Source organism: Corylus avellana, chromosome 1, assembly GCF_965113065.1.
Source record: "Corylus avellana chromosome 1, dhCorAvel1.hap1.2, whole genome shotgun sequence".
NCBI classification, from domain to species: domain Eukaryota; kingdom Viridiplantae; phylum Streptophyta; class Magnoliopsida; order Fagales; family Betulaceae; genus Corylus; species Corylus avellana.
Genome location: NC_142490.1, coordinates 40,986,326 through 41,273,924, shown reverse-complemented (window position 1 = coordinate 41,273,924; position 287,599 = coordinate 40,986,326). Strand labels below are relative to the sequence as shown.

Below are 287,599 nucleotides of genomic sequence, written 5' to 3'. Positions count from 1 at the left end.
GTGTTTTGGATATGTGAGGCTTAGTGTGTTTGTTTCTAACAAGTACAGAACGGTCGGCCTGATAATGTCATGGAGGTTAGTTATTGCCTCTGGTGAGAACATAGGTGCGGTACAAGTGAGAGAAACGTGTCAAGGTTGCAGATGGGTTGGGAAAAAGATGGGAGGCATACAAAGGTGGGCCGAAGGGCTAGAGTGAGCATCTCCCAAGTAAGAGAGAGACCTCTCTATCTTCTACGGTAGCCCATGGCAGAACACCAACCATGGCCAATCCATGCATTAACTCATGGCCCAATGTGGAACCATGCACATCTCTCTCTTGCTCAAAATTGCTCACTCTCACTCATGCCTTCTGTCCCCATAGCCAGCATCCCAAGGGCTATGTGGTTGGATGGTTGGGTTTTGGTTTTAATTGTAAAAGAAAAAAAAAGGTTAGAGCAGTGCTAATTCCAGAGATGATTTTCGTTGGAACAGCTGATGAAGCACTAACCTAACTCTTTCTTAAGTTTTGTTTACTTTTTTTTTCTTTAGTTTAGTTTTATTTTCTAAAGTAAAATGTTTGTCGTTGGGGTTGGGGTTTGGTTTGGGTGGTTGTGTGGCGTTTTCTTGCGTTGTGGGATATTATACATTTTGTAGTTTAAAGGTTTTAAAATTAGGTTTATGTAATGTTTGGGATGTGGGTAAGATTGAAATAATGTTTGGAATGTGAGTAAAAAAGAGCTGTTGAAATTGACGAACTTGATGATATTTGAGCTCCAATGATCACCGTTTTGGTTTGAACCACCTCATGGTGGTGATTCACTCTTGGACGACTTTGCCATAGTGATGCCATGTCTGGCTTGCTTCTCATCTCTTTGGCAATACCATGTTGATCAAATCCCCCCTCATGCCCATCCTGCATGAAACAAGTTTCTTCAATTAATTCTTCGGGTTGAAGCAGAAAACAATGCACAAAACCACACTCCAGGTCTCTTAACAATAAAATATCACTATTAGGGAACAGAGGATTGAAAATTAAAATGTTCACCATGGAGAAACCTATACATGCAGAACCAACTGTGCTGTTACTAGGGAGAAGCTTGAATGGGAATTTTGGAGCAAAAGAATCAACTAAATTGCATGCTCAGATACTGTAAGGTCAGCTTAAATACTGTAAGGTCAGCTTAAATGCTTGTTCTCAGTTCCTTCATATTATTTCTAACAATGGAGGAAGTGGACTAGGAGTCACTCTTCCATGAACTAGCTACTAACAGGCTAATAAGGCAATAAAACTGCTCACTAATCAAGAGAAACACAGAACACATAACAATCATTTTTGGCTTCGAGCAATGACCCAATTTATCATTTTTCTTGCAACGAAAAAGCCAGAGAGCATAGCAGTAAGGTCATGTAAAAGTTGTCAATTCCCACTTTCAAGTTTCAAATCCAGAATCCCCACAAGGAAAACTTGTTTTGATGGAAATCTATAATAGTAAATTACACAGGTCTCTTCTTGGCCGCAGCTATAACGCAGCATTTTGGAGGCTTACTGCATTCTTACAATGCGTGCACCCATCTAGTTGCAATAAATGAAATATTTAAGATAACATGAAGCATGTTTTAATATTTTAAAATATCGTATTTATTCATCCTCCCATGTCAATTCCAAAGATGGTAGAAAGCAGAATAACAGATACCCATAAATTGTAATCAATCAGCGTTAACTAATTTGCTAACATCATAACTCAAAAGATTCTCCTGTAATTATAGGATAATTAGCTCGTGATTGGTATTCCTTTGAGGAAGAGTATAGTTGGCCCCAACATGATCTCAACATGACCCTGCTGATGAAGTGCCATTACATCTACCGGAAAGGTGCAATTTTGTCCCTAAAGTTTAGAAACTTATTTATCCACATGATTTAGAGGCATAGACTAAATTTTCCCGAGGAAGAAACCAATCATGTTATCCATATGTAAGTAATAATTTCTGGAAATAATAAAGGTGCCACTAGTTTGGCTGTTAAAAAATATAGGGCGACATACTTCCAATCTTTTATAGATACTTTGCTTCCTCACAAAATTTAATGCTGCTTCTGCGGAAAATTATTTTTTACTGCAAAATCAACATAAATACCATAACAGGTAGCAAAACATTTCATGCAGATGACAGAATTCCTAGTTACGTTTAAAACAATATCAGATTCTAACAAAGGTCAGTTATGAACCAAGCTATTAAAGAGAAAAATAAGAAGACATGTTACAATCTTCTTAAAAAGCAAGAACGAGACAAGATATAAGTTCCAAACCATGCCTTTGTGTTTGGTTAAAAGATCATGGCTACAGCCTGTAGCCTACAGCAGTAAAGAGGCTGAAGGACATGGCCAATCTGCAAGTAGAGTTTTTTTTTTTTTTTTATCTACGTATGTTGTTGTAAACTTGTATATCTATCCATCAATTGCATACCTCTGAAACAAGATTAAGCGGACAACACAAACCAAAAATAAAATAAAACATATATATGGTTGGTAAAATCACAGATCTGGCATATATTTTTGCTTCAAAACTATGAGTTTATGTGCGTGTAAAGCCATATAGAGTCTTACCAATAATTACAGACATCTCGTTTCTTAAAACAATAATAGATACTGACCAAGAAAGAAAGAACATAAAAGGCAAATATAGACCAACCATAAGATTGGCTGGACATAATTTTGCATGACAATCAACAGCAACAACAACAATGACAGATATTATTGTCTTAAACTGATGATCAAATCATTAGGATTATAATCATGCAATGACATTGTGAATTATATCTTCTGTTGGGCAATTAATAAGAACACAAGTTTCTCAGAAGAACAGCTTTGCTGGAAAATTAGAGACACGCTATACTGAAAAATTATTGGAGCATAGACAATACATTAACCGGTGGTGAAAATAAAAAGCACAATAACATGAATCCGCTGCACAATATTTAAACATTGCAACCAGCTCAGTAAGGAAATCAAGCATATAATTACCTCGACAATGAAAAGTAAGGAAGTAATTCAATTTTCTGCTTAATTCTAATAATGACTCTTAATTAGAGTAAAACCTTATCAGAAGACATAGTAACATGTTGTACCAATGGCTAGTACTTACAAAGCAAGGTGAGGATTCTCTCTTTACAGCATTCTGATAAGGAAAATTTTCCATGCATGCCAATAAGCTACTGTTATGAAATCACTGACTTTCTATATTGAAACTTCAAGTATTTCTAGGATCCTTTCAAAAGAAAAGAGGAAAGAAGAACTTCAGAACTAAGCTCTGATGGATAGATTTGTGAATAGACCGCGGGACAACTCAACTTTATATAGAAGAGGAATGCAAAGCTGCATGTAACCAACAATGCCAAGGTGATAACACCTGCCCTTGACGGTTATATAGGTGTCAAATCGAAAATGTAACACTAAACCTTTTTTGCATGGTGGCCCAAACTTCGCTCTAAACGACAAAGAAGATAAGGTGGAATCAATTCATCACTCGGTTCCGTTTTTTCGGGTTTGTTTTATTAGTATTTAAAAATGAAACTACAATGCAATTGCCTGCCATCCAGTTGGCTGTCATTGGCTTGAGAAAGAAAAACCTGAATGCCTCAACCTCAGAGAGAGACAGAGAGACGTTACCATTATTGTAAGGGGTGTGCTATTTGTCATACCCCCATTTTGGTAGTGATATCTGTAGTGTTTGGCTTTAAAGTTGATCATTATTCTGTTTGGTAATCTAGATTGTTATAACTTGGGGTCTAAAATGAATTTTTCACTTGTGTTCTTTTGTAAGGAATTGATTGTTTAGTTGTTCATTTTTCTGTTGCTTCTCTCAAAAGTATAGTTCATTATGCATACTTGCTCAAAACTTCACCATTGTTATGGAAAAGGATCAACCATGACAGGTCCAAGCCTTACTAAATTCTATTTAACGAGTGTTTAAGATTATTTTTTGGGTTTCTAAGGGCTGTTTGATTAATTTTTAGTCCTGGTTAACTAAAGAATGTTAAAAATATTGATCACAAAGATACTAAAGATAAAAGCAAGAAGATGATAATTATGTGTTGGTTATCGGTGATTGAAGAAGAAGAAAGAAACCTAAGCAAATCCTTTCCCAAGTAAATATTTGAGCTTACAGTTCTGATCAATTTGATGTTTTATTCACTTGAGAAAAAAGTAATAATAATAATAATAATAATAATACTTTTTTCTCAAAAAAGTCATTCAACTCAGAATTGTATTAATAATTTGTGAAAAACCCAAGTTTGAAACACATAGCCTGATCAAGCTATATCACTTGACGTTGTCCTAAAAGCATAAGGCAGGTTTACCTGAATAATCCACTTCCACCTTTAATAACAACCATCATGATAAAATATGAAAAAAAACCACAAAGAAAGAACCATGCTCATCTGGCGGTACCATTTAGATCACAATAAATCAGAAGCTATTGTTTTTTGTTCAGAATAATGATTCTGGCCCTGGATCAAGTTCTTGAAAAACACAAGATCTAATTTTAGATAAGTATCATAATCTGCAAGGTAAAATAGCCATCAACTTTTCTATTCTAGGTATTGAGTCCATATGGTAAAGAAAAAGTAGCTCTAATACATTCCCAGAATTAATGAATGGACCATTAACCACTTATAATGCTGTAGATTGAAATTGACAGAATTCTCAGACAATCATTTTCAAGATCAATTGACAGACTTCTTAGACAAACCTTTCAAGATCAATTCACAACAAGGTTCAATAAACTGAAACCTTGACAGTACATATTGGACCTCACAATGACTTTGGCGAGTGATTATACTTTGGTGTCAAATACCAAAGGTGCAAGATCTTGGATTTCAATATTCATATATATATATATATATATATATATATATATATATATATATATATATATATATTTATTTTGGATAACAAAAGGGCAAATCTTCTATGGGCCGGGTTAGATATCAAAGTCTCCTGAAACAAAAAAGAAAATGAAACTCATCCAAGCAAAAGGGAGCATATAGAAACATAGAAAACTTAGTTATTACGAGATCAAATGGAGAGTACTTTTAAGTTGTCAGAGACTATCCTACAGGCTTTAAGGCATAATTCCTGCAGACAATCTACCACCCTTCCTCCTTCCTTCAGCAAGCAGCTAAATCCTATAATAATTTCAAGATGACCAATAATCATAACATGACCAGGGCAAGGTATCAATACATTATATCTCTTCAAACATAGCTGCATAAGAAATGATCGAGAACATAAGTCATTCCTACAAAAAAAAAAAAAAATGGTGAAGAAAGATACAATTTGTGAACGGGTGGTGTAACCACGATTCTTAAATTTCTATATTCAGAAGTTCATTAATATTAGTGTCATAATTTCCATCCATATCCAGTTAATAGATGACAGGTGGAGTCTTGGGGATTCTCAGAATATATAATTAGTGATAGATAAGCTCTTCCCTTGATACTTTGTTAATTTATTTGTAGTTTAGACTGCTATGTGAGACCTTAGTTGTTGCTGCAGGTTCCCTCTGACGGCTCTTCCTGTCCCTTTGTATTCTTTGAGTTTTTCAATGAATTCTCGTATATTCGTTGAAAAAAAAAAAATCTGAATATAGTAGCTTAAATGTTGGTCATAATTACTTCGAAATACCAAAGCAACCAATTGCATAAAACTTGTAATAAGAAATTATGCATTTCAACTGAAATGGAGAGGAGCCGGTCAAGATTTTATTTCACAAATTCAATGGTGTACATGATGCCACGTGATGAATACGTTACATCATTTAAAAATTTTAAATGACATGCATCATGTACACCTGTAACAAAATAAAATCTTGACCATGAGATGGTGTGAAATGGAGAGAATCCTTGTCCTAAACTTCACATTTCTCTGTTCTACAACAGTGTATATTGATATAAATCTTTAAGACTCTGAAACAGGAAAGAAACATAACTATAGAGGCAACAACAATGTGAATTAATCCAAGAAAGGAATAGCTAACATCTACAAATATAATTAATACATTTCAATTAAATACCACTGACTGTGAAACAGGAAACAAAATGCTTCATTGATATATATATATATATATATATATATATATATATATATATTTCTGTGTCACTTTTAAGAAGGTAACCCTTATACAGATTTGCTAAGGTGGGTTTATATATAGATTTTAAAGCGAAACCAAAGCTTAAATCTTGCAATAACCAACAGACATAATGAACCCATTTGAAAAGCAGCTAACAACATCTTAACTGAGCCAAAATCTCTTGGGATATCATTAAAGACTAGAAGAGGAATACCCAGATACCTTTTTCATCATTTGGGCATTGATAAAGATGGATTAGTACAACTAATAGTAGCTAATGCACTAATTAGGTTACCCTCCACTGAATAGATTGCATTCTATACAAGCATGTTATTGTTATGTGTGAAAACTCACGACGATGTTGATAATCGAACTTGGTTTAGTGGAAAATAAAGGTGCAAATTGTTACCTGAAAAGGCTCACCAACTGCAATTCCTTTTAACTTTCACAGTGGCGTTGCTCCTCTCTTCGGCATTTTGCGTAAAATGAAATGTCGGAGTAAGGCCAACGGAGTGACGGACCCCCACTGAGAACAAGACACCACCCTTTGCCTATAAAATAATTTCAAGCGGTTGAAATTTTGGGCCTTGAACTAACTGTATAAAAATGTTTCAAAAGCCCAATTCCATAAAACGACTATGGGCCGTAAGGGCCCACAACGCACATAGGATTGAATAACGAAGCTTCATGGAATCATGGCTTGATTCAAAGACAAGTCCTCATAAACGATTCCTTGAACAATTTTTTTTTCATTTAATTTTGAAAGATAAAGGAGTCGATTATGTGATAATTTTTCTAAACTTGATCGAATTATTTTGCTCTTAAGACATTAAAAGTAATTAAATCCGACCCGACATGAGTTCAATCAAGATAAATTGAATCATTTAAGCTCACTTCAAACATTTTTAAGATAAATAAAACATAAAATCCTATTACTCCACTCAAGTACTAGTTTACAAATTGCAACCATTGTTAGTTTGATTCATTTATGTGGAAATGTCGAGATTAGATGTGATATACTAGATTTGATTATATAGATGGAATTAAAACAGATGGTATTAATTGAAATTTTGGAGAATTAAACACGTTAAGAAAGATTCGAGGTCAACTGCTTATGTCTTAGCTAGAGATGCTGTTAAATATGTCATAGATATAATTTGAGTTAAAAAAAATATTGTAAGTTGTAATCAAGGAATAACTTGTTTTGCTTCTATTTGATTCTTATTTTAACAATAAAAAATATAATTTATTTCAAAAAAAATAAATAATAATAATAATAATAATAATAATAGATGTAGTTAATACTTGTCCACATATAACAAACAGATTATCCTTAGATATTATAAGAAATAATTACATTAGTTTGTAATATAAATAATTAAAGGGTGAGGGGTTCTTTATATTTTGGGAAAAATTTATTTCGGCCCCTTGAACTTCCACCCGATTTTACAAATTCCCTGAACTTTCAAATCTCTCATTTTAGACCCCTGAACTTTTAATTACTCTCAATTAGAACCCTTTTATTAATTTTGGCCGTTAAAAATACAAAAAAAATACTAAAATGTCCTTAATTTTTATTTATTTTTAAATAAAAAAACGTTTTAGAAGTTGAAATTTTATACAAAAGTCAAGAGTATAAGCGTCATGTAACGTTTGAAATTTGACGGAGTTGTCTACATTGACAGTAATTGAAAGTTAAAGGGTTCAAAATAAGAAATTTAAAAGTTTAAAAAGAGTTTATAAAATCAAGTAAAAATTCAGTAAGCAAAGGTCAACTTTCCCCTTTTATATATATATATATATATATATATATATATATATATTTTAGCAGTTTCCCAACTTTTATCCATTGCATCATAAAAAATTAAAAATTAAAAAATTATCCGTTGGAAACATGCACCTACGCATGTGTTGACCGCCTAAACGACAGAGAAACAAAAGAATACAACACGTGGCATCAAGTAACCGATGTGTCAATCTTGTAGGCTGCCACCTTATTCTCCTCGAACACCTTATAACATGAATTACCTGAAAGCGGTGAAACCAAACCGATCGAAGCAAAAGAACACACACACGTACACGTACGGGTAACCATGGCAGCTATGTCGATGACAAGAAACGCCATCTTCAACCTCTCAAAGGCCTTCCCTAACACCCCTTCACTCTCTCTCAGATCTTCTTCCCGCAAAGTCTCAAGGGTCTGCTTCACCCACGCCTCAAAATATTCAGAGGTTATAAAAAAACACACACATTTTGACATTTCTTTGAGTTTGACACGCCATGACGATTCTGTTTTTTTTTTTTTTTTCATTTTTTTTTTTTTGAATTTCAGGGCCGAAATGCCTCTGAAGGAATGAGAGACGACTCGAGGCACGAGCACAGGGAGGTGCCGGTGACCGATGAAGCGAAAGAAGCCATGAAGGAAGGCGCGGAGAGGACGAAAGAGTACGCCTACGACGCCAAGGAGAATACCAAAGGCGCGGCGAGGTCGGCTGCTGATAAGGCCGGTGAAGGGGCGACGAGAGCGGCGGAGACGGCGGAAGATGTGAAGGAGAAGACGGAAGACGTGGCCGGGTCAGTGGCCGGCAAGGCGAAGGAGGGGACGCATAAGGCGGCGGAGACGGTGCAGAATATTGGAGAGAAAGCCAAGCAGACGGTGAAGGATGCTTGGGGCGACGCCAAGGAGACGACGCAGAAGATCAAGGAGACTGTGGTTGGGAAGGATGAAGATCATGATGATGATGATGATGCGGGGGGGAAGACCATGGACGAGGATGTCGTGGAGTTAAGGCGGCGTGCTGGAAATCCCAACAAGAAAACGTATTAAAGGGGTTTAATTTTTGCTTTTGTTGTATTTTAAGAACTCGAATAATTGCCCCTAAGAAATAGCTCAATCGGCTGAGACCACACTTAATGAACTAAAGGTCACTAGTTCGAATACTCCTCCTCCTCTTGTGCAGAAATGTCAAAGAAAAAAACGAACTCGAATAATTGAGAAAAACTTGTTTGATCTTCTGGGTGTTAATGGTGTTTGTGCTGTAACCTTTGTTTTGGATTATAGTTATATAATAACCGAAAGTAAATTTTATTACTTAATCACTACTTTAACACTTTACTCAATCACTATTTAACACTCTCTCTAACGTCCGGATTTAGTTCCTAAGAGGTAACTCAATCAATTGGGACCACGTCTAATGAAGCGGAGGTCACTAATTCGAATCCTCCTCTCTTTTTTGTGCTCTCTAAAAAAAGTGCTTGAAATTAACGGAGTTGAAATTCAATCCCAGAACTTAATATTAGGTTAAATTTCATGACTTAATATTATTTTAAATTATTAATTATTTCAAAAGTTACTAAATTACCGGGTCTCAATTTAATTAGGAAAAAAAAAATGGTTTCAATTAGGCCAGCCCATATTGGGCCCATGGGGCTTGAGTCCACATAATATTTGCACGAAAATGGATTTCAGATGCTCCCAGTGTTGGTAGGTTCAATTCTCTTTTCTTTTTCTTTTTTTACTCATTATGGCATAAAGAATAAAGATGAGAGAGGAGATTAAAAAATCAGAACATATTACTACAGTAAACACTAATAATAATCAACTCCATTTTACTTGGTCTATTATAAAAGCCTAGCTATTGAAGGCCAAGCAGTTGCAACGTGTAACTGGCGGACTGGGCCCTCCTGGCCTGTCACTCACAGTGGTGTACCCGCGGCCAAAACATAAAACGAGGGGGGAGGGGGTGGGGGGACAGGTAGCTGCCGATGCGCCATTTTCACGAACCAAATCCATCATTCAAATGGCAGGAAAGGACCGTGATACGGAACTATCACAGCCCACTACCAAACCATCTTTTTTATGTATGAGCTTGGGGTTTTGGTCCACACATCACAGACAATCCCTACCAAAGGACCACGTTCTGTCTAAAGCCTAAAGGGTAAAATGGGGTCGAGGGCGCATGGAGGACGATCCACCGTAGCTACACAATATAACTCGTCCCCACAATTGGAATACCGAACAGAACGCTAGCGTTTGTCCACAAAGTGGTGACTGTGGAAGCAGTTGTAACCCCTAAACGGACGCCAGCGTCACCTCCCACCATCTCTGTCTGCTGCTCCTCTGCTTACGTTGCTCTGGGCACGTGCCACTCCCAGTCCCACGCTGATCATATCACCCCACCTGGCCCATCTTCCACTTACAACTTAGACCGACCCAAATCAAACTTATCTCCCTACTTAATTGTTCAGACTTGAATACCCCTATTTACCCTTCTATTCAAATTTGTATATGGATATGGATGTATCCATATCCTGGCCGGATCCAAGTCATAAGATGCCAACCTTCACCATATATGTACCACAATTTTTTGTTAATCTCCAATTTACAAATAATTAAGGGAAATTTTTTTTTAAAAAAAAAAAAAAAAATTGTTAATTTTTTTCAGAATGTTCAAAATACTCCTGTTTTTTTAAAAAAAATATATATATATATGAAGATTCAGAACTTTTTTTTTATAAAAAAAAAAAATTGCAATTTTTTTATATAAAAAATAGAGGTATTTTGGGTATTTTGACAAAGATTAATAAAAAGTCCTAACGAAAGAGCATTTCCAGCAGCTTCTTCGTCATTTTTCCTACATTTAAGGATTTAAACTACTTTTTGTTTCTCTATGTCAAAATACATCACAATAACTTCCTTTAATCATTCCCTATATCATTAAAATATTTGTTTTTTTAATTATATTATATATATATGAGAGGAGAGAGGAGAGATAAACGTTTTTTTTTTAAAAAAAAAAATTTAATAATCATAAAGATTGCAATAGCGGAACCCTATACCTTGGGTTCCACTATAGCGAAACACATTTAGGGAGTCTGATGTGGGACGTTTTTTGCGATTTTTTAAACATATTCCCTACACATAGGAAACAAACTCTCTTGTAAGGGAGTCTGCTGAAAATGCTCTAAGAGAGTAATTAAAAGTTTAATACCATTAATTGAAAGTTTTTAAACTTTTAAGGTAATGTCAAAACGAATGAAAATTTCAAAAAAATTTTTTTGAAGTTTTCCCAATAATTAATTTTTTATGGATTATTCTTGAGGGCTTCATTTGCATGATGTTTTAGTGGGTGTTAATGGATGAATCTTAATCGTATGACGTTCATATTGTATCTTATTTTGATGCATGTAAGATATATATTGTATTCTATTCAAGTTTTAAAATGTTATTTGCTATCACTATAATTAAAGTCTCTTCTTTTAGGATATGTGCTAAAAAGTAAAATATTTCTTATTGTTATACTATGTGATTTCGACCATGAAAGGTTAACTATAGAAAAAGTAGCAAGATTACCACCATTTGTAAAAGTAATTACTGTTTCATATTAAAAAGATGTCGACCAATTGGGAAAAGGTAAAGACAAAAGGTTGAAACTTGGCTAGATTAAGCATATGGGATATTTCATTCAATCACACGTTAAATCATAATACCAAACAGCAATGGTATGTGCAGAAGATACTTCTCCTAATTTTTGAATTGGTGTAATTTATGGACAGGATTTCTGAGATTCTTTTTGTCCAAAATGATGTCCAATAGAGAATAAGAGAGGAAACTCCGAGTTGCAAGGTGTCAGACAGCTTCGAGGACAGATTCCATCTACGTGCGCACTTTAAAAATTCAACATCACCTTTCTCATTTCTTGGCTAAATTTCTAAAGAGTCTCGATCATTAATTTTTTATTCATTTATTTGGGGCAACGACCTCAATAGAATTCATAGTTTTTGCCCGAACACTTCAAAACCTAAGTTTTTAACTTCTTTCCTATTCAAATTTCTTGACATTTAGTTTGAGAAGTTTTTTTAAAAAATGTCAATATATAATTTGTAATTGATTTAACTAGGGTGTGGACTTTAATAGGATCTAAAGTTTTGTGAGTGCAATGCTATTAGAATTAGAACTGACAAATTTTTATACAATTTACAAACTCAACACAAAATTAAAATGATAGATTTTTGTATAATCGGATTTGAGTCAATTTGGATTGACCCAAATTATCCCATTTTAGAAACAAGCTAACTCGGTTAACCCATGAATAACCCACATAAACTATATAAATTAAATTACATTTTTTTTTACAATTAAAAAACAACCCATAAAATTCTAAAATTCATATATAAGTCAAAACGGGTGGTATTTGGATTAACCCAGTACAAACTATACAAATATCTAATCGTGTCACATGCTTATTTAAATTAATTGTGTTAAGTTACAAGATTTAAATCGATATTGAATTAAGGATATTGAATTGACCCATAAATGAACTCGAACCCGATACTGATACGCCGCTAAGAATTGACAGCGTACAAGTATCGGATCTAGTCCTTTGTGTTGAGGTTCACATCGTGAGGCAACGGACAAACGGGTCACCATTAAAATTACAACCATGAGAAATGGGGAATTTTCGGATTACCGGGGGAGAATATCGTCTTTGCGGAAAGTGGGAGTCGGGTTTAGCAAGGATTGGCTTGCAAATAGTTCGAATGATGTCAGACGGAACAGAACTGAAAAATAAACAAAAGAAAAAATAGAATAGAAGACTCAAGAAAGATTGTTTACATGAAAGTGGAATGAGAGAGAAAAAGACAGAAAGAAACAGAGAGAGAAAGAGAGAAAGCAAGAAAAGGAGAGTTGCTGAGGTCTGACACACCCACCACCCCCATTGACGACCGCCACGCGACCTCTCCCTTGAGGTAGGCTGTTCTTCCGTTCCGCCGCCTCTCTTTAATTCCCCCAATCCCCCAAGATGAAAGATCCCTCCTCCTCCTCCTCCTCCAGTTGTTGGGTGCGTTTGCAAGATTTCAGGTGATTCGATTTATATGTTGTGCATGTCTCATGTATGTGTTTATTATTCTTGTTCCATTTTCGCCTTTACTGAACACAAAACCCAATTCCCTGATATCTCGCTTACCCCCAGATTGAGACCTCTCCTTTCTGACTTTATATAAACACTTACACACATAAAACAGCTCTTGATTTTACCCTTTGTCTCTGTCTCTGTCTCTGTCTCTGCTGCCATCTTTATTACAGAGATAAAGGGCCGGGGTGGTGAAAATCTTGGGAGGATTTTGTTGTGTTGATGATATTTATTTCATCTGGGTTTTTTTATTCAACAGTCGAGAAGAAAGATAGAGCCTTTTGGTGGGTAGCTAGGTAGGTGAGGATTGCATGCACAAGGTGTAACGATGGCCGTTAGTTTTTTCACTGTGTAGATTCTCCAGGCTTAGAGACAGACACGTTGTTGAGTTTCCAAAACTGAAACGCTCCAAATTCAATCCTGTCCTTTCCTTCCCCAAATCCTGCATGCTCCTTTCTTGATATATAGACATAAAAAAAAACAAAAAACAAAAAGAAGATAAGATGCAGCAAGAGAGAGATGATGGAGGAGAAGGAGCAGAAGACATGAAGCAAGAGCGGAGACTGAAGCCTATGCAAGCTGATCAAAATCAGCAGCAGCAACATCAGCAGCCTCAAAAATGCCCTCGGTGTGATTCTCTAAACACAAAGTTTTGCTATTACAACAACTATAGCCTCTCTCAGCCGCGGTACTTCTGCAAGACATGTAGAAGGTACTGGACTCAAGGAGGAACCCTCAGAAATGTCCCCGTCGGCGGCGGTTGCCGGAAGGGAAAGCGTGCTAAAACCTCCTCATCGTCTTCCGGTGAGAATCCACGGCCGCAACAACAAAACCCACCATCTGCATTAATCGCCTCTATTAATCCAATCATCCAAACAAGCCCCGCAGCTCTAAGGAGTAAAGAAGGATCGATCCCGTCAATTGCGCCTTACTATGCGGGAGGTGGCTATTTGTCTTCTTTGGGAGCAATTCAATCACATTCTTTCACTCAATCTCTCCATGTTGGGGGCTCTTCAAATATGGATCTGCTACAGGGGTTTTCTCTCCCTTCTTTCGGATCACAGCAGCAGCAAACGCAATTTTATCAAATGGGTAGTTCTCAGGATGATTGGCATCAGAGCTTTATGAGCAATCCAAATCCCACGGCATCCGATGCCGCTTTGTGGAGTATGAGCACCATCACCACCACAACCGGAAACACTAACAGCAATAACAACAACGGCGGCGGCGGCTCTGCCTTGAATATTCCAAGTCAGTGGCCTAATCTGCCAGGATATGGCGGCCCTCCTCCTAATTCCTCCTGATGGGTGTGTTTCCAACTTCAGGATATATGATTTGTGGAATTCTTTTACTTCTGTATACAAAAGAGTCCCATTGGACATCTATCTATTTTACCCTTTTGTCTACTTGATTTAGTTTGTATCATGGAACAAGGAGTGGTAAGAATTTTGTGATGTGGTAAATGAAAGAAAAGCGCGCGGCAATCGAATAGATCGCCTTCGTTCTTTATAGTACTATAGAGAATTTCTGGGTTGGGTTAGGTTGTTTTGAACTTTATGATGATTTTATTATAAGCTAATACCAAGATGTTTGAGAGCTTTTGTTTGGTTGCTTTAATCTTCTTCTGCTTTATTCTGCACAAAAGAATTTGCTTTGCTTTTTCTGTAGAAAAAAAAGAAAAAAAGAAAAGGGAATAGTTGAAGAATTAGAGGATGCAGAAGAATGCATGGATGGCGAGGCGGATCCTATATATGACTTTGTAGAAAAGTCGATAAAAGAGGATTTGTTTGTTTTTTGATGCATGCATGTGGGTGTGACTTGGGATTCAAGCGCTTTAATCCTTCACTTTCACAGTTTCAATTGCTTTCTCCATCACTTCACAGTTCCAGATGCTTAATTAATCCCACGGTTTGAATGCTTTATACATATGTCTGTCAGGAAATAGTTGCAGAGGGTTTGATGATCATCATTCACTCAACTGTTATCATGGGTGATTGCCATGGTCAAGATCACGCTGCTTTAATGCGTGCATGCTTTGTTGTACTTGACGTACTAAATATAATGGCTAAATAGTAGTATCGTGCATGTGGATATTATTTCTGACCATCCTAAAAAGCAAAAGAACACGTAAACTCTTAGTTGATGAAATGATCAAACATTTTGGTTGAGGATGCAACGGGTACACCATTGATACACTTTTTCTCAATTTCACCCTCAAAGTTTTAAAATTTACACTTATTGTCTCAAATTTTCAATTTTTTCTAAAGAGAAAATTGTTCTTGATAAATCTGAAGTTGGTGTTGTCGTCGCGGCTGTGGTGGTGGTTGCGGCGGCGCCGGTTGTGGCTCAGGTGAGGTTATGTGGTGGTTACTGGAGCTTCGGTTGCTTATTAGCTCCCATATATAATCCATTAAAGTAGGCGAGGAGAAAGGCACAGAGAGAGCGTGAAGTGAATACGTAGGATAGGGTTAGTGGAATAGTTGTTGTTTCAGATACTCTTACAGATCTTGTCTATACTGTCGGTTGGTTTTTGAAGTAAATTATATTTTGGAATTTTAATGATATAAGTAAATATATAAAACTTTTACAAAATGTTCTCTTTTTTTTAATAAAAATAAAATTAAACGAAATCTAGATGGACACGCAACGCGAAAAACGCTCACTAGATCGGACGTTCAATATTGAGGTAAAAGATCAACGCTACAGCACTCTCACCTTTCTATTTACTTGACTTCTAAAAGTTTACTATTGAATATGGATTTAATTTTGATTTAATAGTAATTTTAAAAGATATATTATTAAATAAAATAATGCTATGGATCATATTTTTATTTTTGATGGTGTTTGAATCACTGGAGTGATCTACTTTAGGCCGTCTTTTAGGGAGGAAAACTCTATTGTAAAAGAGAGGGGTCGTTAGAGGCCCCCGGTTTGGAGATTAGGAGCACTTTAATGCCCAAGTAAGTGAGACTCTAGGAGGTAAGGTGTGGTGTTTGGGTTAGTGAATAGATCGAATGTATAGAATGAAGGAGATACCTTACGCTCGTCGTTTGACTATTTATATATGTATGTAGACCTTTTAGTGTCTTCTTACTAAGTCTGGATGCCTATCGAGTTTGGGTGTCTCTGATGGTCTCAAGCTCACCGAACTTCGGTTGTTCCAATGTTTCCAAGCCCGCTGGGTTTGGGCTGCTCTATCTGAGTCCCACAATTTCTTTTCATTATTTAAAAGTTGATGTCGTTTTTAAAATCATTATTTGATATAATTTAATAGTAATTCATCCCAATTCGAATGGTAATTTTAAAAGTTATATCAAATTTTAAAGGATAAAAAGATAGTTCCTAACATTATTCTATAGGAGTGAGAGTGTGTATAGCATTTCTCAAGGTAAAATTTTATTAAAATATATATAAAGCATTAACAAATAATGTTTTTAATAAGGACATAAAGTTGGTAGGACTCTAAAAGCAACTTGAGTTCTTTAAAGTATTAAAGATAAAAATAAAAACTTAAGAAGCATTGACAAAGTATATGATTCTTACATGCAAGAGATACATGCTACTTTTAGAGACGAATTAGGATTCTCTCCCGTTAGTTAAATTGGAAGAGTATTTTTGTCAATTTAAAACAGTGAAAAGACAAAAATACCCATCACATATAACTAACTAAATATTATTCAGTTCAAATGAAATTGAGAGAATCATGTTTCGAAACTTTAGAGACTATTAGAAACTTTATTACAAACCATTTTATAAGAAATTTTTGTCAATTTAATAAGTTATTGAAAAATTAAAAAATTAATTATTATTTTTAAATAATAGACAAGTGTTTTAAACTATATATATATATAAATTCTACGAAAATTGTCTACTTGATTTAAATTCTTTATAAACATTTAGAAAAGTGCTAGAGAGCCAAAGAAAATTGTCCATAATTTTTTTCAAACTAACGTGGCAAGAATGCCACGTCAGTTTGAAAAAAATTATGGACAATTCTCTTTGGCTCTTTAGCATTTTTCAAATATTTATATATGGGAGGAGATCTCATGTTATTAGAAATTTGGGTAGATTAGGAAAGAAGCTATAAAACCTAGTTGCTTTAAGTAATGGATTCGAGATCTATGTTGGACATTAACTCAATAAGCCCCACAAACTCTCTTTTAAACTGTCCTAATTATTTTTATATACAATTTAACAACAAAGAATCTCATTCCTTGAATATGAGATCGACAATGATCAACTAATTTTTTTTTTTTTTTTTTTACATGACAATGATCAACTAATTAATAATAAAATGGTGGGTACGTAAGAGTGGAATTTTTTTTTTTTTTAAAAAAAAAAAGTATATATATATATATGTATATATGGCAAATCTTTGGTCTGGCAGAGTGAGATCTCTTTCCTTTGATTTAAAAGAGGAAAGTGCTCTCTGGATTCGGCCCCCACTTACTTTTTCGTACATTAAAAAAAATTAAAAAATTAAAAAAATTAGAAAACAAAAAAACAAAAAAAAAAAAAAAAAAAAAACTGAACAAAACCTGAGAAAACCTCATATTACAATCGTTAATCGTACAAAAACATCTGCCGAAGAAAACTTCGTAAGCCGATCCATAAAACTTGCACGTACGAGAGGTTTTTTTGTTTTTGTTTTTTGTTTTTTTTTTTTTCTTTAAGAACACTTTCTATTAAAACAGAAAGAAACGAAAGATTCTTGCCGCTACAATTGGGATAAGAAGGGAGATTGAAATAGGGGAAAAATGCAGTCATAGTCGCAGCTCAATATATTATATGATGAGCGTCGAAATTTACACTTACGTGAATTTTTCGAACAATCCAAGTGTAGGAAGCTGGAATGAGGAAGATGGAATTTGAGATAATATCCGCAATCTTTCAATCTTGAACAATTGAGGAGCGTTGCAATGCCATGATAACCACAAGAGAGTCATGGTTATTTATCATTACAATCTGGGGCTTTTATATCATTAACTTACATAAATATCAATAAAGTACAAATAAATGTTATTTATCTTTTTTTTTTTTTCTTTGCCCCAAGAGAAGTTAAACCATTTATCTCAATCATCATCTCTATGAAAGTAAAATATTATAAATTCATGCGATAATTTATATTTTTATAAAAAACTAAATGCCACATTAACTTCTATGTGATTGTCACAATATATTTATGTTCTGATATTTATATAATTGGATTTATATTCTTAGTATATGTCGATTTATTTTTTTTATTTTTTATTTTTTGTAAGTCGAATTAGGTTTATTTATATAGGTTAATTTATTTAACTATAAATAAGGACCAACGCATTGTAAACAATCAAGTTAATTAAAGTATAATTTAGTCCTTAGGGTTATTCAAAGTGGTACATGTAAACAGGGACAGAGGAAGGCCTGCCCCGGGGCAGGCCCCCCCCCCCCCCAAATGACATTTTTTTTTTTTAAGGTAAAAACAATTTTTTATGGTTATTTTTTTTCTTTTTTCTTTTTTTTTTTTTTGCTACTAGGCCCCTACCCATTAAATTTTTTCAGCCATGGCCCTTGTCAATTCTCAAGGATGGCTACGTCCCTAAATGTAGGTGTCTAACAACTAACCACTCGTAAATTTTTTGTGTTATTTTGTCTTTCCTACTTTCATTATTGTTTCTGTATTTTAGTTTTCCCCACAAATTTTAACATGGTATCAAAGTTTCATCATATTTCAATAGTGACAATCAACATTTTTAGCGGGTTGGTATGTGCATGGTAAGTATCAAGTAAATTGTCAAGTCAAATTGAAAACATAGTGAGTATTATGTAAACTATCATGACAAGTCACATTTTAGTGACCGACATGATAAATACTACAAGACTACCACGTTAATTTGTAAGAAATTTGTAATAAAAAAATTACAGTAACCCTAACTCCTAATTAACAACAGTACTCTATAAAAATTTCTCATCATTTGGTCTAGCCCCTGCATATTGACCAGTAAGTACTGATGGCTAAGGTTTTTTTTTTACCCCCTTCATCATGTTTAAGGTAAAGTCACCATTACAAGGTTGAATTTTACTTTGTAAACAGGGTCTTTTTCCAGAAGATTCTTATTGAAAACATGTTTTTGACAAGGCATACAAGAACTGTTCTCTATTATTTTTGCTACCAAAATTGGTTTTCAGAAAGATATATCATAAAATCTGTTTTTTTCACAAACTCCAAACAGTGAACAGTAGAAAAGATAACAAAAGAGATCAAAAAGTTGTTGGCACTTACAATTCAAATGGGAAGAATGTAATTGAAGAAATGTCTTTGGAATTTTGTAGGATCTATGAACTACACCCGGCCCACAAATTACCATCAATTATTGTGTTACTTCAATGCAAATGTACTTCTTAAGATAATTTAATAATCTCTAAACCTCCCTACTTTTGATTGAAGAGAGATATAGTAGGTTAAAAATAATGATTAAATTTATTATTTTTAGAGTCTAATCATTTATTAAGCGAGAATTTAAACTCACATATAAAAAAATTAAAATATTAATTAAATAATTATATTAGTGACTGATTCCAATGGAACCTTTTCCCTTGTGAAATTGCAGTCAAATTTGGTGGAAAAGTGATGATATTATGTTATATGAATAAAGTTCTCCATTAGTGTTTGGGTTGGGATCTCCCTTTATGGTTTCTTATGCCACAAGGGTTTTTGGTTTTATGATTTGTCCATCAAGATACTTTGGAGATGGACGAACTACTTTATGATTAAGTCATACGCACATTATATGACACTCTAGTGAAACCGTGTTTTATAAGTGATTCTAAAAACAACTTCAAATTAATTAATTCTTCTATTGAATTGGCACACAACTATACAAATTCACTGACCTAAGGCTGAAAAAACCAATTTTGATGATTATGAAGGCGGCTCATGAAATGTGTGGAGGTTTTCCTAGTCATATTTATCTTTGCTTAGGAAAAAAAAATTGACTAGGAATCTTTGATGAGTGGGGGTGGTGATGACAAGGCATAATGAGCATGGGGGGAAGCTTCACTCCACTTGAGACCTTTCTTCTCAAGCTATGTTTGCAGAGAATTGATAAATAGTTTGGTGACTAGTGCATGGAGGAAAGATCCAGTGTTTAGCTTTACCACCACACACATCACAATATGCATGAGCATGATTTTGATGTGTGGGACCCTTTATATACTTCTTTTGAAAATATCATTAGCATCCCCAAGTGGTTGTTCCACTTTCCATCAGACATCCCATCGGTATGGGGCTGCAAGGCCCCATTGCACCATCATTTGGTCAGTGGGTCTTGCAGTCTGAACACTTGTGGGACAAATTGCTTCTCTACACTACCCTTTTTGTATGCCTTTGGGGAAATATTATACCACTAATTTAACTGGTATTTCTTTCTTTCTCTCTTAATTATGCAATGATTTTTAGTAAACAAAGCTAGGATCTAGGATTTAATAGATGAAGCTATAGATAAAAACTGAATTCAATGAGAGTTTTTTTCGAGCTTAATAGCAAGGAAAAGAACCAAATTTCAACACTACTTTAATGCTCAAATTAATCCCCTAAACCCTAGTGTTTGCCATTTCCATCTTATTGTCACAAGATTTATCCTAAATAATTATAAAAAGAGCTTAGCTATAATTAAGGTTTAATTCTAGTGAAAAAGAACAAGAAAAAACTGATTTGGGACCAAAAACTGTTGGCCAAAATGGAAAATTTTAAAGAAATTTAAGTGAATTCGCTAGTTTGGATTAAGTGATACAAATGGTATAACTTTAGCTTTGAAGAACTTTTGGGGAGCCCAAATGCCACAAGTTGAACCGCAAATGAACAAAGTTACTTGTAAACATATTCGGACTCAACTCCGTTAAGCTGAACTTCATTATTAAATGAGTCATTCGGACAATATTGTTAAAGAACTAATATATAAGGCTCACTTGTTCAAATAAATCTTAAGTTATCTTCCTGTGTTTTTTACAAGTGAGCCAATTGAATAAGAACTCTTTCAAAAAGATCCTATTCCGTTAACAAGTCAATGTAAAACATTATTTTAAGATAAATTCTAATAGTAATCATTACATAAGAAGAAACTAAAAGCATTATTATTCTCATCGGAAGAAATCACAACCGAAAAAAATAACATATGTGCGTGAGAGTGAGAGGCTTGACTTATAATGCCGATAGGGAGGGGGGGGGTGGTGTTGGGTGTTGGGGGTGCTCAAACATTCGTCCCCTATATAGCTTGGTGTTAGCTTGTAAGCAAAGGTTTGACGCAATGATAGTAGAAAAAGGACCTTCCCACATGCTCGCCTCCCTCCTTTTTTTTTTTTTTTTTGTGTTTTTTTTTACACAAAAACAAAAACAAATAAGAAAAGATCGACCAAAATTGAAAGTTATAGTGCAAATAATACATAACAAAAAGCGGCGAAAACGCCGAAACAGTAGGACTCAACCCTCTCAATAGGGGCAACATAAAGCGGCGAAAACGCTGAAACAGAAGGACCAGATCGATAAAGACAATTGCGTGTATGGAGGTTTGTTTGCGAGGAAGAATTATTAAATTCCACACCAACTGCTCCATGTCTGGTACTCCTATATTTCTCGAATTGGGGTGCTTGTTGTCTTCTATTTGGCTTGGCTCATCAATAATGATTTTGGTAAGGCTTGTAATATAAGACAATAATTAACAAAAAGATTAGTTTAGAACATGTGGGTGGTGGATATTATAAGAAGATGGGGACTAAGATTACCCGAGCATGTGTTTTGTCTTCAAAACTACTATTATTTTAATGGAACTCTCACTTTCAGGGCCGGGTCATGTGGCCAAAATTAGCGTAATGGAGTAGAATTTCAATTACCCTATTGTCCTATCATCATTCTACATCATGAAAGTTGAATGCAATGGTACGTAACAGATTATTGCATTAATTTCAAAAGCCTAGAGAAAAATATCAACATAATTGACCTATTAATCGTTCCTTGCAAAAGTTATCGAAAATAACTGGTAATCTAGAGGGCAAAATTCATCTGGGTATATATATATATATACCGAAAGCTGACATGACAATAAGAAATGAGGTTGCTGGCCAAAAACTTCAACTGGAGAAAGAAATTGAAGAGGGAATGTCGATGGTGGTGGAATGTGGGTTGGACCAAATACCTCCTGATCAATTGTTTAAGATGATTTTCTAATGTTGGCTAATGTGTCAACATGGCTACCTAGCCCATTCAATAGGAGAGGCTAATGCTCTCGTTGAAAGAGATTATCAATTACTAGCTAAATCATTGACCCTTGTGTCTATGTGACAGATTTTCCCTCAAAAGTCAAAAGGGAAAGTTTTTGTTCAATAATATATATGTTAAAATAAAGGAAAAATACGTATTGGGTAATCTTTATTTTTAAGGGTAATTAAGTGAGTATTTCCTTCTTCTTTTTTTCAATAATTTTCAAGTTCTTGGCAGAGATCTTCCATGAAGCTTGGAACTTCACTGAAAATGGCAGTTGTTATATGTACCATCTGTCTGGATGACTTAAGCCTAGTCACCACATTCACAAAAACATGATAATTTAGATGAAGTGGGACAATTTTTGAAATGCATCGTAAAATGTCAAGCTGTTTCTTGTGGACTGGGATTAGCTGCAATCTCCTCTCGATGGGGCTCATATGTAGGAGACTTGTTCGGTCAGATAAGTTCAATCGAGAGCGTCTCTTAATTACTTTCCCAATTATTACGTTGCAATCGCGACAAGTAATTATAAGTGATTCCGATCTGTTTTTTGTACGTCTTTGAAGATCCCTTCACAGGCGCGGTTGTTTTGGGCCTTCATAGGGTTGTTAGCTTGATGGACTGGTGACTCAAGAAGAGTAGGCTTTGTTGCAGTGAAGAGTAAAGAAAATGGTTCCAAATTCCAATGATCTATCTTCAAACTGTTTTTGTCACTAAAACTGGCCCATAGCCCAGTCAAATCGATTTTGAACTTGAGTAAAACACCCTAGGGAGCCTATATGGGTTCTGACGGGATCCACCAGTTATCTTGGACCCGCTGCCGCGGAATATGCTACACTCACGGTTGTCTGAAGCAAAATCAGCCCTTGTGGCGATCATTGAAGTCAACTCGGCAACTCTCTAGGCTTAGATATATAACTCTATTATTGTTGATACATGACCACACACAAAATATTCCGCTCAAGAGCGTTGCAAGAAAGATAAGAAGAGTCAGAGAGGCTCGTTGAGAGACCAACGAAGACCACGTCCAATGCTTAAATGAGTGTATATATTTCGTTGAATAGTACTGAATGTCCCCTCTATTATAGGTTATGATCAATTAATGCACAAAAAGTATACAATAGTGGATGATCTCGGTAAATAAATTCACTCTAGAGTGAAGAAATGAGACTATTGAATCTCCCAACTATTGGGTAGATACATCTTTTTGTTTCTTAAGTCAAATTCCAGTATTGCTGCTAGAGAAGAACAAAAAGATAAAGAAGGCAAAAAAGAAAAAGTTAGAAAGCATGTAGCTAGTTCTATTTCATAGGCATGAGAATGGGAAGAGACGTTTCATTTGCTTCAAAAAGGAAAATTGTCCCCAACACCTTTCTGAGTTTTGACCTTATAACAGATAAAAACCTTAGTGTTTTTTTATTTTAAATTTTAAAAATTTAACCATGTCACAAATAAAGCTATTTTGTCAATTTTTTTTTTGAAGGTAAAAGTGTCGGCTGGCATATATCTTCTCCACGTTAAAGAACAATAAATTTATGTCAATTGTATGAAAAAGACATGTCACAATAACATGTATGCCTTTAAATAAATAAATACCAAAAAAAAAAAAAGCCAAGAAAAGAAGAAGAAGAAGAGAGCTCCATCATCCACCTCCAGGGGAGCAAGTTACGCGAGCGGCGAGCCGCCCTCTCTTTGTTACGGGATGTCTATCTCCTTTATTGGGGTGATGGAAGGTGGAGCCACCCCCTCCCCATTCCAATAGAAGATGATATGCAATAGTAATATTGGTGGTGGCTACAAGAGGTGGAGTCACCCCTCCACCTTTGATTATTATTTATAGGTATATGTGGCATCATAATATAGCTTTTGATATATGTAGCATAATTTTATTTGTCGTTATCTTGAAAATGACCAAACTAGTACTTCAACGATATTTTATTATTATTATTTTTAAAGTACATCCATTCAATCAAAAGAAATTACAATAAAAACGAAAAACAAATACAAGCTAAACTGAAAAAACTTAATCTAGATAAACAACTAGCATCTCAGTGAATTTAAAGGAGACCAGAAAAGTGAAAAACACTAACAAATGCAACCGATGAGAGCCACAAGTTTCCAAAGAAACCGTCAAAATTAAACAGAAAAATAACAATGAAAAAATAATTTTTTTCACGAATACAGAGTATGAGGCTCAATCTGTTCAGGTTAAGCACTTCAACGACTTAAAAAACATGACAAAAAGACCTTATTTATCACACGATTAAAACTTAGATTTTTCATTATGAGAAGTAAAAACTCAAGTCCCTTATATTTATCACAAGACCGCCACCAAATTGGATAAGTATTTTAAGGTGAATATGGTTTAATTAGTGTGTTGAAATCATGCACGCGTGACGGGAAATGAGGAAATGATGGTGTTCGGTTTGGCTATCATGATGTTTATGTTTGATAGTGACTCCCAAATCGTAATTGGTGGTAATGGGTACGGATAATTAATTGTGATAGTAACAAATATTATTTATTAATTCTTCATAATTATCAACTAGGCCCAACCACACATGTCTTAGCATGGTGACAAATGGACGTACTATTTTTAAAAAAAATTTAATTTTATTTGGAATTAATTGCACCATTAATTAATTAATTAATATATGGAATGATCAATCACTATACAGTCTATACATATATATATAAGCTTGATTCATTCATCCCCCTATGCGTATGGAACACAATAATGTTTTTTAGTTAGATTGAGTCGTTTTCTAGTCAACTAATTAGGTCCATTAGTTGTCTTTTCGTGACAACTGATAATTACTCTGAGATTATCCCAAGACATTATAGAGCAAAAATCCTTGGGTATTGTCATGGACATGGACCCAAAAAAATAAATTAATATTCTTCAATAGTGAATCCCACTCAACCCTAGGTTTTTCTTCAATGGGTTGGAACTTAACAGAACAGATGAAATTATGATATTTTGGGGGAAGCCCTAAGCCCCTAATTGTGATGATGTACGTAATAATATCAATTGGATAACGAGTTTGAGGAAATTTTCAATTTATTTTATTAAACTCATATTTATTCTTAAAATTTGTAACTCTCATATATATATATTTTTAAAAGAATATATAATTTTCACGTGGGTTTTAAAAAATGCAACTGAAAATCATATGCTCTAAGAATTTAATAGAAACTTCACTTAACCTCTTAAATTGTCACCATTTTTATAATTATTTTCTAAACTTCAAAAGCTCTCAATTTAGTGTATATGTCGATCTTTCAATTTTATTTTTTTTTTCAATTACATTGATTATGAATTTCCGTTAAATCATGTTAAAATTTTCAAAATAGCTATGTTATTTTAAAAATATATATATATATATATTTTTTTTCCAAAGATTTAGGCATGGGTGTTTTTGAAAATTTTGTTAAATCCTGATCAACGCTTAAATCCTTACAATTTTTTTCTTTAAAATAAAAATGAGTATTTTAAAAATTTTGACACCCCTCTATTAGAATTTGTTGAAATGTGATGAAAGTTCATGCAGGTAAATGAAGTTTCTACAATAATTTATTTACTAGACTAAATTTAAAAAAATTTCTTATATCTTTAAAGGGCCATTAACTTTATCACAGACCCGACATTCTTCCTTTTGTTTTATTTTCAAAACAAAAATATTAACAAATAGCCTAAAATATCAACAAAAAAAAAAAAAAAAAAGGCCAAAAATACCCAATAAAAAGTCCATGAAGATGCACAATAATATAGCTAGAGTTGACTGTGAAAGTTGCATCAATTGCACAATAATAGAGATAGTGTTGAAATAGAAGTATAACAAAGACAATAGACAATAGTAATGTGAGATGCTAATTATGATATAATTAATTATAAAAATGCAGTCTAGTATCCCACTCCCACCAGTTGAAAACACCACTACTGCGCTGCCTCCACTCATATTTATGCAGCCCTTTCCTTCCCAACCAACCTCTGCCACAGTGATTTGCTTATTTTCCACAATGATTAGTGGTACCCCATTAAGGATCTACACTAATGCTACCATCAATCCTACTACTAGATCTACTACTTTTTTACCCCATTATATATTCTCATTTTTCTACGACTATATATAGTCTATATACACCCCACCATCACTTCCACCAATAGTTCCTCTCCTGCAGGTCAACTTCTGCCTGTTTTCTCTCCACTGAGGTGAAAATAATAATGAAATTAACAGGAAAAATGGTTCAATATTTCTAAGTCTGAAAAAAAAAACACTCCATTTCCTAGCTAAGTTATAAGGTTACTACATATTTCCCCACGGGCTGGTAGCTAGCAATATATTAAGCCAAGGGCAAAAAAACCCTAGGGGAATATTACTCACAAGATGTACGTACACACAAACAACCCTGGTTTTCAATTATGCTGTCGGCAAAGCTTTAGAAATGGTACTATGGGGCTTGGAAAATGATCAATTGCTACAAGTTAACGTAGCAGTTGCTGCAATATATATAATCGTACTATGCAAGGGTGAAGTACTACCGCAATAAAACACACAAGTAAATTTCTCTTGTCTAATTTTTAAAAAATAATACCTACCTAAGGTCAAAAGAATTCTTAGCATTCCTCTAAAAAGTATCATATATCAATCTCTTGTTCATCTTTTTTGCGAATTCACCATGCAATCTCACATTTAATGATAGATTTGTTCATCTCTTATAGAGAGACAAATAAGAGATGGACAAAAAATGAAAACTAAATATCTCTCTATATATGTGTGTGTGTGTGTGTGTGTGAGAGAGAGATTTTTACTGCTAAATAGTATTACTCTATATGAGTGATCCAAGAAATGGAGTAGGTCCCATTTCTTGCAAGTTGCAAGGAGCAAGCTTCTTCACTCTTGCATCCTCAACTAACCCCTAACACTGCAAATTTCTGAATATACCTAAACTAGGGAATAAATTGCAGTAGTACTACAGACAGCAAAGTAAATCCAAGTATATAATAATTTCATTTACATCTATATTGCTAAGTTTTATCTTTATCATATCTAACAACTCAAATCCACACAAGTTGGACATGCAGAGGCTTCCACATCATCTATACATCACTTATTTTGTACTCGGAATGTTTGGTATTCAATGTGGTTTGAAAAATATCAGCACTGTTTTCCAAAAGCACAGTTCCTTATCCATATCATCAAGACACCAAACTAAAACAGCATGTAACCAATGCCAACCACATAAACTAAAAATCCACATTGGAATAACAAATCTCCCTCTCTTTCTATACCATTATACCCAACCCTTCCCCAGAAAGAAAGAAAATAGTAAAAATTAAATAAAAAATTATTAGTTCCTCAGCTGATCTTCATTGAGGACTGCAGCATATACCCCCCAATCCCCACCCAGTAACCAATACATTGGAAATTAAGGAGACAAAAAAAAAAAAAAAGGACATGGTCATGCATATATACATACAAAATAAAAACCTACTTACTGATCATTAACTAGGTTGCTCCAAAGGACCCTCAATATTCTCAAAGGAAAATTAAACCTTAGCTTCCACACTGATAATACCCAGGCGATGAGATGAAGAGGATCCGAGGTTCCTCTCAGCGCAATTGGTGAGTCTCAACCTTGATAATAAAACTAACCGGCTGATTCTTTGCAGCTGACATGATCGCTCCGATCCCGTTCCTCCCATCGTTGCTTCATTTGTGAAATCTTGCTTTTCTTTCTTTTCTTTTCTTTTTTTTTCTTCTTTTTTTTTTTCGAATTTTGATTTTGAAACCCACTACAACAGAAATGACTGAAAAGGAGGGAGAGACAATAGAAAATGACGTTTGTTTTTTGCTAGATCAAAGAAGTGACCGAAGACCCGATGTTTCCGGGATCATTCCAAGCACCAATACTTGTTGCATTCCAATAGAGAGTAGGATCCGACAACCCGACTTGATCCATTTGATTCCAATCCGACCGGTTTTGGCTGTCTTCTACTTTCACTTCTTTCATGGAAATCTCGGCTTCAGTGTTACCCATTATTTGCAACCCTTCAAAGGGTCCAAAGCCTTGAAAATGGTTGGGTGGTCGAATGTCTTTGATGCCTCCATTGACGAATTTCTGTTGCTGAAAGCTAGAGCTTAGGAGGGAAGCCATGGTTGGAGAAGTGGTGGTAGAATTAGCAGAGGAGCCGAAGATGGAATTATAGCTGGAGAGATCTTGGATTTGCTTAGCAGGATTAAACCCATTTCGGAAATCATGATCACCACCATCATTAGACAGAATTCCAGACGAAAATCCAAGCCCAAGAGCATTCATCTGGGGTTGCAGATCATACCCAGAAACAGTTTCACCGGAAACTCTGGGAATATTGAACCTGGGAAATGGAAGTGATCTCACGATATCAGAACCTCCATAAAACAGAGGACTCATATGATTTGATGTGGAAGCAGATATATCCATGTGCGGTTGAGATGGAGCGTCTGGAGGAGCTGATGAAGATGAAGCTCCATCAATGGCGGAAGGTGCTGCAGGCCTCTTCACGCGCTTGTTTTTCCTGCACCCACCACCTACAGGAACGTTTCTTAGAGTTCCCCCTCTTGTCCAGTAACGCTTGCAGGCCTTGCAGAAATGCCTCGGCTGAGACAAACTGTAGTTGTTGTAGTAGCAGAACTTTGTGTTTGATGAATCGCAGCGCGGACACCTCAGAGCTTGTTGCTGTTGTTGCTGTTGTTGTTCTGGCTTTTCCATTACCCTACCCGTGGAAGCCATCAAGCCGTTTGGATCATCTATCTGGTTCTGCAAAAATAAAGCAGAGGAGGAGGAAGAAAAGAAGAAGAAAAAAGAAAAAGAAAAAAAAGAGAGAAATAGTTTTGAGGTGGCGTTTTAGGGTAAAAACTACAACACAGAATACATATTCTCTTCCAAAAGCAAAGCAACAAAAACGGCGTGGTCATGTTTTTTGTAATAATTGAGAGAGAGAGAGAGAGAGAAATTAGGAACCTGCTGTGACCATTCGTTTGGAGTTGGAGGGATGAGCACCATCTTCTCACAGTTACCCAACATTTTCTGCACTCAAGGGAATCGTTGAAACAAAGAGTAAACAGACAAAGAGCAGGTGGCGACGTGAGTCTTTCTTCTGGGTTGAAATATTATGCATATGAGAGAGGGGGGAGAGAGAGAGAGAGAGAATTAATTAGTATTATGTAAGAAAGATTTATTTTAATCAAATTTCACGTGATGGGTCTGGTCCAAAATCGAATTTGGGTAGAGCATTATTATAATGAGGGGTTAGAATAATGAAAAGAATATAATATATATATATATATATATATATGGAGGACATTCGAAATCCAAGAAGAAGACAGGGAGGTAAAGTAAGAATTACAGATGAATCTTGGGAGGCTCAAGGAAGAAAGAAGAATACATGAGAGACTACACAAATATTCCACATCTCACTACGTAAAATTCCTTTCTACAGATGGAGATGTAGATAGATAGAGGGAATCCCTAAGAGCACAATACCCGATGCACTCACTCACCAAGCAAATCCCACTTCCACTTTTTTTATTCATTCATCATTTTTCTCTATATTAATCATTTTATATACCTTCTCCTTTAACGCCTAATCTTCATTTCCTCATCAACACTGCAAACTAGCCATACCCTTCGTTTTTGTGTGCTCTTATTAAGCCTCACATAAAATAAATTTTTTTTCAAAAAACCCGTTCTCAATGAGTAGCGCAATCGGTTTACTTCCTTAACATTGAATCATAGCATAACACCCTCCGACAAATCCTACCTCAAGTACTTCTCACTTTCTCGGTAACGTATCATGTAACATCTCACTTCAATACATTTGTCATGTCCTTCCTTCTTTGTAACAATAGCAAGTGACAATTATGTTGACGAGATTGTCTTATCATAATCGTATTATAACAAAAAGCAAGACAGTGATTCACTAGAGTTAATGACCAAAGACTCTACCTAGTCAGATTACTGGCCAATAGTAAGGGAATACCCAACAAGACCTATAAAGCTATTGAGAGGTACAAAACGATTTCATTCAGTTTACTAGATTCCTTCCTTAAGAGATTTTAACGAGGTCACCTGTATTAGTTCTTCTCGGTATATGTTTTATTGGCTTGGAGTACGGTGTTCAATCAACTGATTCTTCAAAACCCGTCTCCAACGTCTATTTTTTACTAAAATAATTAGTGATTTTTTTTTTTGGTAGTGGAAGCAAAACCAAAAATTCAGTCAAACTGATGATAACAGTTAAAACTTTATATCATATACCATTTGATCGTGGACCATTGATGGTGTATATATGATACTTAAACGTAAATGATGAGTAGAGGTGTGTAGAGAAAGTGGAACGTCAGGGGTGACTTCATTTTGGTGATATGGATAGTGAAAATTCCAAGCGAAAAGGACAAGGCGGCACCATGTGGCAGTCAACATCAGTCTCGGACTCAAACATAGGACGACCACGCTTTTTGCAAGCTAGCCCTCTTGTTCTTCTTCTTCTTCTTCATCTTGGTTTTGCTTGTTAAAAATGGAAAATTAAAATAAAAAGAAGAAAAAGAAACCGTTAATGGTGTCAGAAAAAAAGAGAGAGAGAGAGAATGGAGATAGCAATGAGGTGCAGAGCAGAGCCATGTGGTGGGCAGCTCAGCTCCTGAGGAAAAAAGAAAGGGAAAAGCAAAGCATAGGTTGGGGAACAAACGGATTTTGTAGTCCCCCAAGGGATCTTCTCCTCCTCCCTACATCCATCATTATTCTTCCGCAGTCCTCTGCCTGTTGAACTTTGATCTTTGGTAACTAAAATATCACTGCCATCTTCCCCTTTACAAACAGCACATTTTCTTATTCTTTGTAGCTGGTGTGGACTGTATGTTACTTGCAGGTTAAAGCCTATACTTTATTGCCATTTGGATCATATTCCTCCCAAGATATGCTTGTCCACCTAATAGCATCGAGTTTTGTGAGGGATCAAGGGTAGGGTTGGCAATTTTTGACTTACTCTATGAATCTAATACAAAGTTAATATAAAATTAGTGAATTAGGATTTAAGAGTTTGAGTGGTTTAATTAAATGGGTTGAGTTAGAGTTTATCTATAAAGTCTTATACTCATGTCTTGATACGCGATAACCGACACAAATCCAATACGAAATTAACGAATTTGGGTATATGTAGGGGTTTGATCCGTTTAATTAAATACATCAGGTTATGATTGACCCATATAATCTTATACTCATATCTCGATATGGCTCGAATCCAACACGCAAACACGATTTATCATCCCTAGCAAAGACGGATCAAATCCTTTTTAATGATATATATTTGATCACATTGTGAAAATGTTGTCATCTAACAAACGTGGGAGGAGAGGATCCCAGAGACAGTTTTACCCTCTTATATTGCCTAACCAGTTCCTTTCCATTTCTATCCTTTTCCAAGACTGAGAGATTAAAATCTTTATTACCCACAATTGGTTATGATTATAGGTACAATTGCTCCTCCAAATTGATGCAAGAATTGGTCAACTGCGGTGAATGGATACATGTAGAACAGGACAGCAGCATAACTTTTTGGTTATTTGGGTAATGTTGCCGAGGGTTTAAATGGAAAGCATAAATATTGTGTTTGGAGATCGAGTGCATGAGTGATAATGGTTGTCTTGATGCAGCAAACCGAGAGGGGGATGGAGGCAATGGAGTGAGTCAATTTTGGAGGTAGATGTGGAGGTGGAGGTGGGTCCTACGCCCACCCACACCAGTCACCACCCCACCACCACCGGACAAGAGATTCCAATATGGCCAACATGAAAGAAACCCAACACGCACGTTAAAGGGAAGTGTGTGTAATTTGAGAAGAGAGAGAGAGATATTGGGGCCTATGGGGAAGGGGGGACCAAAGCATCAAATCCAAGCCAACTGTATCCATCAAAGGCTGACCACAATGCACCCCGTTACAATGTGCAGACAAAGATCTCACTTCTTATTTAGTATTGTTTTTTTTTTTTTTTTCTTCCCTTGCCATTATTGCCCTCTCAATGCCTATCTATATATATATATATATATATATATATATATATATATAGGGATAACAATTCATGTTTATACGTTTCCTTTCGATCATTATCTGTTAATTTCACGATAAGTTCATATTGGGTTCATAGATCGTGTAAAAAATTAACAGCCCTCAATGTCATGTGTAGGGTTTGAATTGTGTCGAATCATGAATATAATACTACATATAGGTAAATTCTAATTCAACCCTTTTAATTAAAAGGGTTATACGCGAGTCGTGTTAAAAATTGTTAATCATAAATATCACATGTGGAGGCGTGGTATATATATATATATATATAAATTAATTATAACTCGATCCATTTAATTAACAGAAAAGTACTAGAAAGCCAAACAAATGAATCTAGAAAAATTTTCAAACTGACGCGGCAAGGTTTTTTAAATTAAAAAAAATACAATTCTCTCTCCCTTGTCTGTCTCTCACGGTCTGTCACGTCAGTTTGTAAATTTTTCTCGGTTCATTTGTTTAGCTCCCTAGCACTCCCCAATTAAACATGTCATTGCTATCTAACTTGGTTGGAAAAAAAAAAAAAAAAATTATAAGGGAGTAGGGCAAGTTGGAAATTTCGGTTCAATTTTTCATTGTAGCAATGAAAAAGGTATGTGCTAAAATGATTAGAGGTTACTTTAAATACTTAAAATAAGCGTAAAATAATTACAAGTCAAAATGTAAATGGATGATGCATGATGGACAATGCGGATGGATTGTTTGGAAAGCCATATATTCCATTATGGCGACTTGTCTATCATGTACCTCCTGTACTTATGTGTGATGTTATATGAACATGGTGATGTGTTATAAAACACCAAAATAATTTGTCAAGTGGAAGAAACACATGCTGTCCTTCATGATTCTCCAAGTAGCCTAATTTTTATGATATCGAATTTGCAATTTTGGACCTATTTACTTTCACGTCACCCCACTATCTGTCAACATGGCCGCTAGTACTGCCAAATCAACCCAACTTAAACTCACCCCCCTTTTATTTTTTTATATATATATAAATATAATTAAAGGGTCCAATCCAAACTAATGGAAAAATAACAAAGATGATGATGATGATGAAATGGGTTTGTGACCTAAAATTAGGACAAGTATCACAATTTTATTGGCTCTAACATATCTAATTCCGTCTAAATTAGTCCCTATAGTTAAATTCTGTCTACAAATTTATCAGATTCTGTTAGTGTAACACTGACTTAAATATGACAAATATCATAATTTTATTGGCTCTAATATCTCGAGCTATCAAAATTTGTTAAGTCAGTAAACGAAATTTGACTATAGGGACTAAATTATTTTTTTGGCATATCTCATGGACCTTTGAGTTCATTTTGATATTACACGGAGTTAATTACAAATCAGGTAAACCACACAAATTGATTTTTTTTTTCCTATTTTAAAATTTTAAGTTAATAAAAAAAATATAAATTGAATCGTTTATATAATTTGGCTCACTTCTTTACGCATGCATGGGCTTAAGCTTTCGTTCAATAAGTGAAATTGAATCCGTGAAATATTTAATTGAAATGTTAGTAAAATTAGGAAAACAATGTTCAACTCAAGACCTCTACTTTAAAACCATGTTAATTAAACCATCAATTATGTTAAAAAAATAAGTCGATAAGAAATGATTAATTAAATCATTTAATTAATATTATAAGAGAAATACAGCTTAATTAAAAAGAAAAAGACATTAATTAAGAAAATGTGTATGATCAAAGGATGATGATTTATTGGTAAGAAGAATAGGAGATAGACATAATGATTAAGGACAGATAAGGAATAAAGGGTTTGGGGATTACTTAATATCCACGAGGCATTATTAATGGTGCCACTGAACCTTAATAAGAAGAGAGTCAAACCTGGGAAATGTGCGAGAAGGTGCAATGGAAAATTCAATTGGAGAATCTAATGCCTTAACAATTTATGGTATGACACTTGGACTTTTCCTTGTGGAACTTTCAGGTGGCGCCGCTCCTGTGGGACCTTCGGAATGTACGTTGAGAGGGACGATTCCTTCGTATTTTAATTGGCTTTTGCCATCAACAATTCTTTTTTCTTTTTTCGAAAGAGTCCAAATCTTGGAAGACTCAGCCTATGATATAGTTAGCAATTTATAAACGGAATACTCTTGAGAATTTTCCACGTTTTTTAAAATAAAATATATGAAAATATTCATATTTAGCCCTTATCATCTCATATAATTTGAATTTAAACGTTGAGTTTTCAATTTCAATAATAAAGTCGTTGAGTTTTGTTCAAATTTTAAATTGATCTCTCTATTTGTCGTTTTACTATCAAAGTTAATGTTTTTCATATGTCAAGCGTGTCTCATTTGATACGCTAGGGATCAAGTCAATACCCAATATCAATGTCGATGTCAAAGTTAAACTAAAAATTCAAAAGATTACTATGGCGAAGAATATGGTTTTTGTTTATAGAGTTTGGTCTTTTGTTTGCTTTGTTTTTTTTTTTTTTTTTTTTTTGGTATAACTTGACGGTTAATTATGTAACATTGCTATTAGATGTTGATATGGATGTTGATGTGTTAATTGAGACGCATGTGACATATAACACTATTAGTTTTGACGAAAAAGTGACAAAGAGACCTATTTAAAATGTGAGCAAAACCTATGGACTGTTGAGATTAGAGACCTAAGAACTAAATTTGAATTAGATAAAAACCTAAGGTTTAAATTTAATTCTTTATTTAAAAAAAAAAAAAAAACAAAAATTACGGTATTTTATTTTTTATTTTTTTAAATAAGAAAAATAGGTGAGAGGAAATTTCTCTAATCTAGTATGTTAAATTAATACATGTTTTTATAATGTCTCTAAGTGGTAGCTCAATTAGCTGGGGACTTCATCTTATAAAGCGGAGGTTACTAGTTCAAATCCCTCCTCCCACTCTTATGTGAACATGTCAAAAAAAAAAAAAATGTCCTTATAGAATTATATAAAAATGCATGTGAGAATCGTTGAAGCAATTCTTTGGACGGCCAGGCCAGCGACAGTCACCTGCAAGACAGGAGAGAAAATATCTTACAACACTTTTTTGAGGTGCATGCCTTTTTAGAGAAAAGCCCTTGCCTATGATCTTTGGATGTTTGTCACGTACCAGGCTACTAGTTAGCCATACGATTATTTTCCATGTAGAGTGGGTCGATGATAAATTTATTGTACCAACAAGAATTACATGTCAGTTTAATAGATTGAATTAAATTTTTTTATTTTTTATTTTTTAAAAAAAAGGTTTTATGATTATAATATAATATTTATGAATACGAAGAACAAATAATAGGAAAATAAAATGGTGGAGAAAAGGGTCTCTCCAGCTGTCAGTCAATGTCCACTATTCTTAAAGATCGTTAGGGACCATAATGTAAGTTTATCAAAGTGGAATAAATTGTATAACTTCTGCAACAAATTTGAACTCTATGGCATTAATCAAATCCCCACTATTCATTATGGAAGTCAATGAAAATATCATAGATGTATATGTTCGTCAAAGATAGTTGTTAAAAATCAAATTTTTATTTTACAATCATAATTATCACAGAACATTAGCATGGTAGACACAACTAATTTTTAGATTTTTGTTCTGTCAACAAAGACTCGTCAACATTCAAGGATTGATTTAAACTACCACATCAATATCATTTAATAGTTATGAGATAAAAATGTAGTTTATAGCATTACTCGACATAAAATCATAAATAATATTATATACTATATTTTTATGAGTCCGTCTATGCGGCTGCCAAATTGAGGCAGCCAAGCGTCGTCCAACGCGTGTCTGCCTCTAAAAAAAAAAAAAAAAAAAGCGGAAATGAAAATTCTGTTGTTGTTTTTTTTCCTGTTAGCTAAATTTCCATGAGCCAATATTTGGGTTCTAATGCCTCAAAACTCATTTTTGGATTCAAAACTAAAATTTAGGGGTGGAAGGTTAACCTTTTAAGGATGGTATCACCTTAAAGGGATTCGGTCATCCTAAATTTAGTGCTAATGCCTTAAATTTGGTGTTAATGCCCATCTAGATGCATTGGGAGAAAAAAAAATTTGTCCATAACATTACTCCATTTTGATCATATAACTATCTTACAATGCTGATATAGCAGTTTCAATTAATCTTTGATTTTTTTTATTTTTTTAATAATAATTGATCAAATAGTTTATTAAAATTATCACATCAGTATTGTGAGATAAATTGGAATTTTTAGTGTTATCTTTAACAAAAATCAATTAAGAAAAAGACATTTATGATAATCAATTGAATCCTATGAGACGACATAGATAAAAATAGTGTTCTAGTTAATGATTGAAGTGGATCAATGTTGTAGTTAATCTTAGAAACAAATGAAAATACAAAGTGCTAATTAATCAAACAAACGTGGGCCAGGAGTCAAACGTGGGCCCACACAAGACGGTGCTCCCACGAATTGAAGCCCAAGTCATGAGGCCGAAAGTCCGTGACCAATCAACTGCATTCGATAGTCTTGGAAAGGAAAGGGTTGGGGGACAAAAACAAAACACCATAGAAATTAGAAACACAAGGAGAAGGAAAAAGAGTCAGAAATGAGTAGAACACAAAAGTCGAGGAGGAGGGATCTTAGAACAGATTATTAACACTGTTCATGTTTTATGTTTTTTTCATAGATTATTATGTTTGGTGTAATTCGAAAATATACACGTAGGCGAGCCGGGGGCGAGAGGAGGCAAGTGATCCGAGTCTGCTTAAATTTTTTTTTTTTTTTTTTTTATTCAATGCGGGGAGGAGAAAAGGGAAAATTATGCAAAAAAATGAAAAATAAAGGCAACAAAGCTTTCTTGGGGACATTTGAGAATATGTCAAATAAATGACACGACCCATCAAAGTAATTGATATTGCCAACAACGGCAGTTAAAGGTAAAGTTTCATAAAATGAACATAACCCAAGAACACGACCATTAGTAGCCGACAGCTGATGCAATCTATAACACAACCATCAGTAGTCGGTGGAAAGGCTAGCTATACCTATAATTTTTTCTTAGGAACTAGGAAGGGTGTTTAAACTTGTCAAACTTATCAAAAGTTAAGTAGTTTGGGGTGAGTAAGAATTTTTTTCCCCAGGGTAAAAATTCAAGTGATTTTGATATAATTCCATCAAATCATAGAGGAAGTTGGTGTATTTTATGTGTTTTGTTTTTTTTTTTTAACCACTAAGCTTTACGTTCAAAAGTTGGTTGTGAAAAGTTGTTCAGAAAAGGAAAATCAGGTTATACATAACCCTCTCGTTTGTTTGATATTTTTGACTTTAAAACCCATGTTTTTAATTTTATACATTTGAAACGTGAGTTGGCCCATTCCAAATTCAAGACCTCTGTCATCATTTTTGTCAAATAAATAACATAAATGGATATGAAATTACAATTATGCCTCTCATTAATTTTACGAAAAGACTGATGATGATTTCAAATTTAATTTTTTAATGGATATCAAAATATCCAAATACAATTAGCCTTTTTCCCTCCCCCCTCTCTCTCTCTCTCTCTCTCTCTTAAAAAAATTGTATTTTCATAACATTTTCTCTTATCTATTTGACCTGTGATTCCAATACGAACCAATATGAAAATAAAGGACTAGGGATGAGGAGTTTGAGCCGTTTAATTAAACGGGTTAGTTTATATATCTATGCCTCGATACAACCGAACACGACACGGGACATAATGGCTAGCAATTTTTGACATAACTCGCGAATCCGATATGAACCCAATATAAAATTAGAGGGTTAAGATTAAAAGGGTTTAATCTGTTTAATTAAATTGGTCGGTTTATAATTAAATTATATAATTCTATACATATGCTTTGACATAACCTGAATCTGACAAACGAACACGAATTGCCACTCTTATCTCAAATTTATCATATCAAAACCCGAAGTCTTAAAGTCAAAATGATAAAAATAAAAAATAAAAAGAAGAAAGAAGAAGGACCATGCCCGGATTTCCCTTTAGGAAAACAAGTGCAAATCTTTCTTAATTAGTGTTGTGTCATGAGAGAGAATCATAGGATTGGTATTGTTTGCAACCACAAGCATGCATGCATATGAGGCGTCTTTGGTTCATTATCATCTACCTTTTAAATAAGTTATATTTCTCTGAATTTGACAATTTGGAGATATCATATATAAATAACTTCTTAATTAGTCACCTTAATCCCTCTAATATTTAGTAATTACCCTTTCTGCACCTAACAAGCAAATAAGTTGGTCATCAACACCATTATCAGCCACACCCATGCACTTCATGCAGCTTTGATTTATCTATTTTTCTCAAGTAAAATAATTTTGATTTTGACAACTTGGGTCATATTCTGATCATTCATCGTAATCCGTTTAATATTTTACCCTCTCGACAAGTTGTGCTAGGTCTTGACTTGTTTCTACTAGCCTCTTCGCATCACACACCTAACAACCAAATATTTCATCATCATGATAATGACACCAAGAGTGATGTTGCTATTCCACCACCGCAGAAATGATAGAAAGCAACACTTCTACAATCTTTACTTTCATTTTCCCTCTTCTATGAGCATATATTTACTTCTTCTTTTTTCTTTTTTTTTTTTCTTTTTAATTTTTTTTTAAAAAAATAATAGAGTATTATTAGGGTTTGTTTGGATTTGTGATTTCAAAAAGTGTGATTTGATTTTAAAATGTTTGATTTAGAAACGTAATTTTTAAAAACACAGTTAAGCGTTTAGCAAAATCATAATTTAGCCTTTAAAATTGTGCGTTTAAAAAAAAAAAAAACATCTTTTTCTCTGCAATTTGAAAATATAGATTTTTTTCGTTTTCAAATCGCAATTCATTAAAAAACAATCCCAAACAATTCATTTTTTTTGTGATTTGGTTTAAAATTACATTTTTTTGTCTATAAAATCACAATGCCAATGTACCGTAACATTCTTACAAACTAACATGACAACTAGTCACAATCAAATTTAATTATTTAATTGTTGATTTGATAAGTGTCATGTAGACCTAGAAACCGCTACAGAAAACAATCCTAGCTACAACCATGCTTATATGTCGGTGCTTATATTAAAATACCAGCACTTATTTTGTTACCGACACTTTTTTTTCCATGCATCTTACATATATAATCGCCAAGAAAAATATGCACTAGTAGGTCATTTTTTTAGTAGTGAACTGACATATAGTTTTAATCAAATTTATTTGTTTAATAATTAACGTAATAAGAAATTTTTAATAAAAATTATAGTATCCCCCAATAATCTTGTACAAATTAAATCCCCTTTACAATTTAAGTGGTCATGATATTGTAAGGACTAGTATTAGAGGGAGGCCAAACCCCAAACCCTAGGCATCATGACGTGCAGGATTTCTGGATTTAGGACCACTAATTGATAAACTTGAGCTTTGTAATCATGGTTGATTAGGGTCAAACTCAAATAATTTTCCTTTTTTAATTCCAAAACGCTCTCGCAAAAGCCATTAATCAAGCCGCGTCAGCCTATCGGTGGGACCATCCCACCGAATTAGTCCGTTAGTGGTCCCCCGTTTAACAAGCAATCTGGGCCTACTAGATTTTCAAGTTTGGTCCAATGGCCCATGCTAATCATTCAGGCTAATGGGCTAAGATTATTTGGAAGGCACAGGACCAGATTGGGCCAAGACAACACATAAAATTCACAGTTTGGGCCCCTATGCATATGCATTTTTCATAAGGGCAAAGTTCTGTCTTGTCAAAATCAGACAAGACAAGCTTTCTCTGTTGGTGGGGGAGACAAAGGCAAGATTAGTCAAATGAGGTTTGGTTTAGGCCACTTTGGAAACAATTTACGAAGATGAGCACAAAAAATATACCCCACCTTTCCCTTTAACGAAAAACTGAAAAATAATAAAGAAAGAAGAAAGCCCATAATGCCTCTAGAGAAGGAGAGAGGGTGCCTGAATAATAATTAACTTTACTTTTTGCCATCATACGAGGGGGAAATTTCTGTACCATAGTATTCTTTATGGATGAGTCATTCTTATTTTAAAAGGAAAATATAAATGTAATGATTTAGGAAAATTTCTATATATGACTTACATAAAAATGTTACGCTATCTAGAATCCAAAAAACCAGAAAGACAAAAAGGAAAACGAAAACAACCTAAATTTAAAACACACAGGCTAAAACAGGAACTTTTCGAGCCTTTCAGGAGGAGACAACAAGGATGATGGAGATGGTATTAGAGATCAAGTCAGCCATCTTCCAGTCAAGGACCCAAAAGGGGTGTTGGAGAGCCAAGATGACAGAGAGCTAGTCAAGTTACAATTAGTGTATGCTGTGCATTTGAACACAATTCTTATCCTTATGAAGTAGACATTCGGATATGTTCGAGAAAAAATCACCTGACTTCTCAAACGGTCTGATGAGTGAAAAATAATTGCATAAGCTCACTACATGGAGATTAATTCTCTCCCTATCTAGAAAATAACTAAACGTTCTCTCTGTCACGTGACAAGCATTAAAGGGATCATTCCTATGAGCTCTTTAATAAAAAGAGGCACACAATTCCTGATAAGGGAACTTTTTCTTCTCCCACTCTCCATTAAGTTTTTTTTATTGGAGAATCATTACTGACTTAAGCATCGGAGGCTGACATAGTGGAAGACTAAAGTAACTAATCAAATAGCAGCATCTTTAATTCTGCAAGGAGAAGCGTATTCGTCTTCTACCCAAATATAAGCTCAAACCCGCACGTTGAGAAAATAACACAAACTCCACATAGTTTTGAGAGAAAATTCTTTAATTTGACAATAATTTAATGAGTTCAGTTTTACATTATAAGCTACTCTATTTATACAAGAGAAATAAAATGAGAATAAAGTCTTAATTATAAAAATAAATAAATAAAGCCTTTAGTGGGGAGAGGACCACATGCTACATCATAGGCTCTTTGGGTCCTCGGGACCGATGTTTTTCGGTGACTATTTTTTTTGTTTTGCAGGTGACCCCACTCTCCATTTAGTCTTTATTAGAAAACTGTTACCGACTTAAGCATCGAAAACCTTTTCAATCCTCTCGATAACAGACGATTTTCAATGACTCTTTCTCTCGTTTTGCACTTGACCCATCTCCAGTCCGGCCGCCCCAAAAATTACTTCAACAGAATCAAAGACTTTCATAATACTACATTTTTATAAAAGTGAGAATATATTCCTTTCCATCTTTCCATCTATAAGTTGATGAGGGAACAACAACAGATAGATCGATAGAGACGCATCGATATTCTCTCACCTTGGTGTCTCTATTTTGTCCGTCAGGTTCATCCAGGACCATCAATCCAAAGCTATCCATTTGTAAAATCCCATTATTCTCACAATCTTGTCTCTTTCCCCAAACCCTTTAATTTGTTGGGCAATTTTTTAAAAATAAATTAACATAAAAGGCTATAATTAATTAATTGCTACGTACGTGATGTGCTTTTCTGAACAGTACACTGGTGTCAAGCAGAATACACGATTACGGCAACAGAAGTATGACATCATCTTCAATTTAAGTATGACCTCATCTATGACATCATCTTTGGTCTGGAGACAGCTGAATCGAAGAAAATTCAACCCTATCTTATTTTATATATATATTTTTTATAACCTATACTTAATTAATTCATTACCTCTTAAAAGTCCCACCTAGTTTTTTCTATTCTTTCTAAACTTTAAAATTAGGAGTAACTTTATTTTAAATTTATGAACTATCACGTATTTTTAAAAAAATTTCTTAAATTTTAAAAACTCTTGATACCTCATGAACTTTCAATTTGATTGACCTATTTTCGTCAAATTTAGCCGTTAATCCCTAACGAAAATTAATAAAAATATTAAATTATCCATTGATTTTCATTTTTTTTAATTTAATTTGAAATTAAAAGTGAATTTGGAATTTTATAAAAAAAAATGGTATAAATGTTATTTTATCACTTTTAACGTTTAAAATTTGACAGAGATGGGTACATTGCATCAAAATAAAAGTTCAGGAGGTAAAATTGAAAATTTTTTAAATTTGAGAGAATCTTCTCAAAATATATGATAATTCAGGAGTCTTAAACGAAGTTTTTCCTTAAAAATATGTTCTCTTTCGAACTACTTAACCCTTTTACTTAGCATTTGTTATTAAGATTTTTAATTACTCTTGATGGCGAATGCGTTACTCGACGGACATATAACATAAAATATTCATTATATATATGAGAAATGTGAAAATCTCACATACATTTATGCTCTGAAAGTGGATCGAATAGGGTATCTCTAAAAAGATGCCCTTGCACAAATGGGACCAATAAATAGGATAATGAATGAAGGGTGGTCCAAGGAGACGATGGAAGAAGTAGTATATATAATGTGGGGGAGGTGGGATGGTTGGCCACTTTGCTGCAAACCAGTTGGCTACACCAACAAAGAAAGAAGATGCAAGGACATGCAATTGTAGACAATCGTACAAAGGAGATAGGCAGAGCTTGTCAAATCATTGGACCATATATACAAGAACTTCTCACCTTTTTCACCACTCAATAATACACTTTGGAAGAAGAATTCTTCCCCTCTATCGGGAAAAAAAAAAAAAAAAAAAAAAGGACTATGCCTGGCCTACTCTTAGACTGAAAAAAAGAGTCTCCATGTACGTGCATATATATGATAAAAGATAAGCACATCAACCAGAAAACCTGCTGCTTTAATTAGAGTTAAGTAAAATGACAGACAAACCCCATTGGTAATGACAACATGGTTGTCTAGCTGCATGGTTGGATTACATGATATTGAAAGCTCCCCCTCCAAAGAATAGACAGTCTAACAACTACTACCATTAATCAATGGGGTAGAAACCTTTTCTGGGTGATTTTTGGTTTCGTACGTTTAGTCTTCTTGAAGCGATTTAACAAATCTCAACTCACACTCAAATCTTCATAGAAATTTCTATAGAAAGATTCAAATTAGAGTGAGAGTGACCCTTTTGTAACCACTCCAAAAAAAACCCTCTCACTTAAGATTCTGACTTTATGGTATTGTTAAATTGCTCTGATACTATTTATAACTATTGATATTATTTGTAACAACTTTCTATTTGTAACCACTTGAAAATAATTTTTTAATATAAAACTGGGAAATTACAGCTTTTGTAGCGCAGGCCCTATAAAGTAAAGGTATTGAGGTTACTGTGGAGACGTATCAATTATGTGGTGTTGGAGCCAATTATCTTCGTCTTTGCTTTCTACCCTTCACTATTATTCTTATGCTGACAAGGGGAAAAATGGAACTTGTGGTCCTGATATGTGTTTTCTTCTCCTTTTCCAACCGTATATTAAGGTTTTAGTCTTCTCCCTCTTGACTGCTAGCTATAGCTCTCCATCTACCTCCTCGTTTGTCTGCTCTTGCTTTGCAAAATGGAAACAAGCAAAGCCGAGGGAAAGAGGAGCTTCAAGTACAGTAATACGGAAGAGGAGGAGGAGGAGGAGGAGGAGGAAGAGGAGGAGGAGGATGAAGATGATGGTGGATTAGGATTTAGAGAGCTTGATGGGAAGAAAAAGAGAGAAATAACTTCCTCTAGCAGGAAGCCATCTGGCAGTGGAGGCTCATCGCCGCCTACTTGCCAGGTGGAGAATTGTAATGCTGATTTGACCGGTGCAAAGCACTACCACCGCCGCCACAAGGTCTGCGAGTTTCATGCTAAGGCTGCTTTTGTCCATGTTGCCGGAGGCCAGAAAAGGTTTTGCCAGCAATGTAGCAGGTTAGAAAAAAAAAAAACCTAGTTTTCCAATTATTTCCATTAATATATGCTTGTTTAATTTCTTCACACTATTGCTCCAATTTCTCCCATTCTTCTTTATTACAAATTATACTGCTTTCTCACTAAAGATCCAGGCCAGGGAAATAAGCTTATAAATTGAAGCTATTTGTTTAACCAAATTAACCCTTTTAACATTTTTCCTATTGGGTCTACTAGTTTAAATTTATCGATCGAATGGATTAACATAGCACAATATTGAGCTCATTGATGAGTTCTCCCATGATGAATGTGAAAAGTACTACACTGCATTAATTTGAGCAATTGGGTAGGAGATTTTTGACCTAGATGATGAGATAAAAATATTGTCAACAAAAAACAACTGCGCACAAGTACATTCTTCTCTTTACCCAACCCTAACTCTTTTCTAAACCTGAGGTATATATATATATCGACGGACAAGACATGAGAGTTATAAGACAGGATATATGATGGGATCCATGTGAGCTGGAAGCCATGCAATTTGTATGAGATAATGTACTGGACAAAGCCATCAATGGACCACGCCAAAAACCCCACTTGATGATCAGTTCGATTATTATCAAAGCCAACTTTTCTAAGTCTTGTCGATCTGTTTAGTTGACAAACCACAGTTTAATCTTATCCTCAGGTAATAACACCTATTGGACCTTCGACAAATTTGATTGTCATAATCAGGCCATTCAAATTGAGTTCATCAATGTCCTATTTCGGCAATACATATGTAGATGTTGTTTACCATAAGATATCATGACAAATTGGTTAAGTACTATATATGTACTAGAGATTTAGTTTACAATCATTTTGTTACAAATTAGTGATGCGAGTTTAGAGGTGTTGGGAACATTGAAAGCAGCGGAAAATTCCCTAACGGGTCGTGTTCCATGATCAACATTGCGCCAGTTTTTTCAAAACCTAAAAACAACACATGTATTCTTGAAGAAATTGCATACCTCGGTAAGTGGAACTTCAAGAACGGTCTAGAGTCTAGGGTTTGCTCTTAAGACTTATTGGATTTTCTCCTCAATTCTGATTTTGAAACTAAAGAGTGTGGGTTCTCATACATAGGGCTCCTTTAAATAGACATGTGAATCCTAGCTTGGTAGGGCTCCTTTAACACTCGTTCACACACCTATTAGAAGTATTACTCCTTGTGCAATTAAGTTAAAGGGTAAAGTCTACTTAACCCCCTCAAACTACCACCCTAATGATAGTCTACCCCCCAAATTACCAAAACAATGACAATGTACTCCCAATTTTAACAAAATGACAGAATTACCCTAACTAAAATAAAAACAAAAATACTAAAATTTATTTATTTTTCAACATTTTAAGGGTAATTTCATCATTTTGCTATCATTGGAGAGTACATTGTCATTGTTTTAGTAGTTTGAGAGGTAAATTGTCGCAATTGATAATTTGGGGGGGTAGATTGTCATTGGGGTAATAGTTTGAAGGGGTTAAGTGGACTTTACCCTAAGTTAAATCTTAAAGATAATTATCAACTTGATCCAATAGACCTAGGACACTTGTCATCTAATGACTTGTTCTAGCTTACCAACTTACCATTAATTACAACTTATTCTACTAAAAAGTTATAATTGCACTATAATATTTATTTTGATTAATTAAGAGCTCTATTGACTTCTTATAATTACATTTAACTGCTTCATGAAATATCCATATTGAAATTAAATTAAAAAATAAATTTACTGTCACTTTATTTTACTATTTCTTAATCCATGATTCCCCATTTAATCTCTTGTTTATTTTCATAATTTTGAAATCATATTTCATTGAGTACATATAATTATAGTAACTTCTTACTAAAATACTTGTTCCCATTAAATTTATCTCACGGGGATATTTCACATCTCTTTGATTTCAATCAAAGTGATTATGGATTCCATCTTGAGGAGTAATATTGTTCCCATAATGCTACACTTGACCACCCAACACACTAAAATTTTGTCAGTGCAAGGTCTCAATCGTGAATGTATCAAAGTGAGCTATACTTTACATTTAAGTTCACATTCATTTTAGAATTGAGGGTCAATGCTATAAGTAATCGTGAGTTTAAGTTATTCAATCGACAATAGTTTATAGAATAACAACTTACACAATATAGTTCAATGTATTCTAATCACACCAATATGTCAATCAGAAGTTTATACTTTCATGATCAAGATAGATAATCATGATTGATATGTTATAGTCTCATAAGATGGAATGCTAGATCCTATCATTGACTATTAACTAGGATTTATAAGTCACAAGGTATTATAGTTTAAATCTATGTGACAATCTCATCAACATACCTAAACCATACTCAATATGTATCTTGAGGACTACATATACAGCACACAAATGTATATGGGTGTGCACGCACGTGCCAAATGTTTCTAATTTATCTCAGAAAAATAAACAATTTTATTTATAAATGAAAATGTCACCTAAAACAAATTGGGTTTTAGGGCACTATCCCTAACAAAAGTGTGTGCGCGCGCACGCCCAATGTTCTAATTTATTATTAAATGAAAATGTCACACAAAACAAATTGGGTTTTAAGGCACTATCTGTAACACCCCAGTCTCATATTAGGAAGAGATGAGTAACTCACATAGAGTGAGTAGTTTATAAGAGATAGTTATGAGTGTTAACTGTTAAGTCTCATATTGCCTAGTTAATTACTAGGTGAAACTGAGATTTATAATATATTATAGGAAAGCTCTAAATTGACTAGTCATTTTAGGATGATAGCGCAGATGTAGCTAGTGCTTTTTCCTAGGTCGTTACAAATGGTATTAGAGTCACCTAGTAACGTCATGCCATGTGGTACTGGAGCACTGCATGACGTGGCCCTGATGAGGATGTCAGGAATTTAAGAGGGGGTTTGTAACACCCAAGTCCCATATTGGAAAGAGATTAGTAGCCCACATAGAGTGAGTGGTTTATAAGAGATAGTCATGAGTGCTAAGTTTCACATTGTCTAATTACTAGGTAAAATTGAGTATTATAATGAATTCTAGGGAAGTTCCAAATTGACTAGTCATTTTGGACTGATAGTTCAAATGTAGTTAGCGCTTTTCCTTGGGTTGTTATACTATCCCTAACAAAAGGGTGATGCCAAATGTAATTTGTTATATCCACATGGGTTGCGCACATGATATGCTTAACCCATTGGGATGATTATTGGGACCCCATCTCTATTTATTTATAATAAAAAAAAAGGAAAACTTTACTTTGGCTTCCTAAACTTCCACTCGATTTTACAAACCCTCTCTGAACTTTCAAATCTCTCATTTTGGACCCCTGAACTTTCAATTACTCTCAATATGGACCCCTCCGTCAGATTTTAAACGTTACTTACCCTTGACTTTTGTATAAAATTTCAACTTCCAAAATGTTTTTTTTTTTAAAAAAAAAAAAATGAAAATCAAGGACATTTTGGTCTTTTTTGTATTTTTAACGGCTAAAATTAACGGAAAGGTTCTAATTGAGAGTAGTTGAAAGTTCAGGGGTCCAAAATGAGAGATTTGGAAGTTCAGGGGGGGTTTGTAAAATCAGATGAAAGTTCAGGGGGCCAAAGTGAAGTTTCCTCTTAAAAAAAAAATTAAAACTAGCTAACTCCAAATCACTCAATAACTCATGACCAGCCGTTCCTAATACCTTAACCCATTGCGAGTCTTCATTCTCATGAGTAATGCTAGAAGGAAGACTCTGGTCCTCTTTGCGTGATTTCAAATGTGGTGTGACTTTTAAAATCACCAATAGATTAAAATTCAATAATAATTATCTAATTCCATAGTGATGTTAAAAGTCATGTCACATTTGGGATGACAAAGAACGAACAAGAGTCATCCTTCTAACATTACTACATTCTCATGATCCAATTGCCTAAACCAACACCTATGGAGTCGCTAGCAATAGTGTTCTTTTTGTCTAGCTACCGAGCTAGACTAGTGCCAAGGGAGAAACCAATCCCTACTCTACACGCATAAACTTATACTCGTCATGTTTTTGGAAAGAGTTTGGCATAAATAGTACAAGTGTTGTACATAAGGTCCATTCTCATCCTACCCTTCTTTTCTGGGCAAATATAAAATAAATAAAGAACAGACAAGGAGACTCTTGCCCTAGCATCCTAGAGAACAGCTTAGATCTTCTTCTTGAAGGTGTAGAACATTCCCCAGCTTTGCTTTGACTGGGATAGAATTCCACTCTAGCTTCCATATTAGAAACTTCAATATCTTATGAATTCTTTCTTTCCAAAGTCTGTCCCAGGATTTTGAACCAAGAGGGTCTTAATGGAGGGTTCTGTCTTGAATTAGTATATTATAAGTTGATTTGACAGCGAAGTTCCCTTTCCTATCTAGGACTCAAGAAATATTATCTTCATCAAAATTATGGTAGACTTAAATATTAAGGATATTGTCTACTGAACCTTGATCAAAAAGATGGGAGATCATTCTTTCATACCACACTATAAGGGAGAAAAATGTCTGCCACTTTGAGGTTGAAACTCTGGAGGATCAATTCTTTCCATTGGTGTTGGCTTGAGCTTTACATCCAAAGGAGGACATGTTGTAAATTGAGATACTAGCAGTCATAGGCTTGATGAGAGTAGTCCTTAGACATGTCATATAGGAATATTAACAATTTCCCTATCGATGCATGAGTTTACAAAATCATATGAATATTCATTAATTTTCTTAGATATTTCATTTGCACAACATGTAGACTTCACAACATTTAGAACAAAACATTTCATGCTGATAAAGAGTATGCAAGTTAGTATCAAAGTATACATGCTAAAAATGTTGGTGTGTAGTTTCTATGTAAGTTTTACTCACCTTGGTCGTACAGATCCTCTTGGTACTCCTTGTAAACTTCGGCTCCTTCGTCTGCAAAAGATTTTACTATTAGTCACACTTTAGACAAGAGCCTCACCTAAAATCTAGAACTTATACTTCTAAGCATTTTGTCAGCCGAACCGTTGGAACGACTCAGGGACCATTGGAACGGTCTGATCATTCAAACTTTACCTGGATTGTTGGAACGGTGTCTAGGGAAAAACTCCTAAACTCCAAAAAATCCCACCTTTAACCTATCTAACACGTTCTATTGCTTAAAAAAGATTCATTTCATTACCCTAGGCACATATATCACATCTTTTATTAAAAAATCCATCATTTCTTTCAAAAGATGAGGCTTTCCTTTTTAACACTTCAAATGCACAAAGGATCTACTCAACATCACCTCTATTAGTAGATCCACTCTTCAACAGCAAGGAAAATGAAATGGTTCATATCATCCAATAAACTCCGACTCTCTAATCCTAAAGTCATCATTATCCCACAACAAAAACATTTTCTTAAACCTTCTATCAACACGCCTTGCAAAAATAAACACAACACAGAAACTAAACAAGGTTTGATACCAGATAGATCACAAAACACACCCTACTGCCACTATGTTTGCTTGTTAGTTTTTCTGCCATGAAGTTAGTGTAACTCACTAAAGAGATACAAAGGAAATGAGAAGAAGAAAAAATGAAGGACAAAGGCACCTAATAATGGAGAAAGTAGAAGGACAAAGTTTGTTTTCCTTCATGATAGTTTCTTTGAAATGTTGCATTACAGGTTCCATGATCTATCAGAGTTCGATGAATATAAAAGGAGTTGTCGCAAGCGCCTGGCTGGACACAATGAGAGGCGTAGGAAAAGCTCATCTGACTTTCCCAGAGAAGGCTCCAACTGAAAAGGGTTATTAACCAGAGGTAATTAAGCTTATGGAAGAGAGATTTGGACCTCTCTCCCACAAAACAACTTCTCTATATTAGGGCTCTCTCTCTTCTGTCAATGGCTTGGCTTTCACTATATATGCACTACTGCTGTTGAGTTTATCTATACATACACTATAATAATTATTGCCTATCAGCATTTGGCACCATACAACTGTGCCTTACTGGTGGTTGCTATCAAAAAGTGTAAATCATTGCTATATTGACTACCCTTCTAAAGCAATGTGTCTCTATTTGTTCCATTTACATGAATTTCTTCTCCACTTGTGCTCCATTTGCTTGGGTTGGAACTTTTCCATTATCTATATATATATATATATATATATATATATATATATATATATATAATATCAAGGTTAATATATATATATATATATTTTCAGAAGTGCTCAGCCTCAGGAAATCCATGAGCTCACCCTTTTCAAGCTGTGTTTGCAGCGAAGGTAAGTTTTCCCAATTCACCTAACATTATTTGGTGCCTTGTGGACAAAGAAGTTGGTCTTAATCATCAAATAAAAACATGGTTAGTTGAATGAAGCAGGGTGGTATATGCTATTATGGGTGACAGAAAACATTTAACATCTAATATGACCACCATTTGCTTCGTTGCCTGGAAAGGGGGGAACATATATATATCCACACGTCTCAAAAGGATTCTTGAAGCATGTATAGGCCCCCAATACGCAGCCAAAAAAGGAACATTATTGAACAGGTAGTGATGAGACTGCACAATTGCTTAACTCACAAATGCAAGGGACAGATTCTGCTACTGCTTTAAAAGATGCATGGTAGCCCACTGTAATAGTCTTCGCAACTGTTGTCCTTGAACTTGTGGGGGTGAGGTGAGATAGCAATGACGTTGTGTAGATTAGCGAGGGAATCATGTTGACAAATTGAATTTAAGTCGTGTCGAGACATGGGTACAAGACTATATAAATCAACCTTAATCCGACATTTTTATGTCGGAATTTGCAGGTTGTATTGTATTCGTGTCAAGTTTGCAAGTCATGTCAAAAACTGTCGAGCAATGTCCACACTATAAAGGATGCATGCATATGCAACTCAACTCATAATCTTTCGAAAAAAGAGACGGTTGTGGCCAAAATTGAAACCCTTTATAATAAGAAAGAAAGAGATGGTATTGGGCATTAAAATTAGTTATTATTGGCAACTTGGCATTCACAAGTTAGTTTAGATGTGCTTGTTCCTTGATATGGTTTTCTTCTCCTTGTCTTACTAGATTGATTTCTAGTAATTTAATAAATGGGTTTGATTTAATCTCTTGAGATTGTTTGTATATGACTTGATATGGATAGAGAGGGATACATCATGCTAGCCACCACAAGGCAAAGCAAAGGAACCATATATCATACGTCTGCAGCCAACCACAGAAAGGGAGCGAGCCAATTTTTGCAACCTTCAATTTATTTGGTTACAAACTAATGGCTGAACGGTCTATAATCCTAAGCCCAAGAAACTGGTAGTTCTTGGCCTTAGCTGCAACCTAGTCTGTTCATTTGTAAAACTTCAATTTGAGAGATCATCATAATCATTCATAGAGGTAACAATTTATATTTCCTGAGCAGACTTGTCCAGCACTTAAAAAATGTTGCAAGCTAACGAGCATTACAATCAGTCTTGAAAATTTTACAAAGCTCAAGCTCACCTAACTTAAACTGAAATGCATGAGCATCTTCTTCAACGACTCTAGTAAGTCAATCTTGCAACCACCCTACAATGGAAAAAGGGGCGAAGCAGCGGTGAAGAGGCTCTTAAAAGAAAAATCACAATGATTCAAAAGAAATCACTTTTGTCAGTCCAGCCTGCTAATTAATGGACTATCAAATAAGATGTTGGAGCTTCATTTCCAAAAAATCAAGCGAAATATCAGCACTCCCAGGTCAGACCGTGTCAATAACTTTCTGGATGAAATCTTGGCAAGCAGAAACGAGTGGATGTGCTGTAGGTAATGGGCCGGGAGAGAAAATTAAAGCATTTGGTAATTGAAGAACAAAACGCCGTCCTCAGTCATGCCTGATGCCTAAAAGTTTCATAGCTAGCTCCCAAGTAACGATTGCTGCTGCATTGGCAGGAAAAGCCCGAACTATGGTAGGACCAAGACCTGTATAGCATCCTTTAACTCCAGCCCTCCTGTAAATCTACAAAAGAAGACACATTCAGCTTCTCTCTCTTCTAAACCCCAAAAGGAAGAAAATAAGGGAAAAAAAAAAAAAAAGGCTTTCCTCTCTTTCTTTTCTTCCTTTCTGTAAATGGAGAAGAGACAAGAAGGCTGCCATTAATGACAATCATGAAATGGAGGAAAGCAGGACAACTTACCGAGCTCAAGATTTGAAAAGGATTTCTTGTAGAGCTTTTATCTGGGGTAGTCTGAATTAAGGTTTTTGCCACATCGAGGGGCAAAACAGCAGTCCAAAACTGGAAGAAGGGAGGAGAAAAATTCACAATATGAATGGTTGCTGAATCAGAGAATGAAATGAGTGAAATGTAACATTCCTTATTCAGAAATATGCTGAAGGTTTCAAGAGGCATACACCAACACCACCAAGGCCACCACTCACAATCCCAATCCCCACGTCAATCAAGTGGCTGTTTTCAGATGAAGCAGCTTTTAGTCGTGAATGCATGTAATAACGGACATACTCATAAACGCTAAAAAAGACTGCATTGCCAATAGTTTCTCTTAGCAATGTTGTAAAACCTCCACGAAAAATGCCCGTAACCTGAAAGGTGTTATGTCAGCTCAAAACCGCATCATTTATAATGTTGCCAAATGGAGAGGATTTTCTCACCCCTTCTGTTTTTACGGCTTTAAGGGCGCAATCAAGGGGACTACTGTATCTCCTTGACCTTGGAACCAAAGAGTCGGTGCCTTGAACTTGCATCCTACACTGAAGAGCTCAGTGTGACAAGAGTACCATTAGAAACAACAGAGTGAATAAGAAAACAGCCGTGCAACCTACAAGCCCTCCAATTCATTTACCTTCACAAGCTCTGATGGACATAACACAAAGCTGATAAGAGCTCCGCTATAAGCTGCAGAAGGAATTATTACTTGGAGCTGTGGGCCACTACTTTGTACACCTCCCTTCATGAGCAGAGCAAAGATAAAATTGAAAGGTTGTTATGTAACCATATAACAGTCTTAACAGATGCAAGACGTAGGGGCGGAGGAAGGGTAAAGCTAAAAAAAATTAAGAATTTGGGGGGTGAAAATTTAATTTTTAAAGGGGTTATAAGGGTAAAAAATTTGGGGAAAACATGGTGGCCACAATATAGTTCCACCCCTGGCAAGACCCCTTCAGAAGAAATATAACCGCAAATCATCTAAGTGATTGATGGAAAATAAAATCAGTTAGAAGCTTATCCAAATAAAGCAAACCTGTAGTGACTGCTTTGTTTGGGAATAAATGCCAAAAAGAAGCGAACTCTCAAAAGCCATCCCAACAAAAGATGATGTTGCACCTCTATAAAGTCCTCTAATCTGTCAAAGACAAGTTTCACTTAGTTCCTCCAGGAGGAAAGATGTGTGGAAAATTCAAATCCTACAAACCCCTGACCCACCCCAAACCCCAAGCCGAGATGGGAAGCAAAAACAATCTACATTGTCATTTCAGAGCAATTTAAAAGTTGGTGACTCTTGAAATATAGAGCTTCATGCATTTTAATGGGCATAGAATGCTATATAAACTGGATAGAAGAGATAGGATTTTGTGTTTTACAGTCGCATTTTGATGCATTACAGACTATACAACACAGCTAACCCACTAATTTTTGAAAGACAGGGATGTTGCTTCATAACTTAAAGAGGGAAAAGCTGCTTACAGGAAAAAGAACAACTTGAACAATTATTTTTAGACAAAAAGAAAACAAAACAGAGAAAGAGAAAAGTGAATTCAATTTTGGGGCCACTCCTTTATAAATCATTTCAGCAGTTAAAAGGCAGTCAATATTATGGCTTTCCCTTTCCAAAAAATTTTCCTAAGATAATTGAAATGTTGGGTTTATTTCAATACCTCAAAATATTCAAATTAATACAGGAACAAATAATAGATACTAAGACTCTTATGTGAGTTTAACCTAAATCGAAATACTTTTTGCTGTATTTTTAACCATTAAATTATGAGAAATGTCAATGTCATTCAACCTGCACCAGGATTTATACCTAATCTATACTCCTGTGAAGAGTTGGGAGAAAGGAATGGAAGTAACTTTAAGCTTTTGCATTACTCATGAATTTATGTTAAGATGACTAGCCCAAATTTTACAAACCATTAACAAAATGTTTAAAGCATATCTTAGAATCATTTTCCATAAATTTAGTATCCCATTAGAATCATTTTCCATAAATTTAGTATCCCATTCATTGTATAACTGATGTCTTTATATATTAGGCTAACTGCAGATGCCAAATGAACACTAGTGACTTCATCCTCAACTAGCCGCCTTAATGTTAATGTTGAACTGACCATTATAGACTATATGAGTACTTAACTTCCAGATTACCTGCATAATGCAAGATATGACATTCCACAAACTTCCCTGGCAATCTGAAGGCTTTTATGCACCTTCTTATGGGGTTCAACCTGTGTAGTTGGACCCAAACTAAGTTGAACTTTAGAAGGTGAAAGTTACAGCTAGAATAGGTGCATCTTGGCCAACCATCGAGGGGGATGAGTACTTAACGGTAAATCTGCAAACTATCCTTATATAACTAGGTTAATCTGTTTAGTGCAAAGTAAGATAAAAGGTAACTATTTATATAAAGTTGAGTGCATGCAAGATAACAAGGTCCATCATGCAATGAGCAATTTAAGATCAGGTTATACCTCTTTCTGGACTCTTGTTATTGATGGATCACCAAAGAAATCATCTCACATAGTGAATATTGAAGTTAATTACAGATTTATTGATAGCAAAAATATACTATCCCTAATCACTCGGCAACTTGTCAGTATTTATAATTGACTTATAGGATGATTCGTTTGAATTGCTAGCTGAAACAATTAACTAAACAACAAAGTTTATTCTAACCTTTTATTAACCTAAATTGCACATACGGAGATAATCATGGCTTATTTTTGTCTCTCGCAAGAAAAAGTTTGAGAACCATACTCCCTCAGTCTTCAGTATCCTAGCAGTACAATGTAAACCACTCCTGTATGTAACCCCATGTGCTTCAGTATTGTGCTTTTGCAGCTTCACCTAATAAATGAATTAAACATCCAAGAGAAGCTTAAGAACACAGTGTTATTGTTACTGCAAAACTAGCAAATACATGAAATAAGCTCACTCATTTTCAACATACAAATGGTCATATTTTAAGATATTAGAGTCCCAAGGTGTCCTGATTTCATCAATAATCATAAAAAGGGAAACTTTTACAACATCAAAAGAGTGCAACCTGATCATCGTAGAATCTTCCAAAAGAAGCTGAAACAAAATCAAGATCACAAAAATGATGATAATGATGATATATGTATTCTACTTGACCAAGTTTTACATAAGAACAACAGAAGCAAAAAAGTAGTGCCGGATACCATTAAATTGTTGAGCAGGAATCTATTTACTAATTCTGATGAGTTGTGATGAGGAATCCGCGCAAAGAAATGCTTAAATTTGTAGTTCGCATTACAACAAAGAACTTCAATTTATATCAATTACCAATCATCTGTCCTTCACATTGCACAACTTAAACATGCAGCAACCTTATACATCCAAAGCTTTTAATAAAGCTAAGGGAAGCTCAATGCTTAAAATGGAAGAAAGAATTGCACTTAAATGAATGCACCAGTCATACTTACCTTTCCTTTCTTCTATTAATTACAAAATGAAATTCTCTATGATTAAAAATTCCAACTTTCAAAAAATCTAGTAACCATGTTACTAGCAATTCACAGCAATACCGAAATCGCCTAAATGGGCAGAATATACCTAAAGATATCCTTTTTAACAAATGTAATTGAAAGAATAATTCAACTAATACCAATCTAAATCCCATCTCCATAGTTATTGTTGATATAAACCCACTAACTTTTCATTTTATTAATCATGAAAAAAAAAAAAAAAAAAAAAAAAAAGAAGATTGTCCCAGATTAAACTTTAGGGTGTCAATGGTTACTCCAGCTCGTACCAATTAGACTTCCAATCAGAAAAGTCTGACACCCATGAAAGCAAAATGCACTAAAATAAAGACCATATATCACAACATTAGAATCGCCAAACTGAAACATAAAAAAAAATTAAAAATAAAAAATAAAAAGTACATGAGCATATGTTTGTGTAGTTACAGTTACCTTGACGGTGTCGAAGGGGTGGCCGGTGATGACAGTGGCGACACCGGCGAGCAACCCTGCCAGGTACTCCTTGTAAGCGGAAGTCTCCCCCATCTCTCGCTCTCTCAGAATCTCTCTTCTTACGAGGAACTATATATATTTCGGACTATCATCATGGGGAGCTGCTCCCCTCCAAATATCCTCCCATTTTAATCCGTGTTGAAAAAAAAAAAAAAAAAAAAAAAAACCGAAATCCAAGGGTAATAAGTAAGCCACGTCAGACATCTAAAATAAATAAATAAAAAAGGAAAAACGTCAGGTCGTTTTCGTTCATAGGAGCAGCGCCTCCCCTGCCTCGTCAATGTCGTCATAGGTTAAAAAAGAAGGTTGAATAGAATAGCAGAAGGTGAAGGCATTATTTTTGTTTTCTAGTATGAAGAAGAAGAAGAAGAAGACGACGAAGAGGAGCGATTTAAAACGTAAATGTGGGGCTCCGGGTCCATCTGATTCGGGTAACTGGGCCCACTTACCCTGCACTCCACCTGCATCCCTTGTGAATGGAGTGCACCCCAATTGAAGAAAAGTTGCTTTTCCTTTTGCGCAGACACTGTTTTTTCAGTTTTTAGAATAATTGGTATATAGTATATACCAACCGACCCACTCTTTAGAATATTTCAGTGCAGCCTGAGGTCATCCAGGCAATGAATGGTAAGAAGTTGCTGAACATCTGTCAAAAAATTATCATCACAAGCAACATATATGGATTATACTTGCACAAATCAACTAAACAAGTGCACCACCAAAGATAACAAGTTTTATATAGTCAGTCAACCAAAAGATCATAGGAAACAGGAATAGGCCTATAAAAGTAGAGGCTTGATGTTACCGATGGCTAGGGTAATTCGGCCGCCCCAAATGATCAAATGGGAGGTGGCTAAAACCGCCTAATATCAGTCCATGTGATTTACCTAATTTGCAATTAATTCCTTGTGGCATTAAAATGAACTCGAAAATCTCTGTGGTATACCAAAAAAACAATTTAGCCCTTACCGTCAAATTTCATTCACTGACTTAACAGATTCTGATAGGATAAAACGTTAAGAACCAATAAAATTGTTATACTCGTCCTATTTAAACCAATGTCATACTAACAGAATACATTAAATTAACAGACGAAATTTGATTGTAGGGACTAAACTGTTTTTTTAGCATACATCAAGGGCTCTTGAGTTCATTTTGATACTACATGGAGCTAATTGTAAATCAGGTAAACCATAAGGACTAATTTTACATTTTTCCCTTAAACCAATTGCTAATTTAATAATGTTTGTTGGAACTTTTGTTGTCAAAAGTAGATTTTAACGCAATCCAAATATATACCGTCTTATTCATAAACCTTACAACATAACAATACGCTCAAGGTGCTTCTCTCTCAAAGTTCTTTTTTTGTGTTGCCCCTGTTTGCTCCGGATAGTCTATTATGGACTTGATCTCAGTGTTGTTGATGCTCTATTAGGCAGTGCAACAAAATCGCCTGGTGTTCATAACTTGCTTGGGATAATCTTATCAGAAAGCCTTTCCACCTTGCCAAGTTGGCCGGACTTTTTAAGCAACTCCTGTCTTTCAGCCATAAATTTAGCAAAACGGGAACCTTTCTCTTCTTTGTTGTTATCTTCTGGTGGTGATTGCTGCAGCTCAGGCAAAGGAGGGGGCTTAGGGGATAGCTGTGGCATCAATGCCCATACAGAAGAAAGGTGTTCATTTGGTTGATCAAGGCTCCGAAGAAGTGAAAGATCCTGCATATCTGTTGTAGGAAAAGCCAAGTCATCAGATACAACCACAAGCATACTCCTAGCCAATTTTCAGAAGAACCTGAACTGCTAAAATTTTTGAAAGTAAAATTGGGATCATATTTTGAAGAATAATAGAAGCAGAACCTTTTCTAATATGATGGTAATGTTAATAAAAGTGTAATCATCTTATCTTCCATGTGGTTTAAAAGAGGCAATAGCTCAATAACCTTTTGAGAATTTGAAGATTGGTTCCAGAGCGGCACATGGAATGCTGAAGTTCAGATGTGGTATAACTGTTCCTCCACCATGCCTTGCGTTGCTGGATCAAGTGAAAGTCAATTAACAATCTTTGAGAAACTTATACAAAAAAAAAAAAAAAAAAAAAAAAAAAAGAGGAACATGCTTAAAATCTGAATTGTTGATGATGATAATGCAAAAAAAATCAAAAAAGAAAATTCTACCAGTAATTCCCATCCTACTGTTTTAAATGATGCAGATGACACAAAACCTAGTAGCAAGCAGCACCAACTTCAACCAAGGAAATATATACTCATGGATTTGGCATCGCCATACTACCAATCATCTACATTAAAATACAGAAACCAATAACCAATAACATCAATGATATCACAACACAAAATTGTGGAACTGGAATAACGTCACGGGCATAGCAAAAAAAGTGCATTGATGCATGTCTGATTAAAAAAATAAAAAAAATAAAAAAAAAATAAAAGAAAGACCCTCTTTGACCTCAATAAATTATTTAGTTTGCAAAATTTCAGTCACTGTACCTCGTAACAAGTCCAATCATATGACCATCTGAATTGACAACGGCACCACCACTACCGCCAGGATGGACAGCAGCTGTTGTTTCAAGCATCACTGGAAAGTGTCCTTGCGTATTTCCTTCTTGATTGGATGGATATGAGTGGGAAATCTTTGCTTTGACAACCTTTGTTACCACACCGGAGCTGATAGATGGGAAGAAGCCTGATGGGGATTCAAAAGCAGAATCATACACAAAGTCTTGAGAAACTATACTGGGAGGGGGGGAACTATACTGTTTTAGTTGGTTGAAATTCAAAACGAACATAGAACAAAAATAGATGCTGATCTCATGACAATAGAAACTAGTCCTCCTTCATGGCACTTAGAAGTAAAAACCCCATCTCTAGAACAATTTTCATCTATCAGTGTGAAAGACACGACATATGGAGTCAGAAGCAATTTCAAGGTTCAGATTCAAGGACATAGTCATACGTTTGAACATGAAAAAATTTTACGTTATAACTGCGTCATTTTTTTCCAAGTAAATTAAATCACGTATTTATGAAGGAAAAAAAAAACCCCATGCTTAGCAATGTTGTGTTATTCGTTACATAACACTCTCTTATGTGCAGTAGCAAAGAGGCCTTCTAAGACTTGTACTAGAACAAATCAGTCTATCAGAATCTCAAACATGTGCCACTAAAGTCTTCTTGTGGTATAGTGGTATTAATCCATAAAATTGTTCAACCAACATATGACCCAAAAAGAAAATATACAAATAACATAGTATTAAAAGTTATTTCAGAAAACATTACTCATCACAACTAGTAAGGGAAAAAATTGATAAAATTATTCTGTGACACATGCACACACAGAAAAGTCCTTGAAATCCAACAAAGTCTTTTAAGATGTCATGCCAACGCAATGCAATATTTTTATTTCCATGGGATTTCAACCAACCAAAAGCAGAGAAATAAGTTAAGCAAGCTATACCACATCTCGGGCCAAATAATCCATGTCCAATAACATACGCCTTTGATCCCAAAGATGGCCATTCAAAATCCATGATGATAGGTGAAAGCTCATCTGGAACATACTCGAGCTGTAGCAGGGCAACATCCAAAGGTCCTCTACAAACATACACTACTTTAGCATCACACCAAACCCAGGGTTCTGTATGATCCAGACGAACACGTATGTTTTTATTGCCTCCATAAGATAGACTTGTTTTATATTGCCCATGCTCATCAACAACAAAAGGATTCAGAGTCTTCAGCAACTTTGGCAGTAAACTCTGACTCTTTTCATTGCCGTCAACTCTATTTTGTCCAAGAGACGCAGATTCCTCAGACAGGAAGGAAATACTTTCTGATTTGGTTCCATATCTTTCATTCCTGACAGTTGTTTTCCCAAATCTCCATGGTTCTAACAGGTGAGCATTTGTAAGAATCAGGCCTTGGTCGTTGAGCACAACTCCAGATGCCCAAACACCATCATCAATTGTAACAAGACAAATAGACGCCATTGCCTTCTCAACTGGCAACTGGGAGGGGTAACACGAGTTAAGATGCTTGTGAATATAGCTGAAGGATCCATCTAAGTCTTTGCCATTAATTATAAATGCTTTCCCCCCAGCATTCATGTTTTCTTTGTAGTAATGAATCCCTTTATCTACATTTTGAGGCTCCTTATGCAGCAAGTCATTGCAAGCAGCTGCAACGGCTTCCCATGGAATGACCAGCTGTTACCCAAGGCTAAAGTTTTGCACGATGAATTAATCATGGGAAAGTTCAAACTATGTGAATGAGAGAGAAATCTTCTCAAGTTACCTGAACTTCAGCAAAACTGGCCTTTTGCCTTATCGGTTTTATAAGAATGCCAATGAGATGTCCATGCTCACCAAAAACTGGACCACCTTCCATTCCTGACAGACTCAGTATTAAAAGGAATGAGAAACCAATAGCATCAAATAAATAATTGAGAATCTAACAGAGTACTGCTCGCACCAGGAAGACCCCGTATGTCAGCCATCAGCAATGATCTATTCGATGAACTAGCTGGATAGCAGTTGGCAGTTGATCCCACTGATATACTGATACAAGCAGCCAAACTATTAAATCAAGAAAGGATAAAAACTGCTAACGCATTACAAAAGGTCAGCAAAATGGAATGCTACCTTGAGTTTGTGCATGAGAGAGAGACAGAGAGAGAACAAAAACTAATGAGGTCTCAATGATTGAATGGCCACTATGTGTACCCAACTCTCCTCCCCCCCCCCCCCCCCCCCCCCCCGCACACACACACATCCACGACACGACTTCACCTTTATCTTACTCTTACAAAGGGAGGAGGTGCAATTTGAGCTAAAGGTACCAAATTCATATATCAACTAACATAAATATTCCAATGAAAAGTGTCCCCCGGATAATCTGACCGTTGAAATCTCTAAAAGGGTAGGCAATGCTATAGATCATATTCTCAGATTGTACAATTCTGAAGAAAAAAAAAATGTTAAATAGAAAATTTTGATAACAAAAAGCTCGACTCAAGCACATAATCAAAAGCTTGTCATGGAGGCTCTTAGTAGGATGTTGTCTAGAGCTATGGTTGGGGGTTATTTGTCTAGATTTTGAGTCAGACCTCCAAAACACAGCCCCTTTGGAGATCTCCCATCGTCTTTTTCCACATGGCACTCTTATTATGTGTGATGCAGATTGAGATATCTGGGACACCTTCTCTTGTTTTGAGACTGTTTCAGGTTTGATGGTCAATCTTCGAAAATCAGAATTGGTTGCAGTGGGGCATGTACCGTATCAAGATGAGTTGGCCGACATTATGAATTGTAGTATTTCTTCTCTACTGTTGAAATATCTGAGACTTCCCCTAGGCGCTTCTTTCAAGTCCAAAGCTATTTGGTACAAGGTAGTTGAAGAAATGGAAAGAAGATAGGCTAGTTGGAAAAATATCTATTTGTCTTGAGGAAGTCATCTAACCCTTATCAAGAGCAAGTTATCCATTTTATCTGCATACTTCTTGTCCCTTTTCCCTTTACCAGCTGGTATAGCTAGAAAATTGGAGTACATTGAAAGGGACTTTCTTGGGGATGGTTTTGATGGTGAGTCTAAGCTTCATCTAGTGAATTGGAAGAATGTTTGCTACCCAGTTCCTAGAGGAGGGTTGGGTGTGAAAAACCTCATGTTGTTTAATAAAGCTTTATTGGGTACATGGCTTTGGAGATTCACACAAGAAGGAATTCCTTACGGAGACAGGTGATTGTGGAGAAGTGTGGGATTTAGAGAGGGCTGGTGTTCAGAGGAAACTTGAGCACCATATGAGGTGGGCCTGTGGAGGAATATTAGGAATGGCTGGAAGAATTTCTCCAACTTGGTCTCCTAAAGAGTTAGGGTTCATTTTTGACAGGATGTTTGGTGCAAAGAAGTGACTCTCAAGTCATCATTCCTGGAACTCTATTCTATAGCTCGTGGCAATGAGGCCTTAGTGTCAGATTATTTGGACCCCTCCGGCACTTATATATATTGGAATTCGAGTTTCTTTAGGGCAATTCAAGATTGGGAGCTGGAGTCCCTTATAGATTGGGTAAGATCATAATCTCTTTTAGATCCTATACTTTTTTTTCCCAATATTATTATTCTATTTAAAAAAAAAAAAAAATTAAAAAAATCACAAGATGTTTCTTCAAAAAAATCTTTGAATTTAAATCATAATTAAAAATAAATAAAAAAACCTGCGCATGATGTGGGTTATATGCTAGTGTTCCTAATGTTTCTTCCTCAATCTCTTAGATCTTGTTAGCTTTTTAGATTTTTGACACCAATAGGGTAGTGGTTTCAGTATACTTTTCATGTGCGAGAGCTTTGCCTCTTCTTCTAATAAAGTATTATTCATAACAAAAAGATTGATTTTTGTGACCCAATGCAGTGTTAAGTATACTCAAACTAAGTCAATCGTGCTATTTGAAATACAATAACAATGTTTATATATGAGTAGCACCCAAAAAAAAATTACTTTCAATATTTTGCACACCTTCTAATCATCATCACAACAGCCAAAGGAATTTTTCTTTTCTTTTCGATATAAGCACAACAGCTAAGGGCCTGTGGGCCAAGTGGTGGTACCTCCCCCCATAAGTACGGAGTTGGTGGGTAAGGTTTGGGGGCTTGAATCCCATCGGGTGCATGTGTTGCCAATTTTTTTAAAAAGAAAAAACTAAAAAGGGTACAACAGCTAGAGGACCATGGAAATCAAGTTATTAACATAAACTCTCCCCTCTAGTCAATGGGGAAGACTAAAGAACTTCAACTGAATGGGGAGATAAGTGGATAACAAAGGAAATTAATCTGGCCATTATGCAGTATACAAAATGACAGCCAAAAAAAGTATGACATAAAAATAATAAGAATAGAAAAGAGTAAATTGACAAAAGACAAAGGATACCATAGTGAATTTAAATATGAAAGGGTACGAGACAAGAAATATTCCTATAATATGAAAATAGTATCAATTGTAAACAACAACAACAACAACACCACCAGAAGACGCTGTACAAATTATTTAAGAAGTTTAACTACAATTTAAAGCTAGAAAGTGATTCACTATGCAAGCTTCTGAAGAAACCAAACTGAAGTTTTAACAGAAAATAAATTTATGCAGAAAGACAACACTACCTGTTAAAGAAGTGCATAGGTGACAGGACACCAAAAGGAGAACCCACTGCCAGAAGAAAATCCCCCCTCTTAATGGAGGGTGATATAATGATATTTGGCACATCCTAAATAACATGAATTCACCATTCACTCTCACAAATATAAATTGAGTGTCTAGAAAACTTCCACAAGAAAAATGATGCCAGCAAATACTCAGCTTATACTAAATTTGAATTTATTACCATGTGCTATGCTAGTAGAGAAGGTAAGAACAGAAAATTTACTTTACCTTGGGAGATAAGGAAACTCCAAGAATCACAATTCTAGTTGTTGACTTTCCCAAAAGACTTGAATTGCCTGATTCTCCCACTGCCAAATGGCTCTGACTCTCCAAGAAAGATTTAGCATCACGCTTGATCCGAATCATTTAAAAATTGCTTGTACATAAGATAGAAAAGAATATGAAATAATAATAAATTCAAAAGGCAAATTGAATATCATGTTAATGTTTTATCATTTCACCCAAAAAAGAAGAAATAGTGATTCGGAACTAGATAGCGTTTGTGAACTGGATAGTGCTTATTTACAAGGTTTACAAGAAATTCTTTTTGATGACCTCTGGTATGGATTTCTTCGACTTACTCTTTAGGTCAACCATTTCAGATGTGAATCGAAATCAAATTGCATCCCCTACTCAGGTTCTGCTATGAAAATGTGTTAAAAATATATATATATATATATATATATATATATATACAAACTGTTCCCATTTTCATCTCTACATTCAATTGCAGCTGCTAAAGCCAAAAGCTTCAATAGAATTTCAGCTAACCAATGTCCAAAGTCAATACAAGGTGCACTACATCTTTTGGAAAATAATTATTATTGACTTGTTTTTTGGATTACAGTGCCCTCTCATGCCAGCAGATCAGCAGAATAGGAGCTCCCAATTATGTTAATACATTCCCAGATTTCTCAAGCAAACAGCAGATTAAATACAGGCTGCAAAAAATTAGACATGAGAGAATAAACTCTTTTAATTTGGTTGGGCATCACTTGATTGTTCTAAACACTACGAGTCCTGGCATTGTATTTCAGAAAGACATGTCTCTATGGGAAGCTGATTAGTTAAACAATATTATGTTTGAAGTTCAGTTGATGACTTCAGTGTTTCTGGTTTTCCTCATTCTTGCTTGATGTACAAATTTTTTTTAGTTCAAATAAATTTTGAATTGATGATAAATTAAAATTGAAAACTTTCTCCCCAACCAACCTGTGTTCGAATGGCATCCATAAAAGGCTGCGGACTGTTATTGTGTGATGCCAAAGACCAACCAACCTCCCATCCATTCTGTGGCGTGCCCAAGGAAGCTTCAGTAAGAGTTTGGAGAGCAAGAGCAGATGCAGGGATGTCAGCCTGCAAATATAAAAATTTATTCAGCACTGAAAGCCATGAAGCAAGTATAAAAAGTTAACTAGGATACATTCCAGCAATAACAAGAAAGGGGGGCAACAAATCATAAAGTACTAATCATAACTTCCAGTGTTACTGACAATAAGAATTAACCATGACAATAGCATTGCAGTCTCGTGATGAAACATATCATTAAGTTATTGCCAAATATATATAATCAAGGTGTAAACAGAATTCCATTATTATGTGAGGCCAACATTAGAATTCGAAGCATCAAACAAAATATACCAGGTGATCAGTTTTATAATTTTATGAAATGCCTCCTTTATATTTTCTACTATGCATAGTAAAAATATATTACTATAGCTAGCCTTGATGACTTCCATTTACATCTACTAAGGTGAATTTGTGCTTAAAATTTCATATTAGCATAATAAGGATATTCAATTTACACAAGACAATGAAAACCATCATCACTAATCTTGTCAATAATTGCCAACAACGAATAGGGAAAGAAATGATAACTTAACATCCCATATATTGCAAGGTTACAAGCTCCTTTTACAGCTATACGACAATTGAGGCTCCTTATGCCTCTTTCAATACAACTAGACAAATGAACAAATGAAACACCTACTAATGTTAAAACTTGTGCAGCAATCCAACAAGGAGCTCCTTCATCCAAATCCATCGACTCCTTCCCCGACCCCACTTTTCGCTGCAAATCAAATCACATTAACACATCTCATCCAAGCCAACAAGTCAACCACAAATAGCTGTCACCCCAAGTAACAAACCGTTATAAATATTCCCATACCTCTACCATAATATCAATCTGAACACCGGGAATCAACTCAGGCCGGCCCTGCAAAGCACAAAAGCCAAACCAAACACACTAAAAACCCAACCCCAAAAATAACATTAACCACTCATTTACAATATATGACAAATTTTTCAACCTCAGAAAAGTTCTCTCGATGTTGCAGTGACAGAAAAGGCTCAACAACAGACGCAACAGTCACAACCAATACCGGGCACCCATCATTGTGGCCGCAAAGACGCTTAGCTACCTCAGCATCGTAAAGTGTATCAGGAAGCAAAAACCCAGAAGCCGATAACGTTGTTTTGCCAGAACTACAAAGGCCCAAATAGACAAAAACTTAAATAAGGGCTATAAAACCCAAAATTCAAAATGGTTATAGAGATGTGATTGACAATTTTGACTCACTTGTATAGGTGGAAAGCGTGGTTTCTCATCTTCAAGCCCTTTGGGTCCTAAATATCAATAAAAGGAAGTTCAAATTCATTACCAGTGAAAACAAATTTACACGTAGAAAGGGAGAGGAGTGGAACTTACAGGGCCTTGGACTCTGACCATGACAGCGAAGTTGCGGGCATACTCGACTATGTCAGGCAAAGCCATGGCGTCTGGAGGTCCTTGAGGAGCTTTTTCGGGCTATGGATTCGGATTTTGCGAGTGGGAGTTTGTTGGTCTGAGGTTCTGAGCTCCCTGGTTTTTCAGATATTGGGGCCTGGAAGAGTTTCCGATCTACGAGGCGTTTTGAGGATAAGAGGCAAAATGACCGATACGACGTCGTTACTGTTTGGGATTTAATTACAGGTCGACTAGGTCATTGAGAAGATTCTGTAAGGGCCAAAATATCTCTCCGTTATTACTTATTAACCGTCCACTCGTCACAACTGAACGGTGACGTTGTTTTGTGTTTAAATATATAAATAATGTATAAACTCTATAAACAGTACAGTTTTGATTTTTTTTTTTTCCTTTTAAAAAGCAGTTAATGGTTATATGCCTAGGCAGTTAGCCGATTTTACTAACTGCTTAGGCGGTTATAATTAGTAATTTTAGTCGATAACCGCTAATCGTAACCACCATTTCACCTCTAATTTTTGTCTTCTTCGAATGTTGTAGCTTGGCAAGCGTGGTCTAGGACGCGATTAGGGTCTGTATGTATTGGATCGTGTCATGCTCTCCACGTGCTAGGAAGGTTAACGTTTTTTTGTTTCAAAACACACCAAAATAACTTAAAACATTACATGAATTTCCTTTAAATTAGGTTGAAATCATTTTTATTCCATTTTGTCTATACATTTGTCATCTATCTCTTAGCCGGGCATTAGGGGCGTAAATGCGGTTGCATATGTGGTTATTGACAATACTTTTAGGTATCCTCATCTGTATTATGTTATTAATATCCGTGTGGTAATTGTGTTATTAAATGCAATTATTATCTGCTATCCACACACGAGGGAATGGGTCTTTTGGGCTTTGAAGTTGCAATTCCCTTCTAGTAAATACAAAAAAGCATTTTAGTTTTTACATAAGCTTATGGATGCCCATATAGACCTTAAATTACTCGGTAGACATTATTATTATTCGTATCATACTTTCTTACCATTTTGCTATGAAATTTTAATCTTATACATTATGTAGCTTCCTACATATAACGACCTAGGGAAAAGCCTATCAACCCAAAATGACTAGTTAATTTGAAGCTTTCTTATAATTTCCTATAAAGCTTAGTTTTTCATTGGGACTTGACATTCACGACTATTTTTATAATTCACCAACTCTATGTAAGTTACTCCTCATCTTTTCAATATGGGATCAATGTGTTACAAACTCCCCCTCAACCAAGGAAAAAACACTAGCTACATATGCTCTATCAACCCAAAATAACTAGTCAATTTAGAGTGTCTTTCTAATTTTTTATAAAGCCCAGTTGTACCTAATAATTAGGCAATGTGAAATTTAGCACTCATAACTATATTTACAAAGAGTAATGCTAGTACCATCTTTTTATCCTCCTAAAATCTTTCTAAAGTTGATGTGGCTTTTAAAATCACCATTAAATTTTAAATGAATCGTACCTGAATTTTGATCGAATGATGATTTTAAAAGCTACATTAGCTTTAGGAGGATTTTAGGAGGATAAAAAGATGTAGCTGGCATTACTCATTTACAAATCACTTATTGTACATGGGCTACTCATCATTTTTTCAATATAGGATTGTATTGTTACACTACATCATCTATTTATAGTTGGTAAAGGGAACAAATATTTGAAGAAAAAAAAGAACAAAAAAAAAAAAAACATATAGGACAATTTAATCAAAAAAGATATATATATATATATATATATATATATATATATATATATATAAAGGGAATGTGGAACCACATCCACATTCCCTAAAATTACTACTTGCATCCGTATACGCGAATAATAATTTTTGCTAACTGTATCTGCACATAATTGGCTAAATGCCTAGACGAATTACGCAATCGTCTTAGGCCCCCAATAAAAGGCCCCAATTATGACATAAAAGTTAGTCAATGCTCTTTAATTAAGACCCCAATTATGATAAAATAATTACAAATAATTGAATCCCAATATATTGAGACTTAAGGAGAAAATAAAGAAAAAAATGGAAGTCACATTAATGGCACCCCTAAACATTAACTAAACTCATACTTTCACATAAACTTAAAACCCACATGTCATCTAAGTTTGTTCATTAAAATAATTTTTATTTTGCGTTTTGCGCAAATTAAATTATGCATAAAATGAACTATATCTAGTAGCTCAACAGAAAATATGTCCTTTGTTTAAATTAAATGTCTCTTAGAAGAGATGAATTTTGTATCTCATTTGTAAAAAATTAAGAGAAAAAAGTGAGAAGACTGGTTTAAAATTAAAATTATTTAATTAAATATTTAAATATAAAAAGGCCCCACTTAAATTTGTCGCCTTAAGCCTCAAAATCTATTAAGTTGGCCCTGCATCCACATCCGCATAGGTAGATAATAGATGCGGGTGGTTAATACTTAATATCCACCCATATTTACACCCATGGACAAAACTAGCACTTGAAGTTTTGGGAGTAAAACTAACAAAAAAATAATAATTAAGGGGGTAAAAATTTAATTTCTAAGGAGTTATAAGGATATTTAAGAAATTTTTTTAGGAAAACATAGTGACTTGGGGGACTTTACCATATACTTTTACAGTTATACCCTTGTCTCTCGGCATATGTAGAGTACATAATTGTTTCATTAACATGAAAGAAATACATTATAAATTTATAAACCGAAGTAAAAACAATTCTTTCCTTTAAGAGAAAAAATATATTCTTTAAAATCCAAAACTACCACAAACACAAAGCTCAACCAACACTAACCTTTATAAAACGAGTAATGCTACAAGTTTTTTTCGTGTCCCTCCAATAATGATGTGACTCTTAAAATAATCATTAGACTTGTGATCGATTATTATTGAATTTTGATCAAATAATAATTTTAAGAGCCACACCATTCTTTAAAGAACACAAGAGTGACTTATAGAATTATTCTTATAAAGCCCATCTCTCTATCTCTCTTTCTTCAACCTCATTCCTCACAACCAACACCAACACCAACACCATCATCATAATCTTTTCATGCAACACTTTTGAAATCACCAATGGTAAATCCAACCTAGAAGAAGCCTCTAAATTAGAACCGACCCATATGGCCTATTTGACTTTCTTTTGGTTTACAAAATGTTATGGATTTTGGTTGGATAATTGTAATTTGTTATGGATTTTGAGAGATAATTGTATGTCTCTGGTACTTAGAGGGCAAGAACTCCTCCATTCACTTTTATAATCAGGCCGAAACCGCTTATTCTATATTGGTGTTTAAACCGTTTTTAGCGACCGTTATTGAGAGGTCCGAATAATTTTATAACCCATTTTCTACTTTTTTACTTGAATTTCTCGTATTGTAATTTTTTTTTTGTCCGTTGTTAAAGAGGCCACCCAATTTTCAATGTTATAATCCTTGTAATCCTTTCCTTATTTGCTATAAAAAAAAAAAAAAAAAAAAACAAATTGGATATCATACATTCATGATATTGGATATCTAGTAAAAATGAAATGCCAAGGAACAATGACACTCTGTATCATATGTATTCTTTTTATTTGATTTGTCAGTTGCATCCTATTATGCATGTGTGGCAGTGGCAAACTATAGACATTTAAGTATGCACGTGCAGTTTATGTTTATTTTTTAGTTTTAATTAAGGATTCCTTGTCCAGGTGGGGGGCCTTCCAACCTTGATCATGTTTTAAGACACCGACACGTGATTATATATAATTTAAAGCTTCATAAATCCATCACAAGGTTGACTTAAAATGAAGGGTTAATTACTTCTTCTTTTTTTTTTTTTTTTTTCACATGTTCACAACTTCACACAAGAGGGGACATAGGAATTCAAATTAGTGACATTCGTTTAATGAAACGTGGTTCTCAGATTGAATTATCTCCTGGAGATGGTTAATTATTTTTATAGTACTTAGATTTGTACATTTTTATTTTTTTTCACCTATAGTTCAAATCCTATCACAAATGGTATTTGACTTACGGGAAAATATCAACCTAATACCGACATTAGGTTCCGTTATCCCAAACTAACGAAATACCACGTGTTGTCACGAACAAATGCCATGTGTCATAAAAATAAAATAATAATAATAATAAAATAATTACATTTTTTTTATTAAAAAAAAAAGCAATTAAAAAACTAAACCCTAAAAAAAATATATATATAATAAAAAAAAAAATTATGGGGTGGCTGCCTTGGGGAAGGTTCGGCCACCCCCAATGGCCAAAAAGGGGTAGCTCGGCTACCCCTAAGGCCCTTTGGAGTGGTTCGGCCACCCACATTGGCCATAAATTTTCAATTCTTTCTTTTTAGGGTTTAGTTTTTTTAATTATTTTAATTTTATTTTTTTTATGACACGTGACATTTATATGTGATGACACGTGTGACGGAACCTAACATAGGTACTAAGTTGGTCTTTCCCCGTAAGTCGGGTACCATTTGTAATAAGATTTAAATCTCAGGTGAAAAAAAATAAAAATGTGTATTAACCCTAAAATGAAAAAAGAAGAAGTCATTTTATGGTTTGGGTTATTATTATTATTTTTTTCTATTTAATAGTATATATGTTGTTTACATTTTTTTTTTTTTTTTTTTTTTTTTTAATTGAATAAGGAAAGGGCAACAGAGGAGGATATATGTTGTTTACATTATTACGCTATTAAAAACTTTTAAATGAACTAATACTATGTACACTGTTAAACGTTGTAAAATTTAATTGCTTCATAGCCTTCATCTCCAAAGAATCCTATTATGGAGAGCCCGACTACCTTATTTACTAGGAACATAAGACTCTCCTCAATTTACCTGGATTTCCAATAATGCAGCTATCAAAAGCCTAGCTTCAAAATCCACTGTCCATGAGATAAAAGATTGCCTTATTAATCATGAGTGACGTCAGGATACCAAGTATCACATGAGTTTGTAAAGAAATTATAATAAAATTTGTAATATTCAAATATTTTTCATTAATAATTATTGAAATAGTTTATTGGAGTCATGACATCATTTTTTAGGGTGACTACTTCAGCTTAATACAAACCATCCCAAAATCGAAACTTAACGTATTGAGAATTTCATCATTTTATAGCAGATATCTTAATTTCTCTCACTCATTTCAAGTTATGGTTTTGTAGTTTTTATGAGAAAACTTAATCAGTTAGAAACCACGTCTCATGAAACTGAGGTCACTAAATTATGGTTTTGCAACAAAGTTCATCAAAGAGTAATTTTACCCTATACAACTTAACTCCATTTAATTTCTTATGTACTCAAGAAAAAAAAAAACACTACACTTACCCTCAATTTACCACCCAATTTGCAATATTTTCTAATATTTCAATTTGGTCAATGTATTCTAATAATTTACTAGTGGGGTTACAATGTCTCCCTTTTGCCTCCCAAAAAGGATTAAAAAAAAAAAACCCTAAAATAAAAAATAAAAAATTCGGGAAAAAACAGTGGGTTAGTTTTTTTTTTTTTTTTTTTGGAATTTTTTTTATGAACATTTTTGTCTTCTTTAGGGCAAAGATGGGCATTGCAACCTAAAAAATAAATCGTATGTTAACAAAATTCAAAGATTAGGGCACATTACAACAAGAGTAGTAAATTTAGGGGCGTAAATATAATTTTCAAAAAAGAAAAGAATAGAACAGGCAAAAAGAAGCTGCCGGAACCCAAGGTGACAAAAGGTGTACTCCCCTCCAATTGCAAATACCGGCACACTGACAGAAAGTGCCCTTAAAAGAAAGCACACATTATCCGTCCGCCCGGCCGCCCGGCCAGATTACAAAAAAATGGGTATTCCACAAAGAGACCAAGGAAATCCAAATCATCTGCATCCAAAATATTTACCAACACAAATCACACAAACTCCTTTTCTGCTCTTAAAAACATTTTATTTTTTTATTTTTTATTTTTTTATTTTTATTTTTTATTTTTATAGTTTTGTGACCAATCATCAAAGCATTTCATTCATATATATATATATATATATATATATATATATATATAGCATAAAAAATTAATCATTAGTTTTTTTTTTTTTTTTTTACAAAGGAAAATGCTAAGTGTTCTTCTAGTGTTCTCTTGGTGTTCTCTCAACTGTGATGTGACTTTCAAAATTATCGTTGAATTTGAGATTATCATTATTGAATTTTAATCTATTGGTGATTTTAAAAGCTACATTACAGTTGAGAGGACGCCAGGAAAACATTAGAAGAACATTTATCATTTTCCTTTTACAAAAACTAATAAAAAAAGTTAATTTTTTAACTACCACGTCATCAAATTGTATGACAATTATATATCAATCTATCATTCAATTAAACTACATTACTAGTTACCAAAAACACTTAACACCATTTCAAGAGTAGCAATGCTCTAAGTTTCTACTTATTAAAAAAAAAAAAGGCAATGTCATGAGTTTCCGACAAGAAAAATGCCATGTGTACCAAATTTTTTATTAAGAAATGAGTATTAAACTGATGTGGCGCTCATTCATTAGTACCCGTAACATTTGTTTTATTTAATTGTTTTAATTATCTCTAATAAATGAGCTACACAAGGGAAAAGAGGGGATAATTCTAATGAGTGACTCCCGCTGCAGATTGAACTAGCCTTCGCGGACAAAAACTCATATTATTTGTTTTCTGACAATCCTACAATTTCCTACAAATAACAGCTATATATATATATTCTCAACAATTGTGGTACTGAAATACTTCCAAAAAAAAAAAAAACGTGTCGGTCAACGAATTAAGTAGGCATTATATAATAACGATAATATCAGAAATTACATTACAAATAGTATTTTGTCAAAGAGAAATAAATATGGGTTAATTCCACGAGCTTCGCAGCCTCTCTACCCGTCCGCCTCTCTCTCTCTCTCTCTCTCTGAAAGGTCAAGTCCTCCAAAGCCACACTACGCCACCTTCATATCTCCCTGTCTCTCTCGGTTGCTCTCCAACCACAGCAACCGCCAATTCCATAAGCGTAGATATACACAAAAGCTTTTTTGGGTTATTGGTTGGATTTAGCTTGGAACAAAAGCAATGCCGGCGCAGAAGCGAGGTCACGATGCGGCAGAGGATGATCCTGTGCAAGACACCCAGAGCAACCGCCATGAGCATCTGGAGGACGCGGAGGGTACGTCTGTTACTTTAGCTTCCCCCAAAATAAACCTCGCGAAGATTTTCACGACCGAAAGAGAGAGAGAGAGCTTTCGCGCACATTTTGTTCCGAGATTTTGATTGCTTCTTTTGCTTGACTTGTTCTTTCTTTTGTCAGAATCTGATCGAAGCGCTTCGTCGAGTAACGGGGACAACAAGGACGAGTGCGTTCTCTCTTCTTCTTTGTGCTTACCGTTCTGATAGACTGTTTTTTCTTCTCGTTTCTTCGTTGGTGTGTGTATGTGTATGTGTGTGGGTTTGTGCGAGTTATAGAGCTTCTTGTTGGGTGAATGCGGGGTTCGATCTGGGATCTGCGTGCTTTGTATGGTGGCACTGCTTCGTCGTTGTATTCTACATGTATTTTCTCAGGGAAGTGCGACATGGGTGTGTGGTCAGTGATAATTTTGAGTGAGTTTGAATGGTTATCGTTATGTTTTGTACTTATTCTGAGATGGGTATTGCTCTGCTCGCTCGGGTATTGTGGTGGACACGGCCGCGTCGGGTTCCACGAAGGTCGGTGGAGTTCGGGTTTGGGTCGTTTTTATGCTATGAAGAGCAAGAAAACGCCTGGGTCGTGGTGATTTTGACCCGAATTGGTATACATGCATGAGAGTTGGTTGCATGGTAGCTTCTGACAGCTTGATATTGGGATTTTGCCTCTGTGACGAAATTTGCATGGGGCTGCTGATCAGGGATCTTGTACTCGCATCGTGGTGTTGATTGCGTTTATACATGCATTTAATCTGAGCATGGTCCTTGTAGATTGCTGGAGAAGTTGGTTCAAATGGTCGCCTTATAATTGAGGACCTCCAGTACTGGTTATGTCAGTGAATTTAGGTGATGCAATTTTTCGTGGGCTAAGAAGGCGGGTTAATTGTTTTCACTCTGGGGTGCTGATTATTATGTTTACTTTTCAATTACCAAGTCTTGGAACCATGGTGCTTTTTTGTTTATGCGAGCTGCCAATTCTTGGGACCATGGTGCTTTATGTTTATATATATGAGCAGCCATTTTGCTGTCATCTGCCATGTGTTATTATATACTTGGATTGTTGTTCTGACCATGAATTTGATTCCTCTGAAATCTCATTTTGAGTTAAGTGAATCTCTTGCATTTAAATTGTAACAGTTTGATAGAGGTGCATTACTTAACCATCTTGAACAGTGAATTGATAGGCCTTTTCCCAAGACTCTATTGTTGATATCTAAAGGTGTTAGCATCACCCATATGCAACTAGATTTTCATGGTTTCTTTCATGACTCAAGAGATGCTCTCAATTTAAAAAGGAAAAACAAACATTGATTGATATGAATGCATCTTCCTGGTTGATATTATAAAATTCTGAGATAGAAAATCATTCTGTGAACAATGTCTTGATTACTCTTCTACATCTTGGGATATCACAACATATTAATTTGAAATGTAGAATAATTATAGCATGCAGAGTCTTGCTCTCTGGGTGTCTATGCTAGACCTACATGTTCATGGTTTTGCTAGAAAGTATGAGTCACATGTTTCTCTCAGTAAACTCTAATCTGTAATGGTGCTATATTGTCTGAGAATCTTGTTAGAAATTAACGACCTTTTCTTACTCAATTGCCCTTTTAACATAGTAATTAAGATGGTGTTGTACACTGTAGGATGACTGCTTCCCTCTGCTAGCTTCTGTTATTCAGTTTTTTACATGCACTTGTTCAATTTTACACATCATGCAAGATTGCTACTACTTGGGGAATGTTGTGCATTACCTTCCAAATCTGAAAAAATAACATCAAGCTGCTATTTTAAGTCTACATGGCTGTCCTGATTGGGTGTATTAACATGCATAAGTTAACATTTGTTGCTTAATTTGTTAGCGTCTAGGTCAGCTACATGTTTGACCCAGAGGGACCTTTGGGCCACACATGTTCTCTATGTGGGAAACACTCACGCTTGTTACCATGGTTCAGATTGGCATTTTAGGAAATCAGTTTCTCAAAATTCCATCTTGACAAAGGAGTTTGACTTTCTTAAATATGTTTTCTGGAAGCTATGATATTATCCTAACATATTTTAAAATGTTTCAGTTAGACCTTGAGGGTCATATTACCTCCCGAATCTCTTGTTTACACAAAGCTATTATTAGCCTGCTTCATAGTCATAGAACCTTAACATTTATTCCTTGCTAAAACATTTTCGTGAAAGTATGCAAGAAATTGCTTCAATATGATGCATTTCAATATTGCATCAACAACAGCATTAACATTCTTGGTTTCAATAAGAAATTGTATATCTCAAATTGCATGCTGAATCACATAATTGAGATGATTTTGGACAGAGTTAGTGGAACAAGCAGCAATCTATCCTTTTGTGTTAAGTTAGTTTTATAAATGTAATGATGACATCCATTGGCATTTTGAAATGTCTGACCACATGACTGCAATCTCACACATTGCAACAGCTTGTTATGGTACTTATTTTTATCTTTCTTGTGGCTTATATATGATACGTAACAACGTATTGGATGCATTTAAGAAAAACTAGCATAGTTAGATTTAATTAAGAAATACAACTATAGAAGATATTGGTCTTTTTTTTAAAAAAAAAAATTGTTTGTCACTTTGGGTGGTTGCAGGTGGGATTAACCCAAAGGTCAAACATTCTCTTTCTGTGGTTTCAGATCAATCTATTAGAATTGTTATCATTTATGTACCTGCTATTAAGTTTTATAAAACATGCTTGTGTATGAAATGCATATGAAGGGCGACCCATCTATTAATTAAGGGTAGAAAATAACATTCTTGATTTGCTGTTTGTTTGCAGATTTGTTGCAGTGAAACTGCCAGATATTCGTAAGGAAGTACAATGTCCAATCTGTCTAGGTATAATTATGTGATTTTTTGTTAAATATAAGAAACAGTTACTTCCAGCTGATTCTTAATTGCAGAAGAGCATAATGATTTGTTTTTGTTATATGTCCCTGGAGAAAGTTTTATTTTTTGGGTTCCAAGACTTGCATTACTTTTGAGTAAGGATGCTCCATGTATGGTCATGTGGATGAACATCATATATGCTTGGTTATATTATAGATATAGGTGGATATGTCCGATTTAGCATTAAATAAATATGGGTAGATGTGTTTGGCATACATAGTATTAGATAAATATAGGTAGATGTCTCTTGAAGCATTCAGAATATTACTATTTCTGAATTTCCATCATTTTGGACCTTTTTTTTCCTTACAAAAGTGACTAATTTGCTTCTAGTGTTGCACTCCCATTTCATTACATCAATATGCTGTTTTTGATAGTTTCTAAGAACCACATAACATATGAATTTGACCATTTAAAACATTCGGGCAAGGCCTAATAATCAGGTAATTGATATTTAATGGAAATTTCCTATGGCATTGTTTCAATGGAACCAACCAAGTGGGCATGATTAGCTTCAATATAATGTATCCCTATAGAGTACCTTCCATGCTAGATGTAGGCATATGGAGACTACTCTGTCCTCTGTATGATTTCCATGCCAGAGTCCTTCACTAGAAAAGTACATTTATGAGGCTATCTGCTTTGTTGATGACTATATTGTTCTCTGGATGCTTGAGAAACAACCTCTTCACCTATGTAAATCTCCAGGAAATCAGTGTATCAAATTTCACATGTCTGTGTCTTGTGCTCTGTCTGTAGACAATGGGACTTCCTGTTAGTGCTGTAACTGGAAATTCGTTATTTTTGCTTATTGCTTTTCAGTCTTATCCATAAGTAGGATACATGTGTCTATGAGCGGACTAGAAAAGATTTACTGCAAAATCCATGCTTTTAAGTGAGACCTAAATTCTTGACGTCCTTAGCTTTAAGTATGTTTTCTCATCATGCTATGGCGTAGATGTGAAGTCATTGATTCTTCACTGCTTTGAATTACTATTTTCTGCTTTTGTAGAGTAACTATTTTTAATAGAGCTTGTTACAGCTATATAAATATCAAATCAACTGAACTCAACTAAGCCATGAAATCATATATTTGGTGTTGATTTACTTATCAAAAAAAAATATATATATATTTGGTGTTGACAAAGAATTTGTATAGTTTATCATTCAACTCTTTTAGTGCTGTGGCCAAAAAAATATAAGCCGCACCGCATTGGTTCATGTCTCTAATTACTGCATGATATTTATTCACATGTACCATTCCACTCTTTCAAGGACCAGGGACTCTTGTAAGTCAATTGAAGTTGTATAGTTTTTGAACTATCCAAAATGTTGAGTTTTTTTTTGTGCTTTTGGCTACTGCATCATTCACTTGCTCATCGTTTACAAGTAAAGATTGTGGAAGCACCCAAAACGTCTCTGACAATAAAATTGTTTGTTGACACAATATTACAAATTTACAATGAGGATGCAGGCTATGAGCTTGCAAGCCTATCAGCTTTTTTTTTTTTTTCCTTTTAAGTTGTATGGCTCCTTTAACTTCTCCCAGACATTTCAAATATGCATGAAAATGAAAGCATCGATTTCCCTATTTTCTTATGTACAGGGATCATTAGGAAAACTAGAACAGTAATGGAATGCCTGCATCGCTTCTGCAGGGAATGCATTGACAAATCTATGCGGTTGGGGTATGTCATCTGACTCTCTTGTCTATATTTGATGTATCAGAACATTTGGATCAAATTTCCATCTACAGTGTTGGTTTGGATCATCTTATAAGTTTATTTAAAATTTTGAAGTATGAGCTAGAAGAATAATGTTACGCACCACACAAACATTTCACAAATATCTTACAAAGCTAACGTGGCAGGGTCTAGTAGCCCTTGGATCAGCCACTGTAAAAAAAAAAAAATCTAATGACTGCCTCATCGGCTTTGTGGGATATTTGTAAGATGTTTGCGTGATATGTAACATTTCTCAAGCCAATTTTTTTTTTAAAAAAAATTAAATTGGTAATTTTTATTCACTATAGGAACAATGAATGCCCTGCCTGCCGGACACATTGTGCTAGTCGTCGCTCCTTAAGAGACGATCCAAACTATGATGCCTTAATTGCAGCCTTGTATCCAGATATTGACAAGTATGAGGAAGAGGTATATGTTGGCCGATAAGTTGCACTCATACTAGTATTTGATTTACTGTCTCAATTTCTAATGTCTAGCACATATTATTGTGCATCTGCCCTAGGAATTGGCTTTCCATGAAGAGGAAAGGGCTCGCAATAAGCAGGTAAACTTTTCGAAGTTTAGCTATGAAGCCTTTTGCCCAACTACACACATTCTTTTGTTTTGGTATTCGTAAGTTCATTTACTTTTGTTTGTTGGGTCACATCTTCGGTGTCCCACAACAGTTTAAAGGAAGTCTGATTGACATCAAAAGAAAGCAAGGGGGAGGGGGGGAGAAGTCTTGTTTGTATTTTTCTATAAAATCACGGCATTCCTGTGATTGAAACCACATAGACAGAAAATTCCTAAACTCTAGATGATAAATGCCTTTATTTTTGTAGGTGAGTACCCTAACTTGCATGTTTTTATTATTTAAAACAGTACAGTGCCTTGTGATAAGAGTAGTATAATGGCCGGAAAATCATTGATTTTGAGCAATCAAGTATTGATGTTCCTCTTCGATTTGTTCACCAGCAGAACCTTTAGATGTCTAGTTTTTTTACTCATTCATTGCAGCAAGACTGTAATATTTAGCTTTATTTGGATAGATACAAGCTTCCATTGCCCAAACTCTTCAACGGCAGGCAGAAGCTCTGGGTAAGAAGCGGTATACAGTTAGGAGATCACGGGGCTATCGAAATTTGAGAGGAAGGAGAAACTATCGAAATGCTGCTGAAAGTCCAGGATCCGATGACAACGAGGATGTGAATGGTAATGATGGAGGCAAAGATTCATCTTCTGCTGATGAGCACACAGAAGTCAGACCCAAGAGAAGCAAAAGATGGGGAGGAGCTCGATTTTCTCAGCCTTCTCCTTCAGCTGCTGATGTAGATGGAGGCGGTGATGAAAATGATTCTGAAATAAATCGAGAACCCATGGGTGCATCTGCTGGACTTGTTGGCAGCTCAGAAAGGCTTGCCTGGGGCAAAAATGGCATGCGGAGTCACACACGGTATAGCAGTATGAGTGGTGGAAATGGTAAGAACGCTCGGAACAGCCGCCTCTCAAAATTAGCTGATTATCTGCGGAACTTAGAGGAAAAGGATGATAAGGTAAAGTACATTTTGGATGATGAACTTGGGACTCGGCTGTAATGTGGAACTGTGAATTCCATTTGTGGCTTCAAATTGGCACAAACTGTTGACTATGCCGAATAGTCACAATAAGTTCACAGCCCTTTTACGATGACTGTTTATCATCAATTTTTTATTTTGGTGGTGGGGTGAATGCTATATGCTTCTAGCTCCCAGTTACACAAAATTTATTGGAAAATAATATTTTCCTTGTTATTTCAGTTGACTATCAACCTCATGCTTGTTTCTTTGGATGAACAAAGTATCCCACGTTTGGAGAGGCCCTACCTTTGCTGCAGGTCCACCCTGTCAGTCAGACAACTGTGCCAGGTGTTATTCCTCAATCCTATACTCTGTTTTTCATCTAATTGCACTTCATCACATTGTAAAAGCTTCAATCACCACTACTGGAACTGGTTCTCATGCTTGTTAATACAGTATGTAGCAGTCCAGGCTGCATTGGAAGATAATGAAGTTGTACTATACTTGGTAAGAGAATTACATTCCAAAATCGACCTTTCAACCTCCGCAAGTTCTCCACTGTCCAAGTCCAATGTAATTGATCCGGGCAAAGATAAGTTACGAGTTCTAGGGGAGGAGGAAACTCTGGCAGGACTTATGACAAACTACTTTATTCATGGATATTTGGTAATCATTTCTTCTAGAACTTCATTAATATATTTTACACCTGAAAAAACAGACAAAGCACACGGTTTCGCCTTATATACAGTCGTTTGTGCATATCTTCTGGCTTGTAGTTGGAACACTAGATTGATCCTTTTGTTTTGATTGTGCTCTTTCAGCTTCTGGCATACACAAGGAAGTCGTGGAACTCGAATTTTCTGACGGGTTTGTCATGAAGAACAACAAGATTTCTCATATTTTGTTTATCAAAGTGTGGTATATAGTTATACTGACAATGGGAGTCTGTGCTAATAGATAGTTTCAATTCTCTAGGCTATTTTATATTAGGACCAAATCAAAGCTTTCCCAGGTTGGAAAGTACACAGAAAATGAACATATTAGAATCAGAAAAGTTGTTGTCACACTAAAAGGTTCGTTACCACTTTCCACAAGCATCCATATAGATTTGTCTAAGTAACCTAACCGTCTCTATATTCCCTTGAAAGTGCAGTGCATGCTTATATTGTTCTTTCTACTACTGCTAATGAGCTCAAATCAACCAAACAAGAGTTTTCATCATATGGGGCTGGTTTCATGGAAATCGTGGACATTGAAGTGCCTATCTCTCTGTTAAATTACGTCTACAAAAAGATTTCTGTGAAACACAATCACTTGCATGGGACGTTGATACAACAGAAATAACAGATAGAAGCTTGCTTGTTGATACTGGAGATTTGATTTAGATGTGGATCAGATTTCGAACTTAATGACCATTAAAAGTTTTGATTTTTAACATATGATAAAAACATCTTTCTTTATCTTATTAATGGTCACAGATTTCATGATCTAAATCCTTACAAATCTTCGGCCTACAAATTTTAGACAAATAATGTTATTTACTATACTTTTATCTCATTGCGTTGATGTGACAATATTGATCGGCCTTTAAAAAACAAGGGCTAATCTAGTGAGAAAGGGTGGGACAAGAGTGTAGAATATAACTTTGGGTGTTCTAATGTTAACCCTATTTAGTAACTTCTATATGGTTGTGTACAAACTTACCCTTTTGTGCTATCTAATGAGAGATTTAGAAGTCAACTTGGAATAACTTAAGAAAAACAAAAACACCATATCATACCAAATCTACTATAAAAAAAAAAAAAAAAAATCTTTATTTGCGTTTTGTTCTTAACACACTTCTTCAGATTTAATTTAAAAAAAACTAATGTGACTTGAGTCAATCAGCACTGCCCAACTATGACCCTATTGCAACTGCCTAGGTTGGACTACGCTAGCACTGCCCAAGTTGAGCCTTACCACCACCATCCTTTAGTGTGTGTTTTGGGTTTCACGCACCTTTTCATATTTGGTTGCAAAAGAGGGTTGTAGTAGAGGAGAAGGATCATCTCCATTTCAAATGAAATAGAGGAGGTCTATTTATTTGTTTTAAGATGACATTTTTGTCCAAAAAAAGTAAAATGGCAAAATTGCTCCTTAAAAACAACTAACATGTTCCTCTGAAATGATCCAAGTCCGGAAGTAGAACCCTAGCAAGATGACCTTCATAAATGCTATATATGAGCCTCATTGTCCACTACTTCACCCCATCAACAGCACTTATGCATGAGTCGCGACCGAAAAGAGAACACGATGAGTTTATGGAAAAGGTGTGGGCAACATGGAGTGGCCAGGGTGGAATCTTCTAGTGTGGTTGGTGGCGTCCAACTGGGCAATGACATGCTCGGTGTAATTTCTAACGTCGGAAAAGGTTGAGAGAAGTATTCTATGTTTTGTTTTCATGTTCCAATCTGACTTATCAATCTCTCATTAAAAAGTTAAAAAAAAAAAATTGAATTTGTCACACCACCCTTAGAAATTACTCCGTTTGTTTGCTAGTATGCGACAATGATGATATTTTCAAGCCTCTATTTAAATACTCCTTAATTCTTATCCTGAATTTCACAAATCTCATTGGAAGTGCCAAGGACAAGGTCAGGTCGCATCAGAATAGGTAAAACATCATATTGCTATAATTTTTTAATCCATTGTCGACATTGATGTTATGCATAATAGATATGTGTTCAATCTAATCTTTTATACAAAGACAGGACCAGATCCACACCCACAATCTTCTTGACTTTTTGGTTAACATTGCCAATAAGTGAGAGACAAGACAACAGGTCCCTCCTTAGTCCTTATCCATTAACATCTGGGTCCATTGCCACGTATCCTCGTTGAAAATTCTTAACATAATACAAATTTGTAGTGGAAGTTGACGTGAAATGGGCAATGATTAGATTATATGATGAAACATTAAAACCCACAGAAATATTTAACGTACGAAATTACAAAACAAGAGCCAGTTCATAGAAAACATCGTTCGAATTAACATTCCACTGAATAAAAAAGAGCTCCAAAAAAAAAAAAAAAAAAACAGAACATACAAATACCATTTATTTTACTAATTACAACAACGTAGCTTATGATCACCGCCGTCCAAGGCAGATCTGAGATACAAAGATCAACGACGGTGCCATCGTTCCACACCTTGGCATTTTACTCACAACCTTACTAGATTCGGGCCCAGAAGAAAAGCAAGCCTAGTTAGGAAGTACACGCAGTCACAGTACCATTAAAACGACACGCTGGTGGAAAAAAGACAAAAAAAAAAAAAAAACGCTATTTACAGGATGAAACCCTCCGTAATCGGCCGCCTCCTCTTTTTTAACGATGATGCTTGCTCCTCGTCTCTCCGCTGTAGAGCCTGCGATCACATACAACCAGTTACATCTTAGTACAAATCAAATCAAGCTAAAGTTTCTTCTTTCACATTTTACTTATTTATTACTCCATTTGCTCAATTTTTCAGGACAAAGAGTTCTTCCCACCTGTTTGGAGAAACCTTTGATCGTTCCTTAAATTTCAATCTATGACGACATAATACATTTATTACTAAAACATTATAATTATTAATATATAATAAAATATCCAAAGGCATCAATCCGCAGTAATTCAATCGGAAGTGAACCACACTCAAATCTCCTCCCGTTTGAATCTCCTCCCGTTTGAAGGGTCTAAAGACGCAAACCGACCGTCAGTATAAGAACACTTATCCGTACTTATCCATCGAGAGCCGCACAAAAAGGATCTAACCTTATAAACCGTAAACGCTCTCAAGTTCAAGAAAACCATAGCCTAACTCAAACTCACAGGAGGATTTCGTTAGATCGGGCGGAGGAGAAGAGAATCCACTGCTTGTGTGCATGTACACGTGTGTGAACTGACGAAAGTGAAACTCACGCGCCACACATAAGCGCGTACGGAAAATAGTATAAAAAATGTCCTAAAATTCCAAAGAATCTCCACCGTAAGAGCGTGGGCGGTCACGCGCAGCAACCCACTCTTTGCATGGAATATTTTTGTACGTACCAGTCGTAGACAGTGGGAGAGTTGGGCTCCGGCTTGTCAAACATCTGATGAGCACCTAGGGTCTTAGTGGCAAGGTTGCTCCCGGGGTTGAACACGCTCCTCCACACGTTGTCCTTACGCGGCACCGATCCCGGTGTTGTCGGCGTTATCGGTGTCGACGGTGTCGCTGGGCTCGCCGGCATCGACGTCGACCTCAGGAACTTGCTTCCCTCTCCTTCCGCATCTAACACTACGCACAAACCCACCCACATATATATTTAATAAGTACACCAAGAACACAACTTTAACGACATCTAATGATCTAAAGCAAAATTATATTATATCTACCTTGGACGTTTAAGGGCTTGGCGGTAATTTTCCTGAGCTTGCCGAGGCCACGCTCAGGCTGAGGTCCGGCGACGACATCGTCCCAGAGCTTTTCTAGCAGAACCATCTTTGCTGGTAATGGACCTCAGCAGCAGGTAGATTTCTTTATATAGAGATCTGGGTGCTTAAAATATCTGTGTGCCACCAATTTTAGACTCGCAATATTTCCAGATGGTTGTTTTTTTTTTTTTTTACTATTTCCAAGCACGTTTGACCACTCAGAAGCCAAATTACACAATTAACTGTGACTGGCGACAGGAAAAATGTGAGTGGGAATAGAGGGATGGGATGGATAAGGGTAAAGACTTGGCAATGCGGGGCCCGCAAATAATATCTCTTTAGGATGAGATGGGAGTAGGTTGGGCGGCTGATTTACGAGTTTACCCTTTCTAATTAGACAATCCTTTTGTCTGGTTCCTCTGAGCCAGCGTGGGGTCCATGATGGTGTGGTGCAGGTGGGACATGTGGTTTGGATGTGTGTCGTGTTGGGCCCTACACCATTGATCATGGGATTTTGATTCCGAGTCTAATTATGCTTAAGTCTTAATGGAGTGATTAGTGCACTACTTTTTCTTTTTCTTTTTTTGGATTAGTGCACTACTGCTTACTGATTAAAGGTGGTTGATTTTGAGTGGGTGTTTGAGCGTGTGAGCCAAGTGGGATTCCAGAGAAGGATCTAGAGTTGGCTAAGACATTGAGGATATTATGGTGATTTTGTTGGGGATTTTAGGCTCTGCTTGGTGTCAATTAGGACCGAGAATATCTATATTAGAATAATATTTTTATCTGTTCAAAAAATGAAAATACAATAATATCTCTCAAATATAACTAACTGAATACTCGCTCGTTTATTTAAAATGAAGTGGATCCTATTTCGTAGGTAAAGACTACAAATTATGGATACTTTTCCGTTCATTTAAAATGGAGAACATCCTATTCCGTAGGTAGAGGCTAAAAATTGACTTGATATTATTCATTAAAAATTGAAATTTTAATATTTTTTTTTTTTATCTCAAATTAATCATTTTTATTACAATTCAAATAAAAAATAACTACAAAATAAAAATTTTCACTTTTCTATATATATATATATCAATCAATTTTTACTACCCAAAAAAAAAAAAAAAAACCCAAGCCCTAAAGCTTTACCAAACAGAATCTTAGGTTAAGGGTGTCTAGTTTAAGGGAAATCAAACTATCAAGGTCTTCAAGGTGAATTTATAAATATAATAAAGCAACTTTTCTTTTTCTTTTTCTTTTTTGAAAAAAAAAAAAGAAAAAAAGAAAAAAAAGAAGGTGGCCTTGTCTCAATTGGTGTCTTTTTCTGTCAAGATTTTGAAGACAATTTTTTTTTTTTTTCTTGATTTTAGAAATGACATGAAAAATAAATAAATAAATAAAGAAAAAAGAAAAAAGAAAACAGAAAACAGAAAGATGAGATGTTTGTGTACCACGTCACCGACGGATCCGGAGTTGTTTTACTGATAGCTCAGTTTGCTCCTAGGCTTGGCTCCGTAAAATTTGACGCTTAAACCGATAAATTTAGGTGATTTTTTTTTAATAAATATTAAATACATAATATTTATTAATTTTTACATTATATATATTTTTTATAATTGATAAATGTTCTGAAAAATAAAAGGCTACCAAATAGGAAATCATTCAGGACTGTTATTAATAATGGAGACTGATACAGTTACTGCGGAACGATAGTATTTAGTTTGGCAGGCCAAATTTAAAAAATAAAATAAAAATTTGGGGGTTAAAAGGTTTTTAAAGTTTTTTTTTTTTTTTTTTAAAAAAAAAGGGAGACCACCCCTTTGGCTTGGGGGGCTAGGGGTAGTTCTGCCTAGGGCTGGCAATTTTGACACCACCCGCGAACCCGATACGAAGTTAACAGGTATTGAGTTTGGACTTATCGAGTTCGGTTCTTAATTAGGTCTACCCGATTAAGACACGATTAAATTCGTATCTGGCGGGTTAACTTGGCGAGTCCACGGGTTGACCCGCCAAACACGTTTAATAAATGGGTCTAGCGGGTCAGCCGGGTCTAGCGGGTTAGGTTAGTCAGACGGGTCTCGGGTGACCCGCCTAACCCATTTAAATTTTTTTTATCTTTAAGTTCTAATTAAGTTAACCCTAACATTTACTGACTCACTTACGGCCTCACTTCACTGGCCTATTCCTTGTTTTTCTGTTACTTTTTCTATGTGGGTCTATATAGTAAAACATTATCTATATATTAAAACATTCTCTTTTAAAACGTTTTATTCTTCTTGGACGGTTAGGGTAAATTTGACTAGTCATTTGGTCCAAGAGATTCCTTTATTAAATTATTTTTTCCAATTTTGATTAAGGATTTTTTAAAACGGGTCGGGTCGGTTGTGTTACCTGTTTGGCGCACGGGTCGTATCGGGTCATGTCAGCTCGTATCTACCTGATATGACCAGATTATGCTAAACGGGTTAAGCGGGTCGTGTTGGGTTACCCGGATATTTTCGTGTTATAATTGTGTCAGACCCGCTAACTCGTTTAGATAAACGGGTCGTGTTCGTGTCTCGGGTAATTGGGTTGCGGTCTTAACAGGTCCTAATCGTGTCTACCCGATTACTCGTTTTGCCAACCCTAGTTCCGCCCCTGGATACAGTCAAAGAAGTACTTATACTAATCCTTTGTTTGACTCACTTCCTTCTAATAGCCTCCAACAAGATTGAGATATCTTAAATGAGAAATGGTAAAGGTACTAATTCTTTTACTGACATATGAGTACTAATATGATGTTGAGTTTATTCATTGGAGAGAATAAAAATAATTAATAAAGAAAAATGTTACAAATACCAATAAATAAGCTCCACATCATGTTAGTACACATATGTTAGTAAATGAGTTAGTACCCATAGTATTTCTCATCTTAAATTTGAGGTTTGATACGAACACAACACAAACCCAACTCATGGCCAATTTCTCTTCTACGTAAATTGTCTTTTTTCTCAAATTTTCAGAATACCAAAATCCTCTCTCTCAATTTTTATTTATTTTTAGATGATACGTAGGAGAGAAGTTGGCCATAAATTGAATTTATATTGTGACCTTAACATTTTTCTTTAAATTTAGGCTCGAGCAGCCTAATTTAAGGCAATCCTTATCTCTTCCAACGTATTTATCAATCCCATACCAATAAAAAAATAAAGACCTTATTGAAATTTTACAAAAGAAAAGACACACTACACGAATATCAAAGTTGTTATGTTGACAAAGACAACATGGCATCAAAATACATACAACCTATCGATGCTATTATTGTGGGGCCTATTCCACTAAGGGGCCCTAGGCCTTAGACAACGGCCTAAGTCACCTAGTGGAAGAGCCGCCTCCAGACCTTACTTGTTTGAATAAGTATCTAGGCATCCTACGCCCTACTTGGTCGGGTGGTGTTCGAGTAGCTTAAATATCCGATGCGTTAGTACCACCAGAATAGGTAGGGCTCAAACAGACTCTCACAATGACTGTTTTAATATAATGTAAATAGAACAACCTTTTATCTCACTGAATCGGGATCCTCATGTCACCAAAAAACAATGGTATAGTCAGTACTAAACCCTAGCAAAATGTGGCCAGAGCTAAAAGTATCATCTTCCATCAATGTCGAGAATTGGCAAAACCCTACGCAAATTCATGATCCCCATATCTTCAGTTTCTTCTTATCATCTTCAGTGGCGGACCCATGTATAGGCCAATGGTGGCCGCGGCCCCCCCCAAGAGAAATTACAAAAAAAAATTTTAAGCACAAGTTTAGGTTGTTTAGCTGCTGACCACTCATCCATCTAGCTACATACGGCCCCACAATTCCACAAAGAATTTTGTTTTTTAAAAAACTTTGAACACTTGTTTGGAGCATCGAGCACACGATCAGCTACAAAGGGGCCCCTCCAAGTATTAAAAAAAAAAAAAAAAAAATTTATTGCTGGTCTGCAGTTGCCCCAAAAGTTATTAAAAAAAAAAAAATTATTCTCCCTCTTTCTCAAGACTCACGCACTAGCCTCTTGGCCTCTGTCCTCTGAGTTCTCTCCCTTACATTTTCTATTGCAGAATTATGCTAACGATTGGCAAAGATAAAAAAATCAAAGACATACTATCTTATTGATAGATTGATTCGTCTTATTTTGACTCTGCCAGTGTCTACAGCAACTACTGAACGAGCATTTTCAGCAATGAAAATTGTTAAAACACAACTACGCAACAAAATGGAGAATAATTTTCTTGCAAATAGTTTAGTTATTTATATTGAAAGGGAAATTGCTGAGAGTTTCGATTTAGATTCAATACTTGATGATTTTGTACTTTTAAAAGACCGTAAAGTGCAGTTCTAGACACTTTTTTGTATTTCTATCTTTTTGATATAGTGCCGACATGTTATATTTCTAATATATCAATTTGAGCACATATTTATGAACTTTTATAAATTTTTTTTGTGATGCATATACTGTGTGAATTACCAAATTTTCAGTGTGAACAAAATTTTTAGGACGCAAAAAAAAAAAAAATTTAGGATGCGAAATTTTTTTTTACGGCTCCTACATTCTTAAACATCTGGCTCCGCCACTGATCATCTTGGTATATTTTGAAGTGTAATAGACAGGTTTGAACAATTTGATAAGACTAAAATTACATATGGCTCCGCTCAATGTAGTGTTGACGGTGCAAACGAATAATGTTTAGAGACTGCTTTATATGTGGAGAACTCATGAAGGTTACAATTGGAATAATTCTTCTTGTATTCGTCTACAAGACCAAAAGGAAGGAATATTTCATATATGTTGCCTTCCAAAATAAAAACAGAATTTAGGCAGTAAACAAGAGGTGACCAAACTTCAACACCACAGACAGCCCAACTGAATTGGCAATAGTAAGCCCAAAAGATTCAAGTCTTTGAGCATTGGACTGCCAGTATAAATTATAGGGCCACTCCTGCGAAATAGATTTTACGGGCTAAAAAGCCCATGTTATTCTCTATAAAGAAGAGAGCTGCTTCTATGGGGATGTAGCACAAACTCACCCTTTTGTGTCTTCCAACGAGTGATAGACATTTCAGCTTAGTACAACTTAATAAAAGAAAACAAACACACAAAATCCGTCCGAGGTGAGATTTTTTAAATTGGGAAAATTATAGTTTGCTCCCTCAAAGTTGACAACGTTTTTCAATTCGAACATCAAAGTTTCAATTTTTGCAATCCACCCCCACAAAGTTCAAATTTTTTTTTAATTCGACTAATATTATCCCAAAATTCCCATATTGCCCTTGATTTTTATTTTTATTATTTTTTTAATTTTTATGAAAAAAAATACAAATTTGGGAGGTGCAAAAATGGCCAGATGGGCAAAGAGTGGCTATGGCCACCCCGATTTTTTTTTTTTTTTTTACAAAAAATAAAAATAAATAAAAATTAGGGGCAATATGAGAAATTTTGGATACAATTGATCAAATTGCAAAAATTTGAAACTTTTGGGGGGGGTAAATTGCAAAAATTGAAGCTTTAGTGTTCGAATTAAAAAATGCTGCCAACTTTGGGGGAGTAAATTATAATTTTCCCTTTTAAATTTCAGTAGATTTGAATGTGATATGGTGTGTTTATTTGTTTTCTTTTTTCCTTAAATTGTACTAAACTGAGGTGTGAGAAATATGGATTTGTGTCACAATCCCATAGAAGTTATTCTCTATAAAGAATCCCTGTTTCTGTAAGTAAGAGTACCGCTACTCTTCATGTGCCTATTAATACAAGACACGTTTTAAGTAGTTAATTCTCTCTATTGAAAGCAGTCCATTGATAATGATGGACTTTCACTTTCTCATATTTATATACAGAACCCTTGGGAATTCCCCACCCAATCCTCCACTAAGATTATTCCACTGGTCCTTGCTTGAGAGAAGTATTTGGAAGTACGTGGTAAAAACATACTGAGCCTAACGGGACAAAAGTTTTTAGTCTGCTCAGAATCCGCCGACTTTTGACAAAACAATAGATAAGAGGTCAAACATAAAATTACACCACAATTCTTTGGTATATCCACCAAAATGAAAACAGAAACAATGCAGCTGGAGAATTATTTTATCTTTACCGTCCAAAATTCCCATCATCAAGAAGAAGAATGGAAGCAGGATCACTCTATTCTTTCTTTCTTCAACTAAAAAACTACTCTTATCCAGTTATCCTCAACTTCCGGCCCCCAAAACTAAGCTAATCACGGCAACAGGAACAAAAACAAACACAGCAGAACATCTATGTACATCCAAAAACCCCACATCCAGTTGTCAACATGTATATATATATATATAGCTCCCCCAACTCTGGCAAAAGTGTGGCAGAGAATCAATGGCAACCCACCTGCAAAATAAGATATCTGTGGATGTTGCAGCAGACGAGGGTTCAGCTGACTCACTCTCCTTTGCTGGCCTCTTATGCATTCAAGATCAGCAATCAAAATTGCCTCCTATTATCAAAGAGGATGACCCAGAATTTGAATTTAGTCATACTCGACCACACTTGACTGCCAGTGATTCAATCAAATATTCCCCACCTGATGATCTGTTGGTCTCCAGTGGTCGGAATGAATCTTCGTCCCGAGGCTCATCACCGGCAAGTCGTGGCCGCAGCAGGAGACCAGATGGCATGAAAGTCAAGTTTAAACCAAATCACAAAGTGAGAATCCAGGCAAATACAGTGCGCACTGCAGCAAGTTCAGGGTTTGGCCGGAAACTATTCCAGTCATTTTTCTCCCCTTGCAGGCAATGCCATGCAATTACACCAACTGCAAAAGCGCATACAGCGCCAGGAGAAAATCCGAAGTTGCATTAAACTGAGGCTCTCTCTTTTCATATGTTTTTTCAACATTTAGTTCCTTGAAAATTCATTTCATTTTGTTGAAATGAAGATTCTTTTTAGAAGGTTGTAGGCTTCAAATCAAATTTCATCCCAAAGAGTTTCGGCTTGTGAAAGGTTTCAATTCAACCTGAGGTATTAAAATAAGCAGCACTAAATAAATCTTCAGTTATGGGTCTTCTTCCTAAAATTGAATGATTAAAGCACTAATGACAAGAAAACTATATGATCAATCACCTAATTGTTGCACATTTCGGCATCTAAATTTCTCCTCAGTTGAGTCAGTTTCACATCATTTCAATTGCATTTACATATATGGTCCCAGGATTGAACAGTCTAGTGAGAGCATCCCCAGACTATAAATCTATATAAGCACCAATATAGGCTTTAGAACAATTCACTGATACTACTCCCTTCGCTACCCATTCTTTACCTTATAACCTTATTTTGAAATCTTTTATGGGTCAAATTTCAGATCATCTCTGTCATTTGTGATGTTTGTTCTAATTCTTTGAAGTTGCTTCAGGGTTGAAAATTAACTTGGCTAAATCTAAGTTAATCTCTGTGGGCCCCATGGAAGATGTCCTTGGTTGTAGGGTGTCCTCTTTGCCTAAGTAGCTTGATCTTCCGTGGGGGCTTTGTTCAAGGCAAAATCAATATAGGATAGTATTATTGAGAATATGAAATGTTGGTTGGTGGGTTGGAAGTGGCTTTAGTTGGCAAAGGGTGGTAAGATTACTTCGATTAAAAGCACTCTTTCAAATCTAATCACCTATTAGTTGTATCTTCTCTCCATCCCGATTGGTGTAGCAAATCAAATATTGCCACTTGATTGAGACTTCTTATGAGGCAGAGTTGGTGATGAATTTAAATTTCATCTTGTTAGTTGGTCTAAGGTTTGTACTCTTCTGGTTGTTTGCCTGTTGGTGGTCTTCTGGAAGGAGGGTGAGTGTCGTGTTTTGGAAGATGGTGCCTACTTGCCTTTTTTGGTGTTTATGGAGGGAGAACAATAATAGGTGCTTTGAGGACTTGGAGAGGTTCTCAGAGGACATTTTATCATCGAGTTTTCATACTTTGTATCTTTGGACTATAGCATTTGTGTCCCTGTTGTCGATTAGTTTTGATGGTTTTCTTATTCGTTCATTTTTCCCTTTCTGGTAAAGTGATCTCTGTTGTATACTCCATGTGTATTTTGGGGCGCCTTACGCTTTTAATAAGATTGATTATTACTTATCAAAAAAAAAAAAAAAAAAAGGTTTGTACTCTGATTAATTCAGGTGGGTTGGGGATTAGATTGAGACGAGGCAATGAGGATAAAATATGTTGGACTTCTTCCAAGAGGCGTTTGAGGTCAGATCTTTTTACCACACGCTTAGCATTCCCATTAGGCCTTCCTTTCCTTCGAAGACCATATGAAGAAATAAAGCTCCTTCGAGAGTAGCTCTTTTGTATGGGCAACATCTCTAGAGAAGATCTGAACTTTGAATAATCTAAGGAATAGGCACACCATTGTATTGGACTGATTTTGTATGTGCAAGAAGAATTTGGAATTTATTGATCACCACTTGCTCCACTGCAAGTAACCTAGGATTCATGGGTTTTGATCTTCTATCATTTTGGGATAGAGTGGGTCATACACATCGGCTGGCGAGCTATTGGCTTATTGGAGGGGTCAACTTTGTAGCTACTGAAATAAAGAAGTTTGGAAGTTGGTTCATCTGTGCTTAATGTGGTATATTTAGAGAGAACAAAAAGAGTGAAACTTCGATAATTGCGAGAGGACGATGTTTGAATTAAAGGCTATTTGGATGGCTGCCTACAATTTTCTAGAATTTTTATATTCCTGTTCTTTTTCTTCTTCTTCTGTCGAGGATACCTCTTGTATACCTCATGTGTACTTGAGTTGAGCTCTTACACAATTTTAATTTAATTTAATTTAATTTAATTTAATTTATTTTTTTTATATATAAAAATTAACATATTTATATATAAAAAATACCACATGTGCAATACCATCTCCCTGTCATTATGGCAATGGGAACTAAAAAGCCTGCAGGTCTTGTAGGCAACATATAACATAATCTAGTTAGCTCTAACAGGTGCTCGAAGGTGGCACAACTTTTTAGAACACTTATTTCTCCACTTCATTTCTAGGCAATCCTCTGTTCCCAATTCATTGAATCCAATGAATGACAGCTTATAGGAATATCCTAGAGATTGAGATCCAATCCATAAGATTGCCAATAAAATGATTGAATGACTTCCAACTTTTGTTTAAGCCACTCATTAAAAATAAATCACTCAAATCACAACACATAAGATAGAGAAGGAGGAGATAGACCACGCGCAAGCCACAAGGGTGAGCGTTGAGGTGGTCAAATCACCACCTTTGGCCACAGGGTAGATCCCCCCACCCTCAATGACCGGTTATGAAGAGGGGGAGACCACCATCATGGCCGAAAGAGGAGATCAAACCACTCTTTTAGCTATAGGGGTATTTCAACCACCCTCGATGAGCGGGTTGGGGATAGCCATACAACCCTAGTGGCCAAAGGAGGTGATTCGGCCACCCTAGTGACTTGTATGCCACCCATCTGGCTTGCATGTGATGCAAGCTTGGCATGCAAGCCACCATTCTTTCTCACTCTTATGTGTTGTCGCGATCTAAATTGTTCATTTAAAGTTATTGCACCCTGTGCAGTACCTTGCACCAGATCTCAACCCATATCCTATAAACATAATATACCTTTTTTTGCTAAGTAAATTAATTTCATTTAAAAATACAAATGGCCACAACTTTGTTACAAATGAAGTATACAAGAGAAACTCCTAATCATAATACTACACATAATATACGTCATAACTAAGAGCCTATTTGGGGTTTGCATTAATGAGCTTAACAAATACTTTTAATACATAAAAAGTTGTGTCAAGCAAAAATGGATCCGTTCTGTAAAAAAAACATTATTTTTATTTATTTTTTTACTTTTTGCTCTAAAGGAGCCAAAAACTGCATTTTTGAGAGAAACTTGAAAATGAGGCTTTTTTAAAAAAGCTCTTTCAAACTTTTTGGATAGACAAAAGTTTTATTTCCCAACACAATCCCAAACAAGCTCTAAAAGTTCCCGCATCTTTCAATAGGGTGTTTTCCCTGCTAGTCTTGCATATAAAAGAAGGTAATAAACAAATAACAGACACAGCGGGACATAATCATGGATATGCTAAATCAACCATAAAAAGAAATATTAGAAAGTAAAATCCACTAGAGTCCTAAGCTCCCGTTTTGGTTCTCTCGTGCAATCTAGAGAAATAGTTCTCTAAAAAGTGTCCTTGAAGTACTTATCTGTAAAGCGTTATGTTGATAAGTAGTGTGTATGAGCGTGTGTGTGAGAGAAAAAGAGAGGATTTTCTTCTACTTAAAAATAGAGAACAATTAGAAGTCATTCACTATAGTACCTTCTTTGTGGAGTTAACAGACATATGTTAAAAATGGAGAACCACTTTTTTTTTTTTAGTCAAAAGCCAGAAAAGTTGATTATTGATGAGTACCAGCTTCTACACTAAAACAAAATCCTGTCTGACAGACCTATAATACTGTGCCACACAATACTACCATAGAGTTAAATCATTATTGATACTGTGAAATAATCTCATGGCCAAATGCATAGGGGTGTCAATTTCAAACTTAGCAAACTAAAGGCGTGTCATAAGTAAAAATGAGATAAGTACCTCACTCCACAAATATCTCCAGATATGGGCGTGACAACAACGTAGCAAAACATGCACATATCATCCATAAACACAGGAATCTGAAAACCATAAGCAGAAACTATGATAAACAGAATCAGTAATGGAACAAAAGTAAACTTCGTATACATTCCCAGCAATATTGTAATCCAATTGATTAAGAAGCCAAAGTTTGAAACGACCAATAAATTTCAGATGTCTACACTTCTAAGGAACCAGTACATTTGAAAGTACTATCTATTTGCATAAGTAGTATCCAGCATATCTTGAGTTCATGCCTAGCCTAAGGGCACATCAAATGAAGTGTTTAGCTGTGAAGCCCATTAAATGAACAAATAAAAGACCACAGGTCATAAGCTTGGTTGAAAAATAAGAACAGTTTTTTGCATTATCATTCCTAGACACCAGGAATTAGAGTTACAGTGCCTCGAAATAGACAGGCTTAGAAAAGGACCAAATGGGCATTTTAAGAAAGTAGCAGACACTGTTAAGCTGTGTTGTAGAAGCCAACTAAATTTAACATCTAGTGTTTTAGGCAACTGATATATCAAAGGAAGTATCATAACTTAAGTCTTTTATGCCTAGTAACCTAACAAAACTTTGAAAGAGCCATGATCTGTACAATTTACTCCAAAACAGATCAAATAAAAGGAAATAAAAATAACTAAAGAAGCATAACACACAAAGGAAAACTAAAACATCATGTTGTCTCAGTTTAAATTATGTAAAACATAGCCTCAGACAAACTGCTGATGACTTCCAATTCAGTGCAAGCGTATGAAACTGTACAAAGCAAAAACACTCAGCCTAGGCCTCAAGATTCTCCATATTTATCAACATATCCCTGCAAATAAAAAATTAACTGTCAAATGCCAGGAACAAATTATGTTCCGATATTTGTCCTTCCTAGAATATACTTTCACTAGAATCAAGAGACTCACCTCAACAAGTTTTTCAATTTTCGGACGGTATGAAGAGAGATATTGCTTTACTGATTCCATGGTGGTTGGAACTTGATGGGACTGTATGGTGCTAAGAACCTTGTCAACAGCTTTTTTTACTATCATGTTATGTGCATCCTTGCTGAGATGACCATCACGCCAAGTTGGTTTCAACAATTCTTTAACTAGATCTATAAGAGCAGCACGCGTATGTCTCAGGGCTTTTGATTCTTTTTGCACATCCCCATCTATCTTATGTCCGGCATCCATTTCACTCTCTTGTCTATCCCTACTTACTTTTAAGTCCTTTTGGTGTTTTGACCCATCATTTTGATGGATGGAAGCATCACCATCGTTGATCTTGCTTATTTTTTTAATATCTTTGCCATGAGATGGGCCCAAGCAATTCTCTTCTTTAGGCGTTGTCCCATTTTGCCAGTCAACAGAAGTTCCTTCTGTCTCAGCTTCAGTTGTAATTGAATCTCTTTTATGTGTATGGCAATGTTTCTCCAACACATTCTCATAAAATTTATTATGAGAAGATACAGAAGTTGTATCATCTTTACGTTCTGGGCCCAGGGTCCCAGTTAATACTAAATCACCATATTTCTGCCGATGTGATTCATCCACAATTGATGCCCCATGACTATAGAGAGAAACTCTAAAGGACTGGTCTCCTATCTTGGGTGACTCAATGCTATCACGAAGAGGGTCATACAGGCTTCCTGATATACTCATAGGAGGAATAAAAAAAGATGGTCGGAAAGGAACAGAAGGCTCCCAATCATTTGAAGAAAATTTTGTTTTGTGTTCAGCAGAGTGCAGTGGTACATTGGTTAGAGGTAGATTTTCTGATTCAGAACCAGAGAAGGGCGAAGAGCTTTGCAGCAGGGAATATGATCTAGAAGCACGGCATTCTTTTTCTCTGTCCAACAACTTTTGAGCGTCCAGAGGACTTGTATTGAAAGAGGAAGAACTAATCGGCAATGAGAAAGCCCTCCAGGCTGAGCTACAATGAGATGGCAACATGCCAATAGCTGTATGAGAAGTAATTGAGTCCGATTTCAGAGATTGGCTCCGAATACTAGAAATGTCCTCCATACTGCTTGAATGAGAAGAGAAGATCTCATTATGGTAATTGCGAGACAACAGCACAGAGCCATTTGAAGAAAACCCATGCTCAGGAAGAAAGCCATTCCTTACTGTAGAACTTCCTCTACTTTTTTTCGAAGCATGGTCGCTATAATCGTCAGCAGGCCAATTTTGTCTCTGACTATCTCTTCCTACATCCTTAAACAATGAGACAAAGCCAGGATCATCTTTAGATGAAGGCAATTGCTGGGGATCAGGGGTGATGCGTGAAGATAACTCCTCTTTCCCAAGCAATGGAAGCTTATATTTTTCATGAAATTGATGCCACCTTTGGGTTTCTCCAAGCTCTCTTGGCATGATTGTTTCTGAAGAGACATGTGAAGAAAATACCAGATTACTTTCAACTGAAGAAGCCAGTGGCTCAGGAAAACCAGTCAACCTTGATCTCTCAGTAATGTCTCCCAAACCTGTTGCAGGAAATGGTGCTTATCAGAATCATCATAGCAGAGAAGAATCTTGGATCCATACTTCACAAGACATATGATATATACCTTCATCAAGCTGAACTTTTCTTTTCCGATTCAAAGCAGCTACATCTGCCTCAGGCTTTTCAGCAGTATTATCCAAATCACCTTTTATATGAAGGAACATACATGAACTACCTCTGATGCACCACCCTTTTGCAAAAAAGTCACAAATAACCGCTGGGGGTTTGTTTCCATCCTTATTCTCAGCACCAGGGGACAGACTTCTAGTCCTTGCATCAGGAGCAGCCAATCTGGAAAAACCTAATGGTTAATAGGAACTGGCTCAAGTGTTATTTTAAAAATGGTGAAAAAATACCCACCACAAAAGAGATAATAAGCAGTTTAAGCGAACAAGTGGTTGTATGATAGGCAAAATTCAAGAATAAATTTCACCAGTACCACCAAACCTTGATTCCAGTCGATTTTTGTTATCCATTGACTGCACTTCCATTTGCTTAATTTCTGCCTTAGAATTCAGAACACCATTGGCCTCCTCACCTGAGTGATCCCTCGTTAGGATGGCATCAGCCATCTCATTTCCAGTGATGCTAGAAGGAAAATTGTTTTTAGCATCCAGATTCTCCTTAATACACATATGAGAATTGCTACGGCATGGTGATTTACTATAGTCTTTAGAGGCCTTCTCTACTGAAAGGGCCTCAGTATCTTTCTCATCAACCACAACTTCTTGGCTTCCATTGTCCTCGGCAGTAACCAGATCTTTCCCTGATTTTATATACTTGGAATCCTTATAGTTCAAACCTGATTCCTCCTTTTCTGTTGTCAATAGCTCATTTACAGGACTAGAAAATTTGAAATTACCACTGGTTTCTTCTACAGCAAGGGTGTCAGATTTCATCTTCACTTCAAAATTTTCTAGAGTAGAAGAACCCGATCTCAATGGCCCATCATGCCCTTCGAAATCCATATCTTGACAAACATCTACATGTAAGAAAACTAAATCAAGAATGGAGCAAAACAATCATTCTCTGTGAAATAAACACTAGGAGCCAAAATATTCTGGATGAGGTACTAAAGGATGATTGTCAAGCTACAAGTGTTGATACAGAAACAGGAAACGGGAAACAAACAAAACAATTTGGATATATAATACGAAAAAAAAAATCTTTAAAAAGTAGTATAAAATCTCACAAGAGTGTGCTTCAAAATAAACATTCGTTTGTAAGTAAATTTGTTAAAATGTTCCATAGCAGTACTGTGTACTAATATAATTATGTAAGTGAACTCTTTTCTATCTGGATAAGTAAAAAATTTATGGGGGAACTTCATTTAACTCCCTGAACTTTCATTGCATTTGCAATCACTCCCCCTAAATTTCAAAAACTCTTAATTTAGTGTATCCAAGTTTAAAAAGTTTGCAATGTCACCCCTACCTTTAGGGTTTAGGGTTAAGTCAGACGGCAAAGGGGTGAAATGTCCCTTATACCCATGTAAACATTTTAAAATTACAAAATTACCCTAATTAAATAATTAATTTTTTTTTCTAAATAAAATAGACTCACAGCCAAGCTGGCCATGGGTCAGCCAGAGCACATCAATTTTTTTTTTTTTTAAAAAAAAAGGGGTACTTTAGGAGATTTCGCAGAAAATTGTAACGGAGGGGTGACATTGCAAACTTTTTAAACTTGGAAATACTAAATTAAGAGCTTTTGAAATTTAGGGAAGCGATTGCAAATGCGATAAAATTTAGGGGCTTAAGTGAAGTTTTCCCTAAATTTATTAAAACAAATGACACGCATGAAAAAAGAAAGTTAAGATCTAAAATCATGTAGATCCAAAAAAACAGACAAGGAAGGGAGCCCCTAATTGTAACCACCCACCCAAAATGTGGGCTCCTAAAAGTGACGACTTCAATTTAACCACCACAAGCTCAACTCCACTATAAGTCCTCTTCCTCCAAATGCACCACATAAAGAATGAAGGTATGCATTCCAGATTACCCTACTTCGGAGACTATTGAATCAATCTTTCTGAAAAGCCAACAAATCCACCAACGAGCCAGCCATATCCCACAAGTTCCCAAACAAAAAGAAGACTAGGTACCATATAAGTAGCTTACCAACGTCCCAAATTTCTGACAGATTGCATATTCACACACTAATTCAGTGCTTCATGACAATAGTATCTGAAGGAAAGGAAAGAGGGGAAGGAAAAGGGATAGGAATGCGTTTTTCTTTCAGATGCTTAGAAAGACATGAAAGGGAGGGAGAATACGAAAGGAATGGCTTCTATCCTGAAGACACAATTTTTTTGCCCAAACATGGGCTGAAAGGCATTTACATCTGCATTGTAGAGGGGAAGATTCGTGCGGACACCAAATACAGGCCACCAAGCACATGTATAGATGCCGACATCGAAGGACGGCCCGACCAATGGATGGATGATTGAGAGCCGGAGATTATGTTCTTGCCACGTTTATTATTCAGCATTTTTATTTCATGGTCATGTTAATTATTTAGTAAACTTTGGGCTTTATGTTATTTCTTTAGTGGGCTGTCAGCCCAAGTGTGACTAGGGCCTAGTTCCCTAGTCTATTTAAGCATATTTTTGTACTGTTGTCAGGCCCTTTTGATGAGTAAAATAATTTTAACAGCTGTTTTCCCCTCTGTTTTCTTCCTCTTCCCTGTTCCCTTACTTCTTCTTCCTCATTTCCACTTTTCCTTCTCCTTTCAAATTCCTTTGTTTCTACTGATAGTACAACATCCAATTTGGTATCAGAGCTCTGTGATTGTTTTCTATCAGCAATCTTGTGATCCCAAACAAACCAACACTGATTCCTTTGCACGACACAACAGCACACAGCCACCCTTGCACAATGCCACCACTTTGAACCACTGAAACCGCACAGCTAACAATATCCTTCACACTGGGTGCACAGGGTTGCTTCACACCACAACCCTGTTGAATCTCCATACACCACCGCACAGCCCTTCAGAAGCCACTCACCACCACACTAAACACATCTCCACGCACAATGTCCTTCCTTTGTGACCCCAAAACGTCGCAAATCGACAACCCACCGGACTGCCACTATCTTGCTAGCATCATTCGCTTGCCACTGCCGCCGTCATAGTTCCATTGTACCTTTATCGATCTCTAGCACTGCCAACCCCTACCAAGAACCGCCTCCCTTTCTTGTCATTTTTGCCGCCATCAGTCATTAGAAGTCGCGGCTCCTCACTTACAGCTCTCGCCTGCTATGCCAACTTTGGGAAGTACGCCCCCAAATCTTGCACGATGTTTGTTATTGCCATTGGCATAGGTGGAGTACTTCATCAAGAGCGTCACCCAATAGCCTATTTTAGTGAAAAACTAAATGAGGCTAAACAAAAGTATTCGACTTATGATAGAGTTTATGTAGTAGTGCAAGCCTTACGACACTAGCAATATTATTTACTAATGCAAGAGTTTATCCTCTATCCTTACAGCCCTAAGCTACCTCAACACTCAGAAGAAACTCAACCATAGGCATGGTCGTTGGGTCGAGCTCTTGCAAGCCTATTCCTTTGTGTTGAAGCATAGGTTAGGAAGTTAAGAACAAAATAACTGACGAACTTAGTCACCAAGTTGCTTTGCTCTCCATGATGAGTGGACAGGTCACGGGGTCTAAAAGGCTCAAAGAGGATTATGACCCATGCCCTAATTTTGGAAAGGTAAATATAGCTCTACGAGATGGATAGTGGCCTATCGTAGACAGCAATTATCTTCAAGATGGATATATATTATGGGCCAACAACCTCTGCATCCCATAGACTTCAGTGGGAGACTTTTTTTTTTTTTTTTTTTTTTGATAAGTAATAACCAGTCTTATTAAAAGCGTAAGGCGCCCCAAAGTACACTGAGAGTATACAATAGGATCACCTAACTAGAAAGGGAAAAACGAACAAGAAAATCTTCGTAGCTAATCGACACTGGAAAGACATGCGCAACAGTCCAAAGGTACAAAGAATGATAACAAGAGGATAAAATGTCTTCCATGGATCCCTCAAAGTCCTCAAAGCATCTATTATTTCTCTCCCTCCATAGACACCAAAAGAAGCAAGTAGACACCATCTTCCAGACCGCAGCACTCTCCCTCCTCCCTGTAGACCACCAACAGGCAAGCAAATCGGAAACCCATCTCGGCATCACCCAAGACAACCCAAACCGACCAAAGAAGGCACACCACAAAGCATTAGCTACCTCACAATGAAGAAAAAGATCTACCGTCTCTTCACTTCTCTTGCACATACAACATCTGTTCGTCACAATATGGAAGATTCACGTTGGTAGCCTTTCAGGACACTTTGAGCATGATAAGACTACAAAGGAAGTAGAAAGCCTATTTTATAGGTCGAGTTTGAAGAAAGACGATGCCAAGCTAATTGGTCAATGTTGAACATGCCAGTTGACCAAGCACAAAAAGCTGAACATCTACACTCCACTCCCTGTCGAAATGCCCTTGGTAGGAAATGAGTATGGACTTTGTGCTTGGGCTCACGCGTACCCTAAACAAGCACGATCCCATCTTTGTGGTAGTGGACTACTTTTTCAAGATGGCCAACTTAGGTTTTTGAGCTATTTTTGGAAAACCCTATGGCACATGGTTGGCATGAAGCTGAAATTCGCCACATATCATACCCAGACAAATGGCCAGACTAAAGTGGTCAATCGAAGTCTAGGAAACCTTCTGCAACGTCTGATGGGCGACAACAATAGGAATTGGGACTTGATTCTCCCTACAACACAATTTACATCCATTCGTTCTCTCAATTGGTCTATAGGCAAGAATCCTTTTGAAAATGTGCATGATTAATAAGCCTACAAAACCATTAGACCTCCTTATGACTCCGAATGCTAGAGTTTTTGAGTCGGCCAAAACATTTGCACGACATGTTCATGACTTGCATCATGAGATTAGTAAACAAATCCAAGCAAGTAATGCCCAATATGAAATTCAAATTGATTCACATAGGCGTCACACTAAGTCTAACATAGGGGATAATGCCATGGTCCATATTAGTTCCAAACGGTTTCCACTTGGATTCATCCAAACATTGCAAGCTCGTAGTGTCGAGTCTTTCAAAGTATTGCAACGGGTCAGACCAAATGTGTATGTCATTCACATTCCGCCTGACCATGGAATTAGCTCTACGTTTAATGTTAAGGATCTAGTTCCCTATAAGGGCCACACAGTTATCCTAGATGCTCTTTCAAGAAATCTTCCCTTGACCCGGACACCAATCCTAAACCTGACAGGGGACAACCAGACTCAGACTACACATGAGTCATCACGGACACGTTGCAGCAGCTTGATCCTAACCTGTTGGAGTACTACCAGAGCTAGCATGAGCCAGACTTGACAGGGTCAAGTTTTTCCCAACCTGGGATAGTTGGTGTAGGCACCATAAAGCCACTGATCACGTGTGTATGGAAGCCAATGTCAGAGAACGGCCCAGCCAATGATTTTGTGGCTGAATGATTGAGAGCCGAAGATTATGTTATTACCACGTTTATTATTCAGCATTTTAAATTTATTGTCATGTTAATTATTTACTGGGCTTTATGTTACTATTTTTAGTTGGAGCTTTATGTTATTTATTTAGTAGGCTATTAGCCCAAGTGTGGCTAGGACTTAGTTTCCTAGTCTATTTAAGCATATTTTTATACTATTATCAAACACTGTTGATTAATAAAATAATTTTAACAACCATCTTTCCCCTTCATTTTCTTCCCTTACTTCTTCTCCCTCTTTCTCACTTTTCCCTTCTCCTTTCAAATTCCTTCTTGGTTTCTACTAATAGTACAGCATCAAGGCTCCCATACCCAATTATTTTGCTTATATATATATATAGCTTTTTTGTCCCTTCCCTAACTTTTTCATTTCCCTCCTACATTCTCCTTCCTCTCTCTCATTTCCTTCCCTTCCAACAAAAGAGTGTCGAGAGGGTTGAGCTAAGTAAACAATTAATGCATCATCCAACATTAAGTTACAGCTCTCATCATAACCTCTACTCTCCCATCTCACATTAGAAATGTAGCTTACAAATCATTCTCTCTTTTGACAATTTTTAAATTTTGAGAGGTTTTATGGAGTAGGTTTAATGACCACTTCAACTATCATCTAACAAAATATCTACCCCATATCTTGTACCATGGATATTATAGATTATAGATTGCTCCTACCATCCCCAACAAATAAACAGCTACATGGACCTCAACGAACAAACAGAGAAATAAATAGAAGCTACATGGACTTATGTTTGTTTCCATAACAAATGCTTTCATTATCCTACTTTAAAAGAATGTTTTTAAATCCTATCATACTGGAATCAGCAGTCAATCTAGTCAAATAAGCATTTGCATGAAGTAACATCATCTATATTGAAAAGAGATGATAAACAAAGTTCTAATGAATTAACAAAATTTTAAAAACATACAAGGTCAACTTGACAAAAACCAATCACAACATACTGCAGGTGCAAAGTAATCATGCTTTTGTAAGTCATTCACTTCACAAGGCACTGGGAGTTTTCAAAAAAAAAAAAAATTGAAGACACATACAAACAAGAAACCATTCCACACGCGATCAAAGATTTTAAATTTCCCACAAATCCCTCAAGTCATTCTAGCATCATCAATAATCTCAAATTCAGATTGGACTTAATGTCCACTAAACTGAAGATGTGAGGCAAACAATTCAGCTCAAAAACAGATAACTTTGAGTTTTCAGAGGTCTTCCTAAGGCCTTGCCATCAAATTCATCAATCTGAAACAACGAAAAGGTTCTCTATAACAAATAATGCTCTCCTACCAAAAAACAAAGAGGCCTTATTTCAGCCAAAGGATGTTCTCCCAATTAGCCTCCTCAAGAAAATTATATATTTATCACCAAAATAAAGAAAGAAGTAATACAGGTGACCCTTCTTGAAGCACAAAATTTTAATCAAAATGCAGAGCAACAAATCCCAGATAAGAAATGATAGAGATCTCCACACAGACCTACACCTTATGCCTCCCATTGTTAAAATGAAGGCCAAACTTAAAACAAAGAAAACTTTCTTTCCACGTCCTGCTTATGTAGGACTCACAAAATGTCACCTATGCTAGAATCCACGCATACAATGACAATAAGAGCTCTTTCTTGGGAAGTATTCCCCTTTCTGCAACCATTTTCTTAACAACATCCTTCAATCTTTGAGCTAAACTTACTCATATTTCAAATGCAACTTCTAAGTGCAGATTAGATTGCACCAATAAGTAAAAATTCCACTCAAATACAAAATCTAAGCAAAGATTGCTAATAAATCCAATTAGAACAGAGCTAGTACCATCTCTACCTAATTCGGTTCTAGTAGTTAGTTATGCTTATCAAACCGCTACAAATATAAGTTACCATATAGCGTTTCTCCATAAGCCCCTAGCACTTTCTCTTTTCTCTCAACCAAAACGTAAATCACACAATCTCCAGTACATAAAAAAAATAAATAAAAAAAGTTCAATCTTTCACCACATTAACAAGATTTTCTCACAAAATAAAATGCACAAAAAATAAAATTTATAGCATAAATCTGCAAAGGAAGGAAAAAAAAACAAACAACGGAACAATAACAAGACGATCACGCATAATCAACTGGTAAAAAAACAATATCAGAATCATTATCATACTGCATTATAAAAATTATTCAATTACAGATTAAACTAACCGTTACGATCCTCCTCAGCTTCGATCGGCGAATCTGAGAGGTCCACCTCGTCCTTCTCTTCCACCTCCACCTCCTCCACTTCCTCTACTTCTTCGTATTCTTCTACTTCTTCGTATTCTTCGTATTCCTCTACGTCATCATCGCCGTTTTCATCTTCCTCTTGTTCTTCCACCTCTTCTACCTCCTCATATTCCGATTCTTCTTGTTCGGCGTTATCGGCGTCGGAATCGGAAACTTCGGCGGGAGCGCCACCGTCGGAGCGCGTGGGGGGCATCGGGGTTGGGAGCCCCTGTGCGGTGCGGCGGTGTGGTTTTGGTTCGTGCAATGGTTTCGGCAGAGCTTTCGATAGGTACGAACGCTCAGGTCTGCTTGAGTCACCCCGGTTGGGTTGGGCACTGGGTGGGGTACGGACCCCGACTCTTGTTTCCTACGCGCTCTGTTGCGCGTGGAGGATGTGTCGCTCTCGCTGGGTTCAGGTTGGTCTTTGGGTCGGGTAATGCCGTAATGGTGGGTTTGAGCATGCAAACAGTATTAAAACCCGGACTTGGAAGAGTTGAGAGCCTTTATTAAACATGACTCCAGCCCATTTGAGAAGATCCATACCACTTCATTTGAAATTGTGGTAAACTATTTTATAGTCAAGTTTTTAGAACATTTACATTGAACTTTTTATATTTTATTTTTCTCTAAATTTGAATAAAAACATCATTTAAACAAGTTCTTTTAGTCGATGTTAAATATAATTATTGTCATAATTCCTTTCCAAATGTAAAGAGAAAAAAAAGTGAAAGTTGTCTTTTTTTTAATATTTTTCCTTGGTTGGCAGCATTATGTTTCGTTAGTTCATAGTTGGTTAATTATGCAACATTAATTATGTACCTGCATATGAATTGAATGCTCATCACTTTTGAGGTGTAGCATTAATTTTTTTGATTAGAAAAAATAAAAAATAAAAAAAAACGCTTGAATTGAATTGAATGTTAATTTTATACCATTAACATTATGTTTAGTGTTATCTTAGTATTCTCATGATCCAACGTGAATACTATTTTCTAAAAAAGCAGGAAAAAAAAATACACTTACCCCTGGTCCCTAAATAAAATAAAAAATAATACCTACATAGGATTAAGAAAATACCAAGAGGAGCCAGCCGTAGCATTCCTCTTTCCAAAACATCTGTATTTTTAAAAACATAATGCAATGCCCAAGTGAGCAAATCTAATAGAATAATCAAAATTGATAAATTTTGTATGAGTTTGTTTTGGTTTGTGCAATGATTTCGGCAGAGTTGTTGAAAGCGTACAAATGCTGAGGTGAGCTTTTTAAATGGAGTGGAACAAAATAAAATTATAACTATTGTTACACATATTTTATAGGACCCGAGCCCATTAAGAACCATGGATATGGGTACAAATATCGCTAGAAGCCCATAACCTTTAGGGTGGTCGGTCTTCAGGGCTGGCTCAACATATTTTGGAGCCTTAGGCAAAACTTTGAAATTGGGCCTAAATTTTTTTTTTTTTTTAAGTAACAATTTTTTTTTTTTTAAATTCAATTTTTTTTAAAGTAACATATATATATATATATATAAATTATTCTACTCGCTTTTTGTGATGCAAAATTTCTGATTAAGTTTTTATATTCAAGATTTTCTAATATCTTTTTTTTAATTGATAATATGGCTAATCCATTTAATCTCTCTTGTGACATTGTTGATCTTAGGTAGGATTTTATCAATTTTAATTTTGAAAAACTTCTTTCTACAGAAGCAATTGTAACAGGTATTATCAATAAAATTCTATAAGCAATACATGCATTTGGAAAAGAATCAAGTCTTTTTATATAATTTAATATGTCAATTTGAGCACTTTCTTCTATTTGTAAAATTTCTTTTAAAACTTTTAGTTCTGAAAATAAATCTAAACCATCAAGATCATGTTTTAGGAAAGATTATAGATTAAGACATTTATTTTGCAAACTATCATCATCTAGTGATTTTAATTTCTTAAAATTAAATAAAAAACCAAAAATATTTTCGTATATTTGAAATTGTTCAAACCTACTTTGAATTGAAGAAATAGCTTGATCTACTATATATAAGAAGTAATAAATTCTAAAAGATTCTTCAGCAGTTTGTGTTGTCTCGTCCTTAGCATTCTCATCAAACTGTTTCTTTCTACGAATTACATGCTTTTCACGAAAAACATGTTATATTTCCATTATGGTTGCAATCTTTTTAGATGAAATCATAGCCGATGCAAATTCAGTTTCTCTATAAGTTTTAAAATAGGAAATAAGACCTTCGAATTGATCTATAGCAACATTAATATGCATGTCTTTCGATTGTAAATTTTTACTAACAGTATTAACAGCAAATAAAATATCATACCAAATAGTTATACTCAATAATAATTCAAAACTTTTAATCTCATAGGTTACTAAACAATTAGCTTCACTTTTTGTTTTAGGATCTTCACTTATTTTTGCTAATTGTAGCAGAGCCTCTCTTATTTGTGGAGTTTGAAATTTTATTGCCTTTATACTTTCAATCCGACTTTCCCAATGTGTTTTGATAATGGCTTAAGAGTTAAACTTGGCACATTATCTAGTAATATTTTCCATCGTTTTGTAGATGACGAAAACAAAGTATATATACGTTGTACAATTCCAAAAAAAGATATAACTTTAGGACATGAATTAGTAATATCACATAGTACAAGATTAAAATTATGACAACCACAAGGTGTGTAAAATGCTTTAGGATTTATATCTAGTAGTCTTTTTTGCACCCCTTGTTCTTTTCCCTTCATATTAGATCCATTATCATAGCCTTGTCCTCGTATATCACTAATGTTAAGTTCAAGTTTTTTTATTAACCCAATCATTTCAATAAAAAGACCTTCTCCAGTAGTTTCATCTACTGTTATAAATTCTACAAAATGTTCTTCTACTTTTATTGGATTTTCTGAAATATTAACACATCTTAGAATGAGAGATATTTGTTCTTGATGACTTGCATCTGGGGTACAATCAAGTATAATTGAAAAATATTTTGCTTTTCTAACTTTTTCAATAATACTCCCTTTCACTTATGTTGCTAACAAATGTATCAATTCATTTTGTATGTTATGTCCAAGATAATGATTATGAATTTTCCCATCTTTAATACGACGAATATGCTCTTGCATTACTGGGTCAAATTATGCAATCATTTCAACTAGACTTAAATTTTTTTCATTATTTTCTTGGTAAATCTTTTCATTTTGTCCTCTAAATGCCAAATTATTCTTACCAAGATTCTTTACTACAGCAATAATTCCCAATAATACTCTTTTCCAATGATCTTTCTCTTTGTTAATTTGTTCTTGGACATTTTTATCAATTGTTTTATTTTTTAACAATCTCATTTCTAAATCAATCCAATCATTCATGTTAGTAATATGCTCATTGGTTGTTTCATGACTTTTTAGTTTAGCACTAAGATTTTTCCAGTCATTAGTCCCTTCATTAGCTAGTTGCATTCTATTAAGTTTTGAATTAAACAACTTGCAACTTGCAACAAAATACTCTATTTACATCTTTTGAATAGACTAGCCATTTTCTATTATGTTGCTCCCCATTTGATAATTTTCGTATATAATATGTATTAGAAAAATGCCTAGAGTTCTCATCTTTAGGAAAATCTATAGTATTGTATCTTATTGGACTATTTTCTACTAACAAATCCCTTAATTTTGCATTAATATTTTTTCATTGGCCAGGATCATAAATATTTGTAGCAATAGATTTAGATACATCAATAACATTTTCATTATCTTCTAATTCTTTTTGATGAGTTTCTTGTTCATTTATGAGTTTTTCACCTAAATTATCCTCAATATTTTGTTTATTGCTAATAACAAATTTATTTAGAGCTCCTCTTTGAGATTCAATCAATTTGCCTACTTTTCTTTTCTTTTTTAAGTTTTTCATATCCAGATGCATATTTTCTAGTAAACATGTTTAATTAAAAATACTAACAAATTAAACAAACACGATTTATCAAAAAAAAATTATGACTATGATAAAATAAATGACAAAAATAGAACAATAAAACCTGATTTGGCAAAGGAATTATGAAGCAGTTCTTGGAGATAGGACAAGAGACTTAGTCACTCGAAGTCGGAGAGGAAGAGAAAATGATGAGATAGGCAGAAAAGAAAAACTCAGAAAAGAGCAAGCAAAGAGGAGAGGTAAAGTGGCAAATATAGAGACTGATATTTAAAATGCCCATGGTTGACAGCAGTTTATATTTTTGGCTCTTGGCTTTCCCTAGATGGCTAAATAATAAATAGAAAATAAATGGTAATATTTTATTTCTAACATTTATATTTTCTCATCAAAAACAAAAAATTTCTAAAAAGAGGCCAAGAGGATGAGTGAATGATGTAGGCGTGTACTGTAGCGTCAGGAGCTCTAGGGAATTGGCGTAATGATGTATAAGGCTTTAATGCTTTGTCATTTTTAATTTATTTTTTGAATTATTTTTAAAATTTATAGTGGGCTTATTAATTGGGGTCTTATTAAATTGATGCCTCAAATTTGATAAAAAAAAAATTTTAGGCCCTATTAAAAAAAATTTGGGCCTTCAATTTTTTTTTTTTGTCCAAAATAATAATTTTTTTTTTTTTTAATTTTTTTTAACTCAAATTTTTTTTTTTTTGGGCCTTATTAAATTGGGGGCCCTAGGCGAGGGCCTAACTCGCCTAGGGCCTAAGCCGGCCCTATCGGTCTTACCAACAACTCGCATTGCCTTGGGAAAGCATTGTCAAGTATATCTCGAGAGATCATGGCTCACGGGTACAATAGATGGGAAATGCATAATGGTAGCTCAAGACCAGTTTCCTTCCAAGCTTGTGATAATGGTCGAGCCAATATAGTCGGAGCGGCATACTTATTGCTCACAAAACGCAGGACGTCATTCACAGGATGTGCATTAATCATCAGAATGGACGGTTACAAGCCACTCACATGATACGCATTAATCATTAGGGCGATTACAATTAGCCCATAACAGCTAGAATATTATATCATAAATTCTTGCTAGTGGACCGACCATCAGCTTACAAAATCATCATATAGGAAGGGCGGCACTTAACAAGCTTAAGGCTATAACATCAACCCCTCACCTAAAGATGAAGTTCCCAACGGAAAATAGGGTAGGTGAGGTAAGAGGAGACCAATGGGACGCCCGACAATGCTACAACGCCGCCATGAAAGAATGTCCCGGGGCCTCAACTTCAGGCGCAAAGCGTCGGGAAGAGGAAATATAGCAATTATAGGGTGGGGAGCCGGTTGAAGAATTAGAAGAGTTCTCGATTGGTGAATCTGATAAGAAGGTCAAAGTCGGGTCATATCTTGACCTAAGAATAAAAGAAGAATTGGTATCTTTCCTCCAAAAGAATGGCGATGTATTCGCATGGAGTCATGAAAATATGTCAGGGATAGCATTGCCAGTTATGGTTCACAAGCTGAATGATGACTCGAGTTATAAGTCGGTACAACAGAAACGAAAAGGGTATTTAGCTGAGAAAAGCCAAGCAGCAACCTAAAAAGTGAAGAAAATTTGTGAGGCCGGGTTCATTAAGGAGGTGCAATACACAACATGGTTGGCCAACGTGGTCCTGGTAAAAAAGTTAAACTAAAAATGGAGAATGTACATTGACCTCACCGATTTAAATAAAGTTTGCCCAAAAGATAGTTATATGTTGCCACAAATAGATTTGTTGGTTGACTCGACATCTGGCCATGAGCTTTTGAGCTTTATGGATGCATTCTCGGGATACAACCAAATCTCCATGCATGAATCAGACCAAGAGAAGACTGCCTTCATGACCGACAAAGATTTATATAGCTACAAGGTAATGCCTTTCGATTTAAAAAATGCAGGAGCCACTTATCAAAGTCTGGTCAACAAGATGTTTCGAGATCAAATTGGAATGAACATGGAGGTCTACGTAGATGACATGCTAGTCAAAAGTATACAATTTGCATACCATATTGCTGACCTTACTAAGGCATTTTGCACTCTTAGGCAATACGGTATGAAGCTTAATCTTGCCAAATGTGCTTTTGGTGTCTCCTCGGGAATCAAAACAAACCCTGAGAAAATTAAAGCAGTATTGGAGATGCAAGCTCCTCGAAGCATCAAGCAATTGCAACAGTTAACGGGGAGAATAGCCGCTTTAAACCAATTCATCTCTTGGTCGACAGACAAATGTCTCCTATTTTTCAAGATCTTGAAAAATGCCTTTGGTTGGGTTTAGATTGGAATATCTCGGGTTAAGCTTTCTGACAGCTAAAGGAATATCTCGGAAGTCCACGATTACTAAGCCGACTAGTTGAAGGGGAAGCACTCTATTTGTACCTGGTAGTATCTTCGACAGCAGTGAGTTTTACCTTAGTCCGAGAAAATCAAGGGGTGCAAAAATCGGTATATTTCACCAGCAAGGCCTTACACAGGGCGGAAGAACAATATCCTCGGGTTGAAAAGCTCGCCTTTGCTTTGATCAATCCAACTCGCAGATTGTGGCCTTACTTCCAAGCTCATACGATCAAAGTTTTTACCGAGCATCCACTTAGGAAAATTTTGCAAAAACCCGACATTTCCAGAAGGTTGGTTAATTGGGCGATTGAACTTGGAGAATTCGACATAGAATTTCTCCCAAGAAATGCAATAAACGGGCAAGCATTGGCGGATTTCTTGGCTGAATTCTGCAACTTCCCAGAAAGGGAAGAGCTTCCTCAAGAGGATACATGAGTTGCATGTGTAGACAGTTCCTCAACTCGGAAAAGGAGTTATGCTGGGGTAGTATTGATCTGGCCTGGAGGTGAAAAGCATGAGTCAGCAATTCAATTAAGGTTTACCACCACCAATAACAAAGCCGAGTATAAAGCTATTATTGCAGGGATGAACATGGCCCAATAAGTGGGAGCAACAAATTTGGAGATAAGGAGTGATTCGCAAGTAGTGGTCGGGCATATTAAAGGAGAATACGAGACCAAAGGTGACAAAATGAAAAAATACTTGGAAAAGTGAGAAGTATGATGGAAAGCTTTGACAGAGTAGTACTCACTAAAGTTCCCCGAGAAGACAATACAAGGGCAGACGCATTAGCCCGCATCAGTTCTTCTACAGACGAGCAAATTGCAAGAGCAGAATGCCTAGTACAGGAACAAACCGAGCCATCAATCACTCAGACCATTCAGGTTGCCCAAATTGAAGAAGACACCGAGGCCCCAGAATGGGCAAAAGATGTTATTCGTTTCCTTAAAGAATGAGAGTTACCCGACGACAAAAAATCAGCACAGAAGGTGCGTGTAAGAGCTGCTCGGTACACCATGATCAGAAATACACTTTATCGGCGAGGCTATACCCTCCCATTATTGAAGTGTCTTTTCAACTTATAAGCCAAATACGTGCTAAAAGAAATCCACGAAGGTGATTGTGGTAGCCATTCCGGAGGAAGAATGTTGGCTCACAAAGCAGTCTAGACGGGATATTATTGGCCCAATATGAACAAGGATTCGAGTGATGTGGTGAAGCATTGCGACAAATGACAGCAGTTTGACAAGGTAATGACAAACCCCCAGAGGATTTAAGCCTTATATCAGCACCATGTGCGAAAAGCCATGGGTAGTAATCGTAGATTACTTCACAAAGTAGGCAGAAGCCGAGGCCTTAGCCACTATAACCATAGGAAATATCAAAAATTTCCTCTTGAAGTCAATGGTATGCAGATACGGGATTCCCCATGCCTTCGTAATCGATAATGGTGAGCAGTTTGATTGCGAACCATTCCGAGCATGGTGTGCAGAGCTATATGTGAGAAAGTACTTCTCATCTCTCGAACATCCTCAAGTAAATGGCTAAGTAGAAGCTACCAACAAGACCCTAATGAAGACCTTGAAGAAAAAGTTAGAGGAAAAGAAAGGAACATGGGCGGAATTCCTACCAGAGGTACTCTGGTCTTATCGAACAACCACCCAAACACCTACCGGGGAAACTCCTTTCTCCTTAGCCTTCGGAATCGAGGTTGTAATTCCGGTCAAGGTAGGGTCAATCAACTTCCAGGTAAAGCACTACAACTCGGGACTCGACGAAGAAGGGATGAAGCTTAGCTTGGACTTACTACAAGAAAGGAGGGGACAAAGCTTAAGTGACGATGGATGCATGTCAGCAACGAACGGCCAAGTATTTCAACAAGAGAGTCAAACGCAAGGAGTTCAAGGCGGGAGATTAGGTTCTCAAGAAGGTTACTATAGCCACCCAAAGTCCTACAGAAGGCAAGTTGGGACCAACATAGGAAGACCCGCATAAAGTGCTAAGGAGTCATCGACAGGGAGCATACTACTTACAAGCTGCAGGCAAAAGGCCATTACCGAGACTATGGAATGTAGATCACCTGAAGAAGTATTATCAGTAATTTTAAATATTGTTTTCCTTTGAATTTTACCTTAACTTATCTATTTCAATGAATAAAGGATTCAAACTTATTTGAACATCGGAGTACCCTCGGTCAAATGACTGTCGGGCGCAATGATGCATCTCCTATCTTGCAGGAAGACAACCTTGCACCAAAATAAGGACACAAATACGCATACTCGGAACAAGACAAGGAGAAACCCCTAAAAAATAAAAAAAAATAAAAAACAGGGAGGAAACCCTAGATAAAAACAAGACAGTGAGGAAACCCTAGATAAAAACGAGACAGGGAGAAAACTCTAGAAAAAAACAAGACAAAGAGAAACCATAGATAAAAACAAGACAAGGAGGAAACCCTAGATAAAAACAAGGATTCAATTCATTAACATGGGGTTAGTCATCACCTTCGGTTCTCACTCAGATTCAATAAGTTAATAAGGAGCAAGCTTCTGAATTCCTCGGATTCAATTTAATAATGTGAGTCGGTTTCCGTCCGTGCATTTTGCTTGCGAATGGGGGGTCAGCTTGTATCCATGGATTCTATTTCTTAATAAGAAGTCAGATTATGACGTTGAGTTCAAATTGTCCATTCATCAAAAGATGGGAGCTGTGGCAAACAAAAAACAAGTACAAACAATTAGCTTCATGAAAGAGCATAATTGCCTTTAGGAACACACAGCCAATTAATCCTCTATGTACAGTTTATGAATTGAAGTCTAGTTTTGTCGATATATAACCTTATCTCATATATCTGAACCACTTGGGTCATTCCACTCACGTACAAGTTGCATTTAATGCTCATTGTCAATGTCTAGCTCAGTTTCAAGTGCACTGGAGTTTTGATGACTTTCCTAAAGTTCTGAACTGTGTATTCCTAACCGATACTGATCCCTGTTACAAAAAATTAAAGAGAAAAGTAAATAAGTATGAGTTTTTTTTTTTTTTTTTTTTTTTTTTTTTTTTTTTTTAAAAAGAAGAAATAAATGAGAGATTAATGCAAATGAAATGTAAAATAAACCAACGAGATCTCACGAAGAACTCATCATTAACGAGATCTCAATACGATTAAATTGAGATCTGAGTAAGATTCAATAGTGAGAACGAATCGATGCTCATTGCATTATTTCCATCTGAAAAAACATTATAATTTGACACTTTGACATGTTGAAGGCAATAAATGTAAATGATGCACACTACATCTCATCTAGTACGTACTGAAATAGAAACATAGATAACATACTTGAACTTTGTCGAATGGCTGTTTGACAGAAGGAGGAGGGACTGGGGCGCCATTGGCCATCTCTGGCCATAAGCTAGGGATGATGAAGTGGTTTGGAACTCTTGTGCACTTGCGAGCTCCTGAATTGCAAAAGGACTTTGGCCATTGTATAGTCAGGTAGTAATAATAAATAGCCAACATCCCAACTTGAAAACACAAAGCAAAAACAAGCAAGCAAGCAAAAACTAGATTCATTTTTTAAAATACTCTCAAGACATCGCTCAAGTGATCCATCTAGCACTTATATATATATATATATATATATATATATATATATATATATATATATATATATATATATATATATATTACGGGTCTTTCCATATTAGGCTAGCCATATTAATTTTATGTTTTAGGATTATATTATGTTAGCATAAGTCGGCTAACCTTAGCTGTATTAAAGTTATGATATTGTCTTTATTTTATTCCATATAAGGGTCTTAATGACTCAGCCCTATAAATATTGTAATAGTTTGCCTATTTAAAGGCCATTATGTTATGAACAAAGGTATGAAGAAAATTAATCACAAACCTTGTGTTTGAAAGGTCTAGGTTCCATTCGAACCTAATTTATCCCATTACAAACTTAGGTTCGTAACAATATATATATAGGCATTAAAGCAGTAAAAAAATTTGGTCAATGAATTAATTTTGAAATAATTAAAGATAACATGGCGTGCATGCAGCGAGACTTTGTGAGGACCACTCTGACGTTGATGGATGATCCGCTAGCTTGATGTGGCATGGGCTAGATGAATTTAATGGGGGTAGATGGACAAAATACAAAATAATGAAGAAGAAAGCATGCAGTAGGAAACCAATAGGATTTCAAAATGATATTTGTTATATATGGTTAAAGAATAAAGACTACTCACGTGGCTAACCAGTATCACTTCTTGAAGTTGCTTCACCCATTTCTCTTTAATTAATTCTATAATTACTTACTTATTTTTTCTTCTTTTTTTTGAAGGTGCGATGATTTTATTCTTAACATTGAAACTACATATTTCCTAAAAATATTTTATTTCTTACCTGGCTTTCAATGCTTTTAATTGCAATCTCATCTGGTTGGCGTTTTATACCCATGCAATTATGCAAATGAAGATGAGTTTTGGCATCATCCAACTTCCTAATTATTTAACTTATTTTATTTGAATGTTGTAATATTAGGAACAATCTTGCATTATGCAATGACATACTTGTTGCATTTTGCATCTTTTATATCTTTTTTTATTATCTTAATGACAATGTCAAAAATAGCGTAGAATATGGTGGTTTGTGCATGCATGTTTGTTCGGATTCTTCTATTGCTTCTTATAGCCTTGGATCAGAATCTTTTACTGGCGATTGACAGGAAACCAAGCTATATACACTTCATGCCATAATAAAATAAATAAGATCTTAATAAAATAAATGAAATCTTAATGAAATCGCGATCATGATAGCACGATCACAACTGATTCAAGAATTCTGGTATGATCTTATTTAAGATTCTCAATCTAGATATTCCCAAGAATTCTATTGTTGGATCTACTATTGAATCAATGAACATTTTCAAAAAGCTAGGGCTTTGGAATCAAAATTGGGTTAACAAATTTGACTCAAGTCATTTGAAAATTCCTTAGCGAAATTGGAGGACTGCAACAAGCTGGACCGTTTTTCAAAATAGGAAGATGACGTCATGTTGAAGTTCACGACGCTTGAAAAGCTGCTCCTTGAGTTAGAGAAAAAATAATTCTAAAGCCACAATGATATCATACTTTGGGCTTGCTATGAGAGGAGTGGGTTTATTTGGTTCTTCAATCTTACATTTTTCTAAAAAGATTTTATTCGAAAATTCAACTTGAACGTGTTGAGCAATTCTTCAAGTTTGATTAACCATTTTTATTTTATTTTTAATGTAAAACCACTTTTTTTTAGGTTGCATGAGTTTGATACTCATTATTTCTACTTTTATTTTAGAATTTGTTTTGAACTTTTCTTCAAGTTTGAATATCCTATAATTTGTAGTGTATCCCAAAGGTGGTAGTTGAATTAAGCTTTGCACTGGAAATTGGCACATTTCTAACAACATTTTAATTTCATCCTATAGAAGCCAACAAATCCAAACTTCAAAACTAGAAACTTGAAATTTGAACCTTCTTAACAATGTTGCAGCAAACTTATACCCACCTGAAATCACTCCAGCAACACTATCATATTTAAAAATCTGCAGAAATACCTTAAAGCCTATGCATCAACAACAACATCCCCAATTGTAGCTAGGGGTGTCAGAAAATACCGGGTAATCAGGATCGAAACCGAGAAACCAGTTCTGGTTCCGTTGGAAAAAATCGGTAATCGGGTACCCCGGTTCTGGTTCCGATTTTTGTTACCCGGTTATAACTGGGTAACCAGTGCATATATATATATATATATATATATATATATATATATATATATATATATATATATATATATATATATATATATATATTTTGCTTTTATTTTTTACTTTTTAGTTTTTAGTTTAGGTTTAGCGTTTTACATTTCACAACTTCACGACACTTCCGAGTTCCGCCTCTTTCTCTTCACTTCCAGTTCCAAACTTCTAGTTCCACAGCCTCTCTCTGACTCTCTCTCTCTCGCTCAGTCGCTCGTCTAGACGTCTTCTAGATATCAACACTCCACTGACGATCGCTCTCTTCTTCACTCCAACCGAGCAATAAGCACTAACAGCCAGGTATGGAGTCTATTAGAGGTTTTATTTATGTTTGCTTTTTAGTTTTGATTTGTGGTGTTTATATTTGTTTGGTTGATGAGAAAGTGTAGGAAATTTGATGAAAAATTTTAGGGTTTAAGTTTTGGGTGATGGAGTAAATGATGACCTAATGGGTGTGGGTTCGTTAATTTGTTTCGTTAATTTGATGTTTTGGGGATTTTGAGTTGTGGGTTCCTTTGCTTAATTTTGTCTATCCTCTATTTCTTGATTTTGTCTTTGTATGTTTCTTGATTTTGTCTACCCTCTGTGTGTGAACCTATGTTTCTATGTTTTTTAAAAATCGGTTACCCGATCTGGATAACCAAGTACAAACCGGAATTGGAAGGTTAACCGGGACCCAATTAGCCGGTTTCGGTTTTTCAAAATTAATAACTGGTGTACCTCGGTTCCGGTTCCCAATTTTAGTCAATAACCGAGAACCGGAACCAGGTTGACACCCCTAATTGTTGCGCCATAGATTTTAATTACTCATTATTGAGATATTTATTTGAGGATAAGATTATCCATATGACACATGATATTAATTCTTGAATAATTTATGAGATTATATGGATATTATTAGAATAAATTGGAAAGCAAAGCGTTTTGGTCACCAAAAATTTAATAGGAAGCAATAAATGATACCGTTTTAAGCTATTATATAATGACAAGATATGGAGATTTTAAAAGTGGTTTCATGATTTTTAGAAACTTGTAGAAAAATTTATGATTTTTAGAAGTATAAGTATCAAAGTTGAAATCTCAGTCATTTAAAACTACATAATTTCAGGAGATGTTTAAGGTATCAAAATGTATTAGGTCTTTATGATTTTTGGATATGGTGTGGGTCTCTGAATGAAGAAAATTTCAAAACAAAATTCGTGTCATTTGAAGTTAAATTCAAGGAGTTATGATTTTTTCAAACTTGACAAGTCAAACTACCAAACAATTACAGTACCCACGAATTGTGAAATTATTTGGATGGATTAATAATCTCAATGCTAGTGGGTCATTATCTTAGTTATTTGTCACACAAAACTATATCGCCCCAAAAATGGCCTTGACTAGTTTGCTAAGCAATTTTTTCAATTTAGCTAACTCAAGAATCGCCTCTCTCTATGCACCATAGAACTAAGACATATAGCTATTGAAATATAGGGCTTTTGAATCAAAATAGGGTTAACAAATTTGACTCTATTGTTAAGTCTCTTGAAAATTTCTCAGTGAAATTAGGGGATTGCAACAAGCTGGACCATTTTTCAAAACAGCAAGACGATATCATGCTAAAGTTGGCGACGCTTGAAAAGTTGCTCCTCGAGCTAGAGAAAAATAATTCTAAAGCTACGACGCTATCATACTTGAGGCTTGCTATGGGAGGAGTTGGTTTATTTGGTTCTTCAATCTTATATTTTACTAACAATATTTTATTTGAAAATTGAACTTGAACGAATTGAACAGTTCTTCAAGTTTGATTACCCTTTTTTTTTTTTTTTAATATAAAGCCACTTTTTTTTAGGTTGTATGAGTTTGATACTCATTGCTTCTACTTTTATTTTAAGATTTGTTTTGAACATTTCTTCAAGTTTGAATATCCTCCTATTCACCAAGTGGCACTACCTCGTCTTCGAACAACTGCGGAAAGTCGTCTCGTAAGTCATCCAAAGCAGCGTACTCAATGTTGCCCACATTGTACCAATTAGGGGTGAGTATCGGTTATAATGGTAATCCTATTTTCGATAATTAACCGAAATTATCGGTTAATTTGGTTAATTAACCGATAACATTTTGAGATAAGAAATTATTCCGAAAATTTTGGTTAAAACGGTAATCGGTTAATAACGGTTTGGATAATTGGTTACCATCAGACCAGTACTGCGCAACCCATAAGGCTCCGATGTTGTAGCACTGCGCAACCCATGAGGCTCCAATGTTATAGTACTGCGCAACCCAAGACCATGAGGCTCCAACGCTACACCACCGACAATTGGAGTCAAACCACACCATCATGGACTCACGACAGAAGAGGAACACAACAAAGACAAAGCCAGAGAGATACGACCATGAGCTGAGAGTGACGAGAGGGTCGGCCTCCGAGAGAGCTGGGAGTGAGACTGAGAGGGGCATGCGAGAGTCAGAGAGCTGAGAGTGAGAGCACTGCGAGAGTCGAGAGAGCAAAGGGGGGCGGCAATGATTTGATTTAGGGTTAGGGGAAATAAAGAAAGATGTATATATAGCATCCCAAAACTACGTATCTTTTGTTTCAATAAATTGTATATTAGGAAAAATTAAAAATAAAAAACGAAACGACGTCGTTTTATACCCTCACTATCGATTCCTTATCGGTTCGGTTCGAAAACTGATAAAACAAATATTTTATCGATTATCGAACCGAACCGAAAATCGGTATAAAAATCTTAACCTATTACTGACCGACTTCTGTCGGTTGACGGTTAATGTCGGTAATCGGTAATAGGTTAATCTACCCACCCCTAGTACCAATCCTCATCAATCTCAACACTAAAGTCGATCAACTAGCAGAACGAGTAGTTCCTCATGCAATCCGGATCGACGAGTATCTGCACCATAATCATGTAGAGGAAAGCAAACTCTTCCTTACTCGACTATTCTCTTAACCACAATAGAAATAGGTACACTATCTAAGTATAATCTTAACAAAAATAGTCATACACAGTCAATTCTCAAACATATGGAGATAATGACTCTGCATGTCCTGCTCTACTTCCCATAATGCTTCCTTGACACCATGGTTACGCTACAATACCTTAACATTGGGAATCATCTTGGTATGTAGCACTTGCTCCTTCCGATCCATGATCTTCACCGGCTACTCGATGTATGACCATCCTTTCTGGATCTCCAATGGCTCGTACTCCACCACTACGTCTGGGTTAGCGATGTGTTTCCTCAACATCAAGACATGAAAGACATCATGTGTCCCTGCCAAATTTGTTAATGCTAGTGGCCTAGTGGGTCATTTCCTCAGTTGCCAATCTCCCCACCGTCTGAGTGATCGTTGTCCCAGAGGAGAAGACAGTAAAAAAATTTGGTGCAGTAAATTAATTTTGAAATAATTAAAGATAACATGGCATGCATGCAATGAGGCTTTGTGAGGACCACTCCGACGTTGATGGTTGGTCCGCTAGCTTGATGTGGCATAGGGTAGATGAATTTAATGAGGATAGATGGACGAAATAATGAAGAAAAATATTTGAAGAATAAAGCATGCAGCAGGAAACTAATAGGATTTCAAAAGAATATTGGGAAAAGTACACTTTACCCCTCCAAAATTTGGGGCGATTTTCAATTCGACCTCCAATGTTTCAATTTTTGCAATGCACCCCCCCAAACTTACAAATTTTTTTCAATTCGACCAATGTTATCTCAAAATTCTCATATTGCCCCTATTCTTAAAATAAAAAAAAAAAAAAAAAAAAAAAAAAAAATTCGGGGTGGCTACGACCACCCCTTTGACCATCTGGCTATTTTTGCATCCCCTAATTTTTTTTTTTTTAAAAAAAAAAAAAAATTGGGGGTAATATGGAAATTTTAGGATAACATTGGTTGAATTGAAAAGAATTTGCAAGTTTGGGGGGTACATTGCAAAAATTGAAATATTGGAGGTCAAATTGAAAATCGCTCCAAACTTTAGGGGGGTAAAGTGTCATTTTCCCAAGAATATTTGTTATGGTTAAGGAATAAAGACTACTCACGTGGCTAACCAGTATCACTTATTGAAGTTGTTTCACCCATTTCTCTTTAATTAATTCTATAATTAATTACTTTCTTTATCTTTTTCTTTTAGGTTTTTGTTTTTTTTTTTGTGAAGATGTGATGATTTTTTCTTAACATTGAAACTACGTATTTCCTAAAAATATTTTATTTCTTACAAGGCTTTTAATGCTTTTAATTGCAATGCCATTAGCTGAAATTTTACACCAATGCAATTATGCAAATGAAGATTGGTTTTGGCTTCATCCAACTTCCTAATTATTTAACTTATTTTATTTGAATGTAGTAATATTATGGACAATCTTTTTATTTTGTTTTTATCTTTTTAAAATTGATATGAATTTTGAAATTACCACATTTGGTTGAATTCCGTGCAATTTTGCAATCGAAAGATTTTGCCAATTTTGCAATGGTGCAACGTCATATCACATTAACATTTTTTTTTTTTTTTGGTTAACTTTTACTAAAAAATAAATCTTTAAATTTTTTTAATATAAAAAAAAAATAAATATGTCCCTGTCCTCCTCCTTCAAATTCATTCTCTCATGTCACAATTGTCATATGTTACACATATTTTGCAAGACTCGAGCCCATGGGCCCAGGTCATGAAGAACCATGGATACAGGCACAGATATCGCCAAAAGCCTAGAACCTTTAGGGGGGCCGGTCTTACCAACAACTCGCAATGCCTCGGAAAATCATTGTCGAGTATATCTCGGAAGATCATAGCTCACGGGTACAACAGATGGGGAATACATAATGGTAGCTTGGGACCAATTTCCTACCGAGCTTTTGATAATGGCCGAGCCAATATAGTCGGGAGCAACACACTTATTGCTCACAAAACGCAGGACATCATTAATGGGATGTGTATTAATCATCAGAACGGTTACAAGCCACTCGCGGGATACACATCAATCACTGGGGCAGTTACAATTAGCCGATAACAACCAGAATATCATATTATTAACCCATCCGCCAGTTACTCTCGGATCCCGGATTCCCAACTCGGTTACCATCTTTAGCGCCTGGTTACCTAGTCTATAAATATGCTTGTACAACGAAGCCTAAGGTATGCGACATTTTCCATATTCTATAACCACAATAGAGAGAAGGCTAAGTTTACCATCAACGGAGGATTCGTCGGAAACATCCCTGACGCATTCTCTTAGCCTCTTTTTGTCTTGCAAATCAAAGCAGAAGCACCAGAGGAAATTACAGATTTACCCCTGAATTCACCATACCGGAAACTGTATTAACAACTATGAAATGTTTCATTTACATAATAAGAGTAATGCAACTCCTTACACTCATTTTACACCAATTAAAGTGGCTTATTTTGAGTTTTTTTTTTTTTTTTTTAAGTGGTTAGCATAAAAAGTTACTTAAAATACGTCAGTTCAACCGATATAAAATAAGTGTTAAGAATAACATTACTCAAACCATAATACAATGCCCAAATGAGCAAGTCTAATCGAAAAGAGTAATGCTAGAAATTTTTTCCATGTCTCTCTCATGTCCTTCCAAAACTAACACGACTTTTAAAATTATCATTGAATCAAAATTTAAATCATCTATCACAAATCTAATAGTGATTTTAAAGCTATATCATTTTTTAAGGGACAAAAAATAAACATAATGAAAACTTCTAGCATTACTCAATCGAATAATTAAAATTGATAGATTTTGCGGGATATGATAAATATCTAATATTTCTATATGATATATGCATTTTTTTTTTCCTAATTAAAAGGGGGGTTAGGATTACATGGGAATCCTTCCCGCTCTTAATCAATGGAAAAGAGATAAGGTATATAGTGAGTACACCGTTTTCAATGATTAATAGGGTTATCATTTTATTACATTAACATGAATTGCATGATTCATATGTAATTGTGGTTCATGAGATACTATACTACAATTGAGGTTGGTAAAGTAGAAATTCATTTTAAAGTACCCATTTTTTGGGCCACGTGCATTCCATGCATGCAAGCAAGAGACTTCTATCATCCATAGGTCTCCCATGAAAGGTTTTTTTTTTTTAATTAATTAATTTCTTTATAAAAAAGCAAAAAACAAGGCTAGAATTATGCAAGCATATATTTGATGATCCCCCTTGTCTCCGCAGCCTTTTAGCATGCATTTTGAAGCATATATATCTTTCGTTACAGTTTCTGTTCTAATCTTTCTTGGCATCCAATCTACAGAAGCCCGCCTACTTGTCGAGTTGTCGACAGGCTTAATTAGCTCAACCACGACAGATGATCTGGTGGACCAAACAATGTTGCCACATATTTGATTTGTCTATAACAATATATTTCTTCTGCCAGAGTTTCGCTTGTCCCACACCGATTGATCATAATTGGCTTGAACGCCCCACATTGAAAAGAAAACAACAATTTCCACCTTCAAATTTCAATCATCTATACAAACGGTAAGTGATTGAAAATGATGTATTAGAGAGCAGAGAGGGACATGCATGCATGCATGCATGTGCATTTTCTTTTTTCTGTTTTTGTTTGGATTATAAGGAAAAAATCATTCAGTAAAGAATACGTTTGGTTGCTGTGAAATTTCTTGTAAAAGAAAGGGATCCAAGATTCTGAATGTGTAAGGAATTTTCAGTATTTTTGGATATAAGAAAGCAAGACTTAGCTTAGCTGCAACCTACAAACTGAGAGCATTTGAATTTTAGGTTAGGATGGAAATAATTTTTCTTATCTTATATTTGGAAAGATTATTCTGACTAATGATTATGGGCATCAAACTAACACATTAAAGGTGCTTCTACTCTTTAAAAAAGAACTGAAAAAAAACAAAATATATCTCAAAAAGATGTACATCATTTACTTGCAGGTAATCTAGCAATACACATTAATTGTATGCTGCCTTGTTTGTTAATTAACCCCCTCCTCTTTTTTGTTACTGTTTATGAGTTATGCAAAAAAGAAAAAGGAAAGAAGAGAATAATGTTTAATATAGAAAAGTGAAAAAAAAAATTGTTTTGTAGTGATTTTTTTTATTTGAATAGTATTAAAAAGTAAATGATGTGATATAAAAAGTGAAAAAAAAAAAAAAAAATTGTTTAGATTTTTTTTTTTTCGAAAACTTTATTTTGGATCCATGAATTACTACCTGTTTTGATATGCTCCCAAACCTCAAAATCTCTCAATTTGAACCCCGAAATTTTTAATTGCAATTAATTTGAACACCTCCGCCAATTTTTGCCATTAAAACCCTTAAAAAGACAAAATTAATCTTAAATTTTTTTTTTTATTAAAAAAGAAAAAATTGAAAAAAATGGTCACAATGTGGCTCAACCGTTGGTCACCTTATGATTTTTTTTAAAAAACTATATATATATTTTTTTAATTTTTAATTTGAAATTAAAGGTAAATTTGAAATTTTATAAAAAAGTTAATGGTATAAACGTTATTGTCTAACTCTTAACTAAAATCTGACGGAAGTGATTTAAATTGACTGCAATTGAAAGTTTAGGGATTCAAATTGAGATATATTAAAGTTTGGGGGCATGTCAAAATGGATGGTGAGTTCAAAGTGAATTTTTTTTTTTTTTTTTAATATTTTTTTTTAAAAAAATGTGAATAGGATTCCTAAGGAAAGAGAAAGGGAAAGTTATACAAACGCCTCTTTGCATGAATGAGGCTAGTTCTCATTAATGTGGCTGCCAACAACTGATGAGATATGGGGCGTTGTTTGGCAAGACATCATTTTTCTGCTTGCCTTCAAAAACGCAAACAGAAAATGAAAAGAAATAATTACCAAACAGGCCAGTCTTTCTTGGCATCCAATCTGCAGAAGAGAAGCCTATTTGTCGACAGGCATAATCATGAGATATACTAGAAGTGGGCCAAACAATGGGCTGAACAACAACTGCACACTTTTTATTCTGGTAAATATATGTTTGGTCCTCAAAATTATTCTAGGAGTTTCAGACCAAACAAGAAAAAAACCAGTCATATCCATGATGGCTACAATACAATGATACATCAAATCAAAAAAGTGTACATTTATGATTAAGGGTACGTTTATGATTGTGATTTTAAACCAAATCGTAACAAATGAATTGGTTTGGATTGCACTTTCAAAAAAAATCTTGATTTGAAACCCAGAAAATCTGCGTTTTCAAATCGCAACCCGTAATTTTGGTAAATTCTTAACCTCGTTTTTAAAAATCGCATTTTCAAATCATACATTTTAAAATCAATGCATGTTTAATTAATTAATTAATCATGTAGACCCAACTATCTAGCTGCCAAAATTGTTTCTATTATGAATCCTTAAAAAAAAAAAAAAAAAAAAAAAAACAAGATTGTCTTTAAGCTTAACAGAGGGGGCATGATAGTAACAAACAAATAAATATATCATTAAACAATGCTACATTATACTGTCTTAGATAACTTTATTGAAAAAAATATGCATCAACTTTCACATCTATCCACTATGTTGAATGGCAATCATTAAATACACACTTCATCTCAAAATTAAAATAAGTATAAGACTCTGTAAACACTATACAACCAAATGTGTAAAAATAGCAATATTCGCGATTTCACTCACACGCTCCAACCATGCATTGTACCGATCTTAATAATTTTATTATTCCAATTGTTAATAATTTAGGCAGTAATTTTGAGAGAATATCTATAAAACATACCTATTCGGATAAGTCGCTAGAGAGTAAAAAATTGATTTGTGCAAATGAATCTTATATAACCTATCTTACGGTTAGGGTTTAAATTACTAATAACTCAAGCAAACAAAAAATGACTAAAAATCTCTCTCCATATTATACCATGTAATAAAATTATGACATAGAATGCTTGACATAGCTCAATAGTCTCAAATTAGAATCATCTGGATAATATCCAATTCGTTCCATTAGAAAGATATTTTTGTCTCCTCAAAAAATAAAAAAGTCACAAATACCCTTTCAATATAACTAATTAAATATTATCTAAAAAATATCCTATCCCAATACTTCCTTCAAAATTTCAAATCACATTGACGAATTTAGAGTATTTATTTCTTGCCACCACGTGATAGCTACTTTCCAAGGAGTTGGTCTTGAAATTAATGGTTTTGAGTTTGGGACTCACATGAGAGTCTTCGTAGACTAGTTTGGTGATTGGTCGATGTATCATATATGGAGGAATCGAATCGGGGGTGTGGGCCATGGGCCCATGACCCTTCCTTCTTGATTTTGAAATTTTTTTCTTGCGGATTGGACTCAAATAAAAGATAAGATTAGAGGGAGATAAGTTAAGTTTGAATAGAATTCCAATTCATTAAGATTATATTATTTTAAATTAGGATTAGACTTTATTTGGAATCTTGTTATTTTAAGTGTTATCCAATTTTCAATTCATTAAGATTATATTATTTTAAATTAGGATTGGAGTTTATTTGAAATCTTGTTCTACTAGTACGCGATCTCAAATCATTTAAAATCTGAAAAGAGAGTTAAAACTATTGTACGGGATCTCAAACCATTTAAAAATACGGCCAAAAGACCATGAAGTATAAGGGTTAATTTTTAGGGGTAATTTCACTGAAAATTCTTGAACTTCCACCCGATTCAACAAACTCTCATCAAAACTTCAAAATCTCTAAATTTAGTTCCATGAACTTTCAATTGCAATAAATTTGGATCATTCCGTCAGATTTTAAACCTTAAATGACGTTTATACTCCTGAATTTTTAATAAAATTTAAAATTTATCCTTAATTCCAAAACTTTTTTTTATTTTATTTTTTTTAAAAAAATCATGAATATTTTAGTCTTCTTTTTGTATTTCTAACGGTTAAATTTGACGAAAGGGTTCAAATTGAGAGCAATTGAAAGTTTATGGACTAAATTAAAAAAAATTTGAAGCTTAAAAAAATTTATCAAATCGAGTAAAAGTTCAGAAGTTTTAAGTAAAATTACCTCTAATAGTTAATTGGAAAACAACTATTTGGTTAAAACCAGAAACACAAACAGAAAAGGAAAACAAAACTATTTAAAAGTTAAAAGTTAATCCGCATATAATGTTTGCAAAATCTGTCAAAATCTGTCTTGTTGAAATTAGTTGGCTCGCTAACTAATGCTGATTATCTATTATAATTTACCAACCCAAGCTTTTCCCCTGAGTGGGATTAGTTTTACACCTTGGTCTTGTCTGAAACCAACCCAATCCATTTTCAGTCGCAGCCTACATTCCAATTGCCCCGTTTTCAAGCATGCTGCTTTGGCGGATGATTCGGTCCGATGATTGCGCACTAAACCAAGCTCTAATGAAGTCAAAGGTCAAAAGCCCCCTAAGTCAGATCATCTGAATTTTACTACTATCCTGGACCGTCCGATTTACGAATAAAATAAGACAGGTTTCTACGGTCTACTCCGTGAACCTTCCCCGTCCTCCTTGTCACGTGGCTTTTGTCTCGAAACAACCAAAGGCATTTTCTTACGTGGAAATAGCAATAAAATACTTGAGAATAGTAACTACTAACCAAACAAGGCCTAAAATGTCACTGTACATGTCAGGTACTCTCGTCCTACCCTGCAACCTCCCTAATAACCTTTTAAATTAGTAAACAGCTGATCCCACTATTCAACCAGCCGTGCAATCAAACAGGTAACGAGACTGACGTGGACTTGAGTTACAATGCTATTAATCAGGTTCAGAGACTTAAATGAGAAACCTGCACCGGTGATTAAAAATCCATCAACCTTCATAAAGCTCACCAGTACATTAAATATCTTCTCATTCACGAGTCAACAAATGGAAGAAACACAGGGGGACAATTTCCAACTTTAAACTAGTAGTGCATTCACGTCCCGGCGCACATACACGCTCTCTCTCTCTCTCTCTCTCTCTCACAAAAGCAGGGAAGCTAAAAAAGGAGGAGATAGACTGTGAGAGTAGAGAGAGGAAATGCATTTCGGAGCTATGGTGTTCAGATTTCATCTGCTATGGCTGTTCATTTTCTGCTCAGCTTTCTATTTGTCTTCTGCTCGAAATGGTGAGCTTCCACCTTTCTCTTTATCTGTTACTCAATTTCTTGGAAAATTAGAGTTTTGGAATGCTAAAGGATTTGAATTAGGGTAATTGGAAGTGAATTATACTCGCATTTTGATTTGTTTAGTGAAAATTGAGTTTTAAAGGTCTTGATGAAGAATCAACGCCCCTAAGTTTTTTTTTTTTTTTGCTTGCTTTGGAGTTTGGCTCGAGATAGATCTTCTTTTTGTGCTTTATTTGCGCTAGCGTTCATGTTCGTAAGTGATTCAAATGATGTATGAGAGCAGAGAGGGTTATGAGTGTGGTGTTTTTTTTTTTTTTTTTTTTTTTTTTTTTATAAAAAAAACACCAGTTTGAATTCGTTTGGTTGCTGTGAAATTCGCTGTAAAAGAAGGGAGTCAAGAGTCTGAATGTGTAAGGAATTTTCACTATTTTTGGATATCAGAAAGCAAGACTTGGCTTAGCTGCGCCTTGTACAAGTATTTGGCTATTGACTCGAATTTCCAAATCTGGACACAAAAAGAAACTATGAAAAAAATCCAAAGTTTTTATTTTTTATTTTTGGCAACAAAACTGAGAGTTGATGAGTGAGTTACTGAAGTGTGTATATATATGCACAGGCATGTTTGTATGCTGCTGATTCTATAGCTGCAGCCTATACAGTATTACTGGTTGCTTCTTAAGATTTTGAATGAAGTGGCATTTGCATTTCACATCAATTGGCTACATGTCATCTGCAAGTTAAGTATGAGAGTGGATCATCTTTGTTAAATATTTAATATAAGTGATTAAACTTACCTTTCTTATTCGCTTAATCTTTTGGGATAACAAATGATTTAACAATTTTTTTTTGCATGATTGCTAGTTTTTTTTTTTTTTTTTTTGGTGATTTTCAGTATTATGAACCACCATGACTAGTAGCATATTTTTAGGGGTTTGAGATTTATCATTAGTTATTGTGCTTTAGTCACTTATCCTCTTCTTGATTCTAACATTGGTGTTTGAACTTATGGAATATTTCCTCTCTTTACAGCGCCATTTGTTATGCGCATAAGCTGTGGAGCTCGTGAAGATGTTCATACGCCGAAAACAAATACACTTTGGTATAAGGATTTTGCATATACAGGAGGAGTTCCCACTAATGCAAAACCTGCAAGCTACATCACTCCTCCTCTTAAATCACTTCGCTATTTTCCATTATCTGAAGGTCCTGAAAATTGCTACAACATTAATAATGTGCCGAAGGGACACTATTCTGTTAGGGTGTTCTTTGGATTGGTTGCACAACCTAATTTTGACAACGAACCTCTATTTGATATTTCTGTCGAAGGCACTCAGATATGTTCTTTGCAGTCAGGTTGGAGCAGCCATGATGACCAAGCATTTGCAGAAGCCCTTGTGTTTCTTCAAGATCACACTGCCTCTATTTGCTTCCATAGTACTGGTCATGGGGATCCAGCAATTCTTTCAATTGAAATTCTTCAAGTCGATGATATGGCATACTATTCTGGTTCAATGTGGAGTCAAGGAACAATCCTAAGAACAGCCAAAAGATTGAGTTGTGGTACCGGACAGTCAAAGTTTGATGTAGATTATAATGGTGATCATTGGGGTGGGGATAGATTTTGGCAAGCAATACCAACTTTCGGTCAGAATTCTGACACACCAAGATCTACTGAAAGTAGCATTAAGCAAGCTTCAATTTCGCCAAACTTTTATCCAGAAGCTCTTTACCAGTCAGCACTTATTAGTACCAGTACTCAGCCTGATTTAACATATACAATGGATGTGGAGCCCAATAGAAACTACTCGATTTGGTTGCACTTTGCTGAGATTATTTCTTCAATCACTGATGTAGGGCAAAGGGTATTTGACATCCTGATAAATGGCGATGTTAGATTTAAAGGTGTAGACATTATCAAAATGACTGGGGATCGTTATACAGCTCTTGTTCTTAACACAACTGTTGTTATTAATGGAAGGACTTTGACAATAACGTTGCATCCTAAAGAAGGCAGTCTTGCCACTATCAATGCTATTGAGGTCTTTGAGGTTATTGCAGCTGAATCCAAAACCTCGCTAGAAGAAGGTATACATGCCACCAAATTGTTTTTATTATTATCGTAAAATTTGTTTGTTTCCAATTTACCAATCTAATGCTGGAATGAGGCCAACTAAATACGTTTGTGTGCATATGTAAATATAAATATTTGCATGCCTACAAGTAGAGAGCAACCTACATATGTATGTATCATTTCATAATGCTATGGTATTATGTTGGTATGTTATTTTTGAATGCCGACTCTAGTTTAGTGAAAAAGGGTCAAGAACCTGCATATATTTAGCTGTTGAAATCTTTTCATAAATTCAATCATTTATGTTGCATCAAAAGACGAATCCATGGTAAATCTTATAATTTAGCAACTTGACATTTGATCCTTTATGTATTGTATCATATTTCTATTCACTCATGGGATCCAGGCAGTTTGGGGGACCACATGTATAGGTCTTATCTTTACCTAGCATGTTTGAGCACACTCAACTTTTTAATGAATAGAATAGTTAGTTGCTGTTGCATGCATTTGTCTATAACTAAATTTTAGGTCTTCTAACTAAATTAGTAGCAATCGAAATTTGTCTTTCACCCTTCAAGGTTGGAGAAAATATATGCTGCCAAATTTAAGTCAAAAGTGTTGGTCAGTCTCCAAAACTTGCAAAATATTATGTTTCCTGGGTGATGGGACAAAAGTTCTTCTAAATACTATAAACCACACCAAAAAATAAATAAAAAAATCCACTCGGAAAAGAAATGTTTGTGCCTTTGAAAGCTGGTAAGGCTTTGGAAAACTACCAAGAAGTTTATATCCTTTAGTGACAAACAGCCACCCTACCTTGTGTGGAAGACTTATTGGTGGACCAAATCAATGCCTGCAAAGTAACTTTGTGCTATCTCTGAGAGGTACTACAACCCCGGTCAATGTTAAGCCAAAATGACAAAGAAATTTATAGACTTGTGGCTGGCTTCTTTGGTGTCCATGGTACTTGTTTGAAGCTGTCAACCCAGGGAATATCTTTAGCCCCTTGAGATCTGGTCTTGATAATGTTGTTTAACATTTGACCTATAATGTTAAACCATGATGATGAAGGCCATGAGAGTGCCATGCCTGCTTCTTAATCATCCATAATCCTTACTATAGGCTGTCAATCCGTGAAACAACTCTTTGTTACCCTGAGATCTTTATAATGTGATTTAACATTGGACCTTGTGATAATAATTTATTCCTCCTCCTCCCCTTTACTTGTCAAAAAAATAATAATTCATTCCTCAGAACATCCAGTGCTAGACTGCTGGAGGGAAATTAGTGACTAATGAAGTTAGAAATTAAAAGGCAAGCATGCTTAGTTTTTTTTCTCTCATTTTCATTTATTATCCATTAAGCTTTACACTTGACCATTCAATCCTCTTTTGTTCATTGTCTCCTTTTCAACCCTTGATCAAAGTTAAGCAATGACTAAATTGTGTTTTTGTATGTCATTGGTTTGCTCAAGGATTTTGGTAGAATAAAAGTCTTGACCATTTATGTGAGGAATAAAATTGTAGGAAGTGGCTAAAAATTAAATATGCAGAGAAAAAATCTTGTACCCCTTACCAAAGGAGAGTGAATTCCTGATTCAGATCCAATAGAATAATATACTTTGACAAGGCAAAAAGGGAGCCTTACTAAAGATTTCCTTCTTGATCTTATAAACCTAAGGATATTACTGTCATTATGAAAAAAATGAGTCTGTTTCGATGCTTTTGGAGTTATATTTTATCTTATTATCCTAAAGTATGTGTTCCAAAATGCTTTGTATGGGTCACATGTTGATCAAGATGTTCTAGGGCATTGATAGAGTTTCTATCTAGTGTTGTGCTGGTGTTTATGAGTCTTAGATGGCGTTATCAAGTGTTAGGAACCCAATTTTCACATATTCTTGTCTAATATCACTTAATGATGTCTTTGCTTTGTAAGAGTAACTGAATATTGATCAACTTTACAAACTTCTTGATGTAGTTGGAAAGAGATAGCATGGGAGATTGTTTACGTGCTTACTTAAAGAATGTAGTTTTTGGAAGTTGGAGCATATATAGGTTGTCACTAATTTGATTATCCTTATTCTATTCTAGTTACCGCTCTACAAACATTGAAGAAAGCATTGGGGCTTCCTCTTCGGCTTGGATGGAATGGTGATCCATGTGTTCCCCAACAACACCCATGGAGTGGGGCAGATTGCCAATTTAACAGTACCAGCAACAAATGGGTCATCGATGGACTGTACTTTCTTAATCTATGCCTCAAATTCAATGTCTTTTTCACTTTTAGTTGTCTGAGCCTAGTGGTTGCCTCCTATGCAATGTCATATTATTTGTCTTCTTACTTGTTTGAACTGGAAAACTACCAGCCACCAACTTTCAAAATTGTGTAAGAATGACTGAGCCAATGCAACAGCTACCCTATGTCCTTCCAGGAAAACATACCCATTGCAAATGCTGAAATTTCCTAGAAGGCTTATAACACTATTTTCCTTCAAACCTCTTTGACAGTAAGCTTTATTTCCCCCACAGTTGCCAAGCTGAGATCTATACAACTAAGGGTTCTTGGTTCTGCTATTGGAACTGTGTTCCTTTGATTTGGATTAGCCATCCCATCAAAAGCTTTCTACGCTAGTCCCAAATTGTTAACCGTGTTGCTACTCTATCTCTGACCAAACTGTCAGCATTGATACTTACGATCAAATATCAAATCAGTTTATATGCTCTTGATAACATAGGGCTGAACACCAGAATGAAGAATTGATTTCTATGATTCTTAATGTCCTGGTGAAAAAAAGAAAAAAATCCACGACCTTTCTATTATGTACAATTTTCCCTTTTAATTTTCAACTATTCAAAGAAATTGTCTGATCCATATTTTATTCCCTTCTGAATGTTGCCTTTCATATTTGTTAAATGTGTCTCACAATTCACCAAATTTACTCTTGATGCTCTCATGGAAATAGCATATGTTTCAAAAGTACCAGACTAGGAAAGGCTATCCCTACTTTCGTCGAAGCAGGCTTCTCCGTTTATTAAATTATAAAGTTTTTCCTTTTTGGCATTCTGCTTTAAGTCATATGCATTCAGGTTTTGGTAATTAATAGCATGTTGTGCCTCAATAATTAGCTCTAATGGATGGATTGGAGTCATTGGAACGCTTAAATTACTTGAGTTGTTTTTCAAAAAAAAAAAAAAAAAAAATTAAACACAATCTGTACCTTTTACTTTTTGTTTATTCTATATATTTTCTGCATGCAACTAACCTGGATTTTGGCACTCTTTTTTGGCCTTCTAAGTTCAAATTCCAATCGACAAAAGCAAAATCTAATTTGTCACATAAACAAGTAACTTCAGTGGTAAAAATACATGGCAGATTCAGGATCATGCTTTCCCACTTACATGCACGTGCACATGTACTCACCTAAAGTATATTGCATTTTCTAGAATCGAATATCTTCATTATATGTGGCCATAGAGTTGACTCATCTGATGTTTAAGATTTTAAGATGCCTAGATGCTTCTATTGTTATATAGTATGTGTTTACTGATTAGTGTCTTAACTCTGCCTGATCAGTGGTCTTGACAACCAAGGTCTGAGGGGTCTCTTGCCTGATGACATATCCAGACTGCATCATCTGAAGAGCATGTAAGTTTCTAAAAGATGACATCCTTTAGTTTAAATGATAGAATTGGAAACATGAAGCTGCATTTGTTTGTCATTTTAACATTTGGTCCAAGGAGAGATTAGCAGCATGTTTTTGTGAAATGGTCCCTGTTATGTCCTCACTTAGATTGTTAGTCAAATTTTTGCTATTCCTAAACTCTACAATAGAATGACACTTAGAGAATCAAATCTATAATGATGCAAAATGTGTTTGTAGCTCTTGTATATCTCTTATATTTTGTTTGGCTTGTGTATTGACAGAAACTTGAGTGGGAACAGCATTCATGGGGTCATTCCCTCCTCACTTGGAACAATAGCTAGCCTAGAAAAATTGTAAGTGCATTACTTCTCTCTTTTCTAATACTTTTAATTGTTTTAGTTTCTACATAATAAATACAACTCTCTGCGAATGATGCTATTTGCCATGGAAAGAGCTGTCATGTCAATAAAACATGATATATAGTAATTGGGCACATTACCTTATGATAAATTATCTCGAATTTTCTCAGCAATAGCTTGCATGAAGCTAGTCTGTGTCTGTGACATCCCACATTGCCTGGGCATAGAAAAGATGATGTGTTTATATGAAATATACTCTTCCTAAATGGTATGAGGCCTTTTGGGGGTAAACCCAATAATAAAACCATGCAAACTTGGCCCAAAGCCATAGCCTAGCCTGAGATGGGGGGAGCGTGCACAAGCCCCATGAGGTTCGCCAGCAAGGGCGCTAAGTCCTAAGAGGGGGTGATTGTGATGTCCCACATTGCCTGGGCATGAAAAAGATGATGTGTTTATATGAAATATACTCTCCCTAAATGATTGGAAGCCTTTTGGGGGTAAACCCAATAATAAAACCGTGCAGGCTTGGCCCAAAGCGGACAATATCATTACACTTGGAGTAGGGATGTTACAGTGTCAAAAAACCAATTGCAGCTATAATGTTTAGGATGGTTGCAAGTAGAACCTCCCTACTTAGCTCATTTGTATTTTGAATTTATGCTACACTATCCTAGTTTCATGAAGAAAATATTCTTCTATACCTACTTAAACTATTGTAAAAACAAGAACATTGTCAACTATTAGGTTAGATCTAAAATGTGGAGGTAATGAGTTCAAGGCATACCAACTCAAATTGCACCAAGTTTTGATGCGGGACAAACAATAATCACCAGAATAACAAAGTGAAAGTAGGAGAAAGTAGGGGAGAAGAGAGGAGAAAGAAGCTAAGGGGAGAGAGTAAGAAGAGAAAGAAGAAGCTAGAGGAGAAGAGGAAGAGAGAGAGAGTGGAAAGAGAGAGAAAGAGAAAGAAGGGAAATCAATTCCACATAAATTTTATTCCATCAAGTCTCCTTCCATCGGAGTACATAAGAAACTTAAATAGACTAATGACTAAACCCAAGGGCAACGCCCATTTATTGACTTACCTAACATTAAATTACCAAAACAACACTGTTGACTCTTAACATTAAATAAGACATAAAATTAAATATAAATAACTCAATCAACTAATAGTACCCAATTAACTTCTTTTATGGCATAATGTTTGACAGAATCATTAGATATCCTGGGTGCATTCTTTTTTCAATTTTCCCATATTGAAAGTATGAATGAAATTCATGCAACATCATCAACTAAACTTTTAACATTACAAACTCAGCACACTATTAAGGTGCCCATGTGACTTTGTTTTTTATTTGGTAGATTATTCGATTTGTTCTTTCTTTGGTCACGTATAAAATAACATTTTCTTTAGAAAAGAATCCAGGTATGATGTAAATAAGCAAATCCCCTGTTGTTAAAGCATCTAAATGCAGAAAGTAGTTGCAATATTGCAATCCAAATGCAGTTTGAATGCTGGAAATATAAAACACTACTCAAAATCTGATCTCTGGACTAAAGTCCAGTTTTTCAATAAGCATGATTTCATTTGATTCTCATTAAAAATAAAGAAATTTGATATTTCATGCAGTAATGCAATTGAAGTAGGGATGTTTTTGAATCACCGCTGTTTTACTCCGTGATTGATTTGAGTTACCGTCTAAATATAATGCCTGAAAGCGTATGCTTGTACTGCAGGGACCTGTCCTACAACCTTTTTAACGGATCAATTCCTGAAAGCCTTGGACAATTGACATCATTACTGATATTGTAAGACCTTTCAAGCATCTCGTTAACCCATGAACAATATTTACCAGAGAACTTTGATTAAATCATAATTGTTCAGGAATCTTAATGGCAACTCGTTGTGGGGAAGAGTCCCAGCTGCACTAGGAGGAAGGCTGTTGCATAGAGCTAGCTTCAAGTATGTTCCAACTAATTTCAGTCTCAAGATTTTTGAGGCTTTGAGAAAAGTTTTGTCATGACAAGTTGACAAGATTAGGAATTTTTTTATTCAGTATTAGCCTACATGTAATTTGTTACTTCTTGAATAAGTAGTATTGTTACTAAGTCTGCTATACATACTGACTGCAGATCTTTTGTAGTTTTACGGATAATGCAGGTCTTTGTGGAATACCTGGGCTACGATCATGTGGGCCCCACCTTTCCACCGGTGCAAAGATTGGGATTACTTTAGGTGCATTGGTGTCACTACTACTCATTGTTATCTGTTCACTGTGTTGGTGGAAAAGGCGGCAAAATATCATCCGCGTACAGCAGCTTGCAGGTAAGGACATTGGCATTGAAGTCGGATAAATTTTTTAGCAAAATGCTTTTCAGAAGGAAAAAATAAAAATTGCGAACTCTTCAAATGCATTTTCATGCAAATTTCTCATACAAACTGAGATTGAAGCCAAGTTGTCATGCACACATGTTTATACCAAACATGGATCCGTGCATACACAAACATGCTTAGGTATTGTGTTTATCTCATCTCTGACTTCCTTCCCTTTTGTACAGCACGAGAAGCACCCTACGCGAAGGCAAGGACTCATTTATCGCGTGATATCCAGATGACGAGGCATAATAATCATGGCCATTCTCGGACTGCTGCTGAGAATGGGCCAAGTTTGCTATCATGATGAGGCAACCATCGTCAACACGTGCTGCTGCTTCAGATTCCATCAAAACATCAAGTCTTATGGCCAGTTGGATGATTCGGCCTCGCAGATATTTTCAGGTGTGCCACGCTCTTCTTCCAAATTCTTGTTCGGTGAGTCCGGATCAATAGCAAAATAGAATCACTCCTATAGAATCAGATCCCACCTTGGTGGCACCCAATTCCCTAATTACAAACCCTGTATATTACGCCCATTCTTTTTATTTTCTTTTTCCAATTGGTCAAAGAAATGCTGTAACAAATCAGAGAACAGATGCATAGAAAAATTCAAAATGTTAACTAAATTTAGCCATACATTTTTCATATGTTGTTTGAAAGTAACCAACATTTACTTTTTTGGTAATCAGCTTCATTGATTGTTGTATTATCATTATTTCTCCTAATTATTAGTATTTTTTTTCTAAATTATTGTAAAACATATACTTCGAATAATAAGTGACATCAACAGGACAACGTCTACATTATAGTCAAGTACAATGGAAAGAAAGAAGATTTTGATGTAAATTGTCTTGGTGACAGTTATTCTTTGAAGTGATGGATGGGTTTCTTCTTATTATTATATGATGATGCTTTTCATTCAATGTGTCACCATGCAATTTAAATGTACTCCATAGCAAACGGGAGTTTTTACTTATTCAATTTCTTCTATTACCGTTAAGCGGCGCTTGATGATTTGATTAACCTCTATACGTATTCAAATCAAATCAAGTTAAGATGTAGTTAAAAAGGCTTTAGCGCGTGAATTTAGGTCATTAATTTGGATTTTCAATTTATATACAAGTTTTACATGTAATAACAAGTATTTGATAATACATATTTATTAAATGTCAAACATATTACGTCACTTTTATGTGGTTTCCTATAAGTAACAAATAAGAAAAATAATGAGTCGTGAAATCAATTGTGTTTTTAATAAAACATGGAGTTAATGATTAAGACATTTGACATAAATTTTTAATTATTAATGCATTCATAAACATCGTTTATGTGGGGAGATAAGAGCTTGACATAGATGAAACTAAAAACATTAAGTAGCAGAGCACCTTACGTCATCAAATTGTCCCAATCAGACTCAAAATATAACGTTAAAAAAAAATAACCATAAACAAAAATTCTCACGTAGTCTAACTTTCCTTATATATCCAAACATGACACAAAGCTTTCTATATGCCTTCTATCCAAAGTCTAGATCCTATCCTATCCTACACAAAGCATTTTACCATGTAGGAAAATTTTCAAAATGATTAGGTAAACATTAGGTCATGAGTTCAAATCTCGCAACAAGAATTTCTATGTTTGATTAGTGTAAATTACCTTAATTTCTATTGATGCCTTTGTGGTCATAAGGCTGGGTTAGATTATCGCTTAGTCAGATTTTTGGAAGCACTAGAATTTCTATCGTTTTGGCCTACCTGCCCTTTTAAGTAGAAAAAAAAAAAAAAAAAATTAAAGTAGAAAAAGAAAAAAGAAAAAGGGAAGCTTCCAAAGAGAGACCCTAGCTAGCAGGGTGAGACCGGAAGAGTAATAAGGTGCTACTGCTACATCACATGTTATTCTTTAGGGGAAACACAAATGTAAAATTAATCTGTGGTTGAATTAATTTGCAATAAGCTCTCTTAAGTTTAACATGTAACTTAAAATTTCATGCGTTAAACATAAATAACAAACAACTCCTTATTCCAAACTTCCGAAAAAGTATAAGGAAGAATAAATAATGAGATATAGAGCCGTGATACAGATTACACGGCGTGCCTAGCACGCCGTGAAGGAAAAGTTTTTTTTCTAATATTTTAATGCAAAAAAAAAAAAAAAAAAAAATTGCACTGGCATGCTGAGCACGCCGCGTGCTCTTTTCATTCACCCTGAGATATATGATATAATGGCGAATTGGGACGTTGCGATCGATCATAATCGGGGGAGATGATGTCTAGGGGTGATCTTGCGTGACCATGCAAGGATGCTACTTGTGGCGAAATGCTCCTCTCAGTGGGGGTATTTAGAGTTTGCTGACGTCGAAGCTCTCGCAACTCTGGAAGCCACTCAGTTCTGCCGCGAGTTAGGGTATGACTGGATCAAGTTTGTGGGAGATGCGGAATCGGTAGTGGATGCAGTGACCTTTGAGGAGGCTGATTGGAGTAGGAAGGGCCATATTACTGATGTTATACAATCAAACACACAAACGTTTTCTCGCTGGACGTTTACTCATGTTGGCAAGGAGGCAAACCAGGTAGACAATGGCAACGAAACAAAGTATGGATACTGTGTGGTTTTCTGATCCACCAACTTGTATCAAGGAACTCATTGCTTCTGAGCAACCTTTAATTCGTCTTTAATATTGATGAAGTTACCACAATTCTTTTTCTCAAAAAAAAAAAGAAAAAAAAAAGGAAGAGATATATGATATATTTCAAATGTCATTAACTAAAATAAATTTTGATTAGTTATTTTAAATAGAAATATGCCATTGGAAATGCTCAATAGGTGTCATAAATGAGATTTTTTTTTTTTTTTTTTAAGTGAATAATTCGATATACTTTGACAAACAAATGGGTCTCCTTATGACTTAATATGCCCCCAACAAATACGCAACGACTCGTTCTATTTGACAAACAAAAAAGTGCCCAAATAAGGAAAAGTCCAAATACCCATTTACACTCACCCGTGTCCAATTCAAATCCACCCCAAAAAAATCAAAATCAAAATTAAGAAAAAAAAAAAAAAAAAAATCCATTCACGTGAACATGCGTCTGTGACGCAGCAGCAGCGGCAGAATGGTCAGTCATTCACCCACATCACCACCCCGTACGACCATCAACAGGGCCTTTTTAACCTTTCGGGCCCAAAGCCAGCCCCAAAGGACCACCACCCCCATAAATTTCTCTCTGTCCACACTGCCCCAGCCGAGTCAAACACGCCAACCATAACTCAGCCCCCCCCCTCTCCCCCTGTCCCCTGCAACTCAGACACCACCTATGTACCTTCCACGTGGGCGCCTCTCTCACTCTCTCTCACTCCTCCACTCCCTACTCGACACGCCACCCCCCAAAATCTGATTGTTCATTATGATTAATCATTCGCCCCCCTCCCCCTTTTCAACTATTTTTTTTTTAAAACCCCACAAATATATATATTTATATATATAAAAAGAAGGTAGGCGCCGATTCGCAGCGCCGTACAATGTGGGTAGGGCTTACGTCACCGCTAGACGCCGAGAGCTCATCTGTCACACACATACACACAACACGCACACGTCTAATCAGGCGGCGGCTATGTGCTTTTACTAGGCCCCACTCCCTTTCCCTCTCCTTGGCTGTAGCCTTTTCTCTTCCTGCCTCTCACGAGTACGTTCTCCCTCCCCCTCACCCGTTGGATCAGATAATACTCAGAATCACACGGTTCAGATGACTGGGAGATAGCAAACGCAAACAACATACGATGCGGGCCAGTTTTGAATATCTATATATATATCTATATATATAAATAAAAGCGAGAAAGACCATGCCGTCCAGCCGACGATTACGGGAGAGACTCAGTGGGTCCCCCTCCACTTTCTACATACTCTCTTCCCTGTGCTTTGTGTTTGTGGGTGGGAAGGTTTTCCGTTTTCGCTGTTTCATTTCATCATATGGCGTCGACTCGAGAAGGGCACTACAGAGGGGTGCGGAAGAGGCCATGGGGTCGCTACGCCGCCGAGATACGTGACCCATGGAAGAAGACCAGGGTTTGGCTCGGAACCTTCGACACGCCAGAAGAGGCTGCGCTCGCTTACGACGGTGCCGCTCGCTCGCTCCGCGGACCCAAGGCCAAGACCAACTTCCCGCCTCCGGTAACCTCCGCCGGACTCCCCCTCGACCTCAACCTCCCCTCCTCCGGCCGCCTCGTCCTCGGCGAGTTCCTCCACACCGGCGTCCTCAAAGACCAGCTTCCCGACCCTTCCTCTTCGCCTCCGTTCCCGGTTAAGCGAGAGCCTCAAGTTTCCGTCTCCCCCGTTGGACCCTCGGTGCCGGAGACATCCGCCACGGCATCGTTTCTGGGGCTCGTGCGCCGCGGGTTGCCTGTTGATCTCAACGAGCCTCCTCCGTTTTGGCTTTGAGCGAATGCAAGATCGTTGTCTGGACCCTTTTTTTACGGCGTCGTTTTGCTCTCTTCATCACTGCTTTAATTTCCGCTTGTTCTTACTCTCCATTGCGTAGTTTTTCTTTTTCTTTTTCTCTGTCTTTGAGACTTTGAGAGCGAGCAACGAAAAAAAAAAAAAAAAAAAAATCAAGAAATGAAAACCATATGCATGTATATATAACCCTATGTTTTTGGTTTTTGTTTCCATTAAATACTATCGAGTTCTTGCTTTATGTTTGGTTTCTTCTGTTGATCTACTTCGTTGTTCTAGAAACTTCTGAGCTTGTTCGCTGACCATCGGCGAAAATGTTGTCGACCGTTGACACCTCCGGCTTCCGACCGTTGATACCTTCGGCTAGGCCCACTGATCCAAACGGTGATATATATATATTTTTTATTATTTCAACTACTACTACAAACAACTATGAAGCCTGACAACGCGCGTGCTGTAAACGCGCCAGTGAAATGAGAGTAGGTTACGCTTCGTTGAGACCGAAGGCTTCGTCATCGGAGAGCGCGAACTGCGAAGCGAGCGTGTGGGCTCAAGCATAATTAGCATTCCTTTTTTAGTCAGATAACTCAGAGATCTGGTTCCGATAATGTTTAGCATCGGATAACATTCATTGAACGCAGACCCACTCGCTGTTTACAGCGCGCGTGCGCCTCCTGAATTTTCATGACTCAACTGCCCCCTTTCGTGAACCCTAAACAGTCAACATGTCGTGTTGCTTTTGCTTTAATTAATCATTAAACAAAATACACGCGCGGCTCTACAAGGGTTTAGTCTTTAGACGATACGGTACGAGAAAATCGAAGTGATTTTATCGTAGGTTGGGGAGGGGACCAGGCGGGTCTACAATGGTTTCGGATAAGTTGCTTTATTTGGCGACGTCACTTTGTCGTTGTTAGGAAATGGGGCTCGTTGTTCATGTGCCGGCTTTTGGTTCTTTTTTTAATTTTCCTCAACCCGCTTTTCCGTCATCTTGGAATCCGTGGTCCATCCCATAATCGAAATCATTGATTAAAGCTTATTCAACAATCTAATACGATAAAGGACATAAATATCCATCATACTAGTCCCGATTAAATATTTCTCTAATCTATTTAAAATAGAGTAATGTTATAAATTATTTTTTTTAAAAAAAAAAAGTTAAGGTGTTTTTTAAAATTATTATTAAATTTTAGATGAATTATAATTAAATTTTGATTTAATAGTAATTTTAAAAGTCACATCAACTTTCGAAAGATAAAAATATGATCTTTAGAATATCAAGTGTTTATAAATATTTTAAAAAATAAATTAAATTTTTAAAGTCATTAATAACAATTTATTAATTGGGTTGAAAAATATTTTTTTTGAACTAATTTAGAAGAAATTTTTGTTCATGTTACTTGTTTTAGTCTTATTAGTTAAAAGCTAACACAGGCTACGGCTCATATTTTGAGGTCATTTGGTCCCCCCATGCCCCATAATTATTGTTAAAGTGTTGTTGGGGTAATATATATATATATATATATATATATATATATATATATATATATTAGTTCTTAACAGCTTAGCTTAACGTAAGACTTATTATATCTATCACTAAATAATTTAATTGTATTGCAGTTATGTGGTAATGCTATATATATGACCACTACTTGACACATAAACTATTACATTAATTTGTAAAAGATTCTAGTAAAAAGTTTAGTATTCCGCCATTTTACGTCTTGTTATGAACCATATCAGTCCGTCAAACAAAGGCCGCAATCCAACAATTACCGGAGCATATTTTTTTATTTTTTCAAGACATTGTACTTGTTGATCAAGATGCTTCGTCTTGATTTTTAATGAAATTTTAGCTATAAAAAAAAAAAATTAAAGGGGTGAAAAATTTAAATTAGGAAATAGTTATGAAAATTAAATGAAAAATGAAAGATGGTAATGTATAATAATCCACCAATTATTTGATTTTCCGAGGTGCTATGAACCATCCAATAAAGTGGATCCTAGGTCCGAAACTGTGGGCAACGTATTCTGCTCGGATATTTCGGTTTTGAAATTGACCTCTCATGCCTCACGGTGACTTAACACATTGGAGAATACTAATCAGTGTGTCTGAAACTGACCACTCATTGCACGTTTGTTTTAACCTAAATGCTACTCTAATCTTGAGTTTTTTTTTTTGTTTTAATCACCAATTTATAATTTTTTGTCAAAATGTCCAAAATACCCATATTTTTACAATTTGTTATTTAATTTCTTATTATAAAAATGAGTATTTGGGAAATTTTGACAATATTTAAGAGAAAATTTTAATGGAATTAGGTAGTTGAAATAAATTGAAAATCCGATACTCTTAATTGAGAGTTTTTGAACTTTAGGGAGTACTTTCACGAGTAAAAGTTCATGAGAGTTTTTAGAAGTTTTCCCTATAAATTTTAGTATAAGTTATTACAAATTGATGTACGAGTTTACACGACACTTATTAAATTAGCATTTCTTTCAAGAATTATCTAGAAATATGATTATTGTTTATGCCATAAACATGCAATTATGTCTACCAAAAAGATTCATACTTATCACGTTAATTATTAAATAATTAAATTTGATTACAATTGACGTAGTTGCTAAAGTCACTTAAACGGCAACATAAAAGTTAACTTAGAAAATTGTATGCAATCAAATAGGTTGGGCGGCTGATAAAAGTACACACAAGGCACTTTATTTTCTTACCAAGAAAAAAAAAAAAGATTACACTTTCTTGACTTATTAGGTTCATGCTCATTATATAACCAACAACTTTCCAATAAACAATAAAGTAGAGGCATTGAAGCACCAAAAAAGAAAGCAATGAAAGGGTAATGGATGAGATTGCCACCATATTTTGGTCAAAGTTCCCTGTATTTGGCCCCTTTAGGACCGCGGTTGTTACAAAACATACTAGGACAAAGTTTTCTTTGAAGGAAAAATTTTACAAAATTCTCATTATTATTATTATTATTATTATTATTATGTTCAGACAAGGAAAGGGAAGAGAGACTCAACCTAGTGACCACCACTTCATGAGACGTGGTTTACAGTCGATTAAGTTATCCCTTTGGGACCTCATTAAGTATTTTGACGTTACTTTTTAAATGCTTACAAAAATTTAAGCTGGGGTATAGAATTTTTCGTTAAATCTTGTTAAAATTTTCAAAGTACCCTTATTTTTTAGGGATAAATGCAAAATTGATCCATGTGATTGACTTAAATTACAAATCACTCCATGTGGTATAACAAATAATTTATAGGTCTTTATAGTTCGCCTAAATTAAAAATCACTCCCTATAGTATAAAAAATAATTTATAGGTCCTCATGGTAGGCTAAAATAATAGTTTACTCTCTGAAATCAATTTATATTAAGTAACTTAACAGAATTTGTTACTTTGCCACCTCATACCCAATAAAAATGCTATAAGTGTTATTATTAATTTTTGACTTTAAAAAATGACAACTAGGATTTTTCACATCATTTTAGGACGCTAACTAAGATCACACATCATCCCTCACTCCACATCATACTGCTACCATAAATTAACCTAATCTCTTATATCTCCAAAATTTTACTCTGCGCGTAACCCTCTCTAATTTTCATCTTCCTCGCCACGATTTAGAAGCATTTTAAGAGAATTTGACAGTCGCATTTTGTGAAGTGGCCGTTGAAGATGAAGATGAGAGAGAATTACGCACGATGAGTGATTTGTAATTTAGGCCAACTACAGAGACTTATCAATTATTTTTTATACCACATATAGTGATTTATAATTTTGGCCAACCACAATAACTAATTTACATTTATCCCTATTTTTTTTACTATAATAAACATTATAGAAGTAATTTCAAAATGCATAGAAGTTCATAAATGAATTTGTGAAGTTTCCCATTTCTTTTAATTTGATTTTTTGGAAATTTTTAATAATTTATTGTAATAAAATTTGTACGAAAGCTCTGTCTAATATACTATTTAAAAAAATCAAGGTCGGCACACATTGGTTATTTTAAATTTGGTGTCATTTTCAAAAAAAAAAAAAAAACAAAAGCAAAAGTTCTACAATAATCTTCCATTTGTTTATTATTTTAGTCTACTGTCAAGAACATTACTTTTGATTTGAAGGTTGGACGTTCATTTTCAACAAAACTATGATTCCACATCAGAAGAATGATAAATATTATTAAATTATTAAGGTAATTTATTAGTATTTATTAATCTCGAATCTAACATTTTATATCATGGACAAAGATTGAAAACCCACAGCTATAAAACAAAAAAAAAACGAGACATCTCTCTCTAGCTAGTGTTATTTCCCACAAAGATTAATTTAATTTTTATATAGGTGCCCCATAATTCCAAGCTGTTTGTCAATCAATCTGCCGTTGATTCCAATGTTTGGACGGCTTTTGGCGAATTGAAAATTCTTTTTTAAGTATAATTTATTACGGGCCGTTGAAATTTACGATTTAAAAATGTGATTTTTAAAAACGCAATTAAATCGTTTAGCAAAATTGCAGTTGTACATTTAAAATTGTACACTTTTAACTATCTTCCATTTGTTTTATGGATGCGAAGATTTAAAAATGCAATGCCAAACAATATATTTTCTGCGATTTAATTTAAAATTACACTTTTTGTATATAAAATCGCAATGTTAAATGCACCCTAATACGTCCGTAATGTCTTGAACTAAAAAAGGAAAAACAAAGAGAGAAAAGGAGTTTCATTAGTAAGATATTTTCAATACAAATAATTATTTGGAGAAACTTCACTTTAAACTTCTGAACTACCATGCGTTTTGAGAAGACTCTCAAAATTCAAAAACTTTCAATTTTCACCTCTAAACTTTTCATTTCAGTCAATTTACCCCCTCCTCTAGTTTTAACCGTTAAACTTCTTACGGAAATGCCTAAAAAGACCAAATTACCTTCCGATTTTCCTTTTCTTTTTTTTTTAATTTCAAAAAAGAAAATTAAGGGTAGATTTAAAATTTGATAAAAAAGTTAGAGAGTATAAACGTCATTTTATCACTTTTAACGTTTAAAATTTGACGAAAGAGGTAAATTGATTGAAATTGAAAGTTCACAAATATAAATTGAGAGTTTTTGAATTTTGAAAGATCTTCTCAAAACGTACAATAACTTAAGAGTCTAAAGTAAAATTTTCGTAATCATTTAATAACAATGTGCTATTTAATTATGTCGTACGTTGCATTTGTATAAAACCAACTCTTTTACTACTTAGTCTCCAAGAGGTAGCGCAATTTGCTGAAATTACACCTAATAAAACAAAGTTTACTAGTTCAAATCTTCAACTCTTTCTACGCGGACATGTTAAAAACTCTTTTATTACTTGCAAGCTGAAAATTGCTAAAATAATATTTTATTCTTTTGTCATTTGTTTCCTGTTCTCGAAATAAAAACATAAATAAACATGTAACCCAAAAACACAAAACACCAAAAAAATAATAATAATAATAATAAATAAATATTTAAATTTTTATGTCACATTAAAATATTATTTCAAATAAAAATATATAAAATAAGATGGTGAGGGAGAAGAAACAGTATATTTGTCAGAGAAGTACAGGGTGCAAACAACAGCCAGTGAATAAAATAAAAACACACATTATCACAAAAAACACTCACACACGCAAAGGTGCGACCTTTTGCTCTTACAAGCTTTCACCTAATATATGCGTCAGCACCATCATCAGCGTTGCAGTACGTACCCACACGCTGCTGCAGCACCATCAGCGCTGCGCTGCTGCACCTGCACCTGCAGCACAGCCCGGCCGTCATTTCACTCTTTTCGACGACCGATTTGACCCTGACCACCACCCCCACCTCCCCATGTGGTCCCCTCTTCTCTGCACTCAGTGGGACCCTCGTGCTGCACGTGGCGGCACCAGTCCGAGTGGTCCCCGCCCACGAGCGAATCTGTCGGCAGCAGAGGCGTCACGGCGGTCTAAAGCAACCAAACCACACACACACAAACACTCGCACGCTTTTGTTTGTTGTTGGTGCTTTTGTCGTACAGAAACTCCGTGACTCTGTCGGTGACGGCGGCGGCGGTGCGCCGTCGTTTTGTTGGTTAACCCTCCAATCAGGGGATGGTGGGGTTAACAGCTCCGTTAACTTGGGTATCACGTATCTCACATGGGAAATGTCGCGATCATGTCATGGGGGCATGAAGATTTGTAATAACATCGTCATGTCATGGCTCATCATGCATAGTGAATGTCATGAAAGGGGATATATATATATATATATATATATATATATATATATATATATTTTAATTTAAATACACGAAATTTAAATTCCAGCCTTTTGGTGTTTTTGGCAAAAGGATTTCAAAAAACGAAGTGGACCGAAATTCTAATAAATTTGATTAATGAGAAAAAAAAAAAAGTAAAAATATTTTGTGTAAAAAAATAAAAAAATTTGTTTTGTAATTTTTTTTTATTTGAATAGTAATAAAAAGTGATTGACGTAACGTAAAAATAAAAATATTAGTATTGATTTTGAGAAAATTTGTTTGGATCTTTGCGTTCAGCTCAGCCCACTCTTTTGCCAAACACACCCAAAAGTTGGACCGAGTTGGCGCTGTCGGACGTGGCAGAAGTGGAAGTAATCTCATTGTTGAGGGGTCTCTGCTTTTTTCATTTTCATTTTTTTTTTTTTTTTTTTTTAAAAAAGGTATTTCTTTTGGCCTGACTTGCTAAATTAGAAGAAAAGTTTAGGACGTAGAAAGACAACACATAAGGGGACCGACACCGGGATAAATATATTCTAAAAAAAAAAAATTAGAAGAGTTAAATAAAATAATAAATTATATATATATATATATATAAAGAATGTTTTTTTTGGGTCATTTTAAAAATCTTGTGGCTCATAATTATACCTCCTGAAAATAGGGAAGTTATTAGAAGTGGAATTGCAAAGAGAGGGTTTAGAAAAACAGTGGGCTAACCACGTTGGTGGCTTTCTGTCGCGCTCCACGTGTTGTCAAGCCGTATAGCCGCGTGGCTCATAATCAGAGAAGCAAAGTTGGACCCAGTACGAGCCACCCATGACAATTGACAACTCCCTCCAACCCACAGATTGTTTCTAATCGATGTGGGACACATTTTGATTCTTGAGGTACAATACGCCACCAAACCAATACCTTTTTTTTTTTTTTTTTTTTTTTGATATTCACTTACTTTTTGGTTATGGTCTGCTCCAAAATCACTGATCTACAGTATACTCAGGTACGTATGATTGTGTTGGAAACTTGGAATCAAGGACAAATCATCTTATTTCATTGTGGTTAAATGCATGAACTCTTCTTACTCAATACAAATTTTATAATATCTTGAGACTTTGTCTCAAAGTCTGGACTTTCACTAAGGTTTAGGGGACCAAAAAGCACCGCCATATGACTCAGATTCTCCCAGAAAAATCGTAGTGGTTAGGCTTTTTAACTTATTCATGTCACAGCTCAAAAGTTTGGGAAAAAAAAAAAAACAGTTTTAGGGTGTGCAAGTTTCTTACGTTTCAACTGTCGGCACGAAGTCGACTTGCACAGGCTGCTTCCAACGACAAGTAGAGACAAGATCGGATGTGATTTTTAATTTTTAGCAAAAGTCAAAGACAATGGCAAAAGGATTTTTATATTTTTTATGGTTTCCGACATTGTAATACTTGTGTACTTCACCGCCAGAAAATCTAAGTGAACCTCACTTTCGGGCTAAAAACACGCGTCTCAAAATTCTAATGGATAGATTTACTAATCATTAAAGGGAATGGGGAGACTCTTGTAGGATCCAATAATACTCGCCTAAGAAGTGAGCTTAAGCCACTATGACCCCTTTCAGCAAACTTCAGAATACTCTAAAAGGCTATATGCATGCATATAAGGCCTAAGATACACAATTTCACCATTCCACATGATCACTAATACTCTCCTTATCAAAGAGCTCTCCCTCTAGCCCCCTACTGATTTGAGCTCTCCCTCTAGCCCCCTACTGATTTGAGTGTTGGAGTCTATTCAGTTCTCTAAAGCCAGCGGGCTTTTAACGTCTTCTACCTCTTTTGCAGATAGAGCTCCTCCCTGAAACGCGGCCTGAAGTTGTTGCGGTGATCCGTACACCAACTTGACATGTCTCTTTTTAATATTTTAAAAAATATTTGCAAAACAACATTTTGAGTTTAATATTTTAATTATATACTTTTTAAGGCAAAACGGTATTGCTTCAAAGTCACATATATTCATCATTTTAAGCCATAGAGTCTTCTTCACTTGTGCCATTCATTCGTTCAAAGATAGTTTTCTCGACTATCTTTGCACAAATGCATCCCAAAGCATCTTCATTAGAGACGAAGACAGAGATTTGAGATCTATTCGTCTCTAGCCGTCTTTGACACTTCCACCCAACTTCACCTCCAACATTTTGAAGGCAGAGGCAGGACGGACGGAAATAGTCTCTGGAGGAAGAAGAGTAGGAGGTTTTTCGATTCTTCCGACGCCAATTGAGGCGAAATGCAAAATCATGGGTTTCAACTCCAATCCTATGCACACCCCTAAAAAGGTAAAATTTTTAGGTTGAAGCAACAAGTCTCTAAGATAATCAACAATAAACCTTAACTAAGAGATAAATACTAGAAGGGCATTATCATGGCATCAAAACTATTTCATTTGATTTATTCTATGTAACTCCTCAAAGAAGTTTCCGAAATCGATTTCAATGATGGGGTGATTAATAAGAACATTTGTGGTCAAAATGTCATCCTCCTGCATCATATGAATCTTGGCGGTGAGACTCCAGAATGATACATTACTATATTTTCTAGAATTTAGCATTTGATTTTGAAAAAGAAGAAGAAAAAAGCAGCAACTTTCTATGGATTTTCTGCATCACTCGAACCAGGGCGGGCATCCAAATGGAATTCCTCTGTGACCTCCTCAACTATCCTCCATCTGTTGCATGGATGCGAAGATTTAAAGATCTTAGTTTAGCTATAGAATTTGATAGATCCAGAGAAATGTAGAAAAGTCTACCTTTCAAGAACAAACTTCCCTTCCTTGTATTTTTGGCTCTTGTCATGTGCTGCCACCTATTGGAATGTAACTTATGAAGAATTTATCATGTCTAGACAATATGTTTACGAAAAAACCATATCGTTGGTTGCCAAGATTTCTCTCAATAAATATTCTATTGAAACAAACAGTTCATATGTTCCTAGGAAAGCATTTTGACTTATGAAGTAGAAGCTTACATATTTCCATCCAACATATTGTCCACAGCAGCAGCAGAAAATATCTTCTACAGTATGCAAACCAGAAAGCATCAGCCGCTCTTCCTGATGTCCAAGTGTTATATTTACCCTGGATGAAACTTCCATTGGTCAGAAATTATTAAGGACTAAAGCATGCACTCAGATTTTCTCATTTCTCCTGAACAAGAAGAACAATAATATCTTATTTTGTCAGACATTAATGAGGTTTTAATCATAAGACAGATTTCTAACTGCAAACAGATCACAATTATATCAAAGTTCAAATCATTGAGATCAACATGTTGAATAACTCCAATATATCCATATATATCAAGATAGGGGGGGCCCTACCGTCCCAAGCTTCATCTGGAGGTTAGTTATTCCCATTTTTTCTTGACCAAACTGTCCCTCTTTTACATGAAAAGGGCAGTTGAGTAAAAAGTCAAAGACAAAAGGTCAAATCCATCTCTCTCTCTCTCTCTCTCTCTCTCTCTTGAATCTGGTGACACCCTCAACCTATGCCCCTCCCCTACGCAAAGTACCAACTTTTTGGGTTATTATTCAATCCTCAAGCCCTTGAAAATTATAATGCTATTTCTATTTTAATCTATTTAATGTCTGAATTTTTGAAAAACTGAAGGGATGAGAAACTACAATGATAAGGCGCCAATGGAGAAGTGGACAAGAGTAAAAAGAACACAAATGGTTAAAACAATGGCCATTGACAAAACCCAGCAAAAATGGGTACCAGTGTATTGGAGCAATTAGCACCTTAAATAAAGATTGAAATTGTGTCAGAAAAAAGTAATTATCCCCAAGGAGAGGGGAAAGCCAAGATTTGAACTAGAAATCGCTGAAAATCTAAAGTCAAAAGGGATTTAAAAGAGAGGGAAAAAAAAAAGTAAACCATTTCATGAGAATAGGAGGGAGAGGGCTTGCAACTGGTGGCAGAGTTGGAGGAGAGGAATGGTCACTAGTAGAAAGGTACATCATGTTTGGTTAATGTCAGAAGGACACTCAATTTGGTAACAGAAAAAACAACCTCCCATAGTAGCTCAGGAATACGAATCAAATAATAAAGACAGCTCAGGAATTGGCTTAAAATCAAGCCAGAGGTATAGTTATAAATAAAATAGAATAAGGGACAAAAGGCACAAAAAGATGGAAATGAAGTTTCTAGGTCACTTCAGCCTCCGACCTCATTCATTGCCACAAAGAAACATAATTGTCCACCACTTTATATGTAAGCCCATAATGCAGTCACAAATTACATAAAAGCAAGATAAAGAACAAAAAATATAGAACTTACACATTGCTGAAAAGGTATGCCCTCCCCCGACTGCAATTGAAATGCTGATCACATTACAGAGCAACAAGCTAGAGTCATATTATTGAACATCAAGGCATATCAACTTAAGTAGTATTCTATGCAAAAATAAAATAGCAGAGACAAAACTTTAAAACTTAGAATAAGATGCAAAAATCTAGGAATTGATAGATCCGGTTTTATGTGTTCTCCTGCTCTGACTTTCTTTTATGTCATCAAGCAAATATATTTAGGAAGACGGAGAACAATAAAAAGATGATTTGCATCCATCATTAGCACTAAAGCTCCACTATAACTATCAGCATATTTTGTGATAATGTAAAAGAGAATGAGAACATCCAAAATTATCAAATGATCCAAACCTTATGTATTTATGTATGTATATGTAGAGACAAATACACACAGATATATGTCAACATTTTGTCCATTCTTCTTGTAGCAATTCAAACCAAAATGGCTTAGGAAACCTGAAGGATTTGTTTCTAAAGTTACCAGTTGAACTTCAGGTAGCCTCACTGTTATTCCAAAGAAGGGGTGGATAAATGTGTAAGGCACATTTTCAATTGTACAAAATAATATAGCCAACTGAGCATAGTTTCAAGCAGATCCACGTCAGAAGTGAAGTAACAGAGACATAGTTGGACTGAAAAAGCATCGACTGAATAAGTTAATGCCTCCACTTTCCTACAAAAACTACCACATTATTTCTTTTCACATAGTTAGGCAAATGCAAATAAACTGCAGTCGAACATATATATTTTTTGGGCAAGTCACTATAATATATAACATTAAAAAGAACTGACAATTAGAAGTGGCAAAGAATAGGAAAGAGTATTGGGGCTGATCAGTTCTGGTACCACCTATAATCCTATTGAGACCAATGCTGAGCAAAACCAGTCCAAGCCCACCTCATAGGGTCAGAAACACACCGTTCTTTTACTTTTCCTTGTTAAAAGTATACTTTTTTGCATTTAAATACATCCATAAGAGTATACCCATAAAGAATTCAAACATCATGAAGAGAAATGATAGAGAAACTTCAAAGCTTTAGCTTGGAAGCTCAACCCCAGTTTAAAATTTCACCCTCATCCCCAACCAACGTTCTTTACCTATTCTGAGTTCTAACTTCGTCCCTATGAAGGAAAAATGGAGGTATGGTCAAAACTATTATCTGCTAGAGTCCTAAGCGGCTCAGTTTCTCTGTTTCTCTGCTTGTGTCAGCTAGGACAAAGGAAAGGACTAACCAGAAAAGCTGTGTATTTATAGGATATTAAAACTATGAACTACTAATAACTCAACAACTGTTATAAAAGGAGAAGCAGGAAAATGCGAGGATAAAACAAAGGTCCAATTGATGGATGCATTAAGGGAAATAGGCTGGGGCAAGGGGGGTGATTGAAAACCAGCTCCAGTTCATCCTTAGCTGTTGTTTATTTCTGTTTCAATTTATTTATGTCAGTAACCACTTGTGCTTGAATATTCACTCTTTCTGTTGAATTTCAGCCAGTAACCACTTACGAACCCTTTTTCTCATTGCTATTATTTCTCTATTCACTTAATTACCTGAAAACCTCGTGCATTGGCAATCCAGGAGAGTTGCACCCCAGACCTCGGGTACATGAACTAAAGCCTAAGCCTGTTGTTCTAAACCATGCATGTATAAATCCTTGATCACATCACTATCTAATTTATACTATCCACCATAGGATCTCAGTGCCCGATTACTTGTAATTTCTATGACAAATATTTTCTCGCTTCTTCATCTTTTCATGATCACCCTAACTAACAAACCAACTTCCATGCTGGACCTTTCTGTCATGAATTTAAATTTTACATTTCCCAATGATTTTATCTCATGCGAAGTTCCCTAAACAACTTATTAAAATGGTGTACCCCCCAACAACAATGTCTGACTCATTGCTTAAAATTTCTCCTCCACCAAAGCCACCATTTTCTTATCCCCACAACCTTACCAAAGATATTTTCTAAGGATAATGCAGAAGTTCAGAAAGACCAAACTACTGAAACTCATCAGCAGCATAACAAGAATGAGAAGACTTGATAATCTGTAATTTAGTTGGCTAAGTGTAGATTTATTTTCATTTAAATTCCTTTCAGTTGTAGTAGATAGTTTTAGTTGTACTAGAACACAAATTCGTGTACTGCAGGTGCTGTATAAATATTTGAATACAAGTATTGTTTTGGTAAATTAACCAAAACTCTTCACCATCATTTCTTTCATTTTCAAGCAGTCTACACCATCACCATCCTATCCTACAACGTTTCCTAATTCTCATCATTTTCAAAACCTTCTTCTTTAACTCTCAGCTCAACAAAACCACAATCAAAACACAAATAATCACAATGGCACCCAAATCTAAACCATGCATGATTCAAAAACACCCCAGTTTTCACCAGGCACTAAACACCCAATTACCTCCTAGCAAGGCTCTTAATCCCAGCTCAATAACAACAAAATGGTTACCGATTCCCACAAAATATTGCACACCCAATTACCATCTAGCAAGGCTTTATAAACCCTTTTCAAATTTTGATCCGTTGCAACATATGAACACAAATCAAAGGAAAAAACTTTGGGCATGTGGGTAATAACTAGCATCATATGTAAATGGAAGAAAGAGGGAGAGAGTACCCTAGAGAGTACGTCGTCGGCAAGAGCAAGAGCGTTCTCGCAGAATCTGCATCGGTAAGCCTTGCCTTCGAGGTCTACCAGAAACACCCTCCCCATGTTGAACCCGTTGCTCCAAATTCAACTCTTGCTTTCGGGGTTACAGCGGCAATGAGCCACTAAGTTACAGGTTTGGCAGTTGACGTTTCAACTACCGGAACCGGGAAATTCCAGTGCTTTTGTTGTGGTAATAATTACATTAAAGTTGAATGGTCAAAATTTGCAAGTATAAATCTTATATATTGAAAAAAAAAATTCTAATAATAATAATAATAATAATATCAATATAATATGAATGGATATAAATTTCCCAGTAACTAGATTGTATAATTATTTAAAAGTGTTATGTATCTATTTTTTTTTTTTTGGAGAAAATGTTATGTATTTATTAAGCATGCGAGAATTCCATTTTTTTTTTAAATTAATGCTATTAACAAACTATATAAAAAGTGAATAGTACTAAAAAAAAGACATATTTTTTAAGAAAATTTCATTCAACCTATTCTAATAAGGGATAAGTATTCCGAAATAGAGACAGTCCTATCTGGCAAGGTATATAAGGGTTAAAAATGGCAAATACAAGTAAGAACTTCATGTGGCGAGCGTGTCATGATCTACTACCGACTCGAGACAATCTAGTTCGGAAGAAAATTGCTATTGATCCAATGTGTCCGATATGTGGGTTAGAAGCCGAAACTACTTTCCATATACCATGGGCTTGTCCATCCTCGATGGACGTATGGAGTGGAGGTTCACGGCTTTTCCAGAAATTCATCCCACAAGCCCCTGATTTTCTACTATTGGCGGAGGAATTATATCAAAAAAGGGAAGGAGAAGAGTTTACCATTTTTGTGGAAACAACAAGAAAATTTTGGTTTCACAGGAATAAGTGGATTCATGAAGGTCTATTCACTCCTCCAAATGAAGTGGACAGAATGGCGTCTATGGTTGTGGAGGAATTCATGCGATGTAATGCATCGAAGCCTGTTGATGACACCAACAGTGAGGCAATATTTAAGAAGTGGACGAGACATCCTCAAAGATGGTATAAGATCAACTATGATGCGACTGTTGATGTCAAAAAGGGCTTGATGTGAGGGGGTATAATTATTAGAGATCATGGAGGAAAGATCTTTGCAGCTTCATGCGAAGGGGATGTTTAGACCCAATAACTATTGAGGCAATGGTCATGGTCCAAGCAGCCCATTTTTGCAAAGAAATGGGATTGAACAATGTAATTCTAGAAGGAGATGCATAGGTAATTATCATGGTGCTACAAGATAAGGAGCATAATGGTAATATGTATGGTCAACTAGTGGAGGATGCGAAATTGATTTTGAATTCCCTATCAAATTGAAAACCTAACCATGTACGACGAAATATAAATGTTGTAGCTCATCTATTAGCAAAATTCGCTACTAGAAGTGTCATAAATCGAATATGGAGGGATGAGATACCCGACTGTATCTGTGATATTGTTCAAGCGGAACAAATTGCTTCTGTTTGATTTTGATTAATGAAGAAGTGAACTTAAAAAAAAAAAAAAAAAAAAAGAGAAAGTGATAAATGTCATTCAACATTTTTTAGTTTTTTTAAAATTAATGTTTTGATTCTTAGATTAGTGGAATGACAATAAATAGCTATTAAAATGTTAAAGAAAACATGTGAAAAATGACACTTGTCACTTATTAAAGGGATCCGAATCCTCTCTAGTTCATTTTGAACCGGAGAGTATCTAGTTAATGGCTAAGATTTTTTATTAGAAATCTAAACGCCACAAATAAGACACATGTCCTTGTAATAAAAAAAATAATAAACTATTATTTAAAGTTTATTTGAGGGTGGTTCGGCCACCCCAAAGGCAAACTCTTTTTTTTTTTTTTTTCTCATTCATTTGGGTTTGCCTTTGGGGTGGCATATGCGGTGGTCGGGCCACCCCTATGACAAGAATGGGGATGGTCATTTTTTTTATTATTTTGTTTTTTTTAACTAATCTATAAATAAAAATTCTACAATCTAATTTGTATGAAATTTTTGCCAAATATGGATGTATTAAACTTATCAAGTGAATCTAAAACGGATACAAACTATTTTTTTGACGGTTAAAAACGGATCATGTTTTATAGATTATCCTACAATCAAGTTATAAAAATAACAATAATGATTTATAATTAAATAGTTTAAGTTTCTCAGTTTTTATTTATTATTTTTTTTTATTTTTATATATATCATCAAGTTTTTAATACAAAATAATTATCAATTTAAAACTTCACCTCATAAACCTTTAAAGACAGTACGAGAATTTTAATTCAAAGAGGTCCCCCACAACCTGCCGAGTGGGGAATATCCGACGGTCGACTCGTGTGAAACGCATCGTTTAATCGAGCTTGGTAAATCCGAATGAATCTCTCACTCACTCTGTGTAAAAATCCTCGCCTTCCCTAGGCTCCTCAGGGATCTCTGCCCCTCACACAAACCTCTGTCGCTGGTAAGCCTCCGTCGACCATCGTCCTAGTATTGCGTACATACATATATACATATTTTTTATTGTGAATGTTAAAACATGGCCATATATACAAACAATTTCATCGTTTACTTAGTAGTGGACTTGTGTTTTTGGGAAGTGTTTATGCAAGAATATGAGGACATTTCAAGGCCCAAAAGGTTGTTTTGTTTGCATACGGGGTGTGTTTTGTATGCTGACGCAGTTTTGGAGGGTACCCCAGTTATTTTTTGTTAACATACATCAGGTTGTGTGTAAGGGTGTTATTCATGAATGCTCAGTTCTAAAGCCATCTACGATTGAAAGTTTCAAACTTTAGTATTTTCATTCAGTATGTAGATGTTTGAGGTCAGATCAATCTCTTTTCGTTTAACACAACCATAGAGTGTTTGCGCTAATTTTTTTTTTTGTTTTGTTAAGCAAACATGCTTGCTTGTCTTTGATTTTCTTGTTTTGTTTGCGTTCATTTGGTTATGGAATTCTGTAGATGGCTTGATTTTGCTGTATGATATAAACAGACTTATGGTATGGTACATACCATATGCTTGAATAGTATATATATATATGGAAAAATTCACTTTACACCCTTGAAGTTTTAAGAGTTTTTCAATTTGAACCACAATGTTTAAAAATTGGCAATGTATCCTCTTAATGTTTCAAAAATTTTCAATTCAGACCCTCCGTTACTAATTTCCGTCTAATTGAACGGAAATCATCTCACGTGGAATTTTGATGCCCTCTATTCCAATTTTGCCCTCATTAAAACCTATAAAATTACGTAATTACCCTCATTAAAACCTGTTGATACACAGTCTTCCAAGGTGGTGACGTGGCATGCCTGGAAGTGGTGCTGCCAACTTGAGGAACGCTGCAAACTACACATAGGATCGGAACCCCCGTGGTGTCCGGCGGGGGAGCTCCGATGCCTAAGTTAGAATTTGAGGAAAGAATATTTAAGCAACCCAAGTTTTCAGAGCTAGAATCGCACTTATCTTTGATGGAAATTGGGACCTGTATTTATAGGCATGGAGTGGAATTTGTTCCCCGCACGTCTCGGGATTCCTATCCCTAAATATCTGTTTTGCAGTTATTTGATAAGGGTAAGAATCATGGGATAAGGTGATAAGGTTTTGTTTTGAATTAAACAACCTTTTGAATTTGAATAACAGCTTATCCCGCTTGTGTAGGGATTTGTTCGTAGGTGGATAACCTTCTATGCTGTAAAAAGCTTTTTTGAATGTGAGATAATGTTTACTGGGACTAGTTTGAATTTTTGCATATCCTTAATTGTAAAATGACCGTTTCACCCTTGGCATTTGACTATTTGCTTTCGAGTTGCGTCTCGGACTTGGCATCAGATACCTCCCGAGGAGTGGTCTCGGATTTATGTCTAAGTCCTCCTCGGGGAAAGCTTGTCCGAGGCCTTGTCGGGTATTCCGTTTAGTCAAGATCGGGTTTGGAACCCGATGGGCTTTTAGAATTGATACATGGCCCAACAGTTACCCTCCAATTTCCTGATCTGAAAGATTATGGAAATTTTTGTCCAATGGATCGGCGTTCTGAAATTACACCCAAGTAAAAATCTGAGACCTTTGAGGCGGGAATTTTGAATTTCAAATTTTGTCGAGAGGGTTGACCTGACCGAGGGCGTATCGGTTGCCCCACGTGTCAGTGCCGGGACAGACGTCCTTTCAGTTGCCGGCTGCCAGTTGTCATCTGGGATTTATAGAGGCGCCTTTTTTGCCGCATTTATTGCGTGCGTGCCTCAGGGAATCCTTTGGTATTCTACGCTCTTATCCTTACTTTATAAAAGCTCTCTCTTTTCTTGTTTTCTCTTTTATTCGCACCAAGTTATCGCATCGTTTGTTCTTTTCTGATATGCTCTTTCTTTTCTACTATGCCTTTCCTCTTTTGCTCTTTCCAACCATGTCTCAAAAAGAAGGATCAGGGTCTGATGGCCGTTTGGGCAAAACTTACCCAGATTTGTGGAAGCCAGATCTGACCTCGGCTGACGAGCGCCGAATTAGATTGGACTGCTATATCCCAAAAATGGTGAAACTTTGTTTTAATGACGAGAGGAAGGGCGCCATCGTGGATGCTGGGAGCCACGAGGTTTGCCTTTATGAAGAAATGTTTCGTGCAGGCCTCAGGCTTCCTTTCCCCAAGGTCGTCCGTGAGTTGCTCAGTCGCCTGAATCTGGCTCCCCACCAATTGGTTCCTAATGGCTGGAGGATGTTTTTTGCCTCTGTGGTTGTTTGGCCCATGGCCCTTGGAGAAGGAAAGTGCTTGACGGTTTCGAAATTTCTCTGGATGTACCGACTCCAGAAGAATCCCAACAGTGATGGGCTATATAACTTCCAATCAAGACGGGGAAAACTCTTTTTGATGGATAAGACCTTCACCAGTAACCACGGAAAACAAATACTTCTTTGCGCAGGGGCAATGGGAATTTGCTCCTGGAGAGAAAGCAGAGGGGCCTCGAGTGCCTCAGGAGATGACTACCCCCCATTTGGGTCTCCACAAGAATCTGTGTTTGTCGGAAGATGAGACGGTCCGAGTTAACACGGTTCTGTCTTGGGTTCAGAGGCATGAGTCTGCTATGACCTTCAAGCAATTGATTACGACTAGTGCACTGAACCACTGCTTATATGCCGGCCGAGAGGACGCTGGTGGGTCTCGGATGAAACCATCTCATCCAGCCGTTTATTTGGGACCTCCAGCGACCAATACCCGAGGCGCTACCCCTTGGAAGCCTACGATGGATAAATGCAAGAAGAAGGTAGATGAGCCTCAGGTAAAAAAGGCTTTGCACTTAGTTGACAAGCCCGAGGAGTGCGAGGCTCCTCAACCAAAGAAAAGGCAGCTAGTGAAGGGCAAGGGTCCTGCCGTCGAGGTTGAAAAGGGGAAATCCCTCTTTGCCGACCTATTGGCCGCTCGGAGGAAGGTTAATCCAAAGCCTGACGTGGCTCCGATATCGGTCTACCAAAAAATTCTCGCAAACCATCCTATTACTGCAACTCCTCTGGCAGCAACCCCTTTAGAACCTCCTGGAGCTGCTCCTACTACTGCTATCCCGGTGGGGTCGACATCACCGGTCCATTCGGGTTCCAACATTCAACATCTCTTAATAGACCCATTCTCAGATAGCTCGGTAGGGATGGAGCCGGAAGAGAATGGACCGCGCGCCGAGGTGGATGAAGTGAGGCCTCGGGTCTTGTCCCCGATAGCCGAGGAGCAGCCTGGGGTTCCGACTCTGGTGGCTGAGGCAGCATCTCAGGCCCCGACCTCGATTCCCGAGGCTGAGGCTGGTATTGGTTCCGAGGCTTCCTCTTACTATTCCTTGGTGAAACCTCATAACGTCGAGTGGACTGTGGAGAAGCCCCTGTCTCGGTTTGGTGGACAATTACTGGGAAACCCGTTTCAGGCTTTAGTGGAGCTGGTTCCCCAGGACAGCTTGACAGGTGAACGAGACATCTCTACTAGGGGTATGGCAGAGTCAATGTTATTCAATCAGTTGTGTGCAAGTATCACTCTTTATAGGGCTTTCTTTTTGCTTGAGTTGTTTTCTGTTTGATTTACTTTGTTTGTTGCAGGGAGTTATGAAGTCAATAGTTTTACACTGTTACTTCAGGAAATTTTTTTAGGAGTCTGCCTTAGAATCCGAGAGCCTCCGAAGCAGGCTTGTAGCCTCTGAAGCTGAGAATGCAATACTGAAGCATATGCTAGCTCAACAGGACAAAGAACTACTCCTTCTTAGCCAACAGCAGTCGGCGACTCAAGCTGAGTTTGCACAAGCCGAATCCTGGGTTTCGGCTCTATCTTCTGAGTTGCAGATCCTTCGTGCTGATCACTCAAAGCTCCAAGAGGATCATTCCATTGTAAAGGAAGATCTGCACCAACTCGAGGAGAAGCTTGCAAAGGTTTCGGAGCAACTGAAGGCTTCACAGGCGGAGGCTGTCGGCCAAAATACTAAGCTTGAAGAGGTTATCAAAGGCCAAGTAGTTGTTGAGGAGCAACTTAAATTCTTCCGGGGAAAGCTCGAAGAAAAGAAGCTACAACTCAAAGAAGCCGAGGCCTGATCTTCCAACTATTTACAGCAACTGTCGTATGCTTCCTGGACTCGGGATAGTGCCTAGGCGGATGTGATCATTTTTGGTTTCGAGACCTTTCTGTCTTGGGCTAAGGATCCTGCTCGCACTATTGACCTTGACACGGTGAAACCCGAGACCATCCCTGTTTTTGACAAGGCTTTAAAACAGCTTATCAGTCTCGGGTCGGATCTGATGCCTGATGCCGAAGGGATCTATAGATTCGCTCATCAGCCGTTCTCAGGTTCCGAGGAGTCCTTGGGCGACGGAGGAACAGCTTTTGGACATGGTGCCGAGACCCCATCTGCTACCAGGGCTCCATCTACAGACCCCAAGGAAGGCTAAACTTTTTCTTTTAGCTTGTAATCAGTAGTTAGTACATTTGATTCTTCTGTAAATGACAAACTTGAGACTTGAATGAGATGTTTTTTATTTATTTTTGGGAGTGAACTAGCAATATTTTCTGAACACCCATTCCCTTGAATGAATTAATGTTCTTAATGTTTTCTGAAGTTTGTTTAACCTTTTTCAAGCACACCTTTTTTTTTTAAGGATTTCTGCTCTTGACAGGCTACTCGTTTGACTTTCTTTGAACACACATTTTTTGAAGGTTTTACGTTATTTACAAGTCACTAGTTTAACCTTCTTTGGACACACCTTGTTTGAAGGTTTTACGTCCTTTACAGGTTACTAGTTTAAACCTTCTTTGGACACACCTTGTTTGAAGGTTTTATGTCCTTTACAGGTTGTCGGTTTTAACCTTCTTTAGACACACCTCGTTTAAAGGTTTTACGTCCTTTACAGGTTACTAGTCTCGAAAAGTTCTAAATTTTCCTGATGGCCTCTCGGCTGTCTACCCTGAGGGTAATTTCATTTACTTTGCTTTTGAAATACTCGAAAGGTGATCGAAGCTTCAGGAGATTCTTTTTATTTAATCGAATAAAATGTAATGAAAATTACATGGAAATAAGAATCGAACGAGAATCAAACAAGAATCACCTTACTGAAATAAGCTAGATAAAGTATTTTTTGAGGTGCTCGGCATTCCACGGCTTGGGGAGTGCTTTTGTAACATCCCGATATTTCTTTTCTTTTATCTTGTAAATAAATCGAGTGTTACGTTGAAATAATCTTACACAGCGGAAAATCTGAAATTTATCAATACAAAACAATACTCTTAAAATACTTTTCTTTATACAAAATACTCACAATTATGCCAAACAAGGCATTTATACAAATCTATCTGACTCTATAAACTCTAAACAAACTCCACCAACTTAGAATCTCTGTACATCTCAAATATGAATCTCTAATCACAACTGCATAATTACCTTGACTTTTCATTCCTGCAAGCACTACAAAAACTGTAAAGTAATGAGTCAATTGATTCACGATAATATAAATCATTGTTTAAGCAATTATATCAAAAGGACAAACATTTAATAAAACTACAAAGATCTGTATTATTGAATATCAATATCACTCTTAGTAAGTAAGAATACTTACAGTGGATTACATGAATGAATCGTCAAAGGTAATTACTTGTTGAAACCATTCTGCTGCAATTGAACATTACCCATAACTTTCTCAATGACTGACTTTCTCTCTCTGTCGCCCAAACTCTTTTTCTTCCTCCTCAGCTCTCTGTCTCAATCCTCCCTTCTCACTCTTGGTTTCCCTCATCTCTGAAAATTCTCTCTCTCCAGCTTTCTCTCTTTCTCACGTATATTCTATGATTATGCAATATGTTGAGTAAGGGAGGAATTAAATAGGCAAAATAAAGCAAGATGGAATGAAGAAAGAAGAAAAGAAAATTAAATAAAGGAAAGGTAGGTGTGTTGGTGGAAGTAAAGAAAAGAAAGATGAATAACTTAAAAGGTAAAGAAGAAAGAATATGCATGCTTGAAGGAAAGAGAGAGAAAAATAAAGGAAAAGAGTGTTGGTAATGTCAAAAATAGACAAAGAAGAAAAGTGGACTAATTTGGGTACAGATTTTCCAAAATCTGACCCATCATAATCTGTCCAATGTCCTTACTTAATCAATCACCAAATATTATAATCATACTCCAAAATATATTAATCAGTCTTCAATTATCATATCTCTTAAATCACCAAATAAAATAATAAGATAAAATCAATATTATATGATCTAATAAATTCCTTAAGAATAAATATCATTACTTAATCATCATCAAATAAATATCTCTAAAATAATACTTTTAAAATCTGGGGCGCTACAGCTTTTCCCTCCATGCTCTCAAGGTAGTAAGCTCCTGCCCTTCTGCACTTAATCACTCTGTAGGGTCCTTCCTAGTTTGGGGCTAACTTTCCCTTGACCGGATCTTTGGTGGCAATGGTGGTCTTGCGCAACACCAGGTCCCCGATCTTGAAGCTTCTATGCTTGACCCGTTTATTAAAATACCGAGCCACTTTCTCTTGGTACATCGACACGGTTACTTGGGCTTGGTCCCAGTTCTCTTGTAGCAAGTCTAAATGTAGTTTGAGACCCTCGTCGTTAGTCTCGGGATGAAAGGTCTCGACTCGATAACTACCCGAGCCCACTTCGGCTGGTATGACTGCCTTGATTCTGAAAGCCAAGGTGTACGGGGTCTCCTTGGCGGGTGTTCTTTTCGTTGTTCGGTATGCCCACAAGACTTCTGGAAGATCGTCTGCCCAATCACCCTTTCGATCTCCAAGTTTCTTCTTCAGAACTTTGAAAATTGTCTTGTTGGTAGCTTCTACTTGCCCATTTGCCTGGGGATGAGCTGGAGATGAGTAGTAGTTTCTTATATGAAGCTGTGCACACCATTCTCGAAATGACTCGCAGTCGAATTGCTTCCCATTATTCGTCACCAACGCATGTGGAATACCATAGCGGCATAAGACGTTCTTCCACAAGAAACGTTATGTGCCTTTAGCTGTTATGTTCACTAGGGCTTTGACTTCTGCCCATTTGGTGAAGTAATCAACTGCGACAACTGCGAATCGCACATTCCCCCTCCCACGAGGTAGTGGTCCGACTATATCTACCCCCATTGTGAGAAAGGCCATGGCGAAGAGATTGAACTTAGATCTTCAGGGGGTTGTTTTGCAATGTTGGCGAAGCGTTGGCATTTGTCACAATTTCTGCTGTGCACACCATTCTCGAAATGACTCGCAGTCGAATTGCTTCCCATTATTCGTCACCAACACATGTGGAATACCATAGCGGCATAAGACGTTCTTCCACAAGAAACGTTCTGTGCCTTTGGCTTTTATGTTCACTAGGGCTTCGACTTCTGCCCATTTGGTGAAGTAATCAACTGCGACAACTGCGAACCGCACATTCCCCCTCCCACGAGGTAGTGGTCCGACTATATCTACCCCCATTGTGAGAAAGGCCATGGCGAAGAGATTGAACTTAGATCTTCAGGGGGTTGTTTTGCAATGTTGGCGAAGCGTTGGCATTTGTCACAATTTCTGACTGTCTGCACCGAGTCCCGACTCATGTTTGGCCAGTAAAAACCGGCTCTGATCGCCTTATGTGCTAATACTTTTGCTCCCGAGTGACTACCGCAAATTCCTTCGTGGATTTCGCAGAGGACATAATCATCTTCTTCTTTAGAGATACACTTGAGGAGTGGTAGCATGAAGCCTCGTTTGTAAAGAATCACATTAATGATGGTAAATCTGGCAGCCCTAGTTTTGATTTGTGTTCCCGACTTCTTATCCAACGGGAGAATTCCCTGTTCCAAGTATTTCCTTATGCTCCTCTACCATTTCGGTATGGTCTCGGTAACTGAGACCGAGACTGTCTCGACTATGGTAGGTCTTGATAAAGTCTGGATTGGCTGCTCGGGCTCTTCAGTTTCGTTAGCTGCTGCCGACGCCATCCGGGCTAGCCTGTCAGCTCTTTCATTCTCTTCTCTTGGTATCTTCATGATACATAATTTCTTGAAAGCATTCTGTAAATCTTGTGCTTTTAACAAGTATTGTTTCATTGTATCTCCTCTGGCTTCAAACTCTCCTCGAATGTGTCCGACGATTACCTGCGAATCGCTTCTTAGTTCGACGAATTCAACTCTCATTTCATGGGCTAAACCGAGTCTTGCTAAAACTGCTTCATACTCGGCCTCATTGTTGGTGGTCTTAAACTCCAACCTTAGGCAACTACATAACTCTTCTCCATCCGGGGTGATTAATGCAACACCGGCTCCACCATTTTTCCTCGTAGAGGATCCATCTACGTAGACCACCCATGTTTCGTCTTTCTGTCATTCCAAGGTGTTAGGTAGGTTGGTGAATTCTGCTAAGAAATCAGCCAATACCTGCCTCTTGATAGCGTTCCTTGGGAGGAACTCAATATCAAATTCTCCGAGTTCGATTGCTCAGTTAGCTAATCTGCCAGACAGATCTAACTTTCTGAGTACTTTCTTCAATGGATACTCGGTAAAGACTCTTATAGTGTGAGCTTGGAAATATGGGCGTAGCTTTCTGGAAGCAGTAGTTAGCGCAAATGCTAACTTCTCCATCTGAGGGTAACGCTCTTCTGCTCCCCTCAATGCTCGGCTGATAAAATAAATTGGCTTTTGAATTCCGTCTTCCTCTCGGATAAAGGCAGCACTAACAACTGTTGGGGAGACAGCCAAGTATAGATACAATGCCTCTCCTGAAACTGTTCTGCTTAACAGTGGTATGCTCGTCAGATACTTCTTCAATTGCTCAAAGGCCTCCTCACACTTTTCAAACCACTCAAAAGCTTTCCTCAGGATTTTAAAAAACGGTAGACACTTGTCAGTTGACCGAGAGATGAAACGGTTCAACGCTGCAACCCTACCCATCAATTGCTGAAGCTGGTTCGTATTCTTAGGTGATTGCATATCCAAGACTGCTTGGATCTTCTCGGGATTAGCTTCTATTCCTCAGTTCAACACCATGTAACCGAGAAACTTTCCCGAGGCCGCTCTAAATGCACATTTCGCGGGATTCAGCTTCATCCCATATTTTTTCAATGGTCTAAACATCTCATGCTGGTCGTCTACATGACCTTCACGTTGCACACTTTTAACCAGCATTTCATCAACATATACCTCCATATTATGCCTGATCTGGTCTCGGAACATCTTATTTACCAGCCTCTAATACGTTGCTCCTGCGTTTTTCAGACCAAAAGGCATCACCTTGTAGCAGTACAGGCCTCGGTCGGTAATAAACGCGGTCTTCTCCCGGTCTTCTGGTTGCATATAGATCTAGTTGTAACCAGAAAAAGCGTCCATAAAGCTTAATAGACCATACCCAGCTGTTGAATCTACCAACACATCAATGCGGGGTAGAGGAAAGCTGTCTTTTGGGCATGCTTTGTTGAGGTCTGTAAAGTCCACACACATTTTCCACTTCCCGTTAGATTTTTTAACCAGCACCACGTTGGCTAACCAATCGGGATAATATACTTCCTCTATAAACCGAGCCTTGAGTAACTTCTCTACTTCCTCGGCGATGGCCATATTCCGCTCGGGGGCAAACTTTCGTCTTTTCTACCTCACTGGTTTCATGCTTGGGTCCACATTAAGTTGGTGGAGAATGTCATTGGGACTGATTCCCGGCATATCTTCATGAGTCCATGCAAATACTTCAATGTTTTCTTGTAGAAAGGTTACGAGGGCGTCTCGGATTCCCGAGGCTAGTTGTGTCCCTACCTTCAGTATTTTTTCGTCTCCCAGGTCCACATCTTCCAAGGGCTCGGGAAGTTCCCCTTTCAGGGGGTCTTTGCTTCGGGCACCCACCATTCCGACCGTCAATGGAGCAAGATCTACTTTCTTGAGGGAAATATTATAACATTTCCTTGCAGCAGTTTGATTTCCTCTCACCTCTCAGACTCCCTTATCAGTAGGAAATTTCATCATCAAATGGTAAGTTGAGGTCACAGCCTTCAACTTATTGAGGGACGGTCGACCAATAATCGCATTGTATGTTGACAGTCGGTCGATCACCAAGAAGTACACCATAGTTCTAGATTGCCTAGGAGCTGTCCCCACTGTAACCGAGAAGGAGATGAGTCCCATTGGCTGGACTTGTTCCCCAACAAACCCTACCAATGGCAAATTAAACGGTTGTAGCCTGTCTCGGTCAACACCCATCTGTTTGAAGACCGGGCAGTACAAAATATCCGCCGAACCACCACTGTCCATAGAGACTCGGTGGGTCTTATGGTTGGCAACCATTAGCGTAACTACTGAGACATCATCATGAGGAAATATTACCCCCCTGGCGTCTTCTTCAGAGAAGGATATAGCGATCACTTCCTTCTTCGCTACTTTTGAAGGTCTTCATATTGACAACACTTCGTCATCAGCCTTCGTTCTCCTTGCATAAGCTTTTCTAGATGAACTAGAAATTCCTCCACCAGTTAGTCCTCCCGAAATGGTGTGGATTTCCCGTACTACATCCTGATGCCGAGGCTGATGGGCATCCCGGTCTCGTCTCTGTTCTACCTGCTAATTGTGTATCGGTTCAACATACCGATCTTCTCTCGGCCTTACTTCTCGGTTTCCTTCTAGTAACTGGGGCTCTTCATTCCTTCCTCGATTCCTCTCATCCGCCAGGAATTTCACCAACTTTCCGTTTTTGATGTGATTCTCAATCTCTTGCAGCAAGGTTATGCATTCCTCGGTTAAGTGACCGTAGTCACGGTGATATTCACAGTATTTCTGGGGGTCACGCCTCTTAGGGTCGCCTTTCAACTTGCTTGGCCATTTGAAGGCAGAACCCCTCCTTATCTCCATGAATACTTTAGTCATGCTAGTATTCAATGGAGTGAACTTCGAGCTTTGCAATTTCCAAGGGTCCATCCTCGGGTACGATGAGACCACCTTCTCTAACTTTTTCACATTCTTCTCTTTTTTCTTTCTACCACTAGCCGGTGCTTCCTTCACAGTACTAGTCTTGGCTTCGAGCTCTTCCCTTTGAGATTTCATGAGAGCTTTGACAGTCTCTTCTTAATTAATGTACTCATCAGCCTTCTTCATGAATTGACTGAGAGTCACTAACTTAGTACTTTTCGACAACTCGGCCATCAATGGTCCTTCTGCTCTTACTCCGTGCATCAAAGCATCAAGTACTGTCTGCTCATTCAGATTTTCAATCATCAGCTTCTCCTGGTTGAATCTGAGCATGAATTCTGTTAACGACTCATCTTTCCTCTGGACAAGGGACAGTAAATAAGCTGGATTCTTCTTCCTCTTTCGGGTAGCCAAAACTGACTTAGGAAGAGATGCCCGAGAGTTTTGAAATCATTTATTGAATTGGCTAGGAGTTTTCCGAACCAATCTTTAGCTACTCTAGCCAAAGTTAAGGGGAAAGCCCTACATGAAATTTCATCTGGGGTACCATCAAGGATGAAATGCGCACGAAGACTCTCCATATGGTCTGTGGGATCCCCAGTGCCATCATAGGTATTAACTCGGGGCATCTTGAATTTGTCAAGGAGGGGGAAATTCATGACCCGAGGAGTAAAGGGCAGATTTGTGTTCTCCATGAGCTCCCCTGCGTTGGATTGATCTCCGCCATTGGCTATCAGTAGGACCACCTCTTCGTATTTTTTCTTAAGATCCTGCAAATTAGCTAACATTGCTCTCGCTATGCCCTTCAGTACAGTGATCCTCCTGGCGGGGAGACTGCTCCCGTCGAGATCTAGTATGACGAGACCTCTCGGGATTCACCCGCTGACTGTCTTCTACATTCTGGACAGTTGTGTGATGGCTGGCTTGAATTGAACTTGCATCATCCTCGTGATCATAACCTCGAGGCCTTTTCCCCCTATGAATTTCAGTGCGTCTCTCCTCGCGCCTATCTTCGTGTCTTTTAGTCCTCCTCTCTTCCCGCTCATGATCCCTTCGGCTATTTCGGCCTTCAGCAACCGTGAGCCTAGTGGCGAAATCTTCGTTTTGCTTCTGCAAAGCATTCATGGATTCGGTCATCTGCTTCATGAACCCCGCTAAGTCAAGAGGTGCTCCAGTAGCCACGGGAGGTATGTGAGGTTGAGGTATCGATTGAGAGTGTGAGCGTGTAGTCACCATATCGGAATGATAAGAATTGATCAAACGAAAAGAAAGTTTCCCACAGACGGCGCCAAACTGTTGATACACAGTTTTCCGAGATGGTGACGTGGCACGCCTAGAAGTGGTGCTGCTAACTTGAGGAACGTTGCAAACTACACACAGGATCAGAACCCTCGGTGGTGTCCCGGCGGGGGAGCTCCGATGCCTAAGTTAGAATTTGAGGAAAGAATATTTAAGCAACCCAAGTTTTCAGAGCTAGGATCGCACTTACCTTTGATGGAAATTGGGACCTGTATTTATAGGCATGGAGTGGAATTTGTTCCCCGCACGTCTTGGGATTCCTATCCCTAAATATCTGTTTTGCAGTTATTTGATAAGGGTAGGAATCCTGGGACAAGGTGATAAGGTTTTGTTTTGAATTAAACAACCTTTTGAATTTGAATAACAGCTTATCCCGCTTGTGTAGGAATTTGTTCGTAGGTGGATAACCTTCTATGCTGTAGAAAGCTTTTTTGAATGTGAGATAATGTTTACTGGGACTAGTTTGAATTTTTGCATATCCTTAATTGTAAAATGACAATTTCACCCTTGGCATCTGACTATTTGCTTTCGAGTTGCGTCTCAGACTTGGCATCAGATACCTCCCGAGGAGTGGTCTCGGATTTATGTCCGAGTCCTCCTCGGGGAAAGCTTGTCCGAGACCTCAAGCTTGTCCGAGGCCTTGTCGGGTATTCCGTTTAGTCAAGATCAAGTTTGGAACCCGTTGGGCTTTTAGAACTGATCCATGGCCCAACAAAACCTATGAAATTGAGGGTAATTATGTAATTTCATAGTTTTAATGAGGACAAAATTGGAATAGAGGGCATCAAAATTTCGCATGAGACGCCCGTAAGATGATTTCTGTCCAATTAGACGGAAATTAGTAATAGACAGTCTGAATTGAAAATTTTTGAAACATTAGGGGTACATTGCCAATTTTTAAACATTGGGGTTCGAATTGAAAAGCCCCTGAAACTTCAGGGGATAAAGTAAATTTAACCTATATATATATATAGTGTTTATATCATACAGTATACATGTATATTATATATTAGATGATTGTGTTAAGATTAATCGTGATGGAGGTTTGTGTTTGCTAGGATCTCCATTGTGTAAAACATCTGAGTCCAAGAGAAAAAAGTGTAAAATGTATAAGATTCAAAATTTCAGTTTCTTCTTTATCTTAATTGTTCTTTGCAACCCAAAGAGGTGATGAGTATTTTGGTTAAGCAGTTAACTTTGATGTATCTTGAACTTCTTCCCATGTCTTGGTTTGTGTGGCTAGAGACTAGAGTTGTAGAATAGAGGTGTCGCTGGAACCTTTAGTGGCACTTTTGGTCTTAATGTTTTTGTGGATTTACAGATTTTCTAATTCTAGATACATTGGGCATATTTTATTCTTAGTATCTTGTAAAAGCCAGATACTTGTCTTTTGGCCTCTATTTCAAACTTTTAAGTGCTTATAGGTACAACCAATTAAAAAATCAGAGTCATCACATTTTCATTTGATAACCAGAACTTTTATGCATTGTGTATTGCATTTAATCATGTTTTGACTCTTGGCATTGTAAATCTATAGGTTTGCAGCAATCAAAGTTGCTGTTGAAAAAACTGGTGGCCTTCTTGTTCTTGCTGAAAGTTTGGGTCATTCTCTTCCAATTAACTCAGAACCAGAAGAAGCCAAATCACAACTAACCCAAAACCAGGAGACCCCAATAAAGAAAAAGAAGAAAAAGCATCGAGCCCGACCACCACCGCCACCAGTCCAAGGCAAAGCCAAAGTGCGAGTCCTTCACAGGAACCCACAAAAAGCCCTGCCTTTTGTTGACTGTTTTACCTCCAGTTGCGACCCCCTCAAAATTACGGTGGGAACAATTCCGAGGAAAGTGATGAGACTAGGTTGCCTAGGGTTAGGGTTTTTGGGAGCCAGAAGTGGCTCAAGAGGGTCCAGATGGTGGTGAGCACATCTCAGTCTAGGGTGGATTTCGTTGGGACCAACTACTCTTGTGAGGCCACGACTGGCCAGCTGTATATAAGTACGCACTCAGGGTGTTTGACAATGAGAGCATAGCTTGAAGATTGTGCCTATTGCATGTGACAGGGTGAGTTTGCTGTTTGGTTGCTGAAAATGTATGAAAGTTTTGATTCTTTTAGTGTTTGGTCACTGAGAAAATGTGGAAAATTTTATTTATTTATTGATTGGTTGATGCAGATGTGTGGGGAATATGGTTATTGTTAAATTTGGAGAGTTTAGGTATTGACAATTTGATTGCCAATGAAATGTTGAAATTTTCTTGTTTGTTGGTGCTGAGAGAATTTATACGTTATCAATTTGATTGTGGGTGAGAATTTACTATTATTTTCTTTACTGTTTAATTATTTGTTATTCACAATGGAATGTAACTCTTAAGTTTTGATTGTTCAGGTATTTGGACTAGAACCTAAAGTTAGAGGGTTAGATGTTGCTAATGAGGAACTTGAAAGCTCGGTGAAGGAAGAACTTTCTGCACAAAAAACGCAAACAAAATGAAAGAGATTACTAGTCGATATGGAACAAAGAAGTCAATAGAGGAGGTAAGCCTAGCCCCTGGCCCTCCCTAGCTTTCTATTATACTTGCAGGTTGTTTTTATTAGTAGATAAGCGATCATACAAGGAAGGTGGTCGTCGGTTGGTGAATAACAATTAGTGTTTTTCAAATAGTAGTTTATCAGTTATATTGGTTTTTCTTGGGCATGTCAAAGTTCTTATGATATATTTAGTTTGATTAATGAGAAATGTAGTCTCATAGCTAGTAGCCTTAGGGCGTAATGTCACTTCGACCCTCCATAAGTATGGAGTGATGGATAAGGTTGCTAGTTGAAATACCATCGGATGCAAAAGTTAGTTAGCAACAAACAACTCAAAACACAAGAACACCACTCAAAGCACGTCACTTTTTGTAAATCCGTCTTCTTCTCTTCTTGTAGGAATATTTTGACAAAACACGTGTTTAACTTTTATAGGGGCAAGAGCTAAGTTATTGTTTAAAAAGTTTAAATAGGGTAGAGACAGTGGCCTTGTTGCCACTCTAAGTGGAGGAGGGGTGGCCACACCCATGCAGTTGTCAGGGTGGCTGTGTGGCCACCCCAATGCCATCCAGGTTACTGCACGACCATCTCTACCTTTTTTTTTTCTCTTTTAATTTTCGTTTTTTACCAAGTAGGGCCTTACATCTATTTGGGTTTTCCAAAATAAGGTATGCTCTATGGAAAACATACTCTCAACCTTTGGAAAACTTCTCAAAAAACAGTTTTCACCATTATTTTACATCAGCATACTTTTTTTTTTTTAAAAATAAAAAAAAAAAAAAAAATGAAAAACCCAAAATAAATTAACATACCCATAAGTCCCACACAGTATGAGGCTTGTATGACTTTTTGAGGAGGGATTCAACGTTTGACAATCATTGTACTAGTCGAGACACTAGAATTTTTTGATTAATTGAAGCAATGGCCTGTGATAGGTTTGCATTTTTGAATAATATTAGTTTTATTTGCCTTGAATGTGAGATGTATTTCTATGTATTCTGACTTATTTTAAAACCCTTTTTTTTTTCTTATTGGTAAGTTATATATTATGCATGTAGTGGGTCTTCAATCCACAACCTCATTTTCGACTCTATATCATGCGGGCAGGAAGTGTGGATGTTGAGTTAGAGCTCATTGGAATAACATAAATTACATGGAGACCAATTTAATTTGGATGAAAAAAATGTAGGCCATGTTTGTTAATTTTTTTTTGTTTTCTCTTATCTAAACAAATATATTAACAACAATCTCAAAACATAAAACACTCTTCAAAACACAAAAAAAAACATGTTTTCACATCTATGTCACATTAAAACACCTTTTCAAATTTTTTTTTTTAAAAAAACCCAAAAACACATTAACAAATATACCCATAATTTTCGTAGTAATGTTGCAATATTTGGTCCTGCTGTTTGGATAATCTTAACCATATATAATTCTCAATTTTGATGTGCATAGATACAAGTTCACCTTACTACTAGATTGGAACTAGCGAATGTAAGAAAAGATTATGAATAAATAAAGGAATACTTGGATATCATTTGGTGCTTCTACATTTGTCAAGCTATCTCTTTTATTTATTTATTTGTAATGTATATTACAAATGTTACCTCTATTGTGAAGACGTAGCATTTGCTGTTTTACTTGCCCTCATCTCCTACAAGAAGTACAAAATAAATAGATAGATATTTAAGGAAAAAAAATATATATAGTAGGGAGAATTACCTCCTCTTAGATAGAGAGAGAGAGAGAGAGAGATTAGGGCCTCTATGGATCCTCGTAGTACTAGATCAATTCTCTACTTTATTGTCTTTTTGGATTGTATCTGTTGGCATTAAGGGAATGTTATTAGTTGAATGGCCTTCCATGGGTGCTAGTGTCATGGGGTGAATTTTCTCTTCTTTGATTCTCATTGAATTCATTAGCATATGGGATTTTTGTGGGTATGCGTGTATAGCAATATTACGGCTACAGGTACTTGGAATGCTCCACTGATAAGACCTCTTCTCGTATTGAACTTATATATCATTTTAACGTGTTCTTCCGTTTGTTATTGGAAGACCTTGCCCTAGAGCTATGTAGAAATTTTGAGCAGTGTAACCAATGTAGTTAAGAATTGGATAGAACACCTTGTGGCGCTGAGTAGAGTTGAGTTTTGTTGGAAGCATTTGCACTTAGCAGTTGACCTTAACTTTATTATCATATGGCAGGCGAAAAGAAGCACTCTTTGAACCAAGAAGATAATCCCAAAACTCAACAGGAGCTGGATGGGAGAATCAAGGAGGCCCTTGAAAGTACTTATGCCAATTCCGCCTGCAATATTCCACCATATGATGCTTCTGCATGTTCTCCCCAGGAGGCTTATCCATTGGACAAGATCATCCTCAAGGGAGAGTGGGGCTTCTTTGAAGATATTTTTGAGCTTTTGCAAGTGGGAGCAGCAGTATTCCCACACTTTACCCAACCTTTGTCTGCAACAGAATCCATAAATTGTAGGAGATTAAGGATGAGGAAGAGAAGAGAACACATTCTTGCATATTGTCATACATTACTCATCTTATAAAGTACAAAGATCAGCATTCCATGGATGGTGTTTCCTCTTCCAAGGGCCACAAAACTCCAAGCATTCTATCCCAGAAGTTCTCAACAGTGTTCTCTCCTGTGTCAAAAAGGCTCTCAGCTGAGAAAAATGATCTTCTCATTAGTTATGTCTTAGTACTCACTCCATATGCTGATGAATTGCAAAGGATCTGAGAATGAGTGCAATACAATTGAGAGTTCATTATGAGCATTTGGGTTGTAAGCTTCCCAGCAAGAACAACTTACTGTTATTTACCCCTTCCTTACCCCTTCAATTTCAAACTGTAAGGCAGCCATGGCTGTGGAGTAAAGAGTTACTTGATGAGTCAAATTTGCTCTATCAGTAAGAACATGACATCTAGAAAGTTGATTCTTTTTCCTAATCACCGATAGAGATTTATGTTTTTAAAATTTTTAATTTTTAATTTTTTTTAAAAAATCTCATTATTTTTGTAGAAATACAATGAGAATATTCTGAATTACTCCAAAGCTATATGTTAGTATTGTTAGTAGGCACTCGATTATTATAGGATTGGTGGGGTGACTGGGGACTAAACCCAAGGAAACTTGGTAAGATACCAACCATATGTCAATCAATATTTATCTTAATAATAATAATTTTAAATTTGGACAAATTCTTTTAAAAAAAATCTATACAAATTCTTTCAAAATTAACTTTTTATCTTAAAAAGGTGATATAAAGTAAAAGTTGTCTCGAGTCTTGTTTTGGGGGGTTATTTTTTATTTTTTTTAATATTTTTATTTAAAAATGAGAAAACAAAAGAGTGAAAGAAGAAGAAAAATGGTATAAAAGGAAGCTTACTTTGTAATTGAAAAGAAAGGAATCCAATGATGGAATTAGACTTTGAATTCAACGCTGTATTTGGTATGATTGATGTTAAGGTGGTGAGTTGGGCCCACTTGTATACCTATTTGGTGGGCAAAATTGAGTCTTTGACCATCCCTTTCTTTCTTCTCCCATTTTCCTTTCACCAATTCAACCCTAGATTTTCACTTAAGTCCCTCCCAATCTTGAGTTCACTTCCATGAATCTTTCAATGACGTGTACAAGCAACTCCACTTATAATTAAAATGTTTTTTTTTTTTTTTTTCTTTTACAAGTATTGGTCCAATAACTTATTGTTACTGCTATATTATTTAACAGTCGTGTAACGTTTTACTAAATAATATTACTCCACCACAATTGGTTTATGATGATGTAACTGGTTTCCTTAAGATAATTCTAAAAAGTTTTTCAAAAACATGTATTGGTTGCAATTGTGCGAATCTACTTTTTAGCTTACCTAAATATGAAGGAGCTTTCATGGACATGGATTTCAACAATTTGAATAGTAAGTGTGATAAAGCATTTACTAGGCCTATTTCTAGAAATAAATTTCAGGCAATTCACCCACTTGTTTTGAATAAACGAGCTTTATAAGAACGTTTTCATATTTATTTTTTAAATTATTAGTCATTCAACTAACAAATTGATAGTAATTCAGATTGGAAACATCATTATCATAAATGACTTTGAGAACATACATATGCTTGGATTAAGGAACTTATTTTATAACTAAATGGGTAAAGCTCTCTTAACTCCCTCAAACTACCACTCCAATGATAATCTTCCTCCAAACTATCAATTGCGACAATCTTTCCCGCCCTCAAACTACCAAAATAATGACAATGCACTCCCAAGACTCATAATTTGACGAAATTAACCTTACTAAAATAAATAAATAAATATTAAAACTTATTTAACTATTTATAAAATTTATAAAATTAAAAAAGAATTAAATATATTAAAAAAAATGAAAAAGAAAACTTCGAACCACCTCATGGGTTCCAAGGGCGGCAGATCCACCCCATAGCCTCATTATTGGGGCAGCCAAGCCACCCCAGATGTTTTTGAGGGTGGTGAAAAGTTTTCTAGGGGTGGCCGGCCACTCCCAAAATTAGCTTGGGGGTGGCTCAGCCTCTCCAGTAATGAGGCTAGGGGTGGCCGAGCACCCATTTATGGGTGGCTTGGCCACCCACAAGCCACCCGATGAACCTGGGTGCGGCTTTGCTGCCCCCTACCACCAACTTCATGGGGGTGATTCTTTCGAACAACCCCTGTTTTTTTTTTTTTTTTTTTTTTTAAATATAGTTAATTTTTTATTTTAAATATATTTAATATTTTTCAAATTTTTAGGAGTATTTTTATTTAATTGAAAATGTTGTAGGGATAATTTCGTCATTTAGCTACTATTAGGAGGTATATTATCATTATTTTGGTAGTTTAAATGGGAGATTATCGTAATTGATAGTTTGGGGAGAGAATGTCATTAGAGTAATAATTTGAAGAGGCTAAAAGAACTTTACCCTAACTAATAATATACTATTTAAAAATTTTAAATTACGTGATAATTATTCATAATATCACAATATACACAAGTTTTACAATTAATTTTAACTTCTTTCCGAGCTCTTTTTGATAATTATTTAACTGTTTTCACAAAGTGTTCCTCGAATGTGATTCATCACTAATATTTCAATCACATCGTTGTCAAAATAAAAAGTAAAATAAAAAAATAAAAAGTACTTTTTACTTTTTAGCTTCTCGATGTAGAGGTAATTATTACAAGAAAAAAAAAAAAAAAAAAAAAAAAGTGCCCGACCCGACGTGAAACATCCAAGAAGCAAAGTGGAGTCGCACGTGCAATTATTGTGTAATCACGTGCAACACTGTCAGACCACAAAGCCTCAAGCGTGTCTGACGGCCTAAAAAAAAAAAAAAAAAACCTTATCGTTTGAAAGCCATCAACGTGAATAAAATGTTGAAACATAACTAATCTCAATAATTAACAGATAAAGAAACACACTAATTAATCTCATTAATTAGATTACCGCCCCCTCGCCCCATATAAATATAATAATTATACTTGTCGCACTCGATTGTGACTTTCCTTCTCTCCTCCCTTCACATTCCACTCTGACAGCTGTCAAATAATAATAATAATCCAAAAACCCACCCATCTTTTTTTTATTAAATTTGTTCTTAGCACCGAAAAGCCCATCAATCGTCAGCCGTTAATTATTATCTCGGAATCAGGAAAATTCTTTATATTATTATTATTCTCAACATTTAACATGTTCTTTAATAAATAAATAATTTAATTAATCATTCTCTCTCCTGCGCCGGCTTATCTTGATGGATGATTCCGCCGACTGATACGACGCCGTCTGTAACTTTACGTATTGGTAACGCCGTTTGTACGTATAAGTGTCACCTCAAAGCCAACAAAAAAGTCCACTTAAATTAAAGGAAAACGCCACGACAGTGGGTAGCAGAGCAGGAGCAGCTCGAGCCGCCCACAACCTAACTTTTCTTGCTCTTTTTTTAAAATTGGCGGTTGCTTTTTTCTGTTGTTTGGTTCCTTCTCATGGGAGCGAAACGTGGCGGATAACCAGGCAACCTAACACTCTCTCTCTTTGTCATCTCTCTTGTGGTTGGATTGGGTGATTGGGTCCCACCACCAGCAATGTGTATCTCTTACGCAAACACGCCGACCCGCCGGCGTAACTGTCTGTCCGCATCGACACGTCACGCATGCTCAGCCCATCTATGTATAAATATATATATATATAATACATAGTGCATGCATATTGCATGCCATACCGTACCTTTTAGAGTGTGGACCAATCACCGAAAGGGAATTTTGCTTTGATGGTTACAAAAATGTCACGGATCAAAATTTGTCTTCCTTAATTAATTAATTTAATTAATTAAACACTAATTACAATGGAATAATTGACTAAAGCAATGAAACGTTTTTGTTTTTTTTCTTTTTTTTTTTGGGTGGATTGAAATCCGGATTTTGGATTAATCATTGTGGTATTGACTAAAACAAATCTAGGGGCACCCTCTTTTAATTACCTTACAAAATATCATTTACATGTATTAGGTAAAGCGTTTAAAGGGTAGGTGAGGCCCACGTGCTAAATTTGTATACCCACAAGTTGTGTAAATTTGTTTGTTTGTTTTTTTTTAAAAAAAAAAAAAAAATTAAAAGTGTTATGATATAATTTGATTTTTATTTGGGTTAAATCTTAAATTAGATTGAATGATTTGAAGTAATACGATTAAAGGTGGTATATATATATATATATATGTTAAATTACCTGTTATTTCAGAATCTTTGGTTCTGATACTATGTTAAATTATCAGTTATCCTAAAAGTATAAGCTTATACGAAGAGATAAATTTAATCACTTAATCATTATTTTAATAATAAAGTTAGTTCTTTTTTTTAAAAAAATAAGAAAATATAAGAAATAGATTAAATTATGAGACAGCCAAATAATTATCATCCAATTTAGGACCGAAAGGACAATGTCACTATTGAACATAATATAAAATAAATAAATAAAAAAAGTGTATGATCAATATTGGTGAGCAAACTACCTAAATTTATGTATGTTCTTTCAACTTGAGGCAAGATTAAAAAATGTAATTAAAAATATTAAAAAAAACATAATTAAATTTTGATTAAAAATATTCAAAAATTATTAACAATAATTTAAAAAAATAGATCTCCCATGGCTTATGCGAAGGGAGAGATGATGTCATTTTGTATTATGTTGTGGTTTACTTTATTTGGGGTCTTTCCTCGTCATCTGGCCTTGGTCCAACCTAGTGGTGTTAACGAGCAACTTGGGGTCTTGATGTTGGGGCAAATTGCCACAATGTCTCCCATATTCAATGGCAAGCAAGATGCGGCGGGGGAGGAGAGGCTCCCCCACTACGTTCAAAGAGAACATATTCGTTAACATAGTAGCCCCACTCTAGATGTCTAATGGATATATGAGACTTGGCAAAACCACCTCTTACACCTAAGTCAACGAGAAAAATTAGATGAAGGGATATCTCATATCTTGATAGAATGTGAGTGAACAAGGTTAAGAGTGGGTACAACTATTATAGAAATTTCTCAAAAATTTTTAAGGTCTTAATTCTCATCTCCGGTCAATAAGTATACTTAACATGATAGCTATTGAAGATCGATACGGAAAAACTATGGGGCCCCAGTGAGATGTATAAAATTGAATTCAAAGTGATGTCCATTATGCCTAAAATTGCCTTATAATACTCTTCTCATTATCTTGTGACACCCTCCTTCCCCGGTAATGCTCATCATGCACAAGGTGCTTCGTGGTTACGCCTCAACAGTTCAAGTCTTGTACTAAAAAAAGAGACAACAACAAACCCCATTCATTATTATTATTATTATTATTAGCTACTATAATTAGGAAGCAATTATTATTATTATTATTATTAATTTTTTTTTGGGTGTTAAATATAGAAAGTGATATCAACCTTTTTTTGTGCCGTGGCGTAGACATCGACGACCGAAGACCGGGCCCCACTCAAGAGCGGCAGCCGCGCTTCCCCAGTTCCACATCCAACACCCGCGTCCACGTGGACCCCTCCTCTGTCCCCCTCCGGCCCTCCCCCATCTTTTTCGCCTCATTTAAACAATTGTTTTTTATTTGCAAAGGAAAATGACACGTGCACCCCCACCACTTCGTACTCGAATCTCGAGGGTTTAAATAGTCAACACAGAATTACTACACGCTCTCATAACTACCAATACCGCTTTATTGCTTTCCCACGCGCTTGTTACCCTCGTCCTGTATTATTATTATTTTAATTTTTGTGAATCATGGGGATTCCTTTTCGGACGGCCGCCCCTTCCATCATGTATAGTTTTTATTTTTTTTTAAGGGTTAATAATTTTTTTGGTACTTAAATTTTAATATATATATATATTTTTTTTACGTTTTTAAAAAGATAAATTTAGTACTTTATATTTTAAAAAAGACTGAATCATCATTTCTGTTAATTTCTGTCCATCCCAATTAACTGTCACCCCCAGTTTGACCTTAGGGGTGATTCGGCCACTCCTGCAGCCCTCTGGGGGTGGCAAAACCACTCTCAAGGCCAAAGTGATGGACGAAAATTAACAGATGTGATGATTCGATCTTTTTCAAAATCTAAGGTACTAGATTTATCTTTTCTAAAACTTAGGAAAAAAAAAAATAAAAGCATTAAAATCTAGGTACCAAAAAAAGTTATTAACTCTTTTTCTTTTATAATAAATTATCATCATTGCTTTACTTCATAAACTTCAGCATACTTATATTATTATATTTTTAAAATTTTATTTATCATTTATTATTATTTTTTATGTTTTTGGCTTTCCAATATACTTCGTTTACCTTTTGGGTCAAAATTTTAGGTAAAAAATTAGGAGCACTAATGGTGGCATGGGTATTACATGCAGCTTCGAGGCAATCGACATTAATATATATATAGTATTAAGGTTTTTGTTGAATTCCCCTCGTACGACTGTTTTATTTTTGGGTCAAAAAAGGGTGCTTTTATAAAGGCACGATTGATTATACCTTCCATTCCCTTCCGTTCAAAAAAGTTCCCTTTGTACAAGACAATGTGCTTCGTTACTGTTTGTTTGTTAAAAAGGTGAGGTGACCAATTGTTGCACTACACATGACTCGTATCACAATGCCTTTTAAGATAGTTTTTGCTTTTTAACCAAAATTAAAACAACTTAAAACATAAAATATTCAAAATTATTGTCCTTCACTTAAAAAGTAAAAGATAGAATCTAATAAGTTTTATTAACCAATTTCAGTGTTAGGATACATGGAGTTTGGTTTTATATTCGACCTGGTTCAACGTTAGAAGCTTTATAATTTAAATATTTGAGGCTTAGAATTTGTTTGGGATTGTGTTTGAGAAATATAGCTTTTAAGTCAAAAAAAAGCTTTTGGACAAAAACATCATTTTTAAATTTTTGTCAAAAGTATTTTTTTGATCATTTTTAAGCTTTTTGAATCTTTGAAAGCTTTTTTAATTTTTTTACCAAACGAGTATTTTTTTTTTTTCAAACAGACTTTTTGAGTGTTACTTCTCAAACGCAATCCCAAACAGACCCTTAATCCACAGAGCGAAGGTTTCTGATTAGGGTTTGGTAATTAAGGATGTGTTATTGACACCTTGTGTAATGTTTCTCTTGAAAAATAGTGAAATATCGTTGAAATTTTATGGAGGTAGACCTTAGTAGTAAACTATATAAATTTTTGTATTTTGTGAATGCTTGTTTAATGGTTTTTTTTTTTTTAATTATTATTATTATTTTTTTATTTTTCGCATTTCACCGGTTATGGAAAATAAGATAAATTTTCTAATATTCACAAATTCTGAACGATTTTATTGTTCGAATTGCTAGATATGAAAGTTCTTATAAAACTCATACGTCTAAACAGGTTTTAAACCGTCAATTATCTTGTTCGGACACGTGAAGTCTACAAAAAATTTTCTCAAAGATATGGTATAATCCAAAACCATCTAAAGAATGTCTTAGTCAAGCATGACAATCTTGGCAAATCAAGGAACACCTTTTAAAATATTAGACTATAAAATATGTAGACCATTAACACCCACGGGAGTGCTTGGTTGGCTCATACGAATGCAACACTTCAATTTTTATTTTTTTATTTTTTATTTTTAAAAAAAGAAAGAAAGATATTCTTAATCATAGAGACAAACTGGGTAAAATCCGCCAATAAGACCCATGGTTCCAAAAGAATTCCTGTATAAATTACTGGTGGTTGTCACAGTAATTTGCAGTAATTGGTTTATTCTGGTGGATTAGACGCTTGCAAGAAGACGTCTTTCCTTCCTTTTGCAAAGAACCTTTTGCTTTCAATTTTGTAATTACCGACAAAACTTGGCCTCCAAGATATATCTTCTTTCACTATCAACCCATGTCATCATCTCATTTATCAACTTCCACGCCAAAGGCCAACACAGTTTAAAACAGGGAATCTCAAATAACAACAACAATAATAATAATAATAATAATAATTGTATCTTTATTTAGAGAATATTGAATAGGAGGACAGCGACTCTCTGACAAATGAGTAATGCTACAAGTCTCTCTTATGTCTTTTCAAAAATGATGTGACTATTAAATTCACCATTGAGCTTGTGATCGATCATTATTGAATTTTAATTAAATTGTAAATTTACTTGTCACATCATTTCTGAAGGAACTCAAGAGGGACTTGTAAAATTACTCCTGATGAACGTAATATCCTCATCTTAAAGTTTCATGATTCAAATCCATAATATACTTTTATATCTAATTCTATTTATGTTCTTCTCATCTTTAATTTCCGTTTACGTCTACTCTATATGTTTGGTAGGAAAATGATTAACATATTTAAACTTTTACACTACAATTTTATTTATTTTTAGTAAAATAACATGATAGCTTATATATTGGGTGAAATGATATAAAGTGTATATAATTAACAAAAGTTAGTCACCAACTCACTAATTAATTAAATTAACAAGGTAAATTTTTGTTTAATCATTTTGTCAATTATGAGTTAACCCGAATCCAAATCACTTGGTTAAACAGATCAAAAATTTTAACCTTTAATTCACTAATTTTGAATTAATTAATTAATTAATTAATTTTTTTTTTGGGGGTTGGAGAGAGATCAAGTTGTTTCCAAATATATATATATGTTCCCCCTTATCCGTCGGGCCTGCACCTTTGTATTTATTAAAAGAAAAAGGAAAAGTTGTTTCCAATTATATGCAAAAACAACCAAACACATACGACAACGTATGACCAATTTACATCCAACCAAAATTAAAAAAAGAAAAAGAAAAAGTAAAGTGGTATCCTCATTCCTCACACTGCTCGAGAATATATGAATGAATCGCGGAGACACTTGTGTCGCAAGCACGTATGATTATTTATTTATTAACATATTAATAAATTAATAATTAGAAGATAAGCGACCGGCCTACTACGAGAATATCATTTTTGTTATCCGCTAAAAAAAGTTTGGAATATTGACAAGAGTCCATCAAGTACAGATTATGCACCTCCGAATAAAACCCATAATAGTAGCACTAGCCGACCGATGATTGACACATGTCCTCGCGCGCCCACAATACTCAGATGCATTTTTTTTTAGTCAAAGTCAAAATGGAAACAATGCCACGCGGCACCGATTCTGGGCATCTACCATTTTTTTACTCTCTCTGATCAATGCACAACCAAAACTCGTGTGCTGTCCGTACTATCATGGATCCGATCCCCCACGTCCCATTTGTCTCCCTTTCTCAGAATTCCCGGCGGCGTTCGCCGGCGATTTAATCGGCGGATAATGGATCAGACACGGAAACTGAAGAATTTCATATGCTTTTATTTGGGAAATTATCGATGTTAATTCAGTGAAGAAAAATAATGCCGTGAAATCAGAGATTACAACCGGGGAAAAGGGAAAATAAATAGAGCCTTAGAACAACAGCAGGAAACTCAACGTTTCGTTACACTGCTGCAAAAAAAAAGGAGATCATGAGCTACGTATTCACATCGAGCTTTTGGTACTTTCGTTTTCTTTTTTTTTTTTTCTTCCTAACTTAGAGAAAACGAAAACGAAATTAAAAACCGAGGAAACGAAATTAAAATCCGTAGATTTCCGGGAAAAGCTTAGGCGATTTCCGGCGGCGGAGGGTGGTTGAGATCGATATTGAGATTGAGGGCTCTCCGGGTCCTGACATCCTGATGGTTCAAATCGATGACGGACGAGGAGTCCGAGTCGCTCTGGGCCACACGGACGAACCCCGCCGAGTGGAAATGATCGAGTTTCGGCCGTTGATAGGGCTGACTCGCCACCAGCCCGGCGCGAGCGATCGCGTCGAAATAGATCATCTGGTTCGTCACCGGCATACCACCGGCGAACACTCCGACCGTCGGGACCTGCCGGTTGTGCTGCTGGAAGGGGAACTTCACAGTGGAGGAGCCGAATCCCGCGCCGCAGTCCGTGAGGTTCAGATCCAACGGCGAGGAATCCATCATCAGAGCCGGCTCGCGGCTGGACGATTCCACCGTGCTGCTCTGGCTCGGGCTCTGATTGTTATTATCACTATTATTATTCTTCTTGTTGGCGGTTTCGGGGGGCGTAGGAAAGTTGGTCTTGGCCTTGGAGCCGCGGAACTCTATGGCTGCGGCATCGTAGGCCCGAGCCGCTTCCTCGGCCGTGTCGAAGGTTCCGAGCCAAACGCGGCTCTTCTTGCCGGGGTCTCTGATCTCCGCCGCGTATCTCCCCCACGGCCTCTTCCTCACTCCCCTAAAATGCACCTCCTTTCCGTTACCGTTTCCGTTACCCTTAACGGCGGCCGTTTTTTCCCTCGGCGCCATATATTCCTTTTTTTCTTTTTAGCCTCCTTCGCTTTAACTACGTGGGTTGAGTTTGGGAAACTAGAGAAAGAGATGGCAAAGGCCGGTCTCGCAATTGAGAAGTGCGAGGATGGTTGGTTTTATAGAAGGGGTTGAGAGGATTCGGCGATAAATTGATGAGAGAGAGAAAGGGGCGCAGTCAACGAGGGATTTGACTGAGAATTTGGGAGGAGGGCGGCTGGGAATGAGAGCGTGGGTGGTGCATTTTAGTATTGTTGTCTCCGAATTACGTGGCATGTGGGTTTTGTCGCTGTGAGTGGTCGTTTCATCATCACCCCTTCTTTATCTAACGGCTGCATACGCTATAGTACTTTGCGTGCGGTGCAGCTGCCACCCTCCACGCTCCCTTTCCGCGCGTCCCTATACTCGCTTCCTATATCATATTATCATCATTCTCCTCATTTTAATTAACCCCGGCATTTAATTCAATTTATTACCGCGTGCTACGAGTTCCATCTTCTTTTTGACTAATTCTTGGGTATTTCGAAAGTTATTTAATCACATAAATCTACCTATGCCCACATATTTTATTATATATATATATTTTTTAATTTGTAGAATATTTCGTAAATTCAGATGTTTAATTATGTACTAAATTCCAGGTGAGGGGTGTGGGGAGCGTGAGGAAATTTAGGAGTGGCAACTGGGGATAGCAGGTTGAAGAAGTTGTCGGCATAGTCTGGTATCTCGCCGCGTGTTTTGGATCGGTATTTTTGGACTTTATGATTTGATTGATGGCTGCCATGGGGGTGGCTTTGCTTTAATTTCCAGGCTATTGCCCACTCTTTATCGGCCCCCCACACCCCTTTGAACCGCTCACTTGGACCAACAGGTGTTCCCCTACCCCCGCCACTCAATCACGTCTCGACACGCGTCTTTTGTTCCTTACGCGTCTTAAAGGCAAGCGGTGCGAACTCACGCAACCACGTACCCAAACGTCAGCTGGAACTGGGTTTTCTGACGGGAGTATCTATTTTACCCGACAGCTCATTCTCCCACGCTTCTCCTTCTTCGTGGCCTACACGCGATTCGGCCGGAGTTACGCAATTACCCTTGTTACCCGATAAGGGTATGTTGAGTCACTTTATCAATTATGGTTGGTTGGTTTTTTTGGAAATGTATTTTAATGGAATGAAACTCATGGCAAGCGTTACACCGTGGATATATGGTTAATTAATTTTAGTACTAAATCCACCTTGACCAACCAAAAGAACTTTGCCAATTTATTGATGTGGCTATTATTTTTTTTTATAGTGCCTAAACCCTAAACAAATCCCATCATAATATTGTTGATCTAAGTTTTATTTTATTATATTTAACCTTTTATATATATATATATATATATATATATATATATATGTTCTCTTTAACTAAAATAGAGAGGATAAATTGAAATACTATTGAGATAGCTATCACCCAAGATGATGACATTCTTAAATCTTTGTATATTTGGCATGCGAAATTAATATGTATTACGTAAGCATGAGTTGTAGATTTAATGATTTTATGTTATGCTGGTTGGCTTTACCACGTTCACCAAAAACAAAAACAAAAACAATATATATATATATATATATATATATATATATATATATATGTCATTGCCAAAAGTTCAAAACAACTTAAAATGTAAACAAAAATACTACTTTTTTTTTTCTTCTCCTTTTCCTACATTGATATTATTTTCTAATAAGGAATTGGTGAGATACGTTTTTTTCCATCTTTTTTAAAAGACAACATCGACGTACAATGAAGAGAACAACATAAAAAACCCGTAACACCTAAAACACCCATGGAACGTCTTGGTTGATAAAATGAATAATTACGTTCGTTTGTTTTTTTTTTTTTTTTTGTTAACTTAGTTCGAGAAAGTTACTCTAGTTCATTCTATGACATTTTTATATATTTCTTAACGCGTCACAATTACATATATTTTTTTTAGTAACACATGAAAAATATATTTTTTTTAATAAATTTTTTTCTAACTTAAACAAAATATTTGCTCATAACAACCTAATTTTTTTTAAAAAAAAAAATTAATCATTCGATACAAATCTAATAATAAATTTGACAAATGATTGAATAGAAAAATAGCACCTACCTTTTATTTTCGGGGTTGAAAATTAGAGAAACTTAATTTGATTTGACCAGAGAGGGTGGGCACTAAATAAATGGGGCTAGGGAATGTTAGTGTCTTTAATGTGTGCCGTTTGCATTGAAGATTTAGCTTACATGCTATCGTGTAAACAACGGCTAAGATTGAATCTCAAAGTTTACTTACTTTAAAAAGCTTTTAATATGAGAGATGAAATGAAGAAAGATTGAGAGTTGGCTCCCTCTAATCAACTATATTTTGATTAGTGGTTACACCTTGATAGTCAATTAAGGATCTGGCTTACATGCTGTTATTTTAATAACAGCGTGTATGCTGTAGTTTAATCAACGGTTCAGATTGAATCTTAAAGTTTACTTACTTTTAGAAGTATTAAATAAGAAAGAGAAAATGAAAAGATATTTTGAAAAAATTCAATCTTGACCGTTGATTGAACTACAGCATACATGCTGTTATTTTAAAATAACAGCATGTAAGCCAAATCCGTCAATTAAATATATTATGCATTTATTTCTTCGAAAATGAATATAGCTATGCTTAATGGTTGATAAAATGGTCCAATAGCTACATGATCAGCACCCTTAATTAATACCATTATCCATTTTTTTCCCCTTTTTTTAAAGCAATTAATTAATATAACTTTTTTTTTTTTAAAAAAAAAAAATCCATCTTCTACCAACCCATCAGAAAATCTCAAAAAAAAAAAAAAAAAGAAGAAAGTTTTTGCTAATAAAATATTTCGAATTAAAAGAAATATTGAGATGTTTTAATGTTATGACGTGCTCAAGTACAACAAATAGTGTGTCATTCTTTTGCAAAATTGGCTGTCCAAGTGGGTTTAGACAAAAAATGGCTGGGAGAGATCCCTGATTATATCTCGTAGATTATCTGAGAAGAGCAATTTGCTTTATCTCTTTGATTATTGGAATAAATAAAACGTTATTTTTCAAAAAAAAAATAGTGTGCTAGTGTGCCTATCTACGAATTTGCAAATTCGAGCCTACCATTTCCAAGTGGATTCTCTCTTTTTTATTTTATCATTAATATTTTTTTGTGCTATTTAAAATTTTAAATAAGGTGGTAATATATACATTATTGAATTTATAAAATAAAAATCTAAAATCTAAAAATAAATATTTGTCCATTTCAGTTGATGTTAATAAGTCTTTCTCCTTGATTTTTACAGCTACGAGTATGTAGAGGCATTAATTAGCCGGCACGCCTTCATGTTCCCACTTCTTTTTTCTTACTCTACAAACGTATTTGGCTTACTTAGGTGACGTAAAAAATCCGTCCACGATAGAATTTTTTTTAAAAAAAAAATTGGTTTATTTTTAAATTTTTAAAAATTTAATATTGGGTCAGTTAGTGACATGACAATAAATAACTGATAAATTATTAAAAAAAATATGTAAGAGATGACACTTGTTACTTATTATAGTAGGTTGAAAGAAATTTCCTCCAAACCAGTTTGGAGGAAATTTCTATCATTTTTTAAGAGTTTAAATTTATTTATTTTATTTTACAAATCTTCACGATCCAATGACTATGATTTCAGAGTTTTTTTTTTTTGTACAAATAATACAATCATTATTATATGACAACCGCTCAACCTTTATATCATATGAGATTCAGCTTACATGCTGTTATTTTAATAACAGCATTTATGTTATAGTTTAATCAACGGTTAAGATTGAATCTTAAAGTTGACTTACTTTTAGAAGATTTTAATAGAAGAGAGAAAATGAAGAGAGATTTTGAGAAATTCAATCTTGACCGTTGATTAAACTACAACATAATGCTGTTATGTTAATAACAACATGTAAACCAAATCCATAACACATGCACCACACCATGCCTCTAATTTAAAAAAATCTCAATCAAGGTGATGCTCTTCAGGTGATGCAAGCGTTTCGAAAATACAAAAAAAAAAAACTGATAACTATTTGATTGAGGATGCCATAAGAGTAGCTGTTTACAACATTTGAGGATAAATCATGTCATTCGAAATGCAAATAGAGTGGCTCATTGTCTTGCAAATGAAACACTTTCTTTCGGCGAAAAACACGTTGCTCTTTGAGGAAGTCTTTCAATGTATTTTTATATTATTTTTGTTGAGCGTTAGTGCTTAAAATGATTTATGAATGAAAGTTATGCTATACTGTTTTCAAAAAAAAAAAAAAAAAACCGACAGGACAATTTTGTAAGATATCTTATATTATTATAGATTTAGAGATCCAGCATCGTTATCACATTACCCTTGTCTACCAACATGTCCCAAAATTTTATAAAATAAAACATAAAAAAGCACACAACGTATAAAATTTCTTCTTCTTCTTTCCTAAAACAACCACCGCCATTCATTTCTAGATTTCATGTTGAGGGAAAATCTGGTTTGGTATAAAAGGACCCACCAAATATCGGGTTGATTTTAAAATTTGATTGACTTTTTGGATTTGGATCTGCTTCTCGCGCCCATACAGTTCATAGGATTGTGACAACTGGCATCCAGGGGCTGTGGATTTGCACGAGGCTACGTGTCAAATGCTGAATGGTGTCTCTGTAGATAAGGAGGGCGTTTGAGAGAGGATGATGTACAATAGTAGGCTATCGTGAAACACGTTGAATTACACGTGTCGCCTTACGTGTTGACGAGCTGAGTCTGCGACAAGCCACCGTAGCAGCGGATAAGTGTCATACTGTCATTTGCCATGCCATCACTTTCTGCTCTAGAAGCCTAGTAGAAAAAATGTGCTTGGGGTTTTTTTTACTTTGGTCACACGGTTTGATTGGTAATACTTTTTAGGGTTTTTTTTTTTTTTTTTTAATCGTGTGTTCTTGAAAGTAATTTTGAATATTTTGTGAATTTTTTTTTTTAATTGTTAACATTTTTATTTTTTAAAAAATAACTAAAAATAAAGTCTGATGATATAAAAATATAACTATTTGAAAGTTAGAGTGGGTAAAACCATATTCGTTATAGAATTGATCAACAATATTGTTGATTGGTATTAGGGCTCACACTTAAATGTCATTTAATATAAAAGATTTACTCAAGCGGCTCATTACATGAGAGTAATCAAATAGCTTTTAACTTGTCACATGACAAGCATCAAGAGAGCATATTCAACGAACCCCTTATTTTAGGAACACTCTCTTCAAAAATAGAGAGACCAAGACATTACGTCTCTCTCTCTAAGAACTCTCTTAATTCTTCTCTTTGTAAGACTTCTTGATTCGCCCCTTAAGGACTAACATATTCCATTAACTATTTTCTCCATTTTGCATAAGCTCCATCGCCGGTTCAAGTGTCGGAAAATTTGCTCTAGCTAATAACAAGCCCCTCACTTGGACACTCTCTCCAAAAATAGGTAGACAATGGTTTTATCTCTCTCTATTTGTCTCTAAAAACTCTCAAACTCTGTAAAACAAAATACTAACTTAACCATCGGAATGCCATTAATACTCTAAAGAACCAACAGATTCCAATAACAATTTTCTTTATTTTGCATGACCCCATCCCCGGTCGAGCCGTATGATGACCGGGGAACAGTTGTGTACATGCACGTTTCCAAGTAGTTGAAACGTGTTATTAGAGTCAACCTGATAGCAAGCAGTTTCCAAAACAAAGAAAAAGACCGAGTAAATGCATGTGTAGCTGTAGGGGGTGTGAAAGTGCAGAGGGGCTGCATATATGGAGTCAAAATGGCTCATTTTGCATGTTGCCTAATTCTGGAACCAGCGTGTTGACCGTCACTAATTTGCATTCTTTTTGGTTTACTTGGACTTAAAAGGATGAGATTAAGATTGAGATTGAGATTGAGATTGAGATTGAGACTTTGGATCCTTTTCGGTCAGCATTAAAAGGTGGAACTTGGAAACTTCGCCCCACACGCCCACTCCCTTGATACTTTCAACACCAAGCTTCCTAATTTCTTACATATTTATTTTAATTTCCTCGAGTATTTTCTCCTTCACCCAGTTTCATTTCTCTTTAATTCTAATCTTACGTACGTACTCTAATATTCTTTCTAATTATTCTTTTATTGCGGCCAATCTCTACTGTTTATTTTTACTTGGTTTTTTTCTCTCCAAACTCATTTAGTCATTTTCACCTTCTTGCTTACAATTATATTTGAGAGATAGAATTCAACAGCTCAATATTTTGTAAGGCCAACTTGGTGGAATGGCGTCGGTTGACAAGGATACTAGAAAAGTACGAGGCTGCCTCAGGACATATATTTAATAAGGAGAAAACCTCTATATTTTTCAACCATAACACGAGCCCAAAATGATGACAGGAGATCGATCACTCAGCTTTCAGGCCTCCAAGCTACGTACAAGAAGGTATCATAAATGTTTGGGATTGCTTGCTTTGGTGGGTAAATTGCGGTCGCATGCGTTTGAAAATATACAAGATAGAGTGTGGAATTGCCTGTACAACTAGAAGGTGAATTTTTTGTTGCAAGCAAGAAAAGAGATCTTGTTAAAGGTACTGGCACAAGCAATCCCTACTTATTGTATATATGAGTGTCTTTCAACAACCAATATCCTTATGCAATGAGATAAATGTGCTGATGCAAAAATTCTGGTGAGGACAAAAAGAGAAAAATTTGAAGATTCATTGGATGAGTTGAAAAAGAATGGAGGTTGCTAAATCATAAGGTGGTATGGGTTTTAGAGATTTGGTGATTTTTAACAAAGCTTTATTAGAAAACAAATTTGGCGGCTCTTCCAAAATCCCAATTCTTTGGTTGCACAAATTTTAAAGGCCAAAAACCGCCTCCCTACAAAAACAAATTTATTTCGCAGGGGGGTAGTTCAAGATAAGTTATGCCCTATATGTGAAAAAGATGATGAGATTGTTGAACATATACTCTGGAGCTTCCCTTCGGCGAACATAGCTCGTGATAGTGAAGGGAGGGTGGTGGCAGCCCGAAGCATCACTCAGCGTAGCTTTATGGATCCAGTTATGGTCGAAGCACAAGCAACACTCTATGCAATGGTTTTCAGTCAGGAGATGGACTTTACAAATGTTATTTTTGAAGGAGATGCGTTGCAAATAGTGAACACAATTAATTCGACTTTGGAAAATAATAGTTGCTAGGGACATTTTGTGGAAAGGACCCAACAGGTCTTTGTAATTTTCAGCCTTGTAGTTTTACTCATGCAATGCGGGACGCCAATTGTATTGCTCACGAGCTAGCAAAAGAGACTACCAACCATGTTATAGATAAAACTCGGATGGGAGAATTCCCACCAAGCATCTATGGTATTGTGAGTAAGGAGATTTCTCTCCCTACCTTGTGATTTTTTGATCTTTTCATTCTTATCAATGATAATTGAGTTTCAAAAGAGATAGAATTCAACAAATATTTATTTATAGGAATAAATGACTATCATAAATATGATCTCATTAGATGCCTAGTACGGTAATTAGTGGGATAGTGTTGGCTTAATTACACTGCAATCTTTAAAATTCTTAGCTAATATTTATTGTGATATATATACTCTTATTATTGTATAAATTTAATGGGTAAAAATTTGGAAGCAAATTTCAATTTTTTTTTTTTAAAGTACAAATTCATATGCAAATTTAGGGTTCGGTTAATGTGAAAAAACTCGAAGTTTTACCGTGTTTTTCTTTTTTCCATGAAATCCATACTTAGTACAAACTCTAAATGACCAAAACATTTATAACTGTATGAATTTTTGAAATTTAGGATCCAAATTTGAGTTGAGGCTGCTTCCAAACAATGACACTATCCCCACTTAGGATCCTTTGGTGGCAAAAAGAAATTAGTTTGGTGGAAATCAGCTATTGTCCCTAATAAATATTTATTAAGAGACAATAATTATTTGTTGTATTGGGACAAAGATCATTTTCATTTCAAATGGAATTGATAATATTAATTTATGCGTGTCTAAATTTAGAGATGGTTGGTTTGATGTTTCTTTTATAAGAATAACATGAAATAATAAATATTATACCGTAATTAGTTGGATACATAGAGATAATGTATAGATGTGGAGTTATGAAATCAATCTCTAAAAGGGTTACCGCAAGCTTTTGAGATAATATACTAAAAATATTGTGAAGTACACTTGTTCTCACAAAGGGAAAATATTTAGATGGAATTGTGTTTGAAAAATAGAGTTTTTAAATTTAAAAGTTTTTTCTTAAAAAAGCTTTATTTTTAGCTTTTTCCCAAAGTGTGTTTTGACAATTTTTAGAGTATGTTTGGATGTACGTTTGAGGAGCTTAAAAGTGCATTTAAGACTCAAAAAGTCCGTTTGAAAATATATATATATATATATATATATATATATATATATATATATATATATCATTTTGATAAAAAATTGAAATAACTTTTAATGGTCCAAAATGCCTAAAAAATTGCCAAAAAGCATTTGGTAAAAGCTTAAAAATGAAGCTTTTGCCAAAAAGCGTTTTTTGACTTAAAAAACACTATTTCTTAAACACAATCTCAAACATGCTCTTAGGCTTTTTGACATTCAAAAGCGCTTTGATTTTTTTTTTTTACCAAACGTGTATTTTTTTTTTTCAAACAAGCTTTTGGAGTGTTAAATGCACATGCATTTGATGTCGTCAAACGCACACCCAAACAAACCCTTAATAGCTTGAGTAGAATTTTTTTTTTTTTTTTTTTTTTTGAAAATGGAGTATTGCCTTAAATATTAGGATTAATAACTTTTTTGGTACCTCGATTTTGACCTTTTTATTTTTTCACTCCTAGGTTTTAAAACCAGACAAATCTAGTGCCTCACATATGGGAAAAGACGAAATCACTACATCCGTTACTTTCCGTCAGTTCCAATTAATGGAAGTCCACATCATCTACGTTTATATCACGACACATGTCCTAAAAATTAAAAACAATAAAAATAAAAAAAATAAAAAAAAATCTATGCCACCACAGACCGGCCTTGGTGGTGGCAAGGCCAAAATAGGCCACCCCCATATAACCCCCTTTTTTTTTTCTTTTTTTTTTTTTTCTTTTTTTTAGGGTTAATTTTTGTTTTTTTTTTTAAAAAAAAAAAAAAATTTAGGACACGCGTAACGATATAAACGTAGATGACGTGGACTTCCATTAATTGGTACCGGCGGAAACTAACAGAGATAGTGATTTCGTCTTTTCCTATATGTGAGGTATCATATTTGTCATATTTTAAAACTTAGGAAAAAAATAAGATCATTAAAACCGAGGTACCAAAAAAGTTATTAACCCTAAATATTATTTTCCAATGATTTTATGTGTCTTACATCTTATAATGGGATCATAATTCCTTACAATTGGACTGTACTACATTGCATGTAAGCAATTTCACATAGAATAAGTTGGGAAGTTCACCTGTTCAGGCTTAAAACAAATGGTTCTCACAGAATCTTCCTCTCATGCAATTTGGGCGTACAATTGTAGAGAATTGTGTAGCGCCCACTCCATTTCACTCCAATACCAGTATTTTATATTAGACCAGGTGGCCCAACATGGCCTTTTCTTTTCTTTATCTCTCTGTGTGTGTGTGTGTGCAGAGGCCCAACATTATGTTTTAGGAATTCGAAATGTGCATTAATTCTGTGGGAAGGGATTACTCAAAACCAGGAGCATAGAAAATGAGAAGGGCTGCTGATTCAGGTTCTGTTCAATGGGCCTGCATGTATGGCCCATCCCATGGCTCGTGTAATGGGCCCTTTCAGTAGACAATTGATCCTCTGTTGCTCAAACTCTCACTACACAATCCAAACATGAAGCCTTTGCTGCTCAAAATCCAGCCTTTTTGGCATGGAATACGTAGCATCAATATATGCTTGATTAGTATAATCTGTCTTAGATTTTCATTGATTTCATGGTGTGGTTGGGTCAAGCTATGACTCAGTCGGACTTGAGGGAGCGGCTGCGGTTCCCACTGTTTAAGTCCCTCTTATGTGGCTCCTAGTAAGTAAGTATTACTATAATCATACCTAGATAAAATAGCTACAATTGGTTTCCTCGGCTTACCTTTTTGCTAAAAAAATGATGCTCGGCACAATCATTGCATCTCTCACATAATCAATTATATCACAAATAGTTAAGTGTGCAATGCCTTGAGATGTGTGGATCACTATTGAATTTATGTGCAAGTCTCCATCGAGGGAACAAATAATGCAAGTTCATTATCAACTTGTCACTTTTAAACAAGGGCAACACATCAATTGATGAATCATTTTTTGGGATGATGCATCATACCGTTTGTTATTATTTGATAAATCGTATGCCCATGCATGCACTTAATCACAAAATCTCATTTTCCAAAAAAATCAACAAAAAAGTATGTAAACATAGAGCGTGCAACATATTGACAACGCTGTAAATGACGGAGCACGTTTTAAACCTTAAAAAAAACCACAAAACATTATGCTTGCTTGCTATCCATAATTTTTTGTTGTTAATTAAAAAAAAAAGTTTTTTAATAGTTAATAAGGTAAAGACCGTAAAGTTTACTTAACTTCCTTAAACTACCATCCCAATGATAATCTACCCTCAAACTATTAATTACGACAATTTACCATCCAAACTATCAAAACAATGACAATGTATCCCCCAATACTAGCAAAATGACGAAATTACCCCTATAGAATTTTCAATAAGACAAAAATACCCTCAAAAATTTGAAAAAAAAAATTAAAATTAAAATTTAGTATTTTTATTTTTATTTTTATTTTTATTTTTATAAGGGTAATTTCATCATCATCATTTTTTTTATAAAAAATAAAATAAAATTGGGGGTACATTGTCATTGTTTTGATAATTTGGAGGGTAAATTGTCGTAATTGATTACGACAATTTACCCCCCAAACTATCAAAACAATGATAATGTACCCCCCTAATACTAGCAAAATAACGAAATTACCCCTATTGAGTTTTCAATTAGGGTAAATGGATTTTACCCTAGTTAATATCTACAATTGCATATGATATTGCAAGGAGAAATGCTATAATGTAATAAAATGATCATTTTTGGCCCATAAATTGTTAGGTGGCAAGAGATCACAGGCCCCATCTATAATTGTTGTGACCCTACCCACTGATAAGCCTATGACCTTTTACCACCTAGGACTTTTATGGGCCAACAATGGTTATTTTATTGCACTATAACATATCTCTATTGCAAAATATTAATTTGTTGAAATTGTAACGTAGAGCTTTTACAGTTTACTCCAATTACAAACATATCCGAAACTCTTTATTTATTAATAAAATTTGAAGGTTAAATAGCTCAAAGAGCTTACGATCAAATTCCACCTCCATCAAATTTAGAAAGGTTACATGATTATCACATTTCCATTTTCTTTTTCCTAAATGTTGCCCCTTAGTTACACCATAAAAGTATCCTCCCTAATTTTAATTAGGGTTAATAAATTTTGACACAACCTGCAAACTTAACAAAAAATTAAAGGGTTAGAGCTGACCGACATGACTCAAACCTGACACATGAGATGATTGCAAGTAATTTTTGACATGAATTGCAAACCTGACACGAACTTAATACAAAATTATAAGGCTATGATCGAGGGGTTTGACCAACTTAATTAAAAGGTTTGAGTTATGATTCATCGATATTATCTTATACACATACTTCCATAAGACCGAATTTGACATGTGAATACCAATGGTAACCCCTAATTAGGTTTATTTTTTCATATTTTTCCTATTAAAAAAAATAAAAATTCTTCCATCTTGTTGAAGGTGTATCGTGTACGGTCATCCGGTCAGACCAAGTCCACCTCACCAATGAGAGAAGACTTTCCATTCTTGAAGCTCTCTCTTGCTCCAATAGAAGAAAAAGAACAGAGGCAAGGCAACCCGTATTACGTCGACACGTGGAGGAACAGCGGGACAGGCTGGACAGCCGCCGGCCGCCTACTATTCCTAGTTCTAACTTCTAAGTTCACATTGCGGTTTCCGAAGTCCAAGGTTTGACCAAGGAGCTTGTCGGTTTCAGTAATAAAGAATTCAAGTAAAAAATTAAAAAAAAAAAAAAAAAAACCCTCTCAGACTGAAAACCCAAACACCACTCCAATGGGTCTTCTTCTTCTTCTTCCTCTTCTTTTTCTTCTTCGTTGTCAAACAAAAGCCCTAGAAGTCACCCCTCGAGACGAGCACAACCTCCACCGTGCGATCAGGGAGCGATGGCTCTCGGCGGCCCCCGCCTGAACCCCCATTTCACGGCGGAGAAGGCTGTGGCGGCGATCGGCCTCGGATATGATCTCTGCTACGATCTCAGGCTCTCTTCCTGCAAGTCTGGGCCTTCTGGGTCGAGGCTGATCGAGCTGGACCAGACCCAGACTCGGGACCTCGTGGTTCCCGGCGGCGTGGTCGTCCCGCACGTGCCCACCTCCATCAAGTGCGACAAAGGCGAGCGCACCAGGTTTCGCTCCGATGTCGTTTCGTTTCATCAGGTACTTTTTTTTTTTTTCTATTTTTTTTTTTTTTGATAAATACTTATTCTTAAGACTCAAGAAGAAGAAGCTGAGAACTTATTTTGGTGTTGGGAAATGTTATAATTATGCTTAAAATAAGAAGGATATAGTAATTCTAGTACTCAATGAACATTCATCTTGCCTAAAGTCTTGGAACCATGCTTGTTTATTGTGTTAAAAGTAACAAATAAAGGCAGCATTGGCTTTCTTATTGCTATGATAATAGTGATTAAAGATTAAAGTTGTTAATATTATGTTGGGAAAGTTCAATGATTAGATGGTGTATATATATTATTATTTATTTTCTGAGCAGATGGCGTATATATGTATTAGAGAAACAGAGTTGTGATACCATATTACAGAAACAGAGCCGTGGAAACAGAAAGGAAAGCAAGCAGAGAAAAATGGAAAGAAAAATGAATCTGAATATTCATTCTTGTTATCTAATACAAGCGATGGTTCATATTTATAAAAGTACAGAAAGAATAACAGAAACTAATAAATACAGACACTGGTTCAATTAATAAAAAACTAATTCGTCCAGATCAAGATCATCTTGCTCCAGCTGATACATTTACTAACATGCTCCAGCTCATCTTGCTGACTTGATAAAATAATCTGCTGATAATATATGTGTTAATCTACGCCAGATGTCGGAGCTAGTTAATCAGGAAATGGCATTATCGGGCAAAATTCCATCGGGGCCATTCAATTCAATGTTCGACTTCAAGGGGTGCTGGCAGAAGGACGCAGCTGCAACAAAGAGTCTTGCATTTGATGGTTGGTTCATAAGTCTGTATAACATTGAATTAGACAGGTCCCAGATAACGCTGTCCAAGCATGTCAAACAAGAAGTGCCTTCTTCATGGGATCCCGCTGCCCTTGCTGAGTAAGACTTTAAAAAAAAATGTAGATATGTAGTTGAATGCCTTTCAGCATTTTTGGTGAATAAGCAAGGCATCCACAAAACTGATATCAGTGACTCACATGCAATTTGTTAATGCTAAGAAAGTTGTGTATTAAACAAAAAAAAAAAAAGAGTCAAAGATAAGTTTTCACGAGCTCAAAGAATAATGGCCTATGCCATAATGGTTTTTAACATAATGTTCCAGTTGAAAATAAGGTTTTAATTGTAATTTTTTGCTAGATTATTATTTTAATTGTTAATGTTTGATAACACGATTTTCCAGGTTCATTGAAAAATATGGTACTCATGTTGTTGTTGGGGTAAAGATGGGAGGTAAGGATGTAATTCACATAAAGCAGTTAGAAAATTCAAATCTGCAGCCCACTGAAGTGCAGAAATTGTTAAAGGAATGTGCTGACAAGAGATTTTCTGAAGATGTGAATGGAAGTTTCATATCGAACCCTACTGAAATATCAGGAAAACTGAAGGTACATAAGATCTTAATGTCAACATTGTTATGATTGTCATGTGATAACATCATTTCTGTTGTTAAAGTGATTGTAAGATGCAATACAATGGTGAGTAATAAAAAAGAAGGAAGAGAACATGGCCCAATGATTGGATGTGGTAATGTTTGGCTGCTATGGGAAGTCCAAAAAACATTTTGTAAAATCTAATTCCTACAAGTTTTTAGCTTCAGGGTGATGTTTCTACTTTTTAGCTTATCCTGATTCATGAGAAAATGTCATCAACGTAAAAAAAGAAAAAGGAAGCCTCTAGAAAAAAAAGCCCAAAATAACATTTTCAAAAACATTTTGATGCTTGACTGTCAACTTTGTCATTTAGTTATTGAGTCAAGATAAAACATAGTTTTTGTTTTGTCATCACTTTCTCAAATAATTGCCAGGAAATTGGTTTTTCTCTCCCCCCTCTTTTGAGTTAAAAATGTGACTTGATGGGTCAAATGGGTCTAACATTATTTTTCCTCCGAGTTAAATCGCCTATTTCAGACTTTACAGTAATTATGGGCTTCCGTTATATTCAGAATTTTTTACCATGAAAGAGGAAGTTGTGGAAAACAACGAGGAGAGTCCTTGTTCTACTTTAATATTTCTATTTGTTCTTCAGGAAGAACACTCTATGCCCTGGGATCTTCGTAACGGTTTTGGTGCCTCAGTAAGGCCACCTGATATCACTTACTCAAAGAATGAGGTGAGCATTCTGATATCTGTTATGGCAGTTGTTGCTTAAAATGCATCCAATGGGAAACTGGCTACATTAAAAATCATTATCTATATGCAGGATATAATGCACATCTGTGTCCGAAGGGGAGGTGTTGATCTCAGCCAAAGTCATAATCAGTGGCTTTCAACCATATCACAGTCTCCTAATGTCGTATCGATGTCCTTTGTTCCTATGACTTCACTCTTGACTGGTGTCAAAGGAAGTGGATTTCTAAGTCATGCTGTGAATTTGTACCTTAGATGTGAGTATGCTTATCTGTCACTTTGAGCTTCAGCATAATCCAATCATGCATTCACTGAAGCACAAAATGTGATTTTGATTATGTTATAAGTCAACGAGGTTTAATGTCTCATTAATTAATGGAATATTATTGAAGGTCCTATATAATAACACTGACACAACTACGTTGTACACAAGGGAGGTGACCCCTAATCCTTGATTTTGCTGGCATATTTGTGTGAGCAGATACTTCCCAGCCAGATAGGCCTTAAACTTTGCTCATGCATTGCTCCCTGCTTGGTTCGCCTTGTAATTCTGTCTTTGGTTTCATTTCTTAATCCTGTTGGTGCCTATCATCCAACTTGATGTCAGATATGATTGGCATTTACTGTTGCAGATATATTGGAAACTCTTACACATAAGTTTAGCTTAGTAATTCTTCTGTGACAGTGATCATTGGGTGTAGCCTGTGCATGAATCTGCAAGTCTTATATCTGAGAAATATTGTATATGTAATTACCATTTTCATTTGAATCACTGTGGCCTGTTACTCTCAATTAGTACTTGTATGATTGTATTGCTCTCTGATGGTTGATAATTCATGCAGATAAACCACCAATAGAGGAACTCCATCACTTTCTAGAATTTCAATTGCCTCGACAATGGGCTCCAATGTATGGTGATCTGCCTCTTGGTCTTAGGCACAGAAAACAAGCATCCCCATCACTTCAGTTCACTTTCATGGGTCCCAGGCTTTATGTTAACACCATGCAGGTAATTTCTTCTGTTGCAGCTTATAAAAATAGTGATATCATTACTTATCAAAAAAAAAAAAAAAAAAAAAAAATAGTGATATCATCATACTAAAAATCTCAATTTTACCAGTGATATCCCCCAACGATTTTGGTAAAAAAAAAAAAAGTGATGGATGCCCATTGTTAAAGCTTGTCAAAACTTTTAAAATAGACCCCCTAAAACTTTTAATAAAGATATTAATAGAAAAAGCTCCAAAACACTATTTATGAGGATTTTTTGTGAGTTGAGAGAAATTTTTTATCTGAATATATACAGCTTAGAGAATTGACTTTTTTTTTTTTTTTTTTTTTTTTTTTTTTTTTCTGAATATGAATAATAAATTTTTGTTTGTTATTGTGTGCATTTAGTTGAATTTTGTACACTTGTTAATTAAAAAATTGCTCAAATTTGTGTGCTCGTGAATTTTGTAAAAATGTCTCTTTTCATTAAGATCGAGCCTGTTTCCAATTTATTTTCCTTCTGTACTTGTTAATTGAATTGAACATTTCTATATATATACTTATGATTGATATTACATTACAAGATTAGACATAAATCAATTGTTAGAAAAAAAAAATATTTTCTTAAATCTTGTGCCAGAATTATATCTGTCTCCCTCTAAATAAACATCCTGGCTTTGTTCCTAATGATGGAGCACTTGGGATGTGGAGACAGTAACAATCGTTTCTGTGAGTTGATAAGCTTGACTATATACTTGACAAACCCATCTGGACTACAAAGGTCTGTGTTTGTGCCGCCAGGATAAACACTTTTAGGTTCATTACTTTTGATGCATTAGGGTTTGAGATAGCTAAGGTCTGGGCATAAATTTAATTTAAAAAGAAAAAGCCACTTAAAATATGAAATCACACAGAATATTGTACTATCTTCATAACCATTCAGGAAGCAGGTCATTTTAACCATTACTGAAAAAATTTATGGATATATTTTCCAGTACTCAAGCATTTGGTCACAGTTTCACTGAATTCCTGGTTTATAATTTAAAATTTTCAGGTTGACTCTGGAAATCGGCCAGTGACAGGGGTCCGGTTATACTTGGAAGGCAAGAAATGTGACCATCTTGCAATTCATCTTCAGCATCTCTCAACTCTTCCCAAGATCCTCCAACTCTCAGATGATCACAGTTATGAGCCCACAGAGGAGCCGATCGAACGAGGCTACTTTGAACCTGTTAAGTGGAACATATTCTCACATGTCTGCACTGCCCCAATACAGTACATCTCTCACATTGATGACTCTGCTTCTATTGTGACAAAGGCCTGGTTTGAAGTCAAGGGTATTGGAATGAAGAAAGTTTTGTTCCTGAGGCTTGGATACTCCATGGTGGCATCTGCAAGGATACGTAGATCAGCATGGGATGGAACCACAAGTTCATCTCGAAAGTCAGGATTCATCTCAATGATGATTAGCACAAGATTTAGTGCAGGACTGAATCCACCTGATAAGCCAGCCAAGGTGGATATGAATTCAGCAGTTTATACCGGTGGACCGCCTTTACCGACAAGGGCTCCGAAAATGTCAAGCTTTGTAAATACAAAGGAAATGGTGAGGGGCCCAGAGGACCCGCCTGGATATTGGGTGGTCACCGGAGCCAAGCTGTGTGTAGAGGGTGGCAGAATCTCAATCAAAGTGAAATACTCACTGTTGACCATAATGTCAGAGGAGTCAATAATGTTGATGTGAGAAAACCGAACAGGGAACAAAAGCAATTTTTTCCCTCCTTTGTAGATGTGTCATGTACATTTTGTATTTAAAATCGGCTTCAATATTATTATTTGGCGCAAAGCCGTATAAGAGATATTTCACTTCATAAACAATTGAGTTAACGAAAAATCCCAATGGCATGGAGAATTGATAGGGCCGATACATCGAATACCCACATTGTAAATTTTTGTAGTTTGGACATGACATTGAAAAAAACGTGATAATTCAGGAGGATAAGTAAAGTTTTTTCATCATCCGTAGAAGAAGAAAGCTCATACATTGTTGAATAATCATGTCCAGGAAATACATGTTCAAAAAATATCTTCCCAGGGAAACAATCATTTTCAAGTTGCCTCACACAAGCAGAAATCTATTCAGAATGCGTTAGGGATTAACAATAGAACTTGTAAGTCATTCTTCATATGTTCATTCTGGGTATATTCAAAACCACAATTCTTTGCCCCGAAAATGGTAGGAGTACATGATCTAAAGCCCATAACTTTTATTAATAAAATTACATGTGAAGAATGAAATATTACATTAATAGATACCAAGGAATGCAAAGATTCTTTTGGGGGTTAGTTGGGATAAAACCATAAATCAATAGATACCAAGGAATGCAAAGATTCTTTTGTGGGTTAGTTGGGATAAAACCATAAATCAATAGATACCAAGGAATACAAAAATTCTTTTGGGGGTTGGGAAAAAACCATAGGTTCATGATAGGCCTCCAATATTCCTCTATATGTCAGAGAAAGAATGCGAAGTAGACACACAGGGTGCATACTTGGTTGCAAAGAAGGGCAGTACTTCTTCACAGAAATCACCAATAGTCTCCACATGAACACCAACCATCTTTAAAGTGGTGGAATCGATTGATGTCTCTCACGATAATCTCCCTCGAGACAATTTTACAGATGAACTTGAATGCAGTATGGCAGTCCACACAGATCCGAAGATTCTTCTTCACCCTAATGGGAGATCCTGGTGGAGTAGCAATCAAACCAAAAGCCACTGCAAGTTTTTCACTGTGATGGAGGAGAAGCTGCTTCTTTTCACTTTGTTCCAGATCATGGAGGTCAATCTCTACCATGGGAACATAGCCAGCTTTATTCATTAAGTCAGCCAGGTCATCAAGCTTGGCATATATTTCCTTGCTTCTATAATGGCTTCTATCTCCTACTATAAAGGTGTATACTTTGTCTTTCACCTCAATCCAGCTCATTCCAGGTTCCTTCTTCACCATGCTATCTCTCATAAGCCTTCTCACGCTTGCAACATTTTCCCACATGCCAGCTGATGCATAAATGTTTGCAAGAAGAACGTGGGTACCAGATTTCTCTGGTTCAAGAGTTAAGAGCATCTCAGCGGCTTGTCGGCCAAGATGAACGTTTTTATGGATTCTTGCAGCACCAAGAAGTGCACCCCAAACTGAAGCATTAGCTTGAAATGGCATTGTATTTACAAGTTCCATTGCCTCATTTAATTTCCCAGCACGGCCAAGGAGATCAATCATACAAGCATAATGCTCTTGCATAGGTTCTATACCGAACAAATCTTCCATTGAATCAAAATATCTTCTGGCTTCAGTTACCAAGCCTGCATGATTGCATGCATAAAGGACGCTAACTAAAGTTATATGATTTGGGGGAACACCATCTTTAAGCATCTGGTTAAACAATTGGAGGGCCTGTTTCCCATGCCCATGTTGCGCAAGTCCTCCAATCATTGCAGACCACGATACTATTCCTCTCTCAGGTATCTCAGAGAATGCACAACCGGCATCATCTATGCTTCCACATTTTGCGTACATGTTCACTAGAGAATTCCCGGCAAATACATCAGACATGAACCCGAACTTCAGAATTTGAACATGTATCTGTTTCCCCTGTTCATATGCTGATAAATTTGCACAAGCATTCAGAAGGGAACTGCAAACAAATGGATCCGGTTTGATTCCCCTATCTTGCAGTTGCAAATAGAGCTTTAGAGCTTCCTCTCCTTGACCATGTTGAGCATAAGCAGTGATCATGGATGTGAAAGCCACCACATCTTCAATTGGGCATTCTTCAAAAATTCTTGCTGCGTTGTCTACACAGCTACATTTTCCATATGTATCAAGAATGCTGTTTATGACGTAAATGTCAGAATGAAAACCTGATTTCACAGAAATTCCATGAACTTGTCTAGAAACATTGATAGCCTGCAAACTAGCTGCAGATTTCAGGACTGTGAATAAAGTCGTCTGGTTGAATCCTAGTCCTTCCTTGTACATCTCAGCGAAAAAGGATACGGCTTCCATGTCTTCCCCGTTCTGTGAATGTCCTGAGATAACAGCATTACATGCAATCAAGTCCTTCTTTGGCATCAAATTAAAAACCATCCTTGCTTCATCCATCATATTACACTTTGAGTACACATCTATCAGTCCTACATCCACAAACAAATCTGATTCTAAATCCATCTTTATCAATTTAGAGTGCAACTGTCTACCCAATTCCTTGAGCCCCATTCCGGCACAAGCTTTAAGAACACTTGATAAAGTAAACATATTTGGACATATTTTTGACCTTTTCATTTGCTCAAACAAGTTTAAAGCCCATTCATGGGACTCACAAAGAACACAGCCAGCAATAACAGCATTCCAGGAAACAATATCAGGTTGTGCAATTTCGTCAAAAACAGTAATTGCATCTTCCATATCTCCTGCTTTGGCATACATGTCAACAAGCGTATTTGCTGAGAATAGATCAGTATCATATCCAAGCTTTATCAAATACCCATGAATTTTCCTTCCTTGACCACCATCCCCCAAACCCGAGCAAGCTTTCAGAATACTAGACAAACTAAACTCATTGGGTCTTATTCCATTCAAAACCATTTCCTGAAACAAACCCAGGGCTTCTCCACTGAAATCACTCTGAACATAACAAGAAAACAACGCATTCCACGAAACAACATTCCTTTCCGGAATCACATCAAACAGTCTCCTTGAATCCCCAAACTCCCAACATTTTGCATACATAACAACCAAAGTATTTGCAACAAACACATCAGACTCAAACCCCGTTACCACCGCAATCCCATGAACCTGCTTACCTAGCTCCAAATCCTTCATTATTGAACATGCCTTGAGAACACTCGGAAACGTAAACTCATTGCACTTAACACCCAACAAGTGCATCTCATGAAACGCCAAAACGGCTTCTTTACCAAGCCCATTTTGTGCATACCCAGATATCAAAGCAGACCAAGAAACCAAATCCGGTTCAGTACTTTCCTCAACCAGTTTCCGGGCATACCCAAAACGCCGACACTTCGAATACAGATTAATCAAATGGTTCCTAACATTCGGGTCCTCAGATAATCCGAATCTCACTATGTGGGCATGGACTTCCATGCCTGAACTTACAGACTTGGAAGCAGTGCATTCTGAGAGGAGATTAGAGTAGGATATAGATGTAGGTGCGAAGCTGCCCTTTTGGATTGAGCTTAAACTAGCGGTGGTTTGTGGGTCTCCGCTAAATTTAGCGGAGGTTTGGATAGATTTAGCGGGGAAGAGAAAATGGGTTGGGACAATAAAGGGTTCAAATAGTAGGTATAGCCGTTGAAGAAGAGGTTTTTGGAGGGAAAGGAGGCCCCAAAGCTTCATGTTCCATTTGATCATCTAGTATCTCAGCGATTTCTACAGAGTTTCGCTAGGATGATCATAACCGTCCAAACTCCAGGAAGCTTTAGCGTAGTTTGAAGAGTATGTTTGCGCGCTGAGCTGAACTCTTTGAATCTGCCTGGTTCTCCACTTATCCAGTCGTTCATGTCTATTGGATATGGGAGTAAATTGCACTATATAGAACGATAATACCTTTATTTCGCATATGCATCCACACTCTGTAAATGGCGAATTCTAGTAGTCGTTTGCCTATTCAGGGTAGACAGAATTCACCCATAACCATACACAGGTGGATTTTTTTTTCTCACTTAGTTTGTATTAATTGACAGTGACATCTGCTTTGCATTTTGCGCTCATTTTTTTTACCCCAAACACCATTTTGGGATTTACGTATGTATCTAATTCAAAAATTGGATTAAATCCATCAAAAAAGTTCATAAAAGGCTTTGAAAAATAAAATAAAATAAAATGTGCCCATATAAATAAGTCTAGAGTTTAAAAAAATTTAAAAAAATAAAAAAATTGTTTTTTCACTCATTTCCTAGATGAAACAGCTTCGTTTTGAGATTAAATCCCGAAACCGCTTTGTGTTATAAGACAACCATATATATATATATATATATATATATATATATATATATAGGCGAATATGCTATACTAAAAAGGTTTTTTGATCAACTTTTAAACCATGAAAGCACAGAGTGTTGAATACATATCAATGAAGTTATACCTATTCTTTACATGTAATTATGCACCTTACATAATTTAGATTTTAAACTATTCAATAGATTATATATCTTTTATATGTTAGATGACTCCGTAAAAGTTATAAATTCTGTCTTCCTTTTTTTTTTTTTTTTTAAATAAAAAAATGAAGATTATTTGAGGGTTATATGTGTAATATTGTACACCATACAATTATACATATACAAGTAAACATATAGAGTATTTTATTTCACTAATTATTCAAACCAAGTCTGAAATTTGTCTCCCATCATACTTTATATAATTAATTTAATGGTTTACCTTTATACATTAAATGTTTAATAAACATAAAAAGAATGCTGACCCAGCAGTTTTAATACAAAATTACTTCCAACCAGAATTCCAACCAATTGGATAGGTACGTAATTTATTTGTCCAACTTAAGTCCAACTTTTACTTTTTTTTTTTTTTTTTTTTAATTTAAAAAATAAATAGCAAATAAAAAAAAATGTGTGAAGAAATAATATCTATTTTTTTTATCATTCTTTTATTTGGTATTTTTTAAAAAAAGAAAATTATATTTTTCTGAAGAAAAATATCTTCACACATTTTTTTTATTTGATATTTAGTTTTTTTTTTTTAAATAAAAAAATAAAGCAAAAGTCAAACTTAAGTTTAGACAAATAAATTGAGACTCTATCATTTTCCTTCCAAAAATGATCTAAAAACGTCAATTCCAAAAACAGTGTTGATTCAGATTCTTTGAATGATTGTGCTTCAAGAAAGTAAAAGCTTAGCTACCCTTCACGTGGTGAACCTACCATATCATAGAAGCCCCCTACGACTCCAATCAAAATCTCTCTCTCTCTCTCTCTTACTATTTTAAGTTAATCCAACAACTAATTAAATTAAAAAAAAGAAAAACTCAGTTTATTCGTTTTGTATGGTATACCTACCAATTCATTGTTGACAATGGGTTATGCATATTTTCCCATCCCATTAAGCTAATGAGGGGGTAATGGGCGTTATCATATCAATTTAGTGAAATGAAAGTGTAGTATGTAGTATTACTTAAAAAAAAAAAAAAAAAATCAAAGATTGATTGACGTGCTACATCACCAGGATTAGATAGTGATAGAAATAAAAGTGTAGTTTCTAACATTACCTTTTTTTTTTTTTTTTTTGTCCTATTAAAAATGCATGAAATAGCAATTAGAGTGGATACTTCTCTTGAACATAACTATGGTAGCACCTATTTATTGAGAGTCACACATGAGATCAAGTGCAGAACCCTCCCTTGGCTTGGGGGCCATAGGGTTGCCCCAATTTTTTATTTATTTTTTTAATTTTGCCCCCTTAAAACTAAACATTCTACTTCTGCCCCTGCATGAGACGTCTAGATGATAGAAACTGCATGTGCTCCTTCAAGTTTGATTAAGCCATAATCTAACCCATCCCCAACAGAACATCAGTAGGACCCAATATAACTAATACTAATTAGGTTTAAATATTCTCATTGCGGAGGTCGAACTCTCACTCTAGTAATTGCTCAACCAATTTTCTTAAGGTCACTGAATCACAAACTTCACTCGTTAGACTGATCCAAGTGATCAAGTGGGAAGTCACCAACTGTGGGCAAGCCAAGGCCAGTGGGTGAGGTAGGTAGGTCTCACCACCACTTAAAAATCATCAAACATTTTGAGAATTGATACAACAACATTGATAGAGGAAGTAATTATTTAACTACTTCTTTATATATAGCATTATTCAAGTGGGAGAATTTGAAACAAACATTGAAGGATTCTACAATTTACAAAATGGTTTAGCTCTCAATATGTAGTAAGTTTCAACAGAAGCCTAACTCCCATTTATTTGAAGCTTTATTGCCCCTTATGCACCAAAGCTTGCCAAATGTATTCAATCATAATAATTAAATACAAAGCCTCACGGCAGGTGCAAGCCAATTCCCATCTCAGAAGAACTTCCTCTTTGGTTAGGTAATTATGATTCTCCATACTTCATCAAAACTTTGGCGTGAAGAATTGTTTATCATATCATATGGCTTCAATATTGTTCATTCCCATTTTGCTCTACCATCCAACAAATCCCAAGAAACTGAAACAAAACCCAACAAAAAATAAAACCCACATGTTAAGTATATGCATTAATGTAACTTTTAAAAACAAGTCAACATTAATTATCTTATTGAATAACACTATTTAGTAGACTGTCATTCAATTTGATAATATCAGTGAAATTCAACCATTTAACTATTGAATCAGTACTTATTAAAAAAAAATAAAACTCTAAGGGTATAATGCATAATACAGTAATACATCAATGATTGTAGAATCAAAAAACAAATTATAAATATGAACCACCTTTCTTGTCATTTTTGTACGGTTGGCATAGAATAGTTGATTAATTGGTACCTTTACTTTTCTGCTAATAATTTGTTCCACTACCTTCCAAATTCTAATGGCCTTTTCACCACTACGTAGTGTATGGCATTTTCAACGAGGAAGAACAAATGCATTGCATCTTCCAAACACACACACAAAAAAAAAAAAAAACAAAACATTGCATCTTCGATTCTTCAAGATTATCATATTGGAAGACTAGCCATTTCTCAAACAAATTAAGATACAGCACCTAAAATTATGTTACTTTTACCTTGGAATTAATAGAAATGATCAGACCAAAAATAAAAAATAAAAATACAAGTTTATACAAAAAACATCGGAAATATTCCGTTAATCATTGAAAAAAATTATGATCTTAACTCGAATATTAATAGGAAATTTTTTTTTAAAAAAAAAAAATTAAGGAAAGTTATTGACTTTCCGATCCGAAGCCAACACAGTCAGCACAGTTCATGGAGCTGCAGGAAAGAAAAAAAGTTTTCCCGAGAAAAAGTTGGGGATACTTTCCTTGTAAAAGGAAAAGATGAGAGAGCTCAATATATATGTACCTGAGGGATCGAATGGCCATGTGTTGGGAGAGAAGGTGAAAGAAGAAATGGGCTCCGTGGAGGAACACCACGATTCCGGTACACCCGAGCACAAATAACTCCACCATCATCTCCTTCTTAATATTGTCGTGACAGCCAAACACGGCCTAAACCACCACCCGCAGAGGAATCTAGAGGCAAAGAACGAGTCTACCTAGAAACAGCAAGTCTTATATAAATGTCGGATCCGACAAGGAGCTTAATATTCTTGTTATTGAATTGTTCGTTCAGTGACGTCATCGTCCATATCCTATCGTATCCCCATCCAGAATGTGATGGGTTTCACCGTGCGCTCGCTTTGACTTTTCAACCTTTTTATCATCCGAGGATGATGTTTTTATGTTATTGGCTGTGAGACCCTGTGAGTCACTCATGTAAAGTGTAAACTAGGCTTGAGCTTAGTTTAGGAAAAAAAAATGCAAATCACTTCACCTGGTGTTTCACTATTTTGCAAATAATTTTTTAGGATTTAAAAAGGGAAATGTTAAGTGTTCTTCTGGTGTATTTTTGTTGTCCTTTTAACTATGATTTGACTTTTAAAATTATCGTTGAATTTGAGATTATCATTATTGACTTTTAATCTATTGGGAGGACATTAAGAGAACACTAGAAGAACACCTAGCATTTTTCTTTAAAAAATAATTGAGAAATTATTGGGGTAAGACCAAAAAAAAAAATATAAATAGATTCCTAGACGCATTTTTCATTAGAAAATTGTACGGAATCTATTAATATGTTATGTCAGCATTAATTATACTGCAACTTGTTTCATTTAGAATTAAAAAAATTAAAAAAAAAAAAAGATTAAAACTTAAATATAAAACATTAAAAAAAAAAAAAAAAAAAAAAAGGTGGCTGAATCACATGCACCCTCCTTATTTTTTCTTTTGTTTTTGTTTTTATATTTCTTTTTAATTTTTTTAATCTAAAAAACACTTAGTCCAATGTTTTTGATGCTCACAACTACAAGGCACGTTAAGGGTTATGTCCCATTTTCTAATGAAAAACACGCCTAATGACCTATTTATATTTTTGCTTACTCCGAAAAATTTTCGGTCACTAAGTTTTCATTTTGTTCTTTTATTTTAATTATAAACCATTTAAAAAAATTTAAAAGAAATTAAAGATGCATTTAATTATTTAATATATTGTTTATTTCTGATTTTATAATTTTTATAAAGACATAGGTAACTATTATTTTATGGTATTTGATTATTTCCTTAATATCATATTAAATTATTAATTGTTTCACAAATCAAAAATTTAGAGCTGACAAAATAGGTACTTGGCATGACCTGTTTATGACCCATTTATCCTATATATGTATTTTTATAATAAGGTTATTCTAAGCGTCATAAAGAATAATTACATATATAGAATAAATGAGTACCTATTTATTTGTCAAGTACTTATTTTATCGGTCCTCATCGATAAAAAAAAAAAGAAAAAAAAAAAGAAAAAAAAAAGAAGAAATTATAATTGTATTCATTTAATCGTTATTCACTTATTCCAACAAAAACTAGATCCTTTGTTGATTGGTGGATATCATGGTGGATAACTGGATATGTTATTGTCCAACGCATGCTACTCTTCTATCGTTATTCACTCATTCCTAATTAGGGCCGTCGGATCTCCTTTGTCTTTTGGGATTTTGATTCGGACGCTTTGCTGTGATAATCAGGGTGGATAGGCGGTGGGGGTGGATGGAAATTCGTATGGTGCAGCTGTTGTGGATCACAATTCGCAGAGCGGCAGGTAAGTGCGTCGCCGCACGTGAATTTGGCATTTCTTTTATGTTTGGTTGGCTGAAGTGACGACGTTTCTGTCATTCTTTAACAGCACCGCCAGCCGCCACCCAACTAACTATTGTGCGCACTTCAATCATTTGTCCTTATCATCATTTGATTGCTAGAGAAATGGGCTTCACATGTCTTTATTTGATGTTGATTTTGTCGTAGACTTTTAGTGGTGTGGAAAAAATTAGTGCCAATGTCAATGTCAATGTCATCGTGGTTTTGGTGTTTATATATGCTGTAATGGATTTCCCATCATGGAAATATTAATAAAAACTGCACATATTTCCTCTATTTACCAATCAATTTGCCATATCTTATTATCTTTCAATATTTTCAATTCTGTTAAATATACCCTATTTATCTACTAAAACACTTGTAATAATTACAACCTTTTTTGTCTTAAAAAAAAAAAAAGAAAAAAAAAAGGCAAAATACCCCCAAAATTTTTAAAATAGACAAAAACAGTTCTAAAATCCAAGAAAGGTCAAAAAAAAAATATTGAAAAAAAAAAAAAAACTCACCTTACATCTCCGGCTGACCCACGGATGCGCTGTGAGTCTTTTTTTTTTGGATTGTTAGGGGCAAAAGAAATATACAGTATACATTACAACTCCGACATTAAACCAATTGAAAAATTGGAGAGTACATTGCAAATTGAGTAGTAGATTGATAGATCTAAGTATAATTCACCAAATATGAACAATGACAATTCATGGTCTTAATGAAGGATTTAGTTCATTGGTTGGTGTTGTGTATAAGACAGAAGTTAGTGATGTTATGCATTTATTATAGTATTGATGTGATGCTCTTAATTTATGTCTCGTGCGCACATAACATAAATTAAGTATGAAAATGATGATAAACTATATAAATTTATAAACCAAATGATAGCCAATGTCTCGGTGACAATTTTATAGTATACATAAATTGTAGAAAAAAAATTACAAATACTCTTTCAATTACAACATTAAATTCTAAATTGGTGGGGTTTCTTTTGGATAGAGAATGGTGGATTTCCACCTTAGAAGACCACAAGTGTAGTTTGGTTTGCAAATTGCAATTAAGGAATGGAAATGAAGCCATATCATGAACTCTTCCATACGTCATTTTTACGTCAAAATGTTTTTTTTTTTTTGGGGCAAAATGGGGACATTTTTGGCATAAATGCATGGTCTTCTCTTGTCCGAGAAGTAAGGAGTAATTACAGAAATCGAAAAACAAGTACTTTTCTTGTCCTAGCAGGGGCTTTCTCTTCAGGCAGAGTCTGCTTGGATAAGAAAGCTCCTCTCACATATTCTTACCTAAAATGAAGATATTAGAATAAGATAAAACATCCCTAATTATAGGAAATTCTTGTCCACAAATTAAAAATGTTCTAAAAGTATTTGTTAAAGTATTGTTTTTTTTTAAAAAATATATATATATATGTGTGTGTATATTCGGATGTAATATAATGATGAGAATAAGTTTTAGAAGTATTTTTAAGTTGGGTTCACATTTTAAAAAATGGTTTCATAACACCCGCTTATTTTGAGAAATCCAAACAGATGTAGAGGAACTATGTAATTTTTTGTAAATTTTATTTTTTTGAAACTGAAACTGCCCTTCCACCCATTTCATAGTTGCCGGCTAGAGCTCCGAACTGACGACCGGCTACCCCATGCTGCAACTATGGTAGTGGCAGGAATTTTTCTTGTAGCTCGGCTTCTTCCTCTTTTCACAGTTATACCTTAGATTTGATAGGTATAATAGCATTACCATTAGGAGCTAAATGTTTTAATAGAGCTTGTTTTCCTTGCACCTCAGATAGGACATTAGTCTAAATTGTTCTCTTTTTCTTTAAAAAAAAAAAAAAAAACTCACACCTTACATCTCCAGCTGACCCACGGACGCGCCGTGAGTCTTTTTTTTTTTGGATTGTTAGGGGCAAAAGAAATACATATTATACATTACAACTCCGACATTAAACCAATTGAAAATTTAGGGAAAACATTACAAATTGAGTAGTAGATTAATAAATCTACGTATAATTCTCCAAATATGAACAATGACAGTTCATGGTCTTAATGAAGGATTTGGTTGGTGTTGTGTATAAGACAGAAGTTAGTGGTGTTATGCATTTTTAATTATTATATTGATGTGATACTCTTAATTTATGTCTTGTGTGCACATAACATAAAACACAAGCCTTATTCATATATGAAAATGATGATAAACTATATAAAGTTATAAACCAAATGCTAGCCAATGTCTCGGTGAAAATTTTACAGTATACATAAATTGTAGAAAAAAATTACAAATACTTTCAATTACAACATTAAATTCTGAATTGGTGGGGTTTCTTTTGGATAGAGAATGGTGGATTTCCACCTAAGAAGACCACAAGTGTAGTTTGGTTTGCAAATTACAATTAAGGAATGGAAATGAAGCCATATCATGAACTCTTCCATACGTCATTTTAACGTCAAAATGTTTTTTTTTTGGCATAAATGTATGGTCCTCTCTTGTCCAAGAAGTAAGGAGTAATTACAGAAATCGAAAAAACAGGTACTTCTCTTGTCCTTAAAAACTAAAACTTAAAAGCTGTAAGCCGTGACACACAAACATCCACGAGCAACAAGATCCAAAGCCAAAGAAGAGGTATTTGACTCCAGGTCCAGGCACGACGCTGACAATTGGTAACAGGGGCTTTCTCTTCAGGCAGAGTCTCTGCTTGAATAAAAAAGCTCCTCTCACATATTCTTATCTAAAAGGAAGATATTAGAATAAGATAAAGCATCCCTAATTATAGGAAATTCTTGTCCACACAAATTAAAAATGTTCTAAAAGAATTTGTTAAAGTATTTTTTTTTTTGTTTAAAAAAGTATTCGGATGTAATATAATGATGAGAAATAATTTTAGAAGTATTTTTTTAGTTGGGTTCACATTTGAAAAAATGGTTTCATAACACCTGCTTATTTTGAGAAATCCAAACAGATGTAGAGGAACTACGTAATTTTTTGTAAATTTTTTTTTTTTTTGAAACTGAAACTGCCCTTCCACCCATTTCATAGTTGCCGGCTTGAGCTCCGAACCGACGACCGGCTACCCATGCTGCAACTATGGTGGTGGCAGGAATTTTTCTTGTAGCTCGGCTTCTTCCTCTTTTCACAGTTATACCTTAGATTTGATAGGTATAATAGCATTACCATTAGGAGCTAAATGTTTTAATAGCTTGTTTTCCTTGCACCTCAGATAGGACAGTAGTCTAAATTGTTCTCTCGTACTTTAAATACATTTTTGTGGATGAGTTCTGCTGGGCATACCACAACTTTTCTTATAAATTCTTTATAAACTAACGTGACAGTCCATAATTAAAGAAATGATTAAGTAAAATATTGTGCCCAAGATGTTGCTAAGCTGGAAATTTTGCATTAAAAGGGTTTACAAGGCAACATAATAAGCATTTCATAAATTGAAGTTGATCTTTAACTGATACATCATTTGGAATGTTTCTTCAGAATGTAGTACATCTCTGGCTAAATGGGTAACTAACAAGAATGGGATATAACCATCAGGCACTCATAGAGCTGCTAAACTGCTAGAATCCCATCCAATGATACCCCCCCTTATCAAGATTTTTAACAACTCCCATTCAATTATTTATGGAGCAACTTACTGCTTCTGTAATATTAGTCGTCTAACATTGTTGTCAGAAAAAGATCTTGCATAAAACCGGCTCTTCCAGCGGCTTGTCGAATCCTTTTTTCCCGCTCTTCGTAGCTCAAAGAAGGATCAAAACTGCAAGGGGAGAGAGATGCATAAATAATTGGATTGAAATAGACCAGATGAGTGCTTCCTCACAAACAAATTTTTAAAAACAAGGGAGAGAGCGTTTAGGAGCGTATTACATCTCATAAGATATTTTCGGAATGACGCAATTATAACAGGGTTGTTAGACAGTGATAATTACTTAACAATAATTTAACTAAATAAGGGATTGGGAATTCAATGAAATCACAAATTTCCTATGATCACAGAAGATAAATCCAAAAACCAGTACCTTGATTTCCATATATGTGATGGTGCTGCATTTTTTGCAGGAGTGTCCTCAGCACTGGTTACCACAGATTTTGAAATCTCCTCTGCTTCAGATGCAGGAAAATTCAGAATAAGTGAGGATAGGAATGGATCAGTAGCAGTTGTAGACACATTAGCATTGTTTGACCGATATCCACCACCCCCTAGAAGCACCTGGAGATGAGCCTCACGAAGATCCCGGCCCAGGAGAGACAGTGCCTGACTGTTAGGAATTGCTACTCTACGTAATCTACGTCGTCTCTGCAAGTAATCCTCAGTTAAGGGAAACTAATACAACAATCCAGTTTTGTCATTGATAAATAACAAAGCAAATACACAAGGTTAAGAGTTAAGAAGACACAAAGAGAAAACGACAGTGATGAAATTTTCAGTTTGAAGGATATCTTGAACAAGTGTCCATGTTGCAGTGTGATATGACTTAACATGTCCCGCGTAACTTTAACAGAGCAAATGGGACAAACCTGCAAGGAAAAAGTCGATGCAGAATGAGACTCCGTTATCATGAAAGCATCAATGAAAACTAGACACTAGTTAACAAATTAACACACATTCTCACTCAATCTTAAGAGTAACAGTAATAAATAACTAGCTAAAACAAGATTCACTTTGTTTATTTCTCCTCGTTCAATTTCTCCCCTCTTTTCATTGATTCATTCTAGACTTGTAAAGTATGTCAAAGAATCAAAACCTAGTTGTTCTTGATTAAGAACAAGGAATAATAAATTCCCCCACATTGAGGGCATCAAGCACAGATATGATCTAAGATTTGAATTCGTCAGCATGATAACTTTGGCCATAGGTACATAGCATTCAAGGGTCTCCTATAGATACAAATAGGAGACGAAGCAATATAAACTATATAGATAGTAACCATGTAAATTGTGTTTTCTATAAAAGCTGTTAATAGATGAAAACACAATACTGTCTGACTCACAAAAAATCTTTTCACAGCTGAAGTTGCTAGAGTAGTGGCATGGGTTCAGATAAATTGTGAACTACGTAAATAGAGTTGGATGCCAATGGTGAGACAGAAAGGTGGAAATAAAATAAATAGAAAAGCAAAACAGAAGAGCCATGCAAACAGTAGTATCATTGGACCTCTACAGACTCTCCAAAAAACAAATAGGCTGGTAATTTGAGTTGAGCCCCATTTCTTATATGTTGGAAAAGTATGCAATCTTATAGGGCAATCTTGCTGACAAATTGTTAATGTCTGATGGTGAGGCATCAAACTTCCTTTCACTTCGATATCTAGGAAAAATAATGCCTTCCAGACTCTCATTCACTGCACCAAGAAAAGAAAAGGAACCTTCATACAGAATAACAAATGCGTTGGTCAAGACTTTATTGCAAGCCACTGTCGAAACTTACTCGTTCCTTCCGTTGCTAAAAAGAAAAAGAGTTAAATAAAAAGGTTGTCTGGTGGTTTGGCGCTTTGTGGTTCCTCAAAGTCAGAAAGCTGTTTCCCTCTATGTCTATAGTTGCCTTTATGAATCCTACATCAGCATATGCTTTGACTATAGGCTTATGGCCAAATGTTAGTTAAGTTATGAGCCAGTTTCTCTTACACAGCTAGCTAAAACCACATCATTATGATCCTCTATCATCCATGTAACATCTGACACTTGAACTATATCATTCCTCTTTCACTTAGTTTTCATCCTCTCCATAAATTTTTTGTTAGGTCTATAGTTGCAATGTTGCCTCTTTGTATGCTTATTTTATACACAAACCAGAATTACTTCAACATTTCTTGCTTTCGCTATGATGAAATTGTAAAATGATAAAGAAACTTAAGCTATAACCAACCCAAGTGGAAAGAAAGGAGGTAACAAGTTACAACATTGGCATCATGAATGAACTTCTCATATGAACTCTACTGATTCCATGCTTTCTTAGCTATACTATATGATATCTAAAAGTGAACTACCCTGCAGACCTAGGTAGCAGCATGGCTGGTGGGTGGTGGAAGATACCAAACTATTTATCCATCAAAGGGCCTCTAATTCATTGAACTTATACAACACTTTGGTGATCCAAAATCTTCCAAGATAAATCAAGCATCATACACATTTAACCTAATTTAAAATTTTTCCTAGATCAGCAACTGCAGGAAGCTCCGAAAATAACAACCGATATCTTTATAAGCTACCAATTCTTAAAAGTCAGTCGTACATCAATTAAAACCTCAATGAGCCCTCTTTTTTACTTCATAAACTTACTACAGCAGCTCCTGAAATTCTTCTTACATTTTTCCAGCTCCCACTTCGGCCAAATAGTTTTCCGCATTAGTTCTTTTTTTGTTTGGAAGGATTCCTCGGTTATGCAGCTGACTAAACAGCCAAATTCCAATGACGCCAATCTATGAGCTTCTTTCAGCAAAGCGACAGTGAAAAAAGAAAAAAAAATCAAAAGATGAAAGCGACTAGTAGGAAAGATGAATATAGCCCTCAACAAGAAAAGATGTAAATTTGAGAAACTCTGCAAATACCAATATCATTGGAGCTCCAAGGATATGTTACTCCATATCCGTTGTATCATACATATTATGCATACAAACATACATGTATACATACATTTTCTGGATGAATTACATATATAAAAAGAAATGGTACTTTGGTCCCTCCTTAGTCCTTACCTGCAATTTCTATGAATAGAAAAAAACACTTTTTGCAATACATCAACAAAAAAAACCCTCAAACGAAAGACAGGAAATATCAACACGCCGGTGAATCAAAAAAAGGGCATACATAACTTTACCGACAAAGATTGTAACCCACCAACATGAACCAAATAAGGAAACAGTTAACTCTTGTAAACCAAATACTATAAAAGACATATCTTTCTTCAGAGAAAACAAAAACAAAAACAAATCCGAGGGTGTATCTAAAGAAACACGTACGGTGACTTTGGACTCGCAAGAGTGCTCGTCTTCGAGATGCGAACAAAGCGATACGATGTCGAAGTCCTCGTAACAATACGGGCATGGGAAGTCGGGTCGGACCTCGTCGTCCACCTCAAAATCATCGATGCTCAACCGATCTAAACCCAAAAAAAATAAAATAAAAAAATAAAATAAAATCATTGAAGAAATAAATAATGAAAGATGAGAACCCAATGAAGACAAAAAGAAAAAGAGACAGAGAAACGGATTGAGTACCTAAGTGGGAGCTCTGATGGTGGTGCTGGAGCGTGTATTGGCGCTTGGCAGCCGCGAGTCGAGAGGTCCAAAACTCGGAGTCCATTGGGTTGAAGGATCAGAGATTAAGCTCACTTTTTTATTAATTTTTATTTTGATTTTAATTACCTCCCAAGAGAAAATAAGGAAAAAGCTTCGCTTTCCGATCTAATCTCTGTTGGGTGCCTGAGTTCTGAAAATTTTGACTTTTTGGTTTGATATTTGTTCAAGTTGGTACAGGAAGCTTCAGATACAACCGGAGAAGGAGGAAGGTGTATATTTCTTTCTCTTTTTCTAAGTTTGATGAATATTTTCTTGTATATTTGACTTTTTCTTAGAGCTTTTGTATTAATGCGGGTAACTTAAGAAATGACGAGAGAGATGGGGGTTTGTGTGGTGAAGACCGAGGAGATGACGTAGAGTTGGAGCGAGGAAATGTCGGGTTGTTGTACTCATGCATTGTTTTGTTCCAGTGGTCCGCAGGCCATACTATTTTTTGTGATTGTTAATTTTGTTTACTTGAATTTGATTTTATTTTTTGATGCATGCTTAAAAATCTAGGGTTATAATTGGTGTTCACTTATCAAAATTGGGGTTTGTTAAAATACTTATATAAAATTATATAACCTTATAAATACAAATTTCGTCTCGGGTTCGGTCATGTTAAAAATTGTCATTCTTAAATATCGTGTGTCGAGTTTGGATTACATCAAGATATGTGTATAAAATTATATAAATTAAGCGTAATTCGATTTATTTAATAAAATAAGTTGCTTCGATCCTAACAATCGGAACAGGATCGTCTCCAGTTCAAGAACTAGAGAATATAACTAACTAAATATTTTTAAGTTCAAATAAGTTGGAGAAGATCCTAATTCCAAGCTATCTCTGTTGTGCGTTGTGTTTAAATTGTTTCTAATAATAGTTTCACTCATTTCCACTAAACAAAAAAAAAAACAAAAACTTGCTAATTTTGTATTAAGTTCGTATTAAATTAGCGAATCGTGTAAAAATTTGATAAACCCTAGTCAAAACCACTAAACCAGTGTTGGTGAAGGTTGACTTGGTTTTATTTTGTCCATCAAGCTTGTCAATGATTTATTGGTCCAGTAATTACTACAATTTAGTTTGAAAAGAAAATTTCGTTCTTATTAAAATATGATCAATTGATAGAGTTAAATAGGTTATGTTTATTGATGTTTTTTAGATTGTGTTTTTTTTTTTTATTTCTTGTTTAAAAAAATATTATGTGAAAGTAGTTTTGAATATTTTGTATTTTATGGTTGTTTGTTAGTGTCTTGTTTTGAAAATATAAAGAAAAATGGAAAAGGAAAAAGTGTTATCAAACAATTTATAGGATATATTTTTTCTTCAAACCTAATTTATTAAATTAACATGTCTAAAATGTACGTGAGAATTGCATACTTCTCGCATCCATTTTAAATACATGTCAATTGAATAAATTAGATTGAAAAAAATTCACTCAACTCAATTTAGAATAAATTTTTTTTTTTTTTTCTAGATGGTCACAACAATACACTAAGTGAATATTAAGACAAGTAATGATCAATAAAATTATTAAAAAAGAAGAAGTTAAAAGGATTTGTTTGTTAATATGTTTTGGATGGTCTTTTTTTTTTTTTTTTGGTTGGAAAAAATATTATAATGTGACATAAAAATGAAAATCATTTTTGTATTTCTAGTAGTATTTTGTTTTTGGATTATTTATTAATATTTTTGTTCTGAAATGAGAGAATAAAAGACAAAAACAATTTTTTAACAAACGGACCCAAAATGTATAAATGGTTAGGTTAAGTAATTACATACATTAATTTTGAAAAAGAGTTTTAAAAAAAAATTAAAAGTATAATTGATTTCAAACATAACATCTTACCCAGCCCCAAAAAAAAAAAAATTCCAAAGATAATATTGTAATGTGGAAAGAGACTATAATTAAATTGAAAAATGCTAAGTATACTCTTATTCCCACATTCGTTGACATGACATTCAAAATAATTATTGAATCAAAAATTATATATATATATATATATATATGAACAAAACAATGTGACCCTAAAAAAAATCACTTCTAAAAATAATTTTTACCTTAACATGTTACATTATATCATTATAATATATTTTCCAACAACAAACACAAAATAATTTTCAAAACACATTATCCAAACATGTTTTCCTTTATTAGGTTTATTATTTATTGGATAAAGTCCACATACCCCTCTCAAACTTTTACAAAATTGACAATGTTCCCTCAAACTTTCAATTGTGATAATGTTCCTCTCAAACTACCAAAACAATGTCAATGTTCCCCCCTCAAGGCTAGTAAAAAGATAAAAATGCCCATATATATTTTTCAACAAGACAAAAATACCTCCAAAAAATTAATTATTTTTTTTAAACGAAAATTTTAATTTTTTAAACGGAAATTTTTATTTAAAGAAAAACGATTTTTTTTTTAAAAAAAAATTGTTTTAAGAAATGAACATTTTTATTTTTTTAAACGGAATTTTTACTTAAAAATTGAAAATTTTAAATTTTATTCTTGGGAAAAAAAAAAAAAAAGCCCCCCAAACTACCAGTTGTTTGCAATATAGTCCCATAATATTCAAAAGGTACTAAAGTAGACCCCCAAACTACCAAAATGTATCAAAAAGTCACTTATTTTTTTATATTCCTATAATACTCCTATTCTTTTAACAAATAAAATAATAAAATAATTGTAAAAAAAAAAACCCAAAAAATTAGTGAAAAATACAAAAAAGAAAAAAAAAGGCAAATAAATACAATTTTTTTTTTTTTGAAATAAATAAATAATTAGTCACTATAGTTAGCCTAAATTACAAATTGCTTCATGTCGTATTAAAGTAAAATCAAGCGAATAAAAACAATTTTATACTTAATTTGACTCCAGGGACTAAATTATTATTATTATTATTATTTTTTTTTGAATATCTCAAGAATCGTACCTTTGATTTTACTTTAATACGATATGAATAGTCACTGTAGTTAGCGTAAATTAGTCATTGTAGTTGGCCTAAATTATTTATTTATTCAAAAAAACATTTTTTTTTTATTTATCCGCCCTTTTTTTTGTATTTTTAAAAAATTGTTTGGTTTTTTTTTTTTTATATAATTATTTTATTATTTTATTTGTTAAAAGAATAGGGGTATTATAGGAATAAAAAAAAAAGTGATCTTTTTTATACATTTTGGTAGTTTGGGACTACTTTAGTATCTTTTGAACATTGAGAGCCTATATTGCAAACGACGGGTAGTTTGGGGTGCTTTTTTATATTTTTCTCTTTATTCTTATAAAAATGAGTTATATATATATATATATATATATATATATATATCTCTTAAATTTGGGCACACTTAGAATTTTTTCTTTTTTTTAGTTTTAGTATTTTTTAGTTTTTATTTTACTAAGGGTAGTTTCGTCATTGGGAGACATTGACAATATTTTGGTAGTTTAGAGAACATAGTCACACTTGAAAGTTTGGAAAAACATTGTCAATTAGGTGATAGTTTGAGGGGTAGGTGTAGGGGTGTTCAAATGGTTATAATTGTCGGTTATTGGCTATAACCACAACTGCAACCAACTTAGGCGGTTATTGGTTTTTAATAACCGCAACCGTCTAGGCAGTTATTTTATAACTGACAGTTAGCGGTCATTCAATCTAATAACCTTTTTATTTTTAAATAAGCTTTTGAGTTTTTTAAGTGTTTTGGACCTTTAATTTGCTATTTTTTGGTCTTATTTTAAGGGTTTAAGGCCAAAATGTTCTAAAAAAAATGAAAAAAACATGTCCAAATAAATTTTAGCCCAAAAACATGGCTAAAAAAACACAACCAAAATCCATTAATCCAAATTCAAATGAAAAAATTAAAAAGACAAATCCCAAATCTCGATCCATATTACAAAATACAAATAAAATAGAAGCAAAGCAAATATAAATATTATAAATATTTATATTATTATATATAAATAAAGGCGGTTATCGATTATAACTGCATTTTCTTACCCTTAAAACTGCTAATTGCAACCGCCTTAATGGGTTAACAGTTATTGGTTTACAGTTATAATCGATTATCAGTTGGCGGGTTAACAGTTATTGTTCTTATTATTTTAGGGAGTAGAAAATGTGAAGAACCTCTAAAACGACGTCGCTCTCACCTCTAAAACGGAGGTGTAAAACTATGGCCGTGGTCCGTGGACAAACAAAGTGACCAAACGCAAGTTACGCAACCAGTGATTCCACAGTCCGTGCAATCTTTGTTCAAATTCGCGAAAATCTTCACCAGTCTTGGGCTAGTGCTAGGGCTTGCTTTCTTAGCAAAAAAGCTTGGTATTCAATCAATGGCGACGAGTCAGCAGCAGCAAGCGAGCGCGAGCAGAAGAGCGGAGAAGAGAAAGCCGGTGTTCGTGAAGGTGGATCAGCTAAAGCCAGGGACGAGCGGTCACACGCTGATCGCCAAGGTCTTGACCTCCAACACTGTCTTGCAGAAGGGCCGCGCGGCCTCTCAGCACCTCCGCCACACCCGCATCGCTGAGTGCCTCATCGGCGACGAAACAGCTACCATCCTCTTCACCGCTCGCAACGATCAAGGTCCCAAACCCTAGCCTTTTCTCTCTGTGTCTCTGTTTATATTATATATGCAATTGTGTGTACGGAAATGATTGGTTATTGTATGAATGCGTTTGGTAATTTCCTCTTAGGACTCAAATTTTTGCATTTTGTTTCTTGGGTATGGCCTATATATATATATTGGTTTGGTTCTCTGTACTTTCTGATTCTGGGTCTTCGATAGTGTTTTTCTTTGATTTCTGAGTGAGTAGGAAATAGAAATCAGAAGGTGGGAGTGATTGGTTGTCAAATTCGTTTTTATTTTTGTTGAACAAAACAGATCCTTGGTACCTTTTTTTTGTTGTTGTTGTTGTTTCTCTTGTTTATGCTTCCCGATCGCATTTGTGTGATGAATTATTTAAAAAGGCGCATTTTTTTTTTTTTTTGAGAACTTGAAATGCCATGGTTGAGTTTTGTAGGATTAAGCCCGAGATATTCATACATTGCTATATGGTGTTGATTCATATTCTTAGTTCTTTGAAAAGTAAATCCTGATTGATTCGACATACATAATATTTTATGTTATTCCATGCTAATACAGGAGGCATATCTAGAACTTCATGCTGGAGAATATATCACTCCTTTTTAGCTCTTGTTGTTTTTGAACCCATAATGTTGAAATCTTCGCTTGTATGTAATGTTGGTTTGTCTTTGGTTTGATCATGATTGTGGTAGTAAGTCCTCTTCAAAATCCATATGATGCAATTTCAGATTATCAGCTTCACATGAGCAAGAGTGAGTGACATCTATCAAGTATCCTGGGATGTAGAGGGTGTTGGAATGTATATACATCATGTATACAAGTTATGAACAATTGAAGTTGTTAAGCGTGTTCATTTAGTCCGATGGTTAGGGTGCTTGGCTTTTCTTGAGGGATTTTAGGGTTAGGGAGCAAGAGAAAGATGATAACTTTACCATTGGGGCATTAATTCCATATATATATATATATATATATATATATATATATATATGCTCCTTTACCATTGGGGGATTAATTACACATATATTGCAAATGAAACCATCAACGGGATTATTCCATATAAGTGGCTTTCTTTTTGCAGGCTTAGCTTTTTTATTTATTACACATTTAATTTCAAATCCCATATAAATTTACCATTCAGTTCTCTTTCTTCACTTTAAAGTGAGTATTAGGAACTAGATCGCCTGCCAAATTATATGCTTTCCTTGCATTTGATAAATGTGATAAGAAAATGACAAGAAGTTCTCTGCCAAAATTAATCAATAGGGTTTGTGTTGGTCTCATAAAACAAACTATTGTAATTTGATTCAGTTGCTTACATTAGTAACTTGAAATTTTCCTTTTATTGGAATGTTCATGCATAATCTTCTCCATGCTCCCCCTACCTATTGAAATATATCTCAAGGGAAAGTGGCAAACCATCATGAGTATGGGTGCATCTATATCTTACTGTTTTGTGATAATGAGGGTTGTATTTTTTGTGCAGTTGACTTGATGAAGCCAGAAGCCACTGTAATTCTTCGTAACGCAAAGATTGACATGTTTAAGGGGTCTATGAGGCTAGCTGTTGACAAATGGGGCCGCATTGAGGTTACTGAACCTGCTAACTTCATAGTTAAAGAGGATAACAATCTCTCCTTGGTTGAATATGAGTTGGTGAATGTAATCGAAGAGTGATTGTTGTGAAGTCAAGTAAACCCTATGATACTAAAAGAAGCCTGGTGATTTCTTACCCATTTTCATGTCGCATTGGAGGTACATTTTCTTTGTGACAGTTGGGTTTGGTATACAAGTCTCACTCAAGTCAGAGTGTTTAAATGTATTTAACAACTATTAGGGTTAGTATAACGATATTCAAACAGTTGGGTGTGTAAGCTGGGTTTGGAATACATGTCTCACCCAAATCAAGAGTGTTATTACAACAGTTGGTGTGTAAAAAAGAGCATTCGCCTGCTTAACTTGGAATTGTAAGTTATTTGATGATAATAGTAAACTCCTACCGTGTCTTCAAAATCATGTTCATAATTTTGGCTCTAAATTTCGGAGATAAATATCTTGTTTTGATTTTTGGATTTTGTTCAGCGAGGTTTAATACAGTTGACTGGAAGTTGAAGGTTCGTAGCTTGTTATGAGCCTTCATCTTTTCTTAGTTTTACTTACAGATTATGAAGAATTTGTCGCATGCTGCTGATAAGGACTTTTAGGGTTTTACTTGCCCTAAAATAGCCATATGTTACAATGGTACGACACTATGAATAGATTTTTTGACCTTTTGTTTTTTCATGGCTGAAAAGGATTTATTGGTGGTCAGTCGTTAAGCAATGTAACGTGACACCTAATGAAGCTGAAAGGTTCCGGTGTGTTAGATTGGTTGATTGTTTAAAACTCCTATGTTTCCTTTAATTAAATTTTAGTAGACTAATAATAATAATAGAAAGTAGAAGTAGAGCAATAGTAGTTAGGCGTTTTAATTTGCAAAAAAAAATAATCAACGGGCCAGGGCTCAGGGCTGTACACATCAAGAAGAGGCTTGCATTTCTGGCCTGGGTTTTGCTTGGGCTCAGGTGAGCATTTTGGCTCCAGCCTAACCCATCAATTTTGTTGGGTTAGGCTCTTTAAGGGACAGGCCTTGGATTCCATATCCGTGAGAGTAGACCCAAGTCTTTGTGTACAATGACGGGCTTTCTTTTTATGCTTTCGTGTTCCTATAATTTGATAACTTGTGAAGGTTGAGCAACAATGCCTCAGTAGTGGTTTCCCGCAAAAGGTATTGTTGAAGATAGTGATGACAATGATTGAGGGAAGAGTGCGTTTTTGGTACTATTATTTTGCATATTAAAATTGCGATTTTTGTACTAAATTGACAAAAATGTATCGTTTAATGTGTTTATAAAAAAATTACAATTTTAAAAAAATAAAAATATTTGCATTTTCAAATCACTCCTAGAGTAAATTCTTTCTTAAAAGCGTTAAATTTTAAATATTAAACTACAATTTTAAAGGCTTAACTATAATTTTAACAAACGTTTAATTGCGTTTTTAAACATTACGTTTTCAAATTGTATATTTCAAAGTCGTTATCTTTAACTTATGCATTTTGAAATCGCAAACCTAAAATAACCTAAATATCGTTACATCCCATACTAATGGCATTGGGAAACCAACCTGAATTAGTTGCTTTTCCAGGAAAGGAAAAAATTACTACATGATAAAGACATTCATCTTGCTCAAAGTCTTTGTAATAAGACATTAAATATAAATTATTCAAGAGATTTTAAATTCTTTCAAGTTTATACAATCTGCCAGCCAAGGACCATGCAGTGCTTCAAAATCTAAACACAATACTCAAAGTTTTGCTTACAAACAAAACAAGTCACACTAGTATATTTATACAACACAATATAAGATTGACATGATTGGAACCTCAAAAGATTGCATTGTTAAACACATCTAAGATTGATATGATTTTTCAGAGGGCTTTGGTTTGTATGATACTCTCCTCAATGCCTTTAGGCCGACTATATGACATGACATTATCTAGGATATCATGCTTCTGTATAAAAAATATATAGCATGACTAAAATTTGCCTCATTGGGTTTGTAACACAAATGGCTGCAATGCCTTTTAGGACGACTAAAATTCATACAAGTTCACCAAAGTAAGGCAATTATCAGTGCTTTTAGATTAGGCTTATGTTGTTGTTTATGTATGTATAACTCATCCAATGAAAACTCAGCCTGACATGCCACCAACCCTATACATGATCATCGATGCAACTATATATCCTGAATCACAGCTAGTGTATCCCAATCGACAAAGCATTTGAACCAACACAAACATTTCTGAACATAATTCACATGAAAGAATTCATCTAGCACTGTAATTTTTGTTTTTGAAAATATAAAAACAATCTAATCTCATTTTGGTACCTACTTATGATTGCATGTAGAACACAACTTTTAACCCCTTGATTTTCAAATCCGGTCAAGGAGAATAATGCCCAAGCAAGTCTTACAAAGTCCATTGAAATCCATGGAAATTATGATCAATGTACCGCACCCCAACAATACTCATCCATCTACAACACAAGAACAAGAAAAATACTAATCAAGGGTAGAACAAATGCTTAAATATTTTTCCCATAAGTCGCAACCAAAAAAAAAATATATAATGACTATAACAATGAGAATAGTTGATTAATTTTTTATAGTTTGGCATTATTCATATCCAGAGTTCTAGTGCAAACTAAAGAGAAACAGAGGTAACATGGCAAGTCTCTAGGCTGAGAGCCAATTAGCAAAAGTTACAACCCTAAACAAAGAAACAACCAATTTCAGGAAGAAGAAATGGTGTAGGAACTGTAGAAAGCTGACGGTGGTGGCACCAGAAAGAGTAAACTTCACTACCTAGATCCAGACTAGTGGATTAAGCAAGATCACATCATCCTCAAACCAAACTTCATTAGGTAGCATGTTCTGTTAGAATCTTTAACCAAGAAATTTGAAAACTGAAAGTGACCAATTATGGCATCAACTAGAGGAAGGAAGTTTGTTTCTGAAAAGTACATTTCACACAACAAAAATAACTACCTAAAAGGAAGATAAAGTTGTCTAAGATATTTATTTGAACATTCAGAGCGTCTTTCTCACCACCTAAAAACATAGTCTTCTATATCTTCTCCTTGCCCAGTCACTCCCCTTTATAGGTGAATTCAAAGGTCTTCTTTGCATATAAACCAGAAGTTGCAGTTGGCTCTCACAAATTTCTTAAGTATAATATTTGGCACATCCATGCTTACCCTATCAAGACTAAAACTGCAAATATCAAATTTGCATATACACGTAGTCTATAACACGTGACTTTGAATTCTATATGTTACTCTATGATGGCTGTTCAATTTTTTAGTGAAAAATTTGAAGTGGTTTATTGGTATTAGCTATCAGATTATTTTTGCCATGAGCAAAAAATATATTATTCAGAACCTGATAGTATTATGAACCACCATCGACTGAAATTGAAACCAAAAGGTATATATACCCATGCATAGTGCCTTTAGTTAGACGTGTAAGCACAAATACAAAGAAACTACTTGATGAGTAAACATTGTTATCATCATTATCATCATCATACCAACTAGAGATCTAACTTCCTTATATTGAAACACAATTCAGTAAGCACTCATTCATGTTGTCAGTTACTTCCTACTTGAATAATTAAAATTTTCCTTCATCACCTTGGCTGGCTTTGTAAAGCAAAGAAGCATCTAGAAGCCCTACTAAAAAAAAAGCTTTATTTCACCACCTTGTCTTAAGAGCGCATGTACTTAAAACTTTGCTCGAATCCTCTGACATTCATCATACATCATCGTTGCAATCTGAGTGAATACAACAAATCAGTATGATCCTCATATGGCCATATCGACATTAACATCAATGAAAATTAAAAACAAATAGTTCAGCCTAAATTTAAGTATGGGGAAACACTTTTGTATTCCCATTCATTGTTTCTAGTGTTTATATCAACCAAGATATTAAAGGTTTGAGTCATCAAATAATCAGTGAAAATTACAAGAATCACACATACAAAACAATCAGAAGTAAAATCAACTACCAAAATTTGATATAAGAAATATTGTTTGGGGATCCTTCCTCATCCATGAAGGACCTCTTTGAACCAAAAAAAACAAAGAAGATAAGTCTAATGGTCAACATGAAAGGAAATTGTAGAAGCAACTACATAATTTTGTTTCAAGAGTAAATTATCTAGGAGATCTAGTTAAAAAGTTCCTGCAGAATTTTACTGCACCTAACTCCATAAAACTATGATATATAGTGTTCATTTTCTCATCTTTCCACATGAATTTTCAAAAGATGGTCTTCTCACCAAATCTACTGAAGAGAACATTCACCAATACTTTCAAAGTAGACAACAAAAACAAACCCAAGGAAATCCATATTTGATGCTCGATCTTCATCTAGTCTTCTCTTGCCCTACAAAAGGAAAGAGAGTAGGCATTCTTTCATTGAGAGCGAGAGAGAGAGAGAGAGATGGGATTACCTAAATCAGATAAAAAACCCGAAAGAGGGGAAACTAGTAAGGCAAAAAATTTGCTTAATTTCATACCCGAAATCTGCATCCAAAGTATGCAAATGCAACCCACTCCCCCATCAAAAAAAGAAAAAGAAAAAGAAAAAAAAGAAGCTTAACACATGTTATATATATGGCCATCCTAGTAATTGCCAAAGGATCGACATCTCTGCACCTACAAAGTTCCCCACTTCTCTATTCACCTCATGCAAACATGATAATTTAAGAAACACTAATAGACTTAGTCAATTCAAAAAATCATGATGTGTGCTATAGTTACAATTCACCAGACCACAGTCAGTGATAGCATGACCAACCAATTTACAAAAAGAGTTTCCTTCTTTCCAACTCATTAGGGATAAACTTGGATATATTATTTCCTACCACCAATTATAGTTTTGCAACTAATACATATCAAGAACACTTAATACCCTGTATAAGCATATGGTATGTTGATTATGAAGTCTAGTTGCTTACTGATTCACTTGTGCTCAAGCATTCCAAATATCTTCCGTTTCTTGTCAGCATCATATTGACTATACATAATACAGACCTCATTTTTCTTTTGAAAAATAATTTACGTTGTTGATTATTCAACTGGTTACTTGCTGCTTGACCTCCGGCACAAACTTTTGGTTTTTAGACCTTGATATTGATACCCAACTATCATGCAATTGATACTGCATTTATTAAACAGAAGGTTCCTCTTCCAACGAGCACCCCATAAATGTTAAAACCCATCTTCCTCAAAAATTTATTTCTACAGATTTTATAAAGTTACCTTTTTCCAATTCATGAGATATCAACCTAATAATTAGGTCAAAAGTATGAGAGGTATGAATGGATAAAAGACCCATGATCACACGAGTGACTACAGAAAAAAAAGAAGAAGTGAAGCTTACAATCAACCAGAAAGGACTTCGAAACTTTCAGTCTAAACATTCAATTTTGCCATATTGAATTTTGGCGAATCCACAAGCAGTAAAGTACTGCAAACCTAACAAAGTATTAGTATACAATCCTGAAACCATCCACAAAGATAAAATCATGTCTTTTGTAATTTAGAGTGTCGCTTTGACAACTTAGGAGTACGATAGCAGCCTCTGAAGTTCAGCTGTCTGCATCACCACAACAAACTTTATTAACAATGAACTCTCTCTTTGTCTTCCTCTTTCTCCTCCTTTCTTCCCTCAAGAATCTACAAATCAACATATCAAAAGAAAAAGAAAGAGAAAGCGAGAGAGATTGAAGGTACAGATTCGTGTACAAAATGAGGGACTAAAGTAAAGCAAAAGGAGAATCTGCAAATGAAAACTTGAACACACAGACTCGAAAAAGTCAGTTCAATGATTAGGCCCGAATTCACTCTCAAAGCCAATATATAGGTTGTTAGTGCGAGTTTGATTCCCTTCATACATGAATTAATTACGAAACTCAGGGTTGAACCTCATACAAATTCTCATACACAATTCCGCAGCAATACACAAAAGCTAAAAGCATCAATTTTGCGATTTGGAAACCAGAGGTCCTAGACCACCAAACACTGCAAACCAAACCTTAATAACGAAAACCCAGATAAAGCATACCTTATACATTTACATATAACGAACAAAAGAGCAATACCACACCACCAAAACAACAAGGGGCAGTCCCAGTGAAAAGCCATTATGAATTATCAAGTCCAAATTCAAAGGAAATGAACACAACAGATATTGGAGAAAGAAAATGAGAAAGGAAATTACCTTCAGGGGTCCAACCGTATCTGCGAGAGACGGAGAGCATGGAGGTGAGCAATGCGGAAGCAGTGGCCGTGTGATATGGAAGCATCGTTTCCACACAGCAGCTCAGCTCTACAGGCGATCTTTTCCAATAAATACACAATCATTAGCTCAAACAAACATAAAAACAAACAGTTCCTTCATTCGTTCATTTCATTTCACAGAGAGAGCTTGTGTATTTCTATATGTACCTGAAAATGCGGTTTGCCAGAGGGTTTTGTTTTGGGATGCGAAACGGTGAGCTCGCGGGTCGGGCCTTGGCTCCGGCTCCGGCACTGAGCCTCGAAGCCGTAGCGGCTCGGGCCGCGGTGGATCGGAAGACAGACCTGGCGGCTGTGGCGGCGGCGGAAGACATGACTTTGGGCTGGGTGGGGACGATGAGGGGCTAAGGCTTCGTTGTGTGTTGAGGGTTTTGTGTTTCATTCGGTGGGGTTTTAGATGCGCACACGAGGTTTGAGTACGGTATATATTTGTGTGTATATACTCGTACGAGAACGTGGCATACTGGAATCCCGATGTAGTTTCTCTCTTCGGAAGATCGTATTTGGGGAAGATAAATGTTTGTTGCTATTATCTTGTACAATTTTTTTTTTTTTTTTTCAATGGCAAAAAAAATGCTTGGTTTTTAACTTTTACCCATATTTTGTCTATCTCCTTATAAAAGATGGAACAATCTATCATTGAATATTTGAAATTAGGTGGGCAAAAAATGGATAAGAGATGGATGTGTAACACTTCTCAAATGATAAGAGGTGGCATATTGAATAAGAGAATATCTTCTATCCAATTATGGTGTAAATTCTCTCTTTTGTAATATTCAATAGAAATTTGACACATTAGTTAAAAATATTAAATAGAATGAAGATGAAAACACCAAATTTTTAAACAAGCAGCCAATATATCGATCGACAAATTGGGGCACTTTTCCTTCACGATTTGGACAGCAAGCCACTAGTTGAACTCAAGCCATGCTGTTTTGAGCGCAACGATTTCATGTTTAACACCCTGAACCACCGCTCCTTCCCCGCTCCAACCCACCACTGGTCTGACCAGATATGGGCACTCACCAGGTGCACCTATGCCTACAACCAATTCTTCTACGCCACCGATGACTGTGGTGACCTAGGTGACTCAACCTTCACCATGCTCGCTTAGTTTAGCCTCCACCTTGACCAAAATGACTTCTCCCCTCCTACGGTGTCAGTCTTGTATTTAACGTGCCCATGATTGTGACCCCTCACGAGAGTTTCTAATCTCAATTGAGAGTAGCTTTTGTGTGGTCGAACTCAGAATTTGACACATCATCCATTTAAGAAAATTGCATGTTTGCTAAGCATAGATTAATTCGCCACACAACCATTGAGCCACCACCGCCAATCGAATCAACCCATCGCCCACAGCCCAGCCGGATCTCTCTCCCTCTCTCTCTTCGCCAGCATTGGGTGGCCGTGGGGGTGGCGCGTGGCCATCCCCAGATGGCTTGGGATAGCAACGCGGCCGCCCCCAGATGGCCAGGGGTAGCTGTGCGGCCACCTAAGGCCATCTGGGGTGGCTGGGGTGGCTGGCAGGTTATGCCCAGCCACCCCCAGCCATCACTGCCCTTCTAATTTTTTTTTCTCTTTTTTTTTTTTTTTTTTTTTTTTTTTTTCAACTAAAAGAAGATGAATTAATATGGTGTTTTGTTTTTATTTTAGTTTTTTGTTCTAAGTTGAGTTGTCAGCTTCTGAGTGGAGGGCACAAAACAAGGGTTTTGTGCCACAACCACATTGAAGTTAAACTCATGTCAATCATATGCACATAAGAGAATAACTTTTGTGTGGACGTTGCACAAAAGGTGGATTTTGTGCCCACCATTTAGGAGTATGTTTGGTATTGCGGTGAGATATAGAGCTTTTAGATATAGAGTTTTTATCTGTGAGCTTTTGTCAAAAGCGCTTTTACTGAAAAACTATTTACATGTTTGGTAACGGCATGTCTTAAGCCCTTTTTTAAAATTATTGATGTTTGGTAACAAAACTAAAAATGTGCTTTTAGTTGCAAAAATGACAATAAAAGATATGTAGGATTATTGATGTTTTAACTTTAAATACAAAATCATAATAATAGTATAAAAAATATAGAAACATGAATGGGCAAAAAGGAATAATTCAACAGAAAAAAACAAATATGTTCTAGAAACAATTTAGAAAAAAAAAAAAGAAAAAAAGAAGTTAATCTGACAAACCCATATCTACCACACTTTTCTTTGCTGGAATTTCAAATACCAATGCAATAAAGTTTATTTTCGATTATCAAGGGGTACAACACTGCACAACGAGAAACCCAGAGATAGAGATAAAAAAAATCAGTGGATTTTCTTCTCTCCAAGAACTCTCTCCTTCAGTCACAAATTTTTCTCTCGCCCAAATCAAAAGAACCATCGTCTCTCTCTCACTCTACAAATCCCTTCTAATCGCTCCAAGAAAACTAGAGTGTACTAAGAAACCAATAACCCCAAAATTCATCTCTTTATCTTTGACCCCAAAAATCCATCATTCCAACGGAAGCTCATCCGTACATTAATGGCGGTCGAGAGTCTTGAGATCCAAAAAGACCCAGTCGAAAGATCAAACTTACCACAATATCCAGCTATCGAAGAGAAGCGACGAGCTCATCAATTCTCCAAATCGTAGAAGGGTTTGCAGCTCTCAGATTCATTGAAGAGGATGTAAGACGTGGAAAAATATGTATATATATCAGTATTGTTGTGATTATGTGAATTTTGTTCGGATATTTTTGTCCAATTGTGATTTTGATTAAACCAAAACTGCGGCGCGCATTTTGGTTGGAAGTCCGTTTTGTCAAAAGCCTTGAATTTGAGCTTTAGACTAAACGTGGGTTTGGAGCGTTTGCAAACTCAAAAGTCCTTTCAAAGGATTTTACCAAACGACCTTAATTTTGCTAAAACGGGCTTTTCAAGGCTTAGAAGCGCTTTTTGGGTCTGCAACCGTAGACCCAAACATGCTCTTAGAAGTTGACACTTCAGCTTAGAACAAAAAACCAAAATGAGAACAAAACACCATATTATTTTCCCACAGTCATTTGAACAACCCCATGGCCTAGGAGTAGCTTGTGCGGCCACCCGCGGTGGAGAGAGAGAGGGAGGAGAGATTCGGCGGCGAGTGGGCGGTGGCAGACGAAGGCTGGTGGTGGCTCAATGACTGTGTGAAAGGATTAATCATGTGTTTTGCTATCAAGCATTTTCCTTGAATTGATGAGGTGTTTCACTCTGAGTGGTGGCACGACCACAAAAGCCATGCCACGACCACATAGAAGACGCTCTCATGCACCTAAAGACTACATTATTGAAATTAGAAACCAAAAAATCAAATATAAATCAAAAGGGTTAAATATAATTTTTCTCTTACATTACTCTTAATAAAGTAACAATACGGGGACTACTAGGAAAAAAAACAATAATGGGATAGTCTAACTATTTAGTTTGCCTCTTGATGTAAAATGTAAACGAAGTGATGAGGCTCAAGCATATTTCTTGTCATATTTAAACGCAGGAAAGTTATTCACAAAGCTTTAGCAAGTGAGTTCCAAATGGAGCCATCACTTAAATCAAGCAATTTGGCAAAGAGCAAGAATAATATATTATAAGTTCAACTTGCTACACAAAATCGAAACAATGCTCTGAATTCAGAAGTCATTATTACGACGAGCAGCTCGTTTATGAATACAAATCATAACAGCATTGATCCATGTCGTGGAAGTTTATTCCCCCTGAATGCCAGAATGCCGGCTGGCCGTGAAGCATTACTTTCTTGACTTGCTCTTGCTCCGGCTCATCTTTACTAGAGCACCAAGCAACAGAGGAATGCAAATTCCCCGTGACATGTCCACTCTATGTCTAGAGACATCAGTGTTTGCATCCCTTGCAGGCATCATGTTATGCTCTTCAAAATTGATTGAGTTTTGCAAGTAGAAGCCTGATCTTTCGCCTGGTCTTATCCCAATTAGCCGGCCGAGTGACACGCTATGATCTTGAAAGAAGGATGCTGTGGACTGGTTCATCTCGCATGCAGTAGAAGCAACACCAACACATTATTAGTAGGAGAGCGTGTTAAAGTATTTAATTAAATAATTAATTTTTTTTATAAGTTTAAGCTTTCGAAACAAATAATAATTTAACATGATATTAAACTATGAAATTGAAGAGTGCTAGACATCTTTTTCATCAATCGCTACATTTGTCTGTTTGATAGCTTCTAGTGATCAGGTTGGTTGAAGATTCATGTTAAATTTCAACAGAAAACTATACCTTAGTTTGAAAGATTTCAGAAGATTATTTTATTAAAAGGCCATCAGGAAACAATATATCACTCTTCAAGTTCCTATATACCTACCTGTATACGGCTGAAATTCTGACAAAGAAAAGTTTCAATCAAATGGCATTGAACGTCAACCAAGATTTTCATGGATTCTGATTCCCGCTTGTTTGGATTACTAGCAATTCAGACAGCAAATGATAGAAAATTTTATGGGGTTCACTTGTTCAAGTAGGCGGGCAGGTTGCTCAAGACCTGTTTGGACAGGCGGTGTAATACTCTGGTCCCATATTAGGAAGATGAGAAAAAGCCTACATAGAGTGGATGGTTTATAAAGATAGTTATGAGTGTTAAATCTCACATTGCTTAGTTACTAGGTGAAACTGGGTTTTATAATGAATTTTAGATAAACTTCAATTTGACTAGTCCTTTTGGGATGATAGCGCAGATGTGACTAGCATTTTTTTCTTGGTGATTACATGTGGACTCTTTGAATCACCACCAATCCAAACAATAAAATTGCTGGGATTTCTATCCATCTTTGACAGCAAAAGCCGGCATGCACTCCCATGGATATGTAATAAAAGAAAAAGATGTGAAAGGAGGAAAAAGTATAAGGTCAGTTTTGAGTTACCTCAGTATCAAGGTTAGAGGAAGAGAATGAGGAGAAACTGGTTGATGCCAAGCGCAAAGAGTGGGGCTCTGCTGCAGCAGAGGCTGGTAATCTCTGCAACACTCTAAGTCTCATGTTCATAATCCCAAGCCCAAGCGGCCATCCACTGGGTATCTCATGGTTCTGAGAAGAGTGATCAGTTAATACTAGTTTCCTAGCTAGTATTCATCAAGTTCAGAACAACCGTCAATTAAATTTTGATAGGATTCAAACATCTGCAGTTCAGATAATGAAAAAGATAAATTTGAATTATTACTCCAGATTTATAGCAACACAAGATGCAATCAACCATCCATTGCAAGATTTGCTCTGCTTTCTTTTCCTTTACTTAGAGAAAATCTTCAATTCTAAGCAATTTGCCCATCTAAAATAAACCAATTGGTTTCATTTTTATCTGCAATGGAGAATCCCTGCATCTATAAGCCCCCAAAAAGTGAACCCATTCTCACTCTTTTCTATCATGGTATTCTATCTCTATAGTTTTTTTTTTTCTCACTTCAATTACATATTCCATGTGTGAAGAAAAGCGTTAAAAATATTCATTAAATGATTAAATTAATTCTTTCCTTTCGACATAAGATAAGTTTTCTAATAATCTGAGAATACTATGAAAGCAAAACAGATCTTCTAAATTAAGCAAAGATGACGATGGTGAAGTTGCGGTAAAAACCATTAAAAGGGCAGATTAAAAGTCTTCAGGCAAATAGGGGGGAGAGAGAGAGAGAGAGGGTTAAACTGCCGACATGATTGCATTTTGGTTGGTCAATATCTTTCCAAGGCCCATATTGCTGATTATATTGATTGTAGACCTCTACATTACTGACACAAATTCAGTTCTATAATTTCCCACTCTTTGCTGTACGCCTTACACCAATTCATTGTATTATTATCTATATCTCCACAAAAGCAATAATAAATCTGCTCATATATTCTACAAAAGTCATAGGTGTTGATCACTATATATATATATATATATGTGTGTGTGTGTGTGTGCTGCCTTGAGATTGGGGTTGTAGGCCATACCAGAAAAAATATGCTTAATTATATCATGGCTTCCTTCCATGACATCATAATCCCCACACCCTTCCTTTCTTGGTATTTGACAAAAAGAAGATTGAAGTTTCCTTATTTACAGAAAGGGTGATGAAGAAAGAACATCACTGAATCTCCAAAACAAAGAATATCCCATAAAAGACGATATTAAAGAAAGCTTATCAGCAACCAAAAGAGAAATCATTAGAGCCCTTGCCTGATAAAAAGACCCCAGATCCTCTTACATATATATATAATACAATCCAACAGTAACCAAAGAAAGAAACATGAACAAAAACAAGAAACCAAACCAGAGGCACAGATATTTCCACCCAATCCAAACATTGAAAACCCAACGTGCATATATATATACACACACACACACACAATATATATAATACCCTGAATGAAGACGCTGGTCTTTCATTGACCAAAAAGATGTGAAAACAAACCCAATAAGAAGAAAAGCACATGCTCATTTGTTCTTAAGAACATAAAGGAATCCTGAGAATGATATTACCTCGGTGACCATGGCGTCAGCAGCCTCCAGAAGAAAGAACTGGGTGGAACTGATTGATCCCAGAGAATCAGAGGAAGAAAATGTTTTGGAGAATTAGGAGTCTTTCCATATTCTTCCTTAACTATGACACAGATTTACGAACTTGGGTCCCACCCGGATGTGCAGCCTTAAATATAAGTTAAAACTTTTTTTAAAAAAATAAAAAATTAGCAGATGATTATATATATAATTCCAACGGTTCAGACATACAACAACAGTTTAACCGTTAATTTACCGCCATATTTCAAATATCAATCAATCTATCTGGACCACATCAGCTGCTGTCGATGAATGATTTTATGATCATTTTTTGATGGCTGGCAGGATTTTAAATTAGATTTTGAGAATTCAGAAATGTGTAGAGACCAGATTGGTGGAGACCAAAAGAAGGGGGAGTATTTATTGTGAAATGTGAAAGGGTTGATGGGACTGTTCAGCTATCTCTTGTAACCTCTTTGCTATCTGATTGGTGATATTTAATTGAGCTAACTACCAAAATGGTTTAATTAAACTGTAATGTGGGTGTTAATGCTTGTTGTTGCCAGTTGCCACATTTTGTACTTTTGCTTTTGGAACAATTTTAAGCATGTAATGCATCAAATTATATTGATTTTGAAATGTTCTAAATTTTCTTGCAACTTTGTTGATACGACACTGTCAATCAGCCTTTAAATCAGGCGTTGTTAAAAAAGAAATATTTAGGAAAAACTTTACTTAATTCCCATATACTTTCATCACTTTTGTAATTACCTTCCCAATGTCACCCGTATGTTAGGTTTTTTTGTTAAATCCTAATGGATGTGTGCCAAAATTACCAAAATACCCAAAGATTCAGGCGTTAGTCAAGATTTAACGGAATTTGCAAAAATACCCATGCCTGAATCTTTGTAATTTTTATTTTAATTTTGACAGAATTTAACAGAAAAACCTGATAGACGGGTGACATTGCAAAAAATTAGAAGCTCAATATATTAAATTGAGAGTTTTTGGATTTTGGGGAATAATTGCAAAAATAATTGAAGTTGATGGGATTAAGTAAAATTTTTCCAAAGCTTTAAGAATTGATTGACAATAACATATCAACAAAATATGATTGCACTTATCTCTGCTTGGGACACAATGCGCCTGGAATGTGAAATTTTGTAGTTTGCAGCCCCAAAAGGGACGGTGCAAGGCTCAGCTCCAGCTATGCAAAAGAAAAAGATAGATATATATAATTAAAAGAAAACTTCAGAAGTGCTATTTCCAGGAAGTTTCAAAAATGGGCTGCCAAATTTCACCTTGTGGCTTAGATTCAGTGTTATTGTACTTAAAAAAAAGAAAAAAAAAAAAAGAAAAAGAAAAATGGAGCAGTAATTGGCTAACTGGTATTTTAAAAGGACAGAAATTTCATTCAAATCAGTCTGGATGAAATACCCTTCAACTCAGGTAAATAGGACCAAGTGTCTATAAACATTTAAAATGCATATTAAATTTAATCTAAGTTAGTAAAGTGTTATTAATGAGATTAAGAATTTAATATATAATTAAGGCTGCCAAATTTCACATTGTGGCTTAGATTCAGTGTTATTGTACTTACAAAAAAAGACAAGAAGAAAGAGAAGAAAAATGCAGCGGTAATTGGGTGGCTGGTATTTTAAGTTATTAGTCAATGGTCTCATTGACTGCATATCCTTTTAGGTAAGAATTGATTTCATGTAGCTCTCAATACTTCCATATTACGGATACACATTGCTTACCACTGAAATAAAATGCTTAATAAATGGAGTTTATGGGTGGTAAGTTTGCTAGATTTGGTTTTTGTTTTTTCTTCGAATTAAATGAGAAAAAGAGATTACAGGAGTCTTTCCTACTTCTTATCCAGATGGATGAAAGAATGAAAATACTTCAAAAAAACCCACCTAGCCAAGACATGTGAAAATTAAAGGAGGTAACTTTGATCATTTTTTCTATATTCAATTGTTAAATCACCTTAATTAGAAGCTTAAAAAGACAATAAATACTAATCCTTTAATTAATATTTTAATGCCCTCTTCACGTTTTAACACAATATATATTATAATTGAAGTTTTGGGTTGAAATCTTGACTCCATAGTTTACCTCAATTTTAATTAAATATTTTACGTTGTTAAGGAGAAAATATGCTCACTTATTTATGTTTATTTACCATTTTGTCATTGCTCATTCATAAAGTAACATGTATCCGCCTTGGCTTATAAAAGGAGAAAAGTCTCCCTTTCTCTGGGACCTTTTTTCTCTCCCACGTCTCTCTCTCTCTCTCTAGGAGACTTCTTTTTCAACCTTACCTCTCTCTTCTGCATACCTCACGTTGCACACACAAATTAATAGATGTTAGAGGCATATTATTGTCAAATATTTTTATCTATATACGAGATGCTAACTTTGACATCGAAAAGTTTTCGGTTCAAACCAAAGACCCTTTGGGCTTTGACCATGTTCTTATTTTGCAAGAACATCATTAACATACATGAGTCTCGTTCTCAGTACAACCATAAAGAAAAATCGCTGGCTAACAATTTACCAGACCAAAAATAGCACCAACAAACCTTACTTATGGTTCACAGATATATATATATATATATATATTAGTTATTAAATCCATCATATCTTACCAAGTAATATACCATCTTGTGTCCCTTTAAAGATGATGTAACTCTTAAAATCACCATTGAACTTATGATTAATCATTATTAAATTTTAATTAAATGATAATTTTAAAAATAATCTTATTTTTTTAAAGATACAAAATGATTTTTAAAATTATTCTATTTTACCGGTTAAACTTTTAGAACAAATAACAAATAATAATTTAAGTTATGAGTAAACTTTTCATTGATGCAATTAAATCTTAGGGTGACTAAAGTCACCAAACCATCCGTGCTGCCGGCCATTGAGATGCATGGATGAGGTCAGGGAGTGACGTGGAAACTCCTGAGTGAGTTGGATCGGAAAGAGCAGGTGAAGATTAAGCTGCACAGTCACAGGAATGATTATTGATTAGTTGGAAGTAAGGAGATTGGTTAGGTGAGCAAAGTGCAATGGAGCTTTCACACTACACGTGCAATAACTGTGTGTGAGACCCACACAAAAGTATAGTTTTGGTCGCTAGCCAACTCCCCTACGACGCCGACACCGTCCCTTTACTAATATCCCAACCGACACGGCACGACTTGGACTTTGTGACCAAATATTTTTCTAGTTTTAACATTTAATGACGATTTAGGTTTTAATTTGCCGATAATGCTCACGCTTTATAAAGTGGAAATCACTAGTTCGAATTTTTCTTTATACTTTTGTGCGAATATTTAAAAAAAAAAAAATAATTAAAAAAAATAATTTTTTATTAGTTTAATTTTCTTTTAGATAATTGATAAAAACCTTAAGTTTAAACATTGTCGTAATTTATTTCTAATTTTAATTAAATATTTCACGTGTTTGGTCTCAATAATTGAGGATGATTGAAGTCTTTAACAATTTGATCAGCAATTGTAAAAAAATTCATATAAGACTATCATGTGCCTAAGTAAATTTTAGACTGTCCAGTTACTTACCAGGAATGTGGGTGTCATCAAAGCCCTCTCATATTTACTGTCTAGATTATTAATAAGAGCTTGTTTGAGATTGTGTTTGAAAAATAAACATTTTAAGTTAAAAAGAGCTTTTGGGCAAAAACTTCATTTTTAAGCTTTTGTCAAAAATACGTTTTGACCATTTTTAGACTTTTTTAGTCATTTAAAAGCGCTTTTAATTTTTTTTACCAAACGAGTACTTTCTTTTCAAACGGACTTTTTGAGTGTTAAAAGCACTTTTAGGCCCCTCAAACGCAATCCCAAAACAAGCTATAATTTCGATTTCCGGAAGCAAAATTGTTAGAAATCTCTATATTTCTTTTAATTTTTTTAATATTACATTATTAGGATAATTAATGATTTAATATTATAATTAAGAGTTAAATTTTGAGTCCCATTCTCTTTGTCATTAACAAGGAAAGAATGAAGAATTATTTATAAAGATAAATTAAGGGTTCATATTTTAAAAATATTTTGAAGATCATAATCACCCACTATATTGTTTAGAAAATGCTATTTTGCATTCTTCCCGTTTATATAACATACTTAATATACCCCTAATTTTTTTTTTTTTTTTTTCTATTTTTTAGTAAAAAATTATCTAAAAATGAATTAAGCATTTCACGTGAGATAGAGTGAAAATCCCACTAATCTCTGTTAGCACCACCTCATGCCTAAACAAATCTCTCTGGTAATCTCATCAATTTCGTCTCTAAAATGGGATTCAACTCAAACCACCAATTTTGCAAGGATGAAGGATATATCGCTAGAGATAGTAGGCCGGGTGCTCATGGGCCGCAATGCACAGGCCCTGTGTTTCATTTTCAGATTGCTCCTCATTTCACGTCTCATAGGAGAAAGAGTGACTGCAGGCGTCTAATTCTTGTAGTGTTTAGAGTTTGTTGGGCTTAAACCATCACAATGGCAGGCCCATTTTAGTGTTGGTCCCACTGATTAAGGGGAATCCAGACCAACTACGATCTATGGGCATCCAATCTGCACATTATGAAGCAGCTACGGCCCTTGACCGTTGTTGACTGAAAATCCATTGAAACAATTAGTTGAACTCTCCCTCTTTCGGCTCTGTGATTATTGAATGTAGATCTGTGAGATTTGAGATTCACCCATTACTTATTCTTTCGTCATGCTCCACTTCTATTGATGTTTGTGCCATGGGCTCCGTTGTCCCAACACTTATGCTTGATACTAAGGATAGAGATCTTTAATAATTTTATTGTCCGAATCAATTTAGATAACAAATGTGAGAAAGTTCTTATAATATTTGCATGTCCGAGCAAGTCTCGAGTAGTTCATCTACTCATCTAAATTTTATAAAAGTTCTCTCACATATACTGCATGGATTGCTAAGATTTATACATTGTTTCTGCTTTTGGTTGTGGTTGAAACATAGTACCGAATGTGTTTAAGCCCGAATGTGTTTAAGCACAACCCAACTGGTTGACATGTCACATACTCCATCTTATGATCTTATCAATACCGCTTCATAAATCATAATTTACTTTATAAAAGTTTTTTCACATTTACTATTTGAATTACTGAGATTCGAGCATAAAGTTAAGTAAAGTTCATGCAACTCTATATCTACTTTCGGTTGAAACATAGTATTGAATGGGTTTAAGCCACAACCCAAATGGTTGACATGATACATCTCATCAATAAGGGCCCAAAAAAAAGAAAGAAAAAAAAAAAAAATTAAGCTTCTTTATTTATTTTTGTTTGTATATGTGTGTATGGGGGTAGATGAAGATGGAGTCAATTAATAGGTAAAATTGGTGGGTTAAAAGTATAGATGAAGCAGAAGAAATAATGAGAAGTACTGATATTGGTGATGTGAGGGACAGAAGTTGGTGGGCATGATTATTAGTTACTATAATGTCGAAGATGCCTCTTGTTCACTATCTATCCCCCCAACATCATGAGTGCTTGTTAGTAAAAGTGTTTTGGATCAATTGTTACCTTTACCTTTGGTGATGATTGAGATTTGAGATCCCCGTGTGCGGTGAATAGGGTCTCAAATGAATGGTTGAAAGATCTGTCACTTCGCCCCTACTTATGGGAAACGAAGTTTGCCATAAGTTTAATTATTTTTAAAGTTTAATTTGATACGAAGTACTAACATTCAACTTAAAATATTTAATTAAAATATAAAGTAAAAGACAGAGACAAGGCTTGAACTCTAAACTTTTGCTATGATACCATATAAAATTACTGTTTCTCCAATAAGTATAAACTGATAAGAAGTGATGAATCTAATTATTTAATTTATATTTAAACAATCGAACCACCTAGAATGGTCAAACTAGGTGATTTGGCCATCTACAATTGGCTAAATGGGTAATTCGGTCACTCTTAATCTGGCTTTTAGAATATTCTCAACAGCTTTCTCGTCATTTTTCTTACATTTAATGATCCAAATTACTTTTTGCTTCCCTATGTCAAAATACACCTCAATAACTTCCCTTAATCATTTCTTATATCATTAAAATATTTGTTTTTTTAATTATATTATATATATGAGAAGAGAGATGAGAGAAAATTGTAAAACATGAGAGGAGAGAGGAAAAAAGAGAGAAAATCTTTTTATTTTTTATTTTTTATTTTTTTAATAATTATAAGGATTGTAATAGTGGAACATAAAATATTGGGTTTCCCTGTAACAATCCTTATGTTTAAGATTCATTTAGGAATTTTGCTGTTGGATGTTTTTTGTAATTTTTTGACCATATTTCTTAAACTTAAAAAATAGGTTTCTTTATAAAGAGTCTACTGAAAATACTACGTCATTTGGGCTTTAAAAGTAGGGTGAATGAAAAGAGCACGCGGCGTGCTTAGCACGCCAGTGCAATTTTTTTTTTTTGCATTAAAATATTTAAAAAAAAAAATTTCCTTCACGGAGTGCTAAATACGCGGTATACTCTGAATCACGGCCCTTAAAAGTAATAGTAAATAGATAGCGGTGGGTGAAGAGGTGAGACAAATGAGATGCACATTTTTTATTTTCACATGGATCGATGATATGACAGACCTTTAAGCCGTTTACTTGAAATAAATGATCCAAATTAAAGTCATTGCACTTGGTGAAATAACTTGAATGGTGATGAACTGTGGCTTTGGCCACCCGATCCATATCAAAAATTTAAACTAATAAAAATAAGTATATTTAATTATTAAATTATTAAATTAACAGAAAACACTAAAAGCAAAGTATGAAAGTCACACCACACCACAGAGTGGCCCTTATTTAGAAGAGCTAGGCTGATATGATAGCTACTTACCCTATTTATTAACTGCCCTGTAAAGTTAGGTCCATAGGACCATAGGTGATTCGGTGAAGTTGTCATTTTATGGCAAAACAAGCATATTGATATTGTGATACCATTTAATTTTAAATTTTAAAATATTATCTCAGCCACTCATTTTTGTTAATTAAAAACAATAATTCAATAAAAAAAAAAAGTCTATATGTATGGACTGCCAGTTTTTCGGTCAAAAAGACAGACCCAAAACTCAGCCCGGCAGTCACGGGGAAGAGAATCCAATTGGCATCTGCCATAGTTGATCATTGTCAACATTTCTCCCCACCATTTTCCTGGTGCCAGTCTTCTTCTTCTCCTACTTTTTTTTCCCCTCTAAGCTGGTGACAGTGGCTCACCAACCTTTCACCCAGCCATTGAATTAGTGTAAATGGGTGGCTGGTGGTTCTTACAATGGGCCTTATTATTTATAGGTAGGGTCAAGAAGTGGTGGAATAGGGTTCCTGCTTTTATGTGTAGGAAAAACAAATAGGACTATTCCCGTAAGTTAAACTGATATATTAATTGTCTTAAAAAAATAGTTCAATCGGCTAAGAATTACGTCTTATGAAGCGAAAATTATTATTTTGAATTTCGCAGTCCTTGTTCTCTTGCTAAGTAAGACAAGTAGATGAAACCAAATTCACCGCATGACAAAGTATAAACTATTCTTGTTTTCTTGCTAAGACAGACAAGTAGATGAAACCAAATTCATCACATGACAAAGTATAAACTATTCAAATTTGTAAAATTTAATCTAGACCATGAGACTTTACTAGATGAGAGGATTCTAATACAGTTAAATGTGCCAAAGTGATAACATTTGTAATTTGCCTAGCCTAATGACTAGGTTGTCCTCACTTTATGCTGTCTAATCATAAACATAGTTTATATATTATGGTGCAAGTGTCGTGACATTTGGTTCAATCGAGAAATCTAAGCATTTACGGATTTTCCTGGAAAGTGACTTATTTCCACATTTAAAAAATAATTAGAAATCTAATAGAATTTTCAAGAATATAAGATTTTCATGATTTATCTACTCCTAAGTACCTTGTAGGAATTATTTTCTCTTCAAGTGCAAAGGCAGTTTGATACATAAATATTTAAAAATTAAACAAAATAGGACAAGAAAGAAAAACTATATATAAACAATAGTTTTTCTTTCATTTCCAATATATAAACCGTCTATACTATTTGATTTATGTTCTTCATTTTTCATTTATAACTAAATAAAACCGCTTCATTTCTATTTTTTTTTTTTATAAAAATAAAATAGTTCCTCACTTTTATATACAAATTTTACGTTCATTTCCACTTTCTAAAATATTTTTTTGAATATTTGAAAATCACATTTTTTTTAATTGTTTTATTAAAAAACTTATATATTTCTCAAATACTAATAAAAATTCATATACTCCATATATAGTATTCTTGCCTGAAAAAAATAAAGCCTAGGAGTGAGAGGTGGGCAATTAAAAACTCTTGTTGAAGTGCACCTCCTTGGTTTTGGCTTGGGGCATTTTCTACGAAAGGGTAACCGAAAGCAACGGGTCACATGTGTCCGGATCCGGGAATATCCGGAGGAAATTTCCTGATGAGAGGTATTATCTTCCGTACTGTCCTTCACCATGCCAACTCTGTCTCGTCCAATGCAAAGTACATCGATGATCCATCTATCCCTCAAATGTTTTACCAAATTAGTAACCGGCCGGCCGGCCCAATTATGTCCGGTCCTTCTAGTAGGTACATTTGGACGGATTGAAGGTGGCACACAACATGCAATTCATTTTACCTTAACTACACATTTATTTAAAACGAACCGCCCAAATCTTAAAGCAAAAAAAAAGTAGTTTGAATTGCTAGAAGTAGCCACTACAAATCGACTAATGGGGGTGGCCGAACTATTCTCTTTAATCCAAAAAGATGATTCGGCTATTCAACAACAATCTTTCTTTTTGAAAGATCTAGATATAATGTATTGCATTCGGTGCGATCTTGATCCGGTTTAAACTAGGCTAGATATAATGTGACCTTGTGATTGATCATTATTGAATTTTGATCAAATTGTAATTTTAAAGCCTCCATCTTTTTTAGGATAAACACAAAAGTGACTTTTATAATTACTCGATACTACAAGCAATTAGAAAACTAATAGGGTGCTAATAGGGTGCGTTTGGGATTGCGGTTTCGCAATAATAATTTATACTTTTAAAAAATATGGTAAAAAAATAAAGCATTTGGCATTGCGATTTAAAAAACACTTAATTTAAAATAGGAAAAAAATCTGCAATTTCACGTAACAAATATTTGATAAAAAAAAAAAAAACTTTTTAATATGTTTTACCTTGCGATTTAAAAAGTAACTATTTCAAAAACTTAATTTTTAAAATCGTACTTATTGAAACTGTAATTCCAAATAGAACCTAATTAACCCTATATATCTGGAAGATTTGTTGGAGGGCAGGAGAGGAGGAGGAGGAGGAGGGGAATTGATAACAAAAGGCAACAAAGAGGGCGCGCAGCTAGTACAATATACATTTTATTATAACCAAAAGCAAAATTATGCTTTAATTCATACTTGAACTTTTCAGAGCATGAAGAGTATGCAAACCCACAAACAAGATAACAAATTGACCATAAGAACCCTGCATATATAATAAAACGACCTATGCGTGCTTTTAAATATTATATAAAACACCCCTGAATTTGCTTAAACAAATCTCACAATTCTTGGCAACTTTTTTGTTGTTGTACTCATCATCATCATCACGGCTCGAACTCATTTTGTTCCTCTTGGAACTCTTCCTCATTCTGGTACCCTTCCATGGAGTTGCTGCGCTCGAAGGAGTTCTCATTGTTGCCATAGTAACCACCCTTGTTGCCGTACCAGTTTCTTGAAGCCACGGCGCCTCTGGAGTTCCCATACTGGTTAGGATTGTACTTCTCGCCATGAATGTCGTAGTAGTACTTCCCATTCGCCATAAACCTTGTGTCGCTCATCCCTTGCCGCTCATTGTAGTTGTTCTGGTTGGCCATGGTGGAATACCCTTTCTCTGTCGTCGTCAGCTTTGTGTCGCCAAAGCCGCCGTATTGGCTGGCCTGGTAGCCGTTCTTGTTGAAGTAATAGTTCTTGTTCTTGTTGTTGAGGTTGTCGTCGTTGGTGTTGTAATAGTAGTTCTTGTTGTGGTCGTCGTTAGTGTTGTAATAGTAGTTCTTGTTGTGGTCGTCGTTGGTGTTGAGGTACTTGTTCAAGGACTCTTCATCGTCGAACTCGTTTTTGTATGGGACACGGGTGGGTGCGGCATTGACGTGGGTTGGGGTGGTGGTTGTGGTGGTGGTGGTGGGAGGAAACTGGCCGGACTCGTGGCCGTAGAGGCCGTAGCCGCCTTGGGTCTCTGGGATGAAGGTTGGCTCTTGTTGGTTTTGTTTTGTTGTGGTTTCTTCTTTGTTGGGGATCACTGTTGTTGTCTCTTTGTTGTTTGTGACTTTGCTGAAGAACTGGCTTTCTCTAGCATGGATTTGCAAAGAGAAGAAGAGGGTTAGGATCAGGAAGAGAAAAGATGTGAATTTTGCAGAGGAAGCCATGGGTGGCAAAGCTAGAGAAAGAAAAAGATAGTGCTATAGCCTTTGTGGACTAAGCAGTATATAGTGAGCTAGGTTAGTGCTTCTGATCATGGTCCAATTTATATACAAAGCTTCTCTCTCTCTATCCAATTTTTTCCACTCATTAGGTGCAAATGGACGGAAGCATATTTTTATTGTAGTGGCCCCCGGTGCGGGTGAACCTTATCGAAGAGCACTTTTCTTTCTATTGACCATTTCCTATTAAAACTAAAAAAAAAAAAAAAGAGGAAGAGATTAACTTTATGTTCTCCATGGTGAAAACAATATAATTGTGTGCTAAATCTTTTTAATCAAAGACCTAGTCATGTGACACAAGCAACTATTGCTTCTTAATTGATATTTCGTCTTCTCTAAGCAAACCAAATTCATTATTTTTTACTTAAATTATTATATTTTATCATTTTCTATTAACTTAAATGCCTCGAATCCTGTTAGAAACACATCTCCATTAACAAACCCAAGCTCAAGCTGCAATCTGAACCAACCAACCACTAGATAAGACTTGCACAATTAACATTGTAGAGTGTAGTGTTTATATCAAATACAAATTGTATTCATACATATTGTTCCAGTTAAATATTTCATGTATTTTGTTGAGACGTGTTATATATTCTCTCTTGGTTCTTTTTCACCTTCCTAATTTTTAAAATTATCATTGAATTTTTGGGACTTATGTAGGCTCTACACATGAGCCCACAAATTTAATGATAATTTTAAAAATAAAGATCGAGGATGAGAGAAGGATCAGAGGAGAAAATCAGTCATTTTCCTATTGGATTTTACATGTTAAAAAATGGTTTGAACTCACATGTAAAAGAGAATGTTAAAATATTAATTAAATAATTAAATTTACAATTGGTTATTTATTTATTTATTTTTTGGTAAAGTTTACATACCCCCTCAAACTATTACCTAATTAACAATGTCCCTCAAAACTTTCAATTGTGACAATGAATCCTCAAACTACCAAAATATTGTTAATATCCCCCCCTCCCCCCAAAAGCTAGCAAAAAGATCACAATGCCCCTATATAAACAATATGACAAAAATACCCCTATAATTAAAAAATTAAAAAAAAAACGATTTTTTTTTTAAACGGGAAATTTTTATTTAAAAATAAATAAATTTAATTTTTATTTTTTTTCAATTTTTTTAAATATGTTTTAAAAAACGAAAATTTTAGTTTTTTAAACAATTTTTTTTTTTAATTTTTTTTAAAACAGAAATTTTTATTTAAAAATTATAAAAGAAAACATTTAAAAAAAAAAAACGAAAAATTTCAATTTTTGTAAAAAAAAAAAAATCGAAATTTTTAATTTTTTTTTCTTATAAAAAGATTTTTTTATTTTATTTTAGGTTGTTCTAGAAATTTTAGTTTTTTATTTACTTTACTAAGGGTAGTTTTATCATTAGAGACATTGATAATGTTTTGATAGTTTGAGGGTACATTGTTACAATTGAAAGTTTGTGGGTCATTGTGAATTAGGTGGTAGTTTGAGGAGGGTATGTGGATTTTTTTTTTTTTTTTTTTTTTTTTTTTTTTTTGTGAATTATCAAGGGAGAAGCTTTTTAAGTCTCCACACTAGTCAAATAACATGATACTAATTAAGTACTATTTACACATAAGTTAGGTGTTTTTCACTCCTTAGAATCAAGACCAAAATGTGATTATGAGAAGTGTTAAGGGTTTTGTTAAAAAGAATGTCCAAATCCAATGCCCATTAATCATGATTTACCTTTAAAAATGAAAAAGGGCAAGAAAGAGAGAGAGAGAGAGAGAGAGAGAGAGGGAATATAGAGAGGGTTGAGAAAAAGAGTACCGACGGAAATTGGTGGGAAGAAAGAAAAACACAGCAAGAGCGTGTAATAATGCGTGGATTGAGGAGTGGGTGGGGCATGCAAATAATGGCATTTAGTGCATACAGCATGTGCCCCTCTACGCTTTGTCTTCTGCAAAGGACGCACCTAATCTTTACGAACGCTGGCCCCCACTCCCCACCTACAGTCCCGAACCATTTTTTCTTCACGCGTGCGGCACGTGCAAGAGTTGATAAGTTTTGGTCATGGGTGGACTCCACATTCCAACTGCATCATCAATTATTATTATTAATTACTAAAAGCCTGGGCTCCCTGCAGGCCGAATATGGTAAAGCTAAATTATCTCAACCTTACATTTTTAAGCAAGAGAGATCATTGGTTAATCCTCTATCACTATCTACTCAAAGTTTGTTAAGTTTAAGAATGGCGCCAATTTCTTGACACTGATATCTTCTCTTCTTTTATCTCTCTCAATTCTTTCTACCTTTTTTTTATTTTTAATTGTTTTTTATTTTATTTTATATAGAAACATATAGGGCTTGAATAGCCGACAGTTATTAATCGCCTACTAATCACTAAATCTAATCACCCAATCGCTTTTGAAGCTGTTAGAAGAAATCCCTAACTGTTTAGTATTGATCGCCTACTAATCACTAAATCTAATTCACCTAATCGCTTTTGAAGCTGTTAGAAAAAATCCCTAACTGTTTAGTATTGATTATATATATATTTGTTTTAATTAAAATTTTTTTTTTGTCTTTTTTCTTTTTAAAAATCGGCGAAGACGGTTAGCCGATTTTACTAACTGCATTTTCACCCATAGAAACAACATTCTAAAGTATTGATTAAATAATTAAATTCATTACTTCCTATTAGTTTAAACTTTTGAAATAAGTAGTAATTTAACATGATATAAAGCCAAAGGTCCCATGAGTTTACCCCTTATTTTAGTTAAATGTTTTACGTGTTAAATCTCACCTACTAAAAGAAAATTTAAGCTCACATGTGAGGGATAATGTTAAAGTATTAATTAAATAATTGAATTCTTCATCTCTTATCAGTTTAAGCTTTTGAGATAAGTGGTACGTACTATGTAGCTTAACATAATCATCTTGCTAGAATTGTAAATCTAAGGGTGTTATGGTTTGATTTTGTTTTGTGCAAAACGCAATAAAAAAAAATACAAAAATACAAAAATTAAAAAAAATAAATAAATAAATAAAAATAAAATTGAGCTCTATTGTATCCAAGGACAGGAGGTGATTGGTATAGGCCATGCCCCCCCGCCCCCAATTCCTAGAGACATATTTATTATAACCACATGTACACCAATTTATCATAATTGGTGAGGACAAATAACGTCAACATTAAGGAAAGTAACGCATCAAAAGAGCATTAATTTTTCTGTTCTAACATGTATACCATTTAATGCAACCCATTTTGGTATGTGTTGTACCTTGAGGTCTAATAAATATATAACTACTGGTTGCTACATCTTTAAGTGCAATTTATATGATCTTAACCGTCAGTTCTGTATACTTTTAATAATCTCATCTGTTTGGATCAGTTGGTTTGATGTTTAAGTTACAGTAATTCGAATGTGCTGCTGCCCAACTACTTGGAGGTCCACTTAGTGATGTAGATTTATGATAATTAAAGAAATTATAAAGAGAAAAAAAAGTAAAAAGGAGAAGGAGAAAAAAAAGATTGAATGAGTCCCACATCGGTAGTATTGTTCTTCACAAATATCGAGGCTTCGTTTAAAGGTTAAAGAAGTACTGCAAAAGAAGCTTCCATGCCTTGTGCATGAGCCACCTGCCCTCCTACCTAAGACTTAACTACTCACTGCGACCGAAGATGAACTTGATCAGCTTGATTTGCCGAAAGCAAAAGCCTATTTTTGACTTAATTATTAATGGCCCAAAGCAGTAAAACCTTAGAAAAAGAAGGGAGATTAGTGTCAAAGGCATTAATCTTAGTAAAGGTTAGGAATTTGAAGAGGATTATAAGATTAGGTTATCTAATTTTCGGGATTTGACGAGATTGAATAAATTTCTAACTTTAGGACAATCCAAATGAAGTATGATAAAAACATGACTTTGGCCAAATTTTTTTCTTATGTGGTCATTTTTAAAAATAAAAAATAAAAAAAATTTATAAAGCCATAACATCTTATGTGGTCCTTTTTTTTTTGTAATTTTTTTTTTTTTTTTATAAAAAAATTGACTTTTTCTTCGTAATAATGACCATTTTTTTTTTTTTTAAAAAAAAAGAGAGACTATTTTTATGAAGAAAAATACCACTTTTTAAAGAAAAAAAAATACCAAATAAAAAAGGACCACATAGATTCATTATTGCTTTAGATTTTTTTTTAATTAATTTTTTTTTTTAAAAAAATAAAAAATAAGAGAAAAGTTGGGTCAAAGTTGTATAAAAAAAATTGTGCCTTTATCATTTCTCAATCCAAATATGCTATAAGATCCGAGCATGTGGCCATGTGGGTTAATATGAACACTTTTACAATTGTTGCTCAAATTAACAATTTGATGGCAAATTGCTAGAAATCCCAATCTTAAATAAGAAAGTTATTTGAATGAGTGATGCTAAGGGTATCATAATTGATACCCATCAATTGAGCACAAAATTCATAGCAATTGACAAATTGACAAATGTGATATACATGATTTGATAATACCTCAATAGTCACTTCAATCTGTAACCCTTTTATATAAAGTTTAGGGTGTGTTTGCTAATGCCTTCTCTCATTTTTATCTATTTATTTATTTTTACTAAAAAAATAAAAATATTAACAAACAATTTTTAATACAAATCACTCAACTATTTTTATTCGAAGCACAAAAAAACACATTAAATATTTTTCATTTTGGATTGTTTGATCCATCTTTATTTTTTTTTATGTTTCACTTTGTTAAGGATATAATGATTTTGTATTCCCTAAATCAAGGGATTTATATAATATTTGTTAATCATGATTTAAGGAATATTTTTGTATTTCAAATATTTTAAATCATATGTAAAGTTTTATAAATAGAGCTGTCTACTCAGATCATATAATCAAGAAAATATATAGCATATTAAGGCTTTGATGTGCGGATGTAGGCTATATGCTGAACCATCTTAATTTCTGTATTAATTCTATTTCCTTTCATTATTATTATTCCCCTTTTATATTTATCTTATTATATGTTTCTATACACTTAGATTAAAAAAAAAATAATAATAATAATTTTTGAGTCAATAATTAATTTGTCATTGTAGAAAGAAAATGACTCTATACCTCTTCACACGTCGAAACCAATTTTCAAAGTTTAATATTCCCCTCTTTTCCTATCCTTCCCCAAATTATCGCAGTGTCTACATAATATCCTAGCAATTTCAAAAAAAAAAAAAAAAAAAAAAGTATGTTTTGTAGCAAATGCTTTATAGTCAACGTTCGTGTTTGACCAATCAAGTAAAACTTTTTTGCTTTTTCTTTTTCTTTATTATTATTATTATTATTTTTTTGTTTTTCTCGGATTATGTGAAATTGTTGCGTGATTAGCGGTAGGGGAGTTTTCAATCTTTCATGGTCTGTTTTCGGCAATTGGTTGTTTCTTAAAACCAAAGTGAAAGGGAAAGGGGAAAAGAAAAAGAACAAGAACAGAAAAGAAAAGAAGAGAAAAGTGTAACAAGAATCCAAAGTCTTTGATTGTTTGACTTCATATTTGCGGGGGATTTTTTTTTTGAGACAAAATCTTGTCTGCCTTTTCTTTTTTCTTTTTTCTTATATATATATATATATATATATATTGTAAGTTGCTTTTCAAATTTGGCATGAATTCCTAATGTGGGCTCATGTAGCTATAAATAAAGTTTTCATTCAAATTGGATTGGATGAATTTTTTTTTTTAATCTAATTTATAAAAGTGACACTTGTTCCTTCTTTTAATAACATGTGCAATTTGGTGATTCACATGTTATTAAAAGAAGGGACACGTGTCACTTTTAAAGATTAGGTTAAAGAAAATTTTTCTAACCGAGTTTAACCGAGTTTGAAGGAAAACTTTGTCCCATGAGTTTGGACAAAGTTTTCATCCAAATTGGGTTGGAGGAATTTCTTTCAACTTAATCTATAAAAGTGACACGTGTCCCTTAAACATGTGAGATGCACATGAATTTTTAATAGCAGGGACAAAGTTGAAATAAATTTTATTAAAAACTCATGTGCATCTCACATGTTTAAGGGACATGTATCACTTTTATAAATTAGATCGAAGGAAATTCCTCCAACCTAATTTAGAGGAAAACTTTGTCCTTATAGCATCACATGTAATGATAAATAGGGATAAATTTCTTAGTTGGTAAATCATGGGTCTTAAATAGTTTCTTGGCTTCTAGTTTTTCTTTTTCACAATCAACTAATAATATGATAGCAGCCTTATATATATATATATATTTTCGATTAATAAATATCACATAAGAGAAGAGGGGATGAAATTCCATTGAATAATAATACAAAATCCGTTTAAGAAGAATAGTCTAATAACAATCTAATGTTATCGGCAAATTGAACACCCTCATATTTGTTGAAATTCTACTTTACCGGAAAAGTATCATTTCATTGCAAAAACCACATACATGTTACTATCAGCGGCGATAGCTAAGTGGTTTGATGGCAATCTCCATGTAGTTAAGCACATATTAAGGAACATGTTGGAATCCCCAAATAGGAATCACTCACTCTTTATTAGTGATAGCCACTTTGGGTCCCACTAAAATCCTAATTAAACTGGATCAAGTTATAATTAAATTGGTCTTGAGGAAGTTTGGATTACCATGATAACGTTCAGCTAGAATAGCCAGCTATGACTAGCTAAAGTAGCCACAGTTGGCCGTCATCTCCTGCAAATTGGATTTGAAATAATAAAAGAATTTCTTACAATTCAGTTTATTAAATTAGCATGTATCCTTAGAATATGTAATTCTCATGTGTTCTTATAGTTGGATAATAAATCAATTCATTAGTATTTGGAATAATGGGTGGAGGTTTTTGAAATATCATAATAATTAAAGTGTGGGTTGCATGCCACATATGGTTTCATTAGACACAAATCAAGGTGTTCAGTAATTTATTCCAACTAATAAATTATTTGTAAAATCATAATTGGATTTGAATTTTATTTGGACTATTATTCCTTGATGAGATGAATAATGAAGGAAAAGTCTTAATTAAGATAACTAACTTAGCCTATAAATACAAAGCTCGTGTATTCCACCTATAGGGCATTATTGAGTACTGTAGGTTATAATACACCTCTCTACTAAAATATTTCTTTAGAGTTTCTATTGCTAAGATTCTTTGATTCGTTTGAATACACAACTCTACTTTGTTTTGAGTGTTTTTCTGAAACCATGGAGAGCTTTTATGTGTGTTCAAGCTTTTTAGGGTTAGAAAACCCACTGCAAACTACTTGAACCCAATTGCCACTACAGTGACCTCATCGCATGGAGGTATGAAGGTGTACTCAGGGAAATAGGATCCTCTCAATTTCAAATGAAATGAATAATATTCGGTTAGTGTTTTTTAGAGGGATAAAATTGACATTTTAATTTTTTGGACAATTTTACCCCTCTAAAACACTCTAACTAAACACTCTCCATTTCATTTCATTTAAAATGGAGAGGAACATTTTCCATAATTAGGTGGCCGACCAAACACAGTGTTGGTCGCTCGATGGGTGCTTAGATATATAGTGCATTTCCATGGATGTCACCATGGACGTGCACCATATGAAGTTATGAAGTTTCATTAACTTCATAATTGATTAGTTGCACCTAGAGTTCTGCCATGGACATGCCATATACAGAAAATACAATTAAAAGTAAATTATAGTATAATTGATTAGTTGCTTTGCCTAATTCTTCTCCATTCATTAGAAATTTCAGCTGCCAAATTGGTTCTCCATCCGCTCCACTCATATAAAGTTTCAATTTGCGTTATTGGGCCACCTTATTTTCTCTGGGCATTTGTCTTGCTTGTCCAATCCATCCTCTAATGGGTCCAAAAACACTACTCTCCTTCATGTAAATGACAACAAATCATAATAATTTCGAAATTTTCGGTTAAAATTAGTCGGTTAATCAGTTAATTGTGGGTTTTTTAATTGGGCCAATCCTATTTTAAATGGGCCAAAAATTAGTTGTTTTAAGGGTCAAATTGTTATTTTTAGGCTAAAATAGCTTTCTGAACCTATTTTGTTTTGTTTTTGTTTTTTTGTTTTTTTTGTTTTTAAATTAGATATATTGAACCAAGACTAATTTTAAATGGGCCCAAAATTTACTCAGACATTAATTAACACAATAATTATTTAACACACGAAACTGAATAGTGAATACCATGTAAAAATCTATAACAATCCATAACAATAATTATTTAACCATGAAAACAATAAATATGTTTTCGAACATAACAATCCATAGTTGTTGTTGTTGTCAACATAAGAGTCCACCCAGGGACGGAGTTAGACTTCGGTATGGGTTGGGGCCAAAGGCCAAAAATTTTAGTGGGTAGGGGTTGATAGACAAAAAATAAAAAATAAAAAATTTACCTTATAATTTTTTTTTCCCTTAAATTTTTTTTTTCCTTGTATTGGGGGGCCATGGCTTACACGGGTCACCCCTAGTTCCGTCACTGAATCCACCATACATTTCATTTCATATGAAACGTCACTTTATTTTTCAATTATTTTGGTTTGGTTCAATTTGGTTAACTGAACCGACGTTGGTATAAAAAATCTATATCAATTACTGACCACCAGAAGTCATTAAGCTGTTAATGTCTGTAGATGGGAGTACTTTGCCCACCCCTAATTAAGAGAATAAGACTAAAACATTGATAAAATATGTAAGTCTGCTTTCTTCTCTCTCCGTAAACTTCAATACCCGACTTCCATTTCTTTTTCCCAAAATCTATATGCTGATTAAGTAGAGTCCAATGCCCAACCCATTTATTTTTCTCCAACTTCTCAAAAATCACACAAGGGAACAATAAGTAATGTTATATGACACATTGACTCTGCCCTATCCCTACCAAACCAACAAGGTATGGGAATAACACAATTGAACCCTGTTGGCTTGGGTCAGTTAGGAACTTAGGGTCAGGGCCAACCCCATGATAGCAATGGTTCCTCCAGAAGTCAAAAAATAAGTATCCATATATTATGATCTATTTTCATTTTTTTTGGCAAATGCAAAATACAAGCATACATATACTATGTTCTATTTTCATTTTCTACAAATTCAAAATACAAGTATATATATATATTCTGTGTTTTGGTAGGAGAGCAATTATTTTATTGTTTGTAATTTATTTGAGAGTATTGAACAGAATTAAAAATTGTAAATTACGTGTTAATTAATTTACAACATATTCTTCCTTTACAAAATATAATTTTATTATTTACTCTCATTTTTTTATATATAAAATTTCAACATAATCCCTTATGCAAGGCAAATAGATGAGAGATGAGAGAAATATTTTACATTAAATTAATAGATAAGAAAGCCACAAACTTTTTTTTTATTTTTATTTTTAACATTAAATAGTACTGTAGCATTCTTAATATTTAAAAAACTTATTGACCGGTCCCTTGAAGCTCCATTCCAATTTTGACACGTCATTATCTTTGACTGACGCTGTTAAGTTACATTCTTGTGATCGTATCGGGTTCAAAGTAATGTAAAAAATTATTAGCTATTATGAGTATAAGAATAAATAAGTTATTTTTAATCCGTGTCAATTTAGTTAATTCTTTATTTGTATTGAGTTTGTATCAAATTTATGAATCATGTAAAAATTTGTCGACTCTGCTAAAACCCGTTGTGTGTATACTTATAACCGTTGTTAAGAGCTTAACCATTAATTTAAAAAGCACTAAAATTGTTGGATATTAATTTGGGCAAACCTTGAGCACATCGTAACACACAAACTAATTATAAGTTGATAACAATCACAATTTAAAACCAAAACTCAAAGCAACCATATGTGCCTGCTAATGCAAATCCTTTATGGAAATTTTAAATTTACATCTACGAACTTGAGGATAAATTTCTTAGGAATCTCAATCAGGAAATGGGTTCCAAAACAGAAGAGAAAACAGCAAAATATTGGGAATCAAAAAAGGAATCAAAGGGTGAATATGACTTCCAAGTCGTTTCCTTCTCAGCCTGGTCCTGACGTACTCTTTCCTTTGTTCTTCTCCCCACGGAGCTTCCTCCACTCCCTTAGCAAGAATCAACGGTGGAGGCAGTTGGAATGGGCACTTGGACCTCCATGAGGTCTCAGGGAGCCCAAATCTGGAGACCCTTTTGAGGAAAAGAGAGAAACCCCACCGTAGGTGAAGAGAAGGAAATCTTGAGGGGTGCTTGGTACAGAGGATAGGAGGATAGTCCCAGTTGAGGTAGCAGGGGATTTGGGTGGAGATGAAGAACTGAGAATGGAGAGATGGTGTGGTTGTGGGGCTGGTTATGATGTGGGTCAAGGCCTGAAGCCTTTGCTCCCATGTTGTGTCTTCTTCCATTAATCTGAAAGAGTAGAAGATGAGGTTGTGAAATAGTCAAGAATGGTAAAATTGCTGACATAGGCGAGAGTTTATAATATTCCCAGTTAAGCCCACCAAACATTTTGCATAATCTCCTTGTTTCCCGGTTTTCCTCAATTTTTTCTCTCTTTCGCCCAAGTTGAAAGAGGGAGGGGGAGCTTTTTTTTTTAAGCCGGCAATTTTTTATAAGAACCTGATGCTTAAGATTAAAGAGTCTGATTCGTTTAATTAAATACATGCTATTTTATGAAGGACAATTTTTTACATGACTTGCAAATTCAACACGAACTCAATACAAAATTAGAAGATTAGAGTTGAGAGATTTAACTCATTTAATTAAATGAGTTAAGTTAGTATTGACCTATATGCATTCATCGGCACGCGAATCTTTACCCCTAGTGTTTTCATGTGATAAGTGATGATTTGTAATGGTTTTTAAAATTTTGCCCTTCAAGAATAGCTCTTTAATTTGATTAAAATTACCCTTGTAGGTGCAAATGTGGCTGGCTGACATGGCATTTTGTTCGAAACTATAAGAGATCATCCTCTTTTGGCGTAATTTGTTGTACTGACAAACTTAGTTAAAGAACTATATCTAAGCAAACCTAATTTGCTGTACTGACAAACTTCTCCCACTCCACTCCAGCGGACAAAACACGACAACATGCGCAAAAATGAAGAGATCAATTTATCGAAAATTTTGAACTCCAAAAGTCGGTACTCTAACGGTGTGGTAGCCTTGATGAATTTAAAAAGAGGTGTTCCGAAAATGCAGCAAAGCTTTCAGTTAAGCAGGGTTTTAAGACCATGTCATATCTGAGTCAATGCACTTCAAAACAATAACAAGTGAAAAGGCACAAGCACCTAAAAGCGAGTAGGCAATGGCATATGACTCTCTATATCCATTCTTGCAAAAGTGCACTATACATGTGTATGAAGCTCAAAAGGAGCGAGGTTCATTGAATATCTTTGATACTATTATACAATCAAAAATCTAGAATTCGACCGAAGTTGTATAGCAGCCACAATCCAGATCAAGACGGGTACAAAATTGATCCTGATCAACGTGTCGGCAATCGTTGAAACAGAAATAAGATATTCTCCAAGAGGGGTAGTAAGTAAATCAGGGATACCAACATTCACCTTTTCAAGGAAAGGAGTTTTCCAGCTAGCTAAACTGTGATGAGAGAAAAACCCAAGCACCCATTATTGGGAAAGTAATTAGGGCAGAAGCCTGAAAATTTGCAATTTGATTAGTAAATCTAATATCGCAAGAAAAAAGTGAGATATGAATGCATGTCTTAGAAAAAGGTGAGTGAGGAAAACTTTCAAGATGGAGGAGGCAATAAATAACATACCAAAATGAAAACCAATTCACTGTGGGCAAGAGCTGCAGTGAATTCATTTTTTTCCATTTCTTGTTTGATGAGACCTTGCAACTGCAAAAAGAAATTGTAAGTTCATAATTCATTACCACAGCTATATATTTATCCTAGAGAGTAAATAGGCTATACAGAGGGCAACAATAACGGCTTTGCCGGCAACCAAAATATCCATATACATAATACATTTAACATCTTACACTTTTAATATTTGTACAAACAATTGGTACACTGTGATAGGGTGAAATACAAAGATTAAAAATTTGTGAAATCTACAAGGCTTTGAAATGCCTGGAAAATGTCATGGCCTACAGGACCTTATAATCCATATGCGGTAGATCCATATAGAGAGCAAAATATTTCTGCCATTTCTACAGAGTATTGGTGCCAAGTCATTTGCTTCACCCAGCTTTGCCTTCTAGATTGTTATTGAAAATTCGAATTTAGACCCAAGTTGTTAAACAATCAAGATTACCAAGCCAATTATTAAACCAGTTACCACAGTTATCAAAACCAAAATCCACAAAATCATAAAATCAAACAACACAAAAATTTTGGTAATGAAGTGAAAATCTTTTGAATTCGATGCCTCTTCAACTGCAATTCGATATTAACTCAACCCTAAACCTAATGCTTACAACAAAACATGTTTTGATATTGAATTGTCAACACTAAAAACCTAACAATTATCATTATAGAGAACAAAACATTAAGACCCAACTCCAAATAGGATTAGATGAAGGGGGAATTAATTTTTTTTTTTTTTTTTTTGATGAAGGGGGAATTAATTCAACATAACAATAAAATAAAATAAAATAAAAGAAGTGAGTGGTCACCTTGTGTTCATAGTATTTCCAAACAACAACACATGCCTAACACATCAGTCTAAGAAATAATAGAATGCAGCCGGCTGGATGACATCCAATAGCACAGTACAAGGGTTTGCAATATATGATAATTCAGAGCTTTGTGACTAATCATTGCTGAGGTTGGAAGAGACCATCATACAAATCCTTTAATTCCTCCACCGTCCATGTGTGATCTTCAAACCTTGAATCATTTATTTCCCTCCAAGAACACCACATAAGACAAGACGAAGCCATTTTCCACATTGCAGTATTATCGAGCCTACCAAATTGTCCTTTCCAACAGTCGAAAAGGTCTACTACTCGACAAGGTATAACCCAAGCCAACCCAACAAAGTTGAAGATGGCATTCCAAAGGGTACTAGCGATCTCACAATGGAGTAAAAGGTAGTCCACTGACTCCCTACTCTTCTTAAACATACAATACCAATCAACCACCATGACAAGCCGCTTTCTTAGATTATCCATAGTGAGTATATTCCCTAAGGCAGCCGACGAACCTTATTCCTCCAAATACTTCTCCAAGGGAAAAAAGTGTTGTCATGGGGAACAAGGGCATTGTAATAAGATCTAACATCAAACAACTCTTTCTTGGAAGGAACCCAACAAAGCTTATCTTCATCAGCCCCTCTCAATCTAGAGTACAACAAATTGAAGAACGAGGTAAATATGTCTACCTCCCAATCATGAGTCGCTTTTAGAAAGTTAACATTCCATCGATGAGAGTCAATAGAGAACTCCAAAAGATCTGCCACAAAAGCATCCTTACTATGAGCTAAACTGGACAATTTTGGATAGGCTGCCTAGAGAGCCTGGTCTAATTTTGGAGGTGTCACCGACCGTAAATCTAGTATGACTAAAACTCTCCCCAACCCCTAATATTGTTCCATAGCCCTACCATAAACGACTCATGAACCTTGTTTAAACACCACCCTCCCCACGAGGTGTCATATTTATAATCCACTACCACCCTCTGCAAGGCCTCTCTCATGAACATACCGCCAAAGCCACTTCACCAAAAGAGATCGATTTAACAAAAGTAAATTACGAACCTACAACCCTCATTCAAAAATTTCGCTGCAACTTCTCCATGCGATTGGCACCACTAGGTGGGAGGAGAAAAAGAGAAATGAAGTAGGTAGGCAGATTAGATAAAGTACTTTTAATCAAGTTAACTCTCCCACCCTTTGACAAATACATCCTCTTCCATATATCCGGATGACACTTTATCTTCCCAAATAGATTTGGCCTTAAAACGAAACTCCCAGCAGAAGGCCTAGATATTTCATCGGAAGGGAAGAGACCCTACAACCTAAGATGCTAGCCAAACCTCCAACCTTCGTGACATTTCCAGCAGGGACCAGCTTGAATTTAGCCAGATTAATCTAAAACCTAATACTGCTTCAAAGCATAAGAACAAACGCCGCAAGTTACAAAGATGATCTGGATTTCTGCTTTAGTGAACAAGAGTCTCTAATCAAGCTTTTTGGTGGGGTCTAAGAATGTTGGTGCCCTACACGTGCCACAGAGAGAGAGAGAGCTTAGGGAAGACCTATCATTGTGCTGAAGTACTAACATTAACATGTTCATACTTTCTCATGAAAATTTTACTAAAAGCTCATTTTTTCTTAGAAGATGTCCATTCCAAAAATCCTTCACTTGTCGTATATATATATACTTATATAGATTAGCACACCACTGGATTTTATCAATTTTTACTTTCTCTACATTAAAAAAAAAATCAATTAATACAGTTATTAACTTGATTTTTAGTTTTTATTATATTTTATTGCGAATAAATTACTAATTATGTGTGGTTATATGAACATATTAATGATTGCCAGTATATAAAAACATTAGAAAATGTTTTTAGGATTATTTTTGAAGTGTTAACCAAACACTAAAAAATCAGTAGTTTTTGTTAAAAATGTTTCCAGTGACAAAATATTTTACGTCGGAACAAACACAACCATAATGTAGAATAATATCACATTTAATTTTATGGATTGCTTCAAAGTCCTTATTATAAAACTGAAATTTCTTTCTTGAACATTACATAGAACTAACAAGAAAGATACTTAGTACAGACCTGATGGTGATACTTTTTAGCTGCCATGAATACTCTGTTCAACTGATGCAGAGCTTGAGAGATGTAGGAATTCAAGGTAGGCCCTTTTCCAAATAAGTAAGGTTCAACCACCCCAAACAGCTTTTGACGATGATCGCCAAATAGGTTGTTGCTGAACTACAAAACACATAAAAATTTAATGAAGACCCAGATGTGCGAGAAAAAAAAATGCAAAATGAGAACCGCCTCTGGTTGTAGAGAATGCTTGATGCTGTCACTGCTGACATTGCATAGATATTTATCTGAAGTTCCAGTAACATTTCACACAATTTTAGAATTTGAATTCATAAACCAAGAAAAAACTATCTGAAATACTACATGTACAATATTACCTTCAACAACGTGCATCTTGTAGAGCCTACTTGTCTTTGAACCCTCATCTATTTACCCAAGAGAGAAAAAAAGGATTAGGGAAGTACTGACAAACTTCTATATAGATTTTGGCTTTCCAAAAACTCATGAATTTATCATATAAATAGAGTCCCTTTCAATGGAATATACTTTAGTAATTTGAAGAGCCTGCTCAAGCCGCTGAATTTGAATCCAATGCTCCGTGACGATGTCAGCCATCTAAAGCAAAGCATAGAACCAAATGATATTATTAGCAAAAAAATATTCATAAAGAACAAGCAAAAGAAACCCAGGAAGTCCTCACAGACAGCATATATGCTTCTTCAATAGGCCAATAAAAGTTAATTTATTAACATAAAAGATACTTGCTTGAGGCATTGCATCTAAGTGATATCTATTTCAGCAGGACTCCTGAGAAGTAACACCAGATGCAGGGTTCGATACCTTTAGAGCACTACGGAATCAAATTCACCACACTGCTCACTGATGTTGCTTTGATTTAGTTGTTTCTTTTCAATATTTGTCTCTACTTCTAAATAACTATTTATTTATCCATTGAGGCAGGGTGGTGCCATGGTTGAATATCAATTCATACTTTAACACACAGCATAGAAATGCACTATAAACATCCAATACAATTAATTAGGAAATTCAGAATTTGTAAAGCTTCATGCAGTATCATTGAATGCAACCACACAGCCACATCAGCTCATGAAAAAGAAATGATAGCTAGCCAAAATGATGCGAGTCCAGAGTTGCTTCCTGTTTCAATTTTTTACAATTTGTTGCACTGTTAAGCACTAGAAACTTTTTTGGAAACGACTAGTAAGGAAAATGCTTAAAATTCATTACTTACTTTAATGAACTCTTTGTCCTCGAGAAACTATATTTTCTCCCTCAAAGCAGGCTACCCGTTCATATAGTTAATAAGCACTAATCATATCTACTTAGTTCTCCAATCAAGAAAAATAGGCAACGTGTCTGAAACACTACTAATGTTATCTCAATTTCAAGTGACCACAGCTCTTCATTACAGGCCAATGCCGACAACCATTACCCACTCGTTGATAAAAAAAATATAAGAAATTTTAAAAATTAGCAAAGGTATATTATACAATGGAAATAGAAACTTTAGGGCAGAAAACAGTGAAAGATCATCTCTGCACTCAATACAAACCAAAACTTTAATACAGATGGACCAAAAGCATCAGTCAAGATATTCAAACAAGAATCCACTAGTGCCCACAACTCATTCGTTTACCAAAACAAGAATATAAAATAAATGGACAAGTTGGAGTACTGACATTTTCAACTTGTGAGGTAACCCTTTCCAGCCTGTCCTCGGCATCCTGAGCTTTATATTCTAAGTTATGAATATCAAAGTTGTTCTTTCTTGATGCGGCCCAAAGACGTTGTACCTAAGCATCCCCAAGTCAACTTCTCAAATCAGTTTAATTTCATATAAGCATCCAATTAATTCAGCTACTTATCATCATCATCTTTCTTAAATAGAAGTAAAATCAAAATTGAAAATGAAAATGCAAATTAAAATATATATATATATAGAATTAAACCTCTTCCTCTAGAGCACTAAGCCTTTCATCAGCCCGTGATGATTCACCCTGCGATTGAAATTCAATCCATGCAAATGGTAAGTTTAATAACTTAATTAATATTCTAACACTTCATAAGTTAAGTCTAACATGTGTAATTAATATTGTAATGATCCATAACAACATTGGCACATAAAAACGAAAAAAGATTGAAAGCTTTCATTTATAGTTGTGATGGAAAACGAACCTTTAGACCATCTATAGTAGACTGCAGATGGTGGATCTTACGTGACATAGCCTCAATTGCCTCCTCACGCTCTTGGAGGTAAAGGCTTTTCTGATTTAGGCTTTTCGTGCTTTCTTCAAGAACTGATTCTGTAATATTATTCAATTTAAATCTCCATTTTCTTTTAATTTTTTTTTTTTTAAAAAAAAGTTCAGATTACGTTGAACGAAAATACCACAGTAAGAACAACTCAATGCTATGAACAACACATCAATGAATATAAGATGAGAAATTGAAATGGTACCTAATTGAGAGATCTTGTGCTTGAGTTGGCGCAATTCGCAAATCAAGCGGTCGTTATGAAGCGGAGCTGAACATGTGGTCTCCGAGAGAGCGAAGAAGAGAGAGGGAAATAAGGCCGAAATTAGACATAGAAATTGAATTAGAAGAACCGCCATTTCTGAAAGTGCTTCTTCTCAGCTCACTCGCTCTGAAAGCCGAAATTGAATTAGAGGGGGAATAAAGGCCGAAACTGTCTCGTTCGCTCTCAGGTCACCGAACTAAGACGTCGTCGTCGTTTTGAGAAGTAGAGCAAATCTGCTGTAAAAGTAACCAACGGTCTAGGCTATGACTATCTCACGTGCCTTTCCAAGTTCCAAGGGCCGCACACGGCTGTAATAAGTGGCAATAGCCGCAATAGGACTCTATAAAGAGTCTTAAGCGGTAAAGATAACAATCACAGTAAAGAGGAGGTTGCTGGAAAGGTAATGCAATAAACTAGTTGGAGCCGTTGAAGGATGAACATTGGCCAAAAAAGTTTTCTCTACAAGATCAATCTAAATCAGATCAAGGAAACAATAACCCACATAAAAAGAAAATACAGCAAAATACAACAAAAAGTAAAAAACAACCACTCAGGACAGCAGCACTGAAAGCCCTCTTGGTTTGCTTATTCATAAAACTTACAAAAATTAAAATAATAATAATAATAATCTTTTGTGCTCAGTGCGTACAGCTTACCATCTTGTCTTCCGATCTCCTGTTCAAATGAAGTAGGTAATAAGCCTGTGTATCGGCCAAAACGGTTCGGTTTTGGCTCTTATCGGTTATTAACCGATAATTTTTGGATAGACGGTTTATTAACCGATACCAAACCAATAAGAATTTTAACTGAAATTATTAGTAATAACGGTACATAGTTAAACGGTTCGGTTAAGCCGGTTAACCGTGTGTTTCATATTGATTTATTTTGTTGGATCAAAAATGAGTTTTTTTTTACTTTTGAGAGCCCAAATACTTTTTGTTGTGCTAAAATAACTTATTAAAAATGAGTTGTTTTAGGTCTCAAATACTTTTTGTTGGACCCAAATATTTGTTTTTTGGGCTAAAAATTGAAGTTTTTTTACATTGATCCACCACAACTTTTTTTTTATATTATAAAATACATTTTTCCAAAGAAAATGGACTAATTAACATAATGAATGCTAATTAGACTAACAAAATTAGTTAATGAAAAATGCTTTCACCAAAGGCAAAGAAATTTCATCCAATGTCATCACTAAAAAAGAAAATCAAACCTACCCAAACCCAAATTAAGATAAGGTTGCGTAGGTATATATATAATCCCAAAACTACACAATTTTGGCATTCCTACTTAACGGTTTATATCGGTTAAACAGTTAACCGATATGAAATTCTAACCGAACTGATAAGCATACCGGTATAAAAAATTTAACCGATAAGGATATTGGTATATCGATTACGGTTAATATCGGTTCAGTCGAAACTAGTACCGGTAATCGGTTAATCTACCCATTCCTAGTAGATAATATTCAGTTAGTTATAGTGGATGAGTATTTTTGCCTGTTAAATTAAAATGAAGAATATCCTAATTCGAGAAGAATTGGGGCATTTTTTACATCCTGCACGGTAAAAGTTTTAGAAGTTAATCTAGACCGTTGGTCACTTTTGTCGTGTATCTATTGAACATTTTATTACTGCAGGAAAGCCAGATCTTTTTATTATTCTTGCACTTATATGAAATATCTAATTGATTTTTTTTTTATTTTTATTTAAAGAATAATGCTATTATCCAATTTCATTGAATTGATATGGTAAGATTACGTCGGTCCAGTAAAATATTATGAAAATACTTTGTATCAATTATTAGTTAAAAAACTTCAGAGGCATTACAAAAGTCACCACCAAAGTAATGTTAATCAATTTTTTTAATCAATACTTTCTATTGTTAATCAATTTTTTTTTTTTTTTTTAATCTGATACTACTACAAATTTGATACTAGTTGATTAATCACTCGTATCACATGCTGAGTCATCAGCTATGCCACGTTTAACACAACTGCAAAGACCAGGATGTTTAACCGCCACTTGGTTTGACACAACCCATCTGGAAAGTTCCACACACTTCTCTTACTCTTCCAGACAAATCCTTCTATTTCTCTTCCTTTCTCTTCCTTTCTCTTCTCCCTTCAAAATAAGAACATCACTCATAACTCATCACTCAAATCCTAAAATCTGAGCCAACAACAACAACAGTGCCAACATACTCATTACCAAATAGCAAGTATTTATAAATTCAGCTAAAAGGTCCGAGCTTTAGCTTAAGAAGAAGAAGAAGAAGAAGGAGATGGGTGTGGATTACTATAAGGAATTGCAGGTGGACAAGAACGCCAAGGATGATGATTTGAAGAAAGCTTACAGGAAGCTTGCCATGAAATGGCACCCTGACAAGAACCCAAACAACAAGAAAGAAGCCGAGGCCAAATTCAAACAGATCTCCGAGGCCTATGAGGTATGCAGCGTATGCTTATGATTTATGTTGTCATTCACTTTGTCCTTGATTTTCTCTCTTTGACTATGCATTCTCTGACAGCTTTTTGATATGCTCTGATACAATGTTGTTCATAATTAAATGATCATGTATGAATATCTTTGCTGATTATATCAGATTATATCAGGTAGTGAAAATTTGATCATTTATATTATATCTGACAAAAGAGAACACTTTTTGTCTCTCTTTTTTGGTGCCCCATGAAACCTATGTCACGATTTATCATCTGGGTATTCTAGATTTTAGCCTTTTCCGGGCTTTACATTTGCCCATTTATTATTTTCCTTCTTTATTTTGTTTTATAATTAAGCCTCATTTTTTAATCACATATTATATCTTTGTTTAAAGTAGGTTCTAAGCGATCCCCAAAAGAGAGCAATCTATGATCAATATGGTGAAGAAGGGCTCAAAGGCCAAGTGCCACCACCTGATGCAGGGGGACCTGGTGGGGCCTCCTTCTTCCAAACTGGGGATGGCCCAACAGTGTTCAGGTTCAACCCCAGAAATGCAGATGACATTTTCTCCGAGTTTTTCGGCTTTTCGAGCCCGTTTGGAGGAATGGGAAGCAGTGGGAATGGAATGAGGAGTAGTTCAAGGTCATTTGGTGGGATGTTTGGGGATGATGTATTTACTTCATTTGGGGAGGGCAGGCCTATGACTATGAGTCAGGGTCCGCGAAAGGCTCCTCCTATTGAAAGAACGCTACCGTGTAGCCTCGAGGAGCTATATAAGGGAACTACCAAAAAGATGAAGATCTCAAGGGAAATTGCAGATGCCAGTGGGTAAGTATTTTCTACTTTGTTGATATATTTAATTAGTTATATTGTTATTTGCAGAATTCCCATATGTGCTTACTGTGCATTTGAACTGTTCATTTTCAGAAATCTAAATGGTTGACTTTATGCATTTGGTTTTGTTTCTTAGATTAAATTTCCTGTAGATGGCCTTCCTACTAATTGCAGAAGACTTTTCTGCTTGTTCTTCGATGCATGCCTACTTTTCTGAACTTGTTTCTTTTACTCTCTCTTATTTGTCCTCTTCTCAAAATAGATGTCCACTTTCTAAAATGTATTTTCAAAATGTGTCTTTCAGAAATTAACCTTAAAACAGTTGTTTCCTTAAAAAGTTGGGTTACGACGGTGGACAAATAAAAGGGGACAGGAGAGTATCAAGGATAGGAATGGTATGGGATGTAAATATGTTGTAGCATTAATGTAATGCAATGCTTTTGTGGCAGCAGAAGATTAAATATCGTGTTAGGGCTTAGAAGTTAGATCTACATCATGTGCTTTATGAATTCTTTCTTAAAAACAGCTTCATTTGCAAAAATTTCTAGGTCCCCATAGGCAAATGTGCACTTCTGCACGCACACAGGAACAGAGATAGTGTCAGGGATGGTGACTATGATAGTAGCAGCAGTGGCAGTGGTCATGATGAATTGTGGTTATAGCCATCCATTCACAATTGCTGTCATCATCACCACCACTACTTGATTCTTATTGCTGCTGGCTGCAATTGCCACAGCAGTCAATGCCATCCCCATAAGCATCACCATTTGGATTGGAGATATGTTCTTTCTTCTCGCTCTCCTTGAGCTATAGGCGTTAGGCTGTGAGATGGCCACCATTAACCACAGATAGGTTGTTAAATTCATTCTACTTAGTGGTTGAATGAATTTAAATCTAATGTGATTTTCAAAGAATAAGCATTTGGGAGTGTAAACTTTGAAGTTTGAGTAGAATTTCTCTAGTAGAGTGTGCAGTGCTCTTTTTTTTTTAAAAAAAAAATCCTCGACTGTGTCAACGCGTTGGTGGATACAAAGGGGGGCGGGGCAGGGGTGCTCGCTCCTCCAAAATTTTTTGAAATTTTTGTTTTTTTAGGGTAAATTTTTTAGTTTTCTTGATCCTAGCCCTGCTCTAGCTTCTCCCGCTCAGATTGGTTCCCTTCTTGTCGGCAGTTTCTTCTTCTTTCTTCTCTGCTTGACATACACTAGGTTTGGCTTATCAATCTTTGCTTGAAAATTCTTCTCTCTGCTTGACCTTCTTCTATTTTTCTTCTTCTTCTTGGACAAAATCTTCTTTTTCTACCTCTACGCAGGAGAAAATCACGGCTTCATATGAAACGCTCAAAACCTCAAATAGTGTAGTGTTATATTGATTTTACTTATTGTCTTGTCTTATTTATTAAGTCTGCAGACACTAGAATGAGTAAAGTACAAATCATAGATGATAGATCAATAGATGTGTGAGGTGTTGACCACATGTTGTGTTCTTGTGGTGGAAGTCTTTATTGAAAGATTCAATTTTCAATAGAGACAAGCACGTTGAGCTTGTGAAATTGCACCTTCATTCAATTTCCAAACCTCAAAGGTGGAGATTCATTAAAAAAGAAAAAAAGAAAAAAGAAACTTCAAAAGTGGAAGTGAGGAAAGAAGCACATGCAATAGAAATTAGAAGCATGTTAGTGTATCAATTGTTAAAATTATAGCTCCTCAGGCATATACAATAGTAACAATCTCACGCATGTTTAGCTGCACTATAGTTTTAATTTTTTGCTTTTACTTTATAGTCAGGTTTGTTTGAGATTGCGTTAAAAGAGTTTAAAAAGTGTTTTTAGTACTTAAATAGTTATTTAGACAACAAAATATTGGTTTGCTAACAAAATTTAAAAAACACTTTTTTCTTTAAAAACTTTGAAAATTGCATTTTAGGAAAAGCTTGAAAATGATATATTTTCCAAAAAGTTCTTTCAGGCTTTTTTATAAACAAAAATTCTATTTCTAAACGCAATCACAAATAGGCTTTTAGCTAGCACACTAAAGAGTGTTGCAATTATAGACGCATTGTAGTTTATGCTTTTGTACTAGTGCTCCATCTTGTGCAATTTACATATACTGTGGACTGTTTCTGTTCATGAAGTTTCACCATTTGTGCTGCAGTTGTGGCTGTTGAATGGCTATATAGGCTTTTATCTCATATCATGTCCTTTTTCCAGAACATGGTGGTTATGGTTTATTAACTTTTTAACATCTTGTTTTACAGGAAAAGCTTGCCCGTGGAGGAAATCCTAAGCATCGAAATAAAGCCTGGGTGGAAAAAGGGAACAAAAATCACCTTCCCAGAGAAAGGGAACGAGCAGCCAAATGTGATTCCTGCAGATCTTGTATTCATAATTGATGAAAAACCACACAGCACATTTACGAGGGATGGTAATGACCTGGTTGTCACACACAAGATTTCGCTTGCAGAAGCATTGACAGGCTACACAGTCCACCTCACAACACTCGATGGGAGGAGCTTGACCATTCCCATCAACAATGTAATTCATCCAAACTATGAGGAGGTTGTCCCAAAGGAAGGTATGCCAATACCAAAAGATCCTTCCAAGAGAGGTAACCTGAGAATCAAATTCAACATCAAATTCCCAACAAGGTTGACACCCGAACAGAAGTCTGGAATCAAGAAACTCTTGTCACCTTAAATTGGATTGTTGTGGCCACTTCTCATTGTTAATTAAGACCCTTTGTGGGAGAGAGATGGCTGTGATTTGTATCCGAAAGCTTTTTGCAAATTTAGTTCAGCAGAAAATATAAAAAAATAAAAAATAAAGCAGCTAATAACCTATGTTTTGTCAGCTACATACTGTGCTCAGCGAGTGATGTTTGATTGTTTGTAAGAAAACATCTTAGAGAAATGGCGACCCTAAATATAGAGGGTTCATCACATCTGAAATTTGGCTTCATGGTATTTGCAGTATAACTTGCTGAAACTAAATTGGTGGATTCCTGTCAGACTATAGATATATTTAAAAAATAGGATACAACATAAAAAGCATTGTTGTCATCATGCTTAAAATACAGAATCTAATTGCCATCACCAATGAATTATCGTGACAGCTCTATTTTAAGAATTCTGAACTACTCTTTCGAAGATCATTATTACCCCACTAATTGAAACAAAATAATAAATTAGGGTAAAAAAAAAAAAAAAGAGGGGGTGATGCTGTATTTTTCTTTCGCGATACACAAGTTCTGACGCAAATGAAGCTGCAACATCAAAAATTTTATGCAGCCTGCATATAACTGCTGCAAGTGCACCAGCAAGAAATCATGGGACTTGAATCACTTCAACATCGTAACTTATTCACTATAATCGTCAGAAACTGCAGAATCTGAGCCTTCATCGTTTCCAATCCTGTTCGCTGTTCCATCAGAGCCCTCACTCATTTCTGCTTCAACCTCTGAATCTTCATCTACTGCCTCTTCAATGCCATTATCATCTTCAGAAGCATCCACATCTTCATCACTCGCTTCCACTAGACCCCCTCTCCACCCATTGGAAGCATTAGTAAACCCTATCTCCCAGTTTCCTTGATCATATTCCACTGCCTGGGCATTATCATCAGATTCCACCTCTTCTGGGTCGTTAATATTATCAGCACCCTCCATATGGAGCATGCTAATTTTTTCATCATCCCAATCCTCACCCACGTTGCTTGGGGATTCACCAATGCTCTTGGGGCTATCCGAGTCAGCTCTATGGTTCGGCAACCTCTCATCAACAGCCCTCTTTTCTACTCTCCTCCTCCTAACCGTTCGTCGACCCCGTCCACTCCCTTGACTATATGTTCTCTGTCCTTGCTGTCTTAGTCCATGAATTAAATTTTCATTGCTCTTAACATTTCGCCTGCCAGCATGAGAATTGAAAACGCGGACTTTTTTCTGTGACCTTTTACCACGTCCTTGGTCACGACCCCCTCGCCCACGTTTATAGCGGTTACGGGTACTTTTCATCTCAGCACTGTTCTTTTCTATCATGTCTTCAAAATGGTTTAGTTCTGCTAGTTCAACCTCCTTCACATTATTGAGAGGAGCATATCTTGAAGGAAGCTTCTGCGGACAAGACAAGAGAATTAGGTGATCAGTTCTTTGCAAGATGATGAGAGTTTTTAGCCACAAATGACATTAATCTAACACATTCTAGGATTTCCACCCAGTGAAATTTTAGAAACGATAGTCAGTACATATATTGATGCTAATCAATTGCTAATTATAAATGACTTGCCAACGCCAAGTTCTACATCCATAAAGATGCAGCGTACCGGGACATTTTGCAAAAGGTATTTCCTCCCCTACTTTCTTATATGGGCACACACCTTGAAAAGAAACAAAGAAATGAAAGGAATAAGAAAAGGAAAAGAACAAAAATAGAACTCACATTAAATTCTGTGACTTCCTTTTCCTCACAAGGCTCTGGTTTCTCTGGCTTCAAATAAATAATGGACGCATCAAGCTCAAAAAGTCTCAGAGCCACAGCTGCAGTGGTTTGTGGTATCCATGGAAGTAAAGCAACCGATTTAGGATCTGCAAAATCATGGAAAGCACTCCCGGACTGAGTACAGGAACCCAACAGCGCCTCTGTTGTTGCAAAGTTCGATGATAATAAGTCTCGCTTCAACACTCTCTCAAACAGAGTCAATATCTGAAACAAAGGTCGTCTAGTTGAGAAAATCATTGCACCAAAAAAGAAAAGAAAAGAGTAGCAGTAATACAAAGTAAACATAAAAAATTAATAAAAAAGAAACAGCAGTATGCAACAAGAAAATAGTGACCTGACTAATCAATTTCATATTTAAAAGAATTGTCTTCATGACACATACAATGGAGTTTTTTTTTTTAAAATAAATAAATAAAAAAGAATGAGGAATCATGAGTTTTCCATTTTAAAAACAATATTACATGGTAGTTTGTTTAAGCTAAATGTAAAATCGACAATAAATGATCTTTATTCATTTTCCTTCTCTCTATCATTGAATTTCAGAGTAAAAACAATTTCAAGTTTTTCCTACAAATTTACCATCAATTCATGCTTGAACAAAATCACAATGTCCGAGTATGTATAATGCTTTTTCAACCAGTCTAAGCTGCATGTATGCCATGTGCCAGCCACAGAATAAGTATATGCATCTATGAACATATGCACTCATAATTCCATGACACTTGCATATAGATACTAAATTATATTCTACGAGCATGCAACAGCAAATGTGCTTCAGTGCCTAATTATGATGATTAAAGGATGGTTATGCCCTTCCTCATTAAGACAAAAGAGTGGACCTGTGTCTTCCCAACTCTAAGGTATAGATCATGTACCAATTCAATAACACAGAAAAAAAAAACACCACACACACATCTCAACTGGCAAAAGCAACCTTCGAAAGTGACCATATTAAGTTCAGAAAACCCAAACACCATTAAACATGCTTCCACTAACATCAATAACAAAGTGTATTATATCATTTTGATGAAAATTAATATATAAATCAACAAATAACTCACTGGTAGAAAATTTTTTGCCATGTCCTAACAGATGATACTAATCATCAGGAATCGACAGTGGAAGTATGCAGGAAAAACTTGGATGCATCAGCAAATTTAGTAGATGAAGTTTTTTAGGATTCCATCAAAAGTAATGAAGTAACCAGTAAACCTGTAAAAGATCCTCGACAGTCGATGACATGTTCAGTTTCACACCCCAGGTTCTTCGAAGGTCTTCCATCCAATATGACTGAAGAGCTTCTGGCGGGACAGACACCTGCCAACAAAAAAAAAAAAAAAAAAAAATGTAAATGGTTTCCCACGCAACTCACACTACCCCCACAGGATTGAACCCGTAACACAACCTTCCACCCTGTCCTTAGGGAAGGAGACACCAACTGGTCCAAGGACAATTGGCATAAATAACATGAAGGCCAAGCTCAACCAGAACTCCAATACATGAGATGCCGGGAGCAATCAATACTTAACTATAAAGTTCGGAATTAATGGCTGATTATTTCAACACAAAAGCTCTTCAAGGTCATAGCTATCTTACCTCAATGAAACCTAATAGAGCCTTGAGCAATCTGATTCCGAGGGGAAGAGAAGATTCTAATAAACGGAAATTCCCACTATCTAACTTCCTTTTCCCTTCACATTGAACAGCATGCTCCGAAAGCTGAAGATTGTCATCAAAATTCCGGTGGCAAGAAAGGCAGTGGGACTCTTCATAGGAATAAGCAATAAGGCAGAAATCACAAACGCGCAACAGAGGTCCACACCTCTTTTTCCCATACTTCATTGCACATAATGTCAATGAATTAAAGCACTCTTTCCACATCCACTTTTGAAAATCTTGATATCTATTCAGAGCAGCCTTCTTCTCGGCTTCATTTCTCCCAAGCTCAATCCGGAACGAAGATGAGGTCTCCAATATATCCGAACTTAAACCACATATAGTACTGCTAGGACTGTCAAAAGCAACAGGGCAATCTGGACTAGAATTCATTTCATCAGCTTCACTTTTAACCCTGATTCCACTTCGGTCTGCTGTGTTTGCACACTGCATATTCCTTCCAAGATTTTCTTTAAAGGAGGTCTCAGCCCTTTGCAACATCAAGCGCAAATGGGATTCCCTAATCCCACGTGCATCCAAAGACATCAAAAGAGCATCAAAGGCCTACAGAAAATGAATTAAAAGAATTATAACCCTAAAATTTGATGCATAGTACGATCTCAAACAATAACAAGTGTACCAAAAAAATCAAGAAGAAGAATTTGACTAAATCGATCCTACTTTTATGTTAATATCAGTGAAAGGATTGAATAACTTCAAGTACCAATAAATTATGGATACTGTCATAGATGACCTGAAAAGATCAGGCTTCTAGAGAATATTAACATTAATCTTGGTCAAAAAATTCAATAGTTAATTGACATCTAAGAGACAATTATCCACTGGAAGCAAGCAAACAAAAACCCAAGACAATCTATCATTTAATGAAAGCAAGCAAGGTAGGCCGTCACTATGGTTAGATGCAAGGCATAAAGTCCCAAGAACCTTAGACAGTCTCATAAGCATCATGGCCAACTGGCCAATCTTAAGTACCCACGGATTCCCCATTATTTTGAATGACTGAAGGGCCCAATAACAATTATTTCAAATATATGAACACAGGGCCACCAAGCCACCGTCAAGGACATTTACCAATATTCTTCCAGCTCAAAGAAGAAAGAGAAACTTCTTGCAAATCATTAGATGCATGACTAAATATTCCATTAATAAAAATAACATTCATATGGTATAGAAGTCGCACATGCTTTGGAATGGAGGAAAGCCCTCAAGAAGGAAGAGTTTCAGTACTTGTGAGAGGACAGGATAGACTCCATTTAAAAAAAAAAAAAAGATTCAAGCTAAAGTAATCAGTGAGCTGTTATCAAAAAGTTCCGGAAAGAAAACCCCAGACTATAGAGAGGTTTACTTAAATCCAGCATGTATTGATGCAGGGGGTGATCAAGAGGTAGGTTTCCTTGCAATAGTAGGTAGGCCAAAATTACATCACTTAAATAGCTAAATCTTATAACCCCCCCTCCCCCCCTGAAACAACTATTGCAAACTAAACTAAACTAAGAAAAGGAAGAACTAAACTCAGGCACAAAACTCTGAGATTCAAGTCATATATGAGCAAGGAAACAGAAAAATAACCGTAAAGTCCATTTACCTCTTCAGAATCAATAAGCCTCCAGTTGCCATCCTGCAATTCGATAAAGATCCTGCCAGAACCAGGATCACTGCTAGAAGCAGATGCAACAAACAGCCAGTATCGATTCCGTCTACGATCTTGTCCAAGAGGCAAGGACCTGTACACATACATCTCTTCAGCTCTGTGCGCAATATAAGATTTCAATTGTGAGCGTGTCCTTTTTGAAGCATATCCAAGTTGCTGAACAAGAAAATTATCTGGACCCGTGGAGAAATCTTGAGCAACAGGGGTCCTTTCAGTAGGCATAATGTTGAGGTGATCCTGAATGCTCTGTGAACCAAGTAGGTTTTGGTTTTCAGCAGTACTAGGGGATGCCTCATTTTGATCATCAACATTAAGCAATGGGCTTTGGCTTCCCCCAACTGCAGTACTCGTAGGTTGTGTTTCAGCTTTGCTCCCCACAAAAGACGAGCCAAAATCTGATTTACTCATAATCTCTTCTTTCAAGCGACTTTTATCTAGCTGTGCTTCTGCCCACATTTGTTTCTTAAGAGCATTTGCTGCTTCCATACGATCCTGTAAAACTTTTAATGTCAAATTCAAGACAAAAAAAAAGCACAGATTTTTCTAAACATAGAAACATTTCCAGACTACAAAAGTGGCAAAACATGTTTACCTCAAGTACACCACGAATAGAGTTTCCTTCATTTGCAACACCAATCAAGGTAACAAGGGCATTAAGACGCTCCTCTACACTGAGATCAGAATATTCTCCTTCTGTAAGTCCTTGAATCCATGAGTCACCTGACTTGCTTTCATCAATCTCCATATTTTCTTGATCAAGATTATTGGCACTGATATCTTCACCAGCAACATATTGTGCAGTGGCAATGCTCGGACAGTTTTCATCTTTGGAATTGCTCAAGGGGATGGATGAAAAATCCTTCTCCAACTTATTTTGCAGATCGAGTGCAACATTATTGCATATATTTTGATTCCCACTTTCTAAGCAAGCTTTTACTTCACTGTAGGGAATGGAGGTTTTGTTTCCAATTGATGGAGTGGCAAAATCATCTACTTCAGGATCCTCATCAACATCATCACATTCAGAGTCTTCATCTCTTTCAACATCCTCAGCATCTTCTCTTTCAACATCCTCAGCGTCTTCTCTTTCAACATCCTCGACATCTTCTTCAGCCAAAAACCCATTTTCAAATATCTGAATTTTCTTTCTGGCAGCTGAAAGTATTGCCTCAGCATCAGCAGGATCCTTCCTGTAAGCAGCACGCACACGATATGTTGAAGGAGCTATTCTTTCGAAAAGCTTAGCATCCCTTGTCAAAGCAACAGAAATTGAAGCCTCCGGCGTCTTGCTTGTTGTCAGGTCCCGAAGTCCAGATTTCTAGCAGTATACAAATATATCAGTAAAAATCATTAAATTAAAAGAATTAAATCTCTGTCTCCCTACCAACCCTAGAAGTCTAGAATTGTGAATCTGGGCCTTTATCATACACACACAAAGCCAATGGATGAGAGGGTCAGTATCCAAAAGTTTAAGTTGATAACAATTTAAACTCACCTGAATCTTGTCTGCAAGTTCTAATACCGTTAATCCCTTGCTTCCCTCTAGTGAAAGAACATGAAAAGCAGCAAATTTGACAGTTCCAGGAGTCAAGCGATGCCTAGATCTTCGCGGAAGTAATAAACCTTTTTCTTGCATTATCACAAATGCATTTTCAGCTGCTGAACCATTACGGAGAGTAGAAATTATATCTTCACAACCTTTACCCTGCAATCACATATAAATCAATCGTCATTTAATAGAAGTAACACGCTATGACAAGCGTAATAAAAGGTCCTGAACTTCCATATCTGAACACACCCAATTGGTCAAGCCTATAATTAACGGTGACAGAAAACTTCAGATCACTCCAATTTCAACATGAAATTGATAAGAAACCACTATATTGGACAAGTGTCTACATAATAATATGCCTGCGTATCCTTGATCATTTTTCGTTTGATGTATAGGTATCTCTTTTATATACTTCTTGTGTACTTGGGTAGCACCCTTTCGTTTTTTATAAAATTTCAACTACTTATCAAAAAAATAATAATAATATGCCTACAAACTTTAATCAGGTGAATCTTCTGGTGAGCAAAATCTTAATCCGTGCTTCTCCCAACAACAATTGGAGTAGTTATGTTGTTTAATGGTACTCCAAATACGTATCAGATTCAGTAAAGATTCAGCACTTGACAATCCTCAAGCCCAAACCTTTCTCCTCGGAAAAAAAAAAAAAAAAAAAAAAATCCATACCAAGTTACCAAGAAATAAACTCAATTCCACACCTCTTTCCAAGACGTTTACCAAGTTTACCTTAGAGAATGCATAAACATCTTTATAACACTGCTAAGCAGATCGCAGATCTCTCTTTGATAAGTAAGAGTTCTATTATAAAAAACCAAAAGGGAAACAACCCAAGTATCTACAAAAAAATTATCAAGCACTAAGACTGGCAATAAAACAAAGCTATGAAATCAGTTTATAGAGGAGGTTTGTAGTCAAAATCGTATTTGGGTTTGATTTTTGGCTGGGGAGATTCCACTAGAACATCTATTCCCTGAGCTTTCTCAAATTGCAGTGTATGGAGATGCATCTACAGCAGAAGTAGAGCTGTTGGCTAGTGGAGTTGTTGTCTTTGCAGTTTTGTTTGATTTGGCACAAACAAAGTGCAAAGACACTTGAGGACATTGAACTCTCAGTGGTGGAGTAGAAGATGTTTTCAAGATCATTTCTTGATTGGCTGACAGCTACAAATAGTAATCTTCTTCATTGTTTGTGGAAGAAGACCTCTCTAATTTTAGATCTAAATTTTTTACTATTTCCCGTGTACCCAAAAAAAAAAAAAAAATCTCTCGTGTACTCATTATCCATACTATTCTTTCAATAATTTCTATTCTTTATCAGCAATTTCTATTATTTGTGTGTGTGTGTGTGTGTGTATGTCTATATATATAAGAAAAAGATGCAAAATCAAGAATAAACTGGAAAAAGTGAAAGCGTTCCCTGCTAGTGATAAATTATAACAAATCTGATAGGTTCTTTTGAAATTAAAATTCAGCTATACAAAATATGGACATCTTCTGAAAATGCCTAATCAGATCATAAATTTGATGATTTCCCCAAACACGAATCTATACTTAGGATTCCCCTAAGCTTTATTTCATATTCCTGTAATGGAGCATAATTAAGATCGACCAAGGATTATGACTAAAGCATAATGGTAATATATAGCACTTAATGCAGTTGCTCTTTTTTCTTTCTTACTTTTTCCTTTTTTGGATGTTGATGCATAGTACATGTGAAAGCATGATGTATAATCCATTACATATACTTTCTATGAGTAACAAACTAGAATATAAATCCAATGCAGAAGGGCAAAATGCCAAAAGAAAAATACAACAAAATGTGAACCTCATCATTCTCATGCAGGTATGACCACGTGATACTCCTTTTTTTCAACTGTGGTCCAAATCCAGCAGAAAGTGCTAATTGCCGAAATATTTCAGGCCACGTCAGTGGATTTAAGTGCCGCTGCCAGTTCCGTATATCAAAGCCCCATGCATATGCCTAATACAGAAATAACATAAAAAAAAAAAAAAAAAGGTTCTGTAACAATGAGGAAAAAGTAGTATGGCAAACAAATAACTAATTCAAGTGTACATAGAACAGAGGTTACCCCTTCAACAATATGTGGATGTCCACCTCCCGGGTTAGCAGCACCGTTTTGATTCATTCCTAATCCGGTAGAAGGTGTCCTTGCAACATCTTCAATATCTTTTATTATCAACTTAAGAAGAGCAACATGTATCTCACCCGACAACCTTGAATCCTGAGAGAAAAATTATATGAACACCGCAATCAAGCAAAACCAGTTGCAGAAGATTGATTAAGAGTGGAATTTGAAAGCAAAGACCTCATGAATGACTCACATAGTCATGAAAGGCTTGAACAAACTCATCAAGAGTAAACGGCCATAACTTGAGAACATCAACAAAAGTAATTAAAAATCTCCAGACCTGAAGACAACAAGGATATTCAAACACAAAATCAAAGGCATTAATTTATCCATTAGCAAAACTTCTCTCAAGAAAAGCAGCACACACATAACAAATATAGGGTAGAGCAGTACATTCATATCTGTTATTCAGTATGACATAAACATAGAAGCAAACTGTTATATAAAGCTGCTAACTTCCGCCAACGATGAAAGCATATAAACAACATTATTATTTGGAATTGGGTTTATTCTTAAAGCAGCAAAATGGAAATGTTCAAGCCAAAGCATAGACATAACCTTTTGTTCAAATAGTTACAAACTGTAGTGTGAACACAGAATATAGCATTATGATCCCTCATGCAACTATATAATGTCATAATTCCTGTACCACTACAATCTTTCCTCATCTAAAATGGAATGAAAATGACCAGTAGGACATACCATCAGAAGGTTGCCAATATTCTCCTCTGAATTGATCCAGGGTTGAATCGCAAACGGTTTTTTCAATTTCAGAGACTTAGGTGGGAAATCACTCAAAGAACCTACAACACAAAACTCGTGTGTGAGCTGCCGAGAACAATTTAGGAGTAACTACAGCAGATAAGAACATAGAGCAAACCAAATTTTGAGAAAAGGACAACCTCATCAGCAGAATAATTAAAGGACATTGTCAAACACTTGGGATGTGTTTAAATAGAATTTCAACATTAAGAATGGACTTGAAATTCAAAAAATTCTACTTTCTTCACTCAAATGCAAAAGTTAAAGGTGACAAGGGCAAGAACAGTTTATTTGTGAAATCAGAGTTAAGGTAAACATGAGCCCAACCCTTACTACAGATTAAATCTAAAACCTAATCAAGACTACATGAGAAGACAGGAAGACAAAAGACATTACAGGTAGATGTTCGCAAGCTAAGGTGAGAAGTATTTACAGAAACCGGAGCATTGAAGTAAACGTTACTCCAGAACTATGCTCCTTTTGCTATGCTCTAGGAAGATTATACTGAAAACTGAAACTTTTTGTAAGGAAAGGTTCAGATAATCTAATAATTGTAGCCGGAATCCAATTTTGCTTATTTTATCAGACCTTGTCTTCCAATATCTTTGAAGGGGAAAATGCTGTATAATTTGATTGGGAGAAAGTTATTTTTACGGTGAGATTTTCATAATCTGGGAGCCAAACTAACATGAATGAGGAGAGCCTAGTATCTAAGTATCTTTTCTTTTCCTCAGCATTCTAAAAGACCAGATTAAGGCTTAGCAAAAAGCAGTCAGGTAAATGCTTGAAGACTGAACCCAAAGTTCTTAATGGAATGCCTACCTCTGAATGATTCAATATTTTGCAAACTGTCATGATCGAGATGAATCATCGAGGATAAACCCTTGCTTGCAGCAGCTAGTTCCATCAGTTCCAGCTGTTCATCCTCAATAAGCTCCATAGATTCTCTAGCTATTTTTCGTGCAGTAGCCTTCTCAATGGCAGCTTTGCGTCTTACTTCTTCTTTCTCTTTGCGGAGCTCTTCTTTTTGCCTCCTTTTCTCAGCCTTTTAGGACCAGAGAGGGGAGAGCAGGAAGGGATAGATAGAAGGGGAAGACAAGGAGTGGAATTTGGTCACTTATCCCAGAAAATCAAAAAGTTAGCTCCAAAGAACTCACATTACAGAAACTTACTCTTAAATATTCTCTCTGCAAAAATTTTTCCCTTCGTTCAATTTCACGTCTTTGCTCACGCTTTGATCTCTCCTCTTCTCGCTGCTTTTCACGCATAAGCCTCTCTTCTTCCTTCCTTCTTTCCCGGTCTTGTTTTTCCATTTCTTTCCTCATTCTTTCTTCACTCTAATAAAACAAGGTTCATAATATCAGTGAAAAAATGGGGCTATTTGCCTTCTGGGAAGGGCACAACAGGTTAACTTCAGAGAACAAAGATTCATGACTCATAAGTTCAAACCTTTCGCCTCAGAATATCTTGTTTCTCAAGCTCTTTCCTCATCCGAATCTCATGTGCTTCAACATCTCTTGCAACACTAGCAGCATCTTCACTCTAAATGAAGAAACAAAAAATATAAAATAATCCTTGATAAAGACCAAAAAAAAAAAAATACAATCTGAATTAGTTTGACTGGTTTAAGATACCTTGCGTTTCCTCTCCTTCCTTAAAATAGCATCATTCTGAAAGATTTGCCCATCAGATGCTACACATGAATCTTCTGGTCCAATAATTGGATGATCACTAAACTGAGAATTAATTCTAACATTTGTAAGGGACTCCCTTTCTGGGAGTCGGTCATCATCCCTGGGAGGTGATGATAAGGCAAGTCCCTGCCTGTCTTGCTGAGACGAATGACGAACACGAGATGTGTGACCTTGGACACCATGAACCCTGGGCAATTGTTCATTTCCAAGCATAAATGATGAAGTTCTGGCAGTTGGACCATCAGCCATTGAGTCATGAAAATGAGATTGGGCAACTTGTCCAAATGCATCAGATCTAATACCAGGCTGGTCTGGAAGAAATGGATATTCACGAAGCACCCTTGCAGTAGCCTGGATAAATTTAATTCAACTTCAAGATGTTAATCCATAAAAATAGGCGGTGCAGATGTAGATGCTTCCAGCAAAACAATTTTCAGTTAAAAATAAAAACATCAGATGAAGACAAGCTACCAACAGTATAAAAATTTAAATATGGATATATTAAGAGTAAAAATTCTTACTTGATAGAGGGGGAATAAATGAAAAGGAGAGAAAAAAAAATAAAAAATAACATAAAAAGTAGCGAAGCATAAAGCAAGATACTTTGCGATTGGACACCGTATTTGGAAACAGATATATATGTTTGCTCTTTTAATTTCAGGCAATCAAAATTTCTATTTAGCTTGCAATTTCTTAGTAGAAAAGCTTATAGCAGACTGTAAAATAAACAGGAGCCCACAAAAATAGTTTCTTCATGTAAAGAATTCAAAATACTAAAAAAATTGGAAATTGAGTAGAAAAAAATGGAGGTATAGTACTAAGATGAAGACCCAGACATAATGAAGCATCAAGATTTATAACAGAAAAGGATACATCACGAATGATTTATCATGTTTTTAGCTTTTGTGATTTTCTTAATCTTTTTTTTTTTTTTTTTTTTTCCCTTATGGTTAGGTATTTCTTTGTGTACATCTTGTGTACTTGGGTTGCGCATTTGTGCTTTTTAATGAATTTCAATTACTTATAAAAATTAAAATAAAATAAAACTCACTGTGCATGCCAAAGTGATGAAGTATGCTGCATTTAACACAAATTTAATTGAAGAATTCAGAGACGAACTTTATATGACTTGGCATCACGTTGCTCATATAATTTGCCCTCATAAGGATGTCCTGGCCGCTTCTGCTGCTCTGGAACTGCAGCTTCACATGCAATACCAAAGGTTTAGCGTGAAAACAACTTACAAACTGGAACACACATAATATGTTGTAAGTAATGATTTGCAAGCAAGGAGGACAATAAAGGGTGGCAAGTCTGCTCTATATACAAGGAAGGCAAGCAATAGCCAGCTGATGAGACGATGCTCCACCGACCTCATTGTCAAATACTAACAAAATGTAGAAGGAAACAAAGATCTAGATTCTAAAGTCATTTCAGCAAATAAAAAAGTATTATGATAATTTTGACCATCAAAATCCTTATTCACTTCCCTAATCAAAACACACAATTTCTTTTCCTATTAGTAAGTTAGGCAAAACCTAATGGGTCTTGAACCCACCACCTGACCTTCCACCCATTCTTATGAAGAGAAGAAGTATCATTTCAGCCCGACCTCACCCTATGAAAACCATGAGCTAATTTTCATGAGCAGTCAAATCGACTGAACTCCACTCAATCACTAAGCCTTAATCCCCATTAAATTGAAGTCAGCATCACACAAGCATAAACCACAAACTATTTCACATAAAGATCATATTTAGGCAAAACAAAATACTCCATTTACAAATCTACCATAACCGATAACAAGAAAGTCTTCAAAATTAATATGTTCTAAGTAATTAAAAGAGAAAAAGTAATCTAGAACAGGCCCAAAAGTTCTGCAATCCACAACAACAATTCAAATATTTCACTTTTTTTAAAAAAAAAAAAAAAAAAAATTATGTTTAGTAGAATTTCAGATTATTCCACTATCTCCATCACTTATCAGATAAGAAATCTTGAGGGCTCATCTTTCATATACAATTGGCATATGTATATAGACTCTTTAAAGGGCAGGAATTAACAGCTGGCTAACCCTGCTAAAAACAAAAGCCAATCAAGTGCTTTCGTATTCTATACAAATAAATACGATAACTGATTAGAAGCACTAGTATGCCATGAAAAAAAAAGAGAAAGCCGAGTCAGAAGACACTATATAAGTGCATGGACCAACCCAACAGCAGTCAGTTCCATGAGAAAGCTCTATATGCATGTTTGTAGTCAGCTTAATTTAGGTTACAGATGGAATTATACTTTCACTTATCAAACCTTAGAGAAACGAATATAAAACACAAAGATAGTTGAAAATTCGTAAGACAGGGACAACAATTAACCAGACATCTTCAAACACCTAGTTATTTGCTAAATTAAAAAACTGAAATTTGACATATTATACACAATGCCATTGTCACCAGTGCAGATTCAGTAATAAACATAAAGACAATATACAATGCTTGATACTAAGCATTCTTGGAAGAGTAGTATTAAATAATATCCCACAAGACATTAATTTCAAAAACAAAAGACATAAGCTATACCTATAGGTGCCCCGAATGCGTCTGGCGGCAACGGATCAAACTCAATCCCGAGAATGGGCCCATCCTCCCTCAATGGCTCCCCCAACTGCGCCTCCACACAGGCAATGGCTCTGAGCTCCAATACCGACTGCGGTGACTCGTAATACCTCCTAACCATTGGCACATCATCTACCACATTCCTTGTCCCCACATTCCGAAACTCCAAACGGCCAACTGGGCTCGAACCCGAGCCCGAACCAGACCCGTAGTCACTACCTGGCTCACCCGCCCTCAACTCATCCACAGGAGACTCCGGCAAAGCCGCCGCCGCCGTTTTACGAGGCCTCTTGGCGGGAACATCCTTCTTGTCCTTCAACCTCCTGTGACAAAACCACATCTGCAATTGGCGATCCGAAAGCCCCAATTTTTCCGACAGCTGCACCCTCGTTGCCTCCGACGGGTACGTCTCCACTGAATCAAAACCACAAAAATCACAAAAAAAAAATAAAAAAATCAACAAATTAAAGAAAACAAATAATCAACGAATTTAACAAAGAAAAAAAAAAACAACAAATTTAACCAAACTCAAACACCATCATCTAAGAACAAACATAAACACACATGAAAAAAAACACAAAAAAAGCAACCGGTACGTACTGGCATAGGCTTTCTCGAGGGTTTCGAGCTGAAAGGGGGTCTTCATCTGGCGCTTGGGCTTGCTTTGCCCTTCACTGGAATTACCGAATTTGCTGTTACTATTGTTATTATTGTGATCATTGCTCTGGTTCCGATCTTCTCCTTCAGACGCGGCCTCCATGGAAGACGACGATCGAGATCGCAAAGCGACCGCCCCTTGGCAACCCTAGAAATTACACGGATCCAAAAAAGAACTCCCCAGGCCTCCAAACCCCCAAACAACACGATTATTTTATCTCTCTCCAAAACTCCTTCCGAAGACTGAATACGTAAAAGTCAAGGAAGCTAATAGCGGAAGAATTATCATCATCGAATATCAAATAAAAATACAACCAATAACAATAAATGTCAATTGGATTACGAAGAAAGAATAAGAAGCCGAATAATAATAAAAGAACAAACAAAAAATAGGAAAAGGCAAAATCACAACAGTCCCTCCTCCTCACTCTAATTCCACCTTCCATAATTCCCCTATTTTTTCTTTTTCTTTTTTTTTATTCTTTTCTTTCTTTTTAATGAACGGTGTTTTTGCGTCAAACTAGGCCTTAGCGTGGGCTAGAAAACAAAATCAACGAGTGAAACTGTCTCTGTTTAATTTTGATGAACCTTTTCTTATTGGTTCTTTCTTTTTTTCTTTTTTCTTTTTTTTTTTTTTTTAATTTTTAATTTTCTTGTTGAGTGTTTGTTTATTACGGGGGTCATAGCGTTTCGGTTTTTCTAAAAATTTGTTTTGTGGTTTGGGTTGGTTGGGATCGTTGGGGTGAGACGATCCGATCGAGTTGGTGTTTGTGGTTTGTCTTGTTGTGGGCCCCTGTATTCGTTTCTGCGGCTTACCCGACTATAATGGGCTTCTTTGCTAGCTTGTGGAATGGGCTTCTCAAAGCCCATTAAATGATCCCCATTTTGAAGTAAGGCCCGAAAGAAAACATAAAACCTTTTGAATTATATGTTTTATAGTACGATATATATATGCTTTATATAATTCATCAATAATAATTTTTCGATTTTTTTTTTGTTATAAAAATTTCGTTTTTTATTTTGTTTTATAAATTTTTTAAAATAAAAATTTCGTTTAAAAAAAAAATCATTTTTTTAAAAAAAATATTCTTATAAAAAAATTAAAATATTTCGTTTAAAAATTAACTTCTTCTTTTGAAATTAAAATTTTTGTTTTGTTTTGTTTTTTTTTTTTTTTTTTTTTAATTTTTGTTTTAATTTATAAGGGTATTTTTGTCTTATTAAGAAATATATAAGGGCATTTTGATCTTTTTGTTAGTCTTAGGGGGAACATTGACAATTTTTGGTAGTTTGAGGGGAACATTGTCACAATTGAAAGTTTGGTGGGATATTGTCAATTGAATGGTAGTTTGAAGAGGATGTAGACTTTACCCATAATAATAATAATAAATAGCGTAAATCTATGAGTAAATGTGTATTTTGTCCGTAATAATACTTTAAAAACAGATATCATTTTATTAGACTACTTTGTAACTAATTGTTGCAAACTAATTTGTAACTAATTTATGTCCGTAAAAAAATAATCTCTAGCATTACTCATTCTTTATATTCACCCCCAATTGTGCCACATTAATTAAGATTAATGGAAATCCA

General features: G+C 35.4%; 25 protein-coding genes, 1 long non-coding RNA gene and 1 pseudogene across 43 annotated transcripts; 11 read left to right on the top strand and 16 right to left on the bottom strand.

The window, feature by feature from the left end:
* Window positions 1–8,168: 8,168 nt before the first annotated feature.
* LOC132172656 (uncharacterized) lies at window positions 8,169–8,909 on the top strand. The gene is given in 3 exon segments (XM_059584189.2): window positions 8,169–8,338; window positions 8,440–8,806; window positions 8,809–8,909. Coding segments are annotated over 3 exon segments (531 nt in total). The 5' UTR covers window positions 8,169–8,200; the 3' UTR covers window positions 8,835–8,909.
* A 3,781-nt stretch (window positions 8,910–12,690) lies between these two features.
* LOC132170661 (uncharacterized) lies at window positions 12,691–14,622 on the top strand. The gene is made up of 2 exons (XM_059581725.2): window positions 12,691–12,969; window positions 13,377–14,622. The coding sequence occupies exon 2, from the start codon at window positions 13,525–13,527 to the stop codon at window positions 14,323–14,325; it is 801 nt and encodes a 266-aa protein (XP_059437708.1). The 5' UTR covers window positions 12,691–12,969; window positions 13,377–13,524; the 3' UTR covers window positions 14,326–14,622.
* Window positions 14,623–27,404: 12,782 nt separating this feature from the next.
* On the bottom strand, window positions 27,405–29,617 carry LOC132172608 (dof zinc finger protein DOF1.4). The gene is made up of 2 exons (XM_059584138.2): window positions 29,265–29,617; window positions 27,405–29,060 (listed from the first exon to the last, which is right to left on the bottom strand). The coding sequence occupies exons 1-2, from the start codon at window positions 29,325–29,327 to the stop codon at window positions 28,116–28,118; spliced, it is 1,008 nt and encodes a 335-aa protein (XP_059440121.2). The 5' UTR covers window positions 29,328–29,617; the 3' UTR covers window positions 27,405–28,115.
* Window positions 29,618–43,602: 13,985 nt separating this feature from the next.
* Window positions 43,603–50,250, top strand: SPL3 (squamosa promoter binding protein-like 3). Its single transcript, XM_059579813.2, has 2 exons — window positions 43,603–44,137; window positions 49,816–50,250. The coding sequence occupies exons 1-2, from the start codon at window positions 43,794–43,796 to the stop codon at window positions 49,931–49,933; spliced, it is 462 nt and encodes a 153-aa protein (XP_059435796.2). The 5' UTR covers window positions 43,603–43,793; the 3' UTR covers window positions 49,934–50,250.
* A 1,252-nt stretch (window positions 50,251–51,502) lies between these two features.
* On the bottom strand, window positions 51,503–56,690 carry MBAC1 (Mitochondrial substrate carrier family protein). 3 transcript variants are annotated; one of them, XM_088516269.1, is made up of 9 exons: window positions 56,291–56,420; window positions 55,399–55,427; window positions 55,110–55,199; window positions 53,377–53,478; window positions 52,978–53,082; window positions 52,787–52,885; window positions 52,529–52,717; window positions 52,314–52,412; window positions 51,503–52,135 (listed from the first exon to the last, which is right to left on the bottom strand). In XM_088516269.1, the coding sequence occupies exons 4-9, from the start codon at window positions 53,434–53,436 to the stop codon at window positions 52,001–52,003; spliced, it is 687 nt and encodes a 228-aa protein (XP_088372395.1). In that variant the 5' UTR covers window positions 53,437–53,478; window positions 55,110–55,199; window positions 55,399–55,427; window positions 56,291–56,420; the 3' UTR covers window positions 51,503–52,000. The 3 variants fall into 3 exon arrangements, with proteins under 3 accessions (XP_088372395.1, XP_059435794.1, XP_059435795.1); XM_059579811.2 differs by lacking the exon at window positions 55,399–55,427 and having other exon boundaries at window positions 56,291–56,690; XM_059579812.2 differs by lacking the exons at window positions 55,110–55,199; window positions 55,399–55,427; window positions 56,291–56,420 and adding an exon at window positions 54,501–55,022.
* An 879-nt stretch (window positions 56,691–57,569) lies between these two features.
* DEG15 (protease-like protein) lies at window positions 57,570–66,474 on the bottom strand. 3 transcript variants are annotated; one of them, XM_059579791.2, is made up of 14 exons: window positions 66,266–66,467; window positions 66,137–66,183; window positions 65,868–66,042; window positions 65,726–65,773; window positions 65,546–65,626; window positions 64,768–64,911; window positions 63,784–63,906; window positions 63,516–63,619; window positions 60,837–60,922; window positions 60,660–60,754; window positions 59,824–60,571; window positions 58,854–59,052; window positions 58,290–58,381; window positions 57,570–58,073 (listed from the first exon to the last, which is right to left on the bottom strand). In XM_059579791.2, the coding sequence occupies exons 1-14, from the start codon at window positions 66,329–66,331 to the stop codon at window positions 57,811–57,813; spliced, it is 2,271 nt and encodes a 756-aa protein (XP_059435774.2). In that variant the 5' UTR covers window positions 66,332–66,467; the 3' UTR covers window positions 57,570–57,810. The 3 variants fall into 3 exon arrangements, 2 of the variants coding, with proteins under 2 accessions (XP_059435774.2, XP_059435775.2); XM_059579792.2 differs by having other exon boundaries at window positions 63,784–63,876; XR_009438928.2 differs by lacking the exon at window positions 57,570–58,073 and adding an exon at window positions 58,524–58,645 and having other exon boundaries at window positions 58,292–58,381; window positions 66,266–66,474.
* Window positions 66,475–73,191: 6,717 nt separating this feature from the next.
* LOC132170471 (putative E3 ubiquitin-protein ligase RING1a) lies at window positions 73,192–80,935 on the top strand. 3 transcript variants are annotated; one of them, XM_059581466.2, is made up of 10 exons: window positions 73,192–73,499; window positions 73,641–73,686; window positions 76,325–76,383; window positions 78,041–78,122; window positions 78,467–78,587; window positions 78,682–78,723; window positions 79,208–79,711; window positions 79,955–80,062; window positions 80,171–80,380; window positions 80,536–80,935. In XM_059581466.2, exons 1-10 carry the CDS (start codon window positions 73,406–73,408, stop codon window positions 80,590–80,592), a joined length of 1,323 nt encoding a protein of 440 aa, XP_059437449.1. In that variant the 5' UTR covers window positions 73,192–73,405; the 3' UTR covers window positions 80,593–80,935. The 3 variants fall into 3 exon arrangements, with proteins under 3 accessions (XP_059437449.1, XP_059437450.1, XP_059437451.1); XM_059581467.2 differs by lacking the exon at window positions 78,682–78,723; XM_059581468.2 differs by lacking the exons at window positions 73,192–73,499; window positions 73,641–73,686 and adding an exon at window positions 73,699–74,359.
* Window positions 80,936–82,784: 1,849 nt separating this feature from the next.
* LOC132171717 (auxin-repressed 12.5 kDa protein) lies at window positions 82,785–84,248 on the bottom strand. Its single transcript, XM_059583101.2, has 3 exons — window positions 84,113–84,248; window positions 83,786–84,014; window positions 82,785–83,120 (listed from the first exon to the last, which is right to left on the bottom strand). Exons 1-3 carry the CDS (start codon window positions 84,216–84,218, stop codon window positions 83,081–83,083), a joined length of 375 nt encoding a protein of 124 aa, XP_059439084.1. The 5' UTR covers window positions 84,219–84,248; the 3' UTR covers window positions 82,785–83,080.
* Window positions 84,249–95,431: 11,183 nt separating this feature from the next.
* Window positions 95,432–105,542, bottom strand: FES1 (Zinc finger C-x8-C-x5-C-x3-H type family protein). Its single transcript, XM_059581338.2, has 5 exons — window positions 105,043–105,542; window positions 97,744–98,278; window positions 97,361–97,587; window positions 95,718–97,276; window positions 95,432–95,620 (listed from the first exon to the last, which is right to left on the bottom strand). Exons 1-5 carry the CDS (start codon window positions 105,314–105,316, stop codon window positions 95,591–95,593), a joined length of 2,625 nt encoding a protein of 874 aa, XP_059437321.2. The 5' UTR covers window positions 105,317–105,542; the 3' UTR covers window positions 95,432–95,590.
* Window positions 105,543–128,067: 22,525 nt separating this feature from the next.
* RLP4 (receptor like protein 4) lies at window positions 128,068–137,398 on the top strand. Of its 2 annotated transcripts, XM_059583329.2 has the most exons (10): window positions 128,209–128,300; window positions 129,330–129,503; window positions 129,650–130,385; window positions 132,465–132,612; window positions 133,948–134,019; window positions 134,299–134,370; window positions 136,114–136,185; window positions 136,262–136,339; window positions 136,521–136,702; window positions 136,936–137,398. In XM_059583329.2, exons 2-10 carry the CDS (start codon window positions 129,369–129,371, stop codon window positions 137,055–137,057), a joined length of 1,617 nt encoding a protein of 538 aa, XP_059439312.2. In that variant the 5' UTR covers window positions 128,209–128,300; window positions 129,330–129,368; the 3' UTR covers window positions 137,058–137,398. The 2 variants fall into 2 exon arrangements, with proteins under 2 accessions (XP_059439311.2, XP_059439312.2); XM_059583328.2 differs by having other exon boundaries at window positions 128,068–128,300; window positions 129,330–130,385.
* A 3,199-nt stretch (window positions 137,399–140,597) lies between these two features.
* Window positions 140,598–141,444, top strand: LOC132171533 (ethylene-responsive transcription factor 12). Its single transcript, XM_059582870.2, has one exon. It carries the CDS (start codon window positions 140,721–140,723, stop codon window positions 141,186–141,188), a length of 468 nt encoding a protein of 155 aa, XP_059438853.1. The 5' UTR covers window positions 140,598–140,720; the 3' UTR covers window positions 141,189–141,444.
* An 8,450-nt stretch (window positions 141,445–149,894) lies between these two features.
* On the bottom strand, window positions 149,895–154,685 carry LOC132172721 (protein yippee-like At5g53940). Its single transcript, XM_059584277.2, has 5 exons — window positions 154,476–154,685; window positions 151,805–151,848; window positions 150,496–150,604; window positions 150,278–150,333; window positions 149,895–150,196 (listed from the first exon to the last, which is right to left on the bottom strand). Exons 1-5 carry the CDS (start codon window positions 154,569–154,571, stop codon window positions 150,118–150,120), a joined length of 384 nt encoding a protein of 127 aa, XP_059440260.2. The 5' UTR covers window positions 154,572–154,685; the 3' UTR covers window positions 149,895–150,117.
* A 395-nt stretch (window positions 154,686–155,080) lies between these two features.
* On the top strand, window positions 155,081–155,608 carry LOC148589851 (uncharacterized). The gene has a single exon (XM_088515430.1). The coding sequence runs from the start codon at window positions 155,081–155,083 to the stop codon at window positions 155,606–155,608; it is 528 nt and encodes a 175-aa protein (XP_088371556.1).
* Window positions 155,609–155,778: 170 nt separating this feature from the next.
* LOC132169814 (uncharacterized) lies at window positions 155,779–174,690 on the top strand (annotated as a pseudogene). Its single transcript, XR_015911876.1, has 5 exons — window positions 155,779–155,806; window positions 156,957–156,999; window positions 170,757–171,279; window positions 171,603–171,760; window positions 173,964–174,690. The product of XR_015911876.1 is annotated as an uncharacterized LOC132169814 (transcript).
* A 9,026-nt stretch (window positions 174,691–183,716) lies between these two features.
* On the bottom strand, window positions 183,717–184,833 carry ERF11 (ERF domain protein 11). Its single transcript, XM_059581785.2, has one exon. The coding sequence runs from the start codon at window positions 184,612–184,614 to the stop codon at window positions 183,904–183,906; it is 711 nt and encodes a 236-aa protein (XP_059437768.1). The 5' UTR covers window positions 184,615–184,833; the 3' UTR covers window positions 183,717–183,903.
* An 11,964-nt stretch (window positions 184,834–196,797) lies between these two features.
* On the top strand, window positions 196,798–202,239 carry NSL1 (MAC/Perforin domain-containing protein). The gene is made up of 7 exons (XM_059583529.2): window positions 196,798–197,231; window positions 197,903–198,141; window positions 198,443–198,647; window positions 199,288–199,371; window positions 199,462–199,645; window positions 200,231–200,397; window positions 201,433–202,239. The coding sequence occupies exons 1-7, from the start codon at window positions 196,962–196,964 to the stop codon at window positions 202,120–202,122; spliced, it is 1,839 nt and encodes a 612-aa protein (XP_059439512.2). The 5' UTR covers window positions 196,798–196,961; the 3' UTR covers window positions 202,123–202,239.
* A 374-nt stretch (window positions 202,240–202,613) lies between these two features.
* Window positions 202,614–205,901, bottom strand: LOC132172866 (pentatricopeptide repeat-containing protein At3g12770). The gene has a single exon (XM_059584432.2). The coding sequence runs from the start codon at window positions 205,808–205,810 to the stop codon at window positions 202,967–202,969; it is 2,844 nt and encodes a 947-aa protein (XP_059440415.1). The 5' UTR covers window positions 205,811–205,901; the 3' UTR covers window positions 202,614–202,966.
* A 2,336-nt stretch (window positions 205,902–208,237) lies between these two features.
* On the bottom strand, window positions 208,238–209,694 carry LOC132172867 (uncharacterized). The gene is made up of 2 exons (XR_009439208.2): window positions 209,490–209,694; window positions 208,238–208,633 (listed from the first exon to the last, which is right to left on the bottom strand). It is a non-coding gene; the product is annotated as an uncharacterized LOC132172867 (long non-coding RNA).
* A 5,020-nt stretch (window positions 209,695–214,714) lies between these two features.
* LOC132173060 (protein DEHYDRATION-INDUCED 19) lies at window positions 214,715–218,930 on the bottom strand. The gene is made up of 5 exons (XM_059584626.2): window positions 218,566–218,930; window positions 218,308–218,447; window positions 215,789–215,866; window positions 215,368–215,651; window positions 214,715–215,105 (listed from the first exon to the last, which is right to left on the bottom strand). Exons 1-5 carry the CDS (start codon window positions 218,648–218,650, stop codon window positions 214,997–214,999), a joined length of 696 nt encoding a protein of 231 aa, XP_059440609.2. The 5' UTR covers window positions 218,651–218,930; the 3' UTR covers window positions 214,715–214,996.
* Window positions 218,931–222,804: 3,874 nt separating this feature from the next.
* LOC132171424 (Nucleic acid-binding, OB-fold-like protein) lies at window positions 222,805–225,225 on the top strand. Its single transcript, XM_059582735.2, has 2 exons — window positions 222,805–223,211; window positions 224,696–225,225. Exons 1-2 carry the CDS (start codon window positions 222,962–222,964, stop codon window positions 224,884–224,886), a joined length of 441 nt encoding a protein of 146 aa, XP_059438718.1. The 5' UTR covers window positions 222,805–222,961; the 3' UTR covers window positions 224,887–225,225.
* A 1,301-nt stretch (window positions 225,226–226,526) lies between these two features.
* On the bottom strand, window positions 226,527–231,529 carry LOC132172686 (protein NUCLEAR FUSION DEFECTIVE 6, mitochondrial). 7 transcript variants are annotated; one of them, XR_009439181.2, is made up of 4 exons: window positions 231,267–231,529; window positions 231,040–231,158; window positions 229,094–229,200; window positions 226,527–227,288 (listed from the first exon to the last, which is right to left on the bottom strand). XR_009439181.2 is itself a non-coding variant. In XM_059584232.2 (3 exons), the coding sequence occupies exons 1-3, from the start codon at window positions 231,428–231,430 to the stop codon at window positions 227,281–227,283; spliced, it is 291 nt and encodes a 96-aa protein (XP_059440215.2). In that variant the 5' UTR covers window positions 231,431–231,529; the 3' UTR covers window positions 226,530–227,280. The 7 variants fall into 7 exon arrangements, 4 of the variants coding, with proteins under 4 accessions (XP_059440215.2, XP_059440212.2, XP_059440214.2 ...); XR_009439179.2 differs by lacking the exon at window positions 229,094–229,200 and adding an exon at window positions 228,512–228,584 and having other exon boundaries at window positions 226,530–227,288; XR_009439180.2 differs by lacking the exon at window positions 226,527–227,288 and adding an exon at window positions 228,217–228,584.
* Window positions 231,530–234,588: 3,059 nt separating this feature from the next.
* Window positions 234,589–238,008, bottom strand: LOC132171440 (uncharacterized). Of its 2 annotated transcripts, XM_059582751.2 has the most exons (4): window positions 237,888–238,008; window positions 237,614–237,797; window positions 236,023–236,184; window positions 234,589–235,125 (listed from the first exon to the last, which is right to left on the bottom strand). In XM_059582751.2, exons 2-4 carry the CDS (start codon window positions 237,623–237,625, stop codon window positions 234,877–234,879), a joined length of 423 nt encoding a protein of 140 aa, XP_059438734.2. In that variant the 5' UTR covers window positions 237,626–237,797; window positions 237,888–238,008; the 3' UTR covers window positions 234,589–234,876. The 2 variants fall into 2 exon arrangements, with proteins under 2 accessions (XP_059438734.2, XP_088367711.1); XM_088511585.1 differs by having other exon boundaries at window positions 237,614–238,008.
* A 9,074-nt stretch (window positions 238,009–247,082) lies between these two features.
* On the bottom strand, window positions 247,083–248,225 carry LOC132171282 (protein E6-like). Its single transcript, XM_059582566.2, has one exon. It carries the CDS (start codon window positions 248,142–248,144, stop codon window positions 247,326–247,328), a length of 819 nt encoding a protein of 272 aa, XP_059438549.2. The 5' UTR covers window positions 248,145–248,225; the 3' UTR covers window positions 247,083–247,325.
* Window positions 248,226–258,046: 9,821 nt separating this feature from the next.
* On the bottom strand, window positions 258,047–258,613 carry LOC148589850 (uncharacterized). The gene has a single exon (XM_088512343.1). The coding sequence runs from the start codon at window positions 258,578–258,580 to the stop codon at window positions 258,122–258,124; it is 459 nt and encodes a 152-aa protein (XP_088368469.1). The 5' UTR covers window positions 258,581–258,613; the 3' UTR covers window positions 258,047–258,121.
* Window positions 258,614–259,473: 860 nt separating this feature from the next.
* On the bottom strand, window positions 259,474–266,037 carry LOC132170913 (myosin heavy chain-like protein). The gene is made up of 9 exons (XM_059582065.2): window positions 265,412–266,037; window positions 265,129–265,256; window positions 264,903–264,950; window positions 264,633–264,746; window positions 263,479–263,547; window positions 263,310–263,357; window positions 262,939–263,094; window positions 259,960–260,040; window positions 259,474–259,835 (listed from the first exon to the last, which is right to left on the bottom strand). Exons 1-9 carry the CDS (start codon window positions 265,563–265,565, stop codon window positions 259,770–259,772), a joined length of 864 nt encoding a protein of 287 aa, XP_059438048.2. The 5' UTR covers window positions 265,566–266,037; the 3' UTR covers window positions 259,474–259,769.
* Window positions 266,038–267,548: 1,511 nt separating this feature from the next.
* LOC132172416 (uncharacterized) lies at window positions 267,549–271,947 on the top strand. The gene is made up of 3 exons (XM_059583913.2): window positions 267,549–267,919; window positions 268,310–268,740; window positions 271,000–271,947. The coding sequence occupies exons 1-3, from the start codon at window positions 267,755–267,757 to the stop codon at window positions 271,436–271,438; spliced, it is 1,035 nt and encodes a 344-aa protein (XP_059439896.1). The 5' UTR covers window positions 267,549–267,754; the 3' UTR covers window positions 271,439–271,947.
* LOC132172414 (homeobox-1) lies at window positions 271,744–286,517 on the bottom strand. 3 transcript variants are annotated; one of them, XM_059583911.2, is made up of 18 exons: window positions 285,950–286,517; window positions 285,314–285,763; window positions 283,857–283,939; window positions 282,678–283,088; window positions 282,493–282,585; window positions 282,216–282,380; window positions 281,866–282,088; window positions 280,984–281,084; window positions 280,475–280,561; window positions 280,222–280,374; window positions 279,957–280,112; window positions 278,058–278,267; window positions 277,155–277,880; window positions 276,497–277,054; window positions 274,831–275,454; window positions 274,447–274,551; window positions 273,175–273,438; window positions 271,744–272,846 (listed from the first exon to the last, which is right to left on the bottom strand). In XM_059583911.2, exons 1-18 carry the CDS (start codon window positions 286,107–286,109, stop codon window positions 272,097–272,099), a joined length of 5,319 nt encoding a protein of 1,772 aa, XP_059439894.1. In that variant the 5' UTR covers window positions 286,110–286,517; the 3' UTR covers window positions 271,744–272,096. The 3 variants fall into 3 exon arrangements, with proteins under 3 accessions (XP_059439894.1, XP_059439893.1, XP_059439895.1); XM_059583910.2 differs by having other exon boundaries at window positions 271,744–272,849; window positions 285,950–286,516; XM_059583912.2 differs by having other exon boundaries at window positions 271,744–272,849; window positions 283,857–283,933; window positions 285,950–286,516.
* Between the last annotated feature and the right edge of the window lie 1,082 nt (window positions 286,518–287,599).

Bases quoted from the DNA above. Each gene is read 5' to 3' on its own strand.
- LOC132170661 (XM_059581725.2), top strand. From the start codon at position 13,525: ATGCAGCAAGAGAGAGATGATGGAGGAGAAGGAGCAGAAGACATGAAG.
- LOC132172608 (XM_059584138.2), bottom strand. From the start codon at position 29,327: ATGTTGGGTAACTGTGAGAAGATGGTGCTCATCCCTCCAACTCCAAAC. The intron at 29,061-29,264 runs GTTCCTAATTTC...TTATTTTTGCAG, and splicing joins CAAACGAATGGTCACAGCAG to AACCAGATAGATGATCCAAA.
- SPL3 (XM_059579813.2), top strand. From the start codon at position 43,794: ATGGAAACAAGCAAAGCCGAGGGAAAGAGGAGCTTCAAGTACAGTAAT. The intron at 44,138-49,815 runs GTTAGAAAAAAA...GTTGCATTACAG, and splicing joins TTTTGCCAGCAATGTAGCAG to GTTCCATGATCTATCAGAGT.
- MBAC1 (XM_059579811.2), bottom strand. From the start codon at position 56,383: ATGGGGGAGACTTCCGCTTACAAGGAGTACCTGGCAGGGTTGCTCGCC. The intron at 55,200-56,290 runs GTAACTGTAACT...TTCATTTATTAG, and splicing joins ACCCCTTCGACACCGTCAAG to GTGAAGCTGCAAAAGCACAA. The intron at 53,083-53,376 runs GTTTGCTTTATT...CTGCTCATGAAG, and splicing joins AAACAAAGCAGTCACTACAG to GGAGGTGTACAAAGTAGTGG.
- DEG15 (XM_059579791.2), bottom strand. From the start codon at position 66,331: ATGGCTTTGCCTGACATAGTCGAGTATGCCCGCAACTTCGCTGTCATG. The intron at 60,572-60,659 runs GTAACTTGAGAA...CTTGGGTAACAG, and splicing joins CCAGTTTTGCTGAAGTTCAG to CTGGTCATTCCATGGGAAGC. The intron at 58,382-58,853 runs GTACAGTGACTG...CACTTGATCCAG, and splicing joins ATGATTGGACTTGTTACGAG to CAACGCAAGGCATGGTGGAG.
- LOC132170471 (XM_059581466.2), top strand. From the start codon at position 73,406: ATGCCGGCGCAGAAGCGAGGTCACGATGCGGCAGAGGATGATCCTGTG. The intron at 78,123-78,466 runs GTATGTCATCTG...TATTCACTATAG, and splicing joins GACAAATCTATGCGGTTGGG to GAACAATGAATGCCCTGCCT. The intron at 78,724-79,207 runs GTAAACTTTTCG...TTATTTGGATAG, and splicing joins AAAGGGCTCGCAATAAGCAG to ATACAAGCTTCCATTGCCCA.
- LOC132171717 (XM_059583101.2), bottom strand. From the start codon at position 84,218: ATGGTTCTGCTAGAAAAGCTCTGGGACGATGTCGTCGCCGGACCTCAG. The intron at 84,015-84,112 runs GTAGATATAATA...GTTTGTGCGTAG, and splicing joins CAAGCCCTTAAACGTCCAAG to TGTTAGATGCGGAAGGAGAG. The intron at 83,121-83,785 runs GTACGTACAAAA...ATGTGATCGCAG, and splicing joins TCTCCCACTGTCTACGACTG to GCTCTACAGCGGAGAGACGA.
- FES1 (XM_059581338.2), bottom strand. From the start codon at position 105,316: ATGCCCCCCACGCGCTCCGACGGTGGCGCTCCCGCCGAAGTTTCCGAT. The intron at 98,279-105,042 runs GTTAGTTTAATC...TCTTACATGTAG, and splicing joins AGCTGAGGAGGATCGTAACG to ATGTTTGTCAAGATATGGAT. The intron at 97,588-97,743 runs GTTTGGTGGTAC...AGGTTTTTCCAG, and splicing joins AAAAATCGACTGGAATCAAG to ATTGGCTGCTCCTGATGCAA.
- RLP4 (XM_059583328.2), top strand. From the start codon at position 128,213: ATGCATTTCGGAGCTATGGTGTTCAGATTTCATCTGCTATGGCTGTTC. The intron at 134,371-136,113 runs GTAAGTGCATTA...CTTGTACTGCAG, and splicing joins ATAGCTAGCCTAGAAAAATT to GGACCTGTCCTACAACCTTT. The intron at 136,186-136,261 runs GTAAGACCTTTC...ATAATTGTTCAG, and splicing joins TTGACATCATTACTGATATT to GAATCTTAATGGCAACTCGT.
- LOC132171533 (XM_059582870.2), top strand. From the start codon at position 140,721: ATGGCGTCGACTCGAGAAGGGCACTACAGAGGGGTGCGGAAGAGGCCA.
- LOC132172721 (XM_059584277.2), bottom strand. From the start codon at position 154,571: ATGGGGAGGGTGTTTCTGGTAGACCTCGAAGGCAAGGCTTACCGATGC. The intron at 150,605-151,804 runs GTAAGTTCTATA...AGTTTCATCCAG, and splicing joins GCATACCTTTTCAGCAATGT to GGTAAATATAACACTTGGAC. The intron at 150,334-150,495 runs GTAAGCTTCTAC...ACATTCCAATAG, and splicing joins AATATGTTGGATGGAAATAT to GTGGCAGCACATGACAAGAG.
- LOC148589851 (XM_088515430.1), top strand. From the start codon at position 155,081: ATGGCAAATACAAGTAAGAACTTCATGTGGCGAGCGTGTCATGATCTA.
- ERF11 (XM_059581785.2), bottom strand. From the start codon at position 184,614: ATGGCGCCGAGGGAAAAAACGGCCGCCGTTAAGGGTAACGGAAACGGT.
- NSL1 (XM_059583529.2), top strand. From the start codon at position 196,962: ATGGCTCTCGGCGGCCCCCGCCTGAACCCCCATTTCACGGCGGAGAAG. The intron at 198,142-198,442 runs GTAAGACTTTAA...ACGATTTTCCAG, and splicing joins GATCCCGCTGCCCTTGCTGA to GTTCATTGAAAAATATGGTA. The intron at 199,646-200,230 runs GTGAGTATGCTT...TAATTCATGCAG, and splicing joins TGTGAATTTGTACCTTAGAT to ATAAACCACCAATAGAGGAA.
- LOC132172866 (XM_059584432.2), bottom strand. From the start codon at position 205,810: ATGATCAAATGGAACATGAAGCTTTGGGGCCTCCTTTCCCTCCAAAAA.
- LOC132173060 (XM_059584626.2), bottom strand. From the start codon at position 218,650: ATGGACTCCGAGTTTTGGACCTCTCGACTCGCGGCTGCCAAGCGCCAA. The intron at 215,652-215,788 runs ATATCCTTCAAA...ACTGAGGATTAC, and splicing joins AACATGGACACTTGTTCAAG to TTGCAGAGACGACGTAGATT. The intron at 215,106-215,367 runs GTACTGGTTTTT...CTCCCCTTGCAG, and splicing joins TCACATATATGGAAATCAAG to TTTTGATCCTTCTTTGAGCT.
- LOC132171424 (XM_059582735.2), top strand. From the start codon at position 222,962: ATGGCGACGAGTCAGCAGCAGCAAGCGAGCGCGAGCAGAAGAGCGGAG. The intron at 223,212-224,695 runs GTCCCAAACCCT...TTTTTTGTGCAG, and splicing joins CACCGCTCGCAACGATCAAG to TTGACTTGATGAAGCCAGAA.
- LOC132172686 (XM_059584229.2), bottom strand. From the start codon at position 231,430: ATGTCTTCCGCCGCCGCCACAGCCGCCAGGTCTGTCTTCCGATCCACC. The intron at 231,159-231,266 runs GTACATATAGAA...TTATTGGAAAAG, and splicing joins CTGGCAAACCGCATTTTCAG to ATCGCCTGTAGAGCTGAGCT. The intron at 228,585-231,039 runs GTAATTTCCTTT...GTATTCACTCAG, and splicing joins ATACGGTTGGACCCCTGAAG to ATTGCAACGATGATGTATGA.
- LOC132171440 (XM_088511585.1), bottom strand. The intron at 235,126-236,022 runs GTAACTCAAAAC...GAGATGAACCAG, and splicing joins CCTCTAACCTTGATACTGAG to TCCACAGCATCCTTCTTTCA.
- LOC132171282 (XM_059582566.2), bottom strand. From the start codon at position 248,144: ATGGCTTCCTCTGCAAAATTCACATCTTTTCTCTTCCTGATCCTAACC.
- LOC148589850 (XM_088512343.1), bottom strand. From the start codon at position 258,580: ATGGAAGAAGACACAACATGGGAGCAAAGGCTTCAGGCCTTGACCCAC.
- LOC132170913 (XM_059582065.2), bottom strand. From the start codon at position 265,565: ATGGCGGTTCTTCTAATTCAATTTCTATGTCTAATTTCGGCCTTATTT. The intron at 263,358-263,478 runs GTATATTCCATT...TTGGGTAAATAG, and splicing joins AGGCTCTTCAAATTACTAAA to ATGAGGGTTCAAAGACAAGT. The intron at 263,095-263,309 runs GTAATATTGTAC...TGTGTTTTGTAG, and splicing joins CAAGATGCACGTTGTTGAAG to TTCAGCAACAACCTATTTGG.
- LOC132172416 (XM_059583913.2), top strand. From the start codon at position 267,755: ATGGGTGTGGATTACTATAAGGAATTGCAGGTGGACAAGAACGCCAAG. The intron at 267,920-268,309 runs GTATGCAGCGTA...TGTTTAAAGTAG, and splicing joins AGATCTCCGAGGCCTATGAG to GTTCTAAGCGATCCCCAAAA. The intron at 268,741-270,999 runs GTAAGTATTTTC...CTTGTTTTACAG, and splicing joins GAAATTGCAGATGCCAGTGG to GAAAAGCTTGCCCGTGGAGG.
- LOC132172414 (XM_059583910.2), bottom strand. From the start codon at position 286,109: ATGGAGGCCGCGTCTGAAGGAGAAGATCGGAACCAGAGCAATGATCAC. The intron at 278,268-279,956 runs GTTCACATTTTG...ATGTGATTGCAG, and splicing joins ACCTGCATGAGAATGATGAG to GGTAAAGGTTGTGAAGATAT. The intron at 273,439-274,446 runs GTTTACTGGTTA...CCTTTGTTTCAG, and splicing joins CTGTCGAGGATCTTTTACAG to ATATTGACTCTGTTTGAGAG.